General features: G+C 47.5%; 1 long non-coding RNA gene across 1 annotated transcript; it reads left to right on the forward strand.

The window, feature by feature from the left end:
- The first annotated feature begins 37,584 nt into the window (after positions 1-37,584).
- On the forward strand, positions 37,585-205,328 carry LOC119977277. Its single transcript, XR_005463151.1, has 4 exons — positions 37,585-37,698; positions 47,154-47,242; positions 143,132-143,219; positions 205,185-205,328. It is a non-coding gene; the product is annotated as an uncharacterized LOC119977277 (long non-coding RNA).
- Positions 205,329-288,358: the final 83,030 nt, after the last annotated feature.

A 288,358-nucleotide genomic window follows, 5' to 3' on the forward strand; every position in this document is an offset into this window, starting at 1 on the left:
TCCCTGTTATCTACTGCACTGGTAATGTCCTCAAAAAATTCCACTAAATTAGTTAGGCATGACCTGCCTTTAACGAACCCATGCTGCGTCTGCCCAATGGGACAATTTCTATCCAGATGCCTCGCAATTTCTTCCTTGATGATAGATTCCAGCATCTTCCCTATTACCGAAGTTAAACTCACTGGCCTATAATTTCCTGCTTTCTGCCTACCTCCTTTTTTAAACAGTGGCGTCACGTTTGCTAATTTCCAATCCACCGGGACCACCCCAGAGTCTAGTGAATTTCGGTAAATTATCACTAGTGCATCTGCAATTTCCCTAGCCATCTCTTTTAGCACTCTGGGATGCATTCCATCAGGGCCAGGAGACTTGTCTACCTTTAGCCCCATTAGCTTGCCCATCACTCCCTCCTTAGTGATAACAATCCTCTCAAGGTCCTCACCTGTCAAAGCCTCATTTCTATCAGTCGCTGGCATGTTATTTGTGTCTTCCACTGTGAAGACCGACCCAAAAAACCTGTTCAGTTCCTCAGCCATTTCCTCATTTCCCATTATTAAAACTCCCTTCTCATCCTCTAAAGGACCAATATTTACCTTAGCCACTCTTTTTTGTCTTATATATTTGTAAAACTTTTACTGTCTGTTTTTATATTCTGAGCAAGTTTACTCTCATACTCTATCTTACTCTTCTTTATAGCTTTTTTAGTAGCTTTCTGTTGCCCCCTAAAGATTTCCCAGTCCTCTAATCTCCCAGCAATCTTTGCCACTTTATATGCTTTTTCCTTCAATTTGATACGCTCCCTTATTTCCTTAGATATCCACGGTCGATTTTCCCTCTTTCTTCCGTCCTTCCTTTTTGTTGGTATAAACCTTTGCTGAGCACTGTGAAAAATCGCTTGGAAGGTTCTCCACTGTTCCTCAACTGTTCCACCATAAAGTCTTAGCTCCCAGTCTACCTTAGCTAGTTCTTCTCTCATCCCCTTGTAATCTCCTTTGTTTAAACACAAAACACTAGTATTTGATTTTACTTTCTCACCCTCCATCTGTATTTTAAATTCCACCATATTGTGATCGCAATATGACCTTCATCAAGTCAGAGGTTCAGCGGCTACTAAAAGAGGGGGTCATAGCGGCCAGCTACAGCCCTTGGAGGGTTCAAGTATTGGTAGTCCGCTCCGGGGAAAAGCAGCGAATGGTGGTGGATTATAGCCAGACCATAAACCGCTTTAAGCAACTCGATTCGTATCCACTTCCCCGCATAGCAGAAATGGTGACCCAAATCGCCCAGTATCGGGTATTCTCCACGGTCGACCTTAAATCGGCCTATCATCAACTCCCTATCCGCCCACAGGACCGCCCCAATGCGGCTTTCGAAGCAGCCTGTCGGCTGTTTCACTTCCTCAGGGTCCCTTTTGGTGTCACAAAGGAGTCTCCGTTTTCCAGAGGGCAATGGATCATATGGTGGACCAGTACGGCTTACGGTCCACCATCCCGTACTTGAACAACGTCACCATCTGCGGCCATGATCAGCAGGACCACGACGCAAACCTGAGGAGGTTCCTCCAGATTGCCCAGGTCTTCAACCTCACGTACAACAAAGAGAAATGCGTGTTTCACACAACCCGGCTAGCCATCCTCGGCTACGCCGTGGACAATGGGGTCCTAGGCCCAGACCGTGACCGCATGCGTCCCCTTAAGAAACTTCCCCTTCCCCGTAGCCTCAAGGCACTCAAACGGTGCTTGGGACTTTTCTCCTATTACGCCCAGTGGGTTCCCAGATATGCGGACAAAGCCCGACCACTCATTAAGACCACGTTTTTTCCCCTGACGGCTGAGGCCCAGTCGGCTTTCAGCCGTATCAAGGCCGACATCATCAAGGCCGCCATGCACGCGGTGGACGAAGCCATCCCCTTCCAAGTAGAAAGCGACGCATCAGACATCGCCCTGGCTGCTACCCTCAACCAGGCAGGCAGGCCAGTAGCGTTCTTCACCCGAACCCTCACCGCCTCGGAAATCCGGCACACTGCAGTGGAGAAGGAGGCACAAGCCATAGTGGAGGTCGTGCGACACTACCTAGCCGGTAGGAGGTTCACCCTCGTCACTGACCAACGGTCGGTCACCTTTATGTTCGATAACGCACAACGGGGCAAAATAAAGAATGACTAAATTCTGAGGTGGAGAATAGAGCTCTCCACCTATACGTACGATATAAAATATCGCCTTGAGAAGCTCAACGAGTCCCCAGATGCCCTGTCCCGCGGCACGTGCGCCAACGCGTAATTGGACCGCCTGAGATCCAACCACGATGACCTCTGCCACTGGGGGTCACCTGGCTTGCCCACTTCATCAAGTCCCGCAACCTACCCTATTCCACAGGGGAGGTCAAGGACATGGCAAAGGCCTGCCAGATATGTGGGGAATGCAAACCGCAATTCTATCGACCAGACAAGGCCCGCCTGATAAAGGCCTCTGGGCCCTTTGAGCTACTAAGTGTGGACTTCAAAGGGCCCCTCCCGTCCACCAACCGCAACATCTATTTCCTCACCGTCATCAATGAGTTCTCCCGCTTCCCTTTTGCTGTCCCCTGCCCCGATATGACCTCGGCCTCTGTGATCAAGGTACTGCGCAGCATCTTCACACTGTTTGGTTTCCCCACTTATATCCACAGAGACCGGGGTACATCGTTCATGAACGATGAGCTGCCTCGGTACCTGTAGAGCAAGGGCATCGCCTCGAGCAGAACGACAAGCTATAACCCGCGGGGAAACGGGCAAGTGGAGAGGGAGAACGCGACAGTTTGGAAGGCTATCCTCCTAGCCCTACGGTCAAGGAGTCTCCCAATCGCCCGCTGGCAGGAGGTCCTACCCGATGCCCTGCACTCCATTAGGTCGCTCCTCTGTACGCCCACGAACGAGACCCCTCACAATCTTTTGTTTGTCTTCCCCAGGAAGTGCATCTCTGGCGTCTCGCTTCCACCCTGTGTGATGACTCCGGGTCCAGTCTTACTCCGGAGACACGTGAGGAGCCATAAAACAGATCCAATAGTCGAGAGGGTCCATCTGCTGCACGCAAACCCTCAATACGCCTACGTCGAGCACCCCGATGGCAGGCAGGATACCGTCTCCCTGCGAGACCTGGCACCCGCTGGCTCTCCTAACGACCCCACCGACTCTCCCACCGACCCCGACGTTTTCCCCACCGACCCCCCCCCCCTTCTACTGACGCTCCCCGCCCCGCACCGACCGCCGACTCCGACAGCGCCCCCCCCATAGCGCCCCCGCCCCCCAGCCGCGCCGGCACCGATCACCCTAATCACCCCTGATACCCCCCGCTCCAAGGCGGGCAAAGGCTCAGTCAACCGTGCTCCCGGTTATACCACCATCGGAACCGACCGCATCCACGGCGCCACCACCGGAGCAGCGAAAGTCAGCACGGACAATCAGACCACCACAAAGACTGAACTTATAACTCCACTTCACCCCCGACGGACTATGTTTTTTTTAAACAGGGGGTGAATGTGATGAACGGTATTAATAACTGCTGTAAACGGTACCTGACCTTTAATACCTTGCCCCTTTAAGATGCTTGGAACCCTGGGGGACTCCGCCTCTGGCTACGACCCAGGTTACGGTATATAGGATAAGGCTCCATGTGGTGAGCACACTTCTCTCAGATGCTGTTCAGTTCTCTGTAGATTAAAGCCTTTTGATTACCGACCTCGCTCTCGCGTCGTAATTGAGGGTGCCTCACAGAGTAAATAGGCTGAAAAGTGATTTTATTAGTGAAGGTAACAGACCTAGTTTGACAGAGGGTATTGTAACACTTGCCTAACTGTTGTGTAGTGGTGGTTATAATTTGTAAAGTAAGATTTTGTGAATGTTGGGGGCTATAATGATAATTTAATGATTGAGTCGTTAAATGAGCCAATATTCAAAGCATTGACTGTTTTAAAGAAATTTTAAAACAGTGATAAAACTTCAATACACCTTTAAAGCAGCAAGGTGAGGCCACCTAAAATGTCCTCCTGTTAAAAATTTGAATCGTCGCTAGAATGTGGAACCATTTTACACATGGTGTAAAATGTGCTAGACGGACAAGAGACTGGGGATGCTGGGCAGGTATTGGTCCTGAGTTCAGGATCAAGAGGGGGGAATATATGGCCACCTAAAATGGCCTCCCGAAAAGGACTCTGGGAAAAGTGGCCAAGTTCAGGGGCAGATTGCAAATACACAAAAAGCTGCAGCTCAGATGTTTCTAACAGGCCAGGAAAAAAGGCCTTTGAAAGGCCATTCTGGTTCAATTGACTTAGAATGGAAATTTACATTAAGTGGCAGACTTGATGGCATTTGTTTTCCTTTTTTGGGATGGCTTATGTGCCTCAGACACCAACAGCCATGGACGGTCGGGACCCGCCCCACTATCAGGGTGGCGGATCATAATTGGACCTGATCGATCAGGGTGATCAAGCCCTGATCAATGGACTGGGAATTCACCTGGGACCATCCAGGAGGGCCGTGAAAACTCTTGGGGATAAAAGGTGATGCGCAGCCCACCCTTCGCTCTCTCGACTGCAGCTTTCAACAGCCAAAAACAACGGTGACCTTTCACTGGCCAAGAGGAAGACCATATGCGCCATCAGCAGAATGGCCAGATCCAAGGACAAGATGACCTGCAACAGACTTCCAGTACTGCCAGACAATGGATCCCAGATCTGCCTGGTACATGCTAGTCACCTGGAAGTTAAGTAATGGTCTTTCTTGTGTGTATTAGCTTAGAGTTCATCTTGCATGTGCCTGTGATTGATTAATAGTAACAATTGTATGCTTGTGAATAAAAATATATTATTGTACCAAACAACTGGGCCATTTGCCCATCGTATACAGGTTAAAGACACACTGCGGTTTAAGCACAACAAATTTGGCGACTTTGGCGGATTTGATTAGAAGTAACAGTTGTTGCTCCGAAAGATCCCACATACCTAACCTGTTCGAGCATATGCTAATCAAGTCTGCCCAATAGGGGAGTACTGGTTTGATCCCCTTAGCGATTAGCACAGACCTGATGACTAGGAAAGTCCTCCACAAGAACAAAGTGGTGTTCACAACACACAAACATGACTGCGGTCAGATAGCAGGGGAAGTGTTAATCGAGGGGCAGAGCCTGCAACTCCAGAAATAATACGGCTTTCCCAGACAGGCGGACACAGAGATAACTAAGGTAATTGATAGTTTATTGCAGCAGGGGGTAATCAGACCAGTATTTTCCACAAACAATGCACCAATTTGGCCTGTCAAGAAGCCAGGCAGATCATGGCATCTGACAATTGACTACCAAGAACTGAATAAAGTAACCCTACTCACATCCCCTACTGTAGCAACAAGCCCCGCAACCATGATGAAGCAAGGGGTGCAGGCGAAATATTTCACAGTATTGGACATTAACAATGGTTTTTGGTCTATACCACTGGATCAAGCCTGCCAGTATAAGTTTGCCTTCACATTCCAAGGCCAACAGTACACTTGGACTTGTCTCCCAGGGCTTCCACAATTCCCCATATATCTGGGTGGGTGGTAGCACAGTGGTTAGCATTGTTGCTTCACAGCGCGAGGGTTCAAGGGTCGATTCCTGGCTTGAGTCACTGTCTGTGCAGAGTCTGCACGTTCTCCCCTTTCCTGTGTGGGTTTCCTCCACGTGCTCCTGTTTCCTTCCACAAGTCCTGAATGATGTGCTGTTAGGTGAATTGGACATTCTGAATTCTCCCTCAGTGTACCCGAACAGGTGCCGGAATGTGGCGACTAGGGGATTTTCACAGTAAATTTTCACAGCTGACTTGTGACAATAATAAAGATTATTGGGCGGGATTCTCCCCTAACCGGCGGGGTGGGCCGCACCAGCGCCAAGGAGTGGCGTGAACCACTCCGGCATCAAGCCGCCCGGAAGGAGCGGAATCCTCTGCAACTTCAGGGGCTAGGCCGGCGCCAAAGGGCTTGGCACTCCGCCGGCTGACGCGAGTTGGCGTCACCCCAGCGCATGCACAGGGGGGTTCTTCTCCACACTGGCCATGGCAGACTGTTACAGCAGCCGGCGGGGAGAGAAAGAGTGCCCCCACGGCACAGGCCCGCCCGCGGATCGGTGGACCTCAATCGCGGGCCAGGCCACCTCCCTGGGCCAAATCCCCCCCCCCCCCCCCCCCCCCCCACCCCGAGGACTCCGCAGGCCGCCTGCAGAGCCAGGTCCCGCAGGTACGGACCTAGTGTAATCTATGCCAGCGGGACAGGCTGAAAACGGGTGGCCGCCCGACCCATCGGGGCAGAGCTGCCAACGGACCCCGACCGGCGCAGCGCGATTCCCGCCCCCGCCGGAAAATCCGGCAGCTGGCGTGGGGCCGGGATTCACGCCACCCCCACCGATTCTCCGGCCCGGAGGGGGGTCAGAGAATCCCGCCCTGATCTCCCACAGACTAGATAAGCCACTGGCTTATCTAAATTCGCCCGTCCTGATTGCCTAGTGTAGTATGCGGATGATCTACTACCAGAGAGGAGCATCTGGCTTTTTTAGACAAACTGCTAGCACCGCTCTACTCTATCGGATCTAAGATCAACCCAAAGGAAAGGCAAGTAATGAAGCCAAAGGTTTTGTATTTGAGCACCATCATAACACATGGGAAAAGGGGGATTGAAAAGAAAAGGATAGACACAATCCGACAGCGACCACTACCCAATGTGATGGCCCTCCAATTATTTTTAAGCCGGGTAGGATATTGTAGGAACGATATTGGTGGGTTTGCCACCAAAGCCGCCCCACTGTCCGAACTCCGAAAGAAAAACGCCCCGTGGAATTGGTCCCCCCCCAACACACAGCCGCAGTAACCGAGTTAAAACCTCGCCACAGCCCCAGCCCTACAGGTTCCTGACCCTGACTTGCCCTACGCATTAGAGGTTACAGCCACCGACCGCACAATTTCAGCCATTCTCCTGCAAGAACGGCACGACTAATTAGGCCCCAGAGCATACGCCCTCTGAGTATTAGACCCCATAGAGCAAGGCTTCTATGGGTGCGAATGGCACCTGCTCGCAGTCTTTTGGGCTGGCCAGTATTTTGTATCTATCACTGTGCTCAATCCAGTCATGATCCTTGCAGAGCACACCCCGACCCAACTCCTATTAGATGGGCGATTCAAAGACAGTTTGGTGAGCCAGGTCCGCGCCGCACGCTGGACATTATTACTGCAGGGTAGGGGCATTTCGGTAAATGCACTAAATTCCCTACGTTCCGAGCGGACAACTTATACTACAGAGGAACCCCACATGAGTGCCAGGTAATAACGCCCAAACACCCCAGAGGACTCTTCATTCCCTGCAACTAGGAGCAGGCAATAGGAAGGCAGCCACCCAGCACACAGCAGAGACATTTAAAATTTATGTAGAAGGCTCCTCCATGATTGAGAATGGGTGTATGATAACCGGTTGTGGCATTTATATGGAGGACACGCAGGAACGCCCACTAGACAAAGTAGTCCTCAAACGACCTGGCCACATGGGAGCCCAGGCTGCTGAACCTGCAGTGATAGCCTATGTCATAGCCCACCCCGCCTCATCCACAATGCCTGCCAACATCCACTCGGAAAGCATGTACGTGTGTAACAGCCTGACAGAGTTCCTTCCCCTATGGCAAGAGAAGGAGGGTGCATCAGCAAAGGCAGTCAGCTTACTGCATCCACTTTGCGATCTGGGCACCTCGATGATGTTCAAATGAGTACTCATCGGCAGCCAGCAGGAGAGGCCAACGCTGTACCTTGGCGTAAGCGGTGGGTGGAATCGCTTTGTCTTCTTTATAAAGCAGCAGCTTGTGGTCCATGATGATTGTGAACCACCGGCCATACACATACTGATGGAATTTCTTCAGGTCGAAAACAGCTGTCAGACCAACTGTCTGGGCATTGATGAGGCCTCGGCGTAATTCACAGTACCATAGCAAGCGTGTTTCGCCGCCTGTTTCCCGGGGCTTCCAGAGCTGAGAAACACATGGCTATACAACACCATGCACATTAAATAAGGGGCCTCAGTGGGAACACACGATCAAGGCTACACATAGCCATGTTTTCTACACCAAGGAGCTCCACCCACCGGAACTCCTCGGTGTAGCGAGAGATCGAGACACCATTTTTAAATGGCATTTCGATCTCTGAGGCCCCTGATGTGTTTCCCCCCTAAGCCCCAACACACTATGGGAGGGTCCCCCACCTCTCCCAAACACCTGCGCAGGGCACCCCCCCCCGTGTGATTGGCAGCACACAAAAATGCCACCTTGGCAGTGCCAACCTGGATGTGCCCCTGCCAGCCCAACCTAGGAATCTTGGCAGTGCCAGGCTGGCACTCAGTGGCACTGTCAAGCTGCCCAGGTGGCATGAGCAGTGCCAGGGTACCACCTTGCCCAGAGGGCATGCACCTGGGGGCCTCCAATCCCCTGAGATATGCCCACGAGTGCTGTTTCATCTGGTCTGCGTTTGTGAGGACCAGTGCTGAATGGCATTCACCCAAGGTGTTTGAGATGAAGGGGATAGATCCCAAAGCCTCAGGTACCACGGGAATCTACACATTAAAGTGGAACTAGCTGTCTCACTTTGATATGGAGATTTGTGGGCAGCACGGTGGCGCAGTGGGTTAGCCCTGCAGCCTCACGGCACCGAGGTCCCAGGTTCGATTCCAGCTCTGGGTCACTGTCCCTGTGGAGTTTGCACATTCTCCCAGTGTTTGCGTGGGTTTCGCCCTCACGACCCAAAAATGTGCAAGCTCAGTGGATTGGCCTCGATAAATTGCCCCTTAATTGGAAAAAAAAATGAATTGGGTACTCTAAATTTATTTTTAAAAAATATGGAGATTTGCTAAAAGGTGATCACGTTAGATTTCGGGAGGTGATGCGAGCCGGGTTTTACGGCTTTCATCAGCCACGCTGCGCTACGGCAAGCTTCTTTTCGGCCGCAACGTGGCCGTTGGATTGTACCCAACATCTGGAATACTGCGTATACTATTAGTCTCCTTACTTAAGGAAGGGCATAAATGCATCAGGAGCAGTTCAGAGAAGCTTACTAAACAAATACCTTGACCCTGATGCACCGATACTGCCTTCTTTAGCCTCATGTTAATGTCTCTTGAGCCATTTTGCCATAAAAAAAAATTCTATGAAATTAAAGGCACTATTTGAGTTTTTGTTGTTATGGTTACATTTTTAGCCAGCTACATATATCTCCACAGCCCTTATAGAGAACCCGTCAGTGGATTTCCCACCGGTCAGCGCCCCCCCCCCCCGGCAGCAGGCCAATGGGGTTTCCCATTGTGGCCACTCCCACGGCATTGGGAAACCCGCAGGCGTGGCGTGGGTGCGCTGCCAGCGAAGCGGAGGATCCCGCCAGTGGAGAATTCTGCAGCATATGTTTACGTGGTATGTCTTTGAAAACAATAATCTTTATTGCCACAAGTAGACTGACGTGAACATAGAACATGGAACATACAGTGCAGATGGAGGTCATTTGGCCCATCGAGTCTGCACCGACCCACTTAAGCCCTCACTTCCACACTATCCCCGTAGCCCAATAACCCCTCCTAACCTTTTTGGTCACTAAGAGCAATTTAGCATGGCCAATCCACCTAACCTGCACGTCGTTGGACTGTGGGAGGAAACCGGAGCACCCGGAAGAAACCCACGCAGACACGGGGAGAATGTGCAGACTCTGCCCAGACAGTGACCCAAGCCGGGAATCGAACCTAGGACTGTGGCTCTGTGAAGCAACACTGCTAACCACTGCGCTACCGTGCTGAGATGACAGCTTCACTCAGTCAGTAACAACTCTATTCGTTGCCTAACTGTCTGCTGTCTGCCATGACTGCTGCTTCTACCAATGTTTAAAATATCACATGGTAACATGTTTCTGCTGATATCATGCATTGATTAAGGTCTTTCCTTAATCGATATACAGACCAGCCTCTGTAAGCTCTCCTACTTACATTTATGAATTTATTTTCATTATTCTGAGCTAGTGTAAAAAAAGAAACAAATAAAATCCCCTACGGCTGGGCTCTGTGAGGATTACCATTAATCTTAGGGAGGCCTGAGGCAGTTAGATTGATGAATATGATATCAAGCTTTAGCTTTTAAGGCTTTTCCCAGTGAGATATCCTGCTGCGTGATTTTAAAGCTGCTCAGTAACCAGGGAGCTTTTGCAGTCAATATGCGCAGGGGCATTGCAAATACATTGCTTTTGGAGTTATGGGTCCACCGCCTTTATTGTTAGACAATCAGTCAGACCCAGGAATAGACCAATTGCTCTTCAATTATTGGCACGAGGAACCTGTGGCTTTGTGAGACAAACCAGAAAAGGAGGAAAAACATAGGCATTAAATATTCAATTAACTGATAATTAGGCATTTTCTCAGTACGGATGAATTCTGAACCCAACACAATAATACTAGCTGCAATTTTTTCACACACTCATCCTTGCAAGCTTGTTCTGTTGAAAAGAACAGTTTGTTTTCCCTTTCGCAAATTTCATAGTTAGTGTTTTTTCTTTAAACTAAAGTAATCTCTCCTTTTTGTCCCACCTCACATACACGTATATACATATCATATGTTATATAAGAAATATATATAAAATACCTGTGCATGTACATTAAGATAGCAGGAGTTCTCATATATATTTATCAATGATTCTGCACATATGCAAGCTGCTTTTTAACATCAACAGGTTGAAAACAGGTTGCATCTTTATTTCCCATCTGCAATGACTAGTTCATCAAGGTTGATTCAGTGTCTATCACACCATTAATCCAATTAATGTACACTTGAATCCAGAATAATAGAAGTGCAATGAGTTTGATACAGCGGTGAAGCTTATGCCTCGCTAATTCCCTCGTCCAACTTCTTACGTGGTTCTGCTCTACATTTCCATCATGATCCAGCCAGACTCCACTCAAGCCTCACTGTCTTTCTGCCTTTCATAGACTCAAATTGGCTCCTGCTTTGATGCAGTCCACTAGTGCAGCTTTCTAAGCTGTCAATATTTAATCTGCCACATCGAGGAACAGTTGGTGTTGGCCAAACAAAAGAAAGCGTCTCCTCAATTTTGGACAGGAACAAGAAACCAATCAAAGTTTTATTGCATTGAAGTTGCAGTGTATTCATTCCAGACATTGCTCTGTCACAAAAGTTTCTACGTAGTATAAGATTTTTTATTCCAAAACAAATCCTTGACAGTCGCAATTTCTAAAGACATGAGAGATTCAACAGTTTAGGCCGAGGCTGTCTAGAGTTTAGAAGAATAAGGGGGTGATCTAATTCAGGTATACAAGATGCTAAAAGGTACGGATAAAGTAGACGTGGAGCTGATGCTTCCTCTGGTGGGGAATTCTAAAATGAGAGGTCATAATCTTAGAATGAGAGGTCGCAAATTTAAAACAGATTTGAGGAAAAGCTACTTCTCCCAAAGGGTTGTGAATCTGTGGAATTCTCTACCCCAGAGCGCAGTGGACGCAGGGGCAGTGAGTAAATTTAAGGAGGAGTTAGACAGATTTTTAATTGGTAATGGGTTGAAGGGTTATGGAGAACGGGCAGGTCGGTGGAGTTGAGGCCAGGATGGGAGGGTGTTCGACTCGGGAGGCTAAGTTGACTAGTCCTGCTCCAAGGTCATGTGTTCTAGGGAGGAGATGCTCTGGCTAATTTCACAATCCAGCTCTTGGCCTATAACGGGGCAGCACGGTAGCATTGTGGATAGCATAATTGCTTCACAGCTCCAGGGTCCCAGGTTCGATTCCGGCTTGGGTCACTATCTGTGCGGAGTCTGCACATCCTCCCTGTGTATGCGTGGGTTTCCTCCAGGTGCTCCGGTTTCCTCCCACAGTCCAAAGATGTGCAGGTTAGGTGGATTGGCCATGATAAATTGCCCTTAGTGTCCAAAATTGCCCTTAGTGCTAGGTGGGGTTACTGGGTTATGGGGATAGGGTGGAGATGTTGACCTTTGTAGGGTGCTCTTTCCAAGAGCCGGTGCAGACTTGATGGGCCGAATGGCCTCCTTCTGCACTGTAAATTCTATGATAACATTGTAGGTAGCAGATGAGGAACATATCAGCCATGATAGAATGGCGGAGCAGACTCGATGGGTCTAATTCTGCTCCTATATCTTGTGAACTTATGAATTTAGCGGGCCATGTTCGTCAAACTAATTGGCCTTCAAGAGTTAACATTTTAAAAATAAATTTAGAGTACCCAATTCTTTTCTTTTCAATTAAGGGGCAATTTAGTGTGGCCAATCCACCTAACCTGCACATCTTTGGGTTGTGGGGGTGAAACCCACGCAGACATGGGGAGAATGTGCAAACTCCACACGGACAGTGAACCAGGGCTGGGATTCGAACCCGGGTCCTCAGCGCCACAATCCCAGTGCTCTCCACTGCGCCACATGCCACCATCGAGAGTTAACTTTGGTGTATCCAGTGCCTTCAGCCATTTCATTATGTCACTTGGAGTTATTGGAAATCGTGAAGATTTGTATCAGTGATGTGCCTTAGGAAGTGACCAAGGTGGATCATCCACCCAGCATTTCTGGCTGAAGGTGGTTGCAGATGCTTCAGTCTTGTCTTTTGCACTGATATGCTGGGCTCCCCATCATTCAGGATGTTTGTGGAGCCTCCCCATTATTCACTATCTGGATGTGACAAGATCTGTTGGTTGTGAGCTCAGTTAGCTCTGTCTATAGTTTGCACGTAATCCTCTGTTGTAGCTTCACCGTGTTAACACCTCATTATTAGATGTGCCTGGTACTGCTCGTGACATGTACTCCTGCACTTTTCATTGAACCAGGTTTGATCCCGAGCTTGATGGGAATTGTAAAGTGAGGGATATGCTGGGCGTTTTCCATCCCATTTAGCGTGGTGGCAGTGCCAGACAACACAATGGAGGGGGTCTTCAGAGTGAAAATGGGGCTTTGTTTTCCACATAAACTATGCAATGGTCACTCCTACCAATACTGTCATGGACAGATGCAACTGCCAGAGTGAGGTTTTAAATCCATAAACATTCAGACTGAACCTTGTGATATGAATTGTACTTTTGTTGATGTGTTCAAATACACGTATGACTGGACTCATAAAATATTAGAGCATTGATTGAGGCTATTTGGCTCATTTTGCCTATACTGGCTCTTTGAAAGACCTGTCAAATTAGTCCCAGTTTCCGAGCTGTTTTTTTTTCTCCACAGCCCTGCAAATGTTTCCCGTTCAAAAACATGTTCAATTCCAAGTTACTATTGAATCTGCTTCCAGCATATTTCAGACAGTGTATTCCAGATGCTAATCACTTGTTCTGTGTTTTCCCCCATCATTTCTGTCTATGACTCACGTTTTACTCAGTGTTGTACAGTGGCCCTACTGTGAGCAGGATAATGGTGAATATTTTTGCATATACCCAAGTTAAAATGGGCTGGAAGCTTCATGTGATATCCTTTAATAATACTGGCCACATATAAATGTTTTTTTATGTGCTTTGGACATTGTGTGAGATTTAGTGCTCACACTCTATATATCAAATGATGACCCAAAACAAACTGGAGCTCAGGCTCGATGTCACACCGACAATCAACAAATTTCCTGTTTTACAGATTGTTGAGTACCCTCAGTTACATCAAGCTTTCTGTCACTCCTGTATATTTAGAGGAAACTGAACTCATGCAATAGAATTTGTAATTGTGGTGAATGTAACTTAGTAATTCACACTGTATTTACCAATACCATTGTAAGCGCAGTAGCGTTATCCGACCACTAGGGGGAGTAGCTCGGGAATGCTCAGGGTTTGTACAGGGCTCCACCCTTGGCTCCGCCCACGACTCCTCCCCCTGGACTGCTGTATAAATACCCTTGTCCAGAGCCAGCCTGCCAGTTCATCGACAATTCAAAGGGTAACAGGCTGGCTCTGTAGTAAGTAGATTAAAACCACTGTTCATATCTTAAAGCACGTGTCTAGTGAATTGATGGTTCCATCAGTAATTCAGACCATGGAACAAATTGACGCGCATTCCATTGAGTGGGTTTCTGGGGAGGGCATTTGCCGGGGTAGCTCACGGCCGACATTTCTCTCCTATCCTGGGATAGAACCTAGTTTACCCCACAATATCCCACTCACTGAAACTGCAAAAACCCAAAGTTTATTGGACAGGGAGTTATACATAGCAACTTTAATCCGACTGACACCGCTGGCTCAGAAGGGAAAAACAGTTAATGGGGAAATAAGAATATTGGCCTGAACTGGTCTTAAAACGGAACACCAGTAAAAAAAAACTGAAATTAGTGGTCAGAGCTGGGGTTTTTTTCCTTCTGGGAAAGAGGGGGGAAAATCAAGCAGGCTGTTGCTCTTGATCACTATTCAACAACTCCTGGTAGAAAAGTGTGCTTGTGGGAAAGGGGTGAGGACAGGATCTAGTCAGCTGTGATGAACATAAAATCGTTACAATGCTGAAAGAGGCCATTCAGCCCTCTGTTCCCATGCCGGCTCGCTGTAACAGCAACTCAGCTCGAATATCCTGCTGACTGTCATTATCTGGCCTCAGATATGAAGGTTGGCAACTTGGGTAAGTAACTGAAGTGCCATTGACTCCTCCAGAACCATTGAAAGATAGTGAATGGAGGCCAGATCCATCTCGATAGAGGCACAGTGAAGCAGTAGTGATTGAATCATCCTGCGCACTGCGCGCTTACCTCCCAGTCGACATCCCAAGGTGAGAGGGGGAGAAAATTGGGGGCGAGAATGAAAAAGATTGTGCACAGTAAAACGCCCAATCTGCAGTAGGTTGCAGTAAATTGACAAGGAGCTGTTTAGTTGCTATTTTGCTTTGGCAATAAAGCAAAGCTGAAGATTTCTTCACTTTAAAGTCACTGCTTGTGGTTCTCATCAACATTTCTTTTGCTGTATTGTCAAACTGCTGCTTTGCTGGTGTTTCATAAGGATCTGCAGTAATCCACACACTTGAAAGTGCATTGCAGGAGACGTCTCAAGGAGCTTGAATCAAAAGTGTTTATTATTTTGTTTTTTATTTTCATGCCTGGCACATGCACGCAGCATCCTCGGGGATTGCTGGTGTCAGCATGCAGAAGTGAAATTTCACTGCAGGAGTTGATAATTGAAATCAGCTATTCTGTACAGCTTCTCCCCAAGCTTGCGTGGGCTCCCGGATAGACCTGAACACTGTAAAACTCACCTGAGGCTCAGCTCTTGCTGTATTGATTTGATTTCTTTTAGCGTCCAAAGGGAAAAGAGCTAGAATTGATTTGCATATAAATGAAGGTGAAGGCGTATCCTTTGTATCCTGAGTTCAGACTGTGGGAAGGGTCACGGAGAGCATCTACCAGGAGACATTTACCACAGGATAACCCCTTCCCACTATAGGCCAGACTCAATCAAGGCAGCCAGTAATGGATACACTGAGATAAATAATTTACTGCATCTGAAATCCTAAATGTCACTCTTGTGCCACGGAGATACTATTTTTTTTAACCTTTTAAAAAATATCACTGCTGCTCAATTCAATAGATGTTGAATCTATGGGCGGGATTCTCCGACCCCCCGTCGCACCGGTCGGCAGGCTCCCCCCCACCGATTCTCCAGCCCCGATGGGCCGAATTCCCGCCCGTTCTATGCCTGTCTGGCCAGCTTAAATTGGAGTTGGTCCTTTACTGGGGGGACCTGGTGGTGCGGGCGGGCTCCGGGGTCCTTGGAGGGGCGTGGGGCGATCTGGCCCCGGGGGGGTGCCCCCGCGGTGATCTGGCCCGCGGTCGGGGCCCACTGATCCACGGGTGGGCCTGTGCCGTGGGGGCACTCTTCTTCTACATGCCGTCCGTGTCAGCCTCCGCAATGGCCGTCGCAAAGGTGAACCCCCTGCGCATGCGTGGGGATGATGTCAGCAGGCAAAGGCCGTCCACGCCAGCCGGCGGGGCGCAAACCACTCCGGTACCCTCCTAGCCCCTAAAAATGCGCCGTTTCTGCCCGCCCCGCCAATTTTATTAGGAATTGATTTTGAATGCCCTCAACTCCATTCCTCAATAATAATAACCTAATAATCTTTATTATTGTCGGAAGTAGGCTTACATTAACACTGCAATGAAGTTACTGTGAAAATCCCCTAGTCACCACATTCCGGCTCCTGTTCGGGTACACTGAGGGAGAATTCAGAATGGCCAATTCACATAACAAGCACATATTTTGAGACTTGTGAGAGGAAACCGGAGCAGCCGGAGGAAACCCACGCAGACACAGGGAGGACGTGCAGACTCCGCACAGACAGTGAGCCAAGCAGGAATCAAACCTGGGTCCCTGGTGCCGTGAAGCAACAGTGCTAACCACTGTGCTACTGCGTCCGGTTCACCCTTGACACCACCCCAGTCCAGAGCAAAGTTGAAAAAAAGCATTTGACAGCAGAAAAAAACTTACAAATGGAATCCCTGCTGAAGTTCTGAAAACACGGCTGGAATACACTCCTGATTGCGCAACCTCGTACCCCTCATCTGGGAAGAAGAGCACATCTGTGAGGATCCCGGGGATGCTGGCTGTATTCAACAAGGGGACAAGTCCGAATGCAGTAACTCAAAGGTGCCTCATGCTGTCTGCCCAGGGAACATCACTACAAGGATCTTCCTCGATTGCCTCCTCCAATGGCCTAAGAATTTCATCCAGAGCCGCAGTGTGTTTGTTTGCCCATCGAGACGCACCACGGACATGATCCTCATTGCACGGCAAACCCAACAAAAGTAGAAGTCACAGCACCAACTGCTGTGCATGGTCATTTTTGATTTCACGAAAGACTTTGCCTCTGTCAACTATGAAGGCTTATGGGGTCATCATCAAATTTATCGCGTCACTGCTGGCTTCCCTCTGATATTTCTCACCATCCTCCACTTACTACACGATGACATGTAAGCCACGGGCATCGCCATTGGAACCACCGCAAGTTCTTACCTCAGTGTAAACAAAACCGCAGCATCGCACCAACCCTCTGCTCCATCTTACTCACTGCAATACTGTGCCTTACGTCTACTCACAGGTGTGGAGATAATCTACAGAACAGACCGGAAACTGTTTAGTCCACACCCTTTCAATCCAAACCAAAATCACTCCAACTTCAGTTGTTTAAGTCCAGTATGCGGGTGATGCTTGTGAATGTGCTCACTCAGACACTGAGCTCCAGAGCTCATGGAGCTCATGGAGACCTGATTCTCCAAAGCAAATAACATAGTGAGCCTTTCACTAAACACCCAGAAAGTTGAAGTTCATTTCAAGCAGCTCACATGAACAGCACCTCCCTCCATCAATTAAATTCAATAGTGGGATCCTAGAACATGTGAACCATGCCCCATACCTTGTGAGCCTGGACTTGGTGAAGGCAGACGTATAGACAACAAAATTCATCACCATTGTGTCAGTTCAGTGTGATAGGGATCTTGGCTACCAGTTGGAGAATTGATGAAAACATTTGGAGACTAACTTTCTTTACTGGGGGTTTGATTGTGTTGGACGCCCAATGCTGTCTAGATAGGTGTCAGATTGCCTGTTAATTGCATGGGATCTCCCGGAGAGAAGCATTTGAGTTGGGCCCGGCGCGGAGGAGCATAGGTCTCTCCCGCAATTAGACCGCCCACCGATCGGCAGGCCCCGATCACGGGCCTGGCCACCATGGAGGCCCCCCCCCAGAGACAGATCCCCCCTCCCTCACACCAGGACAGCCCCCGCAGCATGAATGCCGAGGTCCCGCCGGGTAGGACCACAGGCGAACGACGCCGGCGGGACTCGGCCAAACTCGGTGGGCACTCAGCGCATCGAGGGCGGAGAATCGCCAGGAGGGGGGCGCGTTGAGCGGCCCCCGACCAGCGCCGCGGTGACCGCACAGGTGTGATTGGCGGCGATTTTCCAGTCGCCAGAGAATCACCAGCCCGGCGTCAGAGTGGCGTCGTGTGATTCGCGCCCCCCCTCCCCCCCGGTGATTCTCCGCCCCAGCGCGGGGGGGGCGGAGAAACCCGCCCATAGTGCCTAAAGACGAGGAACTAATTCCCCTTGAGGGCTACCTACAGACCTCAATTGGCCTCCTGGAAAGAAAGACATCTTCCACCCTTCCTTCCCTCATCAACATGGCAGGTACCAGCTGCTTGCTCTCAGAAGCTTACTTAAACTGTTATGGGGCCTGGATACAGTGGGGAAGTGTGAGGCCATTTTGAAAGAATCCTTCGGTTGCCACCTAATTATAAGTGTGTCCCACATTGTGATAATGTGCCATGGAAAATACAATATGGTCGCCTTACTCCTGAAGAGATCTCCTTTGGGCCACACCTTCTCATAGAATCATAGAAAACCGGCAGTGCAGAAGGAGGCTATTCGGCCCATCGAGTATGCACACACATGAGGAAAAAGTATCCTGCCTAGTACCACACCACTCTATCCCCATAACCCAGTAACCCCACCTAAACGTTTTGGATACTAATTGGGAATTTAGCATGGCCAATCAACCAGATGAACCTCAGGAATGTTCAACCCAAACTTCATCAACATATCTACTGCCCAACCAGAGGTGCAAACACCCTGGACAACTGCTACATGAGCATCAAAGGTGCCTACAAATCCCTTTTCCGGCCACACTTCGGCAAATTAGACCACAAGTCAGTACTTCCACTTCTGGCTTATAAACAGCAACTCAAGCGTGCTGAGCCAGTCAAGAAAACCATGCAGTGCTGGTCGGATGCATCAGAGGACATTCTCCACGGCTGCTTGGAGTCTGTGGACTGGTCCATATTCAAGGCCGTGGTAGCTAACCTGGACGAGTATGCAACCACCATCACAGACTTCATCAGTAAGTGTGTCAAGGACTGTGTACCAAAGAAGACAATACGGGTGTTCCCCAATCAGAAACCCTGGGTCAGCCAAAGGGTTCACTCCCTACTGAAGATCCGGATGGAGGCGTTCAAGTCTGATGACCCTGTCCTATATAAGAAATCCATGTACGACATACGGAAAACCATTAGGGACGCCAAAAAACAATACCACATCAAACTAGAGTCACAGGCCAATGACACTAACCCACGACGACTATGGCAGGGCTTACACAAGATCATAGGCTACAAAGCAAGGCCAGGCGGAATATCTGGGGCTGGAGCATCCCTCCCTGATGAACTGAACAAGCTCTATGCCCGCTTTGAACAATCAGCCAATACATCAGTGCCACCTGCCCCAACAGCCCTGGTCACACCCATATCCACTATTACAGCCTCAGAGGTAAGAGCTGCCTTCTTGAAAGTGAACACACGGAAAGCGACGAGCCCCGACGGAGTCCCTAGGCGAGCACTCAGAGCCTGCGCAGACCAGCTGCCGAGTGTATTTACAGACATCTTTAACACATCACTCCTCCGCTCCGAGGTCCCCACCTTCTTCAAGAAGATCACCATAATACCAACACCAAAGAAGAACAAGGTAGCCTGCCTCAACGACTACCGACCGGTGGCCCTGACATTTGTTATCATGAAATGCTTCGAGCGGCTAGTCATGAGATGGATCAATGCCAGCCTCTCAATCCACTGCAGTTTGCCTATCACTGCAACCGGTCTACACAGTTGCTATATCCCTGGCCCTACAATCAACACTCAAACGTCTCGACAAGGACACCTACGTCAGACTGCTGTTCATAAACTACAGCTCTGCCTTCAACAACATTATCCTGACTAGACTAATAACTAAACTCTGCAATCTTGGACTTGACCACTCCTTGTGCAGCTGGATCCTCGACTTACTCACCAACAGACCACAATCTGTCAGGATAGGCAACAGCCCCTTCTCCACAATAGTCCTCAACACCGGGTCCTCGCAAGGATGTGTGCTCAGTCCTCTACTGTATTCCCTATACATATGACTGTGTGGCAAGATTTAACTCCAACTCAATCTATAAGTTTGCGGATGATAGAACTGTGGTGGGCCATATCTCAAACAATGACGAATTAGACTACAGAGGCAGATAGATCACTAGGTTGCATGGTGCACTCAAAACAATCTCTTTCTAAATGTCGGAAATCCAAGGAACTGATCATCGACTTCAGGAAGCATAGCACGACACACACTCCCAGCTGCATCAATGGCTCCGAAGTGGAGATGGTCGATAGCTTTAGGTTCCTGGGGGTCACCATCACCAACAGTCTGCCCTGGTCCACTCATGTTGGTGCAACAGTCAGGATGCCCAACAACGTCGCTACTTCCTACGGAAGCTAAATAAATTTGGCATGTCTGCATCGACTCTCACAAACTTCTACAGATGCCACAGAGAGCATCCTCTCCGGCTGCATCACAGCCTGGTATGGCAACCGCAGAGTGTGGTGAGCTCAGCCCAGCGCATCACACAAGCTTGCCACCCGCACATTGATTCAGGAAGGCAGACAGCATTATCAGAGACCCCTCCCACCCAGGCTTTGCCTTCTTCCAGACCCTTCCATCAGGCAGAAGGTACAGAAGTCTGAAGACCGCACATCTAGACACAGGAATAGTTTCTTCCCCACAGCTACTCGACTCCACGGTAGCACGGTAGCACAGTGGTTAGCACAATCGCTTCACAGCTCCAGGGTCCCAGGTTCGATTCCCGGCTTGGGTCACTGTCTGTGCGGAGTCTGCACATCCTCCCCGTGTGTGCGTGGGTTTCCTCCGGGTGCTCCGGTTTCCTCCCACAGTCCAAAGATGTGCAGGTTAGGTGGATTGGCCATGATAAATTGCCCTTAGTGTCCAAAATTGCCCTTAGTGTTGGGTGGGGTTACTGGGATATGGGGATAGGGTGGAGGTGTTGACCTTGGTTAGGGTGCTCTTTCCAAGAGCTGGTGCAGACTCGATGGGCTGAATGGCCTCCTTCCGCACTGTAAATTCTATGATCTATGATCCTTAATGACTCCCCCTTGGACTGATCTTGGATCTGTTCCCTGTAAGAACACTATTCACGACACCCTCTGCTGCTCTTGCTCATGTATTTGCTTTGTTTAGCCCCTTGTTCCGCACTGTAACCAGTCACTGTTTGTCGACGTACCATTTGTCAATGTACATTGTTGATTATTCTTTTTTATCTACTATGAGCGTACTTATACGTTCCCTTGGCCGTAGAAAAATACTTTTCACTATACTTTGGTACATGTGACAATAAATCAAATCAAATCAAAATCAAATCAACCTGCACATCTTTGCACTGTGGGAGGAAACAGGAGCACCTGGAGGAAACCAACGCAGACACGGGGAAAACGTGCAGACTCCGCACAGACAATGACCCAAAGCAGGAATTGAACTCGGGTCCCTGGTGCTGTGAGGCAGCAGTGCTAACCAGTGTGTCACCATGCTGTCACTCTAGAGGAAAAATGTTGTTCAGTAGTAGTCTATGCCATCAAATACTCAAGTTATGCCTTGTTAAAAAGGTGTAACTTCATCAGGGTTTTTTTTTTGAAGAGTGATATTACAGTAGGAAAGGGGAAGTTCTTAGCAGTTCAGTGATTTCTAAAGATTGCTATGTGTGGGCACATAAACTTCAACATCAACACCAACGCCTTCCCTGTGGAGACCCAGGGAACCACTGACAGCAATTTCTGGATTTTTCAAGTCTAACTGTGCACAAATGGTGCCAGAGGTTGCTGCCAGCTTCATAGTTGCAATGTTAGCGAATGCTGATGAGATTTAGTGTCATTCCAGCTGGAAAATGCAGACCAATATAGCACTCTCACCTCTGGGCCTTGTGCAATCCGAACAGATGCATTCGGCATGAAGGTGAAAATATACCCGATTCTCAAATAATGAACAGTAAATCAAGTGAGTCATGAATGGAGACACTAATTTTGTGTCTGATGTTACAATTAGCACTTTCACACAGCACCAAGACACAACCTGCTCCAATTCCCAATATCTGATTCATTACACAACCGCCACTAGGCTCTCATCAACATTAACACAAGTTTCTCTCTGCGCAGACACTGACATAAGTAGAGCATTTTGTAAATACTTCATTTCATCTTTATACTTTCATAAAATACTCCACCCAAATTATATTGCTTATGCCCATCACAAAACAATTTCCACAAATTCAGTTATATATATATGTTGCACATGTATTGAGCATATAAATACAATTTAATATATTTCACATTACCATCTTTAAACACCATTCTTTTTATTCATAAGTCTTTAGAATTATGTGAAACATTTCCAATAACAACCCCATCTTATTTTTTTAATGCAGTAAATTAACTTCATTTGAAAATCTATGTCATTTATCTTTGTCTTATTCTCTATTTTACGTTAATTTCTTTATGCTAAAATAGCATTGTTGTTATTCCAAACTACAAATATACCAGGAAAACATTGCATTCTTCATAATCTTTCTGCTAGATTCCTTCAACTCCCTTCCTTCTGGATGGCAAAACCATATTTGCTTTTCTCGGATTCTACTGCTTGCCTCATTACACAGTCCAGCATGATGATAAATAAAAAGGGTGGCAGTCTATCTCATTGAAGAACTCATGCTATATACTACAAAGGCTCTATATCACCATCTGGGGGATCGCACTATTGCTATGGTGTTGTCATACATCAATGAGATGACTGATGATTTCATCTGGAATTCTGCATGTCTTCAGAATTTTGAGAATTTGACTGTGATGTGAAGGTATTCTTAAAACCCACAAACAGATGACGTAGGATGTTCTATTTACTGCATTTCTTCAATAAATCATCACACTGTTGGCTTGTGACCAGTTGTTGACCTACTTCAGAAAACATTCTTGTTCCATCGCAAGTGTTTGATAATTGGTAGATGACATTTATTCAATAGTTGTCTATTGTAATTTTTTGTACACAGCGCTGTAAATTATATTCACCTGTAAGTGGTCACGAGGCAGACATTTTCCTTTCTCAGGTAGTGATATGATATGACACTTGAAGAATATATTCTCGCTTCTCATTGGTGATGAGAATATAGTTACACTGCCAGAGAAGATAATGTTGATTAATTTGACACCTTTAACACAGCAACACACCTAATGCTCTTCACTGGAGTGTTATTGGACAAAAAGTGACTCTAAGCACTGAGCCAAACAAGATGTCGTGATGGGACCTGTGATAGAATTAGAGTTTTGTATTATTTGAGCCAAACCTTAATTCAAAAAGGAAAACTGAGAAAGGAAACTCATCCTTCCATTTCCTAAGGAAGCTAAGACTGGTACTGAGATTTGAAACCAAAGGTTCTGGGGGGATTACATAAAAAGGATTCAGATCTCAGATGAAGCTGATGCTTCCAGTGGTGCAGTATAGGCAGACTGAAGAAGATAGAGTCTTGCTCCTGAAGCTGAGAATAGGCCGGTATACAGCTACAGGCACTGGTTCTGTTTGTTGAAGGTAACATTGGTTGGTCCATGCTATCTAAACTGTCATTAGCAGAGTTGAGAAGGTTCTGAAAACTTGTCTTATTTTTGACGAAGATCGTACCGGTGAAACTCAGGTTGGATGTGTGCCATTGTAGGCTTAATCTTGAAAGAAAAGGAGCCAACATTCTTCATGAGGAAGGCAAGAGTTTGACGAACTTTGTGACTGAGGTTGATGACATAGATTACAATCCCAGACCAGATCCCAACAGTGGCTAGGATACTGGACTGAACCCCCAATATTTTAGTTTAATTTTGTAAGACTGTGAGGAAAGGACACTGCACTCTGGGAGTGATTGCACTAAGAAATAGGGATGTGGGGCAGGATTCTCCATTGGCTGACACCAGAATCGGGAAATGCGAATGGACAGAAAATCGGTTCCGCCGCCGAAATCGTGGCAGGCGCCGATTTGACACCAAATCGTCATTTTCAACAGTGAAGGAATAAAAGGTTATGGTGAGCAGGCGGGTAAGTGGAGCCGAGACCACAAAAAGATTAGCCATGATCTTATTGAATGGCGGAGCAGGCTCGAGGGGCCAGATGGCCTACTCCTGCTCCTTGTTCTTATATTCTTATTTTCTTATGTTGGCCATTCACCCCCTGCAGACAATGGGTATTGGTATTCAACCAGTAATAGTGGACTTCCTGCTAGTCGCCTCATCCCTGGGGGATGCCCTGCAGCTGTACCAGCTGGAGCTGCTCAAGGAGGATGAGGAAGTTACAGCAGCGCAGGGTGCAGCAGCAGAGCCTGCCCCAGAGGAACAGGAGGCAGCCATCCAGGATGGACAGCTGGCCGCCCAACAGGCTGAGGAGGAGGAGGTACCAAGTACGCACCACGTGAGGCCTCGCGTGTACCGGCAGCACCTGTCATTCGAAGACCTGCCAGACCAGGCATTCCGTCAAAGACTGGCTGAGCAGGGAGATAGTGTGACATATCTGGCAGATCAGGCACACCTGGAACAGTGGGCCAATGGGGGAGGACACCTGCTCCCTGTGGCCATCAAGATGATGGTCGCCCTAAACATTTACTCCAATGCCTGCACCATAGACTCCACCTGTGCGGTGTTGGCCTGTGTAGCATGCATGGTTGGACTCATCCAACTGCACCTGCAGGTGCTGGATGTTCGCTGACAACCCCTCATATGGTCCCTGGCTCTGCGACTGAATATCCACAATCAATGGGACTGTCCATTCCAGAACTCCAAAAACCATCTGGATGGCAGCTAGTCCCTGGGGTCGACCCACCCTCCGACGATCCGCTCCCTTAGGAGTTCCTACCTCCATCTGATTTACCAGATCAGCTGTGTGGTGAGTACCAGAGATTATCCCAGGAGCCTCTTCACTGAAGTGCCCAACCGAGGTGAATGACTCTGGGTTGGTGGAGGTTGGAGACAGCTGTGACAGGAAATCTGTGTCAACGTCGGACTCAGGCTCCAAGGTATCCTGCATCTCGGGTTGAGGGCTGCCTTCCGAGTTGCTCTCCTCGTCACTACTTGGCTCACGGGGAGGGCTCCAGCTGTGGCATTGGCTGGGGGCAGGGGACACCTGCCCCATCACCAGCAGGCCCTCTGACTGCGGACCGGGGGGTTGATGGGAGTGCTGAGGGTGAGGGTGGTGTGGAGGTGAGGGTGAGGGCGAGGGTGAGGGTGGTGTGAGAGTGGGGGTGGTGTGAAGGTGAGGGTGTTGGTGACATTGAGGGTGGTGTTGGAGGGGTGAGGGTGAGGGTGGTGCTGGACTGGTGTTTGGGGGGTGAGCGTGGTGTGCAGAAATCATGCCCTCGGTGATGTGTTATCTGTGCTGGTCTAACATCGACTGCAACTGGATGCAGTAAAACGAGAAACAGGTTTCCGACACAGGAGATGGTCCAACACTGTTTTATTGAACTTGCTGATTGCTGTACATAATCTGCTGTGGGTTGACACTCTATTGATCTAACTGATAACCTCCTACTGGCTTGACCAGACTAGCTCTCTACCACATGGTGATGATGTTCACTGTGTGTACTGTGACTATCTCAGTAGCCGTGTCCTGTGAGAGAGGGGGAACCTTAATGCCCTGTGGGCTTTATACTTGTGGTGTCCTGACTGGTGAAGGACAGGATTGGCAGCTAAAAGTTCCAGGATTTCGATGTTTCAGGCAGGTTAGAGGGGGATGTAAAAGGGGTGGCGGAGTTGCGCTACTGGTTAGGGAGAATATCACAGCTGTACTGCGGGAGGACACCTCGGAGGGCAGCAAGGCTATATGGGTAGAGATCAAGAATTATAAGGGGGCAATCACAATGCTGGGGGTTTACTACAGGCCTCCGAACAGCCAGCGGGAGATAGAGGAGCAGATAGGTAGACAGATTTTGGAAATGAATAAAAACAACAGGGTTGTTGTGATGGGAGACTTTAACTTCCCCAATATTGACTGGGACTCACTCAGTGCTAGGGGCTTAGATGGGGCAGAGTTTGTAAGGAGCATCCAGGAGGGCTTCATAAAACAATATGTAGATAGTCCAACTAGGGAAGTGGCTATACTGGACCTGGTATTGGGGAATGAGCCCGGCCAGGTGGTAGAAGTTTCAGTAGGGGAGCATTTCGGGAACAGTGACCACAATTCAGTAAGTTTTAAAGTGCTGGTGGACAAGGATAAGAGTGGTCCTAGGATGAATGTGCTCAATTGGGGGAAGGCTAGTTATAACAATATTAGGCGGGAACTGAAGAACCTAGATTGGGGGTGGATGTTTGAGGGTAAATCAACATCTGACATGTGGGATGCTTTCAAATGTCAATTGAAAGGAATTCAGGACCGGCATGTTCCTGTGCGGAAGAAGGATAAATACTGCAAATTTCGGGAACCTTGGATAACGAGAGATATTGTAGGCCTCGTCAAGAAGAAAAAGGAGGCATTTGTCAGGGCTAGAAGGCTGGGAACAGACAAAGCCTGTGTGAAATATAAGGAAACTAAGAAGGAACTTAATCAAGGAGTCAGGAGGGCGAGAAGGGGTCACGAAAAGTCATTGGCAAATAGGGTTAAGGAAAATCCCAAGGCTTTCTACATGTACATAAAAATCAAGAGGGTAGCCAGGGAAAGGGTTGGCCCACTGATGGGCAAGGGAATCTATGTGAAGTGCCAGAGGCAATGGGCGAGGTACTAAATGAATACTTTGCATCAATATTCACCAAAGAGAAGAAATGGGTGGATGTTGAGTCTGGAGAAGGGTATGTAGATAGCCTGGATCACATTGAGATCCAAAAAGATGAGGTGTTGGTCGTCTTGAAAAATATTAAGGTGGATAAGTTCTCAGGGCCTGATGGGATCTACCCCAGAATACTGAAGGAGGCAAGAGAGGAAATTGCTGAGGCCTTGACAGAAATCTTTGGATCCTCACTGTCTTCAGGTGATGTCCCGGAGGACTGGAGAATAGCCAATGTTGTTCCTTTGTTTAAGAAGGGTAGCAAGAATAATCCAGAGAACTACATGCCGGTGAGCCTTACCTCAGTGGTCAGGAGCTTACTGGAAAGAATTCTTCGAGACAGGATCTACTCCCATTTGGAAGCAAATGGACGTATTAGCGGGAGGCAGCATAGTTTTGTGAAGGGGAGGTCATGTCTCACTAACTTGATAGAGTTTTTCGAAGAAGTCACAAAGATGATTGATGCAGGTAGGGCAGTGGATGTTGTCTATATGGACTTCAGTAAGGCCTTTGATAAAGTCCCTCATGGTAGACTGGTATTAAAGGTGAAGTCACACGGGATCAGGGGTGAGCTGGCAAGATGGATACAGAACTGGCTAGGTCATAGAAAGCAGAGAGTAGTCATGGAAGGGTGCATTTCTAATTGGAGGGCTGTGACTAGTGATGTTCCGCAGGGATCAGTGCTGGGACCTTTGCTGTTTGTAGTATATATAAATGATTTGGAGGAAAATGTAACTGATCTGGGGTGAAATTCTCCGACCCCCAGAAGGGTCGGAGAAACGCCTGGGGCCGCCGAGAATCCCGCCCCCGCCGTGGCAGAGATTCTCCGCCACCCGGGAAGTGGCGGCGGAATCTCGCCACTCCGATCGGTGAGGCCCCTGCGGCGATTCTCCGGCCCGGATGGGCCGAAGTCCCGCCGCTGGGAGACCTCTCCCGCTGCCGAGGTTTGAACCACCTCTGGTGGCGGCGGGATCGGAGCCGCGACCGGGCCCCCGGAGTCCTGGGAGGGGCGCGGGGCGATCGGATCCCGGGGGGTGCCCCCACGATGTCCAGGCCCGCGATCAGGGCCCCCCGCTCAGACTCCGGGCCAGTGCCCTGGGTGCACTCTTTCTCCTCCACCGCCGCACGGCCTTCGCCATGGCGGAAGCGGAAGAGAAACCCACATCGCGCATGCGCTGGTGGTGACGTCAGCGGCAGTTGGCCGCTGACGTCACCGCCGGCGCATGCGCCGACCGGCGAAAGCCTTTCGGCCAGCCCCGCTGCCGTTGAAAGGCCGCTGGCGCCGGTTTTTTGCGCCAGTCTTCTGGTGCCAACCGCTCCGGCGCGGGGCTAGCCCCCAAAGGTGCAGAGAATTCCCCACCTTTGGGGAGGCCCGACCCCGGAGTGGTTGGCGCCACTCCCCTACGCCGGGACCCCCCGTTACGCAGGGTAGGGGAGAATCCCTCCCCTGATTAGTAAGTTTGCAGACGACACAAAGGTTGATGGAATTGCAGATAGCAATGAGGATTGTCAGAAGATACAGCAGGGTTTAGATCATTTGGAGACTTGGGCAGAGAGATGGCAGATGGAGTTTAATCCGGACAAATGTGAGGTAATGCATTTGGAAGGTCTAATGCAGGTAGGGAATATACAGTGAATGGTGGAACCCTCAAGAGTATTGAAAGTCAGAGAGATCTAGGTGTATAGGTCCACAGGTCACTGAAAGGGGCAACACAGGTGGAGAAGGTAGTCAAGAAGGCATACGGCATGCTTGCCTTCATTGGCCGGGGCATTGAGTATAAGAATTGGCAAGTCATGTTGCAGCTGTATAGAATCTTAGTTAGGCTACACTTGGAGTATCGTGTTCAATTCTGGTTGCCACTCTGCCAGAAGGATGTGGATTCTTTAGAGATGGTGCAGAAGAGATTTACCAAGATGTCACCTGGTATGGAGGGCATTAGCTATGAGGAGCGGTTGAATAAATTTGGTTTGTTCTCACTGGAATGCCGGAGGTTGAGGGGCAACCTGATAGAGGTCTACAAAATTATGAGGGGCATAGACAGTGGATAGTCAGAGGCTTTTCCCCAGGTTAGAGGGGTCACTTACTAGGGGGCATAGGTTTAAGGTGCGAGGGGCAAGGTTTAGAGGAGATGTACGAGGCAAGTTTTTTACACAGAGTGTAGTGGGTGCCTGAAACTCGCTGGCGGAGGAGGTGGTGGAAGCAGGGACGATAGTGACATTTAAGGGGCATCTTGACAAATACATGAATAGCATGGGAATAAAGGGAAAAGGACCCAGGAAGTGTTGAAGATTTTAGTTTTGACGGGTAGCATGGTCGGCACAGGCTTGGCCTGTTCCTGTTCTGTACTTTTCTTTGTTCTTTGTTGTTCTTTGTAACAGACAGTCAGCCTCCACCACCCACTTCCTCCCAATTCTACGGCTGTTCCCCAGTCCCTCTCAACCTGATCCCATGGATCGCATTAAGTTCTGCCTGTTGTGTGCAAGCTTTTATAAGAAGACGGTGTGTTGTTAACAGCACCATGTGCTGTCTTCAGCATGTGCCTGCCAGTCGTGTAGATGTGAAGTGTGGGTAAATAGGGTTAAGAGTTGTATGTAGGGTGCATGTGAGTAACTTCACAGTAACGTCATTACAGTGTTAATGTCTGCCTACTTGTGACACTAATAAGGATTATATTAAAGAAGGAGGAAAACGTATACAAGGTGGCTCCTGCTGGAGAACTTAATCTTTTGCCCTTTTTCTTGGTGCGACAAGTTGGTTATGCCTTGGAAATGCATAATAATATTAATTTTTATTGTCACAAGTAGGCTTATATTGACACTGCAATTAAGTTATAGAATCATAGAATTTACAGTGCAGGAGGCCATTCGGCCCATCGAGTCTGCACCGGCTCTTGGAAAGAGCACCCTACCCAAGGTCAACACCTCCACCCTATCCCCATAACCCAGTAACCCCACCCAACACTAAGGGCACTTTTGGACACTAAGGGCAATTTAGCATGACCAATCCACCTAACCTGCACATCTTTGGACTGTGGGAGGAAACTGGAGCACCCGGAGGAAACCCACGCACACACGGGGAGGATGTGCAGACTCCGCATAGACAGTGACCCAAGCGGGAATCGAACCTGGGACCCTGGAGCTGTGAAGCAATTGCGCTATCCACAATGCTACCGTGCTGCCCCAAGTTACTGTGTAAAGCCACTAGTTACCAAATTCTGGCGTCTGTTCGAGTACACAGAGGGAGAATTCAGAATGTCCAAATTACCTAACAGCATGATTATCGGATCTTGTGGGAGGAAACCGGAGCACCCGGAGGAAACCCAGGCAGACACGGGGGAACGGCATACAGTGACCCAAGCTGAAAATCAAACCTGGGATCCAAGCGCTGTGAAGCAACATTGCGAACTACTGTGTTCCCATGCCGCCTATGTTAGTTATCGGCTTAGAGATCCCCCTGGACTAAAATGCTCTGAGAAAACAAGGATTTGAACGTTTTGAGTCGGAACTCATTGACAGAGTCTGAAGCTTTTTGGGACTCACAGCAAGTAAGAAGGCGGAGTCGGATTCTTTCTCTCCAACTACTCCACTAACTGTCGAGGTCCTCACTAATACCTTGGCGAGAGAGTTTGGAAAGTACCGACAAATTGTGCCGGAGGAGCTTAGAAGATCAATTATGAGGCCTTGGCTCTCATTCGTGTCGCTCCGGGAACAACGAGACCGTTGAAGTCCAGGGCGCCACCATCAAGGGTATAGCGGTGGCTTTGTTGGCCCATGGTGATCAGATTGCTGCGCTGGAGTCTGATCTGGCTTCGATACGAATTAATCGTTGAGAGCCAGGTGGGATTGTGGGTTTGCCAGAGGGGATTGAGGGTCTGACCCCTACGGAATATTTCTCAGACATGCCCTTCAAGATGGTGGGTGAGGGTGGATTTGCATTCCCGCCTGTCGTGGACTGGGCCCATCGCTCACTTCGGCCAAAGCCTCAATCTGAAGATCCACCGAATTATGGTGATTGTGAGCTTTCACAGTTCTGAGGATAATGAGAGGATTCTGCAATGGGTGAGGCAGCGCCGCGATTTCAAGTCGAAGGCCCCTCGATTAGGTTGTATCAGGAAATGGGCGCCAAGTTGGCAAAAAAATAGCCATGTTTAACTGAGTGAAGGCAACCCTGTATAAAAGTGTAACCCAGTTCGGGATGATGTACTCAGCCCATCTTAGAGTAACATCCGAGGAAAGAGACTGTTTTTTCAATTTGCCGGGGTATGCGGACGCTTTTCTTAAAAAGCAGAAGTTGGGTGCGGTGTACTGTGGTCTATGGCTCGATGCGCATGTTGTATTGTTTGTATTTACAGTTCTTGGTTTTTTAGCCTTATCCTGTTGGATTTTTGTTCTCAATATTAATGGCTTCCTTTTTGTTTAAAAAAGAGAAAAAAGAAGGGTTCTTCTTTGGCGCGACATTTAGTCGCTGGTGGGGAGCGCAAGTTAAATGGGGTTTTGGTCGCCTTTTATTTTATTTATTTTTCCTTTCCTCCAGTGGGAGTCTCCCTGCTAACTAAGGAGTTAGTTCGTTAACGGGAGTTGTTTCGGAGGGTTCACTGCAGCTCATGGCAGTGGCCTGTTGGAAAATGAACACAGGCAAGAGGGAATGTTTCCCAGTTAACCCCCCCCCCCCCCCCCCCCCCAGGACTGGATTCTCTGGTACCCCAGCCATGTAATTCTCAGCAGCACACCACTCACATTATAGCCACCACACGCCGCTGGGAAAGCTGCTGGGGGGGCGGCACGGGTAGGCTGCCGGCAAGAATAGAGAATCCTGACGGCGGAGAATTCCGGCAACTATCGTTTCGCTTTTCAAAGGCAAGTTTTTCCTATCTGTGTGGTCCGGGTCACCCATAACTGGGCCTCACTTCATAAATTGAACTACATGAGTCTGGTTAATAGTATCAAAGCAGATTTGCAGAAATGGAATAGCCTCCCTCTATCCTAAGCAGAGAGGGTTCAGATGATTAAAATGAACCTGCTCCCAAGGTTTCTCTTTTATTTTCAGTGTCTTCCAATTTTTCGCCCCAAGTCCTTTTTTATCAAGGTCAATAAATTAATTTACTGTTTTATTCAGGCGGGTAAGTATCCTAAAATCTGCAACGTTCTGCGACAAAGGGACAGACAGCCAGGGGGCTTGGCTCTCCCCAATTTATTGTTCTATTACTGGGCTGCTGAAAATAAAAAAATACTGTTGTGGATTAGTGATCCCGAATCTATTTGGGGACAGATGGAGGCTCGTTCCTGCTCTGCCTTTACTCTTCTTGCCATAATCACTGCTCTATTGTAGTTTCTGCAACCAGATTTTCCTCCAACCTGCTGGTGGTCTTCTCTCTTGGGACTTAGAAACAATTCAGTTAGACTTTACGCTCCTTTCCCTTTCTTCACCAACCCCTATTTGCAACAATCACCTGCCATCTGGCAGGAAACATTTAAATCTTGAGACGTGGAGCGGTTTGGGGACTTGTTCATGGAGGGGAGGTTTGCTAGTTTCAGGAAGTTAACCGATGACTTCCCATTGCCCATCTCCAGCCTGTTTCGCCATATTCAAGTTCGCGATTTTTCACATAAGGCGTTTCCTTCCTTTCCTCTGGTACCACCTTCTTCCTTGATGAGGCGGATTTTGTCCCTGGCTCGACCTGGCAAGGGGTCTATTTGGATCTATATGTCCTTATTCTTTCATCGCATTCTGCTCTGGTAAGCGGTGTGAGGACAAAATGGGAAAGTTAATTGGGTCCAATTCTTATTGATGGGATTTGGAGCCAAGTCCTTCACAGGGTTAACTCCACATCGTCATGAGCACGGCTGAACCTGATTCAATTTAAGGTCCTAGACAGGAAGCACTTGATCAGGCAAGGATGAATGGAATTTTTCCAAATGTAGAGAATAGGTGTGATCGCTGTGCTCTTGCCATACACACATGATCTGGTCCTGCCCCAAACTTGTAGACTTCTGGGCTTTTGGATTTAGATCCCTGTCTGCTGCTGGCCATATTTTGTGTGCCGGATCTGCCGGTGATTCAGTCTGGGGTAGAGGTACATGTTGCTGTCTTTGCCTCGCTGATAACCGAGACGTGAATATTGCTTGGTTGGAGGTCTCCCACATTGCCCAGTGCCTCTGCTTGGTAGGGTGACTTTATGTCATTAACACATTTGAAGAAGGTCAAATTCACCACCAGGAGGTCAGTGGAGAGGTTCTATATAAGATGGCAGCCATTCATTTCCTTTTTTAAGGAGTTACTCACTGTCGGTTGTTTGTGGGTTTCAGGACCAGAGTGGGTGGTTTACGATACTTATGAAGTAAATTTTCCATTAAAACCTAGTCGCAGCTGATTCAGCAAGTTGTAATGTTTTCTTGGGTTTTTACAGCGGGACTAATAGAGTAAGTGTTATAACCTGCCTGCTTACCACTGGCTGGGGACTAATGGCAATCCCACAATCCTTTGGGAGTATGAGCTTCCCCAATGAGGGGGGCGGAGAAATCATTAGCAGATTCCCTGCATAAATAAAGCTGGCCAGTTTGGAACCAGCTAGAGAGGAGTGAGCAGCAAGGGAGTTGCTGCTGCTGTTGTATATATATATATGTTATTGTAAATAAATGTCATTTCTTTCTATCCTTCAACTTGTGCTGGATTCTTCGTGGCCCTCACAAAACTGGCGACGATGTTTAAAGTGGATAGCTGTCTAGGCTGCGAAAGCCACCTCCCTGGATTTTTGTTGGATACAGGTTGGAAGTTGTTTTCTATTACACCATGCCTCTGTAGGGACGTTTGGATGTTTTTGATGCTGCCCTGGAAAGTTGGAACCAGTACGCACAACGGATGTGCTTCTATTTCTGGACAAACAACCTCACTGACAACGAGCGCCAGGTGGTCATTTTGCTCACCGCCTGCGGCCCGCATACGTTTGGGGTGATTAGGATCCTTATGTACCCAGCTGTGCCGGACACCAAGGCATTTGATGAACTTGTGAACTTAGTGGGGCAATATTTTAACCCAAGTCCATCCATTATAGTCCAGCATTACCGGTTTATTACCGCTGAGAGGACCCCAGGAGAATCCCTTGCCGACTTTCTATCCAGGCTACGCAGGATTGCAGAGTACTGTGACTGTGGTGAGACCTTGTCAGAAATGTTATGCGACCGTTTGGTTTGCAGTATTAACAATGCGGCCACCCAGAGAAAGTTTTAGCTGAGCCAACATTGACTTTTCAACAGGCCATTCAAATAATATTGTCCCGAGAATACGCAGAACGGGGAGTGCAGGAGATACAGGGAATGGAGGTGCACACCTTGGGTCGTAACCCCTTCCGTCCGAAAGCGTCCCCCCCGCACCCCTGCGGTACCTTGGATGAGGCGACGTCCAGATCGACGCCAGTGGCCGTCGGACGTTCCTCCCCGATGGGAGCCTTCTCCAGAACCAATGGATGAGGAGCCATGTCCGTGTCGGACTTGTGGGCGCCGACCCCGTCGCGGACACCGGTCCTGGGGGCGCCAGAGGCGCCGTCGTTCCGACAGAAACTGGGGCCGGCCCAGCGGCCGCACCTTCCATTTGGATGAACCTGCGGCGACTACTCCCGAGAGCATGGAGATGAAGAATGACTGCCTGCAGCTGCATTGTGTGGCGGCTCCCCATTAAGGTGACAGTAGGGGTCAATGGGCACCCGCTTTAGATGGAGTTGGACACTGGCGCAGCGGTCTCCGTGATCACCCGGAGGACATTCGACAGCTTCAAGCAGGATATACAGACCCTTACAGTAACCAACACACAGGCCAGGTTGGCCACCTACACGGAGGAAACATTGGACATTGCAGGAACTACGATGACCCCTGTTGTTTATGGACGCCAGGAGGGGCATTTCCCACTTATCGTGGTGTGCGGCCATGGGCCCAGTCTGTTGGGTCAGGACTGGTTGCACCATGTGCAGCTGCAGTGGCAGTACATCCTCCAAACAGGTTCTGCAGGGTTGACTGAGGTGCTAGCACGGCACCCAGATGTATATCAGCCCGGTTTTGGCAGCACGGTAGCATTGTAGATAGCACAATCGCTTCACAGCTCCATCCTCCCCGTGTGTGCATGGGTTTGCTCCGGGTGCTCCGGTTTCCTCCCACAGTCCAAAGATGTGCAGGTTAGGTGGATTGGCCATGATAAATTGCCGTTAGTGTCCAAAATTACCCTTCGTGTTGGGTGGGGTTACTGGGTTATGGGGATAGGGTGGAGGTGTTGACCTTGGGTACGGTGCTCTTTCCAAGAGCCAGTACAGACTCGATGGGCCTAATGGCCTCCTTCTGCACTGTAAATTCTACGAATATCCAAGTCGAACCAGGAGCCACGCCGCGCTATTTCCAGGCGTGCCCGGTGCCTTACGCATTGCTCGAGATGGTAGAAGGGGAGCTCACTCGTTTGGAGACCTTGGGTATTATCAGGCCTGTCCGTTTCGCTGACTGGGCAGCACCAGTTGTACCTGTAATGAAGCCAGATGCTACAGTTCGCTTGTGTGGGATGAAAATGAAAATCGCTTATTGTCACGAGTAGGCTTCAATGAAGTTACTGTGAAAAGCCCCTAGTCGCCACATTCCGGCGCCTGTCCGGGGAGGCTGATACGGGAATCGAACCGTGCTGCTGGCCTGCTTGGTCTGCTTTAAAAGCCAGCGATTTAGCCCAGTGAGCTAAACCAGCCCCTTGGCCTTTCAGTACGCATGGCCTCCCCGAGGTGCTGGTCACGGACAACGGCACTCCGTTCACAAGTGAGGAGTTTGCGAGGTTCATGAAGGTGAACGACATACGCCATATCCGCACTGCTCCAGAGCACCCAGCTTCCAATGGGTTGGCGGAGGGTGCAGAGTGCAGACTTTCAAACAAGGCCTGAAGAAGCAGCCATCCGTGTCGATGGACACGAGACTGGCTCGATTTTTTGTTTTCATATAGGACCACTCCACATGCGGCGACTGGGGTACCCCCTACGGAACTCCTAATGGGCCGGAGACTTCGCACCCACCTTAGCATGGGTTTCCCGGACATTGGCACAAACGTACGCCGCACACAAGAACGGCAGGGACATGTTTTTTCTTGGCATCAGCCGATTCGGCAGTTTACGCCTGGTGAACCAGTGTTCGTTCAAAATTTTGCTGGTGGTGCCCAGTGGGTTCCTGGAGTTATCTTTCGCTGAACGGGCCCTATCTCTTACCAGGTGCAAGCCCAGGGTCGTCTCCAGCACAAGCATATAGACCACGTTCGGTCCGGAAGACCATCTCTTCCAAAGATTCCCCGCCCCCGGAGCTCATTCCTACAGCCACAGAGACCAGACACAGTGGAGAGTATTCCTCACAATCTTCCTCTGGTGCCGCACTCAAAGTCTGCGCAGGTCATTGCAGAACCGTGTGGAGGTAAAGACGCCGAGATGACGGAGGCAGCAGACTCCGACTCCGGGATGGAGACAGAGGATGCCTCAGAGGGGTAGTCTTCAGACCCACGGACCATGGATGTATAACCGTTACGCCGTTCATCACAGAAGCGCCATTCTCCGTCTCGTTACACACCGCCTGATCCATGCAAATGGTGTCCGGCCTGTGCCAAAGCGAGTCCGACGCCCTCCTTCGCTAGGGTCTTCGGCGGATTCCTTGGACTTTGGGGGGGAGGGATGTTATAACCTGCCTGCTTACCACAGGCTAGGGGCTAATGGCAATCCCACAATCCTTTGGGAGTATGAGCTTCCCCAATGAGGAGGGCGGAGAAATCATTACCAGCCTCCCTGCATAAACAAAGCTGGCCAGTTTGGAACCAGCCAGAGAGGAGTGAGCAGCAAGGGAAGTTGTTGCTGCTGCTGCTGCTGCTGCTGCTGCTGCTGTTGTATGTATATGTTATTGTAAGTAAATGTTATTTCTTTCTATCCTTCTGCTCGTGCTGTATTCTTTGTGGCCCTCACAAAAGTAAGAGTAGACATTCTCATCAATTTGTAAATTTTCCATTGATCCTATTCCGGGTGAACCTGAACAGTGCACCCTTTGGAGTTGCATAGAGTTACTGACATCAACTTTTGGATTTCCGTGCTATTCTGCACCAGTGCGGACTTCAGAATTTGTTGTTGATTTCTGTGAAGTAATGGTGATTAATGTTGACATTTTCACTGCCATTGCCACTGCGAACTCCTTGAAAATGAACACCAGCTGATTTTCCTATTGTGCTTGTGTGCTTTTACTTTTCTGGACGTAACACAGAGCAAAGTTGTTTTTATTTGACAGCAGGAAAGCTGAGCCAGCGAATTGAACCAGGATACTTGGCTGAGGGATAGATCAATGGAGAAGTAGTGGCAGACAGGGAAGGGGATCTTTCAGAATACTCAGAATAAGTACATTCCGGCTGTGAAGAAAAAATTCTGAAAGGAGGAGCCAGCATCCACGGTTAACTAAAGAAGTTAAGGAAAAGCTTGAGGGAAGAAAATGTACAGCTGCTCAAAGATGATTGACAGGTTAGATGATTGGCCAGAGTATAAAGAACAGCAGAGAAAGACTGAAAGGTTAATCAGGGGAAAAAAATTGGAACACAAGAGGAAACTAGCTGGGAATGGAGAGCGGGATTTGTCCACTAACCCGCCGCATGTTCTTTGGCAACAGAGGCGGCCCACCAGCGGGAACAACCGGGCCAGTTGTTGTCAATGGGATTCCCTTTGAATGCACTCCTCGACGCCGAGAAACCCGTACGCCCACGTGGGACTGGAATACCCCACCGGAGTGCACAGCCAGTAAGTCTCGCCCGTAATAACAGATAACAAGAGTTTTGAGAGGTATTTAAACAGGAAAAGAGCATGTAAAGTGAGTGCTGGTCCTCATGAGAATAAGAATGGGGGTGTTAACAATAGATAATAAGGTCATACTGAATGATGTGAGCAGATATTTTTTTTCTGTATTCATTATAGAGGACAGAAGAAACATTCCAGTCAGAGCTGTAAATCGGGGTTGGAGAGCAGAGGGGAACGTGGAGAAACTAGAATCACCAGGGAAGCAGTACTAAACACACTACTGTGGCTGGTAAGTCTTTAGGTCCTGATGAACTTCATTCTAGGGTCTTAAAAGAAGTGGCTAATGCTGTAGTGGATGCTTTTGTGTTAATTTTCCATTAATTGGAAATAATGAATTAGGTACTCTACCCAGGCACCGGAAACGACAATAACAAACCCAACCCTTTTGACCCTGCAAAGTCCTCCTTACTAACATCTGGGGACTTGCGCCAAAGTTGGGAGAGCAGCCTCACAGACTATTTAAGCAACAACCTGACGTAGTCATACTGACAGATAATGACCCAGACACCACTATCACCATTCCTGGGTATGTCCTGTCTCACTGGTTGCGGCACAGTGGGATACAGTCAGGAGAGAGTTGCCCTGGGAGTCCTCAACATCGACTCTGGACTCCATAAATTCTCATAGCTTCAGGTTAAACATGGGCAAGGAAACCTCCTGCTGATTACCATGTACCAGCCACCATCAGCTGATTAAACAGTACTCCTTCATGTTGAACACCGCTTGGAGGCAGCACTGAGAGTGACAAGGGTGCAGAATATGCTCTGGGTGGGGGACTTCAATGTTCATTACCAAGAGTGGCTCAGTAGTACCACCACAGACCAAGCTGGCCGGGTCCTAAAGGACATAGCTGCTAGACTGGGACTGCATCAGATGGTGAGGAAACCAACAAGAGGGAAAAACATACTAGACTTCATCCTCACCAATTTGCCTGCTGCAGATGCCTCTGTCCATAACATTATCGGTAGAAGTCACCACCGCACAGTCCTTGTCATAATAATAACCTTTTATTGTAACAAGTAATTTTAAAAATAAATTTAGAGTGCCCAATTCATTTTTTTTCTAATTAAGGGGCAATTTAGCGTGGCCAATCCACCTACCCTGCACATCTTTGGGTTGTGGGGGTGAAACCCACGCAAACACGGGGAGAATGTGCAAACTCCACATGGACAGTGACCCAGAGCCGGGATCGAACCTATCACCGTTCCTTCCTGTCGCTGGGTCAAAATCCTGGAATGCCCTCCCTAACAGCACAGTGGGTGTATCTACATCTCAAGGACTGCAGTGGTTCAAGAAGGCAACTCACCAACACCTTCTAAAGGGGAACCAGGGATGCGCAATAAACGCAGCAACGCCCACATCCCGTAAATTAATTTTTAAAAAGCAGGAATCTATACTTCAATGACCTTTCATGTCACATTTTGTCCATCATAATTAGATGTATGCACCCTATATCAATATGAACGTATTACTATCTCCAAAAATAGCAAAAATGCTCTTTGTATTATATTTATCACAATAGTATTACTGTTCCAAATCCTTCTGAGCCTGGATATTCCAAATGCCCCAAAACCTTACCTCCAAAACTATGATAGAAGCAGAAAGGAATCAATACATGTGGCCCCGAAAATCCTATATCAAATTGCAAGGTTGTGAAAAAGAGTTCAACTAATTCCCTCCAGTCTGTGCCAAGTTACACTCATAAAACCCTGCTTACTGCCCAGCCATTTCCTCTCATAATCTTCTTATCGCCTGGACCAAACATTTCACTATTGATTTCTTCATCGGTTATCCAACTTCATCTCTCTAAACTTCTGTATTTTCTAGGTCAGTGCTTCAGGTGACCACACTGGGACTGACTGCAATCTGCAGATGCTTCTACTTGGCCCATGCACTTATCAACCTGATCGTAAATGAGCCTCTTATTGACCTGAACATTAATATGTGAACAGATTTAACCTTTCAGCTAATCTTATAATCCCTTCTCATCTGTTCTTTGCATTTCCACCATTCTGACCCCATTTCATTTTGATCGCCTTCCAGTGCAGTTTATTTTATTGGTGGTTCCAATTTGTCTTTGCCGATTTGTTTGCCTAAACCATTTTAATTCTGTAAATGTGTTGAGAAAATTCACTTTGATTCAAGGGGAGTTCCTCGTTTTAGTACTCAACAGAAAAAAATTCTTCGATCTGTACAAACTTATGAAGATCTGTTATAGATCTGTATCAACAGTATCCTGTGTCGCCAAAATGTGTATTTTGGCCTGAGCCCTGTACATCCTGGGAGGGAATCTCCATCGGCCGATGCCAAAACCGGGAAAGGCGATTGGTCGGAGATTCGGTCCTGAAGCCAAAATCACGACTGCCAGAATGGCATGCTCCGGTGTCTCGACTGCAGTGTCAATGTGTTCTACGCCACGCGTACAATAAATGCCATCCACATATCATTAGCCGGCATGACCCAGTATTCTCCAGTGCCTCTGCGATGGTCCGCCGAAGCCAGGGGAAGTTACCCATACCGTGTTTGCTTCAGGTTTCAACAATCAGGAAACAGGCGCCATGGCTGCTGAAGGAGAGAGAGGGTACGAGAAATGTCCAACATCGCCATAGTTTTCTGACAGTCGTGCCGCTGACCGGGTGCTACTGCTAGGGCTGGGGAGTGTAGCAGGGTGCGGCCAGGAGGTGGGCTGTGGGGTAGAGGTGGAGGGGTACAGAACACCATTGCCCCAGCCTGCAAGGAAGCCATGCAGCTGTGCACTCTGCTGACTGCCCACTGCGAACCTAGTGCCACAGGTGGAATAGGTGTCCCCCTATCCACCCCTCTAGGTGCCCTCTGGCTTGGGCTTTCTCCAACGCAACCAAGTGCCATCTTCTTAGCTGGGATGAGTGAAGTGCTAATATGCAGCTGTAGCTTGTCAGCCTCTCAAGTGCCAACCCCGGCCCGGCAAATCTGGCACTGTTTCCCATTGGAATCGCTCATGTTCCACGTTGCACCGGTGCTAGCCCATTAATGGCTGTTGCATTGCTCCGGGAGTGGCACCAATTCTACTCTCGTAGAAGTCCACCAATTCTCTACTGGTGTTAACACTTAGTTTTTGAAAAGGTGAATCCTGCCCCCTATATCCCCGAGCATGGTGATTTCTTTACTGTGGGCTTGTGTTGCCAAAGGAAACATTGTCCCTTTTTATAAGAAGCCTCTATAGAAATTCTGTCCTACTCGCTCCCTTTTGTATCCGGGCTTGGTACGATTAAGGTTGTGAAAATGGTTCTAAACCTAGTCCTCTGTTGGTTTCTCGGTAAACCGACAGTTCACTTTTATGTGGCCTGGCGTTGAAGATTGGAGGAAGATTGGCGTTGAAGATTGGAGGAAGATTGGCGTTGAAGATTGGAGGAAGATTGGCGTTGAAGATTGGAGGAAGATTGGCGTTGAAGATTGGAGGAAGATTGGCGTTGAAGATTGGAGGAAGCACTGCATGGTCCTGATTTGCTTTCCAGGTTTTTCATTTCAAAGGTTGCAGATTGATTTGACCTTTGATCCCTGTTCACTTTTCCTCCAGAGTCTATTCTTGTTCCTTTTATAAGGCCACGAAGGAGTTCACCCTGAGTGGGGTTCAAAGAACTTAATGGGCTGGATTCTCCGTTATCCCATGCCAAAATCGCAAGACGTGATTCGGCGGAGAATAGCTTCCGACGCCAAAATCGCAGTAGGCGCCGGTTTGACGCCAAATCGGGATGCTCCGGCACCCCGAAAAAGGCGTAAATGCGTTGTTCATCGCGCGGGGTAAAGGTACAGCAGGGATATCATTATTGGACCTGACACCCGATGCTCCAGGGCCTCCATGATTCATGGCCTCTGATGGGCTGAGTTCCTGATGGCGTGATTCACTTGTGGTTATAAAAATCGTGAACCTGGCGTTGTGGCTGCTGAGCGAGAGAGAGGTGGTAGGAAATGGCGTGGAGTGACTGCGGCTGCTGGCCCGGACACGGGCTGTGCATGGCTACGGTGGGGGGCGCATGCCACGGTCGGGGGAGGGGAAGGGGAGTGGGAGGGGGAGGGCGGGCCAAGCAGCCGGGGTGCCCCTCCACGGGACTGGGGCAGTGCCCAGGCAGTGATAGCCGTCTTGCTGAACACCCGCTGACCACCCATCCTGCCCCTGGTTCTACACAGTGACACCGGCCGTATGGGTGCGTCCCCCCACCTGGCCAAACCGCACCCCCCCCGGCCCCGAGCAACCCGCACTAACCGGCAGCCACCGCGGGGGACCACCCAGGGCCACACCCAAGGCAAACCCCAGTGAGGGCAGTGCCAGCCAACAGCGCTATGAATGGGAGGCACTGATGGGGCTGGATACCGACTGGGTAGGGGTGCAGAAGTGGTGCGGGAGCGGGGGAGCATGCGTGGACGGGCCCCCAATACCAACCAGGGCCAACATGTGGCCCACAGAACCTGGATGGGCACGGGAGTATGTGCCATGCTAACATGTTGGCCTTTCACCCACTGCAGCGAATGGCAGTCGGACACCCAATCCGTGATGCTGGCTGCAGTGCTGATGACCACAGCGCTGTGAAATACGCTACGGCTGCGTGAGCAGGGTCGGCTCAGAGAGGAGGGCGAAGCTGCAGCAGCGGACCGGCCTGCAGAGGGGTAGGTAGCGGCCGCACAGACTGGAGGACCGGTCGCAAAAAAGGCCGAGGAGGAGGTGCCAAGTAGGCATCGCGTGTACCGGAACTGCATGCCATTCGAAGACCTACCGGACTGGGCATGTAGACGGAGACTGCAGGTGAGCAGGGGGACTGTGAGACACATCTACCAGATCATGGCACGCCTGGCATCGTGGGGTATGGGGAGGGGGGGCACTCGCTCCTTGTGACTGTCAAGGTGACGGTCGCCCTGAACTCTTATGCGACGGGGTCGTTCCAGTCGCCAAGTGGGGACCTGTCCGGGATCTTGCAAGCCTCGGCGCAGAGATGCATCCGGGCCAGGGGTAAGGGTGAAGGGCATGAGCGGGCTGGGGGGGGGGGGGGGGGGGGGGGGGGGGGGGAGTGAAGGGGTGAGGGGCTGAGTCGGGTGAGGGTGGTGTGGGGGGTGAAGGGTTGAGGGGCCTAGGGGGGTGAAGGAAGTGAGGAGAGTGTGGGGGTTGAGGGGGTGAGGTGGGTGTGGGGGGGGGGCGTGCCCACACATGTGTCATGGAGATCTGAAACTGAGCAGGGTCTCACTTGCTCGCCCGCCGCCTACTGCCACGTCGGCGATCACTCTTTCCTCCGGGCCGCTGACCACGTCCAGTGCCCTCTACTGGGGCTTGTTGAGGGGCCACAGATATGGTGGGTTCCCCTCCGGTCTTTCCCGCTCTGGGCGGTGGTACGCGCCCTTCTCCTTGGGGGGGGGGGGGGGGGGGGGGGGGGGGGACACACAAACAAAGATAGTGTTTGACGTTCCGACACAAACAACCCAGGAGTTGGGTAGATGATGGCATTAGTGGCCAGGGCACCCAGCAATTGTGGCTGGAATGGGTGCTGGCTTGTGGGGCAGGGTGGGGATTTGGCCGTCCCCCGGGGTGGGGGGGGGGGGGGGGGGAAGCCAGGTTACGGGTGTGTGGCGGAGGGGGGGAGGCAGGGTTTGTGCCATGAGGCACAGTGCTGCCCACTCACCCTGGCCACCCCGAGTTTCTTCCAGTACTATGTGCCAGTCTGGACGACGTTGCCCATGGTGCTGTCCACCTCTGCCACCTGTGCCCAGGCACGGCGAAGAACGGCACCTGGCCGCCTTCTTCCCGGGCTGGGCTATAGGATTATCTGCTTCTCCTCCACGGCATCCAAGAGGGTGTCCAGCTCTGCGTCGCTGAACCGTGGCACTGCTGTCCTTCCAGCCATCTTGTGCGTGTGGGGGGAGGATCTGGCTGCGGCATGTGAGCCTCATTTGCGCCAATCACGGAGCTAGCGAATCCAGCGCCATTTTGCTTGGAACCAGTTGCGTTCCACGTGGCGATGGTGTTAGCCCATTTAGAGTTGCTGAATCGGTGCACCTGTTGTGCCATTTTTCCTGTCATAAAACATACCATTTTTATGTCTGCACTTCGTCTCAATATTGGAGAATCCAGGCAAATTTATTTACAACAAATATTACATACATCACACGGTGGATCCCAATTGGTTCTGCCTTGCTGGTGCCTAACTCGGCCGGCTTTATATATCATACACCTATACATTGTTTGTAGGTCCCCTGCTTCCTTAACGGGGAAGGTCAAATTCTGCAAGGTTCCCGGGGAAGTTAATTGTTCCCACCCCGTCAGATGCTTGTCAGTTATAACAATTCCTCGACTTGTTTTTCATTCCTCCTTTGCTGGTAGAGTTATTAGATTCAAATCTGTTCTGATCAAGAGGTTTCAGGGTTAATTTGTGATTATCAGCCATGATAGCTGTGTCTCTGACCTTGAATACCTTTTGTTTCACTGTGTGATCTGTGAGGCTGTATGAGTGACAGTGTTTAAACTCCTCTGGCAGCACTATCTCTCTGAATCCTTTGTAGATGCGGCCAGTCTTAGGGCTGGCACCCACTAGTCAAAAGCTAACAGTTTAATTATTTTCAATTCCAGGAAGGTCTGTGTGAATTTTCTTCACAGGCATTCTGGAACTGATGGTTGTATGCCTCCAGCATGAGTTTACAGGCCCTGAGAGTAGTGGCAGGAATTTAGGCAGGTGGCACAGAATAAACCACTTGGTCTTTGCCAACTAGCTGAGTTTATATCAGGAGGGTCAAAACTCCATTGGCCAATGTAATTGAGCTGCCGGTTTCTCGGACAAAGTGCCCACACCCCCTCTTCAAAATTGGGAATATTTCAAAAAAATCTAAATTCGTTTCTGGGCTAAGGGTATTTAATTTATCGCTCGGTAAAGTCAAATTCTCCAGAGCTGCCTCAGGCTGCTTCAGTTCTTCCTTCTTTCTCAGCTTTTAATTCTATCTTCAGATTCTTTTCAAAAAAAAAATTAGAGTGCCCAATTCATTTTTTTCCATTAAGGGGCAATTTAGCGTGTCCAATCCACCTAGCCCGCACATCTTTGGGTTGTGGAGGCAAAAACCCACGCAAACACGGGGAGAATGTGCAAACTCCACACGGACAGCGACCCAGAGTCGGGATCGAACCTGGGACCTCAGCGCCGTGAGGCAGCAGTGCTAACCACTGCGCCACCGTGCTGCCCTATCTTCAGCTTCTGCATCTGAAATGTTTTCTCTCTCTCTTTCAAAATGTCCTTCCTTTCTCTTTTGCCTGGAACTGTAGCTCTCTACTCTGCTCTCCCAGGTGAACGTTTGCTAGGATAATCTATTCTGTTTCAAGCTCTTCTACCTTGTTCTGAATCTGAAGTGAGACCAAACACTGAGCTAGCACCTTTAGAACCTCGGGTCTCTGTGCTTTATTTTGAACATTTTTTAAATATGATACCTGCTCCGCTATCATTTTTCTAATTTTAGGGATCCTAATATTTTGTCCTCCTCTTGCAGAAATGCTCCCACAATGAAAGTAGCCATTTAATTTTCTATTCTTATCTCTTGCAAATCTTACTGTTATAATCCCTTGTGTTTTGTTTCAAAAGTCTTTGGTTTTATCTTACTTTTCTCTTTTAACTCAAATTACTTTGAAGTCATATTAGGTTAATTTGCAATGAGCCCCACGCCCACAAACCCACAAGGGACTCCCCCCAAGCGCCGCAGACGTTCTCCATCCGTCACTGGACTCGTCCACCCCCCCCCCCCCCCCTCCCCCGACTCCCAGGGTCCTCCAGTGGTCTCTCCTTCCAACCCTCTGTGTACACCACCAATTAGGCTCCCCTAACATAACAAGGACTCTTCCACCCTCCACCCACCCCCACCTCCTTGAGGCCCGATCTAACCTATCCACATGTGGCTGACCTCACCAGGCCCGACCCGACCCTATGCTGAAACCCAACTCCCTAATACCCAACACCCCTTGGGACGCAATGTGCCAGGATCTGGCCCATTGTTAGAAAAACAAAGAATTTTTTGAGGGATTTATATTTGTATCAGCAAACATTGGAATTAAAGTATAGTTTTGAGTGGGTTTAATTTAATGTTTATGCACCTGGAAGGACAAAACCTATAGTTAAATTCATGCTGGATAAAGGTGTCTGTATGTGTGGGGGATGGTAAGTTCCAAATGTGCTCATATTGTGCTTACAGAGGGCTGAGCATGTAGATTAAATCATAATAGCAGGGGCATTTGTCAGCAACAGGTGGCCACTTTGCAGAGTGAGGGGCTCTACTTTGGTTTTAGTTTTAACTGGAAGCCAGAGCAGTTGGACATATACTGTTGCTTCACAATGCCAGCGACCTATGTTCGATTCCTGGCTTGGGTCACTGTCTGTGCGGAGTCTGCACGTTCTCCCCGTGTCTGCGTGGGTTTCCTCTGGCTGCTCTAGTCCCGAAAGATGTGCTTGTTAGGTGAATTGGACATTCTGAATTCTTCCTCAGTGTACCCAAACAGGCGCTGGAGTGTGGCGACGAGGGGATTTTCACAGTAACTTCATTGCCGTGTTAATGCAAGCCTACATGGGCAGCAGGGTAGCATGGTGGTTAGCATAAATGCTTCACAGCTCCAGGGTCCCAGGTTCGATTCCCGGCTGGGTCACTGTCTGTGCGGAGTCTGCACGTCCTCCCCCTGTGTGCGTGGGTTTCCTCTGGGTGCTCCGGTTTCCTCCCACAGTCCAAAGATGTGCGGGTTAGGTGGATTGGCCATGATAAATTGCCCTTAGTGTCCTAATAAAAAGTAAGGTTAAGGGGGGGGGGGGGGGGGGGGTTGTTGGGTTACGGGTATAGGGTGGATACGTGGGTTTGAGTAGGGTGATCATGGCTCGGCACAACATTAAGGGCCGAAGGGCCTGTTCTGTTCTAAGTTCTATGTTCTAAAACACGCGAGGCATCAGCACTCTGCCTCTTTCCACTGGTGACAACTGACAGTTAGGGTGTATATATCAGTTAGCACCTTCTACACGTGGCTCAGAGCTAGTCTGGTCTTGTTAGGTATAGTTAGCACACTTAGAGTAGTAGAGTGTCAACCCAAAGCAAGCTGTGTGCACTGTTACAGAAGTTCAATAAATCGTATTGAACCAACGTCTAAGTTTGGTGTCTGTTTTCCAGTACAACTGCATCCAGTTGCAGTCCGTGTTATCCCAGGGTGACACCTATGTGCCTAATTTCCATCATGATACATTCCCTGTGTCTCCCTATCCCTCTTTTCCTGTGCCTCTTTATCACCGTGTCTCTTTTCCTGTATTACTCTTGTCCTGTATCTACAATTCATTGAGAAATGAACCTCCCGACTAGGAAGATCTCAGTTCCAGTCGTCTGGTTCCATTAACTTTGTAAGTTTATGACTTTGTTTTTGGAAAACCTCCCTCAGCAAAAAAGATAACTACCAATACTCAGACTGCCTGCATTCTGCAGCTGAGGAATTACAGCCATATGTCTCCTGTGGACTCTGGTGACAGTTTTCGTATCATTCTAAGAAACCATAACACATTTAATAAGAGCCACCTGTCAACTCTCCATCTTAAGTTTATTTTTCAAAACCATTGGTTTCATATTTAAGTTGAAGGCAGGCCTGACAGTGAGTGACAACGGCATGAGGATCAATGGACAACAAGGAAATCATGTTTTTAATTTAATCACCAGGATCCCATACGGTTCACTTTCTGAATGACAGGAGGATCCGATGTGCCATTCATCAGAGATTCTTCAACATCTCCCGACGAGAGACTCAGGTATGATTGTGTGAAAGCCAAATACTTTGAAACTCATTAATGCACGTTGCAGATGACATCTTCATCCATTTTACCCAATTTGTCTTGAACCCAAGCTCTAGAGGTGAAAGGTCACTGTACAGCCTACATTGTCTCTATGAAGCAGCCTTGTGCCAAATTAATGTGATTTTCTATCCTTCAATTTTCTTTTGTATTGATGTGAGTAGGTGTCCGAGAAGGACATTTTGATCACCATTGTCAGCATGTGACTCCACCAGATCAGGTATAGCATCAGTTAGACACTGATTAAAGCTCCCCTGTCGAGCACTCCAGGTCAGGTTTAGCATGGGACTGGTTTAGCACAGTGGGCTAAACAGCTGGATTCTAAAGCAGAACAATGCCACCAGCGCGGGTTAAATTTCCGTACCAGCCTCCCCGAACAGGCACCGGAATGTGGCGACTAGGGGCTTTTCACAGTAACTTCATTGAAGCCTACTTGTGACAATAAGCGATTTTCATTCATTTCAGTTCATTTCATTTCAGCATGGATTAGATACAGAGTAAGTCTTCTTTACCTGCCCTTGAGGTAACTCCAGTTCAGACATAGAACATGAGGTAAACAGTCAAACCTCTCTATTGCCCACAAAACATTCACGGTTAAAGGTACTTGATGTACGATCAATTGCACAAAGACGAGAGTTGGATACAATCGAGGCTTTAATACACTAAGATGTGTGGCCTCCTACAGCAGCTGGTGAAATGGCTGCTGTACAAGGAGCACACATATTTATACTCCACCTACTAGACGGAGCCAGCAGGAAGGGAACTACCCCCGTACCTGTAGTACAGGGCCTTACCACAAATCACCTAATATCTACATCAGTGGTGACTACCACATTCACCCCCTGTTAAAATTGAGTGCAGCGGGGGGTGGGGGTGAACTATATACAAGTACATGATTTAAAATACAGAGAGAAAAAAACAATTGAGTTCAGCGGGGGGTGGGGGTGAACTATATACAAGTATATGTTTTTAAAATATAGAGAGAAAAAAATTGAGTCCAGTGGGATGGAGGAGAATTATACAGAAGGATGTTGTTTCAAGAGTCCCGATCAAGTTGGAGGTTCAGTCGGTCCGGAGCTTTGATCTGCCGCTGGGAGCGCCGCAGCGGTGGCGGCGATTCCGGTGTCAGTCTGGTCCTCGGTGACTCTGGAAGCGTGCCGACATCCTCGTTATCCTAGGGCGTGGGCAGGGGGAGGCCGGATTGTCCTGGGGCGGGAGTTGCGGCTGGGTGCGCTGGGGGAGGGGAGGGTGGCGCCGGGCCAGAGGGGTGTGTGTGCGGGGAACCTGCTGGTGCCAGGTCCCTGAGGGAGACAGTATCCTGGCGGCCGTCGGGGTACGCTACGCAGGCGTACTGTGGGTTGGCGTGGAGTAGCTGTACCCTTTCAACCAATAGGTCCGCCTTGTGGAGTCGTACGTGCTTATGGTGGTGTACAGGCCCTGGAGCTGCCAGCCAAACCGGGAGCGACACCCCGGAGGTGGACTTCCTGGGGAAGGCAAAGAGACTTTCATGGGGTGTGTCATTAGTCGCAGGGCATAGGAGCGACCAAATGGAGTGCAGTGCGTCCGGGAGGACTTCCTGCCAGCGGGAAGCCAGGAGATTTCTTGACCGTAGGGTCAGCTGGACGGCCATCCACACTGTCCCATTCTCCCGCTCCACCTGCCCATTTCCCCGGGGGTTATAGCTGGTCGTCCTGCTCGAGGCGATACCCTTGTTGAGCAGGAACTGAAGCAGCTCATCGCTCATGAATGAGGATCCCCTGTCACTGTGGACGCAGGCGGGGAAGCCGAACAGAGCGAAGATGGTGTTGAGGGCTTTGATGATGGTGGCAGACGTCATGTCAGGGCATGAGATGGCGAAGGGGAATCTGGAGTACTCATCGACCACACTGAGGAAGTACGTGTTACGGTCGGTGGAGGGGAGTGGCCCTTTGAAGTCTACGCTGAGGCGTTCAAAGGGGCGGGAGGCCTTCGCCAGGCGTGCACGGTCTGGCCGGTAGAAGTGCGGTTTGCACTCCGCACAGACCTGGCAGTCTCTGGTGACAGCCCTGACCTCCGCAATGGAGTAGGGCAGATTGCGGGCCTTAATGAAGTGGTACAAAAGTGTGACTCCCGGGTGATAAAGATTGTCGTGCAGAGTCCGGAGTCAGTCCACCTGTGTGCTGGCATATGTACCTTGGGATAGGGCATCGGGGGGGCTCGTTGAGCTTACTGGGTTGATACAAAATCGAATACTTGTCGGTGGAGAGCTCGATCCTCCACCTCAAGATTTTATCGATTTTGATCTTGCCCCATTATTGAAGGATGTTATTGATCATGAAAGCTACCGACCGTTGGTCAGTGAGGAGAGTGAATCTCCTGCCGGCCAGGTAATCCCTCCAATGCCGCACTGCTTCAACGATGGCTTGGGCCTTTTTTTCGACAAAGGAGTGCCAAATTTCGGAGACATGAAGCGTTCGTGAAAAGAATGCCACGGGACTGCCTGCCTAGTTGAGTATGGCGGCTGGAGCGACGTCTGATGCGTCGCTCTCGATTTGAAATGGTAACGTCTCGTCGACTGCGTGCATCGCGGCCTTGGCGATGTCGGCCTTGATACGCTTGAAGGCTTAGTGAGCCTCGGCCGTCAGGGGAAACAGAGTGGATTGAATGAGTGGACGGGCCTTGTCCGCATAGTTTGGGACCCACTGGGCGTAGTAAGAAAAGAACCCCAGACATCGTTTGAGGGCCTTGGGGCAGTGGGGGAGGGGAAGTTCCATGAGGGGGCGAATGCGGTCGGGATCGGGCCCCAGAACTCCATTCTGGACCACATAGCCGAGGATGTCTAAGCGGTTCATGCTGAATACTCACTTCTCCTTGTTACAAGTTAGGTTGAGGAGAGTGGCGGTGTGGAGAAATTTGGCAAGGTTGGCGGCATGGTCCTGCTGATCGTGGCCGCAGATGGTGATGTTATCCAGGTAAGGGAAGGTGGCCCGCAGTCTGTACCGGTCAACCATTCGGTCCATTTCCCGTTGGAAAACCGAGACCCCGTTGGTGATGCCAAAAGGAACCCTGAGGAAGTGGAAAAGGCGGCCATCTGCTTCGAAGGCAGTGTATGGGTGGTCGGCCTTACGGATGGGGAGCTGGTGGTAAGCGGATTTCAGGTCCACTGTAGAAAAGACCCGGTACTGTGCAATCTGATTGACCATATCAGATATGCGAGGGAGGGGGTACGCATTGAACTGTGTGTACCGATTGATGGTCTGACTGTAGTCCACGACCATCCTGTGTTTCTCGCCAGTTTTCACCACCACCACTTGGGCTCTCCAGGGGCTGGTTCTGACCACGATAATGCCTTCCCGAAGCAGTTGCTGGACTTCGGACCTGCTGAAGGTCCTGTCCTGGTGCTGTACCGTCTACATCTGGTGGCGACGGGTTTGCAGTCCGCAGTTAAGTTTGCAAATAGGGAAGGTGGGTCGACCTTTAGGGTCGCGAGGCCGCACACAGTAAGGAGTGGTGGGGGCTCGCCGAATTTCAGTGTTAGGCTCTGGTGGTTGCACTGGAAGTCCAGGCCGAGTAGCAAGGCAGCGCAAAGGTTGGGGAGGACGGAGAGGTGGAAGTCGCTGAACTCCACACCCTGGACGGTGAGGATAGCTATGCAGTACCTCCGGATCACCACGGAGTGGGACCCGGAGGCCAGGGAGACTCTCTGGTTGTCGGGGTGTACCGCGAGGGAGCAGCGCCTTACCATATCGGGATGAATGAAGCCCTCGGTGCTCCCGGAGTCCAGCAGACAGGGGATCTTGTGCCCATCGATCTTCACGTTGGTGGAAGCAGTTGACAGGTTGTGTGGGCGAGACTGGTCAATCGTGATCGAGGCGAGACGTGGCTGGTCGTTGATGGTGGCCGGCGATGAATTGCCTGGGGGGCATGGGTCCTGATATGATGGCGGCGCCCACGAGCTGCACGTGTTGTGAGGGAGACAAGATGGCGGCAACCGAAGATCCTGGGGAGAACAAGATGGTGGCGGCCACGGGCCGCACGTGGTGGGGGTTAAACAAGATCGCGGCGCCCACGGGCCGCACGTGGTCTGAGGAGGGGAAGATGGCGATGTCCACTGATCGCAAGTGGTCCGAGGAGGGGAAGATTGCAGCGCCCGCTGGTCGCACGTGGGGGGGTCGGAACAATAGCGGCGCGGGCCTGTCCCTTTTTGCCGCAGGCCTTACAAAAGGTGTTCCGGGCCGGGCAGCGCTGTTGAGGGTGTTTAGGCTGCCCACAGAAGTAACATTTGGGTCCCCCGGGGTTAGTTGGCTGCTGCGCGGCACAAGCGTGGGGTTTGCTGAGGGGGGTCGCTGGTGAGGTCTATGATGGGGTGGCCATCAGTGGAGTTCACGATGCACAGGAGGAGTGGGCCATGCGTGTAGGCTTGGATGTTGCGCAAAGCAAGCGTAAGCAAGAGCGCTAGCTTTTTCATCTCTGCTAGGTCAAGTGTGGCTCCTTCTAAGAGGAGCTGTCGGATGTAATCGGACCCTATCCCTGTGACAAAAGCATCTCTCATGAGCAAGTTTGAGTGTTCCGTGGCGTTGACGGCCTGACAGTCACAGTCTCTAACTAGGGGAATCAGGGCACGCCTGAATGGAGAGGATGTGTCTGGCATAGAGCGTGTTAGTCCGCTGAGCGTAGTTTTCTTTCAGTACCGCCATGGCTTCTGCGTAGGTCGGCGCGTCCTGGATAAGCGGAAAGATGTTGGAGCTCAACCGCGTGTAGAGGATCTGAATCTTCTGAGCTTCAGGAATTGGGTCTGGCACAGAACCGATGTATGCTTCGAAACAGGCTAACCAATGTTGAAAGTCCTTTTTGGTGTTGTCCGATTGCGGATCCAGCCGCATGCGATCCGGCTTGATGCGGAGGTCCATCTTAGGAAACCTTTAGTGTATTAAATTGATGCACGATCAATTGCACAAAGACAAGAGTTGGATACAGTCAAGGCTTTAATACACTAAGGTGTGTGGCCTCCTACAGCAGCTGGTGAAATGGCTGCTGTACAAGGAGCACACATATTTATACTCCGCCTACTGGGCGGAGCCAGCAGGCAGGGAACTACCCCCGTACCTGTAGTACAGGGCCTTACCACAAATCACCTAATATATACATCATTCGTGACGACCACAGTACTCATCACGCAGGTGCAGCAGGAGCGGAATAAAGCACAGGGCCCACAGGCTTCAGGCCTAGTTGCCTCAGCTGTCTGTCATTTGCCTACCTCAAATTATGCCTACTCTTGCTTTATGTCCACCTCTCTGCCTTTTCTGTGGATTTATTTTATATCTACAATGGTATATAAACGGTTATCCTTCTCACCAATTCTTATTTACTATATGTTGTTCCTCAACCAAAACGGTTTGGATTACAAGAGATGCTGCAGTTAAGTTAAGCACAGGCCAACCAGGGAACTTGCACAAGACATGACGAAATGGGGTGCTTGAACAGATGAAAATCAATGGTAAGATTGTTCAATTTGCTTCATAAAAGAGATGTTGATATGTCCTAACTTTATATATGACAATCTTTATTGTCCCAAGTAAGCTTACATTAACACTGCAATAAAGTTACTGTGAAAAGCCCCGAGTCGCCACCGTTCGGCACCTGTTTGGGTACACAGAGGGAGAATTCAGAATGTCCAATTCACCTAACAGCACGTCTTTCGGGACTTGTGGGAGGAAACCGGAGAACCCGGAGGAAACCTACGCAGACACGGGGAGAACATGCAGAATCCGCACAGTGACCCAAGCCGGGAATCAAACCTGGGACCCTGGCACTGTGAAGCAGCAGTGCTAACCACTGTTCTACTGTGCCCCCCAGCTTATTTGGTTCCTGTTACTTATGTATTCCCAGACCATGTAATGTGGCTCACAAACTTTTTTTTTGGCTCTGTTGGCATTTCCCCACATATCTGGTGGTTCAATCACTTTGAGCCTTTTAAAAAACATATTTAGCAAACAGGAAAATATCAATGCTTACAGATATTGGGCTGGAATCTCCATTTGGGAGACTAAGTCCTCCCGCTGGCATGAAAACGGTGGTGTTTTACACCAGGAAAACTGGCACAAAATGGCCACCGATTCCCTGCTCCAGGGGTGGGAGGGTGAGGCACTCTCAATTACGACATGAAAGCGAGGTCAGTAATCAAAGGCTTTAATAAACAGTGAACAATGGCAGCATCCAAGAGAAGTGTGCTCGCAAAATGGAGTCTCATCTTAAATACTGTTTCCAGGGGGCGTAGCCAGAGGCGGAGTCCCCCAGGGTTCCAAGCCTCTTAAAGGGGCAAGGTATTCTGATCATCACAGAGGGCTAGCAGCCGGGCAGTGCAGAGCTCCCGGCTCTAGCTGCCAATACAGCCCGGAGCATTGCCGGGTCCGTGGCCGCGCATGCGCACATTGGCGGCTGCAGCGGCCACGTCATGCTTCATGGCAGATGCAGCCTGGGGACCCGGCCCAGAAAAATAGTCTCCTCTTCGGCGGGCTCGGGCACCCCAGACCGCCCCCGCGACAGTGCACCCAGCCCTGAATAATGCCCCTCCTGCCCGCAGATCGGCCCTCCCCTGACATGGCGGCGCTGGGCTGAGTCCGCAGCCGCCACGCTGAGTTCCCGACGGATGAGACTATGAGAGTCCCACACCGTCGGGAACTCGGCCAGTCAGAGACGGAGCATCGCAGGGCAGGCCTCAGGCAATGGCCTGAGGCCGTCGATGCGGCGTACTCCGACAGTACGCCCTTTATAGGGGGCGGCGCATCGCGAAAGCGGTGTAGGTGTCGGAGAATCCAGCCCATTGTTTTTGTATAACATTTGTGGTTCTTCAAATTAAGTATTCAATTATAACTCTTGTCTGCTTGGCACATTTGCTCTTTAAAAAGTTAACATACTGTTGTCGAACACAAAAATAGAAAATCCTGGGCAATCACAGCAGATATGACAGCATCTGTGGAGAGAGAAGGGAGCTAACGTTTTGAGGCGAGATGACTCTTTGTAATTTGCTTTTCTATTATTGTACTGTTATCTAATTCAAGTTCATCTCACTGAATAAAAAATACTCTATAATTCCAACAAATTGCACTAAAGTTATTTATTAACGTATACAGTTTGAATTTACGTTGCTGACAATTGTGTCAGCAATACTCTAGTTGGTAGCACTCTGGCCTTTGGTTTCAAGTATTATTCGAGGATTTGAGTATAAAATCAAGCTGACGCTCCAGTAGTACTGAGGGGGTGCTGCATTTTCAGAGATTCGTCTTTCAGACGAGCTGTTAAATCAAGGCCCTTTCGGCCCCCTCAGTGGAAGTAAAAAATCCCATTTTTGCTATTTTGCAAAGAATCAGGGGAGTTATCCTGATATCTTGACTAATATTTATCATTCAATCAACATCACGAAAAACAGACGACCTGGTCACTATCACAATGCTGTCTGTGCGATCTCATTGCTGTGTTCTTCACATCACAGCGTTTGCACTTCTCAAAGTTCTTAATTGACTACATAGTTAATGAGATATACAGTGATTGTGAAAAGTGTCAAATAAATGCACATCTTTCTTCTTGCATTATGCTCTGTCAGATAGCAGTCAATATAATTACTGGGAATCCCCTCGGGAGTTCTCTTAATTGGCCCCTATAACTTTGGTGGATGGTCAGCAGAAACACAACTTTGTTGACAGGATTGTCACCAAACTTCTGCTAAATAGGGTGAATGCTGCTCAGTCCAGTGATTGCTGAGGTTAGTTAAGGAGTAAGTGTCTCGGCATTAGCCCAGCAGTTTCCCCTCTGAGGTCTGGTCCAACAACTTCACAACGCATTCAGCATTACCTGTCAAAAAATGGGGAAATAGGTGGCATGTTCATCAGGAATCAATGCATGCACAAGGAAAGTTGCTGTTCCAACTGCACAGGGTAACAAAAAAAACCCTGCTAGCATCCACAGATCCTTTGATAGTTCTTCATTTTCATTGTGTCATAAATTTTGCCAATGCCATCATTGGGATGTATATGCGACTAAACATCTCAACATCTACCAAGTGAGTCTGGCTATTACTGGGAAAACGGTTTGTGCTGAATTCTGGTTTGTTCTTAAATTGGTGAAAGAGGCGATGCTGCTACTGAATGAGACAGCAGTGTCAATGCAGTAACTGGTGCCTAATTAAGTCAGTAATATATTGTGTCGGAGCAAAAGCAGAAAAGACTTGGTGTGCTAAAGCTAATTGCTCAGAACGCAAAACCTGCCATGGATTCCTCCCCTTTATGTGTTTCGTGATGTTTCTATTGGGCTCAAACATTGTGTTGTAAAGATCAGATTACGTGTTTGTTCAATAACAATAAAAAAGCATTTGCTTTATGAGGTTATAAAGATCCTACATCTGCTAACTTTTATGGGCTCTTTATGATTCTACTGAGCATATTCTCTTCTAATGGATCTGAGTCCAACTAGATACAACCAGGACATCTAGATTCTGGATGCACTCGTAAATAATTTGTTGCACTGTTTAAAGAAACTCCAAGGCATTTGGAGGATACTGAAGAATGGAAAGACATTGTAATTATAAAGACCAGGAAGAAGGATCATCAGAGAGAATGTGGCGTAGGGTTAGTGCTTGAAATCAGTAGTGCATATTTCGTAGATTTCAGAGACACCAGGAGAGTTTTGGGGAGAACAGGATATTGGATTGGATTTGTTTATTGTCACGTGCACCGAGGTACAGTGAAAAGTATTTTTCTGCAAGCAGCTCAACAGATCATTCAGTACATGGAAGAAAAGGGAATTAAACAAAATTCAAGAAAATACATGAGAATACATAATAGGGCAACATAAGATATGCTGGGATATCAGAGTTATTTTACTTGTATATGCAGCAATCAATTTGTGATTATTGGCAGCAAACTCCAATGTGCCAGAAATAGAGCTCAAGATAAGTGTACGCAACAGAACGCAAACTTAAAAGAACAAACTTTAGGTCAATGCACGGCCCAGCCAAGCAATCAAATCATGGAGACGATGGATGGAATTTACCCCTCCAGCTCGCAGTGGCTTTTGCGGTGGGCAGGGCTGGAAAATTTCCGCCTCACTACGTCCATGCTAGGCTGATGGTGGGTCGGGTTTTGCGCTGATCCATGGTGGCACCCACATTTGCATGCATTGGCAACTCATAAAGGCTTATTAAAAACACCATTGGCCAGAATTACATAGCTCCTCCAAATCACGGCAGCTCAGTGGTTAGCACAGTTGCTTCACAGCTCCAGGGTCCCAGGCTTGATTCCTGGCTTGGGTCACTGTCTGTGCGGAGTCTGCACGTCCTCCCCGTGTCTGCATGGGTTTCCTCCGGGTGCTCCGCTTTCCTCCCACAGTCCAAAGATGTGCAGGTTGGGTGGATTGGCCTTGCTAAATTACCGTTCCTGTCCAAAAAAGGTTGGGTGGGGTTATTGGGTTACGGGGATAGGGTGGAGGTGTGGGCCTGTGTAGGGTGCGCTTTCCAAGGGCCGGTGCAGACTCGATGGGCCAAATGGCCTCCTTCCCCATTGTAAATTCTATAAAATTCTATAATCAAGCCCAACATTGGTGGGAAGGTAAGCCGGTCTGAATCACGTTTGGATATTAGTGGTGTGCTGCCGTCGGCCCTCCCTACCCTTCGAAGTCTAGGTGAGTGCAACAATGGAAGCTTATCTGCAGCAGAGTCACTCCGGATTCTCACCGAAGCCACGCTGGTCGAGCTGGAGGTGGAGGTTTGTGCTCTTCAATGCCTTTCTCTGATGGAGGCCATTATTTGCGGGTTCAGTCGGGGCAGCAACCCAGACAGAGACCAGCATTGTGATCAGGAAGTTGGGGGTGTGCAAGGGAAGGAAGGGAAGGAGTCACTGGGGAGATTGGGCAAAGTGGGAGGGTTGGGGGAATTAGGTGTTAAGAACAATGGCAGGCAGAAGGGAGACCAAGTGGGGGAAGCTGCAGCCCAACATGAAAGACAAGTAGTGGGTGGCGTGTGGACAGAACTGCGCCAAATGGAGGGGAAGGATGCAGACTCAGGAATATAAGGGGGGAGGGGCGGGGGTGGTGTTAGTTTGGCACAAGAGGGTAAGGCTTGCACAAAGACTCACTGAGGCGGGAGAGGGGAAAGGATTGCTTCCTGTGGTGAATGTAATTCACACTGTATTGTATTGTATGGTATTGTGTCCTTGTGGGCTCTGTCTGTGAGCCGTTGCGCGGCTCTGCCCATAGGGGGAGATGAGGACTCCATCCTCATGGAGGCTCCACCCTCGGCTCCGCCCATGGCTCCGCCCATGGCCCCTCCTACTACCGGAAGTATAAAGTGCTGCAGCCGTGTGAGCCTGCCCTCAGTTCTTCTGGTCGCAGGCAGGCTCAATTGTAAGACTATTAAAACCACAGTTTACTTCCAATCGTGTTCCGAGTGAATTGATGGTCACATCACTCCCATTAGTTAGTGCTGCAACAGAGACTCATGGAAGTGAGGGAGGAGGGACAATGTGTTATCAGTAGTCAGGAAGGAATGGAAGAGCAAAGATAAAGACAGTCATAGTGCCTGGTCTGCAACCAGGTAGTCAAGGTGCCAGAGAGAAGTCAGTTTTGCGGCTTTGTGGGCTATGCCACTTGGGTCATGCATGACCTACATGTCATAGTCCCACTTCAGGGAGGGGCAATAGCTGTATGTTCAATTAAGACAAGGCACAGCTTGATATGCTGGTCATGGTTTTAATATTGTTGGCCATGGTTGTATCTGTCTTGGTACAGGGCTGCAGAAAGGATGGTCAGGGTTAGGGAAGCATCTGCAGCCTGTAAAGGGGAATAACGTCACATGTGAAACGTTTCTTGGATGTGGGGGTTGGTCTCTTCTATACCTGCCCGTGTACACAGCCTCAAGATGGGGAGGGGTGGTGTCCACAGTGAGAATTGGGGCATCTACAGTTATGGGTCCAGGTAGGAGAGTTGGACTGTCGCCCACAAAAGGATCCAGAATTATTGGGGGAGGCTGGAGAATAATGGCGGGTATATTTACCTTTACACCATGGGGTTGAAAAATGAAAAATGAAATGAAAATCGCTTATTGTCACGAGTAGGCTTCAATGAAGTTACTGTGAAAAGCCCCTAGTCGCCACATTCCGGCGCCTGTCCGTGGAGGCTGGTACGGGAATCGAACCGTGCTGCTGGCCTGCTTGGTCTGCTTTAAAAGTAAGCGATTTAGACCAGTGAGCTAAACCAGATTGGAGAGACAGTGACAATCACAGAGGGAGGGTCAAAGCTGGTCGTGAAATAGTATTTGAGCACCACTAACTGGTCCAGTTGAAGTAATCGCACAGTCAGAAATCGAAACTGGAAATAATCTAGCTGGGAGGGGAGGAGCTAAATGCAGCTAGGGTCCTAATTCCTGGGGCAGCCTCAACTACACTACAAGCACTGGAGTGAAGTTGGAGCTGAGAAAAGTGTGGATAATCTCCTTGAGAAGGTTCCATTGGAGCCATTGCCGTTTTTAGCACTTTAAAGATAGACTGCAGAAGTCATCAGCCTCACATAACGGCTACATTTTAGCCTTTAAACATAGGAATACAGGCAACCATTAAGGAGGCTCAGCTGCTCTGTATATGGAAGGTCACCAATGAAAATCTCGAATGTACTTTCTCCAAATGGCATTGATAACAGGCCAAAGCGCATCCAGCTATAAATCTGGAGCAAGTTAACTTTAAACTTTATGGGCGCAATTCTCCGCACTCACGACGGTGCGGAGAATAGCGGGGTTCGTAAATTTTTACGGCCACACTAGTCCGACGCCCTCCCGCAATTCTCCCCCCCCCCCCCCCCCACGCCCAACTCCCGATACGAATCGCTGCCGCCGTTTTTTTACGGCCAGCAGCGATTCTCAGCTGTCCGATGGGCCGAAGTCCAAGCCCTTTACGGCTGTTTTTACGAACGGCAAACACACCTGGTCTGGCCATTCGTAAAAACGGCCGTAAAGTCCCGATTTTGAAAACCATGGCACCGATTGGCACGGCAGTACCACGGCCGTGGGCCATGGGCCCGCGATCGGTGCCCACCGATCGCGGGCAGCGAGTCCGATTCCCGCGCACTCTTTGTCCTTCCGCCGCCCCGCTGTATCATTTCGCGGGGCAGCTGAGGGGCATCCCGGCCCGCGCATGCGCGGGTTTCGCGCAAATGCGCGATGACGTCATCCGCGCATGCGCGGGTTGGAGTCTTCCAATCCGCGCATGCGCGGCTGACGTCATGTGACGCGTCAGCCGGCGCAAACTCTGGCAAGCGGGCTTAACGAAATTCGTTAAGCCCGCGATGCCGGAGTTCACGGCCGCGGCATACTAGCCCCGACCGGGGACCAGAATCGGTTCCCGGTCGGGGAGGGGGAGGCTGGCGTCAAACCCGCCCGGATTTGACGCCAGCCTTACGATTTCTCCCTGTCTGGGAGAATCGCGCCCTATGGATCATCGAATAAAATCATAGAATCCCTACAGTGCAGAAGGAGGCCATTTAGCCCATCGGGTCTGCACTGACCCTTTGAAGGAGTGCTGTACCCATGTCCACCCTGATCCCTGTAACCCCACGAGCTAACCTGCGCATCACTGCACACTAAGGGCAATTTTTAACATGGTCAACTGTAGCCACCTGGGGTGGCCACGTCCCGATTCCAAAATGGATACTAGCAAAGAGTGCAGGGAAAAATGGACAGCACTGGAAAACAAGTGGTGCAAGGTTTCCTGTGGATTGGGACCTGCAGAACCCAGACAGAACTGAAACTACAAGCCATTAGCATAGTAATGAGCTATCTCCGGGGACAAAAAGAAACATTGAAACAATCGGTACCAGGACAGACTCCCCGGCGCCAGTGGAAGCTAAAACAAAGGCAGGCCAACGGTTACATAGAGCCCACCAAACGATCGGGGAACGACCCCGTTACTGGAGAGAATCGATACAAACGATTGGGACATGGTCCAATTAATTGGGACCAAGTACAGGGTCCGCCCAGAAGGGCGCGAAACCCCTTGGGGTATAAAGCAGAGTCCCCAAGGTCAGTTCGCTCTCTTAGAAGCTCTTGAGAACTCTTACTTTTTCCATCTTCACCTTGGCATTTGGCTCTCAGCGACGAGAGGCCCGCCAAGCATCAGCCAAGTAAGTCTAAAGTCAACGCACGCTACAAGACAGGCGCTCCTAGCTACTATTCTATACCAGTTCGAAGCTAGCAGTATCAGAATTGGACAATGGCCATTGTTCCTCTGACTGAGTGGGCACCCGAAGCTAAGTATAGGCTTTTAGTAGTAGTTGTAGTTTAGCGAGTAGAGTTTATGCATGAGTAATAATTGACTGTGTGTAAATAAATGTGCATTGATTTCAAACTTACTAACTGGTGTATCGAGTCATTGATCAGTATTCAGCTGTGAACCCTGTGGTGGTATCAGAAAGATACCTGGCGACTCTTCAGCGAAGGTAATTAAAACAGAGCAAATTAAGGGAAAGCAGAACGAGCAACACAACCCACCTAACCTGCACACCTTTGGACTGTGGCAGGAAACCGGAGCATCCGGAGGAAACCCATGCAGACACGGGGAGAAAGTGCAAACTCTGCACAGACAGTGACCCAAGGCCGGAATTGAACCCAGGTCCCTGGCACAGTGAGGCAGCAGTGCTAACCACTGTACTAGCGTGCTGCCCACCGTGCTCCATCTGAGATTGGAGGAGTGCATTTGGTAAGATGTTGCATGTCATTAGGGCATCCAAACGTTTTCCAACAGTGGAATTGAGATGTTAAGGGGTAGGGTTGGCCTCTTGGCCACCTTGCTCGGTGAGGTTACGTCTCAGCTACGAGGCTGGATCAGCGACAAGTACTGACTGAGTGCTACACAGTCCACGGGTTTTGGATGAGATGGGCAGCACAGTGGCACAGTGGTTAGCACTATGTGGGTTTCCTCCCGGTACTCCAGTTTCCTCCCACAAGTCCCGAAAGATGTGCTTGTTAGGTGAATTGGACATTCTGAATTCTCCCTCTGTGTACTCCAACAGGCTCCGGAATGTGGCGACTGGCGGATTTTCACAGTAACCTCATTGCAGTGTTAATGTAAGCCTACTTGGGACAATAATAAAGATTATTATAGATGCGGTCTTACCAATGCCTTGTATAGTTGCAACAACACTTCCTTACCTTTATACTCAATTGCTTTGCTATAAAAGCCAACATTCCATTTGCTTTCCTTATTATCTGCTGCACCTGCATGCTCATTTTCTGTGACTTATGCACAAGGACACCCAGATCCCTCTGTATCGGAGCACCTTGAAGTCTTTCCCCATTTAGATAACAAGTTGCCTTTCCATTTTTTCAACCAAAATTCATTACCTCACACTTATCCACGGTAAAATCCATCTGACACATTTTGGCCCACTCTGCTAACCTATATATATCCATTCGTAAGGTTCTTATTTCCTCATTGCAACTTACTGTCCTACCTATTTGTGTGTCACCTGCGAATTTGGCTATAGAACCTTATATCCCTGTATCCAAGTCTTTAATATAGACTGTAAATAGCTGGCGACCAAGGACCGAACCCTGTGGCACCCCACTAGTAACATCTTGCCATCCAGAAAAAGACCCATTTATCCCGACTCTCTGTGTCCTGTCCGTCAGCCAGTCTTCTATCCAAGCTAATAAATTCCCCCTAATCCCATGTGATCTCACCTTGTGAATTAATCTTCTGTGCCACACCTTATCAAGCGCCTTCCGGAAGTGGGACTATAGTCCAGTTGGACTATATAACATTGTAACATAGCCAAGACTAAGCCATTAACTATTTTGATGTTCAGGGATGGCACGGTGGCGCAGTGGTTAGCATTGCTGCCTCACGGCACCAAGGACATGGGTTTGATCCCAGCCCTGGATCACTGTCCATGTGGAGTTTTCTCCCCATGCCCACGTGTTTCTCACCCCCACAACCCAAAGAGTTGCAGGGTAGGTGGATTGGCCACACCACAATGACGCTTAATTGGGAAAACAATTGGGTGCTTTAAATTTTAAAAAACGATGTTGATGTCCTGCTCAAATTTGAGCCGAGTGTCCCTTGTTCATCCCCTCCTCAAGGACTTATACTGACTTCCGATCCAAGACACCTCAGCGGCAATTTAGCCCTGCTCGTCCAGCCGAAACACGGGGCCTGACATATCAATATCACACTCCTTTCCCACAGTACCAATTCAAGTTACTCTTCAGAGCAGGTGTGGTCTTGCTTTAGATATGCAGATTTGAATCCAATTACATCATCGGGGCCTGACTGCAATTACCAGTGGTGTGAGTGGAGAAGCCATTGTGGTTTTCCAGCTTGGTGATGCCAGTGAAGGAGAGGTGTTTCAAACAACTGTTAAGTTTATAAACATCTTTATTGCTTTCCTTGTGGGGCCAAGAACAATAATGAACAATCACGCCTTCCAGAACCTACATCTACAACTTACCTGTCTGCTGGTGACCCCATGGGTAGCTTCCTGCAACCCAACATTACCCTTCTACCTCAGAGCTAAACTTCTCCTCCAGCCAGCTGCCATTTTCCATTAGTTTTAGATGGTTGACCAACGATGAACACGCCAGTCAGGCCCAGGAATATACACAGCCTGTGCTTCATACTGTGGAGGTCAGGGATAATGTTACTGGCCTTGACCTTTCCCGATTACCACCTCCAGTGTCTAGAAATATATTCAGCAAACAAAGCAAATGCATACATTTGTTTTCCATAGCCTGTTTTACCTGGCACATGTCACTAGCCTGAATCCAGAGGAGCCACTCTACATCAAACACAGCTGACCAGGAGTATCACCTGCTCTTTCACACCTGCCATAGGCACATTGGAAGCATTAGCAGATTGATAATTAACCTGTGTGGCCATGTTAGAATTTAGAACAGTACAGCACAGAACAGGCCCTTCGGCCCTCGACGTTGTGCCGAGCAATGATCACCCTACTCAAACCCACGTATCCACCCTATACCCATAACCCAACAACCCCCCCCTTAACCTTACTTTTTAGGACACTACGGGCAATTTAGCATGGCCAATCCACCTAACCCGCACATCTTTGGACTGTGGGAGGAAACCGGAGCACCCGGAGGAAACCCACGCACACACGGGGAGGACGTGCAGACTCCGCACAGACAGTGACCCAGCCGGGAACCGAACCTGGGACCCTGGAGCTGTGAAGCATTGATGCTAACCACTATGCTACCGTGCTGCCCACTTTGTTGTTATTAATGCACCTTACATAGCTATCAAGCCCTGGATTTGGACTCAAACCCAAAAGCAGGAACACTATCCATTGTGTCACAAGACTTCCCTTCTTAGCTCCTGTAGCCTCCTCTCGTCCTATAATCCTTCTCCCTCTTTATTTCGCTACACCTCCTGTGCAGTCTCCCTCCCATCTCCTGGCCATTTGGCAGCCACAGCTTCAATCATCTAAATTGAATGGCCTGACATTCCCTTTCCAAACCCTTTCATTTCTCTGCCTTTAAACACCACATGAAACCCTCTTGTTTGATCATGCTTCTGCTCACCTTACCTGACCACTCGTTCTTTGGTTTGACATAAGTTTTTTTGACTTACATTTCTATGAAGCACCTTGGGATGCTTTCCTTTGTAAAAGGTCTCATATAAATGCATGTTGTTACTGTCATACCTTTAAAATAACGGTCTTAATTGTAACACATACACCTTAGCAGCTTAGCTTCTCATTTTCTCGTCTGGCTCCCTCAGCAGTTGACACTTGCAGACACGGAGCTGATTCACATCCTTTTGAATACCGGCTTTGTAAAATGCTGCAGTAAAACACTAGTAAGTCCAGTCTCTCTGTCATTTAGTTCTTCCACAATCAGAGATGCCACGCGTATCGATTTTACAATAATGTGATGATGTACGTTTCTAATATTATTACCCCAGAGCATCTTAAAACTGATATTGGAACAACCACTTTTTATGACGCAGAGCTATGCACCATGTGACTTACAGTTAGAAACCTGCATCCTGCTGACCTGGCACTTACACTTTCTTACCATTAACTCCTCAAGCCAAAGAACTCTAGGGTTTGTCAAAACGGTTATCCTAGATTTGTATCAATGTGTACGTAAAAAGAAGTTGTTCCCTGCTGCTGCAGTAATAACTTTTCAAACATTCAGGAGTCTTTAGGCTCACAATCTCCTCACGTCCATTAGTCTCAGATGATCCCAGCCAACAGATGTGCCTTTCAATTCTCACTCTAACTCGCACGGTAGCACAAGTGGATAGCCCTGTGGCTTCACAGCGCCAGGGTCCCAGGTTCGATTCCCCGCTCGGTCACTGTCTGTGCGGAGTCTGCACGTTCTCCCCATGTCTGCGTGGGTTTCCTCCGGGTGCTCCGGTTTCCCCCCACAGTCCAAAGACGTGCAGGTTAGGTGGATTGGCCACACTAACTTGCCCTTCATGTCCAAAAAAGGTTAGGAGGGGTTATTGGGTTACATGGATAGGGTGGAAGTGAGGGCTTAAGTGGGTCGGTGCAGGCTCGATGGGCCAAATGGCCTCTTTCTGCACTGCATGTTCTACATTCTCAGTGCACTGTCAATGTAAAACTGTGATGTGGAGATGCCGGCGTTGGACTGGGGTGGGCACAGTAAGAAGTCTTACAACACCAGGTTAAAGTCCAACAGGTTTGTTTCAAACACGGGCTTTCTGAGCACTGCTCCCTGAGGTAGGGAGGTTGAAACAAACCTGTTGGACTTTAACCTGGTGTTGTAAGACTTCTTACAATGTAAAACTAGGGAACCGAGGGATTGTGAAAATAAGGAACTGAAAGAACTCAGTATTAATAAAGAAGTAGTACCTGAAAAGTTGATGGGGCTGAAGGTTACAAAAATCTAAGACATAGCACGGATCCGGGCAAATGGGACATGTACAAGGATCAGCAAAGGGTCACAAGGCAGCTTTCAAGAGGCACAAAAAGGGATTATGTAAGGAAACTTGCAAGGGACGTCAAAGTCAATAAGAAGGAATTTTATAGTAACATAAAGGGAAAGTGGATGGTCAAGAGCAATTTAGACCCACTAAAAGCGGAACATGGAGATGTTGGCAGTAGTAATGGGGAAATGGCAGACATGTTGAACAATTACTTTGCTTCAGTATTTACAGTAGAAAAGGAGGATAACTTGGCGGAAGTCCCAAAAAAATTAATTGTTGATAGAGGACAGGGACTTAATACAATTAACGTAAGTACAGCATCAGTAACTAGGAAATTAATGTAACTCAAGAGTGACAAATCTCAAGGACCTGACGCTTTCTATCCAAGGGTGTTAAAGGACGTAGGGTAGCACATTGGAGATGCCCTAACTATAATCTTCCAACACCAGGTTAAAGTCCAGCAGGTTTGTTTCGAATCACTAGCTTTCAGAGGACTGCTCCTTCCTCAGGTGATTCAGCTCCGCCGGCCGGGAACGGCCCGCCATGGCAGGGCGATGCCAAAGTCACGGATGCCATCCGACAACCAGGCTGATGGGCGCCGACCCCGGGCCTGGCTGAGCGCAAGCCTCCCGTCCGTGCGGATGGGTGCCGGTCTCTCCAGGGGGCGGCCCTCCCAGAGGGCGGTTCCCACTGGTGGGTAGATGCAGTGCCGCACCTATGGCAGCCCTCAGTGAGGGCTGTGCCATTCTACGGTGGTGCTAGCAGGAGGGACGGCCAACAGGAGTCAGGGCACCGAGGGTCCAGGTAGGGATGGGGGGCATGCATGGCAGGGACGCAAGCTGCCAACCAGGGCGGCCATGTAGCCCATGGCATATGGTTGTTGAGGGGGTCATGCGCCATGGTTAAACTTGTCTACTCCCCCACCCCCTGCAGATCATAATGTTTGGGCACCAGCCAGCGAAGTTGGCCACCGTGGCGGGGGCCGCTGCCCTGCATGCAGCCTTGTGGCAGCGTCGGCGCAGGCAGCTCAGAAAGGCAGCGGAGGCAGCAGCAGATGGACGGGCTGCAGAGGGCCAGGTGGCACCCACTCAGGCTGGAGGGCCGTCTGCCCGACAGGCGCAAGAGGACGAAGAGGAGGAGGTGGACCATGAAAAGACGAGGCACAGGATGAGGATACCGATGAGGAGGGGGAGGGGGGAGGAGGAGGTGGTGCCACGGCGCTGGAGGCGCCCGATGAGACCTTGTGTCTACAGTCACCGCATGTCCTTCGATGACCTCCTGGACAGGGCATGCAGGAGGAGACTCCAGATGAGCCGGGAAACAGTCGCCCACATCTGCCACCTGATAGCACACCTGGCACCGTGTGGGACTGGTGGAGGACACCCTCTCCCTTTGGCCGTCAAGGTGGCAATGGCCCTGAACCTCTACGCCACGGGGTCGTTCTAGTCGCCGAGTGGGGACCTGTCCGGCATCTCACAGGTGCACAGGTGCATCCGTGCAGTGACGGATGCCCTGTCCGACATCGCGGAACGCTATATCCAGTTCCCTGTGGACCGCGCCCACTAGAATGCCCGGGCGGCGGGTTTCGCTGCCGTGGCCAGGATACCCATGGTAGAGGGGGTGATTGATGGGGTGCACGTCGCCATGCGGCCACCAGCGGAGAACAGGGCAGTGTTCATGAACAGGAAGGGGGCCAACTCAATGAACATTCAGGTGGTCTGTCACCACTAGATGAAGATCCTGCACGTCTGCACCCGTTACCCGGGCAGTGTGCATGACTCTTTTATATTGGCCCAATCGTTCATCCCCGCCATGTTCGAGGGACACCCTCCCCACTGGCTGAGGGGCTGGTTGCTGGTTATCCGTTGCGGTCGTGGCTGATGACGCCTATACGGAGGCCACAGACTGACGCGGAGACCCGCTACAACGATGCCCATGCAGCGACCAGGGGTGTGGTCGAGAGGTGCCTTGGGCTTCTGAAGATGCGCTTCAGGTGCCTGGACCGCTCTGGAGGGGCACTCCAGTACCCGTCGGAGAGGGACGGCCGCATCATTGTGATCTGCTGCGTCCTCCACAATATAGCCCAGCTGGGGGGCGATGCGCTGGAGGAGGAGGGGGAGGCAGAGGGGCAAGAGAAACATGAGGAAGGGACGCCACTCCAGATGAGGAGGTTGGGGTGAGGGGGGGAATCAATGGGACATGGGAGCTGGACATGGACGACGCCAACGGCATGGCCAGCGAGCACGGGAGGCGTTGATCGGTGCACGTTTCACCAATTGGGGGGTGGGGATTCGCTAAGCAAGGGCACTGACACCACTGTACAGCACCACCTCACCAGCCCGCACCCCACCTCCCACAATACCCATGAAACGCACCTCCCCCACCACCCTTACCTCCCACACCACCACATGCACACCACCCCTCCATTACACATCCAACTGCGGCAAAACGGGCTGGGCTCACACGGTTGCTTGTGGAAGCTGGTGTGCTCAATGCCATGGAGGATGATGACAACCCGCTCTGTGATGAGCTCTGAGCTCCAAATCATCAGACAATGTCTGACTCATGGCCACAGTTACACCCTCCATCTGTGAAGTCCCTGTACGCGTGCTGGACACTCCATCACATGGCCCTGTGGAATCGCTGGGGGCGGGGTGGCGTGGACGTCCGGGGGGGGTACACATTACACCCACCAGGGCTCAACGTTCCATCACCCCGCGACCACAGTGGCACTCAGTCCCCTACCCGACCAGCAAGCATCGGACATAGCACAGAGGCAGCTTGCACTGGTGTAACAGTGAGTTTAATTAGAAAGGTAACATACACGTACCATAGCCCTTATAACTAAGCTGTGCCCTGCACCCATGCCAATTTACTAGGTGTCTAACTTCCTGGCCTTACAGGCCCTACCATTACGTCTTTGTGCTTCCCCAGACAGTACAGCAGGAGTTGAGGTGGACTGCTGAGACTCCTGCCCTGCGACTTGGCTCCCCGTTGGTGCTCGTTTCCATGAAGCCCCATGGCTTGCATAATCTGACCCATGGCCGACACCATTGCCCAGACTTCCTCCACCGTGGACGGCACCTGTGCGGTGTCAGCTTGGGTGGCAGCCATGACCGGCACCACTCCCTGCTCCTGGACGCAGTTGGACTGCTCCACCTGCGTTTGCAGCTGCTGGAAGCCGACCGTCATCCCGTTGTCTAGTCCCTGGGTGTCTGACTGCATCGGGTCTCTGGGTGGGTCTGGTAAGGCCAGGAACCCGGGAACTGTCTGGGCGGCAGCTGGTTGCTGGGGCCGTGCTGCCCTTCGACCATCTGGCCCTTCGGTTGCTCCTATTTCCACCTGCTGTACCGGGACGGCTATTTGGTGTGCGCACCAGTGAGTGTCCCAGAAGCCTCATCACTAAATTGCCCAACCGAGGTGAGAGTCTCTGAGATGGTGGAGGGTGTGGGAGGTAGCAGTGACAAAAAATCCATGTCGTCATCCGGACCAAAGTCCAGGGTCCCTGCGTCGACCTTTGGCCCAATGTTCCCTGTGGCGCCCCTGCCTGTGTGTCACTGTCCGGCCTGTCCGTCCTCTGTGTGTCCGTCCTCTGTGTGTCAGTGTCCTGGGTGTCCGTGTTCTGTGTCTCTGTGTCGGTGGCAGGGCTTCTGTGACGGCTGCCCTCTCCACCGTGGCCTGGGTCCACTGGACCAGGCACTGGCTGTGGGCACGGTATGCCTGACAGCCCGGGACGACTGGCTGCTGGTCCTGTAAGACACAAGACAGCATGTATCATTAGACAGGCGGAGTCAAAATTGGCTCTTATTTCAATTTGGTTGCCAATAAAAATCTGCACAATATGTTAATGTTTAAAGATAAGCAGGATTGCTGTCTGAATGAAATAATTAATATTCTACTGCAAAGGACTAAGGGAAATCTGAGATTGACCTGTCTTGTCGTTTAGTTCTAAATGTATTTCTAAAGGCTACTCAGAGCAAGAATACCATGAATGATCGACTTGCATATTTTATTTGAATATTTGATTGATACGCTAGTAGAATGTTCCATGACACTGTTTCATTCAAGAATAAATTGAGAGAACAGTAAGTGCTAATGGATTCGCTGTAATTGATGTATTTCAAAATATTGCTTGTATTAATAACTTTGCTTCAGTACATCATTCAGGCTTAAATAAATTGGACTAATTTTTTTAAACTATAGAATTTCCCTCCATCCTATAAGTTTTATGTGCACGCTATGCCCTATGCCAGGGGTGGGCAAACTACGGCCCGCGGGCCGCATGCGGCCCGACAAAGGTTTTTATGTGGCCCGCCAATGAGGTGCCCGGAATCATAACCGGCATTTTTGAAAAGCCGCCGGGGAAAAGCCGCTGAAGTAAATGCGCTTATTCAATAAGCGCATTTACTTCAGCGGCTTTTCCCCGGCAGCTTTTCAAAAATGCCGGTTATGATTCCGGACACCTCATTGGCGGGCCGCATAAAAACGCGCGTAGTGGGGTGGATGAGTGGGGCTGTCTCATTGGTCGGTTTAGTTGGGTGTGCGACCAATAGGAGTCCAGGTTACAAACAATAAGCCTTATTATTGTTTGTAACCTGGACTCCTATTGGTCGCACACCCAACTAAACCGGCCAATAAGGCAGCCCCACTCATCCACCCCACTATGCGCGTTTTTATCATTGACTCGGCTAGGCTGTGCTTCTGTCAGTGTTAAGGATCAGCACAAGCAACTTGACACCTGATTTCAACAAACTGGTAAATGACTGCAGTCAGATGCATCATTCTCATTGACATTGTTCTGTTACTTACTGAGTTACTTTGTTTTTCAAATAAATGTGCTTTTTTTTCTTTAAAGACCTTTTATTTTGGCTATTTAAAATATTAATTATTTTACTTAATATACTATGCGGCCCTTTAAAATTGTGAATTTCTGAATGTGGCCCTTGCACGGAAAAGTTTGCCCACCCCTGCCCTATGCAATTTCCAGTCCATAAATTTAGCATAACTGGGGTTAAATGTTGGACGTGGGTACATCCTGTCTGCAAACCAGAGCAGACCCTCAAATTTTATATTGTAAGCAATCAAATTCATTTATGCAAAATGTCCTCGGGGCATTTGAATGAAGGCACTGCTTTGAAAACAATAATGTGGACTTACATATTTACATATTGGCAACTGTGTTTTCATTGCCATGACCACTTAAGCTCTGGATTTCCTTTTCTGAACTTCTCCTTCTCTCTCTCCTTCTATAAAACGTTCTTTTAAAATCCATTCTTATATCAAACTTTGGATCTCCTGTCTTCATATCTGCTTCTACAGCCTGACAGCTTGGGAATTGTTCAATGTGAAAGGCTCTATAAATGGGCAGCACCGTAGCACAGTGGTTAGCACTGTTACTTCACAGCACCAGGGTCCCAAGTTCAATTCCCGCTTGGGTCACTGTCTGTGTGGAGTCTGCACGTTCTCCCCGTATCTGCGTGGGTTTCCTCCGGGTGCTCCGGTTTCCTCCCACAAGTCCCGAAAGACATGCTGTTCGGAGAATTGGACATTCTGAATTTCCCCTCGGTGTACCCGAACAGGCGCCGGAATGTGGTGACCAGGAGATTTTCACAATAACTTCATTGCAGTGTTAATGTAAGCCTAGTTGTGACATTAATAAAGATTAAATGTGAAGTGTTATCTAGTAACTCCAATGTAGAAATAAAACTTAACAATTCATAGTGGTGAAGAGGAGAAAAGTAGATGAAAGGAATTAGAAAAACTGCAGAGGGCAGCACGGTAGGATTGTGGATAGCACAATTGCTTCACAGCTCCAGGGTCCCAGGTTTGATTCCAGCTTGGATCACTGTCTGTGCGGAGTCTGCACATCCTCCCCGTGTGTGCGTGGGTTTCCTCCGGGTGCTCCGGTTTCCTCCCACAGTCCAAAGATGTGCAGGTTGGGTGGATTGGCCATGATAAATTGCCCTTAGTGTCCAAAATTGCCCTTAGTGTTGGGTGGGGTTATGTGGATAGGATGGAGGTGTTGACCTTGGGTAGGGTGCTCTTTCCAAGAGCCGGTGCAGACTCGATGGGCCGAATGGCCTCCTGCTGCACTGTAAATTCTATGATAATCTATGATGTAGCAGGATGGCTGAAGACTGGTGGAAGGCTGATCACTGGAAGGTAGGTCTCCGAAGTTCTAACATCCCTCAACTACTGGTACCATGAAGTGTTGGGCACTGTGGATTCATGAAGCAGACATATGCCACCAACACTGAAGATGGTTCAACACTATTTTATTAACTCTTATAAAATGCTAGACATACTATAACTGTGGGTTTACACAATGCTAGATTAAATCCGAACCAGTTGAATCTCTCAGCACGTGGTGCGTGTCTGCACTATATTTGACGAGCTCTTGTGCTTCTGAGAGGCAGCATCCAGAATGAACGGGAAAAGTGATGCCCTCTGCCTTTATAGTGCGTGTTTTCTAACTGGTGATTGGCTGCGGTGTTTGTGCATGTTGATTGGTCCTAGTGTATGTCCATCAGTGTGTGTGTCTGCACCATGATATACTGGTGGAAATTATGACAAGGTGGGAGGGCTTCTTGCCTCCAGATGGGAGAAGCAGGTACAGCAACCTGAGAATGCCAGCCTGGGAGGAGGTCGCCAGAGAGGTCAGCGCCCTTTGGCAACAAAAATGGAATGCCCTGCAGTGTCGAAAAAGGATAAATGATCTGATTTGTGCTGCCAAGGTTAGTGAGCCTTCTCCTCCTCCTAGCTCACAGTCTCCTCAGGATATCTGGCAGGCTAGAGTACAGAAAGATGTCAGGCATTGTCAGCAGGTAGGATTATTAGCACTGATTGTCTGCCAGTGTTATTCGGGTGGGCTCAGCACACCCAGCAGGCATGCATGCGCCTGAACTGCTCTTTCATCCATCGTGCTCCCAGTCAGTTCATCTAATTGTATGCAGGAGAAGATTTTCCACAACTAAAGGGAGATAGTCAAGACCAGAAGGGGGACCTGGATTTGAGGGCCCTCTCCCAGTGTGAGGAGCAGGCTGCAGAGGCGGCTGGAGAGGATAGAGATCATTCATGCGCGGAAGGCGGGATAGGCCAAGGATGGGGAGAATTGTTCTTTCTCTCCGAGGGTTGTGCGATTTTGGAACTCTCTACCTCAGAAGGCGGTGGAAGTGGGGTCACTGAATATTTCTGAGGCAGAGGTAGACGGACTCTTGTCAGGCAAGGGGTTCTAAGGTTATCGTGGATAGATGGGAATGTAGAATTAGAAACACAATCCGGTCAGCCATGATCGTATTGAATAATGGAGCAGGCTCGAGATGCTGAGTGGTCTACTTCTGCTCTTATTTCTTATTTTGTATGTTCATATGACCTCTCCTGTCAAGCCGGTGAAGGCCCTCCCAGTATATATCAGCCGCAAGTAGACAATGACTATGAGCGACCTTCTGCAGGAGCTTGCCTGGCCAATCACTAATCCAGCCACCAGCAAGAAAAGGTAAAGGGAATCCTCCAGATGGTTCCACTGCAGTCCCCAGGCACTGACACTGCCTTCCAGGTGGCATTGGTCACTAGGCTGCTGGTTCTCCTACCACCTCAGCGGTAAAGGGTGCCCAGCCTCTCCTCCACGTTGTCCAGAAGCTTGGTCAGCTCGGCATTCACAAAGCATGGAGCAGGTCTATGCCTTGCCTTCCTCATGGCTTGACTGGAAGTGATGCCGAGGGACCGTTTAAAAGCAGCTTCACCCTTGTTAGCTGCGAGCAGCTGAGGGGCGAATCGGGCAAATCAGACTCCAGGGGGTCTCAGGAATGGCAAATTTCATATGGGGGTCCATTTTCGGACAAAGTGTGAGTGAACAGCGATCTCGGTTGCATCACAGATTCATAGAATCATAGAATTTACAGTGCAGAAAGAGGCCATTCTGCCCATCGGGTCTGTACCAGTCCTTGGAAGAGCACCTTACTTAAGCTCACACCTCCAACCCATCCCCGTAACCCAGTTACCCCACCTAGCCTTTATGGACACGAGATGGGCACATTACCATCGCCGATCCACCTAACCTGCGCATCTTTGGACAGTGGGAGGAAACCGGAGCAGTCGGAGGAAATCCATGCAGGCACAGGAGAACTCTGCACAGACAGTGACCCAAGCCAGGAATCGAACCTGGGACCCTGAATATGTAAAGCAACAATGTTAACCACTCTGCTGCCGTACCGCTCATTTCAGCCGCTGCCAAAATTACACTTTCAGTCATTTTTCAGGTGAATCGTGAGTATTTATCAGGGAAATGAATAAAAGTGCTTCCATCAAATAAACACAAACCTCATTTCACACACGTAGTACGTGAACATTCGTCCCTTTCTCTCCGAGATGGGAACTATACTGAAACTGTTGGGAGTGATTTCCCTATTCACCCACCAACCTCCCACTCAAAACACGGGAGGGAAGAATGTGCCAAAACTACAATTTATAATCCTTTGTACACTACTAACACAAAGTGCTTTCAGAAAACAAGTACAACATCTGTCATCCTTTGCTTTGGAATTTGTCTGTGTAAGGGCTACATTTTAAAATTTATATGTGTGCCATGAATTGACTGCTGCACTTGATTCGATTTTTTTATATTTTGAGCTGCAGATGTACCTCATGAATTGTTCCCATTAATCCAGTGTTTTTATATTGGTTGGAAGGGACTTTCCAGCCCTTCCCACCAGCGGATCTTCCAGTTCCGGTGAAGGCAACCGCCGGTGACGGGTTCCCTGGTGGCGGGACACGCGAGCCACGCAAAATGCCGCAGACATTGTCGGGGCTGGAAAATCCCACCAATGGCCACTGAATGGCAAGCTGACTGCACTGCTGGAAAACACACAGCAGGGGTGTGGGGATAGGGGAACCTATCCACTCTCTGTTTTATACTTTTAACTGGAGAAGAATGTGGCGTAGATCCTGTACGCAGAATGCGCCAGGTATTAGTGACACAGGGTACCGGAATATTGGGAGGAGGGGAGAAGGATCTTGACTGTAGATATCATGCGCGAGGCTCATATACTGGATTTTTCATCTGCAAAGATGACAAATGAAATGAACATCGCTTATTGTCACGAGTAGGCTTCAATGAAGTTACTGTGAAAAGCCCCTAGTCGCCACATTCCAGCGCCTGTTCGTGGAGGCTGGTACAGGAATTGAACCGTGCTGCTGGTCTGCCTTGGTCTGCTTTAAAAGCCAGCGATTTAGCCCAGTGTGCTAAACCAGCCCAGACACAATAATACAAATGTCAGGGCATATCATTAAGCTGGCGAACCAGACTGATTCCATCAGCAGATACTCTGTCTGCAACAACCCTCTAAGGCAATTACCCACAGGAGGCCCCATCTCACTCGCTATTGTGAACAATGAAATGTGCTCAATGGTGGCGAAAGGGGTAGTTAAGTTCCAGAGATGAATCACCACGGTTACCGAAGAACAATCAGATGACCGGTCTTGGAGTTTTGCCTTATATTCTGGATCCTGGATTTCTGGATTTGTTTTACTGTCATGTGTACCGAGGTACAGTAAAAAGTATCGTTCTGTGTACAGCCCAGACAGATCAGTCCATACATGAAAAATGAAAGGACATGCATAAATGCACAATGCAAATACATAGGCACAGGCAATGGGTGAGTATAGGGGGTGTAGTACTACTCAGTAGAGAAGATTCGTGGAGAGATCAGTTCAGTCCATAAGAGAGTCAATCAGGCGTCTGGTAACAGCGGGAAGAAGCTGTTTTTGAGTCTGTTAGTGCGTGTTCTCAGACTTTTGTATCTCTTGCCGGATGGAAGAAGTTCGAAGAGAGAGTAAGCTGGGTGGGAGGGGTCTTTGATTATGCTGCTCGCTTTTCCGAGGCTGCGGGAGGTGTGGATAGAGTCAATGGATGGGAGGCAGGTTTGCGTGATGGGTTGGGCTGTGTTCACGACTCTATAACGTTTCTTACAGTCTTGGGCCGAGCAGTTGCCATACCAGGCTGTGATGCAGCTAGATAGGATGCTTTCTATGGTGCATCTGTAAAAATTGGTAAGAGTCAATTTCCTTAGTTTCCTGAGGAAGTATAGGCGCTGTTGTGTTTTCTTGGTCATAGCGTTGACATGGGTGGACCAGAACAGATTGTTGGTGATGTGCCCCTCGGAATTTGAAGCTGTTAACCATCTCTACCTCGGCACCATTGATGCAGACAGGGGTATGTACGATACTTTGCATCCTGAAGTCAGTAATATAATAATAATTGCGTGTTGTCACAAGTAGACTTCAGTGAAGTTACTGTGAAAAGCCCCGAGTCGCCACATTCTGGCGTCTGATCAGGGAGGCCGGCATGAGAATGCCCGTCAATGACGGGCATGGGAAGTCAATGACAAGCACTTTAGTTTTGCTGACGTTGAGGGAGAGATTGATGTCATTACACCACGCCACAAGTCATAGGGGGCTGTTTAGCACACTGGGCTAAATCGCTGGCTTTGAACGCAGACCAAGGCAGGCCAGCAGCACGGTTCGATTCCCGTAACAGCCTCCCCGAACAGGCGCTGGAATGTGGCGACTAGGGGCTTTTCACAGTAACTTCATTGAAGCCTACTCGTGACAATAAGCAAGTTTCATTTCATTTCATAGAGGAAAGGGTCAGGGTCAGAAAAAAGGTCTTAAAGTCAGAGTCGAAGATCCCAGCACTGCAGTTGGAGGATAGAGGTCTGGTCAGTCAATGGAAGACGTGTGGAGACATCGTTCAACAGGCCGAATACCTGATGTGCGAAGCCATGCACGCAAGATCACCAAGCACCTCGCACTGTGAGTACATGCTGACCCGTACTGAAGAAAAGATATTCTACCTGACATGGAAATTGCATCTAAGACTAGTATCAAATTGTTGTTACAAGTACAGGTCCGAACCTTATATGGTAATAACCCCCCCCCCCCCCCCCCCCCCAAACACTTGTTTAAGAGTCTTACATTTGAGACTTCATTGTCCAACTTGGATGTCTTGTTCTCAAATAGAAGTGAATGAAATGACCATTCAGAGTGATATAATGCAACCTCTTCATACAATACACATCGTTCCTGGAATGCTTCCTAGTTATTTGTTGAACTGAGCAGAGTCCATAGTTATATCTCCATTGAAACATAAACTATATAATCCCTTTTCCCTAACTGAAAATGTAAATCAACTCTCCTGCCTCAGAATAAATACCATTCTAATCAAATCTTTGGGATTATAAAGTAATTAGGATTTTTGTTTTAATTGCTCGCTTTTAATGGAATGTGAACCACTTGTTATCTGTATTTGTTGGTATCTGAGTTTTTGTAATGAAACAAAGCAACTGTACTGAAGGAAATCATTCGCATTAATGTTTATTTTGCAAGGTTATTTTAGCTGCGTCTCTGTTATCAGCCTTGAAATTTCTTCACACAACCTCCATTTGTGTCTCAGTATTTTACTGTGTCTTTATACATAATACAGATAAGTACAAACTGGATTATTTGGAACATTTATCGATTTTGCTGATATGGTATTTTAATAGTTGCCCCGCATGTAAAATCTCTCTATCTAATTGATACATTCATTGGAAAGCGAATGTTAATTATCCATGAAGTTGTAATTATAAGTGGTTCATTGCCTTGTGCTGGGTTCAGTTGGCAATGGGCAGGCGAATAGTGCAATACTGTGTAATTAATACACCATCCATTAAGAAGGATGTTTGAAATGAATCATGTGAGGTCAAAATGCCCCAAAAGCATTTTAGGTTAACACATATAGTTAAAGATCTGAGATGGCGGTTGCCCTAATGTTTAATAACCAGTTGCTTGCTATACTGAAGTTGCTACATTTCAGACATTGTAGAGGGGATATATTCCAATTCTCTTCCCGCACCTAATGATGCACAAAGGTAGACTTCAGTCTGTTTCTATCGCTAGCAATTCCCGGAGCAGGTCACTAGTCTGCCACTAGAGGCTTATATCTTGATGGGTGCCACTCCATATCAAGCGTTGCTGACTGTGAGTCTCTCTCGCTCTTACAGCCAGCCATTGGAGTGTTTGGAAGGATTTACGGATTGTGTCAATCATCTGACTGTGTTATCAATGCACCAAGAAAACATGATTTGATTTGTTTATTATTACGTACACCAAGGTAAAGAGAAAAGTATTGTTCTGCTTACAATCCTGGCAGATCGCTCCATACATGAATAGATAGAACATATTATAATAATCACAGAACGCTCTATATTAACGGTTATAAAAGTCATAGGACGAGGATCTGGAGGGGAGAGCTCGCAGATTGGCGTCACGTTGGAAGAAAAGAAAAAAATGTAATATCCATCTGCAGCCTGATGTCAGTCAGGAAGAGGAAGAGATGGTCCAATTCCCTTGTATTTGTCCTCCTTGGCTCGCACTGATGTTTGGAGAAGTGCTCGATCAGCTGTCCGACATCTTTGTTCCTGCAGCTCAGCCCAGGCCCGGTCAGGCTGGCCTGCTGCCACATTGCGCAGGCCTCACCCCACTCCCCAATCCGCAGAGCTTCCACCGGCCTCTCCCTGTAATGTACCGCTGGGGCTGCAGGCCATGACCCCGCCGCCAATATACATGCAGTTTGACTATTCAGTATTGCCCTGCACACTGACCCAACTACTAGTTCATAATCTGCAATGGTTGCACTTCACTGGTGTAACAAGATATATCACACTTGGCCAGATTCTCCGTTCTTGAGACTTAATGTTGATGCCAGGGCAGGACTCCTGGACTTGCACAACAGCAAACCTGGAGTCGCACCTGGACTGATCCAGCAACTGTTGAGAGGCTAGCACCGGCGCCACGTGGAACACAATCGATTCCAATGAGAAACAGTGCTGGATTTGTCAGGTCCGTGATTGACACTCAGGAGGCTGACAAGCTACAGCCGCATACACACATTTCACTCCCCACACAAACCACCCCAGTGAACAAGGTGGCACTGGTTGCACTGGAGCGCGCCCATTCTGTTGATGGGTCGGCTGGGGCCAGAGAGCAGCTGGGCCTGGGGCACACCCTTATAACCCGTGGCCCTAAGTTCATAGAATCTACAGTTCAGAAGGAGGCCATTCGGCCCATCGAGTCTGCACTGACCCTTGGAAAGAGCATTCTTCCTAAGCCCATACATCCACCCTATCCCAGTAACCCCACCTCACCTTTTTTGACATCAAGTGCAATTTAGCATAGCCAGTCCACCTAACCTGCACATCTTTGGACTGTGGGAGGAAACCGGAGCACCCGGAAGAAACCCATGCAAACACGGGGAGAACGTGCAGACTCTGCACAGGCAGTGACCCAAACCGGGAATCAAACCTGGGACCCTGGAGCTGTGAAGCAACTGTGCTAACCACTGTGCTAACCACTGTGCTACCATGCTGCTCATAGTGGGCAGTCAGCAGCGTGCGAAGCTGCATGGCTGCCTTGCAGACCGTGGCAATGGTGTTCCATGCCCATCCACCCCAACCTCACAGCCCACCTCCTGGCCACATCCTGTTACTCGCCCCAGCCTTGGCAGAACCCCCCCCCCCCCCCCCCCCCCCCGGGTCTGCGGCACAACTATCAGCAAACTATGGCGATGTTGGACACATTTCATACCCGCTCTCACTCCTTCAGCAGCCACAGCGCCTGTTTCATGATTTTTTAAAGCACATGTGAACCTTGCCGTCGGGAATTCACCCCAGTGGAGGCAGAAAGTTACGGAAGCCCCGGAGAATACCGGGTCAGGCCCACTAATGATATGCCAACGGAGTTTACTGTAGGTGTGGAATGGAATGCATTGATGCTGCTGTGAGGTGACGGAGAATTGCGATTTGGCGTGAACCCGGGGCCAGCCACAATTTCGGCGCCAAAACCGATTCTCTGTCTAATCGTATTTTGCGATTCCGGCGTTGGCCGACGGCGAATCCTGACCATTATCTCTCACCAAACACACATAGGAAGAGTAATATTGCTATTTTGGTTGTAACTGGAAGCGGAGAAAATGTTGGTGTTTTTGAATCTTGCAAACATGAAAATGATATTGATTTTATTAATGTACCCTATCGGTTATCCTGATATCTTGAAAACACTTTCAGAAACTTTCAAAAATGCACACATCTGTTCGGTAAAGTTTTTTTTTAAGGTGGAGAGCTGGTAAAACTTGACCTGTAGAATCAAAGTTTCAACTGCAGCATAAACTGCAGATTCTGTTATGGTCAATCCGTTCTCCAGCTTTATGCCTGTTAATACTGACTCTAATTTTAAGAGTATTAAGAGCAACTTTATTGGTGGGCAATCAGCCCACATTCTTGCACTGCAGGTCCCTCGCGCTATATAAAATGGCTCTTGTGCCATCGTTGGAGGCGTCTTTGGAACATTGTTGCGCAATGCAACTTTCTATTTTTGTGTCATCAGTGTGCGCATGTTAGCCGCATCAGAGTTATATTGGTGTTCCAACCCTTAATAGCGATCAGTAATCAGAACACAATCATGGAAAAGCAAAATGCTCAGGATATTGGAAATCTGAAATAAAAACTGAAAATGCTGGAAATACTCTGGCAGCATCGGCGGAGAAAGAAACAGAGTAAACATTTTGAATCAAATATGATACCGGGCAGCACTGTAGCACAGTGGGTAGCTCTGTGGCTTCACAACGCCGGGGTCCCAGGTTCGATTCCCGGCTTGGGTCACTGTCTGCGCGGAATCTGCATGTTCTCACTGTGTCTGCGTGGGTTTCCTCCGGGTGCTCCGGTTTCCTCCCACAGTCCAAAGATATGCAGGGGACTGGCCATGATAAATTGCCCTTAGTGACCAAAAAGGTTAGATGGGGTTATTGGGTTACGGGGATAGGGTGGAAGTGAGAGCTTAAAGTGGGTAGGTGCAGTCTCAATGGGCCAAATGGTCTCCTTCTGCACTGTATGTTCTATGGTTCTGTGAGTCTTCAGAATTGAGAGAGGCAGAAATATGAAATGTCTTGTGTCGTGGAAAGAGGGAAAGAAGAGGAAGAATAAAAGGGAAGATCTGCTAAAAGGGAGGCCCGACACAATTTTGGAAGAATGCAGTATTTACCTGGGCATGACGGCTGAATAAACCTGTGGAAATCCCACCTCTGCGGGCTGCAGGCCAATCAGATGCCAGTAGGCCTTCTGTGCCGGCAACTTCACTGGGTACAGTGGCCACTGCCGGTACTACTCCAGGTCCTACACAGGAATCGCCTTCCCAAGGGGCCCCCTCATTCCAATGCCAGGTCCCTTGATTGGTCACAGAGTTCCTGTGTACAAAGGACTCTCAATACCACCCCTCCTCACTTCCGAAAGTTGGCCAGAGGCAAGCCTGAGAGCGCATTGTGCGATCAACCGCATGGTGAGTTCCCAAAGGCCACTGGTAGGATTCCAGTGACGACATCATGAGGTCACCTTCAAAGTATTAATTGGCTACTTACCAGCTTCAAAAAGCCTCGAGTGGGAAAGTCACATTGCCCCCTTCCAATCTGGAGCTTGATTAGTGAGGCAGCGGGGCCTGCACGCTGTACCCTCCTGCCTCATTAAATGAGTCTCCTCTCCTCCAAACATACCTCCAAATGGGCATAAAGTCTGGCCACTGATGTAGTTAGTGTACTTATTAGCCAAACTCATAAATAGCACATTAAAGACGGGATTTTGTGCCAACCCGCCCCCCTTCCCCCCACCCCGGCGAATGTGGCGAGCCATTTAAATTGCCATTTCCTTTGGCAGGATTGTAATACCCCATATTCCGCTGGGAAGGAAAGAGGAAGGGTCATAAAGCCCTGGCGTCAGTGAATCACATGCGCCCCATGACACAATCAAACCATCAAGGAAAGCATCATCTCTTGCACTGGATCCTCAAGTCATTGGTTGTGGGGTCTATTTAATTCCCCCGATAGACTTACATGTCTGTGCTCTTGTAGAATCTATGGTTTCAATGCTTGTATTTTTGGAGACAGATCCGAACTGAAAGGTGAAACTGAATCTTGCAGTTTGTAGGGAAACTAAGACTGAAGCGAAAACCTCTGGGGAACTGAAACTGGTTGAAAGCAGGTAAAAGGCACAGAGCCACCCAAGTTCAGATCATAGACCCTAGTGGTACAGTACAGACTGGCTGAAGAAAAGGAGGTTGGGCAGCACGGTAGCATAATGGTTAGCACAATTGCTTCACAGCTCCAGGGTCCCAGGTTCGATTCCTGGCTTGGGTCACTGTCTGTGCGGAGTCTGCACGTTCTCCCCGTGTCTGCGTGGGTTTCCTCCGGGTGCTCCGGTTTCCTCCCACAGTCCAAAGATGTGCAGGTTAGGTGGATTGGCCGTGCTAAATTGCCCTTAGTGCTCCCTTTCTGATGAAGGCTGTGCCATGGCATCAAGTTGGTTGTGTGCTGCTGTTGGCAGAGGATCAGGCTAACCCATGGCAGAAGAGGAGGTGGAATTCGTTGTGAGAAATAAATAGTTCCGAAGAATGTCATATATGCTGAACGCACTACCTATGAGACCTGCATCTTTTTTGTATCACAGTTTCTACTGAATACCATTTGTCTGTTAATTCCTGTTTAACTTATTTTGATTTTGGTTTGATTGTTGCATCAAAAGTTTTCAAAAGTTAAATCTTGTACATTTTATTTCCCATTAGGGCAATTGGGAAGTTTGGTTCTTTCACGATTTTGATCTCCATGGTGAAGATAACAATTCAGGGACTGTTTACAGCTTATGTGCAAGAGCATCCAATTCTTATTTGCAAGAGTATCCAATTCCTAAAATACATGAACTTCACTCTAAATGCTGATTTAAAAGTGGTATTGAGGGAGTATAGGTGAGAAATGTAAAAACTGGTTTGGTGGCTAACGTGTCCCATACATGTTCACCTTTTGTTGCAAGGCCTCTGGTATTAAGGCTTCCAATGCCCTATTATTGCATTAGTGTGGTAGGCTATAGTAGGTGTATCGCGGTACCAAGGTGGGATGCACCTTATACTGTAGTATGAGTGGTAGAACCAACTGCTGGTTCCACCCAGCAGGCGGAGCATAAGAGTCTGTGTCTCACCCACAGTAGTCATTCTGTACCGGAGCTGCTTGTTCATTAAACCTTCAATTGGACTACAATCTCGCTTCAGTAGTGATTGATCGTGCATCAATTAGGTTCCTGACAACTTTACTTTTGCAAAAATCAGGCACAGCAGCTCTCTGATAGTCTGACCTTGGCACTCTCCCAGGCATCATATGCTGCACACTTTAACGTCTATTTAAATACAAATAATGAGCTCGCCTTAATTAATCTAATGAATCCAACTTTGATGCCCTGCAGACCATGGGATTGACTTTGTCCTTGAATTTCCCACCAACCAGCAATAGAGTAAGTTACTTCCCAATTCAAAACTTACGATTGATATTTTTATCTTAAATTCAACCTTAAAGATCATAGGACGGCTGTAAACATGCCAGAGCTTCACCATGGCTGTTGAAAGCTTTTAGATAGTGTTCACTGTTTTTGGAAAGTGATTGATGCTGATGGACACTAAAAGAAGGTTGAGGACATTGTCAAATTCATTGCATACTCCTGAACGCTACAGTGGGATGATGAATACGATGAGGATGTTGTGACAGTTTTTGGAAATTGATAGCAACAGTCAAAGACTATTGGGATAAAAACAGAAAGTGTTGGATAAACCTGGCAGATCCGATAGCACCTGTGGAGAGAGAAAGAGTTACATTTTCGAGTTTAAAAAAAATGGACAAGATCTCCATTCGATTGGATTTTGTTAATGGTTGGCGGAAGGTATTGGAATCTATTCAAAAATTCTCCGCATTTTTGGGGGCTAGGTGGACGCCGGAGGGGTTGGCGCCGCTCCAGCCCCCCCCCCCCCCCCCCCCCCCCCCCCCCCCCCGAGGACTGCCCACGCATACTCACCTGCCAGGTCTCGCTGGTGCCTGAGTTGAGTGATGCACGATGGAGGGACTGGCCAAAAGTGGGCAGCCGCTCGGCCCATCGGGGCCCGGAGAATCGGCGGCTAGGCCGCTGCCAACGGCCCCCGACTGGCGTGGCGGGAATCCCTCCCCCTCCTGAAAAACGACGCCGGAGAATACGGCAGTCGGCGTCGGGGCAGCGGGGTGGAATGTGCGCTGCCATGTTAGAAGGTATTGTAACTGGAGTACATTCAAGCTTGGTTGAAGCTATTGAAATGTGTCAATCCTATTATACTTTTAAAAATCAATTCACCACAAACAGTTGAAATCAGATGAAAGATCAAACTGTCTTCTATCTTAAAGGTTTTCTTTCATTCAATACTCAAACGTGGATTAGTGAAGTATTCAAAATATGTATTTATTTTTGACATATTTGGTGTTGAAAAGTTCTGTCGCAGCGATGTGATTATTGATTGATTTGATTAATTGTCACGTGTACCGAGGTACAGTGAAAAGTATTGTTCTGCGTACATTCCATACAGATGGTTCCATACATTAAAAAAAACTGCAGGACATGTATAAATACATAATGTAAATTGTGAAGCATATGGCGTGCAGTACTACTCAGGAGAGAAGCTGTGTGGAGAGATCAGTTCAGTCCATAAGAGAGTCATTCCGGAATCTGGTAACAGTAGGGAAGAAGTTGTTTCTGTGTCTGTTATTGCATTTTCTCAGACGTTTGTATCTCCTGCCCGATGGAAGAGGTTGGAGGAGGGAATAACCCAGGTGGGACAGTCTTTAATTATGCTGTCCACTTTCCCAAGGAAGCAGGAGGTGTAGACAGAGTCAATGGATGGGAGGCGGGTTCGCGTGATGCACTGGGCTATGTGCACACCTCTCTGTAGTTTCTTACGGTCATGGACCGAGCAGTTGCCATACCAGGTTATCATAGGATAGCAGCCAGATAGGATGCTTTCTATGATGCATCTGTAAAAAATGTTAAGAGTCAATGTGGATATGCCAAATTTCCTTAGGTTCCTGAGGAAGTATAGATACTGTTGTGCTTTCTTGGATGTACCGTCGACATGGGTGGACCAGGACAGATTGATGGTGATGTGCACATCTCGGAATTTGAAGCTGTCAACCATCTCCACCTCGGCACCATTGATGCAAACAGGAGTGTGTACGATACTTCACTTCCTGATATCAATGACCAGCTCCTTCGTTTTGCTGACATTGAGGGGGAGATTGCTGTTGTTACACCATGCCACTAGATTCTCTATCTCTGTCTTGTGCTCTGACTCATCGTTATTCGAGATCCAACTCACTACGGTCATGTCATCAGCAAACTTGCAGATGGAATTTTAGCCACATTTTGACACACAGTCATGTGTGTATATGGAATATAGTAGGGGGCTAAGTATGCAGCCTTGCGGGGTCCGGTATTGAGAACTATTGTGGAGAAGGTGTTGTTCTTTATCCTTATTGATTGTGGTCTCTGCGTCAGAAAGTCGAGGATACAGTTGAAGAGGGATAAGCCAAGCCCTAGGTTTTGGAGCTTTGATATGAGCTTGGCTGGGATTATGGTGTTGAAGGTGGAGCTGTAGTCAATGAATAGGAGTCTGACGTAGGAGTCCTTGTTGTCAAGGTACTCTAGGGATGCGTTTAGGGCCAGGGAGCTGGCATCTGCTGTGGACCGGTTGTGGGGGTATGCAAATTGCAGTGGATCAATGCATTCTGGGAATATGGGGTTGATGTGTCTCATGACCAATCCCTCAAAGCATTTCATTACAACTGAAGTCAGGGCCACCGGACGGTAGTCATTGATGCACGTTGCCTAGTTCTTCTTTGGCACCGGCACGATGGTGGTCTTCTAGAAGCAGGTGGGAGCCTCATAATGGAGTAAGGAGAGGTTGATGATATCCGCGAACACACCTGCCAGTTGGTCTGTGCAGGATCTGAATGCACGACCAAGGTCTCCGTCAGGACCCATCACTTTCCGAGGGTTCACTTTCAAGAAGGCCAATCTGACTTCGGAAGTGTGACGGTAGGCATGGGTGTGTACAAGGCTGTTGGGAAGTTGACAGCGGTTTGATGGTTTCCTGCTCGAAATGAGCATAGAATGCATTGGGTTTAGTGGGAAGGGGTGCACCTCTGCCAGAGATTCTACCAGGCTTTGCTTTGTAGCCCATTATGTTGTTTAAGTCTTGCCACAACCGACAGGAGCCCGCGTCTTAAGATTGTGACTCTAGCTTACTCTGGTATTGACTCTTGGCATCCTTGATGAATTTGCGGAGGTTGTATCTGAGTTTCTTGTATAGGTGAGGGTAGCCTCTCTTGAACACCTTAGACCTGGCCTCCAGTAGGGAGTGACTCTCCCGATTAAACCATAGTTTTAGGTTGGGGAAGGTATGCACTATCTATAATGTTAATAATTCTGTATCTTGGATGATTTTTAAAAAATAAATTTAGAATACCCAATTAATTTTTTCCAATTAAGGGGCAATTTAGCGTGGCCAATCCACCTAGCCTGCACATCTTTGGGTTGTGGGGGCGAAACCCGCGCAAACACGGGGAGATTGTGCAAACTCCAAATGGACAGTGACCCAAAGTTGGGATCGAACCTGGGACCTCGGCGCCGTGAGACAGCAGGGTGAATCCACTGCGCCATCGTGCTGCCCTGTTTCTTGGATGATTAACTAAAATTCTGATAATTACATTTACTGTGCCATGACGATGTTATAATTCTTAGAGATCTGTCCTAGTTTATATTTCTTACAGAGTTATTGGTCGAGAAATTTGTCAGCAATGTGTCCATTATATAGGGACAAAATGGATGGCTAAGCATGTAATATGGAAGGCAGGGTCCATGTTTATTCCCTGTCAAAAGTGTGCTCCCTGCCACATTGGCATGCAACAGTTGAGGGATTAATGTTTATTTCAAGTTAGGTTTATAAAATTAATTAACAACGAGTGTATTTATGTGCATGGTGCAGTCAGCAGTGTATTCTCATGGCATGTGTGCAACAAAATCAGCAACGTTGTCGGAGGTTGGCACCAGAAAGATAATTCTTTGTTTACTGCATAAAAAGTATTTTGCTATTTATTTAAACTTTTTAAAAAAAATGTATTTTATAAATTTAGGTTACCCAATTATTTTTTCCAATTAAGGAGCAATTTAGTGTGGCCAATCCACCTACTCTGCATATTTTTGGGTTGTGGGGGCGAAACCCACGCAGACACAGGGAGAATGTGCAAACTCCACACGGACAGTGACCCCGAGCTGGGATTGAACCAGGGACCTCAGCGCCGTGAGGCAGCTGTGCTAACCACTAGGCCACCGTGCTGCCCCTTTTAAATTTAAATTTGTGAATTTCCTTTACTGCAGCTCTGGCTGGATTAGGAATGGCCTTCCTGGATCCATAGTAAATTCCCTGCCTGCTGCCAGCCACTTCCCCCAATTATGTGCCCTCTCCAAGGTCTCTTCTGATATTCCATCTCCCAGGACCAGGGAACTGCCTCCACAGCCACACTAGCACCTGCAGCTCATCAGTAGTAAACAAATGAGATCACCTGATCCGATTCCTGTGCCCACACCAAGGGCCTCGTTATTTGTGTGGCCAGTCTGAGATTTCACAGGGTAATTATGGGCCATCAATGTGAAGTTAAAAAGGCGAAATGGGTTATCCATGTAAAATTACACAGAGGACTATCGGCTATGAAAGTGAGATTGCGCAGGAAAAATGAGTTATCAGTGTAAAATTACACAGAGGAATATGGCTATCACAGTGAGATTACACAGGAGAAAGAGATATCAGTATACGATTGCACAGGGGACTATGGGCTATCAATGTGAGATTACACAACAGAAATGAGTTATCACTGTTAAGATTACACAGAGGAATATGGGCTATCAATGTGAGATTACACAGGAGAGATGGGTTAACATTGTGAGATTACACAGGAGAGATGTGTTAACATTGTGAGATTACACAGGAGAAATGGGTTAGCGTTGTGAGATTACACTTGAGAGATTGGCTATCAATGTGAGACTACACAGGAGAAATGGGTTATCACTGTAAAATTACACAGAGGAATATGGGCTATCAATGTGAGATTACACAGGAGAGATGGGTTAACATTGTGAGATTACACGGGAGAGATGGGCTATCAATGTGAGATTACACAGGAGAAATGGATTATCACTGTAAAATTACACAGAGGAATATGGGCTATCAATATGAGATTATACAAGGGAATATGAGCTATCAATGTGAGATTACATGGGAGAGATGGGTTAACATTGTGAGATAAACAAGATGAGTTGTCAGTGTGAGATTGCACAGGTATGTATCAGTGTGAAATCACTGGTGGGGGGGTGGGGGAGTGTGGGGATGTTGGAGCGGGGGACGGACCCTCCCATAGTGAGGCTGGGGGGGGGGGGGGGAAACAGGGATTGTTCCCGGGCCTCAGAGAGTGAGACGCCATGATCTCTTGCGACACTGGGGATTTCCGGCGAGCAGCGCTCCACTTGTGTACAAAACAAGGTTCTGTACGGTCTCAGCCGCACGTTTTCCACCGAGGACCCTTATACAACGCGAATTGCCATGTACAGCCATGTGTTCCTCTGCACTGCCTGTTCCTCGGCACTGCCAGGGCTGGGAAACACGCAGCTAAATGCGCTCGCTATGGGACTTTGTTCCCATTTAGTTGAATCAAGCCCATGGTGATATTTTGGCACTGAGAAACTAAAACCGCCGTAGAGACGGGCTTCATGGAGATCGAGCCGCCATTTGGACAAAGTGCCTCAATCTCTAAGTGAGCTTTAGGGTTACCCACACCCCCACCCATGGACAATATCACCCCCTGCACACATGGGCATTACCTCACACCCTCACCAAGTGAGTACACCCCACTATGGGGTTGCAGAGAGCCCCCCTTTTCAGGCCTCCGCACCCTGGCTTTCAGGACTCCAATCCTTAACCACCCAAACCTTCTTGAGTCCCCTTCATACTCGCCAGTCACCCACCCCCCCCCCCCCACCCTTCATGCTCCCCCTCATTCCCCCTTTCATGGGCATGGCCCCCCTTAGGGGTGTATATGGATTTCAGCAAAGCATTTGATAAGGTTCCCCACGGTCGGCTATTGCAGAAAATATGGAGGCTGGGGATTGAGGGTGATTTAGAGATGTGGATCAGAAATTGGCTAGTTGAAAGAAGACAGAGGGTGGTGGTTCATGGCAAATGTTCAGAATGGAGTTCAGTTACGAGTGGCGTACCACAAGGACCTGTTCTGGGGCCGTTGTTTGTCATTTTTATAAATGACCTAAAGGAGGGCACAGAAGGTTGGGTGAGTAAATTTGCAGACGACACTAAAGTCGGTGGAGTTGTAGACAGTGTGGAAGGATGTTGCAGGTTACAGAGGGACATAGATAAGCTGCAGATTGGGCTGACAGGTGGCAAATGGAGTTTAATGTAGAGAAGTGTGAGGTGATTCACTTTGGAAAGAATAACAGGAATGCGGAATATTTGGCTAATGGTAAAATTCTTAGCAGTGTGGATGAGCAGAGGGATCTCGGTGTCCATGTACATAGATCCCTGAAAGTTGCCACCCAGGTTGATAGGGTTGTGAAGAAGGCCTATGGTGTGTTGACCATTATTGGTAGAGGGATTGAGTTCCGGAGCCATGAGGTCATGTTGCAGCTGTACAAAACTCTGGTATGGCCGCATTTGGAGTATTGCGTACAGTTCTGGTCGCCTCATTATAGGAAGGACGTGGAAGCTTCGGAACGGGTGCAGAGGAGATTTACCAGGATGTTGCCTGGTATGGAGGGAAAATCTTATGAGGAAAGGCTGATGGACTTGAGGTTGTTTTCGTTACAGAGAGGAAGGTTAAGAGGTGACTTAATAGAGGCATACAAAATGATCAGAGGGATAGATAGAGTGGACAGTGAGAGCCTTCTCCCGCGGATGGAGGTGGCTAGCACGAGGGGACATAGCTTTAAATTGAGGGGTAGTAGATATAGGACAGACGTCAGAGGTAGGTTTTTTACGCAAAGAGTGGTGAGGCCGTGGAATGCCCTACCTGCAACTCGCCAACATTAAGGGCATTTAAAAGTTTATTGGATAAGCATATGGATGATAATGGCATAGTGTAGGTTAGATGGCCTTTAGTTTTTGACTTCCCATGTCGGTGCAACATTGTGGGCCGAAGGGCCTGTACTGCGCTGTATCATTCTATGTTCTATGTTGTTCTTAGGTCCGACCATTGGCAGTTCCACCCTTGCACCCAGGAATCCTAGTACTGCCATCCTGGCAGCCTGACTGGCAGTGCCACCCAGACACCATGGCAGGGCCAGGGAGACAGTGCCAAGGTGCCAGGTTGGCAGTTCCAAAGTGCCTGGGTGCCAGGGGGAGAACCAGGGGGCCACCATGCCCTCCGCTTGACCATTCAGGCATCTTAAATGGCATGAGAACCCCCACCGCCTCCCCAGGTGCCATTACGCCTGGACCACATTAATATGCATCAGTGTTAAATGGCGTCTCTGCCAGGCCTCACTAGGGAGGCCGTTAGTTCCCGGGTGACAGGAGAATCTGGCGCAGACATCTTTAAGTCAGCCATATCTATATCTGGATCTCATCCAGTGTGGGCGAGATCCAGGTTGCGACATCGCATGAGGTTCGGATGAATCTCGCGAGACGTCTCAAGTGTCGCGAATCTCAGGAGAGGCCTCTCACAAGATTCAATAGAGTCACCAAGTCGGGCATGACAGGTCCAGTAAATCACGCCCCCAAACTCTGCAAGTTACATTGTGTGGTTCAATCAAAGTTCTGAACAAATTTAGCATAACACGTCTTTGCTTTTCAATGTTATCCCAATCTAGATATTCACCTCACTGCCTTGCTTGCTCTTTGAATGAACTTCGTCACCACAAATATCGATTTGTGTATTTGTAACTTCAGATCCCATTGCTCCTCTACCCCATTTAGAAATTAATTTTCCAGAGTATATATCCTCCTTACTCTATCTATCTAAATGTATCTGCTCACACTTATCTATGCTGAAGTTCATTTGCCAATTACATAGTTATCCTGCAAGTTAATTAATGTCTCGCCATATTTTAGCAAAGTGCTCTGCTTTATAATCTATAAGTTTTCAATTTGTTGACATCCACATAGTTTGAAATTCTACTTCAGATTCCAGAGTTCCGATTGTTCAAAGGCAAAACAAGCCCAGCGTTTCTTCCGAGGAAGTGAAATACTTTCTTAAGAATCACCAAGTTCTACCTTTTCCAGCTGTATAATTACCTTCACTCTCTTGTTCTCTTTTATGCAGCCAGCTTGCTATCTGTTTTGTAACTTGTCCGCTGACTCCACAGGTTCTGCCCTTAGTCATGAGTATACAATGCAGTAGCTTTTCTGATGCCTTTTAAAAGTTCAAATATGTACTGCCTGGGCCTTAACTGCCCTTTCCTTTAGGGGAAGTTGGTGAGTTAATGTGAGAAAACATAGGACTTTGTGAGTAAATGTGAGATTATATAGGGGAGTTGGCCAGTTAGTGTGAAATTGTACAAGGAGGTCAGTCTGTTAGTTTGATTTGGCAGTATTTGGTGTGCAGTTGCACAGAGGAGATGTTGAGACAGCGTGAAATGACACAAGGGTATTGGTGAGTTAGCCTGGGATTGCACTGCAGAGTTGATGAGTTAGCTGGATAGTTGAAGACAATGAGCAGAGCTGTGCACATTCATTAATTAGCATCCTGGCTCTAATTTCCTTATTGTCTCCAGGGTTAGTTTCTTTCAAGTCGGACTCAGCGCTAATCTCTCACGCTGTGTTTTTGTACTGTTTGGAAGAATTAATCCTGAATGTTTTCACAATGGGATACTGCCCAGGGCAGAGCAGAGCCACAGTGCAGCAGACAGAATACATCAGAAGAAAGCACATGCCTGGAGTTGGGACTAGTGCTGTGTTTTTGGCCTCGTACAGGTTGCATTAAACTGGCACTACACTCGGCAGGAACTGGACAGTTTAAAAACAAATCTTGACAGGTGCTGAGATTTGGGCCAGGTGTAAATCTTCATCTCTACTTCATGCCAACTTGCTATGAATTATAAGGAGACGGATAGATGCTTAACATATCGGACAACATAAAAAAAACTGATATTAACTCGAAATGGCAGTCAAGTGGATGGAGAAAAAGGCAGGCAACACTCTGCTGCAATCTCAGCAGCCTGAGGCTTGGAAGATTTGAACTCTCAGACTTCACGTGCATTGGCCCAGACAGGGTCACCTCTAAAACCAACAGGGAGTAGCAGCAGGATGGCAGGCCGAAGTGGAATTTGAACGAGCTGTCATTCAGTTAGTTAGCCAGCAGATTGTTCAGGAAGGCCTTGCCATCAGGGGAGTAGGGAAGCTTCGACTTTACATGAGGTAAATTAGAAAAAGGGCAAACAACTTAATTTCTTACGAGTTTTGTCACGTTGACTCCATCTGCATGCTAGCCAAGTAACTGCAACATCCTCGTGTTGGCTTCTCGGTATGTTATTCAGCAGCTGAACATAATCTGCATATATAAAGATGGATTTCTGTAGGGTGTCCTTCTTGACTGCTCAGAAGAGCACCTTAAAAGTGGAACCTGTGGGAAGAGAGTTGGATCTTGGTGAATAAGTCCAACACGTTAATTTAACAACCCAATTATCACCAACTGGCAGGGTTAAAATTGCCCCTTAATCACATTTGAGTCAAGAAAGGGAGTTGAATGGTGGTGAGGCTGAATAGCTGCATGTCTATGCTTCATTCAAACTTACCCCCTCAACCGCACAAGTACTTTGGATGGTTCAGCCCTTTACAATGAAACCATACAGATTACTCCTGCTGTTCTCTCTGGCCTTGGTTTACTATGCTGGAAGTTGCGAGATAGCTTCAGTAAACTTGAAGGAACTATTATTTAACACCATCACTGATAAGGTTCAGTCCTGGTGTAGCTCAAAGTTTCAATCTTGAGACACAAGAACAGAGGTTGGAAACTTGCCAAAGCAGTACAGAAGGAGGCCATTCAGCCCATTGTATTTGTGCTGGCCCACAGAAGGACCAATTTATCTAATGCCACTGCCCTGCATTTTAACTGTAGCGCTACACATTCTTAGGCTGTTTTAGGACCTGTTACTCAGTCAATTTTGGATCCATGTTGTTACTGTCAATTTTACGCCCACGAATTGAGGGTGGAAAACTGAAAAACGTTTCATCTCGATCTCAGGAAGGCAGAATCCTCGGCTGTATGAATAAAATACAAAAGCCAGGAAGCCATGTTAATCTTGTATCGAACAATTTGGATAAAGGTCTTGGCATGAAGCTGTCGGCCAATCAGATTGACAAGCACCTCCAGTGGCCAAAAGAGGAACTGCAGTACCATGCCTTAGTTCTGGGACCTCACTTCAGATAAGTATCAGGGGTCCAGAGAAGTGCAGGTCAGAGGATGCCCTAAGGGAGATTGAAGGAGGATGATCTTGGGGTGGGGAAGGGGTGGGATGGCGGGGGGGGGGAGTTGGCCAGGGTGAGGGAGGGAGGGCCGGAGCTCCTAGGTCCTTGAGGGGAGTGTGCCCCCAGCATGAAGGGGCCTTCTGATTGTGGCAGCCCCCGTCTTCCTCTTTGAGATCGAGGTGAAAACTTTTTCAGTTTCCCAGTTTCCTTGGGCCTAAAAGGGACGGTAACAACATGATGCACTGTCAATTGCGCAAAGACGAGAGTAGGATGTAATCGAGGCTTTATTACACTGAGATGTGTGGCCTCCTACAGCAGCTAACAAAATGGCTGCTGTACAGAGAGCACACATATTTATACTCCGCCTACTGGGCAGATCCAGCAGGCAGGGATCTACCCCTGTACCTATGGTACAGGGGCCTTTCCGTAAAGCACCTATATCAACATCCTATATATACAATATATACATCAGTGGTGACTACCACACAACATGGATCCAAAATTGACTGAGTAACAACAGGTCTTAAAACCAGCCTAAAAATTGAGGCTGAGTGGTGAAGGCCCTTAAGTAGTTATTAAGTGACCACTTCAGGCCCTGAATAGGAGTAGGGGCAGGCATCTCATCCAAGGCCCTGCCCACCCCACATAAAATCGCACCTGGTCTGGGACAGTGGAATTCCAGAGTTCATGCAATTTTATGCTCCCCCACCCCCGCCCCAACCTCAGAACCTGCCGAGGGAGGGCTATGTATAAAATTCTGGCCTAGGTCATTAATACATATCAGGAAGAGCAGAGGTCATGACTAATTCCTGGGAAACTCCACTATTAGCTTTATCCATTCTGAAAAACATCCATTAACCACTACTCTCTGCTCCTGTTACTCGGTCAATTTTGCATCCAGTTGTTACTGTCCCCTTTATTCCACGAGCTCCAGCTTTCTTCACAACTTTGATCTGTTGTATTTTATCAAAGCAGCAGGAAGCCCAAGAATCATTCATGTGCAAGTACGGCACCAAACCTGGGCACTTGTCTAAGGAGCTGGAAATAGAAATGTTATCGCTTTGCGCAAACACATTTTAGTTTTGTCCTGTGAATGATTCATGTCCACAGGAACTCATCACTATGTTGAAGGGTCTGACAACCAAAATCGGAAAATCCACATACTTTGGCTGTAATGGAAAATAATCAACCAATGGGGAAACACATTCGCTAACGAGGAAAGATTAGGTATGAGATCTGGGGCGGGATTCTCCGACCCCCCCGCCGGGTCTGCGGGCGGCCTGCAGTGTCCTCAGGGGGAGCGCGGGAGGGATCTGGCCCTGGGGGGTGCCCCCACAGTGGCCTGGCCCGCAATCGGTGCCCACCGATCCGCGGGCGGGCCTGTGCCGTGGGGGCACTCTTTCCAGCCACGCCGGCTGCTGTCAACCTCCGCCATGGCCGGCGTGGAGAAGAACCCCCCTGCGCATGCACTGGGATGATGCCAGCACCAGCTGGAGCTCCTGCGCATGCGTCAACTCACGCCGGCTAGCGGAGGCCCTTCGGCAACGGTTGGCACGGCGCCAAGACCTTCCGTGCCATCTGGCACGGCACCATCCGCACCGGCGCCGGCCGAACTCTGAACCTCCCAGGCGGCCCGACGCTGGAGTGGTTGAAACCACTCTCGGCGCTGGTACGGCCCGCCCCACCGGGTAGAGGAGAATCCGGCCCCAGAACTCTCAAAATACAGAAACATCTAATTGTAAGTAATAGCACTATTGGAATTCAACAAGGTAAATATATGTTATAGGAAGAGGAATAGGCCATTTAGCTCATCGAGCCTGCTCTGTCATTTAATACGATCATGGTGGATTGGACACTTCAATGCCTTTACATCCGCTACCCCCATAACCCTGTCAGCAAAGGGCATGCTAAACTGTCCCTTGCTTGTCTCGCAAGAACTTGTGACTCCTTGAAAGTGGAGTCACAGGTGGACAGGGGGATGACGAAGGAATTTGGCATGGTTGGTTTCATTGGTCAGAACATTGAATACAGGAGTTGGATGACGTCTTGTTGAAGTTGTACAAGACATTAGTGAGGCCACACTTGGAATACTGTGTACAGTTCTGGTCGGCCTATTATAGAAAGGGTATTATTAAACTCGAAAGAGTGCAGAAAAGATTTACTAGGATGCCACCGGGACTTGATGGTTTGAGCTATAAGGAGAGGCTGGATAGACTGGAACTTTTTTACCTGGAGCATAGGAGGCTTAGGGCGTGATCGTATAGAGGTCTGTAAAATAATGAAGGGCATAGATAGTCAACATCTTTTCCCAAATATGGGGAGTCTAAAACTAGAGGGCATAGGTTTAAGATAAGGGGCTGAATTCTCCGACCCCCCGCAGGGTCGGGGAATCGCCCGGGGCCGGCATGAATCCCACCCCCGCCGTGGCCGGAATTCTCCACCACCCGGGAATCGGCGAGGGGGGGGAATCGCGCTGCACTGGTCGGCGGGACCCCGCAGCAATTCTCCGGCCCGCGATGGGCCGAAATCCCGCCGCTGTCAGGCCTCTCCCGCCGACGTGGTTTAATCCACCTCTGGTGCTGGCGGGAGCAGGCGGCGGGAGCGGGCGGCCGGAGCGGGCCCCGGGATCCTGGGGGGGCGCCGGGCGATCTGGCCCCGGGGGGTGTCCCCACGGTGGCCTGGCCCATGATCGGGGCCCACCGATCGGCGGGCGGGCCTGTGCTGTGGGGCACACTTTTTCTTACGCCGCTGCCACGGCCTCCACCATGGCGGAGGCGGAAGAGACCCCCTCCACCGCGCATGCGCCGGGGTGACGTCAGCCGCCGCTGACGCTCCGGCGCATGATAGACCGGCGAAGGCCTTTCGGTCAGCTCCGATGCCGGGCAGCGTAGTGCCAAAGGCCGTTGGCGCCGGTCGGCGGAGCGGGAGCAACTCCGGCGTAGGCCTAGCCCCTAAAGGTGAGGAGAATTCCGCACCTTTGGGGAGGCCCGACGCCGGAGTGGTTGGCGCCACTCCGCTACGCCAGGACCCCCCGCCCCGCCGGGTAGGGGAGAATCCCAGCCAGGAAGTGAGATATAGAAAAGGGTCCAGAGAGGCAATGTTTTCACACAGAGAGTGGTGAGTGTCTGGAACGAGCTGCCAGAGGCATTAGTAGAGACTGGTCTAATTTTGTCTTTTAAAACACATTTATGCAGTTATATGGAAAGCTGGATATGGAGGGTTATGGGCCAAATGCTTGCGATTGGGACTAGCTTAGTGGTAAAAACTGGACGGCATGAACAAGTTGGGCCGACGGGCCTGTTTTCATGCTGTAAAACTCTATGACTCTATAATTGTCCTACTCTTGATGGCATTAGCTTGGTGAAATCCCTGTCACATCTACCCATTCAGAGCTAATCATCCAGCGGCTTTACCTTGGAGTGCCACAGACCTGTCCAACTCAGGTAAGATGACCCATCGCACAGTTTCAGAAAGCAGCGTCCTTAAAAGAAGGAAGAAGCTGATTTTATTACCCGTTCAAAGAAATTCAGAACCAATGTGCACACAAGGCAAAAAAGCAAGTGAGCAAAACTTCAGAAAATCAAGAAATTTGGCAGAATTGCATAAAATTATTTCTCAGATACCAACAACCAGAGTAGGATCAGTCATTCTGGATTATCTTCTTTCTGATCTCCTGCTGTATCCCCAGAGAAATTATACAAGTGTCTAAAAGTGATACTCACCAGCCCCCCCAGGGTTTCCACCAACCTTCTCTTTAAATCATCGCGGCAGAGCTCAGTAAAACTTTCTCCCCGATATACTTTAAAAAAAATAAATTTAGAGTACCCAATTGATTTTCCCCAATTAAGGGGCAATTTAGCGTGGCCAATCCACCTACCCTGCACATCTTTGGGTTGTGGGGGCAAAACCCACGCAAACACGGGGAGAATGTGCAAACTCCGCACGGACAGTGACCCAGAGCCAGGATCGAAACTGGGACCTCGGCGCCGTGTGGCAGCAATGCTAACCACTGCGCCACCGTGCTGCCTTCTCCCCAATATACTTAGACACTAGGGTCAATTTGGGGGCTCATGTCCCAGCACAGAATGTTTCGATCTCCATAAAGACCAATAACTTTTAAAGAGAAATTGTAACTCCACGTCCACCCCCACATTAACAGCAGAAAGAATGACATGTCAAGATTTCACTTCCTAAATCTTTACTGTAACAGGTGACTCAAAACACCTTTAACTCAATACTATTTTCTGTTAGTAGGCAACTTCATCCTCCAGGAACAAGTCTAAAATTATTCTCAACTACCGATGGCTTGGTTTATTCTTACCTTCCCAGTTGCGTAACTTCTGATCCCATAGCTGACTTTCACTGTGCGGGTTATGATATGATAATAATTGCTTATTGTCACAAGTAGGCTTCAATGAAGTTACTGTGAAAAGCGCCTAGTCGCCACATTCCAGCACCTGTTCAGACTCCTTCCCTCTAGCCCCAAGCTAGATGAATCTTCCAGCCTCCTTTAAATCCTCACAACTAGCTCTACAATCTGAGCTCAAATCCCCACCAACATTCTGCATGGTGAGCAACAGTCTGCTTTGGGTGCAGGACTGGCTGCCTCTATCTCCTCTTCTCAGATAGCTGCAGATCGTACCAAGCAAATTGTTGTCTGTCTGCCACACTCATGGATATCTTGGGAAGCTTGATCTCAAAATCTGATCACAAAATAGACTCCCCCTGCCCTCTTCTCCATGGTCAAATGAAACACACTGGCCTTGTGTCTAGGTAGAATTTGTAATGAGTTATCTTTGATCCCAACTCCCTTTCACCTCAGAAGTAAATTGATTGTAGCAAAACTGTTTACGAACCTGATACCTAATACCAATCCACCTAATCTTTCCCAGCCTTAGGGAGAATCAGGGTCTACTCATGGTAGTTTCTTGAACTTGTACTTTCTTTTCAGTAAAACAATCTGAGCTTTCCTTTGATCCCTAACAATCAAAAAATCCAGGTTTACTGTCAGGCAGATTGCTGAACAGATCACACGACCCTCTTCATCTACCCTAAATTCAAAGCTATGACCACAAAAACATACTAATCTTATAAACTTCATAATTATAATAAAAGTCTTGCATGTAAGCACCATATGTTGGAAAATTGCAAGTACGCTGCCTCAAATCCTCCAATAGATACTGGCTATTCCCACCAGCATGTGCATGATCCACCAATGGATTTGAGTGTCACAAATGTGATCCAATTAAGTCCCCAGGTTGTGAGTCTTGAGGTGCATCAGCAGAGGAGTGCCATTAGTAAAAGTGCAAATCCAGGACGAGTGCCATATCACTGCCATTCATCCCTGGTGGCAATTTTCAATTATTTTGAGATCAAGCAGGATTTTCCTGTACATTCAAATGTAGCAGGATGCAGATTGAAGATGGGACGTCAAATTGTATTCATAATCCTGAGCTGTGCTTCATATCCTCCAACCATCAGGCATAAAATGACATTGCCTTGAAATACTTTCGCAAAAGCAGATTGGTAGCTTAACACAAAACACACAGGACCAGGAACAGACAATTGGCTTGTTGTATTCTTCAATCTCAAACTCCCACCCACCGGAGGGGGTGGGGGGGGCGGGGGGGGGGGGGGGATACATTGTGTGAAATTTCGTACATGTAGCATCTCGTTTGTTTTGTTCATGAATGGCTGGAGTAGAAAATCATGAGCTGTTCTGTTTCTTACCTAAGGTTTTATACAGGCAGTCATGTCGCTCAGATTGGAAATGTGACTAGGTCTCGACATATGGAGGACAGATAGTGAGCATCGGTGAGACAGCACAGCAAAAGTCATTTATATTGCAAATGATCTGAAATGATTGAACCATTTGCATTCCATACCCCATAGCTCAGAGCCTGTTTAGACTAATGGGCTTCTGCTGGTGTTTATAATCCACAGGTGGAACTTTCCCAAAAGAGAGCACGGCGTCGTGGGCGGATAATTAATAATCGGGATTCTCTCTGTGTTACACGACATCCCCTGCCCCTCACTGGTGACATCATGAGGCTCACAGAGGGCGGGAACCTTATTTAAATTAATAATTATAATTTCAAAATTTTGAACAGGCTTCCACGCCACGTGATCCCCCTCACTAAATATTCGTACCTCACGACGTGATAGGCTTTTCAGTTGAGGGGGATCTTTCCAGGGGCGCAAAGGCCATTCAGCCATCGAGTCTGCACTGGCCCTTGGAAGGAGCACCCTATTTAAGCCCATACATCTACCCTATCCCCGTAACCCAGTAACCCCACATAACCTTTTCGACACTAAGTGGTAATTTAGCATGGCCAATCCACTTAACCTGCACATCTTTAGGCATGGGAGGAAACCGGAGCACCCGGAGAAAACCACAGAGATATGGAGCGAGAGTATAAACTCCACACAGACAATCACTTGAGGCTGGAATTGAAAGGGGGGGGTGGGGGGGGGGTGGGGGGGGGTTGTTGCGAGAGGCATTCCTGGCACTACTACCTTGGCACATGTTGACACTGGCAGGATGGCAGTGCCAGGGAGCACTGCCAGCAAGGGAATACGTAACCTTGGCCCTCAACCCCCAGAGCTTCCCGGCATCTCCACATCCCCAACGTGGTCATCATGGGTGGCACGGTGGCAAAGTACTTAGCACTGTTGCCTCACAGCTCCTGGGTTCAATTCCAGCCTCAAGTGTTTACACTCTCACTCCATATCTCCGTGGTTTTCTCCGGATGCTCCGGTTTCCTCTCATTTCCAAAGATGTGCAGGTTAGGTGGATTGCCATGCTAAATTGCCCCTCAGTGTCCAAAAGGTTGTGTGGGGTTACTGGGTTACGGGGATAGAATAAATGTGTGGGCTTACATAGGGTGCTCTTTCCAAGGGCCAGTGCAGACTCGATGGGCTGAAGGCCTCTTGCAGTGTAGATTCTATGATTTTATGGTATTTGCTTTTGAAAACCAATATTAACACACGCTGGCATGACGTCACGCCACCAGGTGGGAGGATCCATTGTGGGCGTAAAGCTGCTGAAGTACATTTAAATTTATTCAAATTAATGTAAATCAGGGTGGGAACCTTATCACGTCACCAAGGGGATTGGGGTGGGAGTGGGGTGGGAGTGGGGGGAGGGGATTGGCTGGACCAAATCCCATTTTGGCCCTCTTATGAGATTTAGCAGCCATAACAGGATTCGCGCCCTGGCGAGTGGGGCTGTTAGATCCTTTCCTACAAAAGCCTCCACCACATAATTACCTCCTCCCACTCTGCCTCTCTAACTTCCTCATCCCTTTTCCATTATTATTATTATTATATTATCATGTATGAATCAAGCCCAAATGTGTCAGTCCTATCTATGTTCTGACTCTTGTGTACAGACGTTCCTCCTAAATTCTTTATCTGATCTGAGGGCACAGTGGCACAGCGGTTAGCACTGCTATCTAACAGCGCCAGGGACCCTGGTTTGAATTCGACCTCGGGTAACTCTCTGTGTGGAGTTCGCACATTCACCCCATGTCTGCGTGGGTTTCCTCTGGTGCTCCGGTTTCCTCCCACAGTCCAAGACGTGCCGGTTAGGTGGATTGGCCACACTAAAATTGCTCCTTAGCGTCCAAAGATATGCAGGTTAGGTGGGGTTATGGGGATACGGGAATAGAGAAGGGTGGTGGGCCTGGGTAGGGTCAGTGCAGACTCTGGACCAAATAGCCTCCTTCTGCACTGTAGGAATTCTATGATTCTGCACTCATTGTCCTAGTAATCAGATAGGAAACTCGTCATTTTAAATCAAATGAAATCTAAAGTACTTTTGGCCTGAAATTTAGGCAAGCAATTGTGTTCCATACTCATCCCATCTGTCTGCTGCTAGAAACCCCCTCCACGTTAAACTCAACACTACGATTAAAATATTATAAGCAATGAATTATTGATTGTTACACAGAGAAGGGTAAACATTATTATTGGAAGCAAATACAAATTGTCTCCTTTATCACCATTATTATTGCCCGAGTTGCAGTAATTATTTCGATCAACAATACTGATTCAATCAATCAGTTGGGAAGGTGTGTGTTCAGAAAACTGAAGTTGTCATCCCGTGCTGCTTCCTTGTTGTTCGCGGGTTCCTGCTATATGTGATTCCACCAGCCCTCAGAGACTCAGCACACATTGACCTACTGCAGACAAAATCGTTTGTACGATTTTTGCAGCGATCCAGGGGAGATGAATAAATCAGCGTGAGATAGAAAAGCTGTTGAGAATGCAGAGGGATAAGAAACGGTGCTGAAAGCTCAGGAGAAAGGGTGAATTGTGAGGAATTACTAGCTGAATGAAAATTAAGAGTGCGAAGGAACAAGCAGAGGAAGTTGGATGTTCGTTAAGCTAGAGGAGGAGAGGAAAAGAGCCTAAGGTGGTGTACCCCATGATGTGACCATCAATTCACAAGACACGTGATTGGAAGTGAACAGTGGTTTTAATAGTCTTACAACTGAGCCTGCCTGCGACGAGATGAACTGGCAGCAGGCTCACAACTGCAGATCTTTATACTTCCGGTTAGTGGAAGGAGCCATGGGCAGAGCCATGGGCGGAGCTAAGGGTGGAGCCCAGTACAAACTCCTCATCTCCCCCTGTGGGCAGAGCCGCGCAACTGCTCGTATACCGAGCTTACAAAGACCCAACACATATCATATAACACAGTGTGAATCACTAGGAATATGATTCACCACACCCCAGCAGAAAAAGAGAACATTGGGGAAACCCGTGGAAAAGGAGTGATCAGCACAATCTATTCAGTTGATTCTGTCCTACACTGCTCAGCAACTTGAATGCTTGGATCATGGCCTGAATGCGCATTGGGCGAACCCAGAATTGGCCGTGAAATGCGCTTCCGGCCATGCACAATTTCAGGCTGGCTGGCGAATTAACAGGCCGCCAGTGTAAAATGTGCAATGGGCATGGCTCAGCGCTGACAGGAAGAGAGTGAACACGGAGGGAAGGCAGGGTGCAGACTGGCACGTCTCAGAGAGCTGCAGACCTGTAAAAAATTAAATAGTAATGGAAAAACACTGCCAAGAATGTCTGGGCAGCATGTTCAAACACAAAACTCAGACGCATTTTCGAATTGGATTGGATTGGATTTGTTTATTGTCACGTGTACCGAGGTACAGTGAAAAGTATTTTTCTGCAAGCAGCTCAACAGATCATTCAGTACATGGGAAGAAAAGGGAATTAAACAAAATTCAAGAAAATACAAGAAAATACATAATTTGGCAACACAAGATATACAATGTAACTACATAAGCATTGGCATCGGATGAAGCATACAGGGTGTAGTGTTAATGAGGTCAGTCAATAATAGGGTCATTTAGGAGTCTGGTGACAGTGGGGAAGAAGCTGTATTTGAGTCTGTTCGTGCGTGTTCTCAGACTTCTATATCTCCTGCCCGATGGAAGAAGTTGGAAAAGTGAGTAAGCCGAGTGGGAGGAATCCTTGATTATGTTGCCTGCTTTCCCCAGGCAGGTGTCGATGGAGTCCATGATGGGAGGTAGGTTCATGTGATGGACTGGGCGGTATTCACGACTCTCTGAAGTTCCTTGCGGCCCTGGGCCAAGCAGTTGCCAAACCAGGCTGTGATGCAGCCCGATAGGATGCTTTCTATAGTGCATCTGTAAAAGTTGGTAAGGTTAATGTGGACATGCCGAATTTCCTTAGTTTCCTGAGGAAATATAGGCGCTGTTGTGCTTTCTTGGTGATAGCGTCGATGTGAGTGGTCCAGGACAGATTTTTGGTGATCTGCACCCCTAGGAATTTGAAACTGCTAACCATCTCCACCTCGGCCCCGTTGATGCTGACAGGGGTGTGTACAGTACTTTGCTTCCTGAAGTCAATGACCAGCTCTTTAGTTTTGCTGGCATTGAGGGAGAGATTGTTGTCGCTGCACCACTCTACTAGGTTCTCAATCTCCCTTCTGTGTTCTGACTCGTCGTTATTCGAGATCCGGCCCACTATGGTCGTATCGTCAACAAACCTGTAGACGGAGTTGGAACCAAGTTTTGCCACGCAGTCGTGTGTGTACAGGGAGTAGAGTAGGGGGCTAAGTATGCAGCCTTGCGGGGCACAGGTATAGAGGACTATTGTGGAGGAGGTGTTGGTGTTCATTCGTACTGATTGTGGTATGTTGGTCAGAAAATCAAGGATCCAGTTGCAGATTGGAGAGCCAAGTCCTAGGTTTTGGAGCTTTGAAATGAGCTTGGCTGGGATTATGGTGTTGAAGGCGGAGCTGTAGTCAATAAATAGGAGTCTGATGTAGGAGTCCTTGTTTTCCAGATGCTCTAGGGATGAGTGTAGGGCCAGGGAAATGGCGTCTGATGTGGACCGGTTGCGATGGTATGCAAATTGAAGTGGGTCAAGGCGTTCCGGGAGTATGGAGGTGATGCGCTTCATGATCAGCCTCTCGAAGCACTTCATTACAACTGACGTCAGGGCCACCGGGTGGTAGTCATTGAGGCACGTTGCCTGGTTCTTCTTTGGTACCGGTATCATGGTGGTCTTCTTGAAGCAGGTAGGGGCAGGTTAAAGATGTCTGTGAATACCTCTGTCAGCTGGTCTGCGCAGGCTCTGAGTGCACGACCGGGGATCCCGTCCGGGCCCGTCGCCTTCCGTGGGTTCACTTTCAGGAAGGCCGATCTGACTTCGGAAGCTGTGATGGTGGGTACGGGTGAGTTGTGGGTTGCTGGGGACCTTGACAGCGGGTTCTTGGTTACCTGCTTGAACCGAGCATAGAATGTATTAAGTTCATCGGGGAGGGGTGCGCTGCAGCCGGAGATACTGCTCGGCTTTGCTTTGTAGCCCATTATGTTGTTTAGTCCTCGCCACAACCGCCGAGAGTTTGTCTGTGACTCTGGCTTAGTTTGATATTCTCTCTTGGCATCTCGGATGGCTTTGCGGAGGTCGAACCTGGATTTCTTGTGTGGGACAGGGTTGTCTGCCTTGAACGCATCAGATCTGTCCTTCAGTAGGGAATTTTGTTTCACATTTCACCCTGCCCTGGATCGAGATTGCAGCTAAAACGTAAAGGACGCCTGGACAATTGGCCCGTCCACCAGCCGTAAAAGCAGACGAGCCACGTATATTTGAGGTCACTTCCCTCCTCAATGGGCTAAATTACCTGTTTGATTGTGGGCGGGTGCACTTCCAAATCTCATGTGCGCTCGAATTATCTTGCCAGTGCGTGATGATGTCAGGGCTCACCCCTGACATCCTTCCACATGCTCTCACATGCATCTGGGTAGGGAGCATGTCTGCATGAGCAACGTGAAATCCTGGCCCATGTTTTGGTGACGAGGCCAATTTCACATTATTGCTTTAGCTCCTGAAGTTAATAGAAATTTACAGCGGTTTTCTACACAGACGGGATCCTCCAGTCTTCCGGCGGGACCCCACGGGTTTTCCGAAGGGATGGGGTGGCCACAATGAGGAACCCCATTGGCCGCCGCAGGAACGGAGAACCCGCTGCCAGAAAACACGGCTAGCGGGCCGGAGAATCCCGCCCGAAGCTTTGAACGGCTAACAGAAGGGTTGAACTGAGCTTGGCCATGCCATTCAGCGCCACGTTTCATCATACATTGAGCAACTGCGACATCTGACAGTAGTTGATGAAACGATTCAGTGATCAACAATTCCCAGCCTGTGCATTAATGCCAAGCAGGTCTGATTCATCGGTGCTAAGAGAATTTATAACTAATTTTTTAGCTCGCAATATGTTCAGATCAATGGTGTAATGTTTTGCAGGGACTGGGAGTACAATGGGTTAATTAGACATATTTTAACTCAGACTCACTGAATCCCCAGTCTGAAGGGTTGAAATCCTCCTCAATTTATTGCATGTGAGCCAAATTACAAAGTGCTCCTAATTCAGTTGAAATCGACTTTAGTACAATGATATGAGATGGAGGAAATATCATACTGATGAAATATGAGATGCTCAACCAAGGCTGGACTGAGAAATATTGCTCAAACTATGGAGGAATGTTTACCACTCTACACCTTATCAGGCCCAGGGAAGTTCAATTGCAAGTTCTGGAGGGAATTTTACTTTGAAACTAATTGTGTTGTATCCGGCTAACTGATGGTTCATGGGAAAGGACTGTTTTACTCGGCATGTGACCATCTCAGCGTGACTGAGGTTAGCTAATGATGAAACTGGAGGCAAGAGTACAAAGAACAAAGAACAAAGAAAATTACAGCACAGGAACGGGCCCTTCGGCCCTCCCAGCCTGCGCCAATCCAGATCCTTTATCTAAACCTGTCTCCTATTTTCCAAGGTCTACTTCCCTCTGTTGCCGCCCGTTCATATACCTGTCAAGATGCCTCTCAAATGATGCTATCGTGCCCGCTTCTACCACCTCCGCTGGTAAAGCGTTCCAGGCATCCACCACCCTCTGCGTAAAAAACTTTCCACGCACATCTCCCTTAAACTTTCCCCTTCTCACCTTGACCCCTTGTAACTGACACCCCCACTCTTGGAAAAAGCTTGTTGCTATCCACCCTGTCCATACCTCTCATAATTTTGTATACCTCAATCAGGTCCCCCCTCAACCTCCATCTTTCCAACGAAAACAATCCTAATCTACTCAACCTTTCTTCATAGCTAGCACCCTCCATACCAGGCAACATCCTAGTGAACCTCCTCTGCACCCTCTCCAAAGCATCCACATCCTTCTGGTAATGTGGCGACCAGAACTGCACGCAGTATTCCAAATGTGGCCTAACCAAAGTCCTATACAACTGTAACATGACCTGCCAACTCTTGTACTCAATACCCCGTCCGATGAAGGCAAGCATGCTGTATGCCTTCTTGACCACTCTATCAACCTGCGTTGCCACCTTCAGGGTACAATGGACCTGAACTCCCAGATCTCTCTGTACATCAATTTTCCCCAGGACCCTTCCATTGACCATATAGTCTGCTCTTGAATTTGATCTTTCAAAATTCATCACCTCACATTTGCCTGGATTGAACTCCATCTGCCATTTCTCTGCCCAACTCTCCAATCTACCTATATTTTATTGTATTCTCTGACAGTCCTCCTCGCTATCTGCAACTCCACCAATCTTAGTATCAAGGGAAGTACTTCCATTTTCCAAGGCAAGAGTAGGGAAGTACTTCCATTTTCATCGCCTGCATCACATTACAAACACAAAATGAGAATAGGCAGCAGCTGCACGGAAGAAATCCAATTGAGGAAACTGGAACCGTTCCATGAATGAGGCATTACCTTATTATCCAGACTTCATCAGAGGATCATTCTCCATTCCTTTACCAAAGCAAGATTGGCTCCAATGCTTTAGTCACTGGAAACAAAACACCGGTGTGATGAACGGTATTAATAACTGCCGTAAACGGTACCTGACCTTTAATACCTTGCCCCTTTAAGATGCTTGGAACCCTGGGGGACTCCGCCTCTGGCTACGCCCCCAGGAAACGGTATATAGGATAAGGCTCAATGTGGTGAGCACACTTCTCTCGGATGCTGTTCAGTTCTCTGCAGATTAAAGCCTTTTGATTACCGACCTCGCTCTCGCGTCGTAATTGAGAGTGCCTCAATTTAATCTACAGACACATCAAGATGGACAGCGCTCTAAAACCGGAGAAGCTCAACCTGGACGGCAGGTCGCCGGAAGCCCCGGAAATTTGTAAACATTGGCTCCGGTGTTTCGAGGACTATCTGGACTCCTCAACGACTGATGTCGACAGCACTCACAAGCTGCGTTTACTACATGGCCGGGTGGGCCACCAACTCTCCGGCGTGATCGAGAACGCTACGACCTATGAGGCGGCTGTCGAAATACTGAAGAAACGCTTCATAAAACCTACTAACGCGGTATACGCCAGACATTTGCTCTCAACCTGCAGTCTGCATTCCGGGGAAATGCTGGACGAGTTCGTGGAGAGACTCAGTGCGCTCGCGAGGAACTGCGACCACAAAGCAGTGACGCCAGAAGACCACAGGAACTTACATATTCGCGACACCCTTGTGTCCAGTATCAGGTCCTCGTACATCCGGGAGCGGCTCCTAGAAGACGGGGCAAAGGATCACCAGGGCACGGTAACGCTCGCCTCTTCTCTCAAAACGGCCCACCGTAACCTCCGTACGTACTCCGCGGACCTTGCTAACCCCTCTCGATCCCCTCAGACTCGGCCACGCTACAGGCCTGTGCTGCGCGGCGATCCGCTCGCTCCGGGGGTTCCCCATGCTATTTCTTTTTTTTTTTTAATTTAGATTACCCAATTATTTTTTCCAATTAATGGGCAATTTAGCATGGCCAATCCACCTACTCTGCACATTTTTGGGTTGTGGGGGCGAAACCCACGCAGACACGGGGAGAATGTGCAAACTCCACACGGACAGTGACCCAGAGCCGGGATCGAACCTGGGACCTCAGCGCCATGAGGCGGTTGTGCTAACCACTAGGCCACCGTGCTGCCCTCCCCATGCTATTTCTGTGGGCAAGGTCAGCACCCACGTCAGCATTGCCCGGCCCGCTCCGCGATCTGCAACAACTGCGGGAAGAAAGGGCACTTCGCTAAAGTCTGCCTGGCTGGGCCCAAAGGCCACAAACGAAACCCTCACCAGGCCCAGATATCAAGCTCCCGGTCTCACAGACCCCGCAACGCGGCCACGCTGCGGCCGGGCAAGCCCACCTCCGACGCGTCATCGACCTCGTGTGAGTCATGGGAGCGGCCATCTTGCCGGTGGCCATCTTTGAAACCCGACACGTTCGACCGGCGGCCGCGGCCATCTTGTGACTCCGGGTGGCCATTTTGTGAGTTTGACTCTGACGGCCCGCAACTAGGAGCGATCAGACTCGATCAATCGCGGCCAAAGCACCTGCGAAACTCAATGATGCGGGTTCAAGTCAACGGCCACAACACTCCCTGCCTATTCGACTCCGGGAGCACGGAGAGCTTTATCCATCCAGACATGGTAAGGTGCTGCTCCTTGCGCACCCACCCCGACTCCCAAACTATCGCCCTCGCTTCGGGGTCCCACTCAGTACAAATCACGGGGTATTGTGTCGCTGACCTCGCAATTCAAGACGCTGAATACACCTGATTTAAACTCTTCATCCTCCCTCGCCTCTGCGCCCCCTGCTGCTCGGTCTGGACTTTCAGTGCAGCCACCGGAGCCTGACACTGAAGTTCGGCGGGCCCCTGCCCCCACTCACGGTCTGCAGCCTGGCGACACTCAAAGTTGTGCCACCCTCCCTCTTCGCGAACCTCACTCCCGACTGTAAGCCCGTCGCCACCAAGAGTCGCCGGTACAGTACCCAAGACATGACTTTCATCAAGTCAGAGGTTCAGCGGCTACTAAAAGAGGGGGTCATAGAGGCCAGCAACAGCCCTTGGAGGGCTCAAGTATTGGTAGTCCGCTCTGGGGAAAAGCAGCGAATGGTCGTGGATTATAGTCAGACCATAAACCGCTTTACGCAACTCGATGCTTATCCACTTCCCCGCATAGCAGAAATGGTGACCCAAATCACCCAGTATCGGGTATTCTCCACAGTCGACCTTAAATCGGCCTATCATCAACTCCCTATCCGCCCACAGGACCGCCCCAAAGCGGCTTTCGAAGCAGCCAGTCGGCTGTTTCACTTTCTCAGGGTCCATTTTGGTGTCACAAACAGAGTCTCCGTTTTCCAGAGGGCAATGGATCATATGGTGGACCAGTACAGCTTACGGGCCACCTTCCAGTATTTGAACAACGTCACCATCTGTGGCCATGATCAGCAGGACCACAACGCAAACCTGAGGAGGTTCCTCCAGACTTCCCGGGCCCTCAACCTCACGTACAACAAAGAGAATGCGTGTTTCACACACCCCGGCTAGCCATCCTCAGCTACGTCGTGGACAATGGGGTCCTAGGCCCAGACACCGACCGCATGCGTCCCCTTAAGGAACATCCCCTTCCCCGTAGCCTCAAGGCACTCAAACGGTGCTTGGGGCTTTTCTCCTATTGCGCCCAGTGGGTCCCCAGATATGCGGACAAAGCCCGACCACTCATTAAGACCACATTTTTTCCCCTGATGGCTGAGGCCCAGTCGGCTTTCAGCCGTATCGAGGCCGACATCATCAAGGCCTTGGCCTCCGTGATCAAGGCACTGCGCAGCATCTTCACACTGTTTGTTTCCCCGCTTATATCCACAGCGACCGGGGTACATCGTTCATGAGCGATAAGCTGCATCTGTATCTGCTCAGCAAGGGCATTGCCTCGAGCAGAACGACGAGCTATAACCCGCGGGGAAACGGGCAAGTGGAGAGGGAGAACGCGACAGTTTGGAAGGCTGTCCTCCTGGCCCTACAGTCAAGGAGTCTCCCAATCGCCCGCTGGCAGGAGGTCCTACCTGATGCCCTGCACTCCATTAGGTCGCTCCTCTGTACGGCCACGAACGAGACCCCTCACAATCGTTTGTTTGTCTTCCCCAGGAAGTCCACCTCTGGAGTCTCACTTCCACCCTGGCTGATGACTCCGGGTCCAGTCCTAATCCGGAGACACGTGAGGAGCCATAAAACGGATCCAATAGTCGAGAGGGTCCACCTGCTGCACGCAAACCCTCAATACGCCTACGTCGAGCACCCCGCCGTCAGGCAGGATACCGTCTCCCTGCGAGACCTGGCATCCGCTGGCTCTCCCACCGACTCTCCCACCGACCCCGACCATTTTCCCACCAACCCCCCCCTCTACCGACGCTCCCCGCCCCGCACCGACCTCCGACTCTGACAGCGCCCCCCCATAGCGCCCCCTGCCCTCCGATCACCCTAATTACCCCTGATAACCCCCCCCCTCCAAGGCGGGCAAAGGCTCAGTCAACCGTGCTCCCGGATATATACCACCATTGGAACCGACCGCATCCACGGTGCCACCACCGGAGCAGCGAGAGTCAGCACGGACAATCAGACCACCACAAAGACTGAACTTATAACTCCACTTCACCCCCGATGGACTATGTGCTTTTTTTAAGCAGGGGGTGAATGTGATGAACGGTATTAATAACTGCTGTAAACGGTACCTGACCTTTAATACCTTGCCCCATTAAGATGCTTGGAACCCTGAGGGACTCCGCCTCTGGCTGCGCCCCCAGGAAATGATATATAGGATAAGGCTCCATGTGGTGAGCACATTTCTCTCAGATGCTGTTCAGTTCTCTGTAGATTAAAGCCTTTGATTACCAACCTCGCTCTCGTAATTGAGGGTGCCTCAACCGGAATTATTTAATTGTCGAAACATGTTGCAAGGTGGTTCACACTTTCAAATGCCGGTAGATCCACCTTTTTATTTTACAGTTTATGAATTTTTGATCACACTTTTAATTGCTCAGATTTTCTGAAAACGAACCCTATTTAAACTTTAATAGATTTCTTTTAAAATGCCACAGAGAACTGAGAAAAAGAATTACCGCATTAAAAACTATGCTGTTATTGAGGAAAGTATCCAGAGACTGGGGTTTGACACAATTGTAGCCATGTGACTGGGTGACTGTGCAAGGTCACGAGGGCTGGAATCAAGCAGAGTGCAAGAGGGATGTAGTTCAGCAAACAAACTAAGTGCAGATGTTCAAAAGATGTAGAGGGACAAAACTCCCAACCCGTCCAAACCTATTCCCCGTTTCTCCTTCTCCTGCTCCCACCATGTTTCGGAACTGTAGAAGATTTTCTATTCTAGTCTCCATAATGATAACAGTGCAGCAGAACAATACAGCAGAACAGAGACTTGTTAGGGGGCTCTCTTCGCTCCTGCACAGGCGATAGCAGAGTCTAAATGTCTCCCCTTCCCCGCACTGTCTTTACTGAGATCTGGGAGAAGCCAGTTACAAAGAGAAGTAGACCATTGCAGAGAACAGGCCAGAAAATGGAAAGCTTATACTTGACATCCACCCTGTCCTGGGAATGCTCTATACCTTTAGGCACTGGATGCCTGATAAGCAATGTCTTCCATTCCTCCACCATTCAACAGAGAACAAAAAAAATAATTTTTTTTACTTGTCTTTCTCAAATCTCTTTTTTCCCTGGGGTCTTCTGTGTTAGATTGGGTGGCACGGTAACACACTGGTTAGCACTGTTGCTTCACAGCAGCAGGGATCCGGGTTCGATTCCTGGATTGGGTCACTGTCTGTGCACGTTCTCCCTGTCTCTGCGTGGGTTTCCTCCAGGTGCTCCAGTTTATTCCCACAAGTCCCAAAAGACACGGGGCTGGATTCTCCGTCCCGCCACGCCACATTTTTGTTTCACCTCACCGGCGGGGTGCTCAGTTACGCCGGACGGTCAATGCAGTTTCCCGTTGTGGGTCGGGAAACCCCGAGGCTGCCAGCAAAAGGGAGCATCCCACCGCCGGAGAATCCAGCCCACGCTTTTTAGGTGAATTGGACAGTCTGAATTCTCCCTCAGTGTACCCGAACAGACGCCGGAGTGTGGTGACAAGGGGATTTTCACAGTAGCTTCATTGCAGCGTTAATGTAAGCCTACTTGTGAAACTAATAATAAAGATTATTATTATAAAGTTTTAACGGCACCAGAAAGTTAATTGTTACGTAACCCAGGAAGTTGGCAGGAGAGGATCCACTACCGTTTAACACCCTGGCCGATTTTGCATCCTGTCACCTTCGATGGAAAGGGTGGGCTGCCAGTTCAGGCAGTTGTCTGCTAAACGGGTGAAGTAAAGATCCCCTACATGCCTTATTATCATGGAATGGTTACAGCGCAGAAGGACGCCACCCATCCCTTCGTGTCTGTGCTGGCTGCCTGCAAGAGGAACTCAGCTAGTCCCACTTCTCAGCCCTTTCCACTGTCATCCTGATTGTTATTTTGTGACTGAAAATCACAACTTGAACCTGTCTTCACCATAACCTCAGACGGTGCATTCTAGATCCAAACCACCCTCTGCGGGACGTGACCCAAACAGCAGCTTGTTGACCCCCACCACACGGCTTCTACGTGAGTAATGTACTCACTGGTAAAGAGTTTATAAGTTGGGATGGCGAGATGATATGGTGGGACATTTGACATTAAAATCCATTTTTTTAAAAACTCACTTTCACAAAAGCAGGGCTTTTCCTACTCATAGATCATAGAATTTACAGTGCAGAAGGAGGCCATTTGGCCCATCGAGTCTGCACGGATCTTGGAAAGAGCACCCTGCGCAAGCCCCTATCTCCATAACCCAGTAACCCCACCCAACACTGAGTGCAATTTTGGACACTAAGGACAATTTTAGCACGGCCAATCCACCTAACCTGCACATCTTTGGACTGTGGGAGGAAACCGGAGCACCCGGAGGAAACCCACGCACACGCAGAGAGAATGTGCAGACTCTGCACAGACAGTGACCCAAGCCGGGAATCGAACCTGGGACCCTGGAGCTGTGAAGCAATTGTGCTAACCACCATGCTACCGTGCTGCCCATACTGTGGCATGAGGATAATTTACTCCCTCCGAGTATCATGCTGCTGTGTTCTGTGGCTGTCTGACTCCAACGGAAGCGAGACCAAATTAACTTTTTAATGGAGACATCGGCGGAGCTGCGTTTCGATTGGAGCCAGTACAGGGCAGCATATTGAAGGGAAAAAGTCAGAAGCCACTCCTCGCCGTTAATGCAGCTCTGAAGAAAAACACAGTGGTGGTGTAGCCCTGTGATTTTCACCATCTGGCAGAAAAGGCTCACTGCTCCTGTCGCCAACTGTAGCTGTGAACACCTTTACACAATAGATTTTCAAAGTGCAATTGGTGAGGGGATAGTCACCGGCTTATTTCTAGGGTTCTGGGAATTCAGGCTTCGTGAGCATGGTGCCACTGGATTTCTGCGTGTTTTACAATTCTTCCCTGCCGTGCACGAATAATAAAATCATTTTCCTCAATCATTGTTGTCTTTTGCTTTGAATAGAGAGCGCTGCCTTTTAATAATTAGAACAGGGATCTCAGACTATGGGGGCGATTTTGAGTCCGGGTTAGCCCTCTGTGAGAACTGCGACACGGGCTGAAAATTTGTCGAGAATGGGAAAATGTGATTCCCTCCGGCGAGATCGCAATTTCCAGGCCGGGATTCTCCGGTCTCCATCCCCGAAATCGCGTTCGGTGATCTGCTGGAGAATCCACGTTGGCGGTGAAATCAGAGGTGGCGCCGCTTTTGCGATGCTCCGCCCCCTCCAAAACGACATTACCTAAGGCCCTCCCCCCGATATACGACCCCCGAGAGGCCGAGTTCCCAACGGCGTGGGTCATTCATGCTATTTTCTTTTGGGAACTCGGCGTGGTGGCTGCGGACTGAGTCCAGCGTCGCCACAGTCGGGGGAGAGCCGATCCGCGGGCTGGGAGGGCTTTGGCAGGGGCTGGGGGCACTGGTGGGGGGTGGTCCGGGGATGGCGAGCCTGGCCAAAGTGGGGTACTATTTGGCAGGCTAGATCCGCATGCGGCCGGCGCCATGTTGCACGGCGCGGCCGCTGCAGGCTGTCACCGTGCGCATGCGCGGCCACGGACCCGGCAATCCCCTTATCCGCAGCTCGAGCCGGGTGTTCTACTCTGTGCGCCTGCTAGCACCTCACTAGTCTGGGGTCGGTCGCTGTTGTGTGCCAATTTTTTCAGTAGTAAAGCGCCACCGTTCCCACGCCAGTGTCAGCACTTAGTCTCAGAATCGGAGAATCGAGCCCTTGATTTTCGAGGCCTCTCACCAGAGGCGGAAGGCCAGGAACCTCATTTTAATACATTGAGCACACCCTCTGGGCTTCTCCATTCACAAACCAGCTGTATAAATACAAGAACCTGGCTCCTCACCTCCAAAGGGGATATCAGAGGTGAGCGCTCAGACTGCCATTACCATCCAGGGTGCCAGTCGCAGATGAGGCAGCGGATTGGGCGCGCGTCACCCAAATAAGGTCAATTAAGGTCAGGAAGATGGTTCAATCTCGTCATTTTGGGGGTGGGGTCACTCACAGATCTCAGTGCCCTTCACGTCTGTGAGCCTTTAGGTTTAAAGGGAGGCTGGTGTGCAGGCAGTGCTTCCTGTGTCCTCCTTGCTGGACTGGTGTTAATGTAACAGCTGAGGGATTGCCCTTCCAGAGTGGCAGCTGGAAAGTGGGTGGGAGCAAGTGAATCCACAGGGTCAGCACCAAGAGGGACTATGAAGTTCTTGGGTGGGGTCCCATGAGAGGCCAGGTGTGAGAGCGGGGGATCTGAGAAGGGGTGTTTTCCAGCCTTATGAGGTCTGAAGACCCTCACATGGGGCGAGAGCAACTGCAGTGAGAATGAACCCCCACATTCAGGCAGCACTGTGAAGCCAGAGGGCATGAGCCGTCTGGAAGTTCAAGGCCACTGGTTAGCACTGCCGCTTCACAGCACCAAGGTCCCAGGTTCGATTCCAGGCTTGGGTCACTGTCTGTGCAGAGTCTGCACGTTCTCCCGGTGTCTGCAGCAGAGAGAGCAGCTGAAACAAGAGGAAATAGAGGAGCACCACATTTTCTCACATGAGAAGGATGATGAGTAGGGCGATGAAGGACAACTCACGGAGGATGAGGAAGGAACTTGGGCAATGGTCATGGCTTGCATGGGGCGCGGGGCTAGTGTTGCCCATATTGACTCTCCGTTTGGTGATGACCAGGACTAGGTTGTGAAGGACTTTCCCACCATGTGGTCTGGAATCCATTCACTACTGTGGTGCCTGCAAGAGGTCATCAGATGGTGGTTGCCTTCATAGGAAGGGCTCTAAAGCAATTGGCCGTACACTGTGGGAGAACGATGATGACTTGCAGTGAGGACAGAATGATGCTCATTGCATCCTCAATGATATATCTGACTCCTGCCTGACAGACAGCTGAGTGCCACCTACCAATTAATGGGCTTATCATGGGGCCCAGAGACGCTGGATGACAAATCTCAGATGCTACTGCCTCCTCCAAGGTCAGGCGTCCTGCTGTTTTTCTCCACCTACGTAAGATGGTGATGAAGTCTGGCAAGAGTAGGACGTGAATGGCAGCAGAGATTTGATTATCTACTGGGGGGACAATGGGGAGTGGGGCAGAGGAGCGGATGGATGGCTCCATTTTCAAGTGTTGGGACTCCGTTAGGTGGCTGGGAGAGAGATAACCATGGAGGTGTGATGAGTTTGTCAAGGGGTGCTGTGGAAGACATTAGGAGGCTGACTTACTCTGGCTGCACAAAGAAGATTATTCATCTTCTTTCGGCGCTGTTATCTTATGGAGTGAGCTGCCAATCACTATGGCAGCCACTGCCTCCTAATCGGGGGTGTTGACCTTACTTGATGGACGTCTGCGTGATGGCAAGTAGAGGATGTCATGCCTCTACTCCACACCATCCAGGTGGCACAGTGGTTATCACTGCTCTCTCACAGCACCAGGGACCCCGGTTATATTCTAGTCTTGGGTGACTGTGTGGCGTTTGCATGTTCTCCTGGGTTTGTATGCATGGGTTTCCTCCGGATGCTCCAGTTTCCTCCCACAAGTTCCAAGATGTACAAGTTAGGTTAAGGGACTATTGGGAAAGGGCGGGGTAGTGTGCTTGGGTGAAATGCTCTTTCGAAAGGTCAGGTGCAGACACGATGGGCTGAATGGCCTCCTTCTGCACTGTAGGAATTCTAGGAGTTTGGTGATAACTCCCTCCGAAAATCTTGGTGCTGTCTTCCTGGCAGCCATCCCCCCAACTGGACTTGGAAATAGTGCTGGTGAGGCGTTTAAAAGATCCCACTGATTACAGAGATTAAATATTCCTGCGGTGAGCGAATTAGGGGAAAATCACTGTGAGTGCAGTGTGAATCATGCGGAAAAAAGAACATGGTGTTGAAGAGGCTGAATATTCGGTGAGTTTTTCCGTCAGCACCGACAGTGGGATTCTTCCCAGTTTTCCCACTGGAGCCGACACTTTGAACAAAAATGGTGAGATTCCGCCTCTTGTATCAATATTTCAGAGGGTCCTGCACACCAGCATATCAATATTTACAGACTTCCTGGCTGTGCGTCGATTTTTGTGATTGTAAATTCACGTTCGCCGAACTCCTTCTTGCATTTGTTTAGGGACTACCTGGAATTCTGTTAATGTCTACAGGTGTTGTCAGAGGCCTGTCAATATTTTCCAGGGGCCCCCAGGTATGTTTTCGGAGTTTCAGGGAACCCTCGGGATTATATCAATATTTGCGAGGAGTCCCTGTAAGTGTGCCAGTATTTACAGGAGTTTGCCAGCCATGTGTCAGTATTTACAGTGCCAGCAGCGGTGCCTTTGTATTTGAGAAATCCCTATCACCAGCACCCCGCCATCTCTCCCTCATCACTTTTGCAGACTGTTTCCCAAACTGCTAAGTTTTAAAATCAAAGCGTTAAACCAGCACAGCTTGCTAATGCAGTAGAATAGATAGGGTTGAAATTTTGCCACTATGCCTTTGCAAAAAATGTATTTTACTGCAATTGCAAATTTGTAATTGCTATTGCTAATGGCATCATTTAAATATTTAATTCTCATGAATTATTAGTTTGCAATTAAAAAGTGGAATTTTAGATTAAAAATCAGCCATGTTATGGGGTAGAATTTCAATGGGAGCTCTCCTGATTTCCTCACTGCCATGGCAGATCAACAGAAATCCCTTGCAGAAATATAGAACCCAGACATCATGCACATAGCCCACATAGAAACATCATACAGATGTGTCCATATAATGAATGAAATTAAATGAAAATCGCTTATTGTCACAAGTAGGCTTCAATTAAGTTACTGTGAAAAGCCCCTAGTCGCCACATTCCGGCACCTGTTCGGGGAGGCCGTTACGTGAGTCGAACCGTGCTGCTGGCCTGCTTTCAAAGCCAGCGATTTAGCCCTGTGCTAAACAGCCCCTACACAGAATGTTAACTTCACATACCTATGCACTATAAAGCCAACATTTATATTGCACGTTCATGCTTCATAACCAACACAGTGCCAGTATAACATACCTGGATCACATAAAATATATATACATAGCACATAGGTTGCACATGTGCCATGAATACGTAACATTCCTATGGTGTAAGCACAGTGTAAATAGAATATTTACACCACATAACACATATACAGGAAGTAGGCACTAATTACTATCATGTAAAAACTATTCATGTTCAATAGGTACGTCTTGTGTGTTTAATGTATTTTCTGTGATGTGTTACGTGTTTGAGACACATATTAATCACGTGCTGTTATGTGTTACAGAACCAACAGTACATAAATAGCACATCCATGACATATTTACAATACAAAATCAGCATGTACATAACAAATGTACATGTAAAAATATGTGCACAGCAAATACATAACATACATATAGCACACAACCTAACATACACAACTCATGTGCAAAATATACATAACAATTCACTCTGTCCTGCAGGACAAGTTGGCACATAACCAGAGGCAGCAATACCTGGGGTGAGGGCACAGCTGAATGGTTTTAGCCTGAAGGATGCCCTTGTCATGGCCGCGGACCAGTTGGGCTTTGAGGGAGTGTTAGTCCTTCTTGTTGTTGGTCTCGCTGGCTTGTCACTAGGTGCCAGGATGGCTACATGGGAGCAACTGATGACGCACTTCACCTGGGAAAATCCAGCGATGGAGGGGAAATCTAATGTCCTCTGTCTTTGCAAGGCTGTGTTGGCCGATGATGCTCAGTTCTGGTAGAGAAAGCATCAGTGAATCTTTGAGATGCAATGATTTGCAGCTGCTTTTGAGATGTCACTAAGGCCTGCAACTAATCCTTGGAAGGTATCAGAAATGAAGATGTTCAAAGCTACAGTGATTTTGATGGTTACTGGAAGGGCATGATGACCAGTGTTGTGAGTTGCGAGGTCTTCACCTTTGAGTGCATAAGATGATTCTGTCATCGTCTGCCTGAAGAATCACAATCCCCTGCAGCACTGGTTCCTGTTCATCCCCAGGTAGCTCCATCTTCAGCAGTCGATCCTGTGCTGAGGGTCTTGCCTCTGTTGACTTCTTGCTTTTTAATCTCCCGTGCCCTTCTGATCCCTGGGACTTTGCACTTCCTGGGGATGGTGTAATCTCTTGTTTACACTTGGCCCAAAATCCGACAGTCGTGTCCCCATTGCTAGCTGGTGCCATCCTTCTGAGCAGGTGGCTGCCCAGTTGCCCTTGGTAGCTTTGTCCCCAATCCAATGCCATGGTAGACGCCAACCCCATTCAAAACCCATACCATGAGTGCTCACTGCCCCTGCCATCAGCACAGCACCAAGAGCACAACCCTTTCCAAGTGCTGAGTCCTTCTTTGTCCTGCTGATCCACCTACAATAAAAACTTAATATCTTCTCAAGTTTTTAATGAGCTTTTACGTGGAGCTTATTCTCGGGAGGAGAGCTGGTTTCCTGTGCCACCCTTTCTCCATCCTGGTTAACACTGACGATGGCAGTGACAACGCCGTGAAACTGATGCACTGACCAATCTCAGTACTGTCAGGGAGCCACACCTCCTTTCCTGACTCGGGGAGCCATGAGAATTCAGTCCCAGAAGTGTATTCATATATCATGGATGCCATCTTGGAACAATAAGACATGAAAAAACCTAGTACTAAAACTTTTGAAGCAGGTAGGACAACATCAATAGAGGTTGTCATGTTTGAGACTTGAATGCCATTAAAATTCATTGCAGAAAAATATTAAGGAATATATTTTGGAAGTGCTGCAAATACAAGAATGTGTATATCACGGCTATTCATCATATTTTGTGGCATTGAGCCTAACAGACTAAGAAGCTTCAGCCCCAGTACATAGTGAGTTAACATCAAAATTAGCCAGACACCCGTAGTGCTACAATTGACCTTGAGTGGCAGAATCAGAAATGGAAATTAGAGAGGATTATACAGTGAGGGAAAATGTACCTTTTCCTAATGCTAAATGTCCCACCAAAATCCTCTTCCTTTGACTGGAATTTTATTATCTTTCCAGGAGTGGGTTGAGAGATGGAAAATTTATGGAGTCTTGTGTCCATCTCCTTCGTGCCTCTGCTGGTATTTTACCAACGGTGGGGTAGGTGATGAGTGCCCACCCACACTTAGGCCAATTGAGGCCCTTAGGTGACGCAAATGAGTAATTCTCTAACTGGGGAGGTGGTACAGTAAAATCTGGTGGTCTCTCAGCACACTCAGGTGAGGGGCCACACCTTATCAGATACCCTGTGCCCCATGGAGGGCTTCCCCAGTGGCAAGGTCCATCCCCTCTGCAAGATCCGCCGGCCTTGCTCTTGCACACCCCAAACCCTCGTGGGGGCCTGACTCATTGGCCCTCGTAAATCACCGCTCTCATTGCTCGGCACAACATCGAAGGCCGAAGGGCCTGTTCTGTGCTGTACTGTTCTATGTTCTATGTTCTATTTACCAGAACCACGGGTCTGCTCCGAGGTCATTGTTACAGGCACTGCCGCAGTTCCAACAATGGCCCTTACTCCCAGTGGCGCTGCTGGGACTAAAGAGCTATTAGCTCTTTGATTGACGAGCAGCTCTTGGAGATGGGACATCCTGCCTCAGAGGTGCAGAGACCACAACCTGAGGCAATTAATTGCCTGAACCATGTAAAAAAGGAGTCATGGCTACCAGGACTGGTGGAGGCAGGTATGCTCCCGATATTCCAGCTACATGTTGAGACTACCACGTCCACATTAAATCCCAACTTTGGTGTGCACATGAGGCAGTGTGATTTGAGTGAGGTCTCAGGGAGCAGCTGTACCCCAGAAAGTGTTATGATGGAAAATGAAAGAGGTGAACTAGGTAAAACAAAAAAGTGTGATCAGCTAATCGGGTAATAAAGCATTAACAAGCTAACACAGTCTGTGTCAGTTTATGTGATTTTTATTGTGTCTGGCCCTGAGGCGGTCACATAAATCCATACTTGTCTTTTATATAAGAATTCTGAACTGTGTTTTTGTGTGCTGACAGTTTATGTTGGTTGTGATAAATATCTTACTGCCAGGCTTAAACTTTTCTTCCTCACCTTACTGGCAGCAGTGAGCTTCCACCAGAGTTGGATGAACAGCTCAGATAGGGGCTGGCTTCTCTGTGCTATTAACCCACCATCCTGGATAGACACTGCTGCTGCACAGTGAGGCTGAAGGTTTACCAGTCCGTCAGTGATGGCCTGGGAGGTGGCAAGGCTGGCACAATTGTGTGGGCAGGGTTGGGGGCCATGCCCAACATCTTCATGCCACCATGCCTTTTTACCAAGTGACAGGAAGGCTGGCAGATCAGCTATCCATTGGGAGCCAAATTAGGCCACTTTAGTGACCATCTAAGGGTACCTGGCCGCTGAGACCATTCATCCTGTGCCAGGAATAGGAAATCCTGGTGTCATGTAGGGAGACTGCCCATTGAAACCTTGTGGCTTCTCAGCAAAGGGGTGGGGTGGGGTGGGGGTTGGTGGGGGGGTGGGGGGGGGTGGGGGTTGGTGGGGGGGTGAGGGTTGGTGGTGGGGGGGGGGGGTGATGGGGTGGGTGGGTGGGGTGGTACTCTATGAAACATGGAAGTCATCCCAATAGGAATGGCTGCCCTGAGACAACAGAGCCACTGGGACCCCTCCTGGACCCTAATCCCTGCCCAGAAGGAAAAAAAACAGTAAGACGGGGAAATAAGAATACTGGTCTGAACTGCTGTTGTATACTTTAAAGCGGAAGACCAGTAAAATGGGAAATAAGAATACTTGTCCAAGCCTTTTTTCACTTCTGGGTGGGATCTTCCTGTATCCATGCTCCACAGTTCCATTTGCCCCTCTTCGGGGACACTCTGCATTCAGGCACACTCACCTTTGTGGCTGCAGCATCAGCTCTGGCCACTGTTTTAGACTGAGCTGGAAGATCTTCAGAGGCCAATCAGGCAAAGAGCTCGCTGGCTGTCGGGATAGGCGGAGGTTTGGGAATGGCTTGCACTGTAACTGCAGATCGTAGCTGGGAATGCTGCTTTGACAGTGGGTCAGTCATTGGCAGAGGACAGGCTCGTTATTCAGACAGTCTGATCGGTTAAAAGGAGTCTGACAGATCAGGGGCGGTTTCTTCGGTCCCCTAGACGCGTGTTTCTTGGCCGCTTGACATTCTCTGGTGGCGAGATTCTATCTTCCCAACGCTTGTCAATGGGATTTCCCAGTGTAACCACGCCACGCTGCCGTGAAACCCACAGGCGGGGCTGCTCTACCAGCGGGAAAACTGAATCACAACAAACCGAGAATTCCGGCCCAGCAGAGAGTGGGATAGATCATGATAGAGGGGTAGATTATAGATTTATCCTCCATATCAATGGGACAGTGAAGCTGGGAGGTGTGGTGTGGGAGGGGGGGTGTCAGTCCTCTACGGGATCTTATTCCAGGCTGATCCATTGCATTTTCATAGAATTTACAGTGCAGAAGGAAGCCATTCGGCCCATCAAGTCTGCACCGGCTCTTGGAAAGAGCACCCTACCCAAGGTCAACACCTCCACCCTATCCCCATAACCCAGTAACCCCACCCAACATTCAGGGCAATTTTGGACACTAAGGGGCAATTTAGCATGGCCAATCCACCTAACCTGCACATCTTTGGACTGTGGGAGGAAACCGGAGCACCCGGAGGAAACCCACGCACACACTGGGAGGATGTGCAGATTCCGCACAGACAGTGACCCAAGCCGGAATCGAACCTGGGACCCTGGAGCTGTGAACCAATTGTGCTATCCACAATGCTAACGTGCTGCCCACTCAAGGTTTCTCAAGGTTTGTCATGTTTGAGTGTCCAGTAGGCCGTGGGAATCCTTTTATTGATCTTACTGATCTCTCTATGCTCCAAGAAGCTGCCAAGGTGAATATGTGAGGCATTTACCCTGTTGCTGTTTGTGCTCTGCTGCTGTGCGCTGTTAGCTACTTTGATGTACCATTGGTCCATGATAACCAGGAAACGTGGTCAATGGTGTACATGAAGCTCACTCTCAGGGCATTTTACGTTGGTCGCATCTTAGTATAATGAAGAAATAAACACCATGAAAAGGAACTGTGAGGTTGACAAACTTTAGCCAATTATTTTTATGCAACACTGCTTTGGAGTGGTTTTGAAACTCAACATTGCTCCATTATCTACGCACTGACATGAGGTCCGATTCCACTCACTTTCCGAAGGCAATCACCATGCAGATTGGCCTATTGCATTCCTAGAGGATTGAAACCCCAGTAATGATGCAAGAACAGCACTTCTGTCTCCATAATGAACCAAATTCCAGGAGGCACATTTTCAGATGCAACAGGAACACAAATAAGATACAGCCCTGCCCATACAGGCATGGTACAGTTTGAAATATGCTGACCCTGGAATGGGACACAGAGAGCAGGTGACAACAAAATCTTCACAACCTTGAAATTGGAAATGTAGTTCGCTGGAATAAATGGCACAATAAATGGAATGCTTCAAGAGGAAAGGGTACTCTCATAGATACACTGTCTAACATGGTAGTGGCTGTGGCTTAGTTGGTTGCATTCTCATTTCTGAGTCAGGAGGGTCGCACGCTAGAGACTTGAGCACAAAGGTCAACACCCCAGTTTCAGAACTGAGGGAGTGCTGCAGTGTTGAGCTATTGTCCTTCGGATGAGATGGTAAACAGAGACCCCAACTCAGGCGGGACGACCTCACTGCAATATTTTGAAAAGAACAGGGGAGTTACTCCAGTGACCTGGCCAATATTTATTACTAAGTCAACATAATTAAAAAACATATTGGGCTGGATTTTCCATTGCCCGCGCCCGGCACCAATCCCATTCTGATGCTCCGGACCCCTCCTGACGGCGGCATTGACGTTCATGGCCCACGCCAGCAGGAGGATGCAAATGGGTCAAATTGATCCACGTGCATCCAGTAACAGGCTGGGCACCAGATTCACGAAGCCTGCGTGAATTTCCTGTCCTCTGGGCTGGGATTCACGTGGGTGAGAACAGGTGTAGATATTTGCCAGTGAACCCTGGCGCGGTGGACCTCACAGTGGGCCAAGGTAGTAACTCTTTTAGGGAGCTGCCCTCAATGTCCATTGACAGCCACCCATCCTCCCAACAATGCAAAACCCTGCTCACCCCAACCTAAAAGATACCCCCACCCACTCTCCAGAGACCCATCCCATAAGAGAGACCATCTCCAGAAACCCTGCATTACAGAGACACCCACCAGAAATTCTCCCATTACAGAAACCTGTAATCAGAAACCCCTCATAAGAGAGACATCCACCAGAGACCTCTGCCTGGAAGGCCCCCCCCCCCCCCCCCCAACAAGAGAGACTCCTGCCTGGAATATATAAAACAAAAAGAGTGGCTAAATATTGATGCTTTGGAGGATGAGAAGGGAGATTTAATAATGGGAGATGAGGAAATGGCTGAGGAACTGAACAGCTTTTATGGGTCGGTCTTCACAGTGGAAGACACAAATAACATGCCAGTGACTGATGGAAATGAGGCCATGATAGGTGAGGACCTTGAGAGAATTGTTATTACTAAGGAAGTAGTGATGGGAAAGCTAATGGGGCTAAAGGTAGACAAGTCTCCTGGCCCTGATGGAATGCATCCCAGAGTGCTAAAAGAGATGGCTAGGAAAATTGCAAATGCACGAGTGATAATTTACCAAAATTCACTAGACTCTGGGGTGGTCCCGGCGGATTGGAAATTAGCAGATGTGACACCACTGTTTAAAAAAGAGGTAGGCAGAAAGCGGGTAATTATAGGCCAGTGAGCTTAACTTCGGTAGTAGGGAAGATGCTGGAATCTATCATCAAGGAAGAAATAGCGAGGCATCTGGATGGAAATTGTCCCATTGGGCAGACGCAGCATGGGTTCATAAAGGGCAGGTCGTGCCGAACTAGTTTAGTGGAATTGTTTGAGGGCATTACCAGTGTGGTATATAATGGGGAGCTAATGGATGTGGTATATCTGGATTTCCAGAAAGCTTTTGACAATTTGCCACACAAAAGGTTGCTGCATCAGATAAAGATGCATGGCATTAAGGATAAAGTAGTAGCATGGATAGAGGATTGGTTAATTAATAGAAAGCAAAGAGTGGGGATTAATGGGTGTTTCTCTGGTTGGCAATCAGTAGCTAGTGGTGTCCCTCAGGGTTCAGTATTGGGCCCACAATTGTTCACAATTTACACAGATGATTTAGAGTTGGTGACCAAGTGCAATGTGTCCACGTTTGCAGACGACACTAAGATGAGTGGTAAAGCAAAACATGCAGAGGATACCGGAAGTCTGCAGAGGGATTTGGATAGGTTAAGTGATTGGGCTAGGGTCTGGCAGATGGAATACAATGTTGACAAATGTGAGGTTATCCATTTTGGTATGAATAATAGCAAAAGGGATTATTATTTAAATGATAAAATATTAAAATATGCCGCTGTGCCGAGAGACCTGGGTGTGCTAGTACATGAGTCGCAAAAAGTTGGTTTACAGGTGCAACAGGTGATTAAGAAGGCAAATAGAATTTTGTCCTTCATTGCTAGAGGGATGGAGTTTAAGACTAGGGAGGTTATGCTGCAATTGCATAAGGTGCAATGGGGGCTGGTTTAGCTCACTCAGCTAAATCGCAGGCTTTTACAGCAGACCAAGCAGGCCAGCAGCACGGTTCGATTCCCGTACCAGCCTCCCCGGACAGGCGCCGGAATGTGGCGACTAGGGGCTTTTCACAGTAAATTCATTGAAGCCTACTCGTGACAATAAGCAATTTTCATTTCATTTCAGGTGTTAGTGAGGCCACACCTGGAGTATTGTGTTCAGTTTTGGTCTCCTTACCTGAGAAAGGACGTACTGGCGCTGGAGGGTGTGCAGAGGAGATTCTCTAGGTTAATCCCAGAGCTGAAGGGGTTGGATTACGAGGAGAGGTTGAGTAGACTGGGACTGTATTCGTTGGAATTTAGAAGGATGCGGGGGGATCTTATAGAAATGTATAAAATTATGAAGGGAATAGATAGGATAGATGCGGGCAGGTTGTTTCCACTGGCAGGTGAAAGCAGAACTAGGGGGCATAGCCTCAAAATAAGGGGAAGTAGATTTAGGACTAATCTTAGGAGGAACTTCTTCACCCAAAGAGTTTTGAATCTATGGAATTCCTTGCCCAGTGAAGCATTTGAGGCTCCTTCATTAAATGTTTTTAAGATAAAGATAGACAGTTTTTTGAAGAATAAAGGGATTAAGGGTTATGGTGTTCGGGCCAGAAAGTGAAGCTGTGTCCAAAAAAGATCAGCCATGATCTCATTGAATGGTGGAGCAGGCTCGAGGGGCCAGATGGCCTACTCCTACTCCTAGTTCTTATGTTTCTTACGTTCTCATGGAAGCCAGATGTCTGAATTGTTAAATCTAATTTTTTTTTAATTCATTTACGGGTTGTGGGTGTCGCTGGTTAGGCCAGCATTTATTGCCCATCCCTAACTGCCCTTCAGAAGATGGTGGCAAATTGCCTTCTTGAACTGCTGCAGTCCTTCAGGTGTAGGTACACCTATTGTGCTGTTAGGGAGGGAGTTTCAGGATGTTGCCCTAGCGACAGCGAAGAAACGGTGATCTATTTCCAAGTCAGGGTGGTGAGTGACTTGGAGGTGAACCTCCAGGTGGTGGAGTTCCTAAGTATCTGCTGCTCTTACCGTTCTGGTTGGTAGCAGTCGTGGATTTGGAAGGTGTTGTCAAAGAAACTTTAGTGAGCTACTGCAGTGCTTCTTGTAGATGGTGCATACGGCTGCCACTGTTCATCAGTGGTGGAGGGTTTGAATGTTTGTGGAAGGAGGAGCAATCAAACAGGCTTCTTTCCTGGATGATGTCAAGCTTCATGAGTGTTGTTGGAACAGCACTCATCCAGGCAAGTGGAGAGTATACAACTACACTCCTGACTTGTGCTTTGTAGTTGCTGGACACGCTTTGGGAGTTACTCACCATATAATTCCAAGCCTTTGACCTCCCCTGGTAACAACAGTATTTATGTGGCTAGTCCAGTTCAGTTTTTGATCAATAGTAACCCCCAGGATCTAATTTCCCTTCACAATCAAATGGATTTCAAGCAGCCAGCTGTGAAACTAATCACAATGCATATAAACGCCTAGTTTTGATTGACAGCTCTTGGACCATGACAAAAGCAGTTGAGTGCTTTTGTCAATCACAGCCCTGTGGCTTTCTCTTTGACGGGATTTACAGGTACTGTTTCCTCTGCCTGTGCCAGCAGGTGTATTAACAGGTGAGTTTTAAGGCAGTGATTTTTTTCACTGTTTTTGTTGGGACTGCTCTCCAGCTTCCAGGTCATGGTTTCTGTAATGGAGGGCTTCCCTCCAGGGGTCTCTGTAAAGGGGGGGCTTCCAGGCAGGGGTCTCTGAATTTGGGAGGTGAGTTTCTGGTGAGGGTCTCTCTTATGGGGAGTCTCTGGTGGGGGTCTCTCTTGTGGGGGGTTCTTTTCTGGGGGTCACTGGTGGGGGCTGCTGTAATGTGGGGCTCTGGTGGAGGGTTGGTTGGGGGGTGGTTTTCAGATCACCCTCGTACAGTGGGAGGCATGGGTAACCCAACAGATCCCATGGTTGGGGGGATAGAATTGCATAACGGAGCGGGGGGGGGAATGGAACCAGCCGCCGAACCTCGTTCTTGAGCCGCCCACTCAAAATGGCAGCCCAATAGTGGGATGGAATCCCTCACAATGATTACATTTGTATGGCCAGGGATAGTGAATCGCCCCTGATTTGCAAACTAAACAATATTTATCTTTGGTGGGAGTACAAGTCTCCCAAAAGGAGAATTCAGGCTATTATTTGGTGATTATCACATTGTGGGAGTTTGTGTAGAAATTGGTCGCATTTCCTGCATTGCAACAGTGGCTACACTTCAATAAAGTATTTAATTGGCTGTAAATGGCTTTGGAATATCCTAAGGTCATGAAAGGCATAAATGCAAGTCATTTTTTATGGCCTTGCAGACAACAATTAAGGAGTATTATACGGGACAAGAATTGGAAAGTAACAAAGAAAATTGTACAGGCAATTAGATAGATAATTCATCCTGGCACAGACTGCGACACATAGAGGACTTAATTCACCCAGCGCTCTTCCTGCTGTAGGTACCTGACATCTACCAGGTTTATTGCCCTCAGCAATCACATTCCTCCAAGTTCTGTGCTAAATAGCTGAGCACAGACATGATCAATGTTCCTTTAATTCCATGTAAAACACAAATCACTGATTTGATAGAAAAGGTATTAGCAGAAATATGGGGCGCGATTCAGCGGTGTCAAGTTAAAGTCCAGTTTTGGGCCTGTTTGGCATGGAGTTTCATGACTATTGTGTTGGCAAGAATGCCACCCACATTCAAAAATGTCCACCCACGAGATTCTCGACAGAACTGGCTCCCTCACCATCTGATGTGCCAATGAGGCTAAAAATAGGAGGATAGTGCAGCTAAACACGTGGCTAAACTGGTGGTGTAGGAGGGAGGGTTGCATCTAAACTGGAGGGGCACCGATATCCTGGCTGGGAGGTTTGCTAGATTCACTCGGGAGGATTTAAAATAGTATGGCGGGGGGTGGGAACCAGAGCTCTAGCTTAGAAGGTGTAATACTGAAGGGGAAATAGAGAACCAAAATAAAAGGACGACATCACCCTCGAGGAGAGCAAAATAGGTGACAAGTGTGAAAAAGGAGGTGGCCAATGTAGGATTGAGGGTGCTCTATCTAAATTCGCGCAGTATACGGAACAAGGTAAATGAGCTTGTTGCGCACATTGAAATTGGCTGGTGCAATGTTGTGGGCATCACAAGAGACGTGGCTGCAAGGGTATCAGGACTGGGATCTAAATATCCAAGGATATGTGTCCGATCGAAAAGACAGGCAGATGGGCAAAGGGGGCGAGGTTGCATTGCAGTAAGGACTGAAGGTAAATCGATAGCAACGAGCGATATAGGATCAGAAGGCATAGAATCTCTGTGGATAGAGTTGAGGAATCGCAAAGATTAAAAAGACCCTGATGGGAGTCATGTACAGGCCCCCCAGCAGTAGTCAGGATGTGGGGCAGAAAATAAATCAGGAGACAAAAAAGGCATGTAAAAAAGGCAATATTACAATACTCATGGGGGACTTCAATGTGCAGGTGGACTGGGAAAATCAGGTTGGTTGTGGATCCCAAGAAATGGAATTTGTGGGATGTCTAAGAGATGGTGTTTTTGAGCAGCTTGTGACAAAGCCTACTAGGGAACAGGCAATTCTGGATTTGGTGATGTGTAATGAGGCAGACTTGATTAGGGATCTTAAGGTGTAGGAACCCTTAGGGAGCAGTGACCACAGTATGATAGAATTTACCCTGCAGTTTGAGAAGGAGAAGCTGCAATCAGATGTAACGGTATTACAATTAAATAAGGGTAACTACAAAGACATGAGGGAGGAGCTGGCCAGAGTTGATTGGAAAAGGAGCTAAGCAGTGAAGACAGTGGAACAGCAATGGCAGGGGTTTTTGGGGGTTGTTCGGGAGGCGCAACAGAAATTCATCCCAAGGAGGAGGAAACATGCTCAGGGGACGACAAGGTATTCATGGCTGACGAGGGATGTCAAGGACAGCGTAAAAGCTAAAGAAAAAGCATACAAAGTGGTGCGGATTAGAGGAAACCAGAGGATTGGGAAGCCTTTAAAAGTGAGCAGAGGACAACTAAAAAAGCAATAAGGGGGGAGAAGATGAAGTATGAGTGCAAGCTAGTTAGTAATATAAAGGTAGATAGGACAAGATTTTTTCAATATATAAAAGGTAAGAGAGACAAAAATAGACATTCGACTACTGGAAACTGTGGCTGGAAAAGTAATAATAGGAAACAAAGAAATGGCAGACGAACTGAATAGTTATGTTGCATCAGTCTTCACGGTGGAAGACACCAGTGAAATGACGGAGCTCCAGGAGAACCAGGTGGCAGAGGTGAGTGCAGTGACCATTACTAAGGAGAAGGTTCTGGGGAAACTGAAATGTCTGAAGGCGGATAAGTCACCTGGACCGGATGGACTACACCCCAGGGTTCTAAAAGAGATAGCTGAGGAAATTGTGGAGGCATTAGTGGTGATCTTTCAGGAATCCTGGAGGCAGGAAGGGTCCCAGAGGACTGGAAAGTGCTAATTTAACACCCCTGTTTCAGAAGGGAGGGAGGCAGAAGACAGAAAATTATAGGCTGGTTAGCCTGACTTCGGTCATTGGTAAGATTTTAAAGTTCATTATTAAAGATGAGATCGCGGAGTGCTTGGAAGTGCATGGTAAAATAGTACTGAGTCAGCATGGCTTTGTCAAGGGGAGGTCAGTCTGAAAAATCTGTTAGAGTTCTTTGAGGAAGTAACAAGGAAGTTAGACAAAGGAGAACCGGTGGACGTGATTTATTTAGATTTCCAGAGGGCTTTTGACAAGGTGCCGCATAGGAGCATGGTGAGCCCATGGTGTTCAGGGTAAGATCTTGGCATGGGGAGAGGATCGGCTGACTGGCAGAAAGCAGAGAGTGGGGATAAAGGGGTCTTTTTCAGGATGACAGCCAGTGACTAGTGGTGTGCCTCAGGGGTATGTGCTGGGATCACAACTTTCCACAATGTACATTAATGATCTTGAAGAAAGAAATGAAGGCACTGTTGCTAAGTTTGCTGATGATACAAATATGTGTGGAGGAACAGTTAGTATTGAGGAAGCAAGGGGGCTTCAGAAGGATTCGGACAAGCTAGGAGAGTGGGCAATGAAGTGTCAAATGAAATACAACATGGAAAAGTGTGAGGTTATGCACTTTGGAAGGAGGAATTTAGGATAGACTATTTTCTAAATGGGGAAATGCTTAGGAAATCAGAAGCACAAAGGGACTTGGGAGTCCTTGTTCATGATTCTCTTAAGGTTAATGTGCAGGTTCACGTCGGCATTTAGGAAGACAAATGCAATGTTATCATTCATGTCGAGAGAGTTAGAATACAAGACCAGGGATGTACTTCTGAGGTCATATAAGGCTCTGGTCAGACCTCATTTGGTGTATTGTGAGCAGTTTTGGCCCTGTATCTAAGGAAGGACGTGCTGGCCTTAGAAAGGGCCCAGAGGAGGTTCACAAGAATGACCCTTGGAATGAAGAGCGTGTCTTATGAGGAGCGGTTGAGGATTCTGGGTCTGTACTCATTGGAAGTTTAGAAGGCTGAGGGGGGATCTTATTGAAACTTACATGATACTGCGAGGCCTGGATAGAGTGGACGTGCAGAGGATGTTTCCACTTGTAGGAAAAACTAGTAGCAGAGGACACAATCTCAGACTAAAGGAACAATCCTTTAAAACAGAGATGAGGAGGAATTTCTTCAGCCAGAGGGTTGTGAATCTGTGGAACTCTTTGCCGTAGAAGGCTGTGGAGGCCAATTCACTGAGTGTCTTTAAGACAGAGATAGATAGGTTTTTGATCAATAAGAGAGGTTATGGGGAGAAGGCAGGAGAATGAGGATGAGAAAAATATCAGCCATGATTGAATGGTGGAGCAGACTCGATGGGCCAAGTGGCCTAATTCTGCTCCTATGTCTTATTGTCCTATGGACTCCTGCCTCAGCAGATCACCACTTACAAAGGGGAGCTGCTTTTATAAACGCTCCCTCACCACTCACTCCCAGTCAACACACAAGCATAGACCTATTCCTCACTTTGGTGATGCCGACCTGAGGAGGCTTCTCGATGCTGTGGATGAGAGGCGGCACTCCCTTTTCCCCCAAGGGGGTTTCAGGGCCAGAAGAAGGGACTTCACTGCCACCTGTGAGGCACTGGCAGCAGCTGTCAGTGTACATAGCGTGACCTGGAGGTCAGCCGTCAAATGTTGGAAGTAGACCAACAACATCCAGCGACCTGCAAGGGTTAGTTACCACCTCTCTCCTGGCATCATTTCCCCTGCCAACTCTCAAATTCCCCAAATCCCCTCCTCCCCCACTAGCACAACCCCTTCATATCCAGGTGTAGTGCCCATACATGCCACTTGCTATAGCCTCTTCTGATCCATTAAACGTGCGACTCACAATGCCATTTCATTGTCCCTGCAGGAGAAGACAGCCCATAATGAATGGAAAAACACCAAGATGGTGGGAGGAATCCCAGAGATTAGAGTCCTTACTCCCTATGAGGAACGGGCCCTGGAAATCACGGTGTCGGCCGAGGAGAGAGCAGTCGCCAACAGCAAGGTTAGCCAGCACCAGAGAGGCGAGGATCCACCGCCAGATGACCTATTGAAGTGAGTTCTTCAAGTTGTAAAAAATGATCTTTCCCCCTCACTGACCACATGTCCACTGTCTTGCAGGATCACCATCTGATGAGACCGAGCTATCCAGGATGGGAGCCCCCCTGTCACCCAAGTAAACTCCTCGGAGGAGAGTTCCGAGGAGACCACCGCCAAGGCGTCACAGCTGTCACCCCCACCATCCACCAGTGCAGGGACACATACCTCAGTGGGCGACATTCGTGGACAGGCTTTGGGCACACATTCTGGTGAGCATTACACAGTTGCTGATGCATTTCAGGTGAACATTCAAGGGAGATATCAGATGAAGGTGTGCTGGATCCCAGGACACAGTTGGGTCCCAACCAGATGCCAAGCCTCTGAACTGGATTCCCCCAGAGCTGATGCAAATGATAGGTCACAGCTGTAATATTCAAGAGGGAATGCCAGCGACATTCCAGTGACTCCAAGGCCAATTGGAGGAGTCCCAAAGGCTGCAGGTGCAGGAGATGGTGCCGACAATGCCTGGAACCAAGGCCAACACTGTTAGGATGGAAACCGTGGTGGAAAACCCGGGGAACGACATCTGTGTCTTGAGCGCTGATGTCCAAAGCATGGCTCAGCCTGTGATGACCATGGTTGAGCGTCTCGACATCATGTCCCAGTTGCTGAGCGATGTGCCCCAGTCTCAAGTGGACAATGCCGAGGCATTGCAGAACATGGCCCATCACTGAGCAGCACCGCTCAGGGCATCAGCACCATGGTGCAGACCATGGGGAGCCTCCAGAATTAGCAGCGCCACATAGCTCAGTTGCCTTTGGAGATCACTCCAGATTCCCTTCCATCCCTCGGAGAAACCTAGGTCCTGCGGGCACCGTCATGGAGGGGAAAGCACTGCAGGCCAACCGAGGGGCCTGCCACCAAGAAAATTATGACGGTCTCCATTTCATCTGAATCCCCCACCTTTGACACCGGAGCATCTCAAACACAGTGACAGAACAGGGTGGCATGGTGACCACACCCTCCAGAGGAATTCTGCCAAGGGCATCAAAGGCCACAGGGTATGGAAAGGCCACCACCACTTTTGATGTGAATCCTGGGGATACACCTAGATGTACCATTAGACCACGGAAGATCAAGAAGATTTAGGAACATTGACTGAGCACTGGGGGAGTGGTGAACATCTGAAAATGAAATGAACTGAAATGAAAATCGCTTTTTGTCACGAGTAGGCTTCAATGAAGTTACTGTGAAAAGCCCCTAGTCGCCACATTCCGGCGCCTGTCCGGGGAGGCTGGTACGGGAATCGAACCGTGCTGCTGGCCTGCTTGGTCTGCTTTAAAAGCCAGCGATTTAGCTCAGTGAGCTAAACCAGCCGAAGCGAGGGGTAATGGAAATCTGCCATAGCAAAGTGTTCACTATTAAACCGTGTTGCACCTCATACATGTGGAGCCTCTGTCATGTTAACCTGTTAATTTTCACAGCGGGACCCCCCCCCTTTTGCCCTCCCTATCCCACCTCCTGCTCCCTGGGCACAGTGGTCCAAGATGAAAAGCCCCTGATGCAGACACATCCCATTCAGAGGATGGGTGTGAGTACGCTGTCAGCAGATAGACAGGAGACAGGCTTTAGCAGAAGAGCACCAGAGCTTTCCTCAGAGCGAGTTGTCATCACTCTCCTGCCTTGCGTGGTGACCCGCTCGCTGACACTGTTGATACAGGCCCTGAAGTGATGTTACACAGACCCTTGAAGGGGGGAACAGAATGGTAGGGAGGGGGAGGTCTGATGAGGGTGGGCGGTGTATGGGGTGGGATTGGGGGGGAGGAATATACAGGGGTGTGAGGCAGGAAAATGATGGGGAGGGGGATTAGGGGAGGGGGAGGGGGGATTGGGCAAGGGAGGTAATTGGGGGGGGGAGATTGAGAGGGGTTGTGAGGGGAATTGTGGGAGGGGATGTTGAGCTGATGGACACAGTTTGATCCTCGGAGAATCTGGAGATGATAAGGGCCTCCCTGATCCTCCTGGCTTGTTGGGCCATTGCCACCTCCTATCCTCCATTCTCTGGCTCCTCCTCGGGCTCATCCTCCAGCTCCTCCGGAACCGCTACATCCTCCTGATCCTCCTCCTGAGATGAGGCCGCATGTCCCTCATCCTCCTCCTGTTTCTCCCCCAGCAAGATGCCCCACTGCCGTGCCAGATTGTGGAGGGCACAGCAGACCACCACAAAGCAGGAAACCCTCTAGGGGTGTACTACAAGTCACTGCCAGAGCAGTCAAGGAATCGGAACCACCTCTTGAACAGCACAATTCACTGCTCAATGACAGCACGTGTGGCAACCTGGGCCTCATTATATCGCCTCCACATTGGCGTCTTCAGCCATGACCTTAGTGGGCATCCCTTGTCCTCCACGAGCTAACCCATCATCCTGGAATGGTCCTTCAAGACCTCCAAATGCCCCAGGGTGTTTCTGTCATGCATGCTCCCAGGTTAGCCACACACACACGTGCATAATTCAGAGGTGGTGGTAGCACATGATCTGAACATTCAGGGAGTGGAACCCCTTCCTGCTCATGTAAGGCACACCTTGATGCCATGGTGTTCACAGGGCACAGGCGTGCCATCAATCCTGGACATGAGGCACAAGCTTTCAGAGCGCAGCTCCTTCCTCAGTTTCAGAGCAGCAATCGGAAAGCTTGTGATTTCAAATAAACCTGTTGGACTTTAACCTGGTGTTGTGAATCTTCTTTCTGTGCTGAGACACAGTCTTCTGCAGCACATGGTGTCCAGCAGCTCATTGAATGACCAACGACGCTGAACATGTTGGGCCCTCACTGGCCTGTAATTCTGGGTACCTCCTTAGCCGGATGGGCAGCCGGGTCTTCAGGGTGTGCGGTGGCCTCCTGCATATAGGGTGCTGCCTCCAGCCTGCGTTGTTGCTGCTGCCTTCCATGGCATCTGCGAGGGCAGCCTCTGTGGGATCAACCTTGCCATCTCGAAGGAACTGGAGTGGGAGAGAGACCGTCAATCAGTTAGACTTCCACCCCGGCACCCTCAAATTCCTCAAGCCTCTCCCACCCTTGTTCTGCGTCACCCACCTTCTCTCAGAGTGCCATCCAGCGAGCCAGTTGCGGAGGCAAACCTTGCTCTGCATACTCACCCCCGGCCACATCAGGAGCCCCTGGGCCCCAGACCTCTGCCGGGAACATTAAGGAAGCCGTACTCAGCTGCCCTCCGCTCATCCACACACTTACCCTTTGGTTAAGAATGAAGAACAAGACTTCGTGTACGGCGATTGAGTGAAAGGCCGCACGTTTGCCAGCTCCCGCTCTTGGTGGTCTTTTTGTGGCTTTTGAGCTGGATTTCCAAAGGAATTTTCCAGAATAAGGGTGTAAAAGCGAGAGGAGAAGGAGGTGACCCTTAGTTTATGGAGATGCGCCCGCGGAAAAATCGGTGCACCAGGGCTTGGGAGCAGAATGGCAAAGAGGAGGGCGAGTTTTAATAAAGTCAAGGCAGCCCTGTACGCGAAGCAAATAAAGTTTGGTCTGCTTTACCTGGCCCGTCTTTGAGTGACCTATGAGGGTCGGGAGCTATACTTTGTCTCGCCGGAGGACGTGGCGCACTTCATGAAGGACAATAACCTGGTAGACAAACAAGGATCTTAAACCTTGACTGTGGAGAACTGAGTGAGAAGCTACGCGTTGCCCTTTTAAAAATCTTTGTCTTTTAACTCTGTAACTTAAGTTGCAATGTTTGAAAAGCTGTTTGAGTTTTTACATGTATAATTCATTTTTCTTTGTCCGGAATTTTCTGTTTGGTCCTTCTTGAATGTGTTAGAATAGATAAGATTTTGTTAAGGGAGGAGGGGTGGGCCTCTGTGCTTGGACCTTGGGAGGGATTCTTTGTTTGTTTTTGTGCTTTGTGCCATTGTTTTGGGAACTTATAGTAAGAGTGGAGGGGAGGGGAACCAGCAGGTGGTAGGATACAAGGCGCCGGGGGCGGGAGCTGACAGGCTAGCTGGGAGGGCTAGTCCACAGAAGCAAAGTAGGGGGCCACGCATCTGACTGCAATAAAGCCACAGTTGTACCCAATCTGAGCCTTTGTGCAATTGATCGTGCATCAATTTATTGCAGTCAGATTTTCAACAACATGGACATCAGAATCAAACCAGATCGCCTGAAGCTGGATCCACGCTCGCCTGACGCCAGAAAGGACTTTGATCACTGGCTAGCTTGTTTCGAGGCTTACATCAATGCAGCGATCCCCACGCCGACGGAGGCTCAGAAGATACAGGTCTTGTAATCCAGGTTGAGCTCAAGCATGTTCCCGTTGATCCAGGACGCCCCGAATTACATGGAAGCCGTGGCACTCCTAAAAGAAAACTACGCGCAGAAAGCAAACACGATCTTCGCCAGGCACGTACTCGCCACTCGCTCTCAACTCCCTGGTGAGTCCATCAAAGACTTCTGGCGGGCCCTATTCCCACTTGTCCGGGACTGTGACTGTCAGCCGTTACAGCCACCGACCATTCCAATCTCCTCATGTGCGATGCGTTCATAACGGGGATTGCATCGGACCCCATCCGAAAACGACTGCTGGAAGGGGCCACGCTCGACCTGGCGGAGACCAAAACTTTAGCGCTCTCCATGACGGCCGCATCCCGTAATGTTCAGGCCTACCCCACTCGCCGCGCGGCCCACCCGTCAGATCCCTCCTGCACCCCGCAAACGACCCCCCCAGCTGGGGCCCAGCCTAGCCAATACACCTGTGCCACATGCCAATCCGCGCACCCCGGAGGTCCCCGCTGCTACTTCTGCGGCCAACAGAAGCACCCCCGCTGCCAAGCCCGCGCTGCCACCACTTGCAAGTCCTGCAGCAAAAAGGGCAAAAAGGGCCACTTCGCAGCAGTGTGCCAGGCCCGCGCAGTCGCCTCTATCGCCCCCTCCACCCCTGCTAAATGCACAATGGGTGCTACCATCTTCTCCTCCCGGGGCCACGTGCGGCCAGAGGGTGCCGCCATCTTGTCCAGCGCCACCAACGTGCAGCCCATGGGCGCCGACATCTTGTCCAGTGCCACTAACGTGCGTCCCATGGGCACCACCATCTTGTCCCACCCCCGCAATGTGTGCCCCATGGGCACCGTCATTTTGTTCCCCACAGAACCTCTGGAAGCCTCCATCTTGTCTTCCCCATGGGGCTGGAACGCCAACTGCATCCCACGATCTGGGTTGCCGACGCTCTCCATCCGAAACCTCTGACGACCACCCGCAGCTCGCCTCGATGACGCTGGACCAGTCTCGTCCACACAACCTGGCCACCGCTTCGACAACGGTGAAAATCAACGGCCATGTGACCTCTTGCCTGCTGGACTCCGGGAGCACCGAAAGCTTCACACACCCGAATACGGTAAGGCGCTGCTCCCTCACAGTTCACCCCACCAATCAACGGATCTCCCTGGCCTCCGGATCCCACTCTGTCTCAATCCGAGGGTTCTGCATGGTCACTCTCGCTGTCCAAGGCGTAGAATTCACCGGTTTCCATCTCTACGTCCTCCCCAACCTCTGCGCTGCCCTACTACTCAGCCTGGATTTCCAGTGCAATCTCCAGAGCCTCACCCTCAAATTCGACGGGCCCCTACCTCCACTCACCGTTTGCGGCCTCGCGACCCTCAAGGTTGACCTCCCCCTCCCTCTTTGCCAATCTAACTTTGGATTGCAAACCCATTGCCACCAGGAGCAAGACGGTACAGCACCCAGGACAAGGCCTTCATCAGGTCCGAGGTCCAGCGGCTGCTTCGGGAGGGTATTATCGAGGCCAGCAATAGCCCCTGGAGAGCCCAAGTGGTAGTGGTTAAAACGGGGGAGAAACACAGAATGGGCATGACACCTCCCCCTGAGGGGACTCATGATAAGGTGATGTCAAAATCGGGGGTTGGGGAGGGGAGAGTCTCGGAGATGTATAAGGAGTTGATGGAGTGGGAAGGAGTCCCTCTCGGAGAGGTGAAGATGAAGTGGGGGCAAGAGTTGGAAGGGGAGCTGGAAATCGAAATATGGGAAAAGACTTTGAAGAGAGTTAATTCATCCTCGCCTTGTGCCAGACTTAGCCTGATCCAGTGGTTCATAGGGCCCACATGATGGTAGCCCGGATGAGCAGGTTCTTTGAGGAAGTGGAGGATAGGTGCATACGCTGCATAAGAACTAGGAGTAGGCCATCTGGCCCCTCGAGCCTGCTCCGCCATTCAAAGAGATCATGGCTGATCTTTTGTGGACTCAGCTCCACTTTCCGGCTCGAACACCATAACCCTTAATCCCTTTATTCTTCAAAAAACTATCTATCTTTATCTTAAAAACATTGAATGAAGGAGCCTCTACTGCTTCACTGGGCAAGGAATTCCATAGATTCACAACACTTTGGGGGAAGAAGTTTCTCCTAAACTCAGTCCTAAATCTATTTCCCCTTATTTTGAGGCTATGCCCCCTAGTTCTGCTTTCACCTGCCAGTGGAAACAACCTGCACGCATCTATCCTATCTATTCCCTTCATAATTTTATACATTTCTATAAGATCCCCCTTTATGACCCCATGCTGCGTCTGCCCAATGGGCCAATTTCTCTCCAGATGCCTTGCTATTTCTTCCTTGATGATAGATTCCAGCATCTTCCCTACTACCGAAGTTAAGCTCACTGGCCTATAATTACCCGCTCTTTGCCTACCTCCTTTTTTAAACAGGGGTGTCACATTTGCTAATTTCCAATCCGCCGGGACCACCCCAGAGTCAAGTGAATTTGGGTAAATTATCACTCGTGCATTTGCAATTTCCCTAGCCATTTCTCTTAGCACTCAGGGATGCATTCCATCAGGGCCAGGAGACTTGTCCACCTTTAGGCCTATTAGCTTTCCCATCACTACCTCCTTAGTGATAACAATCCTCTCAAGCTCCTCACCTGCCATAGCCTCATTTCTATCAGTCACTGGCATGTTATTTGTGTCTTCCACTGTGAAGACCGACCGAAAAAACCTGTTCAGTTCCTCAGCCATTTCCTCATCTCCCATTATTAAAACTCCCTTCTCATCCTCTAAAGGACCAATATTTACCTTAGCCACTCTTTTTTGTTTTATATATTTGTAGAAACTTTTACTGTCTGTTTTTATATTCTGAGCAAGTTTAATCTCATAATCTATCTTACTCTTCTTTATAGCTTTTTTAGTAGCTTTCTGTTGCCCCCTAAAGATTTCCCAGTCCTCTACTCTCCCACTAATCTTTGCCACTTTGTATGCTTTTTCCTTGAATTTGATACTCTCCCTTATTTCCTTAGATATCCACGGTCGATTTTCCCTCTTTCTACCGTCCTTCCTTTTTATTGGTATAAACCTTTGCTGAGCACTGTGTAAAATTGCTTGGAAGGTTCTCCACTGTTCCTCAACTGTTCCACCATAAAGTCTTTGCTCCCAGTTTACCTTAGCTAGTTCTTCTCTCATCCCATTGTAATGTCCTTTGTTTAAGCACAAAACACGAGTATTTGATTTTACCTTCTCACCCTCCATCTGTATTTTAAATTCCACCATATTGTGATCGCTCCTTCCGAGAGGATCCCTAACTATGAGATCATGAATCAATCCTGTCTCATTACACAGGACAAGATCTAGGACCGCTTGTTCCCTCGTAGGTTCCATTACATACTGTTCTAGGACACTATCGCGGATACATTCAATAAACTCCTCCTCAAGGTTGCCTTGACCGACCTGGTTAAACCAATCGACATGTAGATTAAAATCCCCCATGATAACTGCTGTACCATTTCTACATGCATCCGTTATTTATTTGTTTCTTGCCTGCCCCACCACAATGTTACTATTTGGTGGCCTATAGACTACCCCTATCAGTGACTTTTTCGCCTTACTATTCCTGATTTCCACCCAAATGGATTCAACCTTATCCACCATAGCACCGATGTCATCCCTTACTATTGCCCGGATGTCATCCTTGAATAACAGAGCTGCACCACCTCCCTTACCATCCACTCTGTCCTTCCGAATAGTTTGATACCCTCGGATATTTAACTCCCAATCTTGACCATCCTTTAACCATGTTTCAGTAATGGCAACTAAATCATGGTCATTCACGATGATTTGCGCCATCAACTCATTTACCTTATTCCGAATACTATGAGCATTCAGGTGAAGTATACTCATGTTGGCTTTTTTACCTCTGTTTTGAATCTTAAAACCTCGATCAGTAACCTCTCCCAAGTTATATTTCCTCTTAACTTTTCTCCTCATTTTCCTCGTCGTTGAACCCATATCTTCATGTAACAACCTGCCGCATCCCTTACCATTAATGTTTTTACTTCCAGTTTTATTCCTTTTAGTATTACTGGGCCTATTCACTGAGCTCCCCTCAGTCACTGTACTTTGTACTGTCCCCCTTTTTGATTTTTGACTATGGCTTCTCTGCCTTACACTTTCCCCCTTACTTGCTTTTGCTTCTGCTTTTTCTTTTGCTTCTGTAATAATAATAATAGTAATAATAATAATCGCTTATTGTCACGAGTAGGCTTCAATGAATTTACGGTGCAAAGCGTGCGTCGGCCCGTGTGGTTGTTCAAGGAATGTTAAAGTGTTAAACTGTAAACTGTGAAAATGACAAATGCTTCAATAAAATATTTTCTAAAAACAAAAGAACAAAGAACAATACAGCACAGGAACAAGCCCTTCGGCCCTCCAAGCCTGTACTGGTTGTGGGAGGATCCTCAGTGCTGAAGCCCTGCTCTTTAGTGTTTGATTGTTGGAAGCTGCCTCTATGTTGCTGATGCTCCTAGAGTTCAGGCACACTGTTCAGGCATCAAAGTTTGCTGGACATGCAATGCACTGATCATCCTCTGAGGTATGGCACGTGTGTTCTCGAGAAGGCACTTGAGAGTTGAGGAGCTTGAAGTGCTCTCACAACTAACAAGGCTAATTCCTCATTTGAAATAACCTTCAGCTCCAAAGCTAAGGCTGATCACAGTCAAAGGAATTAAATTGAATTTCAGGATAGAAGCTGCAGCAGGGCTCCGTCCTGGTAGAAACTGGTAGGACAGACAACAGGGCCACTGTGGTTGCCCCTGTTGAGGGTCTCCACAATATTTAAAGATTTTTTGCAAAGGAGTACTAAGTGATGTCTGCGTGACTTCCCGCTGAGTAGTCGGGTAATTCACAGCAGGCCACTGCATCCGACTTCAATCTCGTTAATGTGAAATGAATGCAAATGAGGGTTAATGCAATTCTTGCCATTTTCGGACCTGATCTGAAACTCGCTGTCAGGAGCTGCTGGGTGAATCGCATGATGGTTTCCACCCAGCGCAAATCTCATTTTGCCCTCTCCCACTATTCACCCGGTGTGCCCCGATCCATGCCGGGCAACGCAGTCACTGAATCATGCCCATGGATTTCAACAGGATTATAATACATTACTACCACTGTGTAGACATGTAATCAAATACTCGAGTACTCCATGCAGGCTGTCCATGCTGGTGGAAGCATTACACCGGTATGTTTGATAAGCCCCAGGCCATAGAATCAGTAAACCCCAGGGAAAAAACACATAATCCATGATCGCCAAGAAATGGAGTTAGGTTTTCATCTTTCACACCTGGGTGATAACCAGGCCGAGCAGATTGCCTTGCCAATACAAAACACACTTGACATTAATTCCTGTGAAGTGAATGGTCCTATGATGGGTAGACAAGCCACTTAACCAGATTCCTGCCCAGGATGGTGAAAATACTTTTATACAGCAGGTTCCTCCTATAGCCTAGTGGCTACGTCACTGAACTGGTTAAACCACAAACCTAGAGCAATCCCTAGTGTCCCTGGCTTGAATCCCACTGTGGTAGAGGGTGAAAATTGTACTTTGGCAGGCATGGGTGGGCTATAAATGGAAATGGACTCCAAAGTCAATGAAGTTCAGGATAGAGCTCATATTCAATAAACCACCTGGCAGGACATGCAACCAATAAGCCCAGGGATACAGACTGCATTCATTAAACTCAACACGTGCTTTTTAAATTAATTCTTTTACTGGACATTGATGTCAATGATGAGGCCATCATTTATCCCTAATTGCACTTGAGAACGCGGTGGTGAGCAGCCTCCTTAAACCATGGTACACCCACCGTGCTGGAAGGGATTCCAGTATTTTGTCCCAGCGACAGTGAAGGTGTAGCAATATCATCCACAAATCAGGATCATGTGTGGCATAGAGGGCAACTTGCAAATGGTGGTGTTCCCAAACATCTGCTGCCCTTCCAGATGGTAGAGGTTGCGGGTTTACAAGGTGCTGTCGAAGGAGCCTTGGTGAGCTGCTGCAGTATTTCACGCATTGCTGCCACAATGTGTCAGTGGTGAAGTGAAGTGGGCAACACGGTAGCACAAGTGGCTAGCAGTGTGGCTTCACAGCGCCACGATCGCAGGTTCGATTCCCCGCTGGGTCACTGTCTGTGTGGAGTCTGCACGTTCTCCCGTGTCAGTGTGGGATTCCTCCGGGTGCTCCGGTTTCCTCCCTCAGTCCAAAGACATGCAGATTAGGTGGATTGGCCAGTGCTAAATTGCCTTTAGTGTCCAAAAAGGTGAGGAGGGGTATTGAGTTACGGGGATAGGATGGAAGTGAGGGATTAAGTGTGTCGGTGCAGACTTGATCGGACGAATGGCCTCTTCCTGCACTCTATGTTCTGTGTTCTTTGAATATCGAACCTGATGGATTGGGTGCCAATCGAGTCACTTGCTTTGTACTGGATGGTGTTGAGCTTGTTGAGTGTTGGCGGAGCTGCACTCATCCAGGTAAGTGAACAGTATTCCATCACACTCTTGACTTGTGCCTTGCAGATAATGGACAGGCTTTGGGAAATCAGGAGGTGAGTTACTCACTCACTGCAGAGTTTGCAACCTCTGACCTGCTCTTGTAGCCACGGTATTTATATGGCAAAATATGGTCAATACATTTCAGTGACAAGACAAGTTTGCTCTGATTCATTGGATTCTCTTTGTGATCACTGACTTTGATATTTCTTTCGCATTTTAAGAACTACTGGCATCATCCAACCTTTGCGCACTTCCACCATACCACATTGTGTGTGTGTTGGGGTTGTCAATAATTAATTTAGTGGATCTAGCTGGACTTTATATCATGAAGTCAATACATTGCAGTTGCATTCAACATCCAACTGCACTCTTCCCATGGCCCGCAATACCAGAGATTATGGGTGGGATTCACCACAATCAGCGAATTGGCCCGACACCAGCGCCAAGAACGGCGCGAACCACACCGGCATCGGCCAACTGGAAGTTGGGGAATTCTCCACACTTCCGGGGGCTAGGCCAGCGGCGGAGGGGTTGGCGCCATGCCAGCCAGCTCCGAAGGGACTGCGCGAATTAGCACATGTGCAGAACCGCCGGCATGGTTTTGCGCATGCGCAGGTCGGCCGGCGAATTCTGGCACATGCGCAGGGTGGTGTGCCCTCCGTGCCTGCCATAGCGGAGCCCTACATTGGCCGGCGCAGAAGGAAGGAGTGCCCCCACGGCACAGGCCCTCCCGCAGATCAGTGGGCCTGATTATGGGCCAGGCCACCTTGGGGACCCCCCCCCCCCCCCCCCCCCGGATCTCCCCCCCGCCCCGCCCCCACCGAGGACCGCACCAATGGCCTACCAGCCAGGTCCCGCCATGTGGGGCCATGTCCAATCCACGCCGGCGGGACTGGCCAGAAACCGACGGCCGCTCGGCCCATCGGAGCCCGGAGAATTGCGGGGGGGGGGGGGGGCTGCTGCCAATAGCCCCCGACTGGCGGGCGTGATCCCCGCCCCCGCCCGAAAACCGGCGCCGGAGAATACGGCAGCCGGCGTCAAAGTGGCGGGGCAGGATTCACGCCGCCCCCCCCCCGGGGATTCTCCGACCCGGCAGGGGGTCGGAGAATCCCGCCTTTTGTTTCAGATCATGGGAATTGAAGCTTGTTTCAGGCACCTGTCTTTTAGATGAAAACAAGAGAAAACCATTTGGAGAAAGTTCAAATTATAACAATTGGTGGCAACTAAAGTATGATTTATTGTGTTCACACACCAAATTAAATTAAGTGAAAAATGGATGCGCTCACAACACATAAAATAACAAGTGAAGGGATTTGAACTCCTGGTGGAATGCAAGCAGCACAATGACCACAGTCCACTTGCTACTCATTTTCCTCGCCATAGTCACGTTCAGGTCAGGGCGCATGCCTGACCCATAGAGAACCCTCATGAATTTTACACTAACCAGGGTCACATTGTGTTGATAGGCCCTTGAAGATTGGTCATGATCTGTTGGACCAGACTGGAGTTAAAATTCTATCAATGATTTTGCCGGACTCAGAACAGCATGAAACGGTGAGTCCATCTTGCCATGCAAGAAAAGTATAAGGTGGGGGAAAGAATGGTGGAAAGAATGCAAGCAGCAAAACAAGAAGAAATAAAATAACTGCTAGCCACAGCCTTAGAAAGGTCTGCAGAGGCAGCATACTGAAGAAAAGCAGAATTGCCAGCAGAATAATCGCACAATCGTGGAATAATCTGCAACAATTACTGTTCCAGTGAGGGAATGTACTGTGGGTCTAATATTTCACATTTTCCACTTCAGCGAAATGTAAAAAAAATAGAAATAAGCACACCACAGTTCACTTTCAAGGATAGTCATGTTTATACAGGAAGCCATTTTCTGCATGTTCTGACCAGACTCCCTTAGTTAGTTAAATTTGACAAGCATGTTAATTTGTTGAGGGAACTACACTATAGTAGGAACCAAACGTGATTATAGTTCATAGAAAATAAATGATCCCGCACTTTCCTCTTAAAATTAAAATGTTTCCTTTATTCTCACAAGCATCACATCAGTGCAACTCAAAAGGGTTGTAATGATATGTATATAGGCGTATAAGTAAAGGGTTAATTATTACATCTCAGTGTAACACAATCACTAGAGGCCACCATTAGTTCTCACTATAAATATAAGAACTCAAGGAATCTTGGGTACTAGTGAGTAGAGTATAAGCAGAGAGAATGATAGATCACAGCATAGTTAAGATTAGATAGAAGCAGCACATGCAGTTTAGTTATTACTTAAATATAGATTACTTGATTACTAGTTATAGTTCTGTGGAGTGTGCAAACTCAATATTAATCAATTATTATTCAATAAATCAGTTTTGCTTAAAGTTAGAAATTGGTGGTTTCTTTATAATCACACCATCAGACCATTCTTGATTACGAAGCAAAGAGGAACGATATATTACCAAAGAGTAATATAACATGGTACCAGGTTTGTGACTACAGAAAATAGCTGGCATAATTTAGTAAAATTAGGGAAAAAAGAAAAAAACTAAGAAGCTTTTTGATTTGTGAAGCACCAACTTGAGACTGCAGAACTTCGACGAAACCAGGATCGATGGATAAAGCTCAAGCTCCTCAACATCTAAGGATCACCGGTAACCCAAATGTAAACTGGCGTTTGTTCAAGCAGCAATTCAAAATTTATTTAGAGGCTTACGATATGAATAATGCTACCAATGCTCGTAAAATTGCTCTTCTGCTAACTATGGCTGGTCCAAATGCCTTTGAGATCTATAATTCTTTCCAGTACACGGCGGATCAAGACAAAACAAAGTTTGATGTAACTCTTGCAAAATTTGACAACCATTGTGAAATCCAAACTATGAAATCTTTGAGCATTTTATTTTTAACGAGACTGCAAAACAAGGGTGAATCAATTAACTGCTTTGTTACTGATCTGAGACTGCTAGCACCATCCTGTACCTTCTCCACACTGAATGATTCCATGATTAGAGACCAAATAGTCTTTGGCATATCTTATGGAAAGCTGAGACCTAGAAAGCTTCGGCAAAACGATCTAACTCTCGGAAATGCGATTGAAATGTGTCGTGTTCATCAGCAATCAGAAAATCAATACCAAGAGTGTTTTCTCTGTGAAAAGGGCGCAGCAATTAACCACGAGGTAGAGTGTGTTAAGGCAGTGTCGTAGATGAAGAAGATGCATGTTTCGGAAGGCAATCATCTTGCATGCGTGCATTCTAACCCTGCACAATGGCACTTCATCAAAAGATGCGAGTCAGATGAAAGCTGATCTGCGCATATGCAAAGACGTGTCATGCGTAATGACATCAACGTCATGACATGTTCAAGGTGTGGAACCTCTCAATTTCAAAAATAATGCCCAGCCAGAGGAAAACAATCCTCACAATGTGGCAAGCTAAACCATTTTGCTGCTCAGTGCAAATTCACACTCGCATTTAAATCTGCTAATTCCAATTCAATACAGATAAATGTACAAAGTCTAAAATCTAAGAAAGAAGATTTTGAACAGAATTTCTTAACAGATACAGATGTTTACTCTTTGGAAAACACTTTCCTTGTAGAAATCATACAAAAATTTGATAACACCACTGAAGTAACATCACCCCTTAAATTAATCAACTCCTTAATTTGGGTACAGAATGGAACACTGTATTGAAGTAAACAACTGAACAATCAAATTCAAGTTGGATACAGGTGCTTCTGCCAATTTGCTTACAGAGCTTGATCTCACAAAGCTTAAGCAAACCCCTAAAATACTTCCAGCACCCTGTAGATTAAAAGAGTACAATGGCAATTCAATCTTATTAACTGGATCATGCTGTTTGGTAGTTTCCAACAATGATATTGTGACTTCACTAAGATTTGAGATTGTCAAGTCAGATAAATCATCACTCTTAGGTGCTCAAGCCTGCAAGGAGTTACACCTAACACAGCGAATTTATACTGTAACTTCGTCTCAACCCATACTGCATGATAGTATACTAAACCAATATCCAGACATCTTTAAAGGCATGGGTACTCTTCCATTCAAGTACAAAATTGTGTTAAGGACGGATGCTACACCTGTGGTACATCCTCCAAGGAGAATTCCTGCTCCACTCAGAGAAAGATTAAAACTTTAATTAGAAAGGCGACAACAACAAGGAATAATTTCAAGAGTCACTGAACCGACTGACTGGGTCAGTTCAATGGTTTGCGTGAAGGAACCTTCTGGTGATCTGAGAATATATATAGACCCAAAGAATCTCAAGATGAATATCATAAGGGAACACTATCCCATTCCAAAAAGAGAAGAGATCACTAGCAAGATAGCTAATGTACGCATCACAAGGTTTCTGGCAAATGCAATTGGATGAATCAAGTAGAAAGGAATGCACTTTCAATGCACCTTTTGCGAGATTCTGCTTTAACAGAATGCCTTTCGGGATAATCTCCGCGTCTGAAATCTTCCACCCCATTATGGAACAGATGGCTGAGGACATAGAACACTGAAAAAAATACAAGTATGGTCTCAAGCTGAATCAATCCAAGTGTAGTTTGGCACTTCCACGCTCAAAGAGTACCAAAAGAGTAATATAACAAGGGTCAGTAAAGGTAATCAGTGTAAATTTTAAACAGAATTTCTCTTGGTTTTTTTGCAAGGTTTTAAACATTGCACCAAATGAAGGGTACATCTTAACTAAAGGGCACCCGGGGAGTAACTTGTATCTTCACTGGGTCTCTTAATTAGTTGCATGAGTTTCCCAGAAACTTTAACTGATTGCACTCATGATTTTGTTGCATTGCTGTGTCAGAAATGCAGTGTTTTATAATCTAAGCAGGCCAGTTTGCTGAGAACGACCTAAAATAAAATCGTTTTTGGATCAAACTGAAACTCTGGACATAAATAGAAATATATACAAATCCACATTCTGTTTTCCACTGAGTAACAAAGTTGCTTCATTTCCCACCAAAAATTCAAGATGGATTCAGAGGGGCTTAAGTGTCTAATTTGTTTGATAAACATCTTAAACTGTTGCCTGATTTACATTTGTCATGTGAGAGTACCTTTAAGAAATGGGTGTTTATAAATGGGTGTGTATATAAATAGTAGTGAGAGTAGCTGTAGTGAAAGTACCTTTACAAAATGGGTGTTTATTACTGCAGTGATGTCAGAGAGTGAGTGGAGCTGGGCTGTCTGTCAGCTTTATACTTTCATTTTAGGGTGTTTGCTGCAGGGTGTGTTTTAGTTTCGCTTTCAGAGCTGGATAGCTGCAATCACAGCCAGAAGGTGTATGAATCTCTCTCTGTATTGTAAGACTGTAAATTGATCCTTTGGTGATTTAAAACTAATAACTGCTGACTTTAACCTGATGTGCTTCTATTTAAAGGTTTTTTTAAAGTCTTCTGGATGTTAAAAGGACAGCTTAAGGATTACGTAGTGTTGTATTCTTTGGGGGTTGTATTTGAATTAATGGTTGCTAAGATGTTCACTGTATGTTTTAAAAAGGTTAACTTGAGTTCATAGAATAAACATTATTTTGCTTTAAAAAATACTTTTCCATTTCTGCTGTACCACACCTGTAGAGTGAGCCGTGTGCTCCCCATACCACAATCTATTAAAAATTGTAGGTCAGGTAAACTCCAGGATACACTTTGGGGTTCTCTAAGCCCTGGCCCATAACATATTGCATTGGATTACTTAACATCTCCCTTTCCTCCTTGTTTCTGTATGTAATGCTTTTTCTGAATAAACCGCTCAAGTAATTTAGCCTGTTAGAAAATAAACATTATTCATTTCAAAAATGATAGCAATTGTACATACTGTACAGGAAGCAAACTGGCAAGATAAGGAAGAATTGCGTGCCCATCAGAACTTAATTTCCCATGGAATTCATAAGGCTGAGGTGTAGATCATACAGGGCATGTACTCGCGTGTGGATGTCACCCTCTGGAATGATAATGATAAAAAGAACTATTGGAAGAAGCTAAAATCTTATCATTAAATAGCGGCAAACTTGCAGAGTAGCTCAGACACGTACTTGGAATGTGCTGGTGAGACTCAGCAAGTTACTTTCGAGCCTAGACATGGTGAACTAACTACATTTTCATACACCCTCTAGATATTCCAAGTGCATTTTGCCTGCTCAGTTACTGAGAGAATTGCTCCAATCTGATAAACCACAGTCTAGAAATGGAGTGACATGTGTTGTATGCATTCTAATTAGCAAGTAATGAAGTCTCATTTAATTATTACATGGTAATGCTTTACTGGAGAATTATATCAAACCTCATATAAATAACAACACATTGTTCAATTATTTATTCTTTCATCTATTGGGTGCACTTTACTAATTCCGGTTAGTTGCTTTAATTCCTCCAGTGTTTCAGTCAAATTATTTTTAAATTAAAAGTACATTCCAATTTGTAGCAGCTCCTTAGAGTCCTTCACTCGGATTCATTGTGTTGCCCCTATCTGGCAGGTGGAGGTGTGAAATGGAAGAAACTTATTGAGTACAGAAACCTTTCAGAGGATACAAGTAAAATAATGGGTCCCTCAAAGAGGGAACTGACACCCCATGAGCGAAAAGGTAAGGAGGGAGAAAGCATGAAACAGGAGAAGATAAGGGAGAAACAGAGAGAAACAGCATAAGACCATAAGACATAGCAGAAGTAGGCCACTCGGCCCCTCGAGTCTCCTCTGCCATTCAATGAGATCATGGCTGATCTGATATAATCCTCAGTTCAACTTCACTGCCTTATCCCCAGAACCCTTGATTCCCTTTCTGATTAAAAATCAGACCATCCCAGCCTTGAGCATACTTAAAGAACCATCCTCGACAGCCCTCTAAAGTAACGAATTCCAGAGATTCGCTACCCTCTGAGAGAAGAAATTGCTCCTCATCTCTGTCTTAAATAAACAACCCCTTACTCTGAGATTGTGCCCTCTGGTCCTAGACTTTCCCTCAAGAGGAAACATGCTCTCAGTATCCACCCTGTCAAGCCCCCTGAGAATCCTATATGTCTCGATCAGGTCATCTCTCATTCATCAATACTCCAGTGTGTACAGGGCAATCTACTCAACCTCTCCTCAGAAGAAAATCCCTCCAAACTGGGGATTAACCTAATGAACCTTCTCTGGACTGTCTCTAATGCCAGTATATCTTTCCTTAGATAAGGGGACCAAAACTATTCACTGCATTTCAAGTGTGGTCTCCTTACATAATGTCAGAGGGTCTTATCTGTTTTTGTACCCCATTCCCTCCAAAATAAAGGCCAACTTTCCATTTGCCTTCCCAATTACCTGCTGAATTTCCATGCTAGCCTTTTGTGATTTATGTACAAGGATCCCCAAATCCCTCCATTTATGTAATATTTAGCTTCTTTATTCTTCATACCAAAGTGCATAACTTCACATTGTCCAACATTATATTCCATCTGCCAAGTTTTTTCCAACTCATCTAACCTGTCCGTATCCCTTTCTAGACTCTTTCTGTCATCCTCACAATTTGCCTTCCCACCTATTTTTGAGTCATCCTCAAACTTGGCAATAATGCAGTCACTTCCCTCGTCCAAGCCATTAATATATATTGTGAATAATTGTGGCCCCAGATGGGTTCCAGTGGCACTCCACTAGTTACAGGTTTCCATCCTGAACATGCTCCTCTTATCCCAATTTTCTGTCATCTATCAGTTAGCCAATCCTCCATCCATGCGAATATATTACCCCCAACACCATGGGTTCTTATCTTATCCAGTAGCCTTTTGTGTGGTACGTTATTGAATGCTTTTTGGAAATCCGAGTATATAACATCTAGTGGTGCCCCTTCATCTACCCTGCTCATTACTATCTTAAAGAATTCTAATAAATTTTCCATGCATGATTGTCCTCTTCATGAAGCCATGCTGATTCTGCTTGATAATATTATGCGTTTCTAAATGGTCTGCTAACGTTAAGCTAACTGACCTATCATTACTTGTTTTTTGTCTCCCTCCTTTTCTGAATAAATTGGCAATATTGGCACTGGGGAGGCAGTGGCGAACTGGCCTTGTTGCTGTCATTGATCGAATGAAGGAATCAAAAGTAGGAAAGAAATGCAGCCAAGGGCCATAATAATTCCTATGAGGGATTCTCCTTCCATTATGACGTGCTCTCTTGCTCCCCTTTTTGGCCTTAATGCCATTTTCCTTTCTGCCCCAATATCCATTGACTCCCTGATAAAAAAAAGTTGAATGATGACCATGAAACCATTGTCGATTGTCGTTAAAAAAACATCTGGTTCACTAACGTCCTTAAGAGAGTCACAGTGGGATCTGCCAGCATCACCCACATCCCGTAAACAAATTTTTCAAAAAGTTTTTCCAATCCTCTGTGACTTTTAGAATTTGATCTCCCTTTAACCACATCTCTATAAGAATGTGAGTGCAGAATTTACTTCAATCTTCATCTAATCCGTGCTTTAACTGTCCTGGGAGCCTATGAATGCAGAAAGAGCTTTCCTTTGTGTTCAGCTAAACTCATTGGGCAGTGTCTTCCCAACCCTGTGGAAATGGATTTGCAGGTAAGCTGGCTGGGAAACTCAGATAGTTACACACTGGGACAACTCCTCGACGTTGTCCTGTCTCTTGATGAGATTCCAATGAGTGGGTTGCTAAGAGAATCGCAACCCACTCCAAGAACATGGGCAGCCAATTGGGCCAATTAAGATTCCACTCAGAGGCCATTTTCTCAACCTACCAGCAGTTTCCCGGCATTTGACTGACTCCCTGTCTTGTACAGAGCCTGGCAGCATGATAGGAGGGGCCATGGAGCCTCCTCGCAATGATCGAATCAAGGAAGCAAAAGGAGGAAAAGATCACAGCAAGGGCCATGATCATTCCGAGGAGGGATTCCCCCTCCATTATGACGTGCCCTCATGCTCCCCTTTCTGCCCTTGATGCCATTTTCCTTTCTGCCCCAATATCCATTGACCCCTTGATCAAAATTCTGTCTGTCTAAGCCTTGAATATATTCAATGACTCAGCCTCTCCTGCTCACTGTGGGGGAGAATTCCAAAGTCAAATAACCCTCTGAGAAGAAATTCCCCTCAACTCCTTCTGATTTGATTTAATTTGATTTTGATTTGATTTATTGTCACGTGAACCGAGGTGCAGTGAAAAGTACTGTTCTGCGTACAGTCCAGACACATTATTTAATAGATGAAAAAACATAGGACATACATAAATACACAGACGCCAGGTGAAGCATGGGGAGTGTGCAGTATCACTCAGTAGAGAAGATGTGTGAAGAGTTCAGCTCAGTCCATAAGAGGGTCATTCAGGAGTCTGGTAACAGCAGGGAAGAAGCTGTTTTTGAACCTGTTCGTGCGTGTTCTCAGACTTTTGTACCTCCTACCCGATGGAAGAGGTTGGAAGAGAGAATAACCCAGGTGGGAGGGGTCTTTGATTATGCTGCCCGCTTTCCCAAGATAGCGGGAGGTGTAGACAGAGTCAAAGGATGGGAGGCGGTTTTGCGTGATGGACTGGGCTATAATCACGACTCTCTGCAGTTTCTTCAGGCTTGGGCTGAGCAGTTGCCATACCAGGCTGTGATGCAGCCGGATAGGATGCTTTCTGTGGTGCAGCTGTAAAAATTGGTCAGAGTCAATGTGGACATGCCAAATTTCCTTAGTTTCCTGAGGAAGTATAGGTGCTGTTGTGCTTTCTTGGTTGACGTGGGTGGCTCAGGACAGATTGTTAGTGATGTGCACACCTAGGAATTTGAAGGTGTCAACCATCTCCAACTCAGCACCATTGATGCAGATAGGGGAGTGTGCAATATTTTGCTTCCTGAAGTCAATGACCAGCTCCTTAGTTTTGCTGAAGGTGCGGGAGAGATTGTTGTCATCACACCACTCCACTAGTTTCTCTATCTCCCTCTTGTACTCTGACTCATCGTTTGAGATCCGACACTGCTGTCGCGTCATCAGCAAAGTTGTATTTTGAGTTGGAGCCAGATTTTGCCACACAGTCGTGTGTGTATCGGGAGTATAGTAGGGGGCTAAGCACGCAGCCTTGCGGGGCCCCGGTATTTTAAATGGGAGATCCCTTATCTTGAAATTGTGCCCCCAGGTCTATATTCCCCCATGAGGGAAAGTTGAAGGTTCACGTCCCATTCAGGACTTGAGCACAAAAATCCAGACTGACACTCCAGCAATTTACTGAGGTTGTGCTACACTCTACACTGGAGAAACTCCAGTGTCCCGGCCAATATGGATCCCTCAATAAATATTACCTAATATCTGGTCAGTATCATTAATTAGCTGCTGTGTATACTATATTACATTAGTGATTAACTTCAAACTTATTCATTGCCTGTAAAATACTTCAGGAAGTCCTGAGGACATGAAAGAGACTATGTAAATTCAAATTCCTAGTTTCTTTCTTTCAATACATTTTTGATTCTCAACTAATACACCAATATGTGAATAATTGAATCTCACTCACGCAGAGAACTTCAAAGGACAAATATATTTTCCACATTCCTGTCGTTCTCCTCATGGCAAAATTCATCCCAAAGTGCTTTTAAAATGCAAGAACCCATTTTCACATCAGGCAACATGAATTTGACCAGTAAAAGAAGGGGTCAGGTAGCTATTAAAGAGCTTAATCGCATTCATGTCTCTGTGAGGGAGATTGCCGAGCAACTTGATAAAAGAACTAATCAATTTAAACCAGAGCCCCTCTTCAAAACCTCAAATGTCATATATCCCTTTCTCTGAGAAACCGTATTTTTACAGAGAACAAGAGGATCTTATTTTTTCAGCTGACGTAAAAATATGGCATTAGATTTCTAATCTGCATTCCACTCTTTGACAAAAAATGGATTTCCCCCCAAAAAATTGTAATGGCTCTTTGCGTGGCATCATTTTCTCAGCTTTTATCTATTCCCCAATGCTAAGCACTGGGTCATCCTGCTATTTTAGCTCATTTATTCCCGTTCATTTTTAGTGCCAAAATATTAATTGCATTCTAGAGAGGAGGTGGCTGTATAAATGGAAGAAGATCAGTTCTATCCACAGGCCTGAAAGCAATCATTACCAGACAAAGTAAAAAAAATGACCCAGAAACCTCACATGCAATATCTTCCTCACAAATGGATACACTCCCGATCAGCTTCTCACGGGGAACAGTTACTTAAACTGTCCAAATGAAAAATGTGATCAACTTTTCTCACTTTTAGAAGAGTGTTTCTAGATCCAACATCTTCGTTCACATAAATTTACTCCTATTACTAAATTTCCACCCATCAGCTCCAGCAGATTTGCAACCAAATTAATTTTCTCTAGTGTTGTTGGTTCTTTTAATACTCAAGGAGGAGTCCGGGAAGGTGAGTCAAAAGAATGGTTTATTACCAAAAGTAAAGTATTCACAAGTAACAGTCCCAGTCCCAATTGGGACAACTCTCTAGCATGGCTCCTACATCAGCCGGCTTTTAAGGAATGGAGTCAACTAGTCCGCTAATGTACCTCCACTGCTCAATGAGGGAGCTCGTACTCCAGAAGGCTCAAGGGGTCATGGGAGCAACCTGTGGTGTATTGTATTATCTCTTGGCATACCTTGTGAAGACCATCTCAGATTCACAGAATAATACAGTGCAGAAGAGGCCATTCAGCCCATCGAGTCTGCACCAACGTATGAAAACACCTGACCTGCCTACCTAATCCCATTTGCCAGCACTTGCCCCATAGCCTTGAATGTTATGAATGTTGTGCCAAGTTCTCATCCAGGTACTTTTTAAAGGTTGTGAGGCAGCCCACCTCTACCACCCTCCAAAGCAGTGCATTCCAGACCACCCTCTGGGTAAAAATGATTTTACTCAAATCCAACCTGAACCTCTCGCCCCTCATCTTGAACTTCTGCCCCCTCGTAACTGACCCTTCAACTAAGGGGAACAGCTGTTCCCTATCCACCCTGTCCATTCCCCTCATAATCTTGTACACGTCGACCAGGTCACCCCTCAGTCTCCACTGCTCCAGCGAAAACAAGCCTATTCAACCTCTCTTCATAACTAAAATGTTCCATCCCATGCAACATCCTGGTGAATCACTTCTGCACCCGCTCCAGTGCAATCACATCCTTCCTCTAATATGGCGACCAGAACTTCACACAGTACTCCAGCTGTGGCCGCACCAACGTTATATACAACTCCAACATGACTTCTTTGCTTTTGTAATCTGTGCCATGATTGATAAACACAAGTCATAGAATCAGAGAATTTACAGTGCAGAAGGAGGCCATTTGGCCCATTGAGTCTGCACCGGCCCTTGGAAAGAGCACCCTACTTAAGCCCACGCTACCACCCTATCCTTCCATCCCCGTAACCCAGTGAACCCAGCTAACCTTTTTGGACACTAAGGGCAATTTATCATGGCAAACCCACCTAACCTGCACATCTTTGGACTGTGTACCAGATGCATTTTTCACCACCCTTTTAACCTGTCCTTCTGCCTTCATAGATCTATTTACAAACATGCCAAGGTCTCTCTGTTCCTCAGGACTTCCCAGCGTGGTATCATTCATTGAATATTTCCTTGTCAAATTGCTTTTCCAAAATGTAACACCTCACGCTTTTCAGGATTAAATTCCATCTGCTTCTTTTCTGCCCATTTGACCATCCCGTCTATATCTTCCTGTAACCCAAGACACTCAGCCTCACTGTTAACCAGTGTGTCGTACCTTTTGTGTCGTACACAAACTTACTGATCTTGGCCCCCACATAGTCATCTCAGTCATTTATATAATGACCCAGCACAGATCCCTGTGGTACACCACTGGACACTGGCTTCCAGTCACTATAGCAGCCATCTGTCATCACACTCTGTTTCCTACAGCTCACCAGCTTTGAATCCACCTTATCAAGTTCCCCTGTATCCCATGTGCATTTGCCTTCTTTATAAGTCTCCCATGTGCGACCTTGTCAAATGCTTTGCTGAAATCCATGTAAACTACATCAACTACACTACCCTCATCCACACAATTAGTCACATGCTCAAAAATCCAATCAAATTTGTTGGGTATATCCTCCCCTAACAAAGCTATGCTGACTATTCCTGATCAAACCTTGCCTCTCCAATTGGAAATAGATTATTTCCTTAAGAATTTTCTCCATTAGTTTCCCCACCACTGACGTGAGACTCACTGGCCTGTAGTTCCCTGGCTTATCCCTACAGCCTTTCTTAAATAGCGAGACCACATTTGTGGTTCTCCAGTCCTCTGGCACCTCTCCCATGGCCAGAGAAGAATAGAAAATTTGGATCAGAGCCCCTGCAATTTTCTCACTTGCCTCTCACAGCAACCTGGGACACAATCCTCCGAACCCGAAGATTTCTCCACTTTTAAACTGCCAACACCTCCAATACCTTGTCCCACTCTATGACAACTTGCTCAATAACCTCACAGTCTCTCTCCCTGAGTTCCATATCTGCCCGTCATTCTCTTGGGTGAAGATAGATGCAAAATATTCATTTAACACCCGACCAAGTATTTTGGCTCCACCTTTAGATTCCCCCCTTGGTGCATATTGAGTCCTATTTTTCCCTAATTATCCTCTTCCCATTGATATACTTGGAGAATATCTTGGGATTTTCTCCATTTTTACCAGCCAGAGCTTCCTCATGTCCCCCCTTTGCTCTCCTAATTGCTACCTTAAGCTCCATCTATACTTTGTGTACTCCACTAATGCCTCTGTTGGTTAGCTTCCCTTGTACTTATTAAAAGCCTCTTGTTCCTTTTTATTATATCCTGAATATCTCTGATCATCCATGGTTCTCCGGGTTTGTTACTCCTTCCTATTATCCTAGAGGGAATATGTTGGGCCTGTACCCTCCCCATTTTCTCGTTGAACACCCACCACTCTTCTTCTGTAGATCTCCCCACTAATAACTTGTTCCAATCTACCTTGGTCAGATCCTGCCTTATTTTACTAAAGTGTGCTCTCCCCCAATCCATGACCTTTTTTTGCAATTTGTCTACTTCCTTGTCTATAACAAACTTAAACTGCACCATGTTGTGGTTGCTATGTTCCCCCACCATCGCATCAACCATCTGTCGGGCTTCAATCCCCAGAATTCGGCCCAGCACTGCACCACCCTTGTTGGACCCTCCACATGTTGAGCTAAAAGGTTCTCTTGTATACATTTTACAAACTCTGCTCCATCTAAGCCCTTAACACAATGACTATCCCAGTTAACGTTGGGAAAGTTCAAATCACCCACTATAATTATCCTATTATTCATTTTACACACTTCTGAAAATTGCGCACATATTTACTCCTCAATTTTCCGCTGACTATCTGGGAGTCTATTATAAACATCTAGCAATGCGGCTGTCCCTTGTTTATTCCTAAGTTTATTCCTCTACCCACAACACTTAATTTAATGCCACCCCCAAGATATCATCTCTCCTTACTGCAGTAATTGACTCCTTAACTAATAATGAAACGCCTCCCCCTTTTTTGCCCCCACCCCTGTCCTTCCTGAAGATTCTGTATCCCTGGTGGATGTTGAGCTGCCAATCCTGCCCTTCCCTCAACCACGTCTCCATGATAGCTACTATATCATAATTGCATGTGCCAACCCTCACCCTTAACTCATCCATTTTACCTGTAATACTCTAGGCATTAACGTAGAGGCCAGCCAGCCTTGACCTAATCTCGTGAAACCTACTATCACTGTATGCCCTCTGACTTGATTGCTTTTCTATTATGCTGTGCCCCTGTTCTGCTAACAGCCTGCGTCCCCTCCCCCTGTTGAATTAGTTTAAACTCCTCCCAACAGCACTAGCAAACCCATTAGCAAGGATGTTAGTTCCGCTCTGGTTCAGATGTAGTCCGCCCACTTGTACAGGTCCCACCTTCCCCAGGAGCAGTCCCAGTGGTCCAAGAATCTAAAACCCTCCCTCCTGCACCAACTCTTAAACCACGCATTCATCTGTGCTATTCTCCTATTACTATACTCGTGGCATGTGGCACTGGGAGTAATCCAAAGATTACAGCCCGAGAGGGTCTGCTTTTTAGTCTGCAGCCTAGCTTCCTGAATTCCTGATACCTATGTCATTAGTACCACTGTGTACCATGACTTCTGCCTTATCACCCTCCTCCTTCTGGATGTCCTGTAGCCGTTCAGTGACATCTCAGACCTTGGCACCGGGGAGGCAACACACAATCCCGGGGTCCTTTTCACGACCACAGAGTGCTTATCCGTGCCCCTGACTATGAAGTCCCCTAAAACTATTGCTCTTCCTCGGTCTGACTGAACAACAGAGCCAGCCGCAGTGCCACTGCTCTGGCGGCTGCTGTTATTTTCTTCTTGATAGCAAACCCCCCCCCCCCCCCCCCCCCCCCCGCAACAATATCCAAAACGGTACATTTGTTCAAGAGAGGCACAGCCACTGGGGATTCTTGCACTGACTACCTACTCTTTCTAGCGGTCACCCATCTGCCTGTCTGCACCTTGGGTGTGGCCACATCTCTATGACCCCTGTCTATGATGCTTTCCACCATCTGCATTCTCTTATGTGCATTGAACTGCTGCTCCAACTGAACCACATGGTCTGTGAGGAGCTGCCATTGAGAACACTTCCTGCAGATGTAGTCATTTGGAATGTTGGAAGCGTGACGGACCTCCCATATCTCACATTTAGAGCACTCCACCCCACTGATTGACATATCCAATACTAATTAATTAAGTCAAAATAAATAGTTATTGAATTCAGGACTAATTAATTAAGTTCGTTTAAATAAATACTTATTAAATTTAGGTTAAAATTAACTATATGGTACCTTGTGCTAGATTTCTCCAATAAACATTAAATGATATATGCACTAATCTCCAAGTTACTCCTCTATTTAGTTAAATTATTCTAGTTTTTCAAATTTAGAATAGTTTCCCAAACAGCCAATCAGGTCACAGCTTTACTGTACCATCACTTTTCTGTTTTATTTCCAAGTTCCCGATACCCAACAGATAAGTTATTTATACTTACTGTTCTGAAGCTCCTGCTCCCTGAGTTCTTGCCAACTCCACTCCCTGGCAACTAGGCTGCGAATCTCCGAGGTTACTAATACTTACTATTCCAAAGCTCCTCCTCCTGATTTCTCAACAATTCCGCTCCCTGCCGACTGGTTAGAATAGCTTCAATTTTCTATGGCCCTTCTTTGCTTGTTCTTGTTACTACCAATTAGAGCCCTTACAGATTATAAACTACAAAACTTAATTTCAAACTATAATTGAAGAAAATTCTGGAGACTTACCAACTTTGTCCACTACTTACCAATCAGCTCTCTACCTTGTATCCTCAGCTGCAACAGAGCAGGACCATCCTCTGAAGATCTGAAAGGTACAAAGCAAGGACATAAAGCAAAGTGCACCTCTTCCCGCTGTGCAGCAAATCCCGCTCGACTTTAAATTCCCAAATTTAAAGCTTAAACCTCACCCTGTCTGTGGCCTCTCTCCCACTGCTTGTGCGGAGTTATAACAGTTCTGAATTAGTCTGGCTTATTCAGTCATCTGTAACTGTTACTGTGGCAAGTCTTTGGCTTTCTTACCATTACCTATCTCGCACCACTGTGTCTTCTTGTTCTGGGTGTGCAGGACTATCAAAGATATCGTAGCGCTCCACAAGAACCTAAAGCCTTACAAAACTTTGGGGGGGGGGGGATACCCTATTGCTACCCCCACCCATAAGAGTTCTACTGTTGACTGCCAAGGGTAACCCCATGTTCTTGGATACAGTTCCATAGAGGCACTGCCAGAGTGTTGTTTGCCATATCAGGCACGGTCACTTTACTGAAATGTTGTTGTTCTGCCAGTTTTCTTGCAGATAAATCACTTTTCCTGGCTTTATCCATAAAGTTGCTGGAGCAATGAAGCCCACCTCATCTGTTCTTCCCACTTTTTCCTCAATCCCTATTGACCATCCTTACACAGCTGTGTCAAGGGTTATGGATTGAGAGGAAGAATATCTGTATCAGGCACTATTTACACAATAAAATATCCCATTACATTTTACATGAGCATGAAAAAATGGAAAGGTTATCAAAAGTTTGGTCAAAGAGGTAAATTTGATGAAAAATCTGAAAGTAGGAGAGAGAAAGGTGCCGAGATGTGGCAAAGGAATTCAAGAGCTTAGGGCCTAGGCACTTATTTCCTATGTTAACAAGACTTGCATGCTTAATCCTTCTTTCTATTATTAAATTAGGCCAACTGAGATTTCTTGATTCACCCTTAGGGATGATTTACCCTTTAACGGCATATGCTCAGGTAAAAGAAAGAAAAATGTCTTCCACTTACAGAGCACTCGATTTGTATTTGACTACAGAATAATGTTGTTACAATTCATATTAAAATGGTAACATTAAGTTCAAAAGAGGCCAGTACAGCACAAATATAGCTGCTGGGAATTTGGATTATATTCAGATGCTGTGTCTATCCAGAGAGCCTGAGTTAACGCAGATCCACTGTAAACATTCTCAAAGCCATTCATATCTCTCGCATCAGGGTTCCCCAATCCATTTGAGCTCAGTAGGATGCAGTTTCCACGAGCTCTGCCATTGGACGGCAGTGGCTCATTTCATTGGTGGATCTGCTGGTCAATCTCATGACAGTGAGAATCGAAAGAGAGTCAGCGAGAAGATCTTATTGGTTTCTTGTCCAGCATGGAATACAAGGTAAAGTCTAGTTTGACGAGAGAACCATGTTTAAAATGCTAGGATGCGTTCTCTTCATCAATGCCAAACAGTTTCACAGACCATTTGCCCAGAAGACAATGAGAACAACCAGTGTGCTTTGATTTTTTTCCCCCCTGCATTATAACGTGGCTCATGAAAATAAACTGATGTAAAATGAGATTTAATATAATTGCTACCACCGTTCTCTTAATCAGGCAGCTTGATTGGGTGGCATGGTAGCATAGTGGTTAGCACTGCTGCCTCACAGCTCCAGGGACATGGGTTCTATTCCGGTCTCGTGCAACAGTCTGTGTGGAGTTTGCACATTCTCCCCATGTCTGCGTGTGTTTCCTCCGGGTGCTCCAGTTTACTCCCACAGTCCAAAGATGTGCAGGTTTGGTGGATTGCCCATGCTAAATTGCCCCTTAGTGCCCAAAATAGATAGGTAGGGTTACTGGGTTATGGGGCTAGGGTGGAGGTGTGGGCTTAAGTGGGGTGCTCTTTCCAAGGGCCAATGTAGACTCAATGGGCCGAATAGCCTCCTTCTGCACTGTAAATTCTATGATTCTATATTTGGCCTTTTCTAAGTAAAGTACTTATCAATTCTTCTTTGAAAAGACTGGAGAAGCACGCATCGTGAAACTCACAAGATGACAGCAGACAGTTTATATAACAAGGGTTTTTTTCATTGTTACAATGCTTGGCTCTCGCTACTGCATGATTAGATACTGGACAACAAAGGGAATCTTCTCCTCGTAAAATATATGAGGTCAGTTAACAGAAGAGATTGGCGACACTAAAACAGAGAGAACTTTCTAATGTAAGTCTAAAATTTGCAACGATGCCTTTCACTTTGTTCAAGTATTTCTAAAATGCTTCTTAATCGAAATTGCAATGATTTTTAAAAAATAGAAGCAAATCTGCCAGGCAATGTGCACCCTGTAAAATCACACAAACAACAAAGAATCTAATTTTGATGGCCAGGGTGTCAGGAAAACTTTATTGAATCATATTTTGGCATCCTTCTTATTCATCTAAGAAGGCAGATAAAACCTTGGATTAACATTTCATCTCACGCAGGAATCTTTACTGCATCCTGGATTATGTGATTAGCATGCAGGAGATAATGATCTCTTATTAGTCTCCCACGAAAATGCAAGAGAGTTTGTTGACCTCCTAAGTTTTTTATGTGGTGATGCGCTCGGTATATAACTCAAAATGTCATCACAATTTTTTATCTAGTATTGAGTCTGCTCTTTGGCCAATCTTTGGATGTCAGACCTTTGGTGTAAGTGTTGGAGGCTCAGTTGAATACTGTATTCATGTGCTTCTAAGTGATTTTACCAGTTCATGGTTGTAAAGGAACTTGTCAGCTGGATAGCACAGTGGCATCTGTGTAATGTGTTGTTCAAACAGCAGCTGAATGAGAGAAAAATGCAGTAGGATAGAGTGAGTGAAATGGGAGCATGATTGATTTTTTTCAGAGCACTTCTTTGTTGACAGTCGTGCTGTGTGTCAAAGTCACCCAACCAGTCATACAGTGTCTGATGGAGCTTCTTCTCTGCTGTCATCTCCTGAAAGGATGGATTATCCCTCATCAAGTTGAGACAGCTAGTGGCAGCACGGTGGTGCAGTGGGTTAGCCCTGTTGCCTCACAGCTCCAGGGTCCCAAGTTCGATTCCCGGCTTGGGTCACTGTCTGTGCGGAATCTGCACGTTCTCCCCTTGTCTGCGTGGATTTCCTCCGGGTGCTCCGGTTTCCTCCCACAGTCCAAATATGTGCAGGTTAGGCGTATTGGCCTGCTAAATTGCCCTTACTGTCCAAAAAGGTTAAGTGAGGTTACTGGGTATCGGGGAGGGGGTGGAGGCATGGGGCTTAGGTAGGGCGCTCTTTCCAAGGGTCGATGCAGACTCGATGGGCCGAGTGGCCTCCTTCTGCACTATGATTCTATGATAACATATGGAAACTATGCTCTTCATTCCCACCCTCTTCAAAGTAAAAGCTTGCCACAAATACGTTGGTTGATAGACACTGGAACTAATACCAGACTAATGAACCAGCACCATGTCCAAGAATTCAAACAATTGAAATAGTAACCAGGAATAGAAAGATTTGGTGCATTTGTCTATGCTTCCTTCATTTACATTTTTGGGGTCCATGTTTACAAGGTGTTCAAGAGTATTGTTTGGCACTCGTCGGACTTGTATCATATTTGATAGGATTGGGTACAGTATAATGAAGTTCATGAAACAGTCTTTTGAGTAAGTAATACCTTAATTCTGACCAAACAATAAAGAAAAATTTATAACAATTTAGGGATTTCAATGGAAGCTCGCCCATGACTCAGCATGGAGGACTGATTCGTTTTGGAATTCATTTAATTTGGATAATCTGAGTTTGTCCAAATCCAGATTAGGTATTAGATCTGTCTCCTGGTTTGCACATTGGGCAATGTGAAAATTAATATAGGTTTAGCAATAAACTCAAACTGATGTCCAGAATCTGCACAACCTCAATCTCACCAAAATTCACACTGTCAACACACCAAAATTATGCCCTGTCATAACCTGTTCTTCAACACCCCTCAGCTCAGCAGCCAGTGACACACCTAACTCCGCACAACCATCATTTTCCAATTCAACATTGACATGATGTCCTAACTCAGCTCTGACAAATTCCTCTCTAAATGCTGCGCTACGATTCCCCCAAACTTCGCTTTGCCATCCTCTCAGTACAGCAGGTAACAACTCTCCTAAACTCAGCAATGGCAATATCTCTGCACCACAAATAACTCAAAGAACAAAATACTTGTATTTTATACAGGGCTTTTCATAGTCACTGGGTGTCTCAAAGTGATTTACAGTCAACAACGTGTTTTTGAAATGTGTTCTAATGTAGGAAACATTGCAGCCGATTCGTACACAGCAAGGCCCGAGAAATAGCAACATCAAAATGACCAGATAATCAGACCATGAAAAAATCGGAGTTGACCATTAAGCCCCTCCATTGCCTTCTCCCCCAATCAACATGGGCATGGCTGATCTTTTAGCTTAACTTCACTTTCATGGTGGTGGGAGGTGGCGCACCATTGACCGGTGCCGGAATCCTATGGTGCCATTATCAATGGTGTTTCCCACTGAATGTACCCCTTGCCGTCAGGAAACCCACGACGGGGTGCCCCAAGAACGGAACTGGGAATATCCCGCCTGCGTGAATGGCCTGAAAGTTCCTGCCATATTCTTTGATTCTCTGAAAGATCAAAAATCTTCCAATATCAAACCTCGAATATACGTAATGATGGAACATCTACAATCCTCTGGAGTACATGATTCAAACCTCTTGTGTGATGCTGATTGAGGGTTTTATATTGCATCGTGGGATTTTTATGTTCAGCTGAGGGGGACAGGGTCTTAGTTTAACATCTCAATTGAAAACTGGCACCTCCAACTCTGCCTTTGCAGTGTCAGTTTTGATTGTTGAGACTTGAACGCAGGAACCTGTGACTCAGGGAAGAGAGTGTTATCATATGAGCCAAGGCTGATGCAATATCCATCGATGCCCGTTACTTCCCCAAACTCAGCATCTATCAGCACCTCCAATTCAACCCAGTATGTTGAAATTATGTTACAACACACTGGGTAAGTGTGCAGTCGATTCCAGCTTCACTCGTCCCGGAGTCACAACACAAGTGAATTAATGGATAATATGTAGAAAAATACCTGAAATCTTTGGCCCTTGGCTGCCCAATAATTACAGTCACCAGATTTATAAGTTTAAACACGATTACTCTTTACTTATAGCTGGAACAAATATGGCCGAGATTTGTGGCATGGGTATGGTTGCTGTATGTGGCACCAAGGGCAATGGTGAGGACAAATGATGTGAGCTCACGAAGCTTTGACTTACACAGGGGTATGAGGCAGGGGTGCCCGCTGTCACCGCTGCTGTTTGCGCTGGCCATAGAGCCATTGGCGATGGCTCTCGGGATCGGCAGAGTGGTGAGGGATTATGAGGGGACAGAATGAGCATCGGGTGTCACTCGATGCCGATGACCTCTTGCTGTATGTTTTGGATCCGTTGGAGAGTATGGGAAGGATTATGGGCCTGCTGGGGAGGTTTGGAGGGTTCTCAGGGTACAAGCTGAATGTAGGGAAAAGCAAGTTATTCCCAGTGAATGAGCTGGCACAGCGAGCTAATTTAGGGCGGGATGCCATTTACGGGAACAAGGGATAGGTTTAGGTATTTGGGGATTCAGGTAGCGAGGGAATGGGATGATTCTGGGTGGGAGTGTTCGCCGTCTTAGCCAGGATAGTGGAGGAGGAGTTGGACCCGGACCCTTTGGTGATGATATTTGGGGTTTCAGAGAAGCCGGAGCTCATGGAGAGAAGGAAGGCCGATGTCTTGGCCTTCGCCGCTCCGATTGCACACCGGCGAATTTTGCTGGAGTGGCGGTCGGCATCACCACCGGGGGTAGCGGCTTGGTTGGGTGACCTGTACGACTTCCTGCGATTAGAGAAGATAAAGTATGAGTTAAGGGGCTCTTCATGGTGGTTTGAGGAAAGGTGGGGGATGTTTGCGACCGTGTTTGAGGGGCTGTTCGTCGTGAAGGGTGGGGAGTGAAAAAGGGGAAAAATCTGTACAGACTGTGTAGTTGATTGTTGGGAAGTATGTTTCCCGGGGTGTTTATTCATTGTAACCTGTTTTGATACATGTTTGTTATAAAATACATTTTAAAATTTCATTATGATCATGGCTGATCATCAAGTTCAACACCCTGATCCCGCCTTCCCCCCCCCCCCCCCCCCTCCCCATGTCCCTTTCTTTAGTCTCAAGAGCTGTATCTAATTCCTTCTTGACCTCACACAACATTTTTTGTGGTAGTGAATTTCACAGATTCTCACCCATGTCTCCTCACCCATGTCCTAAAAGGTTTACCCTTTATCCTCCAACTATGACCCCTAGTTCTGGACTCCACCACCATCGGGAACATTCTTTCTGAATCTACCCTGTCCAATCCTGTTACAATTTTATAAGTTTCTATGAGATCCTCTCTCACTCTTCTAAACTCCAATGAATATAATCCTAACCAATTTAATCGCTCCTCAAATGACAGTCCCACCATCCCAGGAATCAGCCAGGTAAACATTCACTGTACTCCCTCCATATCAAGAGCATCCTTCCTCAGATGAGGACAGCAAAACTCCACAATACTCCAGGTGCAGCCTTATCAATACCCTATAAAATTGCACTAAAACATCCCTATTCCTCTACTCAAATCTTCCTGCTATGAAAGCCAACGTACCATTTGCCTTCTTTACTGCCAGCTGTACCTGCGCGCTTATTTTCAGCGGCTGATGCACAAGGACACCAAGGTCTCGCTGAGTATCCACCTCTCTCATTTGCACTCATTCAAACAATAGTCTACCTTCCTATTTTTGCTACCGAAGCGGATAACCTCACATCTGTCCACATTATACTGCATCTTCCATGCAAATTCCCACTCACACAGCCTGTCCAAATCCGACTGAAGCATCTTTGCATCCTCCTCATAGCTCACACTCCCACCCAACTTTGCATCATCTGCAAATTTGGAGATAATACATTTAGTTCCCTCATCCAAATCGTTGATATATAGTGTGAACATTTGGGGTCCCAGCATAGATCGCTGCGGTACCCCACTAATCACTGCCTGCCAATCTGTGAAAGGCCCAATTATTCCAATATTTTGCTTCCTGTCTGCTAACCAGCTTTTGATCCACCTCAAGACACTACCCTTAATCCCATGTGCTTTAACTTTACTCAGTAATCTGCCATGAGAGGTCTTGTCAAAAGTCTTCTGAAAGCCTCAATAAAGCACATCCACCGGTTCTCCCTGGTCAACTTGTCTAATTAGATCTTCAAATAATTCTCGTAGATTTGTCAAGCATGATTATTCGGAAAGCTTCAGATCTGCCTGCTCTGGAGAGAGAGAGAGTTATTAGATTCTGGATTCCGCTTGCACAGCCAGTTCTGGCGAGAAAGGTGGTTCTCACAGTGGCCATTTGATGAGAATTAACTGGATATTCCTGAATGAGTAGGTTAGGTTCCTCCATCCAGCCTGTAGAACTGGAAGTGAAATGAAAAAAACAAGCCTTGTGACTCTGAGAAACATTCAAGAAAAATAATATCCAATCACTGCTAGTTGCCGGGCAGAGCACAGTTCTTTGGGGCAATTCATTGGCCACCAGCCAGGTCAATCAAAGAGAGTCATCACTGATGTCTTCCGGATTCCTCCTGCATGAATTAAAGGCACATGCCATGCCACATGGATCAAAATGGTAATAGCAAAAATAAAAGGTAGGAGAAATAAGGGAATAAACAGGAAACAACCAGGAGACACCCTGACAGTTGCCGACTGTGTATTTTTACATTGGACGGGATTCTCCGTCCATTCATGGCAGTGGGATTCTCCGGTTACGCTGCAGTGAATGGGAAAGTTGGCTGGGCATCAAATTCTCCTCCCTCGCTAGCAGCGGGGCGGACACACAACGGAGTATCCCAGCCATAATAACAATGTCTAATCTTCAAAATGTCTTGTATTGGCTGTGAAGTGCATTTGGCCAAAAAGTGCTATTGAATTTCAAATCTTTCTTTTCTCCTTAGTCAAACGTGGCAGATACTTTTGGCAAGGAAAGCTCCTGTCCCCTGTTGTATAAATTGGTCCTGTGTCACGTCAATTTAGTTTCGAACATTTTGCACTGATTTTCTGTCTCTTTACCCTTAACAGATTTGGCTACTTCACCATCTGTTTTTGTCTATTTGCATTGAAGTCAGCCTTACCTAAATCTAGAATTTTAATAGTTAGGAGCAGATAACGAGCATCAAAATTTATTCAGAGACCTTGATTCGGTGAGTACACAGATAGATGGCCACAAAGCCACAATAACAATGCTGCATTGCACACTGTCAAAATGCTGTCATGGTTTGACACTAATTACTTGATAAAATACATGAAGAATCAAATGAAAGACGCTCTTGGATATAAGCTGTTATGTTTCGTGTAATGCTTTTAATAGTTTGCAAAGTAAAAGAATAAATTAAATCTACCAGTTGAAAATTGGTAAAGAAAGAGACTAAGGAGTCAGTCAGTCAGAAAGAGAAATGCATAATGTGGTAACCTTGGATGGGGGTTATTTATCTGTACATGGAAAGCAACAGAACATTCTGGAGACTGGTTCCAGATTTTTCAGGTTTTAATTCAAATCCATAGAAAAGCGGATGGCTGCAAAAATAAAAGTGCTCGTCTCATACTAACTGGCACACAGATGCTAACAGACAGGGGTCATTGCATCTCTCCTGGACAGAGTAAGGGTTTGTACTGTGGCTCTCATTCTCAAAGGAATCTGTGATAGCTGATCACTGAACTTCCCCCTCTCTGCAACCCCCATCTCTGACTACTCATTGTCTGCTACATTATCTACCAGCATTGTTCCACAAAGTGCCAACCGGAAACAGCAGAGAGAGTATTTTACGCACTGAATACATAGTCATAGATGTTTACAGCATGGAAACAGGCCCTTTGGCCCAGCTTTTCCATGCCACCCCGTTTCTATTACAAAGCTAGTCCCACTTGCCAGCATTTGGCCCATATCCCTCTATACCCACCCTTTCCATGTAACTGTCGAACTGCTTTTTAAAGGAAAAAATTGTACCCGCCTCTACCACTGCCTCTGGCAGCTCGTTCCAAATACTCACCACTCTCTGTGTGAAGAAATTTCCCCTCTGGTCTCTTTTGCATCTCTCCGCTCTCACCTTAAACCTATGCCCTCCAGTTCTAGACTCCTCTACCTTTGGGAAAAGATGTTGAGTATCTACCTTATCTATGCTCCTCATTATTTGATAGACCTATATAAGATCACCCCCCAGCCTCCTACGCTCCAGGGAAAAAAGTCCCAGCCTATCCAGCCTCTCCTTATAGCTCAGACAATCAAGTTTGGTAGCATCCTCCAAATCTCTTCTGCACTCTTTCTAGTTTAACAATATCCTTCCTATAATAGGGTGACCAGAACTGAGCACAGTATTCCATGTGTGGTCTTACTAATGTCTTGTACAACTTCCACAAGATGTCCCAACTCCTGTATTCAATATCTGGCCAATAAAACCTAGCATGCTGAATGCCTTCTTCACCACCCTGTCCACCTGCGACTCCACCTTAAAGGAGCTATGAACCTGTACCCCTAGATCTCTTTGTTCTGTTACTCTCCCTAACTCCCTACCATTAACTGAGTAGGTCCTGCCCTGATTTGATCCACCAAAATGCATCACCTCACATTTATCCAAATTAAACTCATTGGCCCACTGGCCCAATTGGTCAAGATCCTATTGCAATCTTGTACAACCTTCTTCGCTATCCACTCTGCCACCAATCGTGGTGTCATCTGCAAACTTACTAACCATGCCTCCTACATTCTCATCCAAATCATTAATATATAGAACAGATAACAATGGACCCTGCACTGATCCCTGAGGCACACTTCTGGTCACAGGTCTCCAGTTTGAAAAAACACCCTCCACAACCACTCTTTGTCTTCAGTCGCCAAGCCAATTTTGTATCCAATTGGCTACCTCACCCTGGATTCCGTGTGATTTGACATTTTGCAACAACCTACCATGCGGTACCTTGTCAAAGGCTTTACTAAAGTCCATGTAGACAACGTCGACTGCACTGCCCTCATCTACCTTCCTGGTTACCCTTTCAAAATACTCAATCAAATTGATGAGACATGACTTTCCCCTCACAAAGCCATGCTGACTGCCCCTAATTAGCCCTTGCCTGTCTAAATGCCTGTGTTACATTACAGAGATGTAATATATATGTTACTCATTTGTCTTGCCAAGTTGTATTTAGCTTGATGATAAACAGTCAAAGTCTTCCAGTTGATGACAAATTATTTATTGAGTAACAAAATAATATACTTTTGAGTTTTATGTACACTCCTCACTACATCACTTTTTATTTCCCCACTTTCCCTAACATTCGTGCCTTTCTCAACAGTAAATACTGATGAGAAATATTCATTTAAGACATCTCCTATCCCTTGTGGATCTGCACATGATGTGGATATGCCGGCGTTGGACTGGGATGAGCACAGTAAGAAGTCTTACAACACCAGGTTAAAGTCCAACATGTTTGATTCAAACACAGGGGGCGCGATTCTCCCAAAACGGGAGAAATCGTAAGGCTGGCGTCAAACCCGGGCGGGTTTGACGCCAGCGCGCCCCTTCCCGACCGGGAACCGATTCTGGTCCCTGGTCGGGGCTAGCAGCCCGACGCCGCAAGCTCCGGCATCACGGGCTTAACGAATTTCGTTAAGCCCGCTTGCCGGAGTTAGCGCCGGCTGACGCGTCATATGACGTCAGCCGCGCATGCGCGGATTGGAAGACTCCAACCCGCGCATGCGCGGATGACGTCATCGCGTATTTGCGTGAAACCCGCGCATGCGTGGGCCGGGATGCCCCTCAGCCGCCCCGCGAATGGATACTGCGGGGCGGCGGAAGGACAAATAGTGCGCGGGCATCGGGCCCGCTGCCCGCGATCGGTGCCCACCGATCGCGGGCCCATGGCACCCTTGGCACGGCCGTGGTACTGCCATGCCAATCGGTGCCATGGTTGTAAAAAGCGAGTTGTTCCCGCCGTTTTTACGAACGGCCAGACCAGGTCTGTTTGCCATTCGTAAAAACAGCGTAAAGGGCTGGGACTTCGGCCCATCGAACAGCTGTGAATCGCTGCTGGCCGTAAAAAAACGGTGGCAGCGATTCGTGTTGGGAGTTGGGGGGGGGGGGCGGAGAATAGTGGGAGGGCGGGAAAAATGTCGGGAAGGCCCTCCCGCTATGCTCCGACCCGTCGTGGGGGTCAGAGAATTTCGCCCTAGCTTTCAGAGTACTGCCCTTTCACCTGAGGAAGGAGCAGTACTCCGAAAGTGTTTGCACTTCTCGGTGTCCGGAACAGACTAGGCGTCCCTTGTGATCACCTTGTCATTCCCAAACCACCTTACAAACATTTCATGGTCGTCCTCATCTCGCTCACCCAGATGAGCGTTCATGTTCTTTATTGCAGATATGGTCTTCGCAAATGACATCGTAGTCCTCAGCATTGGAGTCAATGTCCCCTTACTCATCACCGTCCTCAGCATCGGAGTTGACATCCTCATACTCGTCATCATCGTCTTCCGTGAAGTGTAACACTTCTCGTGGAATTATATATTCATGAAGGAATTAACTTAATTTTAAATCAGCAACAAGTCTTGCTGGTGACCTGTCATCTGTAAATTCTATGATTCTATGATTTTATAACACTCCATGCCCTGGAGGCTCATGGGGAAGTGAAGAAGGTGAAGAAAGAGTAATTTAAAACAGTTTTTATAACTGTTTTACGAGTGAGCTGTCCCTTGTGCGACTGCTTCACTTCAATGGTTTTCAGTGTGACTCCAGATTAAAACTCATTGGCTGTCCCAAATTCAAGAAACTTATGATGACATCTTGTATATGCCACAGGATGGGCTCATCATACTCTTGTGCCATGCCTCTGAGCATATCCTCAATTTCGAAGACCACTAACCAGAACTCAGAAGTGTTCTTTGGATCCTCCATCTCTGTATCTGGTTGATCTTCATCGACTTTCACTGCGGCTCGTATTTCATTGGATAATTTTGCCACTGTATTGAGCTGCTAGTCGCCGTCATCTTCTGCCATTGCACTGACTGGGATGTACAGCTGAACTAGATCCAGGGCCTAACACGCATACGCCCCTATGATGGACCCACGTTTTGTGTCCACAATAGTAAATGGTACGTTGTGCCTTTAATTGTGCATCCATGCTTCAAGTTCACATCCCCCAGAGTCTCAATCGCATTCCCACTGTAGTCTATCAGCAGTCTTGGTTTATTTATGACTTTGGATGGAACTCGCAGCCTGTGAAAATCGCACAGGAGATTTGCGCTCGTCCGTGTGTTGAGCTTGCATCTTACCAGTGTATCGTTAAACAGCACTGGAATTGTCCACCTGTTTTCGATGGTATCAGCTGGACCATCACTGTTATTCCTCCCGGCCGTTAAAACCTCTTCCTCTTTTTTACATCCGGACTGATCATGTCATTGGTTGAAATGAGATCAACGAAAAATAATTCTCCAAGGGGCATCTCATCAATTGTGTTAATCACTCTGACTCGGTCCCCTAAAGGGCGCAAAAAACATTGTCTCTCAAAGTGATTTGTTCGGTCACACCTGGAACATACTTTTCCATATGCTGGACATTGCCATGGGCCACATCAGTTGTCACATTTCTGGCATAAGATGGTGGACTCGGTCGGCACTTAAAATGGCCGCACGCACTGAGACCATGTTTCTTATTAAACTATCACAGTGCTGATGGCGTTGACGTCTTCTTCCATGTTGGCGCAAAAATGTTTCGAGCTGAGTGTACTGATTTGCTGTGCAGCTATTTCACTGGCATGGCAAATCCTAATCGCATTTTCCAATATCAAATCTTCTTTCCGTAGCAATCTCTCATGGAGCTTGTCATTAGGTATAGAATCATTGAATCATAGAATTTACAGTGCAAAAGGAGGCCATTCGGCCAATCAAGTCTGCACCAGCCCTTGGAAAGAGCACCCTACTTAAACCCACACCTCCAAACTATCCCCATAACCCAGTATCCCCACCTAACCTTTTGGACACTAACGATCAATTTAGCATGGCCAATCCACCTAACCTGCACATAGAACAAAGAACAAAGAAAAGTACAGCACAGGAACAGGCCCTCAGCCCTCCAAGCCCGTGCTGACCATGCTGCCCGTCTAAACTAAAATCTTCTACACTTTCTGGGTCCATATCCCTCTATTCCGATCTTATTCATGTATTTGTCCAGATGCCCCTTAAATGTCACTATCGTGAACAATCGTGAACACATCTTTGGACAATGGGAGGAAACCGGAGCACCCGGAGGAAACCCACGCAGACAAAGGGAGGAAGTGCAAATGCCGCACAGACAATCACCCAAGGCCCGAATTGAACCCTGGTCCCAGGAGCTGGGGGGGGCAGCAGTGCTACCCACTGTGCCACCATGATGTCAAATACTATTTGGTCATGGATCATCGAAGATTTTGAATTGCTGAAGGTGCAGGACTTGGCCTTCAGCCTCAAGTCAGTGACAAAACTGTTAAAAGATTCACCTCGTTTCTGGGTACGGGTACAAAAAATATATCTCTCAAACGTCTGATTCTTTTTTGGAGAGCATTGCCAATTAAAGTATTCTATTACTTGATCATATCTCTTGCTTTCCTCTTCCCTATCAAAAGCAAACGTATTGTAGTTTTCTATTGCTTGTGGACCTGCCACTGTGAGCAGCAGCACAATGTGCCTCTCGTCAGGCTGTGCCTGCAGGCAAAGAGCTGAAACATAGAGCTTCAACTGCTGTTTGAAAACCCACCAGTTTTCGTCTACATTACCCAATACTTGAAGCCTTTAAACCTTCCATCTGGAGCTTCACCGTCCACGTAGAGTCACCATAGGCCATAGTTTACCAGTTTGGTTGAAGAATCTTCCCTTTTTTTTGTTCTTCAGTCGGTTTTACTTCGTCTTTTCTGCCGTTACCCTTAAATGTTCAACACACCTGGTACCATGTTGTGTTCTGTTGTCTTACCATTGCAATAATTCTCATAGAACTGCTGGTGACTTACTTAGAATGATGTTTTATTGGTGAACACATGGCAGGGTTTCATTCAGAATGCAATACAGACTTAGTTGCTCTGGAACGGCCCGATGTGCGACTGTCATGGTGTACGACTTACTACCAACTGATGAGTCTGCCACATGACGTGACCCAGGTCTGACACCACCAGTTGGTTGGAGGTCGCATTGCTACCTGCATGCAATATGGTTCACATTCATATAACCACAGTAATAAGTCCCAAGAGAAATAGATACCTGGGGTTGCTGGATAATGGTAAATGGACAGGAAGGTGCAGAGAAGACAGTTAACATAGCAATTAATTTATTTCAGTCATTTGTTGATATTCCTCCTTATTTTACACCTAATTTCTTGTGTCAATTGTTCTCTTTTATTTTTGTTTTGCCCCCAGTACAATTACTGGCAATAGTGGACCTCTTATTGAAGATTTGCCTCCTCTGATCTGTTTGATACATGAGGCAGAATAACAGAAGAAAGTGGGGCAAATCTGGATGCTTTTAAAGTACCCTGTGCCCACCCACCAGTCCAAACCACTTAGATGAGGGTGAATAAATCTCTTTTGAGCAGATACGTGAATGCAGATTTTTTTAATTGCAGAAAAAGCTTTGACAGCAGATGCAACAATTAATCCTGGCTAACTGTCCTAGGCAACCTTCAGCTGCTTCATCAATGACCTACCTTCCATCATGAGGTCAGAAGTGAAGATGTTTGCTGATTATCGCACAATATTCAGCATCATTCACGACTCCTCCATGTCCAAATTCAGCAGGACCTGGGCAATATCCAAGCTTAGGCTGACAAATTGCAAGGAACATTTGCAACTCACAAGTGCCAGGCAATGGCCATCTCCAACAAGAGAAAATCTAACCATCACCCCTTGATATGCAATGGCATGTCCATTGCTGAATCCCCCCCTATCAACATCCTGGATGTTACCATTGACCAGAAACGCAGTTGGACTAGCCACAAAAATACTGCGCTGCAAGAGCAGGTCAGAGGCTAGGAATCCTGTAACTCACCTCCTGACTCTCCAGAAGGCAGGAGTGTGGTGGCATACTCTCTATTTGCCTGAGCGCAACTCCAGCAATACTCAAGAATCTCAATGCCACCCAGGATAAAGCAGCCCGCTTGATTGCTACTTGACTGCAGAGATGCCAAGAGAGAATATCAAACCAAGCCAGAGTCACAGACAGACTCTCGTTGGTTGTGGCAAGGACTAAACAACATAACGGGCGACAAAGCGAAGCCGAGCAGTATCTCCGGCAGCAGCGCACCCCTCCCCGTTGAACTCAATGCATTCTATGCTCGGTTCGAGCAGGTAACCAGCAATCAGTTGTCGAGTGACCCAGCAGCTCATAATTCACCCATATCCACCATCACAACTTCCGAAGTCAGATCGGCCTTCGTGAAAGTGAACCCTCGGAAGGCGACGGGCCCGGACGGGATCCCTGGTCGTGCACTCAGAGCCTGCGCAGACCAGCTGACAGAGGTATTCGCAGACATCCTTACATGTCCCTACTCCACTCCGAGGTCCCCACCTGCTTCAAGAAGACCACCAACATACCGGTACCAAAGAAGAACCAGGCAATGTGCCTCAATGACTACCGTCCAGTGGCCCTGACTTCAGTCATAATGAAGTGCTTCGAGAGGCTGTTCATGAAGCGTATCACCTCCATACTCCCAGAATGCCTTGATCCACTTCAATTCCCATACCGTTGCAACGGTCCACATCAGACGCCATTTCCCTGGCCCTACACTCATCCCTAGAGCATCTCAAAAACAAGGACTCCTACATCAGACTCCTATTTATTGACTACAGTTCCGCCTTCAACACCATAATCCCAGCCAAGCTCATATCAAAGCTCCAAAACCTAGGACTTGGTTCTCCACTCTGCAACTGGATCCTCGTTTTTCTGACCAACAGACCACAGTCAGTAAGAATGAACAACAACACCTCCTCCACAATAGTCCTCAATACCGGGGCCCAGCAAGGCTGCATACTTCGCCCCCTACTCTACTCCCTGTACACACACGACTGCGTGGCAAAACTTGGTTCCAACTCCATCTACAAGTTTGCTGACTATACGACCATATTGGGCCGGATCTCGAATAACGACGAGTCAGAATACAGGAGGGAGATAGAGAACCTAGTGGAGTGGTGTAATGACAACAATCTCTCCCTCAATGCCAGCAAAACTAAAGAGCTGGTCATTGACTTCAGGAAGCAAAGTATTGGACACACCCCTGTCAGCATCAACGAGGCCGAGGTGGAGATGGTTAGCAGCTTCAAATTCCTAGGGGTGCGCATCACCAAAAATCAGTCCTGGTCTACCCACGTCGACGCTACCACCAAGAAAGGACAACAGCGCCTATACTTCCTCAGGAAACTAAGAAAATTCGGCATGTCCACATTAACCCTTACCAACTTTTACAGATGCACCATAGAAAGCATCCTATCTGGCTGCATCACAGCCTGGTATGGCAACTGCTCGGCATAGAACTGCAAGGAACTTCAGAGAGTCGTGAACACTGCCCAGTCCATCACACGAACCTGCCTCCCATCCATTGACTCCATCTACACCTCCCGCTGCCTGGGGAAAGTGGGCAGCATAATCAAAGATCCCTCCCACCCGGCTTACTCACTCTTCCAACTTCTTCCATCGGGCAGGAGATACAGAAGTCTGTGAACACGCACGAACAGACTCAAAAACAGCTTCTTCCCCACCGTCACCAGACTCCTAAATGACCCTCTTATTGACTGACCTCATTAACACTACACCCTGTATGCTTCATCCGATGACAGTGCTTATGTAGTTACATTGTATATCTTGTGTTGCCCTATTATGTATTTTCTTTTCTTCCCTTTTCTTCCCATGTATTTAATGATCTGTTGAGCTGCTCGCAGAAAAAATACTTTTTACTGTACCTCGGTACACATGACAATAACTAAATCCAATCCAATCCAACCCAATTGTTGCAGCCACATATCAGCACTGCACTCTCCACACACACTAATTCAAGCCAAGATGATGCAACCTCGAAGAACAATCCCGAGATTCGCAGATGCGGAGCTGGAGACATTTTTGGATGGCGTGGAGGAGAGGCAGGGCACCCTGTTTCCCGGGGAGGGAAGGAGGCTAGCACCCGCGGACTTAAACCAGGTCTGTGCATGGTGGCAGAGGCCGTGAGCACCGTGGGCCACACATCCAGGACTGGACAATAGTTCAGGAAGAAGTTCCGCAATCTCCTCAGGGTGGCACGGGCGAGTCACCACATCCATGCTCCTGGTAGTCTCCTCTCCCAAACTCTCCACACCCATAACCCGCTCTCCCATGCAGCCCTCACCAAGCGACCGGCAGACAGTGCTGGGTGAGCCACCTCCACCATCGTGCCCCTGGCACCAACCCCCATCCCACACACCGATAGCCGTCCCTCCCCCCCCCTCTTAGGGTGCGATCGAACCCCACCAGTCGGCAGTCAGTACGTACCCTACCCTGCACCACATGCCAATATCCATACCGCCCGCCATGGCTGGGTGCCCAAAATTTATCTGGCGATGAGGCGAGACCTGCTGGCAACACAAGCTCCCAACCACAACCCCGCGACACCCGAAGGTCGACACCGACTTCTCGGCACTGCTGTCATCGGCACCCTCCTACCACCCCAGAGACACTCACCATGGTTGGCCACTTTAGTGAAGAGGATCCTGGGGCACTATCTGGTGCGCACTATACACATGCTGTAGTACACCAGATGGAGGTAGGAACACCCGATTGGGTGGACGTTTGGAAGGTGGCCCGATGCCAGGGACTAGCGCCAGGAACGGACGGTAGCGAGTGCTACCGAGGGCAGGAGTCAGATTGCGTTCAACGATGTGGAGCAGCGGGCTCATCGCGAAACGGGCGTTATCGTCCTCCATCCCATGGTCCAGATCCGCTGATACTACTACCTTGTAGTGCGGCAGGTATGAAGCATGGAGGGGGATGCAGGTGCTGAGCGGGGACAGTTGGTGTGCAGGGGATGGGGTGATTGGATAAGGGGCTGGATGTGTAGGGGCGGGATGGAACGGTTGAGTTGATAGTGGCCAGGCCCTCCAGTCGGTGGACCTGGTGGTGGTGAGAGCACCCTATGCCCGATGGCCCAGGCGCACACCTTGTGCAGCCTTCAGTGCTGGCCGTGCCTCATTCAAATGTTTTAAGAACTGGTTCTCACCAGTGAGGGCGAGGTCCCGATCATGACGTCTGAATCTTGCGAGATATTTTGAATGTCATGAATGTTGCGAGGTGCCTCTTATGAGATTCAGTGACCTCCAAGTATGGTGCGACCAGGCCGCTGAATCACGCCCTATATCTGCAACTTTTTGCAGTTCTGGTATTAGCTGTCTCTCTCTCTTACTTTAGTTAGTGTTCTACGGTTATAATATTTCTTTCCCTTTGGTATTATTCACCATGTGGAGGTGGCTTTTGACAATTTCCTTATCTCATCACTCTGAAGTTACCATCTATATAGCCCCATCTTTTTCTCTCGTCACATATGTAAAATACTTATTTTCGACTGATAGGCAAATTCGCATCTCATCATTGCTCCTGATGTCTGCCTCAATTCCCTGGATAAAAGTAAATTACTGCGGATGCTGGAATCTGAAACAAAAGGGAAAATGCTGGAAAATCTCAGCTAGCTCTTTTCTCTCCCTACAGATGCTGCCAGGCTTGCTGAGATTTTCCAGCACTTTCCCTTTTGCCTCAATTCCCTGTTTTACTTTGTTTTTTTTCCCTTTATAATCTTAATTTTCCCTTTCCTAAAAAGTAGGCATGTTTCAATTTCAACCTATGGAGACATGTCATGAAGTGATTTTATGTAGCACCATCGCTGTTTCAGCATCAATCAGTTGAGTAATTCCATTCCTTGCTTGTAGATTCATTCCTGTTCTTCTGAACTCCTTTTTCCTTCACTTTTGCCCATCACTTTTCCTTTCAACAATGGGAACAACTGTCAGTGATATTTAATCTGTAATGATTTTTGTCTCCCAACTCTTAAATTGTCTTTTAATGTCTCCAAAATTCACTGCATCCTTTAAAAACATTTCCCTGCATGTCATTTTCCATTCCTGCCTGTAACATGCTTCCCCCACACATCAAATCTGAATCCGAACTTCAAAACATTATGACAAGGAGATAGCGAAGAAAAAATAGGTATAAATTGTGTACTGCAAAACTACTGTTTCAATCAATTTGCACGTAACCTGCATCACCAGCAGAATATATAACTTGAGATCTTATACAGATGTACTACCACCAAAAGTGTCTGCTTCAGCACTTAGACACTACGGCAGGAACACATATATTCAGCCAATGAGGAAGTGAATTGACACAGTATGAAGACCATCAGAACACAACCATTCTGCCGACTGGGTAAACACCAATAGCCTCCAGTGAGGGTGCCATTTTCGAGTGAGTCGAAGGGAGTTCCTGGGCTTTCTAGGACCTAGTGCACAGAATATCACGGAGCCGGGGCAACAGAACACACATCTGCTGAGAACAGGTGCACATTCAATTATGGGCTCAGCCAAGGTCTTAGAAGCTGAAGAGGAAAGTTAATCCTTTTTGGAGAGGTGGCCTGACAGCTCTGTTGGTATTTGAACACCCCTGCTGTCATATGTAAAGGCTCTGGTCAGGTCTCCCCCTGCTGTGTCATATGACAAGGTCGCTGATCCCGGGCTGGATTCTCCGCCACCCGCCTTTGGTGGCGGAGTTCTCAATACAGTGGTGGCATCAGTTTGCTACCCATGAAAATCTCCCATTTGCATCCTATTAATAGACTCAGCACTGGATTCTCCATGTCGCCATGATTCTCTGGGCCGAGATTCACGTGGGCATGGATTGGAATGAGTATTTCCCAGTGTGGCCTTGATGCAGTGGACCTCGCAGTGGGCTAAGCGGGTACGTATTTAAGGTAAGTTCCCCCATATCCATCGGAGTGCCCCTTCCTCCCACAATGCAAATCCTCCTCACCCTACACCCCAGGCCTTCCCTCAAACCCACCCCCCCCCCCATCAGAGGCCCCCACCAAAGACCCACATCAGGGATCCCCTACAGACTCCCCTCCAGAAAGCCACACCAGAAACACTCACCAGATCACCCACCAGAGACTCCCATCAGAGACCCCCTACAGACCCCCCATCAGAGACACCCACCAGAGATCTGCAACTGACCGCCCACCAGAGACCCCCATCAGAGACCAGCGACCCCACCACCAGAGATGCCGCCACCCAGAGACCACGCTAACAGAGACCCCGCCACAATAGCAGAGACCCTGCCACCATAGCAGAGACCCCGCCACCATAGAAGAGACCCCACTCCATAACAGAGACCCCGCCACCATAGCAGAGACCCCCCTCCATAGCAGAGATCCCACCACCATAGCAGAGACCCCGCCACCATAGCAGAGACACTGCTACCAGAGACCCCACCACCATAGCAGAGACCCCCTCCATAGCAGGGACCCCCATTCATAGCAGACACATCCTTGCCTGGAATCCAAAGGCAGTCGACACAGAAAAAGGGAAAAATAAATCATTGTTTCAAAACTCCTGTCCCTCACAGGTGCTGCCTCAGGCAGAGAAAGCAGCTGCTTTAACTTCGTAGAAAGCAAAAACCACATCATCAGGGTTTAAACCCGCTCAGATTATTTGATCTGCAAGGCTTCTGTTCTCTTCAAAGAGAAAAAGCTTTTAATAGGCTGTAATTAATAGCTACCAGAAAGCCCAGATAGCTAGATGGTTTAATTTAATTTCTCTTCTGGCTTGAATGGATCTTAAGTACCCTGCTTTGAACTTGAGCAGAATATTTATAAACATAAAGGAGTTAAGCGCTTTCAGTTCCTCTTTTTCTCAGCAGAAAGCACTTAACTGCTTTTTGATATGATCATGAGCTACCAATCATAGCTAGATGTATATAAAGCTCTGCACTTTTCGGGAGTTGGGGTTAAGAGAAATCCTGCAGCAATTGTCATCCATTGAACAGGTTTCCTGTTAATTCATTATTATCTGGAAGACAGAGTAAAAGATAGATAGTATTTGCTGTTTGTTTTGTTGACTCCTGTGTAGTAAATACTTTCTGTTTCTTTTTTCAACTGTGACATCTTGTGATTTTATCCTCTTAATAAGTAGCAGGAATTTTAAATTTAATCAACTTTTTAAAAAATTACTAACCCCCGAAACAGATCGTTAGGATCAATTTCCTCATACCAAGTGTTATTAGAGTATAGAATATTGTGTTACAGGAATTGATTTAGACATGTTTTAATGAAAAATTGGATAAAAATATGAGTCAGAGTAAGCTACAAAAGTCTAGGGAAAAAGCAGAGAAGTAGCATTATTTATGGATTTCCTTCACAAAGTGCAGACACAGGGATGGCAGGGTGAATGACAACTTTCTGTGCTGTAAATTTATACAGAAGGGATCTTCCCTTGCAACATCACTTCAAAGCATTGACTGGAAAGTATAGCACTGGTGCTTATAGCTGCTTCAGAGGCCTGTCTGGGATTACTCCCTTCATTGCTGCCACTGTCACCTCTATCCACTACAAGGCAATGGTAGCCCAGTGGACTCTCTATCTTCAGGTGTAACTTGCTCTTCTTGGGACCACGAGAAGAAAAGTGGCCAGTGGAAAAGATAGCAACTGCCTTTAGAAAAGTGAGAGAGTGGACATTCTATTGTCCGGCTTTCCCGCAGTCTGAATCTGCTGATTTGCTCTTTGAAGTGACTGGTCTCCACCAACTTAATTGAGTTACTCTATTCCTTCAAGATTCCTTGTCAGGCCTCTGCATCTTGTTATTTTGCCCACTTCACCTCCCTTCTTGATCCACCAGTGGCCTGCTATAAACATTTGCTATGCCCTGAATCTGGTAAATGGGTTCGAGTGATTACAGAAGGATGGGCAGAAGTCTCAAGTCACCAGAGCTATCTCCCTACAGGAAATCCTTTCTGAAGAAGAAAACCATCCTCTTCTAATCAATTGATTTGGCGATATACCCTCCTATTTCATTTCCTACTTGGCCATACATTTTGGGTGTGATGTGCAATGAAGTGGCCAATGCTCCAGGATACTTCCAATACACTCCTTGACAGGTTCTACCACATGTGGCACCCACACACCTCCTGTTTTCTCGATATTGAGAACCTTGCAAATCAGTGCTGCAGTGCACACACTGTAGATGCCTGACAAGCATTAATCTGAAATTAAATGGGAAATGCTGGAAGTATTCAGCAGGTCTGGTAACGACGGCGGAGAGAGAAACAGGCTTAATATTTCAATGACATGTCGAAAGAACCGGTGAGTGTTAGAGATTTAAGGTTTTAAGCAAATGCAAAGGCAGTGAAGGGGGCTGGAAGATCGGCATCATCCTCATTATGGACAAACCAGACGGACAAACGAACCGACTGGATGAGCGGGCACACATTCAGGCACGCACACACATTACAAAATGGATCAGAATGTGAATGTGTTGGCCAAATTAGAATCGAACAAATCAAAGAATGCCCAGTGTGTAGTTTGGTGACTGGGCTGGCATCACACTGATGGTCTGGGTGCTTCAGATTTAATGATGTAGATGATCGAGTTTTTTGCTGTTCAAGAGTTAGTAATGCTGTGCTGGACTCTTTAAAAAATCTCTGTCTGCAACAGGGCTTACCTGGATGATCACAGTCAGCAAACAGGGCTCGCTGCCGGGGAACCCGCAGCAGGGGGTTGCCATCGGTGGATCCGGAAAATCCGACCTGCGGGAATAGCTGGAAAATGCCACCCATTGGGCTGGATTCTCCGTCCCGCCGTGCCAGATTTCTGGTTCAGCACGCCAGCGGGATGCTCTGTTTCGCCAGCTGATCAATGGGGTTTCCCATTGTGGGGCAACCCCATGCCGTCGGGAAACCCCCGGGCTGCCGGCAAAATGGAGTATCCCGACGGCGGAGAATCCAGCCTCCTGTCTTTGATGGGTTTTGAAGACAGAATGAATCCACTCTAATGAATTGGAATGTGGAATGTGTAGTAATGCAAATTGGCATTCACCACCTTGGACAGTGAGTTCCAGTCACTGTGTTTTTAAAAAGTCTGTTTTCAAAAGTTCAATTGGAACCACAGGAAGCTCAGGGTCATGCTAATTAAAATGGAAGACCACATTCACGGGGGAGGGGGGGATAGTGGAGACTGTCATTTTAATTAGCATGATCCTGAGCTTCTGGTGTCCTGTCAGTTTAATTCTCCGTCATGATCTCATGCTGACATCTCTGTCCTTGGCCTGCTGCACTGTTCCAGTGAAACTGAATATAAGCTTGAAGACAGTACTTCATCTTTCATAGGCATTTCACAGCCTTCCAGACTCACATGAGTTCAGTAATTTCAAACTGTGAACTCTGCCCCGCACTGTGCATGTTTTGGTTTTTCTCTTATTTTCGGTTTCAGACAATTGCTTTCGGCACATCTTTTGTTTCTTCCCCCATCTCTATGCCCTTTGACCCCACAAGACTAACTCTGACATTCAATCCCTCCTGTCTTCCACTATCACAAACCTTCCTTTTGTCCTTGTCCCACCCATCCCTTGCTCAAAACATTTTGTGACCACAGGCAGAACCAAGGCGAGTAGATGAACGGAAACTAGTTTTATTGCAAAGTAATAATATGTACAATATTCTTCAGATCCCAGCCGGGTCTGAGGTGTCAGTTCCAAGTTTGGCTGAATTTTGTATCGAAGTCTATTACCCTGTCCATACCAGGTTAAAGTCCAACAGGTTTGATTCAAACACGAGCTTTCGGAGCGCAGCCATTCACCTGAGGAAGGAGCTGCGCTCCGAAAGCTCGTGTTTGAATCAAACCTGTTGGACTTTAACCTGGTGTTGTAAGACTTCTTACTGTGCTCACCCCAGTCCAACGCCGGCATCTCCACATCATAACCCTGTCCATGGACACCCCGCCCCTCAGCATGGGAGCTCGCACTTAATGACGCTCATGGGGAGATTAATTACTCTAACCCCATAGGTCTTGGGCGGGTTATAGCACATCTCAAACTTTTCACAATTCTGTTAGAAGTTCACAGACCTGAAATAGGTCAATTTTGTTTCTCCACAGATGCTGCCTGACCTGCGGAATATTTCCAGCATATTCTCTTTTTCTTTCAAATTGCGAGCTTTCCACGGTGCCTGCCTCCTCTTCCTAGGCAGTAACAAAAACACAGCATCAAACCATGCTTCGATAATCCTCAAATAATCCAAATAATCGAGAACACTACCTGGAGAAGAAGAAGAGGAGGGCGGAAAGGCAGATAAGAGAAGGAAAGAATAAGCAGGTCATCCAGCGATAGGATAGATGACAGCCAGCAGTGCTTAGATGACAAAGGGAATGACGGTGCAAGTATAAAGCTGAACTGGCTGCTAATGTATCTTTCAGAGCATCTGATAATTCAGCATGCTTCCCCAAGGTACAGATGCAACCTGATCACAGTTGTGGCAGGAACTTTATTAATGTCATTCATCTGTACTTTCCCCAGAGTACATCACATCCCAGAGTTAAAAGTCATAGGGTTGCTTTCATCTAAACACAATTAGGATACAGGAATTGTAATAATAATTGTGTGCTCTTCAGATTGTACATTGTTGAAGTTTGGCCTACGTCTTGGGAAAATAAGTATATAATTGAGATAAATGCCCTATAATTCTTCCACCCTCCTTAGTGCTTGATTTATTAGCAGACGAAATTGCTTACAGAAATTTCTGATTGTGATGGAGCGCCTTACATTTCGGCATCCCTGCTGCTGGCTATTCTCAGTGGCTTCACCTCACCGGACCCTGCGATTTATAGACTCTGTAATAAAACATTTCGCAGGTGGAATATTTCAATTGTCTGGTTCTCACTGAACACCCTGATGCAGCCATTACCAGGAATTTGAACATTCTGAGCAGGTTCTGACGCAGAAGACTGCTCGATTCTTAATTAATCACAGTGGTGCAGGTTAATTGCTGCCAGAGTCCACAAGAGATGATAACATTATATTTCACAGCTGACGTTCAGCAGTAATCAACCACCTCGTTGGGGCTCATTCGGACACTGAAAAGAAATCCCGAAAATATGTCTAACAGCTCCTGTATTGCCCTTTGCACATTCATGGTTCTATTGCTCAGAAGCAAGTCCAAGTTTGCCATTCGCACTATTGAGCATGTTATTCATGACTGTACTTGGCCACATGGATGACAATCTAATTGGTACCAAGCACAGCATCAAGCGGACTGAAGCTCTTCACACAAGGCACTTTTTGCATCGCCTATCAAATTATACTCAGAGAACAGATTGTTAATGGATTTTAATCTGTTGTTCTATGTTAATTTGCATACTCAGCCCACCTGAACGCACCAAGAAGCACAATTAGCTCCACAATCCATGCTGCATAATTCGGTCACTCATCCCCCGCCCCCCCCTCCCCCCCTCCCCCAAACCCTCCACAACCCACACTATCAATATTTTGATGGTTGAAGCTACGGCTGTCAAATGGTCAGGTGATGGGAGGGAGACTGCACACAAGCACAGAGAAATAAAGAGGGAGAAGGATTTAGGACGTGAGGAGGCAACAGGAGCGAAGAAGGGAAGTCTTGGGACACAATGGGTAGTTTCCCTGCCTCTGAGCCAGAAGCTTTGGGTTTGAGTCCCCAACCCAGGGCTTGATAGCTACGCAAGTGCATTCATAACATGGCCACACAGGTTAATTATCAATCTGCTAATGCTTCCAACGTGCCTATGGCAGGTGTGAACGAGCAGGAGATACCCCTGGTCAGCTGTGTTTGCTGTAGATTGGCGCCCGTCAAGTTACGGCCTCTGGATTCAGGCTAGTGAAATGTGCCAGGTAAAACAGGCTATGGAAAACAAATGTAAGCATTTTCTTTGTTTGCTGAGTACATTTCTAGACACTGGAGGTGGTAATCGGGAAAGGTCAAGACCGAGTGGCATTAACTCTGATCTCCACAGTATGAAGCACAGGCTGTGTATATTCCTGGGCCTGACTGGCATGTTCATCGTTGGTCAACCATCTAAAACTAATGGAAAATGGCAGCTGGCTGGAGGAGAAGTTTAGCTCTGAGGTAGAAGTGTAATGTTGGGTTGCAGGAAGCTACCCATGGGGTCACCAGCAGACAGGTAAGTTGTAGATGTAGGTTATGGAAGGCGTGATTGTTCATTATTGTTCTTGGCCCCACAAGGAAAGCAATAAAGATGTTTATAAACTCAACAATTGTTTGAAACACCTCTCCTTCACTGGCATCACCAAGCTGGAAAGCCACAATGGCTTCTCCACTCACACCACTGGTAATAATTGCAGTCAGGCCCCGATGATGTAATCGGATTCAAATCTGCGTATCTAAAGCAAGACTGCACCTGCTCTGAAGAGTAACTTGAATTGATACTGTGGGAAAGGAGTGTGATATTGATAGGTAAGGCCCCGGGTTTCGGCGAGATGAGCAGGGTTATATTGCCGCTGAGGTGTCTAGGATCGGAAGCCAGTATAAGTCCTTGAGGAGGGGATGCACAAGGGACACTCGGAGTGGAATAGGACATGAGTACCAGAGTTTTGGGTGAGCTGAAGTTGAAGAAGAGTGTAGGATGGAGGCGTGCCAGGAAAACAGTGGAGTAATTAATTTGGAGGTGAGAAAGCCACGGGTAAAGGTTTCAGCAGCCAACGAACTAACAGGGGTGCAGGTGGTCAATGCTACAGAGGTAGAAGTAGATAGTCATTGTATTGAAGAATATATGGATCAGAACCTCAGCTCAAATTTGAGCAGGACATCAAAATTTACCCTACAAGTCTTTGGGTTGTGGGGATGAGACCCATGCAGACACAGGGAGAATGTACCTGAGCACCTCGACAAACAGGACATCTACATGAGACTGCTGTTCATAGACTACAGCTCAGCCTTCAACACCATTATCCCGACAAGACTAATAACCAAACTCTGCAATCTTGGACTTGACCCCTCCCTGTGCATCTGGATTCTTGACTTCTTCACCAACAGACAGCAATCTGTCAGGATAGATAGTAGCACCTCCTCCACAATAGTCCTCAACACCGGGATCCCGCAAGGATGCGTCTTCTACTGTACTCCCTTTACACACACGACTGTGTGGCAAGACTGAACTCCAATTCGATCTGTAAGTTTGCGGATGATACGACTGTGGTGGGTCATATCTCAAACAACGATGAATCAGACTACAGAAGGGAGATAGGTCACTTGGTTGCGTTGTGTACCGAAAACAACCTCTCTCTTAATGTTGGCAAGACCAAGGAACTGATCATCGACTTCAGGAAGTGTAGCACAACATCAATGGCTCCGAAGTGGAGATGGTCAATGCCACCATCAACAACAGTCTGTCCTGGTCCATTCACGTTGATGCAACAGTCAAGAAAGCCCAACAACGTCTCTAATTCCCACGGAAGCTAATGAAATTTGGCATATGAAATGAAATGAAATGAAAATGAAAATAAAAATCGCTTATTGTCACGAGTAGGCTTCAATGAAGTTACTGTGAAAAGTCCCTAGTCGCCACATTCCGGCGCCTGTCCGAGGAGGCTGGTACGGGCATATCTGCATCAACTTCCACAAACCTCTACCGATGCGCCATAGAGAACATCCTATCCGGCTGCATCACAGCCTGGTATGGCAACTGCTCGGCCCAAGATCACAAGAAACTGCAGAGTGTGGTGAACTCAGCCCAACGCATCACACAAGCTTGCCACCCACCCATTAATACTGTCGACACCTCAGGAAGGCAGACAGCATTAACAGAGACCATTTCCACCCAGGCTTTTCCCTCTTCCAGACCCTTCCATCAGGCAGAAGATATAGAAGTCTGAAGACCCGCACATCCAGACATAGGAACAGTTTCTTCCTCACAGCTACTAGACTCCTCAATGACTCTCGCTAGGACTGATCGGTTCCCTGTAATAACACTATTCACGACACCCGATGCTGCTCCTGCTCATGTATTTGCTTAGTTTGGCCCTTGTTCCTCACTGCAACCAATCACTATTTATCGATGTACTATTTGTCGATGTACTCTGTTGATTATTCTTTTTGTCTACTATGTACGTGTGTATGTTCTCTTGGCCACAGAAAAATACTTTTCACTGTACTTCTGTACATGTGACAATAAATCCATCAGTAATTAATCAATCAATCAATCAACTCAATATCCTAGCATACAGAGTTCAGGCAGGATAGGGAAAGGGTATAAAGGTGGGGGTATAGCATTATTGGTTGAAGAATCAATTACAGTTATGAAGAGGGGTGATATACTCAATGAAGAATCCAATGAGACCATAATAGTGAGCTCAGAAATAAAACAGGAGCATCCTCACTGCCGGAAGTGCACTATAGACCCTAAATAGTGGAAGGGAGTTAGAAGAGCAAATATGTAGACAGATTTCTGAGTGCCAAAACAATGGTGCATAATCACTGGGGACTTCAGGGCAGTATGGTAGCACAGTGGATAGTATTGTAGCTTCACAGCACCAGTGTCCCAGGTTCGATTCCCTGCTGGGTCACTGTCTGTGCGGAGTCTGCACATTCTCTCCGTGTCTGCGTGGGTTTCCTCCGGGTGCTCCGGTTTCCTCCCACAGTCCAAAGATGTGCAGGTTAGGTGGTTTGGCCACGCTAAATTAGTATCAAAAACATTTAGGAGGGGTAATTGGGTTATGGGGATAGGATGGAACTGAGGGTTTAAGTGGACCGGTGCAGACTCGATGGGCCAAATGGCCTCCTTCTGCACTGTATGTTCTATGTATCTATGTAATAACCTAATATCAATTGGGATACGGACAGTATAAAGGACATAGAGGGTGCAAAATCCTTGAACTGGATTCAAGAGAACTTTTTAGCTAGCATGTACCAGCACAATGAAAGGGTGTGCAATTCCAGATTTAGTCTCAGGAAATGAAGCTGGGCACTGGGCAAACAGTGGGTGATCATTTTGTCGACAGTGACCATAATAAAGTTAGATTTAGCATCATTAGGAAAAGGACAAAGATGAAACAAGAGTAAAAGTTTGAAACTGGGGGAGACAAGTTTTACAAAGCTGAGAGATCAGCTGGTGGTTATAGAGATGCAAATATTAGAAGGAAATCTGCCAAACAGTGGGAAGCATTCAAAAGGGAGAGTCTACGGGTACAGTGTACATAGAACATTAATTATGACATTAGGACAGTAGCGCAGATCAAGATATAGTCGATTTTGATAGAGATAAGAAATAGCAAAGAGCTCAGGTGCTTGTGGGAATAGTTTCCAGACCCCCCCCCCCCCTATCAGTAGCAAAGTATACAAAGGAAGAGTAGGATAATTCCTACAGGAAGAAATAATGGGACTTGTAAAAAGGATACTGCAATAATCATGGGTGAATTTAGTCCTTGTATTGGTTGGATGAATCAGGTTGGTCAAGGTGGCCTGGAAAATGTGTTCATAGGGCACGTTTCTATGGAAACATTTCTAAGTGTGGGAGCGAGTGGGAACTGAGACGAGCTTCCTGGAGCTCTGCCTGGTGAGGCCGGTAAAGCAATACAGCATTAATTGGCCCACGTAACTAGGCCCCATGGCCTTCACACTGCAGATGAAGGCTCGCCAGCCGGTTCTCCAGGACCACGCTCACAAGCCTCTCACTAGCAAGGTCGAGCAGCACTTGAGCAGCTCTTGCAAAGAGAACCGCATTCAGCTCGCAGCCATGGCGCCGAGAGAACTAGCTCTGTGATTTGTAGACGCATACCTGGGGAGGCTCCTTGATGCTGTGGAGGCCTGAGAGATATCTTGTTCCCCGAGGGTATGGTGTGGCTTCCGTTAATTGTAAGGAAATAAGCAATTATTGGTTTCTCGCCACCCTACAGCGGGATCCCGATTTTGCCTGTGGGAGCGGGCCGGTTTTGTCACAAAATCTTTGGTGCCCCGCACGGTTCTCGTTTTTGGCCTTATCCGTTATTCACCAGCCTCGTCGCGCTCTCGCTCAGCAAAACAAGGCTCTGAATCGGGCCTATAGTTGTAATAACGACAGTTTGTCAAGCATTATGTTCTAGTGCTAATTAGGGAGCAGGCTATTTTAGACCTGGAACTGTGTAATAAGACAGGATTAATTAATAATCTCTTAGGAGCCTCCAGGAAACAGTGGTATAGATTCACATTCAGTTTGAGGGAGAAAAGTGTGGGTCTAAGACTAATGCCTTTCACTGAAACAAAGGCAACTTCAAGGGTGTGAGAATAATCAGCTTAAGTGAACTGTGAAAATAGGTTAAGAGGTAGAACAGCAGACGAACAGTGGCAGACATTTAAGGAGATGTCCCATAACTCTGAAAAAAGATATATTCCATTGAAAAAGGGAGTATAGGAAGGATGCATCATCTGCATTTAACTAAGGAAGTTAAGGATCATATCAGATTTGTCACCAGCACATCCCACTGGTCTTCTATCCCCCTCCAACATTGTGCACAGCTCCGATACCAACGGCCTAGAAGCCATAGTCTTCATACACACGCCATGCTCAAACTTATCATTGTAACTGAATCATTGATGATGGACCCAATTGGCAGAGTACCATTTTCTCCGAGTATGTGTCCCCAATCAGGGTAGTCTCAGTCCTCCTGCTTCCACACATATGCCTGCTATTTCTCAGGGTGTTTCAGCCCCACCCACTGTGCTAGCACCTGTGCACCTCTCACAAACTCCTCCTCACAGAAGGACGACAAAATCTGGGTGCGTGGTAAGTGCGCTCAGGCCTCAAAGCTTCTCAGTCCTCTAACTCGACAGCCATGGTAAGAAATCTTACAACACCAGGTTAAAGTCCAACATGTTTGTTCCAACATGTTTGCTTTCGGAGCACTGCTCCTTCCTCAGGTAATAGAACATAGAAGATAGAACAGTACAGCACAGAGCAGGCCCTTCGGCCCTCAATGTTGTGCCGAGCCATGATCACCCTACTCAAATCCACGTATCCACCCTATACCCGTAACCCAACAACCCCCCCCCAACCTTACTTTTATTAGGACACTACGGGCAATTTAGCATGGCCAATCCACCTAACCCGCACATCTTTGGACTGTGGGAGGAAACCGGAGCACCCGGAGGAAACCCACGCACACAGGGGGAGGACGTGCAGACTCCGCACAGACAGTGACCCAGCCGGGAATCGAACCTGGGACCCTGGAGCTGTGAAGCATTTATGCTAACCACCATGCTACCCTGCTGCCCCAATGCGTTGCAACCCGGAGAGACTCTTCCCATTATCGGCCTCTGATGAGTTTGTCCACTTGGCAGCGTCTCTTTCTCACTCACAGTTCGCTCTTTTGCAATGTTTCCACCAGCAGCTGCCACTCACTTGCTGCTGAGCTCTTATCCTCTTGTAGCTGGTGAGCCGCCGAAGCTCTCTGGATCCCGCGCAGCCCCGTTTACAATATTAAAAAGCAGCTCAAAATTGCAGTCAATTGATTTCTTCATATGTTTAATTGCCTACCAGCCGCCTCGAGGCATACTTCAACTGGGCGCCAGAAGTGGCCAACAGCAGGAACACATTGGCGGCTTGCTCCAAAATACTCCCCTGTCATTTTACCACCACCACCACCCCCCGCCCCCCCTCCCCCTTACCCCCCGCCTCACCCCACCCCTCCACAATCCTATCAGCCCTAAGCTGGTAAAATTCAGCCCTCAGTGTTTAGAGTACACAGATTGAAGCAGACAGCACTATCAGAATAAAACCATCTGTATTGTGTTACCATGAATCCGAGTGTATCGGTGAGGTTTAAATGGATTGTTTAATATCGGAAATTAAATTAAGCACATTGATTTATATTTATTGATGGTAACAAAATCTGCTTCAAATTTCCTCATAACACTGTTGGTATGAAGAATCTGACTGAGTAATTTTAATTGGATGTATTCCCTGGAAATCTGGTATTCCTAGTTTGTCTTTACTGTGTGCTGTGTGATATGCTAACTGTAAGATCCTAGTGATTGACGACCACCAGGTTTGAACAACAACAAACTATTTATTAAAATGACTATAAATTCATTCATTGTGTTAGGATGTGCTCCCGACTATTACAGCTCCAGGATTGATTCTGCTGGGAAAACTCGCCTTCAGCCCAGGGATCCATGCATGGCGACCTGACTGGCCGATCGACTAACCTGGGGCGGGATTCTCTGAGCCTCCGCGCCGAAATTCCGATCGCCGCGGGGGCGGAGATTGGGCGTCAACCCTGATATCTGGTCTGACGCCGCTAACCCACGATTTTCCGGTCCTTGGAGAATTGCTGTGAATCGGGTGTGCGCGCGCGCAGTATACACAGCTCGGGTAGGGGGCCATTGACAGAGGCCGCCACGGCGATTCTCTGCCGAAAACTGGCCAAGTTCCCGACGGCGTGGTTCTAACCATGCTTTGCCTGTCAGGAACGGCCAGTGGCGGCTGTGGAGTCAGTCCGCAGCTGCCCCGGTTGGGGGGGGGGGGGGGGGGGAAACCTTCACCAGGGGGTCCTAACGGACGCCAGGCTAGCGATCTCTGCAAAAGTCTGACTCCTGCCTTTCTGCTGACAGCGCGCTCATATTGTTTCAACACCCTGGACTAGTGCACGGTCAATTCCAGTCTCACTCGTTCTGGAGTCACAACACAAGTGAATTGATCAATAATTCTTATTAAAATACCCCAAATCTTTGGCCCTTGGCTGCCCAATTATTACAGTCATCAGGTTCATAAGTTTAAACACAATTACTGTTTATTTACAACAATTCTGTCATACGCAGTAAATACAGCTGCTTACTGACAAACTAATACCTGACACCCCCTTTCACGGTCCCATCTTCTAACCACACACACAAGATAGACAAACACACAGGGATAGAAAGGGGTAAAAATAATAAGGATTAAGGTCAAGGGATACATTGCTTTGGATGGTAGTTCTTTTTGTAAAAAGTTTTTTTTATAAATTTAGAGTACCCAATTATTTTTTTCCAATTAAGGGGCAATTTACTGTGGCCGTCCACCTAAAACGCGCATCTTTAGGTTGTGGGGATAAAACCCAAGCAGACACGGGGAGAATGTCTCCACAGAGACATGACCCATAAGACCATAAGACATAGGAGCAGAATTAGGCCACTCGGCCCATCGAGTCCGCTCCGCTATTCAATCATGGCTGATATTTTCTCATCCCCCATTCTCCTGCCTTCTCCCCATAACCCCCGATCCCCTTATTCATCAAGAACCTATCTATCTCTGTCTTAAAGACACTCAGTGATTTAGCCTCCACAGCCTTCTGCGGCAAAGAGTTCCACAGATTCACCACCCTCTGGCTGAAGAAGTGCCCTCCTCATCTCTGTTTTAAAGGATCATCCTTTAGTCTGAGATGGTGTCCTCTGGTTCTAGTTTTTCCTACAAGTGGAAACATCCTCCCCATGTCCACTCCAACCAGGCCGCACAGTATCCTGTAAGTTTCAATAAGATCCCCCCTCATACTTCTGAACTCCAACGAGTACAGGCCCAGAGTCCTCAAACTTTCCCCATATGACAAGTTCTTCATTCCAGCGATCATTCTTGTGAACCACTTCTGCACCCTTTTCAAGGCCAGCAAAGCCTTCCTTAGATATGGGGCCAAAAACAGCTCACAATACTCCAAATGGGGTCTGACCAGAGCCTTATACAGCCTCAGAAGTACATCCCTGGTCTTGTATTCTAGCCCTCTTGACATGAATGCTAACAATGCATTTGCCTTCTTAACTGCTGACTGATCCTGCACATTAACCTTAAGGGAATCGTGAAGAAGGACACCCAAGTCCCTTTGTGCATCTGATTTCCTAAGCATTTCCCCATTTAGAAACAGTGATCGAACCCGGGTCCTCAGTGCCGTATGCTGCAGTGCTAACTACTGCACCACCATGCCACACGTAGATGGTGAGTTCTTTAGTGCACTTTCTGAACAGTATGAGTGTGGATTAACACTCTGGTTTACAGCCCGCAACGAGCTTCCCTGCGGTTAGCAATGTCTCACTCACAGCTTTTCCAGGAGAGGCTCATTCACATCATCCTGTTCTGCATATAAAGTTATCACATTCTGGATTCTGCTTGCATCAGCCATTTCTGCAGAGAGACCGGATGGGATATTCCGGTCTGCCAGCTGTGCTTTCCTGGGCGGCATGCCGTCACCAGCAGCGGGATTCTCCGTACCTGCCACCTGCCGATGGGATTTCCCATTGTGGGCACCCAAAGCCACGGGGAAACCTGCAGGCATGGGTGCGCTGCTGGCACAATGGAGAATCCTGCCAGCGGAGAATCCAGTCCATGGTTCTCATAATGGTCTATTGGTGAGAATTTATTGGTTATTTCTGGAGATAACTGAGGAGGCAAAAAGAGAGGTTTTCTCTCTTAGCTGCCAAAGCAAAACTGAAAGCTCTTCAGGGCTTTGAACCATTTCAGTGGGAACAGATCCAATCACCACCTGTTACCAGGCAGAGTGCCGCCTTTTAGGCCAATTCATTAGCCACAAGCCAAATCAGTCAAACCTAGTCATCACTGATCCCTCCTGCTACTGAAGACCTCTGCTTGAATTAAGGGCACATGCCGCAGCTTCCTGCTGCTTGAATTAAAATGGCAGGTTGCCTTTAAAGACACATCTCGATAAATCATCCATGGATCAAAAGTGAAAATAATGGCAAAAATAAAAGAAAGGGGAATAAGGGAGTAAACAGGGAATAAGCAGGAACAAAGGGAAAGGACCCTTACAACACCCATCCTCTAAACGGGGTCTGCATCTGGGCGGCGGGGTCGGAATAGGAGTCGGGGTGCAGGCAGGTCTGCTGTGAAGATTAACGTGACAGAGGTGTCACATGTACCTGGTATGGCATGTTATAATAGTGAGCATTTCACTGTGAGAGATTTCCATTTCCCTTAACTATGGATAGTGACCTCACCAGTTCCCACACAGTGCTCCTCCCTCTTCTTGATCTTCTGTGATCTATTGCTATGTCTCGGTGTATCCCAGGATGCACATTAGAAATGGAAGCAACCTGCTGCTTTCCATGACCTGTGGCCTTAGATGGCCCTGACGGACGTCCTCTGTAGGGCCTGTAACGGGATGGCCCCATCCGACTTACTAGAATCACTGGTGTTGTCGTGCCACCCTGTTCTGCCCACTATCTTGAGATGCACTGGTGCCAGACGGAAGGAATCAGAAAAAATGGAAGCCATCATCATCTCCTTGGTGGCAGGCTCTGTGTTGGTTTACAGCACTTCCTCCTCCCGGAGTGATCTCCAGATGCATCTGAGTTATCTGGCACTGCCAGTCCTGGACGCTCCCCACTGTCTGCACCATGGTGTCAATTCCCTCAGCTATTCTGCTTAGTCACTGGGAAATGCTACAGCTGCCGTGGCCTCATCAGATGGTGACCCTGAAAGACAATGAACGTGTGATCTATGATCTATGTGGCCAGTCAGAGGGAAGGATCATATTATCTGACATGAACTACTCATTTGAGACAGTTATCTGAAATAAAAAAAAAATCGCTTATTGTCACGAGTAGACTTCAATTAAGTTACTGTGAAAAGCCCCTAGTCGCCACATTCCGGCGCCTGTTCGGAAAGGCTGTTACGGGAAGAATCTGGATGAAGGGGCAGTGAATCCTCAACTCTCTGAGGCCAGCCAACCTCACTGTCGGTGACTGTTCTCCCCTTTGGTAACCCCACAATTTCCAGGGCCCGTTCCTCATAGGGGGTGAGGACTCGAATCTCTGGGACTCCACTCCTCATCTTGGCCCTTTCTCATTTATTATGGGCTATCTTGTCCTGCTGGGACAAAGAGAGGGCATTGTGACCCGCACGCTTGATGGGTTGGGGGGGGGGTCTCTTGCAGGTGGCTTGCATGGGCCATGGACCCACATCTGGACATGAACCAGTTGGGAACTTGTGCCTAGAGTCTGAGGATGTTGGGGAGGCCGTAAATGAATATTTTGCTTCAATATTCACAACCTTGTTGCTCGTGAGAACAGCATGAACCAGGTTAATAGGCTCAAACAGGTTGCTATTAAAAAGGAGGATGTGCTGGAAATTTTGAAAAGCATCAGGATAGATAAGTCCGCTGGACCAGACGGGATATACCCAAGGTTATTATGGGAAGCAAGGGAGGAGATTGCTGCGACGTTGGCGATGATCTTTGCATCCTCACTCTCCACTGGAGTAGTACCGGATGATTGGAGGGAGGTGAATGTTGTTCCCCTGTTCAACAAAGGGAATAGGAAAATCCCTGGGAATTACAGACTATTCAGTCTTACGTCTGTGGTGACAAAATACTGGAAAGGATTCTGAGAGATAGGATTTATGATTATTTAGAAAAGCATAGTTTGATTAAAGATAGTCAGCATGGCTTTGTGAGGGGCAGGTCATGCCTCACAAACCTCATTGAATTCTTTGAGGATGTGGCGAGACACATTGATGAATGTCCGGCAGTGGATTAGGTGTTTATGGATTTCAGTAAGGCATTTGATAAGGTTCCCCGTGGTAGGCTCATTCAGAAAGTAAGGGGGCATAGGATACAGGGACATTTGGCTGTCTAGATATAGAATTGGCTGGCCGAAAGAAAGCAGCGAGTGGTAGTGGATGGAAAGTATTCCGCGAGGAGGTCGGTAACCAGTGGAGTCCTGCAGGGATCTGTTCTGGGACCTCTGCTCTTTGTGGCTTTTATAAATGACTTGGATGAAGAAGTGGAAGGGTGGGTTAATAAGTTTGCCGATGACACAAAGGTTGGTGGAGTTGTAGACAGTGTTGAGGTCTGTTGCAGGTTACAACAGGACATTGACAGGATGCAGAGCTGGGTTGAGAAGTGGCAGATGGAGTTCAACCTAGTTAAATGTGAAGTGATTCATTTTGGAAGGTCAAATTTGAATGCTGAATACAGGGTTAAATGCAGGATTCTTGGAAGTGTAGAGAAACAGAGTGATCTTGGGGTCCACGTACATAGATCCCTCAAAGTTGTCACCCAGGTTGATAGAGTTGTTAAGAAGGCGTATGGTGTGTTGGTTTTCATTAACAGGGCAATTGAGTTTAAGAGCTGCAAGGTTTTGCTGCAGCTTTCTAAAATCCTGGTTTGACCACACTTAGAATATTGTGTCCAATTCTGGTCGCCTCATTAAAGGAAGGATGTGGATGCTTTGGAGAGGGTGCAGAGGAGATTTACCAGGATGCTGCCCGGACTGCAGGGCATGTCTTATGAAGAAAGGTTGAGGGAGCTAGGGCTCTTCTCACTGGAGCAAAGAAGGAAGAATGGTGACTTGATAGAGGTGTACAGGGTGATAAGAAGCATGAATAGAGTGGATAGCCAGAGACTTTTCCCCAGGGCGGAAATGGTTGTCACGAGGGGACAGAATTTTACGGTGATTGGAGGAAGGTCTAGGGGAGATGTCAGAGGTTGGTTCTTTCCACAGGAGTGGTTGGTGCGTGGAATGCACTGCCGGCAGAGGTGGTGGAGTCAGGATCATTGGGGACATTTAAGCAACTCTTGGACAGGCACATGGACAACAGTAAATTGAACGGTTGTAGGTTAGGTTGATCTTAGATCAGGATAAGTGGTCAGCACAACATTGTGGGCCGAAGGGCCTGTACTGTGCTGTACTGTTCTATGAAGTTGTACTCGTGGGTGCCAGGGCTTCTGAGGAACAAGCATGAAAATTGGATGTGGAAGGGTGAGATAGATAGAGAAATACAGCACAGAACAGGCCCTTCGGCCCACGATGTTGCGCCGAACCTTTGTCCTAGGTTAATCATAGAATTTTGGACAATTTTTCATGGCCAATCCACCCAACCTGCACATCTTTGGACTGTGGGAGGAAACCGGAGTACCCGGAGGAAACCCACGCACACACGTGGAGGATGTGCAGACTCCACACAGACAGTGACCCAAGTCGAAATCGAACTTGGGACCCTGGAGCTGTGAAGCAATTGTGCTATCCACAATGCTACCGTGCTGCCCTTAAGAAGTTAACCTACACTCCATTATTCTACCCTAATCCATGTACCTATCCAATAGCTGCTTGAAGGTCCCTAACGTTTCCGACTCAACTACTTCCACAGACAGTGCATTCCATGCCCCCACTACTCTCTGGGTAAAGAACCTACCTCTGACATCCCCTCTATATCTTCCACCATTTATCTTAAATTTATGTCCCCTTGTAATGGTGTGTTCCACCCGGGGAAAAAGTCTCTGACTGTCTACTCTATCTATTCCCCTAATCATCTTATAAACCTCTATCAAGTCGCCCCTCATCCTTCTCCGTTCAAATGAGAAAAGGCCTAGCACCCTCAACCTTTCCTCGTATGACCTAATCTCCATTCCAGGCAACATCCTGGTAAATCTCCTCTGCACCTTTTCCAAAGCTTCCACATCCTTCCTAAAATGAGGTGACCAGAACTGCACACAGTACTCCAAATGTGGCCTGACCAAGGTTTTGTACAGCTGCATCATCACCTCACAGCTCTTAAATTCAATCCCTCTGCTAATGAACGCTAGCACATCATAGACCTTCTTTACAGCTCTATCCACTTGAGTGGCAACTTTCAAAGATCTATGAACATAGACCCCAAGATCTCTCTGCTCCTCCACATTGCCAAGAACCCTACCGTTAACCCTGTATTCCGCATTCATATTTGTCCTTCCAAAATGGACAACCTCACCCTTGTCAGGGTTAAACTCCATCTGCCACTTCTCAGCCCAGCTCTGCATTCTATCTATATCTCTTTGAAGCCGACAACAGTCCTCCTCACTATCCACAACTCCACCAATCTTCGTATCATCTGCAAATTTACTAACCCACCCTTCAACTCCTTCATCCAAGTCGTTAATGAAAATCACAAACAGCAGAGGACCCAGAACTGATCCCTGCGGTACTCCACTGATAACTGGGCTCCAGGCTGAATATTTGCCATCCACCACCACTCCCTGTCTTCTGTCGGTTAGCCAGTTTGTTATCCAACTGGGCAATATTCCCACTATCCCATGCCTCCTTACTTTCTGCACAAGCCTACAATGGGGAACCTTATCAAATGCCTTACTAAAATCCATGTACACTACATCCACTGCTTTACCTTCATCCACATGCTTGGTCACCTCCTCAAAGAAGTCAATAAGACTTGTAAGGCAAGACCTACCCCTCACAAATCCGTGCTGACTATCCCTAATCAAGCAGTGCCTTTCCAGATGCTCAAAATCCTATCCCTCAGTACCCTTTCCATTACTTTGCCTACCACCGAAGTAAGACTAACTGGCCTGTAATTCCTGTAATCCCTATTCCCTTTTTTGAACAGGGGCACGACATTCGCCACTCTCCAATCCTCTGGTACCACCCCTGTTGACAGCGAGGACGAAAAGATCATTGTCAACGGCTCTGCAATTTCATTTCTTGCTTCCCATAGAATCCTTGGATATATCCCGTCAGGCCCGGGGGACTTGTCTATCCTCAAGTTTTTCAAAACGCGCAACACATCTTCCTTCCTGACAAGTATCTCCTCGAGCTTATCAGTCTGTTTCACACTGTCCTCTCCAACAATATGGCCCCCCTCGTTTATAAATACTGAAGAAAAATACTTGTTCAAGACCTCTCCTATCTCTTCAGACTCAATACACAATCTCCCGCTACTGTCCTTGATCGGACCTACCCTCGCTCTAGTCATTCTCATATTTCTCACATATGTGCAGCAGGGTAGCATGGTAGTTAGCATAAATGCTTCACAGCTCCAGGGTCCCAGGTTCGATTCCCGGCTGGGTCACTGTCTGTGTGGAGTCTGCACGTCCTCCCCCTGTGTGCGTGGGTTTCCTCCGGGTGCTCCGGTTTCCTCCCACAGTCCAAAGATGTGCGGGTTAGGTGGATTGGCTATGCTAAATTGCCCGTAGTGTCCTAATAAAAGTAAGGTTAAGGGTGGGGTTGTTGGGTTACGGGTATAGGGTGGATACGTGGGTTTGAGTAGGGTGATCATGGCTCGGCACAACATTGAGGGCCGAAGGGCCTGTTCTGTGCTGTACTGTTCTATGTTCTATGTTCTATGTGTAAAAGGCCTTGGGGTTTTCCGTGATCCTACCTGCCAAAGATTTTTCATGCCCTCTCTTAGCTCTCCTAATCCCTTTCTTCAGTTCCCTCCTGGCTATCTTGTATCCCTCCAGCGCCCTGTCTGAACCTTGTTTCTTCAGCCTTACATAAGTCTCCTTCTTCCTCTTAACAAGACATTCAACCTCTCTTGTCAACCATGGTTCCCTCACTCGACCATCTCTTCCCTGCCTGACAGGGACATACATATCAAAGACACGCAGTACCTGTTCCTTGAACAAGTTCCACATTTCACTTGTCTCCTTCCCTGACAGCCTATGTTCCCAACTTCTGCACTTCAATTCTTGTCTGACAGCATTGTATTTACCCTTCCCCCAATTATAAACCTTGCCCTGTTGCACGCACCTATCCCTCTCCATAACTAAAGTGAAAGTCACAGAATTGTGGTCACTACCTCCAAAATGCTCCCCCACTAACAAATCTATCACCTGCCCTGGTTCATTACCAAGTACTAAATCCAATATGGCCTCCCCTCTGGTCGGACAATCTACATACTGTGTTAGAAAAGCTGTGTTAGATGCGAGATGTCAGCCAATGATTTGGATGGTGGGGGATGGATTTGGGAATTTGAGGGGGCAGGTAGAACTGATGCCAGGACAGAGGTGGTAACTTACCCTTGCAGCCCGCTTGAGGTCGTTGGTCTTCTTCCGACATTGGACGGTGGTTCTCCTTGAAATGCTGCCGGCACTGACAGCTGCTGCCACTGACTCTCAGGCGGCATTGCTGCCCCTGCTGCTGGTCCTGTGACAAAACAGCAGCAACTCCATATGGACATGCATCACAAGTGAGTATTATTTCTTTCGAATGATAAAAATGGATCAGTAAACACGTTGATTGAAGGGCTTGTTTGAATGCTTCCTTCTGCGGTGTTTTCCAATACCATTTCTGGTGTTTTTTTAATAGTGCATCCAGAGGTGCTGGAATTGTTGATAAGCTGGGAATGAACCACCCTTGGTGATCTACCATTCTCAGAAATGATTTTAGGTCTTATGTGTTCCTTGGGGCTGATGTCCCCTTAATAGCCCTCACTTTACCTTCCATTGGATGTTACCCATGTGCATCCACTCTATAACCTAGATAAGCCACCTTATTAAATAAATAATAATAAATAAATTATTATCTTTATTAGTGTCACAAGTAGGCTTATATTAACACTGCAATGAAGTGACTGTGAAAAGCCCCTAGTCGCCACACTCCGGCGCCTGCTCAGGTACACAGAGGGAGAATTCAGAATGTCCAATTCACCTAACAAGCACGTCCTTTGGGACTTGTGGGAGGAAACCGGAGCACTCAGAGGAAACCCACGCAGACACAGGGAGAACGTGCGGACTCCGAACAAACAGTGACCCAAGTCAGGAATCGAACCCGGGTCCTGGTGGTGTGAAGCAACAGTGCTAATCATTGTGCTACTGTGCCGCCTCAACTCAGTCTCATGCTTACATGCACTGAATAAGGCACAGATCTGGCTCCAGAGAACCTCAGTGTAGCTTCAGGATCTACATCAACCTTGACTTTTATTTATCTCAAGAGGGTTGGAATATAAAAGCAGCGATGTGCTACTGAGCCTTTATAAGGCTCTGGTTAGGCCCCATTTGGAGTACTGTGTCCAGTTTTGGGCCCCACATCTCAGGAAGGACATACTGGCACTGGAGCATGTCCAGCGGAGATTCACACGGATGATCCCTGGAATGGCGGGTCTAACATATGATGAACGGCTGAGGATCCTGGGATTGTATTCATTGGAGTTTAGAAGGTTAAGGGGAGATCTAATAGAAACTTCCAAGATAATACATGGCTTAGAAAGGGTGGACGCAAAGAAACTGTTTCCGTTAGGCCAGGAGACGAGGACCCGTGGGCACAGCCTTAGAATTAGAGGGGGTAAATTCAGAACAGAAATGCGGAGACATTTCTTCAGCCAGAGAGTGGTGGGCCTGTGGAATTCATTGCCGCGGAGTGCAGTGGAGGCCGGGACGCTAAATGGCTTCAAGGCAGAGATAGATAAATTCTTGATGTCGCGAGGAATTAAGGGCTACGGGGAGAATGCTGGTAGGTGGAGTTGAAATGCCCATCAGCCATGATTGAATGGCGGAGTGGACTTGATGGGCCGAATGGCCTTACTTCCACTCCTATGTCTTATGGTCTTATGGTCTTATGGACTTGTTCCCCTCTGAATTTACTCAACTCCTCCTGGAATAACTCGTGGTATTTCCTTTGGACTTTTTTTTTCTTAATTCGTTCATTGGATGTGGGCGTCGCTGGCTGGGCCAGCGTCTATTGTCCATCCTTGAGGGCATTTAAGAGTCAACCACATTGCTGTAGATCTGGAGTCACATGTAGGACAGACCCGGTCAGGGTGACAGATTTCCTTCCCTCGGCACAACATCGAGGGCCGAAGGGCCTGTTCTGTGCTGTACTGTTCTATGTTCTATGTTCTAAAGGACATAAGTGAACGTGATGGGTTTTTATGACAGTCAACAATAGTTTCATGGTAATCATTAAACTTCATGCAGCCTTCCTTCATATACCTTAAAAATTTCCATCCAGTTTAACTTGATCCCTTGGAACCAATCACACCCCATCAAACTTGATCACTGGTCTGAAATTATGATGAAGGGCAGTTACCTGTAACTCACAGGGGGTCATTTTTCTCCCCACAATCTCGATAGCCTCATCCGTTAATATCAGCAACCTAGCTGCAGTGTTCTTTAATCTGAGGAGTTGAACCCCTCCCTGCAGGTATCGTTAGGTTTGTTGCCCAACTACTGTGACGGAGGCTCCCATGTCTACCTCCATCTTGAGTGAACGATCATGACCATTAACACAATTGTAATTGGGGTTACTCTGCCCACCTTCATACTATTCAATCTAAAGATGTCTTATCCATTTTCTGAGTTACCGTCCATATGTACTGGAGCCGGATTTTAAAATGTGTTTTTTTTTCTTGGGACCTGGGAGTCACTGGCTAAGCCAGCATTTTTTGCCCATCTCTAATTGTCCTTGAACTGAGTGGTTTGCTAGGCCATTTCAGAGGGGGCCAGTTCCGAGTCAACCATGTGGATCTGGAGTCACATGTAGGCCAGACCAGGTAAGGGCAGCAGATTTCCTTCCTGGCAGGACATTAGCAAACCAGATGGGTTTTTTTTATCACAATCAGCAATGGTTTCTTGGTCATCGTTAGACATTTAATTCCAGATTTTTATTATATTCAAATTTCACCATCTGTCATGTTGGGATTTGAACGTGGGACCCCAGAGCATTGTGCTGGATATCTGGATTACTAGCCCAGTGACAATACCACTAAGCCACTGCCTCCCTGCTTTCATTGGGGACATTCCGCCTATTCCTGCACATGTGCTTTATGTGCCCCTTTCTACCACAGACACGGCTTCTTTAAATTGGCATTTCGCCTGGGAATGAACGCCTCACCGATATCTATAGCACTCTTCACTACTCCTGGGATGCTAACTGAATCTTTTAAAGCTCTCCATTCTCTTGCTTTCTGCATTTCTCTGCTTGTTAAATTCCACGCGCCTCAATCTTGGCACTGCTGCCACTTGCAGCTCCTTTCGCGACCTGGTGGATTTCACCTGCGATGGAGCTCTAGCGCATCTTTTGCTCTGCTTTCCATAGATAGAGCAACCTCCACTACCATCTTCAGGGTTTCCAATTCAGGCAACAATTCCTTTTGTATCGCAGCATTATTCCACCCACCCCACCCCACACCACACCATCGGCCCCCCAATCCTAGATAGACTGGTGATCTTCCATACCCCAAGTACAGGGGTGGCCCTCCCTCCCCCAGGGACCCCTGTAATACGGAGGACACCACAGGGACACCTGAAATAGGGAAACCTCCACAGAGACTCCATAATAGGCAAAAACCCCACACGGACCCCTGTAAAAGGGAGACCCTCCACAGGAACCCCTATAATAGGAAGATCCCCCCCTCCCACCCATAAGGACTCCTGTAATACAGAGACTCCCCCAGGTCCACTGTAAAAGGGGACCCCCCCCCCCACCCAGGGACCCCCTTCCTAAAGGGACCTTCCTTCACCGACCCCCTACCGCACAAACCACCCCCCAGGAAAGAGAACCCTGTCTGGAAGCTAGAGAGCAGTATAGACAGGAGCAGTGAGAAGAATTCAGCTGTAATACTTATCTTGAAGCTCCACGTGTCCATTCCTGGAAGGAGTGCAGCTTGACCTGCGTCTGGTTCCCACTGATTTATTAGCTACAGACCATTCATAGTTTTCTAGTAGTTGTCCGCGATTGACAGCTTCTACAAGCCATCTGCAGCTTTGATTCATTCATGGTTCAAAGGCCGAAGTGATGAAACCCCAACATTTACAAACATTGACCACATCAAAGAGAAGTAAGTGCATTGCAAACACTATATGCATTCAAGTCACACAAGCGTGTGACTGCATTGGGGGGTCTCCCTATTAGAGGGGTCTCTCGGGTGGGTCTTCCTACTACTGAGGTCTCAGGGGTTTCCCTATTACAGGAGTCTCTGGGGGGTCTCCTTACGGCAGGGCTCTTGGGCGGCTTTGTGGCAGGGTGCTCTGGTAGAGGGGGTGGGTCAGCAGAGCATTGTCAGGCGGTGGCCCTCGGTTGGAGTCGGATGCCTTCTACCAGCGTGGCACTAGCTTGATGAACCTTGCGGTGGGCCAGGGGGAAACCTCCTTGGGAGGGGGGGATTACCCACCATGAGGTCCACCATGCCAGGGCCATGCCGGTAGAGACCACAAGTGATCTGCGCCCACGATTCCCGGCCGTGGGGACCGATGAATCATGGAGGGCCAGAGCATAGGGTGCCGGGCCCGCTAAATGGATGCAAATGGACCATTAAGACCCATTGACATTCATTTACATGCTCCGGCTGGTGCGCTGCATGGACCTTGATTCCTGTGATTGGAGCATCACATTCCGATCAGTGCCCAGCATTAATCCTGATTTTGCCATGACGTACGATTCTCCGTCGCATCGGGGAACGCGATCTGGGTACCCTGGGATGGAGAATCCCGTCCATAATTTTTAAACACAAACTTCACTTGCTGCCTTTGCAGGATTTGTATCCAGTCCCTGGAGCATTACACTGGGTTTCCAGATTACTAAACCAGTGACAATATCGCTACGCCACTACCCCAATATTGCAATGATGAATCCGATGTAGGACTTATTTGTTTATTAAAAGGCTCCATCACCTGAAACAAGTGCACTGGCCGGCCAACACATGGCCATTTTGTGGACAGTGGCAGCTTGAACACCAATTGAAACGGGCTGGTCAGCTTGTTTTAGGCCACTCTACTGGTCAGCTAAAGTTTTCTTTCTGCACCATTTGCTACCAGTATTTGTGGAACGGCTGAGGACTAATTACAAATTTCTGGCCTGTGATAAGCAACGGTGACCTACTCATATGATTAGTGATGTCACTGAGATGTGACAAAATCAAGTAACCGTGGCCTGGCACTGGTCCCAAACGTCACTGCGGCTCCACTAATGATATCACCTGAATTGAGAGAAACCTCAAGGGCAGGCTGTTAGCAGGAGAGAGATCTATAAATAGAAGTAGCCAGACACACTGCAGACCCATTTACAGTAAGTGTACAGGATCGATTGTTTTACTTTACAAACAGGTTATGTATACAGTATTAAGCAAAGTCATTATAATTGACTCTGGATATGAGCAGGATGGTGACAGGGCCTGAGTTTGACAAGCAGCCTCACACAGACAGTGTCCCTATGGCCTCATGGAAAAAGCCCAAATGCTTTTGGTAGATAATTTGATAAGAGGACCTTTTGAGGCCCAGTCCATGCGACCTAGGCCTTGGACACTCTGCAGAATGTCAAGAAAGGCACGCAAAGTAGGTATGAGTTTCTCCAAGGGCCTTTCATGCCAGGGACACCACCAGGAGAGGAGGGAATTAAAAGAGCGGCATGGTAGCACAGTGGTTAGCACTGTTGCTTCACAGCACCAGGGTACCTGGTTCAGTTCCTGGCTTGGGTCACTGTCTGTGCGGAGTCTGCACATTCTCCCCGTGTCTGCGTGGGTTTCCTCCGGGTGCTCCGGTTTCGTCCCACAAATCCCGAAAGACATGCTTGTTAGGTGAATTGGACATTCTGAATTCTCCCTATGTGTACCTGAACAGGCGGTGGAGTGTGGCGACTAGGGGATTTTCACAGTAACTTCATTGCAGTATTAATGTAAGCCTACTTGTGACACGAATAAAGATTGTCATTATGAGTAGTGATGAGTCATCCAACATTACCCGAATAGCAGTGGAACTTTATTTGTAGCCCATCCACTACCTTAAACATTCACTCCCTCTAACCCCAATGCACAGTGGCAGCAGTGTGTACCATCTACAAGATGCATTGCAGCAAATCACCAATTCTCCATAAACAGCAGCTTCTAAACCCGAGATTTCTACCACCCAGAAGGACAACGGCATGGGAACACCAGCATCTACCAGCTTCCCTCCAAGACACACACCAACCTGGATTAGAACTATATCACCGTCCCTTCACCGTCAAAACCCTGGAATTCCTTTCCCAGCAGCATTGTGGGGACACCTACAAGAGATGATTGTAGCGGTTCAAGAAGTTGGCGGCTCATCCCCATCTCCCCAGGGGCATTTACAGATGGGCAACTAATTCTGGCCTTGCCAAGGACACCCGCATTCCAAGAAAAAATGAAAAAAGAAGTTAGAAAAATAAAAACATAGAAAATTGGAACAGGAGTAGGCGATTTGGCCCTTCAAGCCTGCTCTGCCATCCAAGCAAAATGGCACCGGAGAGTGGCGACTCTCTGCAAGCTCTCCCAAACAGGTCCTCTTTTTACATCTCTTATAATAGTACTAATCTTTTAAAATGTAATTCTAGCACTAACATTATCACTGACATTTCTCTTTTATCTTCTCTTGTAAGCTTGAAGATCCTCCGAGGTCCGTGGAGGGGACGTTTTCACCCAACTCAACCTGATCTGGCTGCACCCGATGCCACTGTCTATGTATTTACATTGTGTACCTTGTGTTGCCCTATTATGTATTTTCTTTTTTTAAAAATTTTATTTCATTTTCATGTACTAAATTATCTATTTGAACTGTGCACAGAGAAACATTTTTCACTGTACCTCGGTACACGTGACAATAACTAAATCCATCCATGATCATGGCTGATCATCCAACTCAGTAACCTGTTTATGATTTCCCCCCTTTGATCCGTTTAGCCCAAGAGCTATATCTAACTTCTTCATGAAAACGTACATATTTTGGCCTCAACTGCTTTCTGTGGTGGAGACTTCCATAAGCTTACCACTCGCTGGGTGAAGAAACCTCTCCTCATCTCAGTCCTAAATGGTCCCCCCCATATCCTTAGATTGTGAGCCCTGATTCTGGACTCCCCTGCTATCAGGAATATCCTTCCTGTATTTACCTGTCTAGTTCTGTTAGAGTTTTATAGGTTTCAATGAGATCCCCCTCATTCCTACAAGCTCCAGCGAATATAATCCTTATCAACTCAATCTCTCCTCATACGTTAGTCCTGCCACCCCAGGAATCATTCTGATAAATCTCCGCTGCACTCTCTCCATAGCAAGAATACTCTTCCTCAGATAAGGAGACCAAAACAGCACACAATATTCCAGGTGTGGTCTCACCAAAGCCCTGTATAACTGCAGGAAGACATCCCTGCTCCTGAACTCAGATCCTCTCACAATGATGGGCGACATGTGCCTTCTTCACGGCTTACGGCACCTGCATGCTTATTTTCAGCGACTGGTGTACAAGGACTCCTAGGTCTTATTGCACATTCCATTCCCTCAATCCACAGCCACTCAGATGGTAATCTGCTTTTCTCTTTTTGTTGCCATGGTGGATAACCTCACATTTATCCACATTATACAGCATTTGCCACGGATTTGCCCACTAACTCAACTTGTCCAAATCATACTGAAGGATCTCTGCATCCTCCTCACAGCTCACCCTCCCACCCAACTTTGTGTCATCTACAAATTTGGAAAAATTACATAGAATTCCCCCCTCATCTAAATCATTAATATATTTTGTGAATAGCTGGGGTTCTAGCACTGATCCCTGCGGTACCCCACTAGTCACTGCCTATCATTTGAAAAAAGACCTGTTTATTCCTACTCTTTTTTTCCTGTCTGCAAACCAGTTTTCTATCCATTTAGATAGACTAACCCCAATCCCATGTGCTTTAATTCTAGATGTTAATCTCTGATGTGGGCATTTCTCAAAAGCCTTCTGAAAGTCCAAATAAACCACATCCAATGGGTCCCCCTCATCAACTCTATTAGTTACCATCTGGAAGAATTCCAGAAGATTTCCCTTTCATAAATCCATGCTGACTCTGTCCGAGCCGACCAAGTTCTCTGCTGTTAAATCTTTTATATGACTGATTGGTCTATAATTCCCTGTTTTCTCTCTACCTCTCTTTTTAAATAGTGCGGTAGAGTAAAAACTAAGAGGGACAAAGTATTTAAGTGAGGATACATGAAAAGAATATAACTGGACAGCAGGATGGAAAAGTTACAGGAGAAAAGCCTGAAAAGGAGTAAGGTTAAATAAAGGTGCGAGGCACCTAGGTGTGACACAGCAGGCAGAATTCCAATAATAATGACAGAGAGAATACAGGTTACATAGAAATGGCAAAGATCCAATAAGTCAATAAATGATATAAGGTTAGGAATGCCAGATCCAATCCTTGATCTGCACTGATTAAGCCGATCGCAGTTGTGGCAATGGTAGGGATTCTGCAATTTACTTCAGTTTCCGGGACATAATCCTTGGGTGCTGTGCTCTAGATTACTAATCAATGATGTCTAAAATAATGTACTGGTGTATACCTGGCAGCATGAAATTTAAAATTCATTGGGCTGGGTATTCTGATTCTGAGGCTATGCCCCCACGCCTGCGTGGGAACGGTGACATTTTATGCCAGAGAAAATGGTGTCAAATCGCCTCCTATCTTCTGCTCGGCTGGGGGCTCACATGCCGGCAGTGTAGAGCGCCCAGCTCGAGCTGCCGATAAGGCCCGGAGAATTGCTGGGTCCGTGGTTGTGCATGCACACGGCGGCGGCCTGCAGCAGCCATACTGTGCTACATGGTGAAGGCCGCTCGCAGACCGGCCCGCGAAATGTGCCACCACTTTGGCCCGTTCACGCGCCCCGAACTCTCCCCCCCGTGCCCCCAGCCCCTGATAAAGTCCCCCCTGCCCATGGATCGGCCCTCCCTCGACTGTGGTTGGCGTTGGTTTGAGACCGCAGCCGCCACGCAAAATTCCCGACGGTTGAGACCACACGTGACCGACGCCGTCGGGAACTTGGCAGGTCGTGGGCAGAGCATCGGGGGGGGGGGGGGGGGGGGGGGCGGACCTCAGGCAACGTCCCGAGGCCATCGATACATCGCTTTGGAGGGGGTAGGAGCATCACAAAAGAGACACTGCCCTCGATTTGGTTGGGAACTTTGATTCTCGAGTCGATCGCTGAATGTGATTTTGCTGTCGGTGGCCGGAGAATCCATCCCGTTCTCTGTCTACACTCCCAGATAAAGATTAGTTATACAAGCCAAGATTAGACAAAAAGCCAAAGGACCATATTCCAGAAAGAATCCGAGCCTTCACAATAGAACATAGAACAGTACAGCACAGAACAGGCCCTTCGGCCCTCGATGTTGTGCCGAGCAATGATCACCCTACTTAAACCCACGTAACCCGTATACCCGTAACCCAACAATCCCCCCCATTAACCTTACACTACGGGCAATTTAGCATGGCCAATCCACCTAACCCGCACATCTTTGGACTGTGGGAGGAAACCGGAGCACCCGGAGGAAACCCACGCACACACGGGGAGGACGTGCAGACTCCACACAGACAGTGACCCAGCCGGGAATCGAACCTGGGACCCTGGAGCTGTGAAGCATTGATGCTAACCACCATGCTACCGTGAGGCCCCCTGTAGGATGGGGGAAACAGATATAAAAAGAGTGACAAATGAAAAGGTAAAGGGTCTTGTGCCAATCTGTAGTAAGGCCTGGGCACTATTGAAGCCAGTGATGGTCTTGTGCCAATGTAGGAATTTGGGTTAGCTTTCAGGTTAGCCTTGTCCCCTGCTCTGGATTCGTATTTTTGTTCTGATGCATATGGTATCCTCTATGCCTGCTGGGAATGAGAAACCAACAGCCATGTATTGAGTAGTGTGAGAACAGAGAGAAGAAAGCTAAGCTGGACATGTCCCGATTCCGGCACTAATCAGTGAAATCTGCATTAAAATGTAAAGAGCATCCTGAGTTTAACTTGTGGCACTCAGCACGCATGGCAAACATAGCCAGAGTCAATATTTAATCAACAAGTTATTAAACCCAATAAAAAGCAGTCTGAGACTCGGAACTGAATGGCTATTTACACTGAGGCTGCTTGAGAATATGAATTTCACAGTCTTGCACATGCCAATCGAATGACCCCTCGCACACATTGAAAGAAAAGACTCTCACACAGACTGAGCAAGAAGATCTTCACAGTCATTGACATAGAATGAAGCACACATAGATACAGATCCTCACACTTCAAAGGACATTCTTGCATTCACCTAGCAAAAGGTGCTTACACACACTGAGAGAGGAAGTCACACATACCTTTTAAGAGAACCACATACCCACCAACAGCAAGATTTATACACCCTGTATGCTGACAGAAAACCGCATGGAGAGGCCTCACACATATAAACCAATAGACCTTCAAACACACAAAGGACCTGGATGTACCTGATCAACATGACATTTATACTAACAGGAATATACCTTAACAACACTACATTCTGGAGATCTTCATTGATAAAGTGATCTCAACGCATATTGACTGAAGGGCATTCAGATCCTGCAAAAGACACCCTCACACACGTTAATAGAAAGAACTACATATGCGGACATGAAAAAACACACAAACGCTACAGAGATTGTTGCTAATTCTGAGAGCACTTTTAAGATGCCTATGAGGGAATTCAGCATGACATCACTCAAAGGGAAGTGTGTCATCCAGTCTTAGTCTGACTTTTGCCTTGAGCAGATCACACATGCACACAGCTCTGATATCTTCCCAATTAATATTTATTTGTAATTATTCTCATGTGCCTATAGTCTTAATTAATGAACCCACTGCATATTTTCCTGATCCCTTGTGAGTGATCGGTGCCCTGTGTCTTACACAGTGAATAAGTCCAAAATATTATATCACTATATAGTGTTATAGAACAAAGATCTAGGAGTACAGGTTCATAGTTCCTTGAAAGTGGAGTTACAGGTGGACAGGGTGGTGAAGAAGGCATTCGGCATGCTTGGTTTCATTGGTCAGAATACTGAATACAGGAGTTGGGACATCTTGCTGAAGTTGTACAAGACATTAGTAAGGCCACACTTGGAATACTGTGTTCAGTTCTGGTCAGCCTATTACAGTATAGAAAGGATATTATTAAACTAGAAAGAGTGCAGAAAAGATTTACTGGGATGCTACCGGGACTTAATGGTTTGAGTTATAAAGAGAGGCTCGATAGACTGGGACTTTTTCCCTGGAGCGTAGGAGGCTCAGGAGTGACCTTATAGAGGTCTATAAAATAATGAATGGTATAGATGAGGTAGATGGTCAACATCTTTTCCCAAAGGTAGGGAAGTCTAAAACTAGAGGGCATAGGTTTAAGGTGAGAAGGGAAAGATACAAAAGGGTCCAGAGAGGCAATGTTTTGACACAGAGAGTGGTGAGTGTCTGGATAGAGCTGCCAGAGGCAGTAGTAGAGGCGGGTCTAATTTTGTATTTTAAAAAGCATTTGGGAAAGATGGGTAAAGAGGGATATGGGCCAAATGCGGGCAATTGGGGCTAGCTTAGTGGTAAAAACTGGGCGACATGGACAAGTTAGGCCAAAGAGCCTGTTTTCGTGCTGTAAACCCCTATGACTCTATAATAGAACAACATGGTGGTCAACAGTTGTAAGACAGGTAGCAGCAAGATTCAGTATGGTTACTATATAATGAACAGCCTTAGATTGTGCCACATGTCATGAGCCAACCCACGATGTTTTGTTCGCAGCTTCAGAGAGTGTTGAGAATGCAACATGGTGACAGCAAACAAAAGCTTCGGAGGCACAGTGCTCAAATAAAAAGCTGGCAAGCAGACAGGTCCCTCATGGTGATTTGCAGCGCATAGCCTGTCAGTTCTGTATGTGGGACAACGCGTTAAGAGGACCAACACTGTGTTAGCTTAGTCAGGAAAGACAAGTGACCAGGATGTAGTCCAGACTGCTAGCAAACAAGGGATATTCAAAGAAAAAACCCCTCATAGAAATCAGGTCAGAGAAGGTTGCGGTTATAACTGGTGGCTTCAGGAGTTGCTGCACAATAAGTTGAATAAAAGACACTATTACTCCATGGTGCATTCTCACCACAACTCATCATCATGGTGCAGCTTCAGAAAAGCATGTAAAAGTAGCTACAGTGACACTCAACGCAGCCATGACGGAAGATGAAATGTCAAAGCGGAATTGTCAGAATGTCCACAAAGTTTCCCAGTGTGAATTGAGATGTAGATGACCTACTATCCAAAATCAAAGTGTTTAAACAACGTAGGGTTTTTTGAATCAGGTGTGTCTGAAGCAGACAAGCAAGGCATAAAAATTCACCTATCAATTGGCTACATAGGCTGAACACATCAGGATTACCAGAAGAGCCAAAGGATCCCCCAAGATATAAATGGACTGCATTGGAAGATTGGTCCAGAATCAGGCTAAACGTCCGTTTTCATCAGTTAGAGTTAACGTCACTTCAACAATAGCCGACAGAATCACTGACCACTTTATCAGCGTATGCAGAGAAAAGGGTGCACACAGCAATTTTTCAAACACAGAGCTAGTGGACAGAATTGTTCAGTTTGTGGTCACAGACTTTCCCAAGGATGCATCCCAGAAAGATCTGTTTGAAGAGCCCAAAATGCATGGCATAAAAGCGCTATTCAAGGATGGATGCAATTACGAAGCGATCCTCACAGGTAAACACAGTTTGCAGCTCCTAAGCACAGCCCCAATTGCTGACGTACTTGCTACAACATCCAAACCTAGTAAGACACGTGGAAGCTGTCCACCAAGGAAATGCCCAACTTTTCAGCAATTCTGCAAGGCACTCAGCAGAAAGGGCTACTGAGCGGAAGTGCACGAGGGCAAAGGCTGATGCAGCTACAAAGAAGTGTGCTACAAAGAGCCTCACACAAATCACAATCCACAGAATCAGTCAGACATCACAAAGCAGACCAACCACAGAAACTACTCCTATTATTATCACCTCAGTTTGTCACATAACATGGAAATATCCAGAATATTTCTCCAAAACTGGCAGTTTTGAGGGAACTGTAATATTGCACTTGGGGGGGGGGGGGGGATCCAAGTCAGTCAATTGATAAGTGAAACATCCACATACAAGACAAATGAAAGGTCGAACTGGACAAAATGGAAAAATACAGAATCACTAGGAAAATACAAGAGCACACAGGTTGGTGCAGCTCAATCACATGCATTGTAAAGAAGGGTGGACCATTGAAACATATTTTCAGTCGTTATATTTCTTTGGAATGGGTATCTTTAAAAAGAAAGAGTGATGTTGCAATATGAATTTAAGGAATATCGGCACACTCGAAGGGAAGTATGTCATGTGATCCAGTTTTAGTTTCACATTTGCTTGGAGGAGAGCATGCACAGGTTCATAGAATAGAATCATAAAAGGTGCAGAAGGAGGCCATTCAGTCCATCATCTGCACCGACCCTCTGAAAGAGCATCCTAGCTCGGCCCAATCCCCCTCCCAACCCCGTAACCCAACCTGCACATCCCTGGACACTAAAGGGCAATTTAGCATGGCCAGTCCACGTAACCTACACATTTTTGGATTGTGGGGAGAAACCAGAGAACCTGGAGGAAAACCATTCAAACACAGGGAGAAAATGCAAACTCCACACAGACAGCCACAAGGCCGGAATCAAACCCTGGTCCCTGGCGCTATGAGACAGCAGCACTAACCCCTGTGCCACCATGCCAAAATGATCCACCACCTGAACCAGGTATTTGGGCCTCCAGCAATGGACCTTTTTCAAAGTAGCTCCCATTACATTTTCACAGGTCATTTAACAGAACAGTCAGGCTACCAATCCCATTTTCACCATATTAACTGATGCACTATCAATTGACCACAGAAGCGAGGTTGTAGTCCGAAACTGAAGGCTTTAATAGACAAGATGTTTCCCCAGCAACTCAGGTACAGAAAGGAAGCTGTGGGGAACACACGGGCTCTTATACCCCGCCTTACAGGGCGGAGCTACCTCACAGTTCTAACCAATGGGTGACTAGTGTTACATATCATTGGGCCAATGAGCAGCGAGCCTTCTCCACCAATGGTGTCTCGGCATTGCTAGTTACCGTAATACTTCTAGTCATACTACCACATTAACATCAGCTGATAAATGGTCGAATTGTCCCAAATCTCTACGTGAGCCCTCAACATTCTGTCCCAAACAAAGGCACCTTCTTCTGCTTCTCAAGATTCATCAGGTATTCATTGTCATTTCCTCCCTCATATCCAACAGGATGGCATGCACTTCCAAACCAAAGCCAAGCAGAATTTATTCGCATTCTCTATCACAGATACTGAGGATACACTGGAAATCTGCACTAGTCCCAGGCAGAGGCTTAAGGTGAAAACTTATTTTATTTCTCCAGTGGAGTGGTAAGAAGTGACTTCCACGAGGTAATGTCAATGTCCTAATACAATGTTGCAGCTTAGGCTTTGAGCAATGTCTCTCAGCCAGTGTGCACAGAGGCTTGAGCATAAACCATCTGTTAGGTTTGCAAACACAGCGAGAAAATCAGGATTCAGGTCAGAAACACACTGGAAATTAGTTTTTTCTACTTAAACCGATCCTGCAAATCCCTTATCAGCTGGGCATGTTTGAATGGGGAAATTATTCTGCATTTTTTCTGCAGCAGATAATTTAAAAGAAAGGCAATGTTCAAAAGATGTAAGGTTGAATTTCCTCTGAAGAGTGTGTATCTCAATCTCTACATGTGTCTGAACTGAATCCCAGTTACAGATCTATACAGTCACAAATACATACGGTACAATATTGCTGTCTAGATCTCTGACACTTATCAATGATGACAGTCAGCCATTAGCTTTTCCAGCTCCATTTTACTTGCTTCCACACTTTGAAGGTGTTTCCCCGTTTATAGTCCAAAGATGTGCGGGTTAGGTGGATTGGCCATGCTAAAATTGCCCGTAGTGTAAGGTTAATGGGGGGATTGTTGGGTTACGGGTTACGTGGGTTTAAGTAGGGTGATCATTGCTCGGCACAACATCGAGGGCCGAAGGGCCTGTTCTGTGCTGTACTGTTCTATAGCATCAGCTGTCAGAGATGCAGATGCCACAGCACCCAAAAGGCACTGCAGCGCTGGACAGCTCAGTCAGGGCCGAGAGCATGGGTGTCTTTGAGCTGCATGTCCTCACCCAATAAATCAGAATAAAAACGGTGAAACATGCAAGAGGATGAAAGATCAGTCAGCACTGAATATTTCATAATTTCTCAAACAACTTCAGAGTGATCCTTTCCAGATATAATTAGATTTTACGACTATATTTTTGGGTGATTATGGTAAGTACGTGCCATCTGCACACTGTGTCCCATCTGAATTTCTGTAGATATGACTGAAACTGTCATGTTCAGCTCCAGTCACCTAATGATGGAAAGGTTATTATTGGGAGAGAGTAAAAACCTGAGCAACAGAGATCATTCTGGGTATCATAAATTTGAATCATGAGGTAATGATGACAAGGTTGGGTTTGTATTCTTTGGAAATGTGGTGATCTAACTGAACGATTAGCATCAAGAATTAAGAAGCTACTAGTAAACAAGAATGTCTTATAGAATGCCTTCATAATAATAAATAATAATTGCTTATTGCCACAAGTAGGTTTCAATGAGGTTACTGTAAAAAGACCCTCATCACCACATTCCGCCGCCTGTTCGGGGAGGCCGGTAGGGGAATTAAACCCGCGCTGCTGGGCAAGGGGATCTCATTGAGTCTTATAGACAGCACGGTATCATAGTGATTAGCACAATTGCTTCACAGCTCTAGGGTCCCTGATGTCATGGAGCCTGCTGAACAAGTAAAACCATAAGGTCAGTTTGTCACCTCCGGGGGAGATGGACTGGAGGGGTGAGGGATCCCCTAATCAATCGCGGTGCCTACTGAGAGCTATCCCCCTTTCTTTGCCGCTAACTCCTCTACACCCCTCTGCCCACAACACGCAACACACAAAATCCCACACCTTCTGGTTGGCCAGCAGCTCTCAGTAGGCGAGACCTCTGTCCCAGGTGTTGTATTATGGCTTTAAGGGTTATCAACAAGGCATCACGAGAAGAGAAGTGTGTCATGTGATCCAGCCTCAGCTTCATTTTGGGTATGAGCAGAAAACAGCACAACACAGCTCTGCTGCTGATGTCTTCAAGCTATCTATCCATGTATATCTGTTCTCATGTGCCTAATCTCAATAAATGAACCTACAACATGTTTACCCAATGCCTTGTGAGTTATTGGTATCTTCATATTTATAAAAGCTCAGGAGGCCCAAAAAGGTTCATTCAAGTGGCAGTTTATTTCACGCCAAAAGAAAAGGTCACAACACGGGATACAGCACAAAGATCCCAACTGGGTCCACTGATCATGCTGGCCGCAATCCGGGCTGATTTGCAAGGGCAGCACTGTAGTACAGTGGTTAGCACAGTGGCTTCAGAGCTCCAGGGTCCCAGGTCCGATTCCCGGCTTGGGTCACTGTCTGTGCGGAATCTGCACGTTCTCTCCGTGTCTGCGTGGGTTTCCTCCAGGTGCTCCGGTTTCCTCCCACAGTCCAAAGATATGCAGGTTAGGTGGATTGGCCATGCTAGATTATCCAAAAAAGTTTAGGTGGGGTTACTGGGGATAGGTTGGAAGTGTCGGCTTAATTGGGGTGCTCTTTCCAAGGGCTGGTGCAGACGCGATGGGCCAAATGGTCTCCTTCTGCACTGTAAATTCTATGATTCTATGAATCCGGGCTGGCTTTTATGAGGTGATTTCTATGAACCCCTGAGGAAGGGCCTTCGGCCATTACCGGGGGAGCTTGTATTCCACGAGCCTCACGGGGCAGGAGAAGGCCCATCACTGGCCTCGCCACTGCCTGACTGGCTTGTGGTTTGGTGGGCCTTCCCAGAAAGAGGCCACATGAGTCCAGCTGGCAGGCAACACCCCTGATACCTCAACAAGATTCTGTCCTTGGCCACTCAGGGAATTAAGGGCTATGGAGACTAGATGGGAAAGTGATTTTGAGCCAGAGAATCAGCCATACTTGTGTTGAGCAGGCTTGAGCGACTTTATGGTCTACACCGACTCCCATATCTTCTGTTCTTGTGTTCGAAGGAATGAGGAATAGTAGTATTGTGGATTGCAAATAAATAAGAGCCAGGAATCCGATGATATTGATGAGTTCAAAAGATAATAGATACTTCTTTTGGAGAGAGATTAATGGGATGTGATGGATCTGTCAAGAAGGGTTTGTGTCTAATGGGGTTCTCCTGTTCTTCGAAATTCACAGTTTAAGCTCATTTCCTGTACCTCACACATATCCAACAACAACAATGGAAATTTAGTGCCTTTAAAGTAATGAAACATCCCAAGGCAGTTCCGAGCATTGTGAAACAATACATGACACCAATTTACATAAAAAGCTATGTGGTCAGTTGTCCAAAAGCTTGGCCAAAAGTATAGTTTTTAACAAGTGCCTCAAAGGAAGAAAGCAACATAGAGGGGTGGAAGAGTACAGCGGAGGTGTTCCAGGGCGTACAGCCGAAGCAAGTAAAGGCACGGCCACTAATTGGTGGAGCAGTTAAAATCAAGGATGCTCAGGAGGCCAGAATTAGTGGAGTGCGCATAACCTGGAGGAGGGGACTGAAGGAGATTGCAGAGAAAAAGCCCTTCAGAGTTGAGTAATGCGGTGCTGGCCCAACCTGCTTAAAGCCAAATGATTTCCTAACCGCCATTTCAAGAGTATTGGGAGCTGCCAAACGTAGGCCATGAATTAGGTAAGGATTCTTGGGTGGCTATGAGCTCACAAGAATGTATTTATCTCATTGTGGGCGAAAAAGGAAATCTGCATGTTAGTTAATGGTGCAAGCGACCGCTTCACCTGCCCTACGTCCTGCTGGATAATGGAGCCAGGGACAAACAAAAAACAAACATTTCTTATCTATTAGCAAATTGGTAGACAAGGGCTATTGTCAGCACGATTTTACTCATGACTGACACCGGTAGCATTTCCTTTAGTAAAATGCTAAAGTACAAAGCTCCGAACCTGTAGCTTGGATTTTATTACCAAAATTTCTGTTGGTTCCCTTCCATCAAGTCAAATGCTGCACATTATGACATGATGTGACAAAGTGAATAAATTGCAGTGACAGCATGAGTGGGGGTGTCAGTAAATTTAATGTCAGCTTTCTGGCAGGAGAACCATTGGAGTCTTGGTGGAAAGCTGTATTTGTTTTGGCCGATGTTCTCAGCGCAGTGAATTTCACAACTCTTCTCTACTCTGAACAAATTTAATGGCAAACCAGTCATTCGTTCGCAGATTCTTGAGTGGCAATGTTTCAGAAAGCAATTCTTGTTCGCACAACAATGTCACCATCTTCCTCGAAAAGAAAAATGTTTCGGTGTAAAATTAATGGTTTCGGCAAATTAGAGAAATGCGATTGCTGAAATATATTGCTGTGCGATTGAAGGCTGGTGCCACAGGATGAAACAATCACACGTGGTGGAAGATTCCAGAAACTGCAAAAGGTTTATATCTGCCTGCGCTCCCTCAGTAGGACAGATAAGTTGCTTTTAAATGAAAATGTGGAAGGATGGGTAGAGTCACGTGAAAGGAGAAGGCACAGGCACAATACTTTTATTCTAAAAACAAATACTTTATGGTAGGGAGCAATATCTGCAACAGGGACAAATTAAAAAACAAATCAAACCGTTGTCACCACCCAAGGTTAAAGAGTAAATAATGACTGAAATGTTGTAATATTTTGCAAGTAATACCACATGAATCACAGCAGCTTCAAGATTGGGTAATTTTGTGATGAATAATTGGCCAACATTCTCAAAGAGAAATTTATCCGAAACAATGCTTTTTCTCCATGATTGCATAACTAAACGCCTGAGCCCCGAAACCTCGATTCAACCCCCCTTTTATCGCGACCTCCTCAGGTGGAGTTGCACATCACTCAAATGTGACCCTGAGGATGGAGTGATGCGCAGTGGGCCATGTTCGGGTGGAGTGGCATGTCAGCCGAACCAAATGCACGGGATTCAGTCGCGTGTCAGTCAAAGGGTCAGGACTGCTGATGGAATGCTCCATTCCTGGGGCTGTACGTGTAGCATTCATTTATCCATTTCCACAGCAAGTATTGGCTGGATGTGAAGACAAGGTGCAAGAATGTCTCAGAAAGCAAGCGGGAGGCACACAGGATCTTGGCTGTGGCAATGGAAATCCTGGTGGAGGATGTCCAGAGGAGGAACAGTGCCCTCTATGTGCCCCTCTTACCTACAGCAGCCACTATTCCTCTGCCTGGCCTCACATCCAACTCTCTTTTCTCCTACAGACCAATGGGGACCTCTAGCAAGGTGCCCATGTTGAAGCACTCCCTTTCTCCTGGCGACTCTTATTTGGTGTCCAATAAGGTAGAGTGACACAGCGCTTACTTTTTGTAGTTAAAGTCCGCAGAGAATTCCCAGAATATTTTGGTAAAGCACTGACGATGTGTTCCAGAAAGTCACTCTGAACAATTTGTTTACTCCCGACTTGTTGGTCACTGTTGGGAGAGGTTGTTGGTTAAAATTTTTATACTCCGTTCTTAAAGTTATAAATCCTATGCGCAGAGTGGACAGTGCTCCATCTCATTGCTTGCTCCAAAAACTAATTCAAATTCAAATTGAACCCAATTCATGATCTCCACAAGATCCAAGCTGACAAGAAAAGGCTGTACACCACATCTTGGGTTTCATCTTGACCTTATTGAAAAGGTCAAGAAACCAAGGTGCTATGTCGCCTCTTTAATGAGCACGAGTAGGTCCTTTCAGTGACAATCAGCTGCTTAACAAGACCCCAGTCGGTTGCTCCCATTGCGATCTTCAACTCCTTTACCAAAGTGGCATCTTGTGATAAATAGTAAGAAATCCTCACAACACCAGGTTGAAGTCCAACAGGTTTATTTGAAATCACAAGCTTTCGTAGCACTTCTCCTTAATCGGGTGAAGTCCGGGAGCTTGTGATTTCAAAAATACCTGTTGGACTTTAACCTGGTGTTGTGAAATTTCTTACTGTACCCACCCCAGTCCAACGTCGACATTTCCAAATCTTGTGATTAAGGCAGGCTAACCTCTGGTTTCTTCTTCAACTAGGCCACCTTGGATGGTCTTTGGCATGTAAAGTTTCTGGGAAAATATCCCCACTCTCCAGTTTCCCACTCGACTGGACCTTCATATTGTGGGATAGGTACAGCAGAACAACAGTGCAGACAGGAAAGTTGTTCAAATGGAGCAGCTAAAATGTTGCACTTGCAAATTTCCCAAACTGGCAACAGCTCTTTCTGACAATGCAAGGGGAACATCTGTGTAACCGTGCCATGTTAAACTGCCATGCAGGCCCATACAACTGGGAGAAGGTGCAGTTGGTAGCAGACTTGGGCGGGTTTCTCTGACAATTTGCTCCAAAATCGCGCTTAGCACGAGGGCGGAGAATGGGACATCAGACCCGCGATCGGATCCGACGCCTTCTCCCCGATTCTCCGGGGAACGTTTGGGCGACGCCCGTCGGGGGCTATAGAAAGCGGTCCCCACGGCAATTCTCCGCCGATAACTGGCCGAGTTCCCGCTGGCATAGTTCACTCATGGTTCCACCCGGTGGGAGCTCAAAGTGGCAGCTGCGGACCCAGTCCGCGGCCGTCCTGGTGGTGGGTGGTGTATCCGTCATCGGGGGGGGGGGGGGGGGGGGGGATCCTTCAAGATGGCCAGGCTCACGATCGGTGGCCACCGATCGACGAGCGCGTGTGAATTGGGGGAGCGGGGAGGCTAAATTGTCAGGGACATCCGCCGGTGTGGGTCCGTCATGTTGCGCGGGGCTGCCGTCGCGCATGTGCGGACCCGGGCCGGAAGTTCTGGGCCCCGTATCGGCAGCCGGAGCTACGTGGACTACTCTGGCGCCCTGCTAGCCACCTTCAAAATGGAGGATCACTCTAGACTTTCTCCAGGAAAGCCCAGAGTGATTTGTGCCCGTTATCTCGCTGGCATGGGGACATCACCCCATTATCAGAGAATTCCGCCCCTGATACCCGACTTACCAGGAGCAGAATCTGGGGGGGAAAATTGCCACCATGTAGGATTTTGTTTTCTCTCTCCACAGGGACTCATGGTACCTGGGTGTAAATTGCATTAAAACTTTTCCTGCCTCTCACAAGATTCCTTCTGTTGTTGAACTACTGCCACCTCTACCTCGATTTTGCCACACTCAACACATTAGCTCAGATCAATATTAGTGACAAGTTAAGACGTTTTATAAAAATGCTGTATAATTTAACCCTTAAACAGCTGACTGCCCTTCTCAAGAGTTAAGGGCACGCATTTTAATTCAGTCAACAAGCTGACAGAGCTCCTGCAACTGTTGAACTCTGAGTGATATGAAGGAGGATATTAAACCCACAGGACTCAAATGATTTCAGATTTCTTGTTCAAGGGGAATCATTGAAATAATGAGCTCCAAATAAAAGCAGAGCTTAGAAATATTGTTTCATTTTGTAGATAGGGAATTAAATCAAAAAATGAGATCTGATCTCACTGATGGGTTTCTTGGTTGCGAGAGAAACCAGGACAAACTCTTGTTGCGTTAGGACTCTGAGAATCAGGATTGATTGAGAATACATGCAAAAGGTCACTCTACAGGTCACAAATAGTTACCCTTGTTCATTTGCTCTGCTCTATTCACCTGCTATAAAGTCGGTTCTATCAGCCATAATCATTAAATTCAGAAGGTAAACATCATCCTTTCACTGTGTTGCAACTAAACTGATTATCTTCTTGTTTAATTTTGTGATCTTGCTGTGGGAAGGGAACAGGCCGGAAATAAATAGAAAATTTGATTTGATTGAAACACACTTGCGGGAATATGTTCTGAACAAACAGAGAGCAGTTGTGTTATCTACACCCATGTCCTAAATTTTAATCTCTTGAAGAGCAATTTCTATCTCACCTGCTGATTTGATTGCTGCCTACGGCCTGTCCAATGTTATTTTTAGGCTGGCCTTGATTTGGGAAATAGGCACTTTTGTCAGGGGGGGGGAAGTGTCAGGTCGGGTTGGGTCAGGAGGTGGGGGGGGGGGGGGGGGAGACTGCTGTGTGATGGGTCAGTGTGGGGGCTTGTTTAGTTCACAGGGGGAGGGGGTTTGGGCTGTGTTGGTGCTGGATCAGGTCGGGGTGTGTCGGGTCAGGGTATCAGGTCAGGGTGGCATGGGTCAGGATGGGGGGGCGCTGGGTCAGGTCGGGGGGGTTGAATCAAGGTGGGGGGTGTGTTGGTATGGGTCGGGGGGGGGATGGATTGGGTCAGGGCAGGGTGGTCAGGCCGGTGTGGGGTCGAGTCCATTCGCATCAGGGTAAGGTTGTGTGGGGGGGAATCTCATGCGGGTGGGGGGAGGGGATGCTTGTTTAGGGTAGATCTCAGGGGTTCGGAGTGTGTTAGGTGTCCCATCCGTGGCTCAGTCTGGGTGCTTAAAATACTTGCACTGAAGTTAGAATTGCTTTCATCCCTTCTAACTCTTTCAAAGTGACTGTGAATGTATAACTGGCAGAACTATCTGATGTTGGTGATTTCATAAAATTATAGAATTTCCAGTGCAGAAGGAGGCCATTCAGCCCATCGAATCTGCACCGTCCCTTGGAAAGATCACCCTTCCCAAGCCCACATCTCCACCCTATCCCCATAACCCAGTAACCCCACCTAAACTTTTGGATACCAAGGAGAATTTAGCATGGCCAATCCACCTAACCTGCACATCTTTGGACTGTGGGAGGAAACCGGAGCACTCGAAGGAAACCCACGCAGACACAGGGTGAACGTGCAGACATTGACCCAAGCCAGGAATTGAACCCGGGATCCTGGAGCTGTGAAGCAACTGTCCTAGCCACTGTGTTACCTTAAATCGCTTGGTTGGATGGTTCCTAGTGCAGCATAATTGTCCATGGGAAGCTTGTGGACAATTGTTGCAGTCAGAAAGCATATGGCGTGTTTGTCTTCATCGAGTATAGAAGTTCACAAATTGTGTTACAGTTATATAGAACGTTGATTAGGCCACATTTGGAATACTGTGTCCAATTCTGGTCACCGCACTACCAGAAGGACGTGGAGGCTTTGGAGAGAGTATAGAAAAGGTTTACCAGGATGTTGCCTGGTATGGAGGGTATTAGCTATGAGGAGAGATTGAATAAACTGAGATTGATCTCCCTAGAGAGATGGAGGCTGAGGGGCGGCCTGATAGTCGTTTATAAAATTATGAGAGGTATAGATAGGGTGAACAGTTGGAGGCTTTTTCCCAGGGTGGAAGTGACAATCCAAGGGGACACAAATTCAAGGTGAGGGGGGATTGGTTCAGTGGAGATGTGCGAGGGAAACGTTTTAAACAGAGGGTGGTGGTGGCCTGGAATGCACTGCCAAGTGAGCTGGTTGAGGTAGATACGTTAGCGACTTTTAAGATTTATCTAGATAGACACATGAAGAGACGGGGTACAGAAGGATCCAGGCAGCTGGTCTGGATAGGACAAGTGATCAACACAGGCTTGGAGGGCTGAAGGGCCTGTTTCTGTGATGTACTGTTCTTTGTTCTTTGTTCTTACATCCTTACCTGGGAGCTCCCATGAGGGATGCTCTGGCACATCTTTGGGCTGCGTCCCAAATGCGACGCTGGGGGGGGGGGGGGGGGGGGGGGAAGAAAATACGGCCCATTTCAAATGGTGTTTTGATATCTTTTGCACCCAAATTCAATTTTGATCTTCGATTGGTTGGAACAGCCTGCCATTCTCATCCCACCCCTGACAACGGCTACTTCACTTCCACAATGGAGCCACCAGATATCCTACCCCACTACTGCTGAGCTGCCACCAGCCCCATCGATTTTATTGTAATGGGCCTCCTGCCTGCAATTTTGGGCAGGTGGTACGAATAGCCCTGTCCATCGCCGGCCAAATTGTAAATCGCTCTTCATGTGCCGTGTGACCCCCACCATTTCAGCAACCATTGTGCAGCCAGCCACAGGGCCTAAGATGGCACAGCTTGTAAGAGTGATCTCATTCAGGATTCACACTTTTGTTGGAGTAGGAACAACTGAACAGAAGCTGCAGACATAAACACCATCATCGTCCTCCATAGTTTAATGTAGGTTTAACATAACAGAAGCTCACATTTTTGAATATTAATGAAAATGCATCGTTCTCAGATTGCGAGTGGGTGTACTTGAAAAAGCCTGATTTCTAGAGCCAGGATTCAAAGCAGCTTCTGTTGGATTGTTGCCAAACTTTACGCTGACCCAGCTGCTCAGAAATTGAATGCAACTTGCAAACTAGGGCTCTGACTAATGATTTATTTCATCACCAGGTGACATGCTGTTCAAGACTGATCCAGTTCAGCTTACATTAGCAACTTTCTGTTGGTTGCATTAATGATAGTTCCAGTTTAAGGGGTGGATTATACAGTAAGGGTAAAATTGGTAATTAATGTAATATTGTGTCCTCCAACCAGCTTTGGGCAAGGAAGTATGCACACCAAACTAGGTCAGGTTTGCCTGCAGCCTTCTGATGGGTGGGGACGGTTCAGGGTGGTTAGTCCCTCATACTCAGGAAATATGTGCCCAATTGAGGGACTCATCATAGGGAAGGGGGGAGGGGTGTTGTATTCTGCTTTACCTGGATGGCTCGGTTGCATGGTGTTGAATAAAGAACACAAAGTTTTGTTAACAAACAAAACTATACATTTATTACACTACTAATTAAGATTTGTTCACAATCCTAAAGAAGAAGGTTATTACATAAAACTATGCTACCTCTGACTTACAGAACTCTCAAGTATACAACTGCTCTCTATGTTTGACTATCTTATCCATCTCTCTCCTAACTCTTAACTGCTAATCACCTGATAATTTTCTAATCTAATCCCAGAATCGCGAGTCACATGATATTTATATGACTGTTTTGTGGTTCCCTCTAATGGTAAGAATCATTGTCATTAACTTGTTAACTCTTTACAACTCAGTCAATATACCTATCATGACAGGGGGAACAACAGAAAGGCAACCCCTACCCTTGCTGTATATGGTCTATATAAATGTTTCTGGAACATACCTCTCCATTCACCTGAGGAAGGAGCAGTGGCTAGGGTGTATATAAATGTTTCTGGAACATACCTCTCCATTCATCTGAGGAAGGAACAGTGCTCCGAAAGCTCGTGTTTGAAACAAACCTGTTGGACTTTAATCTGGTGTCGTAAGACTTCTTACTGTGCGCTTTAAGCTGTGAGAGGAGAGTGCGTGGTCATTCAGCAATAAGGAATGTGTCACTCAGAAAACAGTAAGAGGTCTTACAACACCAGGTTAAAGTCCAACAGGCTTGTTTGGAATCACTAGCTTTCGGAGCACTGCTCCTTCATCAGGTGAGTCAATCACTTTAATTTTTTAAATAAATTTAGTGTACCCAATTCATTTTTTTTTCCAATTAAGGGACAATTTAGTGTGGCCAATCCACCTAGCCTGCACATTTTTGGGTTGTGGGGGTGAAACCCACGCAAACACAGGGAGAATGTGCAAACTCCACACAGACAGTGACCCAGAGCCGGAATAGAACCTGGGACCTCGGCGCCGTGAGACTGCAGGGCTAACCCACTGCGCCACCGTGCTGCCCTGAGTCAATCACTTTAACCTGGTGTTGTAAGACTTCTTACTGTGACTGCCTCAGTCCAACGCCGGCACTTCCACATCACCCAGAAAACAAACAGGTGATGCAAACTAGCATTCCCTGGGAGGCATGGTCATGAGTTATTCTTAAAGAGGGCTGAGCAATGGAGCCGTTTGATTACCCATAACAAACAGGCCATTGCTAAGGGGTAGTTCTCAATTTAATATTCTGTTGCATAAAGGCACACAACATCAGTCCAATGACTTCCTTATCCTCCTCACACCCACCATGTACAGACAAAATGGCCTCTGTCCATGTCGGCAATTATCTCTGATTTCATGTCTCTGTGTCTCTGGGGCTTCAACTGTGCTACTTGCATCAGAGACAATTCTCAGGTACGTACCTTTTCTCAGGATGAAAAGATGTAGGCTGACCAAAAATGGCTATGGACTCCGAGCAGCGAACTCAGTTTGAGGTGAGGGAGGATATGTCATTTATAAGGTAATAATGATGACCCCTTCATCCCACTGAATCTTTGGTACAGCTGCAGTTTCTTCACTCTGTGCTTTTGCCTCGCGGCCCTGTCTCATTTCAGACGGAAGCTCTGTGTCTAATGTCCTGAACTTAGATCTCTTTGCTTCTTATTGAATAACTGAGATCTAATTAATTTGCCACTGGTCATATGCCATTCTGAAACGTGTAGGCTGCTTCAGTTGAATATTCCTCAACATTAATAACACCTAATGGTCGTAAAATCCAATTCAGTATGAGGTCAACACAAAAGAAATTTCAGGAAAGGGCTTCAATAAAGTCAAGGTGAATTACGCACAATGAGTTAATTAAGGAGGCAATTTTTAGTTTCAGAGACATTACATCCCATTTGTTGTTACTATCTCTGATGTATATTTGACTTGATGCTGTAATAAAGAATAATGGCACTGGAGATGAGCACGACTTAAAAGAGCTGCAAGGATGATGAACTGGGGAGCAGGAAATAATACAGAATAAAAATTGCATTTCTAAAATATATTTCATAAGATGTGGAAAGAGCCGGATGCCTGTGAGAAGAGAAAGAAATGCAGGATGACCTAGAATTGATGAGGCCCCCAGAGCACCAAGCTGTAAGAATATGCTTAGAATTATTTCAAAGGTGCAATGGAAATGAGCTAACAATTCCTGGAACATGTTAAATGTTGCGGCTTGCAAAAAAAAAAAAACCCGGGCGCGATAAAACAGAAATTAAATAGAGTCCCGTGCAAGCGTGTTTAACCAGGTGTTTCCTAGCACTGGCAACACCGAGAACAACCCGGCTATTAAACAGGACTCTGCCGAGGCCGCACTTAGTCCCGTTGGCTCCAACTGGCAGTGCAAGAAAAGATTGGGATGCCATTTTTAAATGGTGCCCTGATCTCTGGACGCCCCACCACGGTTCCAGACCTCTCCAATACCCCAACTCACCAATAAGGAGGTCAACGAGCCACCCGCGCCCCACCTCACCTGCCAGCGTGGTCGTGCCACCTGGACACCCTGGCACTGCCAAGATGGCACCACCAGGGTACTTATGTGTCTAGGTGGCTGTGCCAGGGTGCCAGACCTGCAGTGCCACTGTGCCCAGGTGGCATCAGGGGTGCCAAGGTACCACCCTGCCCAAAGCCCGACCACCCAGCAGCCCCCGATCACCTTGGAGACCCTCAAAAGTGCCAGTACACCTGGTCCACAATTATGCTCCAACGTCTTATAGAATCATAGAATAGAATTATAGAATCTCTCCAGTAATGAAGTTGGCCATTCAGCCCACAAGTCTGCACTGACACTTCGAAAGACCATCCTACCTAGGGCCAATCCCCTGATCTATTTCAGCGACCTTACACAAAGGGGTAATTTAGCATGGCCAATCCGCCTATCCTGCACATCTTTGGACAGTGGGTGTAAACCAAAGCCCCTGTAGGAAACCCACACCGGAGGAAATCCACGCAGCCATGTGAGAATGTGCAAACTCCACACATTCACCCGAGGTTGGAATCAAAGCCGGGTCCCTGGTGCTGCGAGGCAACAGTGCTAACCACTGTGTCACAGTGCCACCCCATATGGTCTATGGCCTTATCAAGGAGATGCCACAGGAAGATGGATCAGTCCTAGTCAGATGAGATCCAATCAACCTGCAGCCAACCTACACTGACTACCTGAAGGGTAACTGTGTTTTCTAAAATTGCTTTCTAATTCTTTTACGTTGCAAGCATTTTCTTGCTAATAAAAGCTGTTGAATTCTCAAGAATTCACAATTTCAATCTCTCAAACTTTTTGCCGTTAAGGGCAGCACGGTAGTACAGTGGATAGCGCTGTTGCTTCACAGATCCAGGTTTGATTTCCAGCTTGGGTTACTGTCTGCGCGGAGTCTGCACGTTCTCCCTGTGTCTGCGTGGGTTTCAACTGGGTGCTCCAGTTTCCTCCCACAAATCCCGAAAAGACGTGCTTGTTAAGTGAATTGGACATTCTGAATTTGCCCTCTGTGTACCCGAACAGGCGCCGGAATTTAGATTTTCACAGTAACTTCATTGCAGTGTTAATGTAAGCCTACTTGTGACAATATGGAAATGGAAAAATGGAAAATCGCTTATTGTCACGAGTAGGCTTCAATGAAGTTACTGTGAAGAGCCCCTAGTCGCCACATTCTGGCGCCTGTTCGGGGAGGCTGGTACGGGAATTGAACCGTGCTGCTGGCCTGCCTTGGTCTGCTTTAAAAGCAAGCGATTTAGCCCAGTGTGCTAAACCAGCCCCTCAATAAAGATTATTATTAATACTCAGTGGCCAAGAACACAACACTGTGTAAGGCCCAGAGTTCCAAGCACCATGAGGTCTGAAGTTTCAAATGTGGTGAGGACCAAACACAGTGGAACCCAGAGCTTCAAGGACTGTGTTGCCCAGAACTCCAAACACTGTGCAACCCAAAGCATCTCATCCTGCGCTTAGTGAGGCACTAGTAATTCCCAGAAAAGTTCGCTAGTCTGTCGCCAGAGGCATATAGCTTGAGGGTTACCATTTCACATCAAGCATGGCTGACCAGGAGTCTCTGCCACTCTTATCGTCAGTCACTGACATGGTGGAAGGATTTGCTGGTTGACAGAAACTGAACTGGAGTAGCCATATCAATACTGTGGCTAGCAGACCAGGTCAAAGGCTAGGGATCCTACAGCAGGTAACTCACCTCCTGAGCCCCCCAAAGCCTGTCCACCATCAACAAGGCACAGGTCAAGAGTGTAATGGAATACTCTCAACTTGCCTGGTGAGTGCAGCTCCAACAATACTCAAGGAGCTCGACATCATCTAGGACAAAACAGCCTGCTTGATTGCTCCGCCTTCCACAAACATTCAAACTCTCCATCACCAATGAACAGTGACAGCAGTGCGTACCATCTACAAGATGCACTGCAGGAACTCGCCAAGGTTCCTTAGGCAGCACCTTCCAAACTCATGACCACTATCGTCTGTAAGGAGAAGAGCAGCAGATACCTGGGATGGGACCCGAACCTGGAACTTCTACCTCAGAGGCAAGGATGCTACCCATTGCACAAGAAGATCTCCACAGGTTTTGGTACATCCACTCATTTGTGGCCAGGAAGTGCGGAGATTTTGATTGGTCCAAAAAAGTATTATTAAATTCCCCAATCGGACTTAAGTGACACAGCTGCAACCAGATGAGAGAGGTGAAATGACTTCCCCATTCTCCCACTCCCAGGTCTGACTATAACAGGGCATTTTGTAAACTTACAGTGGATGTGCTTTGTCAATGCTGCAGGAGTCCCACTATTTACATGTTCAGCCCAACAAATTGGTCAGACAGATTTTCTTGGGTTAAACTATTTCCCAAATTAAAACTGCGAGGTAGGTTGCAACCACCATTCATATGTCACACATATTCACATGGGCCCACACGTACACCAGTTTAGATGGCAAAAAATGAGGATTGCACAAGGAGTTTTAACAGTTCATGAAGAAGATAAAACAAGGGAGTTCTTTGGCTCGTCTCGATGCAGTGATTCTGCATTTCAGCACTTTTGTTCAGTTGTTATCCTGCGTGTAGCTGTTTTATTCCCAAAAGGTTTTGGTTTACAGTAGACCTCTCTCTTCTCAGGATAGTTACTTTTAAAATACAGTCAAAATACTTCAGAGAGCGAGAGAGACAGAGAGGGGCAAACAGCTTTGGCAGCTCCTTGAGTACAAAATTCAATTGAACTTACTCTAGCTTGGTAACCGTCCTTTAAAGTACCCTGCTGGCTGTATGTTCCAGAGAAATTCTATTATTCTATCTCAACTGCGGTCATTGTTTTAGAACAGGTTTTCCTTTTAGAACAGCATTTTGATGTATCACCTCCGAAACATTTTGAAAAGTTCCAGGATAATTTAAAACCAACAGGAGATGGGGGGCAAAATTTTCCATTTGAGAAACTAAGCGCGGGATTCTCCGATTGCCGATGCCGAAATCGTGTTTGGCAATCATCCGGAGAATCCCTTTTTATGTTGAAATTGGGGGCGCTGCCGAGGAGTAAACTGCACGCTGTTGGGACGGCCTCAGGACGTCACTTGAGGCCCTCCCCCGATGCTTTTCTCCCGCTGGGCCGACTTCCCAACGGTGTCTGTTGTGTGTCCCCTCAACGTTCGTAAACCTTGCATTCTGGTTGCGCACTATGTCCAGCGATGCCACAGTCAGGGTGGGGAGGAGCCGTTCCGCTGGCTGGGGTGGCTTTTGCGGGGCTGGGGGGACTGGTGGGGGGTGGTCCGGGATGGTGAGGGAGGTTACAGGAGGGCAGTTTTTGGCAGGCCAGGTCAGTGCGCGGCCACGCAATGTTATATAGCGCAGCCACCATAGACTGCCGGCATGCACATGTGCAGCCACGGACCCAACCATTCTGCGTCCGTATCGGCAGTTAAAGCGGGGGCTTTCCGTGGTGCGACTGCTAGCCCCCCACCGGGTGGCACATCGGTGCGGAGGCAGCAACAACGTTTTGGTTGTAAGACCAGACGCATCCTCCGGACAGAGCCGCAGAATCGGAGAATCCAGCCCTGCATGTTGATGTCCGGGACCGAATTGTGTGCGGTTCACATTCCCACGGGGGGGGCACTATTTCTCAAGCGAGTCATGTCATGCTAATGGGCCAGCACTCTGCCCACATGAATCTAGACCAATTCTCATTCCTGCGGGCATCAGATTCGCTGGGGCCGGAATTGGCACTGGGCAGCTTGACAAGCCGGAGTGCTTATAACCACTCCACTTCCTACACACTCTCATTCCAGCCTGGAGGATGGCTCCACGAAGACATGCTCCGCAATTTGTGGACGCGGAACTTGACTGAATGTCGGATGTGGTGGAGGAGAGGCGAGATTCCCTCCTCCTCAGGGTGGGCAGGAGGCTACCACCCATGGCGGTCAACAGGACCTGGGCGGAGGTGGCAGAGGTAGTGAGGGCTGCGAGCCTCACCAGGTGGACTGGCATTCAGTGCCACAAGAAGATAAATAACCTCCAGAGGGCAGCTTGGGTGAGTCACCACCTCGGTTTCCCTGGCATCACTCCCATCCCTCACTCCTCACATCACACCGCCACTTCCCTGGAGGCCAATCAAAACCCATCTGCCTGTATCTTCCTCACATCCCACCTTGCACCATACCCCAAAACCTGGATTGTCCTCTTTGGTCAGGTGCCAGCTGCACACACATGCCACAAGCTACAGGCGCCCCGTGTAACTTGCCTTCATGCATCTCACCAGGTCTGTTATGTGTCCCCTAGGATCATACGGTCTGTAACAGAAGGGACGGGAGAACACTGGAGGGTATCCTGGTCCTCCGGGATCTCACACCTGATGAGCAGAGGGCGATGGCATTATCCGAGGAGGTGCAGGGAGGGCTATCTCTGCTGTGGAGGTCAGCATGCGACAACCAAGTGAGCCCCTCATGCAAAATAATGTCCCGATAGCAAGTGATTCACCCTATCCCCCTGACCACTCCTTCCCGAAATCTCACCATGTGCCTTGTCCTTTGTCTTGGAGGGTTACCAACAGACCAGGCCGACCTTCCTAGGTTACCTCGCCCCCCCCAGCCACAGTTATCGCGCATTTGGAAAGAATGATCCCATCACTGTGGAGATGCAGACGCAGAGCCAGGATCCAAAGGAGGGGGTGTCAGCAACTTTCCAGCACCTACAACTACAGCTGGAGAAGTCCAAAACTGCCTTCAGGCGCAGGAGGTCGTGCCAACCATGCATGGTACCCAGGCCAACACTGAACGGGTGGCATCCGCGCTGGAACCCTGTGTCAAAAAGCCGCAGCCGTGGGCCAAGACATCCAAGGCTTGTTGCACACTGTGGGTCAAGGGCTAAGGCTCAGGACAGGGGAGCCCAGTCACAGGCAGCCATGTATCCGGCCCATATTGACATTGCCGCAGCACTCCAGAGTTTTGCCGATTCACAACGGGTCATGGCTGAGTGCGTTGAGTGCATTGGCCGGGCGCTGACTGACCTGAGCCAGGCACAAAGGGACATGACTCACTCGCTGAGAGACATGGCCCTGCCTCTATGCTCAGTGGTTGAGGGCATTGAGACCCTGGTTGAGACGAGAACGGGCCTCCAGGACTGGCAGTGCCAGGTGACGGTGGAGCCTCTAGAGCTCACTTCAGCCTCGCCTCCATCCCTCGGAGTAGTCCGAGGGCCAAGGAGTGCCCAAAGAAAGGAGGAAATGATGGGATCTGTGTCGGTACCTTCTGTCGAGGAGGTGCTTGAACTTCCCCACACCCCCACCCCGCCTGATACTGGCACATCTCAGGTTGGAACCTCATCATCTCTAACACCCATAAGTTGACCTACCCAGGTCCTGGCCCGCCAGAGGATGGCCGACAAAGGCACCTCAAGCCAGAGGGTGAGATACACAGCAGGCTGTCTCCGCGTCCGATATGCTGTCTCAGTTAACACCTTGCAGGGGCAGTAGCCCAAGTAAAATAAGGAAGCTAGACATCAGTTAAGTTGGCACGGGTGAGGGCAGCACGGTGGCCTAGTGGTTAGCACAACCGCCTCACGGCGCTGAGGTCCCAGGTTTGATCCCGGCTCTGGGTCACTGTCCGTGTGGAGTTTGCACATTCTCCCCGTGTCTGCGTGGGTTTCGCCCCCACAACCCAAAAATGTGTAGAGTAGGTGGATTGGCCATGCTAAATTTCCCCTTAATTGGAAAAAATAATTGGGTAATCTAAATTTATAAAAAAAAAAAAAAAGTTGGCACGGGTGCAGCACAGAGGTTAGGGGTAGGGGTTAGGACACAATAATATTAATAGTCACGATTAAACACCTTTCACCAACATTCCAACCTGCCTCAATCCTATGTCTGAAGGGTGTACTGGGTGAGAGTGTGGGAGGTTGGTGGTATGGGCTGTGGGTGTTGGAGGATGGCACAGGGCAGGGCCCCAGGACAATTGGATGTTCCACCTGGGGTCACCCTCAGAGGTGGCAGTGAATGGGGCCAGAAGTGTGAGGCTGCCTTGTAGGACAGCTTACCCGGTCCGTGACGCACCACCGTTCACCATCTCCATAACCACCACGAAAGAACATACAAGCCTGTGAGATGGAATGGCCATCTGTGGGAGCTGGGGTGAAGGAATGAGGATCAGGGAGGATGTGTGCGGCTGTATGTGTAAGGGGCACATCTTGGGAGGAAGTGGGGGGGACGGAGAGTATGGAGAGTTGGGACAGGGTGGTGAGCTGTCAGTGAACAGGCCTGCTATTTGGAAAATATGGAGGTGATGTGATTGTCCCATGATGGGCATCTGCCCTGTCTGCCCGAGCTCCATGTCCAGTTCTTCCTGGCCATCCCCCTCGTCAGATGAGGCCTGGCGTTTTTGAAAATGAAATGAAATGAAAATCGCTTATTGTCACGAGTAGGCTTCAATGAAGTTACTGTGAAAAGCCGCTAGTCACCACATTCCGCCGCCTGTCCGGGGAGGCTGGTACGGGAATCGAACCGTCCTGCTGGCCTGCTTGGTCTGCTTTAAAAGCCAGCGATTTAGCTGAGTGAGCTAAACCAGCCCCTTTTCTCCTCCTCCTCCAGCATTTCCCCCCCTCTGCTGCGCAATGTTTTGCAGGATATAACAGGCCACCATGACGTTTAAGGCCCTCCTGGGGTTAGATGGTAGAGGCCAACCGGATCGGTCCAGGCATTGGAGGCGCATCTTATGAAATCCGATGCACCACCCAGTGACGCTCCCGGTCGGTGACGCTCCCGGTTGCTGCATGGGCATCATTATAGTGGTTTTCTGGGAAAGCATCGTTTTCCAAGATCTCAGTGGGTAATCCTTGTCACCCAAGAGCCAACCCCTCACCTGAGGGAGCATCGTGAAGGTGCCGAGAACACTCCAGGATGTATGCGACGTTCACGCTGCCTGGGTATCGGGCGCAGACGTGCAGGATGTGCAGCTAGTGGTCAGACACCAACTGGACATTCAAGGAATTGCAGACCTTCTGACTGATGACGGGCACCCACTGATAAGCTGGTGCTGGTAGGGGAATGTGTGTTCCATCAATCACCCCCTGGACCTGGGACATGCCAGCAATGGCAGTAAATCTTGCTGCCTGGGCATCATGGTGGGCTTCGTCAGGTTGAAGTTTTGAGCTTGGCAGTGGCCATCCCATTTATCGGTCAGCTGGGGTCTGCGAGTTTCCAGATGGGTGACCTGGTGGACTCCCAAACGACAAGGTGCTGTGTCAACATTTACAGGACATCATAGTGAGCAGTCACCAGAGTGAGCGTCTGGGATCCATAACTTGTACCAAATGGGTTGCATTTAAAACATTGACTGCAGCAATGGCGGCCTAAGCCAGGCCACCCCGATTCCCCCCCCCCCCCCCAGTCCTGGCAGCCACACCCCATCAGGCGGTACAAGTTTTAAAACATTTTTCAAACTTTGCTTACATTCTCTCTCCCCTCAGCAGCCATGGCACCCAGTCCCCGTTTGTAAATATCGATAGTAAATCGCACCCACGTGACCGCTGCCTGAGTGGTGCATTGCAGAAGCGCGGAGCATAGTGGCTCAAGTGCGCAAATCAGATGTAAATGGATGCAATTGCCGGTTTTGCATGTTCCCGCTAGCGCAGGCCGTAAAACCTCATTATCACCACCAGCGAGGGGCCGGAGCATGGCGCCCGAATCAGCGGCAGGCGCGGACCTCGATTTTGGCCGTCTGATACTCTGCCCGAGCGCGGTTCGCATTTGCAGGGTGGCAGGGCGGAGAATTTGGTCCTGAGATTTTCATTCCTCCCGGGAGTTCAGAGTTTTTCTTTCCATCTCGCTTGGTAGAATGCAAGGTGTATATCGTGATCGCCCGACAGTCTCCGTTAGTTTCAGAGGGCTTCAAAAAAATTAGAAACTATATCTTTTTTAAATAAAGCACATCCTCATAACAATACAAATCTGTTGACTTCCACAAGAATTAGTGGGCAATATTTGAAATCCAGTTTCCAGTGGCTCAATTAGCCCAATGCAATATTCACAGGTGTCGGGTGAAGAAGGGGCTTCTAATTGAAAGGAAATCCCAGAGGATAGACTTCAGATGGAATTAGTCACAAGCAAACCCTCCAATGGACAAGGATTCTATTCTTTTATATTACCTCTTATTTCCACATGCCTCAGCTTGTTAGAAAGTTAATGAAATCTAATTGAAATTTTTCAGCATCAGTTAATGGATTTGCTGAAATTAAATGCTTTTACAAAACTTTGCAAGTCCTTGTGCATTCATATTTTCATTGTGATTCAATCATTCAAATAACTTGCCAGTTCCAATTATAAATTTACGTGGATGTCAATTATAAAAATGTTATCAATTTGATTCTAGATCCTAAAATGATGTACGAACTAGAGAGGGACAGAATTTAACAATAAAGGAATGGCTCATATATTACCGAAGATAAATTTTAAAGAATACTGTCGGCATTTTGGATAAATGTGTCCACAGAGGAGTCCACGTAAGAGGCTAAAATGAACTGTTTGTTTATTGAACAAGAAACTATTTACACGTTATACACAGGTTCCAGTCGGGACGCGCTTTTACACATCGTGTCCATGACTCCACTGATGGGGCTCCTGCCCCTCTGCGGGAGAAGCTCATACTCAACGGAACTTGCGGGGAGACTAATTGGTCCGATTCCATAGCTCTCATGTGGGTTATAACGGTAGTTATTTTAGGATATTCATTTAAAAAGGGGAGATCTTTGATTTCTGAGGCAATGTGGGCAAAAGGTTCACACACTCTAATTTAGGTTTTAAACTCAAATCATCTATCTTGGATGCTGGCTTGAACTGGACCTGCCAAAGTTACAGCTGAATAACCAATTAGCATACTGTCGTCCTTGAGAGTAACTCCTGACAACTCTCAGTAAAACCCTGACACATGATTTGAGCATTGGTAAGAGAAGCACCGGATCCCAAACTGGAGCTATGTTCTTTGTCAGAGTAATTAATAGCTGGTAGTTATTTTGATGTCTCAGCTCAAAAACATTTGAAAAGCTTCAGTATAATATTTATCAAACTATTCGGAAGGACAGAATGGATGGTAAGGGAGGTGGTGTTGCTCTGTTATTTAAGGATGACATCCGGGCAATAGTAAGGGATGACATCGGTGCTATGGAGGATAAGTTTGAATCCATTTGGGTGGAAATCAGGAATAGTAAGGCGAAAAAGTCACTGATAGGAGTAGTCTATCAGCCACCAAATAGTAACGTTATGGTGGGGCAGGCAATAAACAAAGAAATAACTGATGCATGTAGAAATGGTACAGCAGTTATCATGGGGGATTTTAGTCTACATGTCGATTGGTTTAACCAGGTCGGTCAAGGCAACCTTGAGGAGGAGTTTATAGAATGTATCCGCGATAGTTTCCTAGAACAGTATGTAATGGAACATACGAGGGAACAAGCGGTCCTAGATCTTGTCCTGTGTAATGAGACAGGATTGATTCATGATCTCATAGTTAGGGATCCTCTCGGAAGGAGCGATCACAATATGATGGAATTTAAAATACAGATGGAGGGTGAGAAAGTAAAATCAAATACTAGTGTTTTGTGTTTAAACAAAGGAGATTACAATGGGATGAGAGAAGAACTAGCTAAGGTAGACTGGGAGAAAAAAATTTATGGTGGAACAGTTGAAGAACAGTGGAGAACATTCCAAGTGATTTTTCACAGTGCTCAGCAAAGGTTTATACCAACAAAAAGGAAGGACGGTAGAAAGAGGGAAAATCGACCGTGCATTTCTAAGGAAATAAGGGAGAGTATCAAATTGAAGGAAAAAGCATATAAAGTGGCAAAGATTGGTGGGAGACTAGAGGACTGGGAAATCTTTAGGGGGCAACAGAAAGCTACTAAAAAAGCTATAAAGAAGAGTAAGATAGAGTATGAGAGTAAACTTGCTCAGAATATAAAAACAGACAGTAAAAGTTTTTACAAATATATAAACCAGAAAAGAGTGGCTAAGGTAAATATTAGTCCTTTAGAGGATGAGAAGGGAGTTTTAATAATGGGAGATGAGGAAATGGCTGAGGAACTGAACAGGTTTTTTCGGTCGGTCTTCACAGTGGAAGACACAAATAAAATGCCAGCGACTGATAGAAATGAGGCTATGGCAGGTGAGGACCTTGAGAGGATTGTTATCACTGAGGAGGTAGTGATGGGCAAGCTAATGGGGCTAAAGATAGACAAGTGTCCTGGCCCTGATGGAATGCATCCCAGAGTGCTAAAAGAAATGGCTAGGGAAATTGCAGATGCACTAATGATGATTTACCAAAATTCACTAGACTCTGGGGTGGTCCCGGTGGATTGGAAATTAGCTAACGTGACACCACTGTTTAAAAAAGGAGGTAGGCAGAGAGCAGGAAATTATAGGCCAGTGAGCTTAACTTCGGTAGTAGGGAAGATGCTAGAATCTATCATCAAGGAAGAAATAGCGAGGCATCTGGATAGAAATTGTCCCATTGGGCAGACGCAGCATGGTTCATAAAGGGCAGGTCATGCCTAACTAATTTAGTGGAATTTTTTGAGGACATTACCAGTGCAGTAGATAACGGGGAGCCAATGGATGTGGTATATCTGGATTTTCAGAAAGCCTTTGACAAGGTGCCACACAAAAGGTTGCTGCATCAGATAAAGATGCATGGCATTAAGGGTAAAGTAGTAGCATGGATAGAGGATTGGTTAATTAATAGAAAGCAAAGAGTGGGGATTAATGGGTGTTTCTCTGGTTGGCAATCAGTAGCTAGTGGTGTCCCTCAGGGATCCGTGTTGGGCCCACAATTATTCACAATTTACACAGATGATTTGGAGTTGGGGACCAAGGGCAATGTGTCCAAGTTTGCAGGTGACACTAAGATGAGTGGTAAAGCGAAAAGTGCAGAGGATACTGGAAGTCTGCAGAGGGATTTGGATAGGTTAAGTGAATGGGCTCGGGTCTGGCAGATGGAATACAATGTTGACAAATGTGAGGTTATCCATTTTGGTAGGAATAACAGCAAACGGGATTATTATTTAAACGATAAAATATTAAAGCATGCCGCTGTTCAGAGAGACTTGGGTGTGCTAGTGCATGAGTCACAGAAAGTTGGTTTACAGGTGCAACAGGTGATTAAGAAGGCAAATGGAATTTTGTCCTTCATTGCTAGAGGGATGGAGTTTAAGACTAGGGAGGTTATGTTGCAATTGTATAAGGTGTTAGTGCGGCCACACCTGGAGTATTGTGTTCAGTTTTGGTCTCCTTACTTGAGAAAGGACATACTGGCACTGGAGGGTGTGCAGAGGAGATTCACTAGGTTAATCCCAGAGCTGAAGGGGTTGGATTACGAGGAGAGGTTGAATAGACTGGGACTGTACTCGTTGGAATTTAGAAGGATGAGGGGGGATCTTATAGAAACATTTAAAATTATGAAGGTAATAGATAGGATAGATGTGGGCAGGTTGTTTCCACTGGCGGGTGAAAGCAGAACTAGGGGACATAGCCTCAAAATAAGGGGAAGTAGATTTAGGACTGAGTTTAGGAGGAACTTCTTCACCCAAAGGTTTGTGAATCTATGGAATTCCTTGCCCAGTGAAGCAGTTGAGGCGCCTTCATTACATGTTTTTAAGGTAAAGATAGATAGATTTTTGAAGAATAAAGGGATTAAGGGTTATGGTGTTCGGGCCGGAAAGTGGAGCTGAATCCACAAAAGATCAGCCATGATCTCATTGAATGGCGGAGCAGGCTCGAGGGGCCAGATGGCCTACTCCTGCTCCTAGTTCTTATGTTCTTATTTCTTTCAAATTTCGATTAGCCAATTATTATTTTTTCCAATTAAGGAACAGTTTAGCATGGCCAATCCACTGAGCCTGCACATCTTTAGGTTGTGGGGGTGAGACCAATACAGACACGGGGAGAATGAGCAAACTCCGCATGGACGGTGATCCGGGGCCGGGATCAAACCTGGGTCCTCAGCGCCGTGAGGAAGCTGTGTTAAGCACTGCGCCACCGTGCTGTCCCTAACTTCAGTATAATATAAAGCCATCTGGAGATGGGGTCTTTCATGCCTCCCAGGCAATTGAGTGTTTTTATTTCCAACACACTTGGTAGAATGCAAGGTGTGTATTGCAACCATCTGGGAGTCTCTGTTAGCTTTAGAGGGTTTCAAAAAAAAAAAAATTAGAAATTATGGGCTAGATTCTCCGGTCCCCTAGCTGTGTGCTTCTCGGTGGCGAGTCATTTGCTGGCGGCAGTATTCTATACTCCTGCCACTTGTCAATGGGATTTTCCATTGAAGCCACCCCACGCTGCCGGGAAACCTATGAGTGGGGTTGCACTGCCGGCGGGAAAAGTGAATCGCAACTGCCGGAAAATTCCAGCTGGTATTTTTTTGATAAAAAGCACATCCTCATAAAATACATATCTGTTGGTATCCGCAAGGAATAGTGGACAATATCTTGTTTCTCAGTTACCCAATGCCATATTCTCTAGTGTTGGGTGCAGAAGGGGCTGCTAATGGAAAGGAAATCCCAGAGGACAGATTTTAGGCGGATTGAGTCAGAATCAAAACTCTTCCAATGGACAAAAATTCTATTCTTTTGTATGACCACTTATTTTCTGACATATAGTTCGGTTGAATTATATTTTTGAAAATGATGTAGTTAATCTTTTATGTTGATCTTCACTAGGAAGGATTTTCTTGCTCATATTTAAAGTCACGCCAATATCATGATGATTCTCAGACATATCGGAGGTTATTGGAGGTTCCAGAATAGAAATCTGTGTTAGAAAAATCAAAGATAGCTTTAAGGGATTTGTATTTGTATTGGTAAACATTAGAAATAAGGTACAGTTTTAAGCTGACTTAATTTAATATTTCTGTGCCTGGGACTGTATAACCTACAGTTAGATTCATGCTGGACAAAGGTGTTTGTATGTGTGGGGTTGTCTAAGTTTCAACTGTGTTTCTATTGTGCTTTGAGAAGGCTATGGCATGAAGAATAAATAATCATCAGTGGTTGCTTGTCAATTAGGGCCTTGTGAGGTAGAGAAGCTTTTAAGTTTTAGTTTAGCTGAATTTGATTGCATTTACAGCATGAAAACAGGCCCTTCGGCCCAACTTGTCCATGCCGCCCAGTATTTATCATTAAGCTATTCCTAATTGGCCATATTTGGCCCATAACCTTCTATACCCAGCTTTCCCATATAACTGTAAATGCTTTTTAAAAGAAAAAATTGTACCCGCCTCTACTACTGCCTCTGGCAGCTTGTTCTAGAAATTCACCATCCTATGTGTGAAAACATTACACCTCTGGATCCTTTTTTTTCCCTCTCCACTTCCACCTTAAACCGATGCCCTCTAGTTTTAGACTCCCCTACCTTAGAGAAAATATGTTGACTACCTTATCTATGCCCCTCATTATTTTATAGACCTCTATAAGATAAACCCTAAACCTCCTACACTCCAGGGAAAAAGGTCTCAGTCTATCCAGTCTCTCCTTATAACTCAAACTATCAAGTCCCGGTAGCATCCCAGTAAATCTTCTCTGCACTCTTTCCAGTTTAACGATATCCTTTCTATAATAGAATGACCAGAAGTGTACACAGTATTCCAAGTGTGGCCTTACTGTCTTGTACAAATTCAGCAAGGTGTCCCAACTCCTGTATTCAATGTTCTGACTAATGAAACCTAGCATGCCTAATGCCTGCTTCACCACCCTGTCCACCATTTTCAAGGAGCTGTGAACCTGTACTCCTGGATCTCTTTGTTCTATAACTCTCCCCAACTCCCTACCATTAGGTCCTTCCCCGATTCAATCTACCAAAATGCATCACCTCAAATTTATCTAAATTAAACTCCATCTGCCATTCATCAGCCCACTGGCCTTCTTCACTGTCCACCATGCCACCAATCTTGGTGTCATCTGCAAATTTACTCACCATGCCTCCTAAATTCACAGCCATATGTGAATTCCCCCAGATGATTAATTCCCAAAGATACATTTTGAACATGAACATGAATAACAAATAACATTTGGAGATAGGACCTCGGGGAGTGAACCTCTCCTAATCCTGTCAGAAGAATGACTGGACAGGACAGGAGCTGCAAAGAGGTGATTTCCTAACATACAAGTTACAGTCCAGATAACCAGGGAATTGGAGCAGAAAAAAATGTTTAAGATGACTGAAGTGAAGTGAACAGAGACCAAGATATTGATCAGAAGAATTCAAGGAAGAATAAACAAAGTGTTTAAGATAAAATGACGATGGCAGTAACTACATTTAAAGTGGGGCAGCTGAAATATTTGATGACATGTTAATAGTCTGGGAATTGAGGATTAAAGCAATTGTGAGCAGTTTGCACAGCAGTCAACAGGAATCTTAAGGGGGTTTGTGTAAAATCTGGACTGATTCACTGTTAAAAGTGGAGCGGAAGCTTTGTTTAACGTGTCATTTGGAGAACCCAGGCTGGATTTTGGAATGCAACCAGTTAAAGCGAAGCATTATTGGGAGAGAATATTTAAAAATGTATCTTTGGGAATTAATCATCTGGGGGAATTCTAAGGAGAAATCCACAGATACTAACTCGGGTTCAGAGTGGAGATTGTATTTGCTCATGGTCATCTTGTGTGCTTAAAAGGAGCTTTGTGTTAATGAGACCATTGCGTATTAAGCTATACTTCTCACCTGATGAAGGAGCAGTGCTCCGAAAGCTAGTGTTTGAAACAAACATGTTGGGCTTTAACCTGGTGTTGTAAGACTTCTTACTGTGTTCACCCCAGTCCAACGCCGGCATCTCCACATCAAAGAAATACTTTGTAATTCACGCCTAAAACCTAAAACCTGTGTGTAATTTTTAAGCTAGAGAGGAGTAAAGGCGTATTGTATCGTAATCCAATTTCTCCATGTTTAATATATTTTTTATCTTGTTGTTAAAACTAATTAGCCATCCTGTGCTATTCCACCATGTTTTATAAAAAACTTATGGTCTTTTGAGCAAGGGTTCCATCCTAGGATCTTCCCATCCAGTTATAACATCAACTGCGACCAGAACACCTGAAGGTTTAATTGGATTAAAGAACCTGATTTTCCCACTCCTTGTACCTGGACACTGGGAAAAGTATACCTGCCTGACAGTGACCCAGAGCCGGGATCGAACCTGGGACCTCGGCGCCGTGAGACTGCAGTGCTACCACTGCGCCACCGTGCTGCCCTGGCCAGCAATACTTGATGGGGATTGGCATCCCTCAAGTTACAGCCTCTGGCAACAAGCTAGCGACCTGTTACAGAAAAATCTAGCTGCAAGAACAGGTGTCGGTATCTGCTTCGCCTGCCTCATGCATCTCGAAGCACAGGAAGAGGATAAAGAAGGACATTTGTTGCGAGGAATGAAATAATATAAGTCACAGGGCAGCACGGTAGCATAGTGGATAGCCCTGTGGCTTCACAGCGCCAGGGTCCCAGGTTCGATACCCCGCTGGGTCACTGACTGTGCGGAGTCTGCACGTTCTCCCCGTGTCTGCGTGGGTTTCCTCTGCGTCCTCCGGTTTCCTCCCACAGTCCAAAGATGTGCAGGTTAGGTGGATTGTCCATGCTAAATTGCCCTTAATGTCCAAAAAAAGGTTAGGAGGGGTTATTGGGTTATGGGGATAGGGTGGAAGTAGACTTGATAGGCCAAATGCCCCCCTTCTGCTCTCTGTATGTATCTATTGACATTTCTGATATTTTGTGTCTTGTTGTGTGGGATTCAACATTTTCCTAACCCAGAAAGGTGTCAAAGTATATTTTTGTTTTATTTGGTGCATGGTAACTTCTCTGCAAGGCACAGGAGATAAATCCACCAAGGCATTTCAAAAATTGAGGTGGCAGCAGCAATAGACACTGCAGACTAGAGTTTAATTGTAGAGTCTTCAGTTGCAATTTGTTTGGCCAATTTTCAGTTTATTAAGGCCAATTAGGACCATTACAGGGTCAACTGGTGCAATGCTCTCCTGATTTCTAATTAAAACCCCAGCCGTTGGTTGCCCTGACACTGAATTGGAAACAAAACCATGGGAATGCAGCCAATGCTGCAGGGTTTATCCACTGAGCTGCATTGCCATGGTAATTCGTCTGTCACATCTGTGACCACAGAAGCACCCTCTGGTCGGCTAATTATTGAATCCCCTATCACTAAGACTACTCTGGTCTACCGCCTCCTCTCGGTACAGCTGTGCCACCCTGGGTTCCGTGGACTTGGCGCTGACTGGAATCGCCAGAGGAAACATCGCTGTCACCTGTCCTCACAACTGAATGCTGGTTAGACAGCAAGGTGCCCTCCGGGGATTCCTACACTAACTGGTATAAATGAAAGACTAGTTCTGAGTCCTCAGCTGCTGCTGCTCCTCACTGTGTAACACAATGTCACCTTTTGAGTTTGAAATGAAATGAAAATTGCTTATTGTCACGAGTAGGCTTCAATGAAGTTACTGTGAAAAGCCCCTAGTCGCCATATTCCGGCACCTGTCCGGGGAGGTTGGTAAGGGAGTCGAACCGTGCTGCTGGCCTGCTTGGTCTGCTTTAAAAGCCAGCGATTTAGCCAAGTGAGCTAAACCAGCCTCCATTTGAACTGATATAAGTCATTGATTGAAATGACCTGGTATTGGTTGCTGCTTCTTTAAAATCTATATAACAGTAAACACAGAAACCCATACCTGCAGATTGTGGAAGTCTGAAAGTTATTGTGATTATTAAAATGTCTGTCAATGTGAAAATGCTTTTACTGCACATTGCAGAGCGCAGGTTTGATATAAAGCCCCCCCCCCCCCATCATCTTTCCCCATTTATCACTTCCTAAGCCAATGCAGATACAAGGCAGAGCAAAGTTCCCACTCTCTTGTCCAATTAAGCAGTTCCTCTTCAGGTACAACAGAAATTGAATGCAGAATAAAACTCTGCTCATTCTCCAATCCCAGGTCCCTTACAGCAGGGTCAAATTATTCTAAGAGCTTTGGGCACAATACTTCTGACACATCCCCAAGGGAACAAGCTCAAGATTGGATCAAATATCATATTGCTAATGGTTCGAACAATTACAAATCTCAATACTCATTGAGTGAAATCCATGTACAGGTGGGAAAGGCTATTAGTCAACGAGTGACAACAGCTCCAGTCAAATCAATCATCATATCCAAAGCTTATCACACTTCCAAACAGCTACAAACTAGCAAGCAACCACCCAGCTAATCAAATTTCTCAGAAGCTTTATTCAGTCATTTAATCATTTTGTTGCCGTCTGAACCACTCGAAGTGCAAAACATCATTAATACAGTATAAATGACATGACGTTTAAAAAAGTAATCATGCATGCCTACAACTTTGCTCAGAGATGTTTAAAATTCCTTGCATTAATGTTATCCCACACTACCAAAATGTAATATCAACCAGTCTAATGAGTTAAGTAGCGATAAATCTTTCATGGATAAAGATAGAAAAATTAATTCACGGAAATTGAGAAATATACAGTAAATCAGATCAGGGTAAATCAGAGGCTGTCAATTTCCAAGGAGCGAGATGGTCATGCAATCAACCGCCCCTCTTCGAACTTCCACACCTGAAATAATGTTGCAGTCAGTAACTTGTCACAACCTGACTGCTGGTCTGACATTAAACAGTGTGCTATTAAAGGAGATTTAGGGCAAGATCTTCCAGCTGTTCACGCCGGCGGGCTCTTATCGTCCCGCCGATGGCAAACCCTCACCACGGCGTTCCCGGCTGCGTGGGGTGGATTCAATTAGAAATCCCATTGACAGCCGCCGAGAAACACACCACGGGGAGTCCACAGAATCTCGCCCTTGGTCTTTACACACTTCACGGGCACCATATCAGCAGGTCTACAACTGGTCTGCCTTACCACAAGTAACCATACTGCACCACAGGACAGTAGCATTTTGATGTTTGACACCAGAACATAGACATGACTGTTTTTAAGTGACCTATAAGCAGCCTTGAACCTTGATTTTAGTTCCCTGTGCCTGATCATGGCTGTGGGCACAGGAAAACAGGCACAGAATACTTACATTCCTTTTTGTGCTGCATTCCCACCCACTGTCAGTTTACTTCCTGCAAAGCACTGAGCATTGTCAGGCAAGTATCTCATAAATATACAGAGGCAGGGGTCCTATGCAGCAAATAGGACCCCAGTGTGATATTAGATGTGTGTCCGGTCTACCAGAGAAACCTGGTGTTGTGCGAAATTAAGGACCAGATAATAAAAAAAATAATTATTGTTTCCTTGTGGGTCAGGAGGAGCGCAACTGGTCCCCAGAAAGAAAGCTTGGGTTTTCCATGTGACTCCGCCTTACCTGTTGTTACGTTATGCTGCTTCGGATAACACAGGCTGCTACTTGATGCAGTCTTAACTAAAGGATGCTCCAGACTCTGAAATGAATTCAATGTGTTTATTGAACTATTAACACAGTTCTCAAATGAGTTCGAGTCTCTGCTAATCTAACTGTAGTAACTCAGTCTAACTGTACCAGCTTGCTCTAAGCCACGTGCTGGGGTGTGATGCTGCTGATCAACCCTGTCTAACTCTCTAGATGTCTGTCAGTGGAAAGAGGCAGGGTGTGAGTGCCTCATCCCTTTTATAGTGTTTACGTCATGCCCCCTTGTGGTGATACCACCTCTGTGTGTCCTGACTGCCCATTGGTTGTATCCTATTCTGACTGTTCATTGGTTGCATGTTTACATATCGTGACATCTCCCCCTTTTTGTTTTTAGATGCATATACATGTGAATGTGTCTGTCTAATGTGACTGACTGAGGAATACAGAACAGAACAAACAAAACAAATGCTCATAAGTCGAGTCTCTGAGGCGTGCGTCTGATCCTCGTCGACCACCGGAGAGGTGGTGGAGCGGATGACGGTGTCTTGACAGGCAAGTGGGAGGCACGACTGGTGGCCTCGTGGTTCGAGGTGTCTGGAGGTGGCAATTCGACATGTGGAAATGGAGGGGAAAGTGGTTGTTGGCAAGCAACTTTTCGCAGTGCCCTTCGATTCCTTCGCACAATGGAGTCATCAGCCATACGTATGACATAGGATCTGGGCGGGGCCTGTCGAACAACGACAGCCGGGGCAGATCACCCGCCATCCGGTACCCTGATCCTGACCGTGTCTGCCGGGGATAGCACGCCCAGATCAGTAACATGTGCATCATAGCCCTGCTTCAGGCTGTCTTGAAGCTGCTGCACCTTCTGCAGCACCGGGAAGTGATCAAGGTTGGGCAGGTGTATGGCTGGAAGCGTCGTCCGCAGGTCCCTGTTCATCAGCAGTTGAGCTGTGACATGCCAGTGGACAAGGGAGTCGCCCGGTATGCAAGTAGAGCAAGGTGTATGTCGGAAGCGGAGCCCGAGGCCTTGCGGATGAGCTGCTTAATGATGTGCTCCCCTTTTTCGACTTTTCCATTGGACTGCGGATAGTGCGGACTGGAGGTGACATACTTGAAATTGTAGCTCTTGGCAAACGTGGACCATTCTCGACTGTGGAAGCACGGGCCATTGTCAGTCATGACGGTGTTCGGGATGCCATGCCGTGAGAATGTCTCTCTTTACACGCTTTGATGACGGTCTGTGAGGTGAGGTCTGGCAGCTTCAGCACCTCAGGATAGTTTGAAAAGTAATCGATGATTAAGATATAGTCGCGACCATTCACGTGGAATAGGTCAATGCCAACCTTGGACCACGGAGAGGTCTCTAGGTCATGTGGTTGGAGCGTCTCCTTCCTCTGAGCTGGTTGGAACCTCTGACAGGTTTCGCAGTTCAACTCCATGTCCGTGATGTCCTGGTTGATGCCGGGCCTGTAGACAGCTTGCCGGGCCCTGCATCTGCACTTTTCTAAGCCCAGGTATCCATCATGAATCTGCCACAGCACCATGCTCTGGAGACGTAGCGGGATGACTATCCTGTCCAGCTTGAGCAGGATGCCATCGATCAGCGTCAGGTCGTCCTTGACGTTGTAGAATTGAGGGCATTGCCCTTTCTGCCAGCCATTGTTGAGGTTGTGGATGACTCGCTGCAACAGGGGGTCTTTGGCCGCCTCTTCTCGGATGAGAATGATCTTCTCATCTGTTGCCGGGAGAGTGCTTGCACACAGTTGTACCTGCAATTCAATGTGCTGGATGATCTCCAGTGGCTCACTGGGTGAGTTGACGGAGTGGGACAGTGCATCGGCAATGATGAGCTCCTTGCCAGGTGTATACACCAAATTGAAATCATACCTCCGGAGTTTGAGTAAAATTCCCTGCAAATGAAGATTCATGTCATTCAGGTCCTTTTGGATGATGTGGACCAGAGGCCTATGATCCGTCTCAACAGTAAATGTTGGCACGCCGTAGACATAATCATGAAATTTGAGGATTCCGGTGAGAAGACCTAAACACTCCTTCTCAATCTGCGCATATCTGGTCTCAGTGGGTGTCATTGTCTGTTTCGCGTATGATACTGGTACCCAGGATGATGTGTTGTCTCTTTGAAGCAACACCGCCCCAATGCCATCCTGACTCGCATCTGTGGATATCTTGGTCTCTCGATCTGGATCAAAGAATGCAAGGACGGATTCAGTGGTGAGCTTGGCTTTCAGCTCCAGCCACTCTGTTCGGTGCTCCACCTTCCATTCAAAGGCGGTTGATTGTTTTTAACCAGGTTGCGTAGGGCCGTGGTGTGTATGGCCAAATTCGGGATGAACTTGCCAAGGAAATTGACCATTCCCAGGAAGCGCAGTACTGCCCTCTTTTCCTCAGGGACTTTCATTGCCTCGATGGCTTTAATTTTGTATGTGTCCGGGAAGAAGAACGCGTGTGCCATCTCACTCATGATTTCTTCCCTCTTCGGGATGTGGTAATGTTCCCGCCTAATGTTTTTGTTTAGATCCTTGGGGTCAATGCAGATGCGTAGGTCCCCCGAAGGCTTGTTTACGCACGCCATCGAGCTGACCCAGTCAGTTGGTTCAGTGACTTTGGAAATGATGCATTTTTGTTGTAAACACGTGAGCTCTACATTCAGGCCTCTCAGTTGAGCAGGGACTCGTCGTGGTGCGTGGACCACTGGCTTGGCATCAGGCCGCAGTAGAATCTTGTACTCGTACAGCAGCGTGCCCATCCTACTAAATACACCTGGGTACTGGGTTAGGACGTTGTTGATGCTGGCATGAAGATCCGAATGGGACGGCGTCATGGTGTAGACCCTTTGAATGAGGTTCAGTTGCTTGCAGGCAGGTGCACCTAGCAGGGACGCCCTGTCTGGTTGAGCAATCTCGAAACGTAAGCTTGCTTGTGTGAGTCGGCTGGGCACCTGCAGATGGCAGGACCCCAGTGCCTTGATTGCGTTTCCATTGTAGTCCAGGAGTTTGCAGGCAGCTGGAAGGAATGTGGGGGGCTTCTTGATTCTCATGAAGTCCACCGGCGAAATCAGGTTGGCGGAGGCACCCGTGTCTCATTTGAACTGGATGGGGCAGTAGTTGACCTTCATCACTGCGTGCCATTCGTCCTCGGAATCCCCGGCTTGGATTGATTGGACTTGCGATGTGTCCGGTTTGGCATATTCGCACTTTCTAATAATGCCCACTCGGTAAGTGTTGTCTATGTATTCATCATCTGGATCTGTTGCAATGGCTGGATCATGAGTCATGCATTTGGTGTTTGATGTGACCATCAATTCACACGACACGTAGTTGGAAGTGAGCAGTGGTTTTAATGATCTTACAACGGAGCCTGCCTGTGCCGAGATGAACTGGCAGGCAGGCTCAGACTGCCAGGCTTTATACTTCTGGTTAGTGGGAGGAGCCATGGGTGGAGCAATGGGCGGAGCCAAGGGTGGAGCCCAGTACAAACTCCTCATCTCCCCCTAGGGGCAGAGCCGCGCAACTGCTCGTATACCGAGCTTACACAGACACAGTACATCATATATAATAACAGTGTGAATAACACGGACTGTGATTCACCACATTTACCCCCTGTAAAAATTGAGTCCAGCGGGGGTGATGTGTCTACCAATTCCCAATTGCGAATTTCAAGTTACAATTTACAGGTTATAAATTACAGGTTAAGTCGATCTGGCGGCCGAGTCGTTCTCTGGGATCGACGAAGCACCGGGGTTGCAGCCTCTTCTGGTGGCTGGGCGGTGGCGGTCGGCCAGGGAACAATGGCGGACTCCGGGGGTGATTCGGCCAGCGCTTCGTATCCGACTGGTTCGACTGGTGACGGAGAGCGCTGGAAACCCAATGGCGCGGGGGCGTGGAGCACAGGCAGCACAACTGCAGGCGTGGGGGCGCCAGGCGTGGGGGGCTGGGAGGGGTATAGTGTGAGGGGTATCTCAGCGGCGGTGGTGTCAGAGTTGGATCCTGCAGGTGCCAGGTCCCGGAGGGAAACAGTGTCCTGACAGCCGTCAGGGTACTCTATAAATGCGTAGTGTGGGTTTGAATGGAGCAGGAGCACTCTCTCTACGAGTGGGTCAGTCTTGTGAGTCCGGACGTGCTTCCGGAGGAGCACCGGGCCTGGTGCCTTTAACCATGCTGGGAGTGAAACCCCCATGGTAGTGCCCCTGGAAAAAACAAATAGCCGCTCGTGAGGGGTCTGGTTGGTGGCCGTACATAGGAGGGACCTAATAGCATGGAGTGCGTCGGGGAGGACTTCCTGCCAATGGGAGGTCAGGAGCTTCCTGGACCGGAGGGTCAGTAGGACGGTCTTCCAGACCGTCGCGTTCTCCCTCTCCACCTGCCTTTTCCCCCTGGGGTTGTAGCTGGTAGTCCTGCTCGACGCAATGCCCTTTTCGAGCAGGTACTGATGCAGCTCGTCGCTCATAAAGGACGAACCCCTGTCGCTGTGTACGTAGCTGGGGAAACCGAACAGGGTGAAGATACTATGCAGGGCCCTAATGACTGTGTGGGAGGTCATATCAGGGCACGGGATAACAAAGGGAAAACGAGAGAACTCGTCGATGACGTTCAGGAAGTACACATTCCTTTTGATCGATGGGATTGGCCCTTTGAAATCGATAGCGAGGCGTTCAAAGGGCCGAGAAGCCTTGACCAGGTTGGCCCTGTCTGGTCTATAGAAGTGCGGTTTGCACTCCGCACAGATCGGGCAATCCCTGGTGATGACTTTCACCTCCTCTGTGGATAAAAGTAGATTTCGGGCTTTGACGTACTGGGCGAGCCGGGTAACCCCCTGGTGGCAGAGGTCATCGTGAATAGCTTTCAGGCGGTCGTCTTGCGCGCTGGCGCATGTGCCGCGGGACAGGGCATCTGGGGGCTCATTGAGCTTCCCCGGTCGGTACATAATATCGTACTTGTAGGTGGAGAGTTCGATCCTCCACCGGAAGATCTTATCATTTTTGATTTTGCCCCTTTGAGAGTTGTCGAACATAAATGCAACCGATCTTTGGTCGGTGATGAGGGTGAACCTCCTACCTGCGAGGTAGTGCCTCCAGTGACGTATCGCTTCCACGATGGCTTGTGCTTCCTTTTCGACCGAGGAGTGTCGAAGTTCCGAAGCGGAGAGGGTTCGGGAGGAAAAGGCGACTGGTCTCCTTGCCTGATTCCGTGTGGCTGCGAGAGCGACTTCTGAGGCATCGCTCTCTACCTGGAAGGGGATGGATTCATCCACCACCCACATGGCCGCTTTGGCAATGTCCTCCTTGATGCAGGTGAAGGCCTGACGAGCCTCATCCGGTAGAGGAAAGAGTGTGGCCTTAAATAGTGGGCGGGCTTTGTCCGCATATTGAGGGACCCACTGGGCATAATACGAGAAGAATCCCAGGCACCGTTTGAGGGCCCTGGGACAATGAGGGAGAGGGAGTTCTAAGAGGGGGCGCATACGGTCTGGGTCGGGGCCCAGGACTCTGTTCTCCACGACATAGCTGAGGATGGCTAGCCTGGTCGTGCGGAAAACGCATTTCTCCGTGTTATATGTGAGGTTGAGTTTCTGGGCAGTCTGGAGAAATCAATCGAGGTTAGCGTCGTGGTCCTGCTGGTCGTGGCCGCAGATGGTGATGTTATCCAGGTACGGAAACGTGGCCTGCAGCCCGTACTGGTCCACCATTCATTCCATTGCTCGTTGGAACACCGAGACCCCATTAGTGACGCCAAAGGGAACCCAGAGGAAGTGGAAGAGGCGGCCGTTCGGCCTCAAACACCGTGAAGTGGCGGTCTTCCGGGTGGATTGGGAGCTGATGGTATGCAGACTTCAGATCCACCGTGGAAAAGACTTTATAGTGGGCGATCTGATTCACCATGTCTGCAATTCTGGGGAGGGGATGCGCATCAAGGAGCATGAACCGATTAATGGTCTGGCTGTAGTCCACTACCATTCAGAATTTTTCCCCGGTCTTGACGACCACCACCTGGGCTCTCCAGGGACTGTTACTGGCCTCTATGACCCCCTCACGTAGGAGCCTATGGACCTCGGTTCTGATAAATACCCTGTCCTGCAGGCTGTATCGCCTGCTGCGAGTGGCTACGGGTTTGCAGTCCGGCGTGAGATTGGCAAAGAGTGGAGGGGGGTCGATTTTTAGGGTGGCGAGGCTGCAAATAGTGAGTGGGGGCAAGGGCCCGCCGAAGCTGAGTGAGTCTTTTGAGGTTGAAATCGAGTCCCAGTAGGAGTGGGGCGCAGAGTTCAGGGAGCACGTACAGCTGGAAGTTTGAGTAGCTAGTGCCCTGGATCGTTAGGGTCGTGACGGTGCGCCCTTGGAGGTGAATGGAGTGTGAGCCCAAAGCGAGGGAGATAGTTTGCCATGCAGAGAAAAGAGGGAGCGAACAGCGTCTTACCAGATCTGGGTGTACAAAGCTCTCGGTGCTCCCGGAGTGAAAGAGGCACGGCGTCCTGTACCCGTTGATTTTAACGGTCATCATTGAGTTGCGGAGGTGCTTTGGACGCGACTGGTCCAACGTGACCGCGCTGAGTTGCGGGTAGTCGGCGGCTCGATCAGCTGTGCTGCATTGGCCCCGTGATGACTGCCCTCGGAGTTCGTAGTCGTCGAGATGAGTTTCAGAGTTGGAAGAGGATGGATCCCAAGATGGCCGCCCCCATGAGTCGCACATGGCCGGCCGCATGGAAGAGGATTGCCAAGATGGCCGCCCCCATGAGTCGCACATGGCCGGCCACATGGAGGAAGATTGCCAAGATGGCCGCCCCCATGAGTCGCACATGTCGGGTGGGGGCGGAGTCGGCATACAGGCTGCAGCATTTCAGGGCCTGCGGGACTGCGAGTTTTGGAAGCGAGTGCTTTGGGCTGCGGGAGAGTTTGGAGAGGGGGATTTCTTCGCCAGGCAGACCCGGGCATAGTGTCCTTTGCGACCGCAGTTGCTGCAGGTCGCATTACGGGCCGGGCAGTACTGCCGTGGGTGCTGGGGCTGCCCGCAAAAGTGGCACACTAGGGCTGCGTGATGGCTGGGTGGCCGCGTGGCGCAGGCCTGGGGCAGTCGCTGGTCGGGGGCCCAGGATGGGGTCACTTGGTCCACGGAGAACGAGGTGAGGCTGCGGAATGAGACCTCCATAGTGGTAGCTAGTTCTACCGTGTCCTCTAAGTTGTGGGCCACTTTTTCTAACAACCACTGGCGCACATAATTCGATCTGAGGCCTGCCACGTACACATCCCTAACGACAAGTTCCATGTGCTGTTCGGCTGATACAGCCTGATAATTACAGTCCCGAGCTAAAATCTTTAACTCCCGCAGGAATTCTTCTAACGACTCCGCGGGGCGCTGGCGGCGGGTCGTAAAAATTTGTCGCGCATAGACCTCATTAATGGGCCTCACGTAAATTCGATCCTGCATGGCTAGGGCCCCCATATACGAGTTGGTACTATTTAGTTGAGAAGATATACGGTGGCTCACCCTTGCGTGCAGTAGACTGAGTTTCTGCTCCTCTGTAGTTTCTGGAGTACTTGATTCAACCAGATAGGCCTTAAAACATCTGAGCCAGTGCTGGAAGATTTCTCTTGCCTCTGCAGCCTGCGGGTCGAGTTCTAGTCGGTCAGGTTTGAGGGCTGATTCCATAGTTGTTTCTTGAGTTGTTTCTTCGATTTCTTCTTATCGATTTCTTCTTGTTTCCTAAGATCATTAAATTGATGTGACCATCAATTCACACGACACGTAGATGGAAGTGAACAGTGGTTTTAATGATCTTACAACGGAGCCTGCGTGTGCCGAGATGAACTGGCAGGCAGGCTCAGACTGCCAGGCTTTATACGTCCGGTTAATGGGAGGAGCCATGAGCCATGGGTGGAGCCAGGAACAAACTCCTCATCTCCCCCTAGGGGCAGAGCCGCGCAACTGCTCGTATACCGAGCTTACACAGACACAGTACATCATATATAATAACAGTGTGAATTACACCGACTGTGATTCACCGCACTGTTGCATACTTCTGATGCGCCGCTGTCGGAATTCGGAGCGCTGGCTCCTGACTGGTTGTGCAGATCTCCACAGGCCTGCATGGTGGTTTGGTTTCCCACAATTTAAACAGCTTTTGCCTCTTGCACGGCAGTGTTTTAAAAAATGAGCGGTGCCGCAGTTCGCACACGTCATGATGTCGGCGTCATGACACTCAGTGCGTCGTTGCGCATGCGCAGTACGGTTCTCAGACGTCTGCACCTGCGCAGTGTGGTTTTTGGCCGTTTCGTGTTCCTGATCGCATTGCGCAACCGCAGGCCCCGAGAAGAGCGTGCAAAATGTCCGCTTTCATCAATGTGGCGGCTCTGTATCCGGGAGATGGCCGGAACACTTACCACCTCGTGGGAGGCTTGTTTTTCACTTTCTGCCGTTTTGTACTGTGAATAGCGATTTTTAGAGTGCTCACACACAGTACACGTTTCAATCGCGACTGCCAGGGTCGCGTGCCTGATTTTCAGCAATTGCTCTCGCAGAGGATCAGAGTGGACTCCAAAAATATTTGGTCTCAGATCATGGAGTCAGTGATATCACCGAAGTTGCAGGATTGCGCTAGCAGTCTAAGGTTAGTTAGATAGGAGGTGAAGGATTTGTCTTTACCTTACATCCTCTGCTTGAAGATGTAGCGCTTGAAGGTTTTGTTGGTGTCCACCTCACAGTTGCTGTCGAATTTGTCCAGGATGGTTTGGTACTTTGTTTTGTCCTGCCCTTCGGAAAAGTGAAAGGAGTTGAAGATCTCTATCGCATGGTCACCCGCAGTGGTGAGTAGAAGAGCTATCTTCCGAGCATCGGTCGCACCATTGAGGTCGGATGCTTCCACGTATAGTTTAATTTCTGCTTGAATGATCGCCAATTGGCACTAAGATTGCCGGTGGTCCTGAGCTGATGAGGAGCCTGAATCTTGTCCATTGTGCCTGTATGCAGTAGCTGGTTGTCACGAATCTTGCTGAGTTGAACTAAATAGATTGAACAGTCACTCCTGGTGCCATGTTGTGCTGTGCTGCTTCGGATAACACAGGCTGCTACTTGATGCAGTCTTAACTAAAGGATGCTCCAGACTCTGAAATTAGTTCAACGTGTTTATTGAACTGTTAACATAGTTCTCAAATGAGTTTGACTCTCTGCTAATCTAACTGTAGTAACTCAGACTAACTGTACCAGCTTGCTCTAAGCCACATTCTGGGGTGTGATGCTGCTGATCAACCCTGTCTAACTCTCTAGATGTCTGCCTGTGGAAAGAGGCAGGGTGTGAGTGCCTCATCCCATTTATAGAGTTTATGTCATGCCCCCTTGTGGTGATGCCACCTCTGAGTGTCCTGACTGCCCATTGGTTGTGTCCTATTCTGAGTGTTTATTGGTTGCATGTTTGCATGTCATGACAACCTTGATCACAATTGCTTTTAGGGTCCTCCCAGTGACCCACTTACTCAACACTAAGTCCGGTCTGCTGGCCAGACAGTGATTCTGGCCATGTTTGGGCATGAGCCTCACATCAAACATAGAAAGGAAGCCTAAGAATTAAAATGGCCCAAGCCCCATATTGGTGTAACCAAGGTAATGTGATTCTCGCTATCTCCCAGCCCCTCTCATAATGTCATAATTAAACCCTGAAGCTTTGGAGTTCACGGTTAAGCTCGTGCAAAGCTTTTAAAGTGCCCATTATTTTTAAAATTTCAGTGAAAGGCATATAAGTATTTGAATTTGCTGAACTAAATGTGAACCTTGTACTAGAATTATATATAGGAAATAAGTTTTAAAATGCTGAGCTGGGTGCATGTGCCCATGTGTCAATGATGCTGCGCATTCAGAGCTGTAGCTAATAGTCCCGCCCTTTCCGGTCGATTCAGTTCTTGCCCACAACAAAACGAGAGAAATCTGTTAAGATATCAAACTGAATGAGCTGGAGGTAAAGGCAAACTTTAAGGGCTGGAAGTAGAATCAAGGAAACCCCTAGAGGAGAGTTGAATTGAGAGAGACTGGTCTGCTTGACATCCCCACCAGCAACAGTGTCAGACTTCAAGAGGAAATCAGGCTGTACATACGGATAATACAGAAGTGAAGGACCACATGTTGATAAAACTGCCAGTTACAATCATGCGGGAGCAGAAAAGACTTTAAATGACCTAAAGTAAGGAAGAGGAACCCAGGAAATTATGTGAACAGCAAGGAAATCCGTTAACTTAGAACACTCTATTACATGTTCAAGAGCTGAGTTCTCTTTAACCAGCTCAGAATTCATTTTACTGGCAGCAGCATCGCACTGTTTCCATTATTACCTTTGCGAATGCTGCCACTCACAACCCCGTCCATCACACATGTGCATCGCCCTCTGCCACCCTTTCAGTGGCAAATAGAGGATGGTATCATTGGCAGCAGATTAGCCGGTTTTAACTTGTACTTGGGAGCAGGATATTTGATTTTAACTAGGAGTGCGGTGCTAGAGTACAGTGTACACTGAGACACTGTGATTAGAAACTCACAGGAGTGAATATATGATACAGACTAAATGGACAGTGTGCACTGTGAGAAATGATTGTGTGCAAAATATCCAGTATGGTAAGCTGCCGCTCCTCATGCACTCCACTCTGGCTGCCATAATACGAACTTCTTTGCAGTAATTGTTGGTGTAACTCTCACACAACCACCCGAAGTTAGTGATTTAAATGCATTTTCTGATGGTTCCCAGCGCAGGGCAATTGCACAGAGGAAGTTAGCACATCTAGACGATTGCTGTGCAAATCCTGACCTGTGAAGTTCTGTTGCTATCTTTTAATGGCTTTAAATATACCGATTTAATAAGGTCACCTTTCTTAATCTTAATTATGAATATGCTTTCAGAGTCGCCAGATATCTCTTGATAGCGCCACGACGTTCAACCGAATACCGATCAAAGAGCCAATACACCAGTTAGTTAGTTCAAAGTCAACAATACTTTATTTACACACAGTATGATTTACTCATGCACAATAATACTACAGGCTGAACTATGTCTATCACTAACACCTATACTTAACTTCGGGTGCCCACTTAAGTCAGAGGAACAGTGGCCATTGTCCGGATCTGAGGCTGTTGGGTTCGAAGAGGTAACAGGAGTACAGCTATGGTTGTCCATCTGGTAGCGAGCGTTGAACTTGAACTTACTTGCTTTTGGTGGTGCAGGTGGAGGGGTTTCTCCAGTTGAGAGCCGATTCCAAGAGAGAGAACACATGGCGGGGGTTCCTTCTTATACTCGGGGGTGTTTCGCGCACTTTTAGGCGGGCCTTAAACTTGGTCCCAATTAATTTGGCAGCTTCTCCATCACCGCCATCGACCTAAGCCAATAAAGGGGCGGGTGCCTTGATGACTGGGTGTGTCCTAAGTGGCCGTTGGCCTTGCTTCGTGTGTATCTTCTTGCTGAGGTAGTGGTGCCAGAATGTCTGGGACGGTATCGGCTACCTGAGCACTAGTCTTTTGTTCATCGGAGATGGGCCATCAATGTGCAAATCGGCCAAGAGTTTCGGTTCTGTCTGTAGTCTGTCTTCTAAATACACATTCAGGCTCTGTGCCTGCTTGTTACTTTACATTGTCCATTTTTCCCTGTATGCTCTGCGAGTGTCCGTTTTATATGATGCAAGTGGCCATCCCAGATGGCTACAGTTCCTCGAGGGATTTCCCCAGCACATCTAAGGCGCGACGTGTGGCGCAGTGGTTATCACTGCTGCCCTACAGCTCCAGGAACCCAGGTTCAATTCCAGCCTTGGGTGATTGTATCTGTGTGGAGTTTGCACCTTCTCCCGATGTTTGCGTGGGTTTCCTCCGGGTGTTCCGGTTTCCTCCCACAGATCAAAGAAGATGTGCAGGTGAGGTGGATTGGCCATGCTAAATTGCCCTTAGTGCCCAAAAGATTAGGTTACTGGTTTATGGGGATGGGGTGGAGGCGTGGGCTTAAGTAAGGTGCTCTTTCCAAGGGCTGGTGCCAGCTCGATGGGCCATATGGCCTCCTTTTGCACTGTAAATTCTCTGATTATATGATCTTTGGGGTACCCCGCCCCCGCCCAAAATCCGATGGTGGGGCGCTCGGAAATTATTGCAAGACTACTTTGCAGGATTTCAGAGAATACACTTTGAAAATGCATGAGATTATTTGAGCCACATCATTCACAGTGATGCAGGAAATCAGCAATGTCAGACACTTAGTATTTGAGGCAGCAATCATCAAAAGAAGGCTCCCTCTGGAAGGGTACATTTTAATTTTTATGTAAAGCTGGAAGGAGTGTTTTTCCAGCTACACATTAAATTCATGGGTCACTGCTGGATGTTACTTGATTCCCTACTATTTCCACCGCACCACGCCCCCCAAGACTGCCCTTACCACCTGGGCTGGCATTTGTTCTGATCATTATTCATTCTTGCGAGATTTCGCTGCTGGTTGGCACTTGCCGATGACTGGTAGTTAACAACTGAATCCGGTGAAGCAATTTTCCATGGTCCTCTCATTGGCACAATCTGATTTCTAGGCGATATTGCATAATTGGTACAACAATTAACACTAGAGAGAAATTTCTTAAAACAACTGAATTTGTTTACAACAATCACCCGATATTTCCTTCCTTAACGTACTTCAGCCCCAACACGAATAAAAAGAAAGCTCACAGGAGACTCTTGAATAGGCCAATTCATTCCCTTGAGCGCCTGCCCCACCATTAAATGAGATCATGGCGGACCTGTAGCCTAATTCCACACATTTCCCCAATATCCCCCAGTACAAACTCATCTAGAATAAAAATCTATCAATCTCCAATTCCAAATTGACAATCGATTTTGCATCAATTGCCGTTTGCAGACGAGAGTTCCAAACTTCTACGACTATTTGTGCAAAGAGGTATTTTGTAACTTTGCAGCTGAAAAGTCTGGCTCTAAAGTTTTGATTGTTATCTGAGACAGAGCCTTAGGATCAGGAGCCAGTTATTTAGGATTGAAGATTGTCTTCTAATCCTAAACTCCCTAATCAGCAAAAATAGATGCTCTCTACATACCCTGGGCTGGATTCTCCACAACCCGCGCCAAAATCGCGGCCGGCATGGGGGCAGAGAATCCATTTTCCCGCACGGAATCGTAACCAGCGCCGGTTCTCCAATTCTGCGGGAAAACGGCGTACTCAGAGAGTACGCCACGCCGCCTAGGACCTACCTGGGGCCATTGACAGAGGCCCACTCCGCCATTCTCCGCACCCGACCGGCTGAAGTCCCGACGGCGTGGAACTAATGTGCTCCAGCCGGTCGGGAAACTTGCGTGGCAGCTGCGGACTCAGTCCACGGCCGACCTGGTTGGCGCGGGCCAATCGGGTGGCGGGGTGGGGGGGGGGGCCTTATAAGCAGCCTTAAATGTATGTGCGGGCAGACAGTGTCGGGCACGTGGCAGATCGGGGGGGTTATTTTTAGGGTCCAGCTCCGCGGTCCAAATTAACATCCATTTCTTTATTCCATATGAAATAATCAATATACAGTTCAAGATGCTGATGGTTCATAACCTTTAACAGTGTATTTTTGCAGTTTTACAAACATAACAGCCCATGTCACAATTGTCACTGACAATGACCTCGGGGACTTTATGCACACCCTGTAAAAAGGGCGCCCCAATCAGCACGAAAAAAAATACCCCCAGCACCCCCCCCCCCCCCCCCCCCCCAGAAATGAGGGACCCCCTCCCAACAAGCATCGGGGTCACCCCCACCACAAGCTTCAGCATCGAGATCTCCCCTCCACCCCCCTCTCCCACACCACAAGCATCAACATCTGGGCTACCCCCCCCTCCCCAAACCACAAGCATCAGCATTAAGAATACCGCCCCCCCCCCCCCCCCCCCCCCCATCACCACAACACCACAAGCATCAGCATCGCAGGCTCCTCCCCCCAAGATACCGCAAACCAGAGGGCCCATCCCGGTACTGACCCCAGCATGTCCTTCTCCCCCTAGGGGGCTGCACCTACCTCTGTGCCCCCAAGGGAATTCCCTCCACTGATACACATTTTTAAACAGTTGTTGTAAACCTTGCCGACATATGAATATTCAGTGAAGGGGGATCATGTGGTTGGGGGGGGGGCTCGGTAAGTATATTAAAATTTAATAAAAATGTTTTAAAATGGATTACTCTCCAGCTTCCAGGCAGTGGTCTCTTTTTGTGGGGGGGTGGTCCCTTTAGGCAGTAGATCCCTGTGTGGGGGGTTCCCCTATTACAGGAGAACCTGTGGGGATCTGCCTATTACAAGAGTCAGGGTGGGGGGCTCCCTATTACAGGGGTCTGGAGGTGGGGTGGGGGGGGGGGGAGGAGGGGGAGTGGGCTGGGTCACTCCTGTACTTGGGGATGGGGGGGGCATCCAGGCAATCTGGGGTTGGGGGGCTGCTGTGCGGTGCGGGGGGTGCTCTGTGTTGATTTGCGATGGCCGGCCACAGGACCTCACTATCAGGCCGCCCGCTCAAGATTGTAGCCCGATAGCGGGATTTCCTTGGAATCCCTCATATTCCACACTATGCATAAATTTGCATGTCAAGGAATTCAGAATTGCTTCCCGGTTTTCATTCTCAGGGGAATCGTAAACTGATTGGATTTGGATTTGTTTATTGTCATATGTACCGAGGTACAGTAAAAATTATTTTTCGGGTGAAGCATACAGGAGTGTAGTATTAATCAGGTCAGTCCATAAGAAGGTCGTTTAGGAGTCTGGTAACAATTCAGCTCTGGTGAATTGTCTCCCAAACAGAAAATCCCACCCACAGTCTTTTTTTAAATATAAATTTTTAGAGTACCCAATTCATTTTTTCCAATTAAGGGACAATTTAGCGTGGCCAATCTACCTCGCCTGCACATCTTTGGGTACGCAAACACGGGGAGAATGTGCAAACTCCACACGGACAGTGACCCAGAGCCGGGATCGAACCTGGGACCTTGGCGCCGTGAGGCAGTAGTGCTAACCACTAAACCACCATGCTGCCATTTTAGTCAATAAATTTAAGGCTGGGATGAACTCTCAGGGAATTAAGGGATATGGAGAGCAGATGGGAATTCCGAGTTAAAGCCCAAGATAAGCCATGATTGTATTGAATGGTGTAGCACATTCAACAGACTGTGTTCTCTACTCCTGCTCCTACCTCTTGTGTTTTTGTGTTACACCATTGCAAAGGGACACTCTAATTGAAAACAGAGGGATCAACTGATCTCTATATCCCCACCCCTGCTGGCCTGAAGCAATGGAACAATTTCACTGTGCTGCACCCGTGCACAGCATGCAAAGCTGCGACTGACTATTCACTGTCATGAAATTGGTGCAGAGCGACCAGAGTCTTGGTATGCATTGGCCCTATTAAATAATGGATCAGTGGAAATGCTGGGGAGATTCCCAACATGTGCCAGCAATCCATCAGCACCACCCAAATACCCAGAGTGGGATTAACATAGACATTACAACAGGGGAACAGGCTGTTCGGTCAACCTCATTAGTGCTGAACTTGTTCTAATCCCATAATCTTCACTCCCATCCTAATAAACCACATTTTGCGAATACTGTAGTAAGGAAGCATTAATCCAGCAGTTTGAAAAGGTGAAACATAACGCAGTTACCAAGACTCTAGATTTCGGTAAAACTAACGTTAAAGCGGCGAAACAGAGGCTGGTGACTAAAAACTGATTAAAACTGTTATCGGACATATATTACCTAAAGTAATCTCGATACTAAAGGACCAATGGACACGTTTAAGATGTAAACATTCTACATGTCAGATATTACAGCAATGGTTAACAAGAGCTGAGTCCACCCCCCATACCTTCACACACCCCTCCCACCACTGTGAACCATGCATGTGGCTCACTATGCTCTCTCTCTGTCTCCTCAGGAAAAGCACTCCCATAATCAGTGGGTGACAACCCAGCCTGGTGGAGGGGTGCCGGACTTAAGAATCCTCACATCCTTCAAGGAGCGTACCTAGAGGTGACTGGGGTGACTGAGGACACCGGCGCGGAGCCTGGCAGATCCACAGAGATGAGGAACCAGCAGGCACCACCCGGAGGACCTATCAAACGTGAGTACTAATTACCTTAATGACTGAACCATCCCTCCCACTGACCACATGTCCATTCTTGCGCAGGTCCTCCAGCCGATGGAGATGACCCATCCCGGGCAGCACCCTCTCCTGACCACGAGGAGAATGCCTTGGAGGAGAGCTCCAAGGATAGTTGCAGCACAGCTGTCAACCCCACCCCCCACACACACCTCAGTGGGAAATGTTAGTGGACAGGCTTCTGGGACCCAATCTGGGGAACACCACACTGCTGATGATGCACATCGGGTGGAGATAGGAACCCCCAGGCGGGATCAGCAGTCGGAGGGCTGCTGGATCCCAAGTCCCAGCTGGGTCCCATCCTGTGCTGAGCCTGTGGTACAGAGGAACTCGGAGCTGATTGAGATGATAGGGTACAGCTGGGACATTCAGAGGGAGATGACAGTGTCACTTCAGCAGATCCATTGCCACTTGGATGAGTCCCAGAGCCTAGGAGCACAGGTGATGGCTCCAGCAATGCGTGGCACTGAGGCCAATACTGCTAGGGTGGGGACCACAGTGGAAAGCCTGGTGCACGACTTCGGCACCATTAGTGAAGGTGTTCAAAGCGCCATGCAGTCGGTGGCGGCCATGGTTGAGGGTCTCGGCAGAAAGTCCGACTCGCTGGGAGATGTCACCCAGTATCAGGCCGACTCTGATGAGGTTCTGTGGGACATGTCCCGCTCTCAGGCGGGAGTGGCTGAGGCACTGCAGAACTTGTTCCAGTCTCAGGTGGGCAGGGCTGAGACACTGCAGAGCACAGCCCACTAAGGGGCATCACCATTTCACCTGTTCACAATCACTCATCCAAAGATCGACATAGCTTGCCCGGTGAATTACCAAACTCTTACCCCCATCTCACCAAAATGATTACAGCACTTTGAAGCTGATCCTATTGAACTGGCCTTGATTATGTTCAATGCGGAATCTCAGTGAATTCAATTTGGCAAGCAGTACGACCACAGTCAAGCATGCGAAATGGAAATGCACTTGTAATTCTAGACTCTCCAATATAATGTATGGTGAGCACTTCTAAATTGGAAAGAATGATATTTCATCCTCGGGCTGGCTCTGCTTTTGCACATTGTCCAGTCAATGTTTGACATGGTTAATGTTTGCAGATTTGGCACTAACCGTTTTCAAGGGAAACAGAAGAAACATCGCGAGATCGTCGAGGGTAACTGATGATGTCCCCCCTGCCAGTGTAAATTACCCCCTACCAGCAATTATATACTCAGGGGAATGCTTTTAAAAGAGAATTAGAGAAATCTTAAATACACACCAAGAATGTTGGAATGCAGCTAAAAGAATAAAGATAGATTAATATTATGGATGTAGATTATTTGTCAGTATTAGTAGAAGTAGATAAGTGAGCCATTCATAAGGCATCCAAAAGCAAAGGAGGAAGGGAGAATGATGGCTAAAAATTACAAGTAAAGTGTGATAAATTCTGCCAAAAGAGGCAGCTAATGGGAGTAATTGTCTGCAAAAGGGCTTTCTTTTAGAAAAATGGAACAAATTCGAAAAGTGCTTGAAGATGTATAAAATCAACACCTTCCGACTGTGAAGATATTTGCATATATTTGGGAGAAATGGGAAGAAGGAGACACTGACAGTTAACTTGAAGGAGACAGCAAAGTCTGAATTTGTTTAAGGAATGTTCAGAAGTGTATTCAGGTACCGCACTGGAACAAGAATTGTGAGGTACATTTTAAAGGTAATGAGATACTAATGGTCTTTTCTGTTCCTGTATCACCTTATGTTACACCACAAAACAGGAGAGTATCCGAGTGCATTTATACGCGGCAGAATTCTCCATCAGTGGCATCCTCCGATCCGCCAGCAGTGCACCCACACCCGGGCTTTCTCGATGGCGTGGGTGGCCACAATGGGAAACCCCATTGGCCGGCTGCAGGAGCGGAGAATCCCACTGCCAGCGAGGATGCGCCACGCCGGAAAACGACACTGGCGGACCCACTCAGGGCATTTTAATTTGTGTTGATCTTCATTAGAAGTAGGCCAAAGATAAAAGACCTGCTGATTTAAGGGTGGATGTTAGGTTTCAGTTTAAAACTGTTCCATGTATTTTGACAATCAGACCTCACGGTGCTGGAGACAGACTGATAGAGGGAAAAAGAATACAGACCGAAAAAGGAACAACCAAATAAGGCCCTGTTCTCAGCCAAGAACTTCCATACAATTTCACTGGTTGTTTCCCCATTGAATTGCTTCCCAATCAATACTAGGGTGGCACAGTAGCACACTTGGTCGCACTATTGCTTCACAGCACCAGGGACACAGGTTCGATTCCCAGCTTGGCCATTGTCTGTGCAGAGTCTGCACGTTCTCCCCATATGTACATCGGCTTCCTCCCACAAGTTCCGAAAGACGCGCTGTTAGATGAATTGGACATTCTAAATTCTCCCTCAGTCTAGCCGAACAGGCGCCAGAATGTGGCGACGAGGGGATTTTCACAGTAACTTCATTGCAGTGTTAACATAAGCCTACTTGTAACATGAATAAAGATTATTATTATTATTACCTCCTCATCATGCTTCTACCTGACTCCTTTATATGCATAACTAGCACAAGCTCCACACCTCTACACTCTCCTTTTCAACAGCCATTCACTATTTGTCACCTTTCTTTTTTCAACTAAGTGGCACACAACAATTTAGAAAGGAGTAAGACTGAAGGAATCAGGATGTATGAACTTCATAATCTTCATCAAGCTGGGAGTAGCAAGACATAGAAATTGATGGGCCAGCCACAGTTGCCATGCATTCAGCCAAATTGAGTACGTTGAATTACATTGATGCATGCCTTTAATAATTCTGTAGGTTCCTAATTCCATCCAGACTCTTCTCTGCTTTCCTATGGTCCTCCTTAAGAGTTAAAGGACACCGACCCACCCCCCCCCCTTACTTGAAGACAAAACCTCAGAGGAGCAAAGTCCTTCCGAGGAGGTATCATCACATGATCCATCACTTTCCATCACCAGCACTTCTATTAATGTCATTGCTGAGTTACAGAGTTAGGTAGATGTGTCTACACTTGCAAACATGCAAACAAGAAGCAGAAGTAGGCCATACAGCCCCTTGAGCCTGCTCCACCATTCAATAAGATCATGGCTGATCTGATAACCTGATAGATGTGCAGGTCAGGTGGATTGGCCATGCTAAACTTCCCCTTAGTGTTCAAAGGGTTAGATGGTGTTACTGGAATAGGGTGAGGATGTGGGCCTGGGTAGGGTACTCTTTCGAAGGATCAGGGCAGACTCGCTGGGCCGAATGGTCTCCTTCTTCACTAAAGGGATTCATTCATTCATAATCACTGGGAAACAACTAACTGGGGTGTGGACTTAAAGATTTCTTTCAAAAATCACATATACTTAGAATATTTATTTAACAAATTATGCAGATATAGCTAAATTATTGTAAAATATTTGAAGGTGCTGGTATATTCTATCTTATTTTGATTACATGTTTAACGTACATTTTCAAAATATTTCATGTGTATGAATATCGATAGTCAGCTTCTAAGCATTTATCGTTCAGGTCTTACCTTTTGTAATCATAGATAGAATCTACAGCACGGAGACAGGCCCTTCAGCCCATTCTGGTCCATGCCAACCCCATTTGCCTGCATTTGGCCCATATCCCTCTTAAACCATGTTTCTATAGCACAGAAGGAGGTCACTTTAGCTCAGCGTGCTGGCTCATCGAGTGAAACTATTGCCATTTACTTGTATTCTTTGTTTATTTTGCCTTTTCAGATACTTATCCTGTTCTTTTTGATTGATGTTTTAAACTATCCGTTAACTGAAATTTGTGATTTTCTGATTAAGCATTGCATGTTCTAATAATTTTGTATAAAAGCTTATTTTGACTCACTTTTGATAACTTCAGCAATAATCCTCAGATTGCCACAATTTAGAATCATAGAATTCCTTCAGTGCAGAAGGAGGCCATTTAGCCCATCGAGTCTGCACCGACTTTCCGAAAGAGCATCCAACCCAGGCCCACTCCCCCACCCTCTCCCTGTAACCCCACCTAACCATGGGACACTAAGGGGCAATATAGCATGGCCAATCCACCTAACCTACACTTCTTTGGACTGCGCGAGGAAACCGGAGCACCCGGAGGAAATCTACACTGACACAGGGAGAACATGCAAACTTCACACAGACAGTCACCCAAGGCCGGAAGTGAACCCGGATCCCTGGTGCTGTGAGGTAACAGGGCTAACTAATCTTTTTTATTTCCATTTTCAAATGCTTTCATGATTTTGAAACCTCGACTATATATTCCCCCAACATTTATACTTCTGGAAAAAAGGCACTAATTTTTCAGATTTCTTCCTAACAGTAACATCGCATTCGTGGTCTAATTCTAATAAATCTTCACGGTACTGTTCCATGAATACTTCTCCTGTAACAACATGCCCAGGACTGTATGGAATACCCCCGACTGTGACTTAATCAACATCTTTTATAAATTCATCATTATTTCCTTTTATATTCAATGCCCCATGCATAAAGCCTGAAGCCTCAATTGCCTTTTGATATTATTTTCGGCTTGCATTTCTATATTTAAAGATCCATGCCTCCGTACTCCTGGATCTCAGGTTACGTCAAGCTGTTCGGATTATTGCTGCTTAGAATAGTCCTCTTTGCTGTTCTTTTGCCAAAATTTACAACCTCGCATCCGTTTATGGACTAATTATTTCCACCTATCTGCCAACACCAAAAAACTATTTAAGTCTTTCTGAAGATCTCCCAATTTCTCTTCACATGTTACCGTGCTCTCTGATATGATATCCTCAGTCAGCTTCAACATCACTGTCACTGTGCTTTTGGCCAAATCATTTATATAAATGCAAAGCAAGAAATTCCAGCATGGATCACTGGTAGGATTCGCATGACACTGTAAACACAGGGTTAGATGGATATGTGAAGTGCTTGCTCTGTGCTGATACATGAAGGTGCTCTTCCACTTGCTCATGTCCATGAATCCATTCAGCTTCGCCAGCCTAATTGCCAAGCAGAGACCAAGAAAAAGGGAAGGAAAAGAGAGGAAAAAAAAGAACTTGCATTAGATATCACATTTCACATCTTCTGGTTTTCCCAAAGCACTTTAAAGCCAGTTGATTACTTTGAACCATAGTCACCTATCATATAGGAAACTCACTTTCTGCCAATGTTGCATATTGTGGAGGAGCTAAGTGACTAATTAATCATTTTTATTGGTGTTGGTAGAAGACTGATTGCTGGCAAAAACCTGGCAAAGCTTCAAATGGTGCCACAGGGATTTTAACTTCCACTGGAGGAGATGAACAGGACTTAGTTTAAATATCTGATCTGACCAACTCTGAAAAACACTCACTCAATACTGCACTGGAGTATTGTGGTGGCTCGAGACAGTATTCTGGAGGCTTCCCACAGTAACAAAAAAGGTTTATGAAAAGAAGGCAAAGGCTGGTGTGTATATATAGGCACAGAACACAATAGGAAGGGTCTTATCTCTTTGACTCCAGGTTCCACACTGCCCGGGCCGATGCTCCCACGGTCCCATGCTTACTCACTATTGGCCGGGTTCACGTGCTCCCACGCGATTGGCCCTCAACCGGTCGTGTGGCACACCAATGCCTTCCACTTAAACGAGCCATGCCACCCCAACTGTGTGGGGCAGCACGGTAGCACAAGTGGTAAAAATAAATAAAATAAATCATCTTTAATGTCACAAGTAGGCTTACATTAACACTGCAATGAAGTTACTGTGAAAAGCCCCTAGTCGCCACATTCCGGCGCCTGTTCGGGTACACAGAGGGAGAATTCAGAATTCTCAGCTGGTACGGGAATTGAACCAGCGCTGCTGGCTTTGTTCTGCATCACAAACCAGCTGACTAGCCCACTGAGCTAAACCAGCCTTTGTAGCACTGTTGCTTCACAGCTCCAGGTTCCCAGGTTCAATTCCCGGCTTGGCTCACTGCCTGTGTGGAGTTTGCACTTTCTCCCCGTGCCTCTGTGGGTTTCCTCCAGGTGCTCCAGTTTCCTCCCACTAGTCCCAAAAGACGTGCTGTTAGGTGAATTGGACATTCTAAATTTTCCCTCTGTGTACCCGAACAGATTCTAGAATGTGGCGACTAGGGGCTTTTCACAATAACTTCATTGCCGCGTTAATGTAAGCCTACTTATGACAATAATTACTCAGAAATCATAGAATTTACAGCGCAGAAGGAGACCATTCAGCCCATTCAGTCTGCACCGGCCCTTGGAAAGAGCACTCTACCTAAGCCCATACCTCCACCCTATCCCTATAACCCAGTAACCCCGCCTCACCTTTTTGGACACTAAGGGCAATTTAGCATGGCCAATCCACCCAACCTGCACATCTTTGGACTGTGGGAGGAAACCGGAGCACCCGGAGGAAACCCACGCAGACACGGGGAGAACATGCAGACTCTGCACAGACAGTGACCCAAGGCTGTAATCAAATCTGAGACCCTGGGCTGTTGAAGCAACAGTGCTAACCACTGTGCAACCGTGCCACCCTAAATAAGAATTTTATCACTGAAGTGAACTCTGGTAACTCCAAACCACTATGGTCCATGGTTGACAAGTTACTGCTGCGTCTTTCAAAAGAGAATAAGACAGGACCTGGCACCAAAATATAATAACAGAATGCAAGAAAAATAAATAACAGAAACTTCAACTGTGATTGTTTAAAGTAGAGTGAGACTGAAGTGAAAGATGAAACTATCTGCCTTAGCACCTTTCTCGAAAGCCTCAACAGCATCTTCAATCACATTTTACAATTCCAGTATAGAGAGGGAAAGAAATAATTCATTGTTCATATACTTCATTCAGCAGCAGCAGCAGAATCAATCCTTTGATGTTTTATTCCCATGGAACTCAGGGGACTAATGATAGATCTGTAAAATTAAACAAGGACATTTTTAAAAAATACCTCCACAAATGTCTCTTCTTCATCAGAAAACCTAGGGGGTCAATTGTGGTTTCAAATGCAAGAATCTTGTCCATTAGGGACTTGCCCCATAGCTATTGCTTAAGACCAACTGGCCGCCATGGAGTTCATTTTATAGATTGTGGGCGGTACAGTTCTTGGGATTTGGTTGGTTTTTCGTGGCGTTTTAATTAACAGAGCAAGGTAAAATACCAAGTCAGACTTTGTTAAGTTGATAAAATTAGAAGAACTTATAAGCTTGGAACTTTGACCTTGAGATAACCTTCCAATTACATATCCAATCTGTCATAAAGATTGCCTACTTCCATCTCTGTAATGCTAATTCTAATTTTCTTACATCTAGACTTGACTATTCTGACACATTCCTGGCAAGCCTTCCACCTTCCATAAACTTGAGATCATCCGACACTCTGCTGCCTGAGTCCTAACTTGCACTTTGTCCTGTTCACTCATTGCCCCTTTACTCACTAACCTACATTGGATCCTGGTTAAGTAATACTGTGATTTTAAAACTCTAGTTCTAAAAAAGTGAGAGCACATGAGACAAGTGGTTGGCACTGTTGCTGCACAGCACCAGGGTCCCAAGTTCAATTCCCGCTTGGGTCACTGTCTGTGTGCGTGTTCTCCCCGTGTCTGCGTGTGCTCCTCTGGGTTGTCCAGTTTCCTCCCACAAAGTCCCGGAAGACATGCTTGTCAGGTGAATAGGACATTCTGAATTCTCCCTCTGTGTACCCGAACAGGCTCCAAAGTGTGGCGACTAGGGGATTTTCATAGTAACTTCATTGCAGTGTTAATGTTGTGGTGATATGCATCACTGTAAATACACAAGGGGTTAATGTAAGTACATGTAGACTAGCTAGACACTAGAGGGAGCACCAGAGACATGATACACAGTTATTCAACCTATAGGTCAGTGAGATAGGACACGGCAAATGGGCATTCACGATGCACACAGAGGTGACACTACCACAGGGGGGCATTACACCAACCCAGATATAAAGGACACAGCACACATGATCTTCATCTTTCCAGTGGACTCACTCAGTGAGTACAGACACAGGGTTGATTGAACATCACACCCACCACGTGGATTGTAGCAGACTGGTTCGTCAGTCTGAGTAGCTATAGAAGGATTAATAATAGAGTCGAATCCAAGTAGGAGAATTGTTAATAGTTTAATTAACGTGTTGAAGCTATCCCCACATCTGAACCTTCCTTTGTCAGAGTGCGCATCAAGGAAGCAGCTTACGCTACGTCAAGAGCATAACAAGACATGGTACCAGTGAGTGACTGTTTCAATGCATATAGTTACAACTCAGAAAACAGTGACAACCAGCAACAACACCCAGGCAAGATGATCGAGATTCTGGTTCCACAGCGGCTCAGGTGCCACGGCAATCTCAGTCAAAACTAGCATGCATTCAGGCAAAGGTTTGAGATCTTCCTGCTGGGAACTGGCCTACAAGATGTGGCCAATGCTGAAAAGACAAAGCTTCTGCTCACCATCGCCGGTGCCAGAGCAGAAGAAATCTTCAAAACATTCAAGTTCTCCAAAGGGCAAAACAGAAGCAACTTCCAGGCAGTCCTGGACAAATTCAAACAATACTGCGAGGAAAACACAAACAAACCAACAGAAAACGGTAAGAGAGGTGCCAGTACTCACCACGAGGCCGAGGTCCCGGAGCAGAGAATAACAATTTTGATCGGCGGCCATCTTGGTAAAGGTGCTGCACATGTGCAGTTGAGAAAAAGGCCCCAAGTAAAGGAACAGCGATCTGAGCATGCCCAATTGCTTCCTATGACCTATGTCACATGCTTCATGACATCAGAGGCCCCAGACCATGCCCACTTAAACGGGAAATGTCCCAAAACACGAAAAAAAAATTTAAGCTGCAAAACCCAAATCTAGGACCGCTTGTTCCCATGTAATTGAACCTACGAGGGAACAAGCGGTCCTAGATCTTGTCCTGTGTAATGAGACAGGATTGATTCATGATCCCATAGTTAGGGATCCTCTCAGAAGGAGGGATCACAATATGGTGGAATTTAAAATACAGATGGAGGGTGAGAAAGTAAAATCAAATACTAGTGTTTTGTGTTTAAACAAAGGAGATTACAAGGGGATGAGAGAAGAACTAGCTAAGGTAGACTGGGAGCTAAGACATTATGGTGGAACAGTTGAAGGACAGTGGAGAACCTTCCAAGCGATTTTTCACAGTGCTCAGCAAAGGTTTATACCAACAAAAAGGAAGGACGGAAGAAAGAGGGAAAATCGACCGTGGATATCTAAGGAAATAAGGGAGAGTATCAAATTGAAGGAAAAAGCATATAAAGTGGCAAAGATTGCTGGGAGATTAGAGGACTGGGAAATCTTTAGGGGGCAACAGAAAGCTACTAAAAAAGCTATAAAGAAGAGTAAGATAGAGTATGAGAGTAAACTTGCTCAGAATATAAAAACAGACAGTAAAAGGTTTTACAAATATATAAGACAAAAAAGAGTGGCTAAGGTAAATATTGGTCCTTTAGAGGATGAGAAGGGAGTTTTAATAATGGGAAATGAGGAAATGGCTGAGGAACTGAACAGGTTTTTTGGGTCGGTCTTCACAGTGGAAGACACAAATAACATGCCAGCGACTGATAGAAATAAGGCTATGACAGGTGAGGACCTCGAGAGGATTGTTATCACTAAGGAGGGAGTGATGGGCAAGCTAATGGGGCTAAAGGTAGACAAGTCTCCTGGCCCTGATGGAATGCATACCAGAGTGCTAAAAGAGATGGCTAGGGAAATTGCAGATGCACTAGTGATAATTTACCAAAATTCACTAGACTCTGGGGTGGTCCCAGTGGATTGGAAATTAGCAAACATGACGCCACTGTTTAAAAAAGGAGGTAGGCAGAAAGCAGGAAATTATAGGCCAGTGAGCTTAACTTCGGTAGTAGGGAAGATGCTGGAATCTATCATCAAGGAAGAAATTACGAGGCATCTGGATAGAAATTGTCCCATTGGGCAGACGCAGCATGGGTTCGTAAAGGGCAGGTCATGCCTAACTAATTTAGTGGAATTTTTTGAGGACATTACCAGTGCAGTAGATAACGGGGAGCCGATGGATGTGGTATATCTGGATTTCCAGAAAGCCTTTGACAAGGTGCCACACAAAAGGTTGCTGCATAAGATAAAGATGCATGGCATTAAGGGTAAAGTAGTAGCATGGATAGAGGATTGGTTAATTAATAGAAAGCAAAGAGTTGGGATAAATGGGTGTTTCTCTGGTTGGCAATCAGTAGCTAGTGGTGTCCCTCAGGGATCCGTGTTGGGCCCACAATTGTTCACAATTTACATAGATGATTTGGAGTTGGGGACCAAGGGCAATGTGTCCAAGTTTGCAGATGACACTAAGATGAGTGGTAAAGCGAAAAGTGCAGAGGATACTGGAAGTCTACAGAGGGATTTGGATAGGTTAAGTGAATGGGCTAGGGTCTGGCAGATGGAATACAATGTTGACAAATGTGAGGTTATCCATTTTGGTAGGAATAACAGCAAATGGGATTATTATTTAAACGATAAAATATTAAAGCATGCCGCTGTTCAGAGAGACTTGGGTGTGCTAGTGCATGAGTCACAGAAGGTCGGTTTACAAGTGCAACAGGTGATTAAGAAGGCAAATGGAATTTTGTCCTTCATTGCTAGAGGGATGGAGTTTAAGACTAGGGAGGTTATGTTGCAATTGTATAAGGTGTTAGTGCGGCCACACCTGGAGTATTGTGTTCAGTTTTGGTCTCCTTACTTGAGAAAGGACATATTGGCGCTGGAGGGTGTGCAGAGGAGATTCACTAGGTTAATCCCAGAGCTGAAGGGGTTGGATTATGAGGAGAGGTTGAGTAGACTGGGACTGTACTCGTTGGAATTTAGAAAGATGAGGGGGGACCTTATAGAAACATTTAAAATTATGAAGGGAATAGATAGGATAGATGCGGGCAGGTTGTTTCCACTGGCAGGTGAAAGCAGAACTAGGGGGCATAGCCTCAAAATAAGGGGAAGTAGATTTAGGACTGAGTTTAGGAGAAACTTCTTCACCCAAAGGGTTGTGAATCTATGGAATGTCTTGCCCAGTGAAGCAGTTGAGGCTCCTTCATTACATTTTTTAAGGTAAAGATAGATAGTTTTTTGAAGAATAAAGGGATTAAGGGTTATGGTATTCGGGCCGGAAAGTGGAGCTGAGTCCACAAAAGATCAGCCATGATCTAATTGAATGGCGGAGCAGGCTCGAGGGGCCAGATGGCCTACTCCTGCTCCTAGTTCTTATGTTCTTATGTTCTTTCACCTGGAACGACAGCACAATGCCTGACATTCGACCAGTAGCTGAAAGTAACCTCCGCAGAACCCTGCAACAAGCAGTTAACACTGCTCAAAGAGATGATACAGTCCTTGAAGACTACGACTCTGACCTTGATTTCTTCTTTGGACATTGCGAGCCCAATGCCAGCTCCGACACAAAAAGTGATGATATGGTCCAAGAAGAGAACGACTCAGACATTGGAGATGGCGACCCCATTACCAAATCCGAATCACAACGAGATGTGTTCTGCAGTGAAGAATCCGACACAGACGCGGATGTGTTCTTCGGATTTGTGGATCTTCAGCCCAGCATATATGACATCCCAACTCGTGAGTGCAGGGTTATGCTGCGGCCTGACACCAAGAGACAGAGAGCAGTACAAGCCCACAGAGAGCGGTCTGCTGCCACCCAGAGAGTGGTCCACGCACCACAAAGGGTCCCAGCCTCCACACAGAAAGCGATGAAAGACTCCACATCGCAGTCCTTGCATGAACAAGAAGTGACTCGAGTGACACAAGCCTCCACAGCGAGCTCGTGGGCAGCCTCCACGATAGAAGCAACGCAAGACTCCAAAGCGCAGTCCTTGCATGAAGAAGACCATGAGGGTCCAGCAACCTCCTCTGAGAAACCAGCAGCAGACAATACAAGTCTACCATGCTCAAGTGAACAACAGAAAGACTATGACAGTCTGCCATGCTCAAGTGCGCAGCAAGAAGACTATGACAGTCTACCACGCTCTAGTGAACAACAAAGCGACTATGACAGTCCACCCAGATTGTTTGAGCCACAAGAAGATGACTCTGACAGTCTACCCAGCTCAAGTGAACAACAAGAAGCTACTGAGGCTCTACACACTGTATGTGAGACAAGTGACGACGGCATCCCACTTCACCTAAACAGGATGTGCAATGTGATAGACCTCAGCTAGTGTGTACAGAGGCACTCGACGATCACAGTGAGACTACTGGTGACTCCGGTGACACCACGTTACTTCAAACCTCATTTGCTCGAGCCTCTCCACAAGCAAATGCATTCCTGAACATTTTGACTCCTGACGTGGAGCATCAAGAAATCTCAGCTGACTCCAGTGAACCTGCAATGACTCCAGAAGAGGAGCACGACAAGCCAAAACTGACTCATGTGAAACAGACCATACTCCAGACAGGGAGAATCGACTAAGCCAAAGCTGATTCAAGTAAGCCGGACTTGACTCCAGACATGGAGTGCCACAAACTCAGTGACAGCACGCTCAAGGAAACAGAAGATGCCACAAAGCACGCTGACACGATTAACTGTGTGAAGGACTCGTATTATCCACAGAGTGTGGTCCTTGAGCGCAGCAAACACGGCAACAAAACCAACCGACACAATAACACAACCTATGAAAACCATATCAAAGACGACACAAGGTGTACCAAAGGCAACATCGTCGACAGCAAGCACGACAAAGACTACACCAATGGAACTACGACTGGTACGACAGGGTATAACTCTGCCCATGAGGGACACTGTTACTGCTCAGCTCAGTACAATGACATACCATGGCAGGACGATGCATCTTCCCAATGCTGCACTACCCACAGGCAACCTGGCTTTCAGGACAGATGCCATCCAACATCGCTACCACAAGCATCGGAAGAAAAAAAGACTCCAAATCAGACAACAAAGTGATTTGACCACTTCTTGGTTCCTCACGCACAGGGACAAGGATGGCGTTTACAATGCAATGCCATCATCAACATCACCACCTCACCAAGCCAACAAGAAAGACATTCGACCATGATAATTGATGAGTTTTGAACTCATACATGTGATTTGGACTTATTGTTTAATGATCACAGTTATCATGATTTGTACATAGCATCACTTATCTACCTGATTTTGTTCAATTTTCTTTAATACTGTACAGAAAATCTGTAACATGGAAAAAGGGGGATGTGGTGATATGCATCACTGTAAATACACAAGAGGTTAATGTAAGTACATGTAGACTAGCTAGACACTAGAGGGAGCACCAGAGACATGACACATAGACATTCAACCAATAAAAATGAAAATGAAAATTAAAATCGCTTATTGTCACGAGTAGGCTTCAATGAAGTTACTGTGAAAAGCCCCTCGTCGCCACATTCCGGCGCCTGTCCGGGGAGGCTGGTACAGGAATCAAACCGTGCTGATGGCCTGCTTGGTCTGTTTTATAAGCAATCGATTTAGCCTTGTGAGCTAAACCAGCCCCTGGGTTACAATAGGTCAGTAAGATAGGACACAACCAATGGGCATTCACGATACACACAGAGGTGACACTACCACAGGTGGGCATTACACCAACCCATATATAAAGGACACAGCACACATGATCTTCCTCTTTCCAGTGGAGACACTCAGTGAGTACAGACACAGGGTTGATTCAACATCACACCCACCACGTGGATTGTAGCAGACTGGTTCGTCAGTCTGAGTAGCTATAGAAGGATTAATAGTAGAATTGAATCCAAGTAGGAGAATTGTTAATAGTTTAATAAACGTGTGGAAGCTATCGCCAGGTCTTCACCTTCCTTTGTCAGAGTGCACATCAAGGAAGCAGCTTATGCTACGTCAAGAGCATAACAAGACAAATGTAAGCCTACGCGTGACAATACTAAAGATTGTTATTATCGACTGATGAGAGGGAAGAGACACTTGGGGAAAATAAGTAGAGTCATAAGAACAGAGAAAGGCAAGAAATAAGAAATAGATAATATTCATTATTGATCCAAGTCTGCGAAAGGTCTCCTATTGAAAGAATAACTCTTTTCTTGTGTCCTCCTGCTCCTCTTAAACTGTTGTATTTATACAGAAATAGCACCAAAAACAGCAAAACGTAATTTTATGTTGTCACATGAGGACAACGGCCTTCGCATTGAAAATGGCTTTTTTTTATTAACCTATCTGGGTGTCAAGTCAATATTTCCACACACTGCTGCAGAGGGAAACAAAATTAATTTTCTGTTCAAGAATTGGACCATGGCCACAAAGATATAAATGCCAAATAGCGATTAGATCATAAATGAAAGTCTTGCTTCAGAAAGAGTAGCGTATCTTACTTTAACTCTCATCCAGAATAATACACCAGCTTTTTACAGATGTTGTTTAGCTAACAGTTCTCCACATAGAAACTGATCAATTAAACGTGAAACTGAAGTCTGACGCATGGTCTCTCTGACATTCTGCTGTTATCGTTCTTATGTTCCAAATTATACTTTACTTTCATGCTGTTTGTTCCCACTTTTACCTGACTCATATTTGATGTGTCATTTTCATATCTAAGATGAACACAGAGTCCTACATATGCAATAGATCTCAGAAATAGACGACGATTTATATATTCCTGTCAACCACTGAGTGACTCAAGGGCAGGTGCAGGGACAGGTCCTGCAGCATTCTTTCGCCAAATAACTCTTTGCTGGGTTACCAAGAGTTAGTACTGTTCAAAGGTCGAAGGAAAAGAGGTTGCAGAAAATACAGATGTCTAAAAATGTCAAATCAAATATGCTTCATTATTCTGGCACTTCCCTATTTTTATTTCGCAGGCAGCTCAGTAACTGGAAAGGTCAAGGACATCCCTCGCAATTAGACTGTTGTTGATTTCAATCCCATGGCTGCCTGTCACTCCAATCTGGTCCCACTGGCTGAGTGAATTATTTCACTGAGGCTCAAATCTGAGACTTCAGTCTTCCAGGTTGTTTGAGAAATTAAACAGGGCCATTCAATTGATCCAACTGAGATGGATTCTCCTGCTGGATAGCTGCAGAATGATACTGATAAATAACCATTGAGGTCTGCAGATGTCAGACTCCCGTCTCCACTTGAAGAAAAATGTATGGTGATCATGCCCAGATTCACTGCCCCTACTGATTGGGATTAACTCTATATGGATATGCTAATCTCATTCCTCCTGCTTGGAAGAGTATTGTGTCGGCTGTGGCAGAGATCGATTACCGCTCTTCGTTGGAGAATAATATTTGGTGCATAAAGTCGACTGACTGCTCCTCCTGTGTGGTAGGACGGCCCCTTTAAGGGGGTGCATTCGGCAGCCCGTGTGACTGGTGCGAAATCAATCGCCTGGGAGCATGCAGAGGGGCTGTTTAGCACAGGGCTAAATCGCTGGCTTTGAAAGCAGACCAAGCAGGCCAGCTGCACGGTTCGATTCCCGTAACAGCCTCCCCGAACAGGGACCGGAATGTGGCGACTAGGGGCTTTTCACAGCAACTTCATTTGAAGCCTACTTGTGACAATAAGAGATTTTCATTTCATTTCATTTTTCAAATCCCGCCCAATAGCGCATCAGAGTCCTATGGGATGGGGTCCGGGCAGAATGTAACCTGGAGCTGAGGCGTTAACACCTGTTGCTGTCTGCCTATATCATACTAGCCTTTTGTCTTATCACATTGGCGATGAGGAAAGAGTTTGATTGCTGCCGATAGTGCTGCATATTCGAGGGGGGAGCAAGAGGTACCACGAGAAGGGAAAAGTCCCATAAAAAAACTTGAAGAAGAATCAGGAATTATTCATTTGACGCTAAAAGTCCACATCATCGGTAAGTAAATTGGAATTGTTTGATCAGAGGGCTGAGGAGTAGAGTCAATACATTGAATGACTCGATTAGTCCGTCATCACAATTAGGATCACAGGTGAAGATAAGTAGAAGATGATATTCCTGACAGTTTGTGGGCCTAACACTTAATAAGAAATCTGATTTCTCCTGAGGCAGCTGACTCCATGACATTCAACTGGATAGTCAAGTTGGTTGAGCAACACTTTAATCCCAGGCCCTCCAGCGATATAAATTTAATGAAGATTCCACTTTAGCTTTGATAGCGAGGCCTTGCCAGCTCACTGAGCACTCTGAATTCGGGACTGCACTTCGTGACATGCTTCGCAACCATTTGGTTTGTGGGATCCAGAATCTCAATGTTCAAAATAAGCTCCTGGCTGAGACCCCAGTCATTCTGGAGAAGGATATTGAGATCGCACAGGTGACAGAGTGCACCCAAAAAGGGCTCCAGCGAACTCCAAATTGTGACTGAAGGGGAAGTTAATTTAGTATGGCGCAGTCTGATTGTGAAGGCATGACGAAAGTCAAAGAACCAGGAACAGATTGGGTCATCAAGCCGAAGTTGAGGCGGACGGCTATCGTTACAGAGAGGAACATTCCCAAGAGACGTGCCACCTCCGTGAGTTTGTGTGCTTTCGATGCAATTGAAGATGTCTGATTCAAGCATGTTGCTGGGTGAAGCAAGGTACGGCAATCGAAAAGAAAAAGAGCAGCAGCAACAATCCACGCAGCCACTTTACCAAGTGGAGAAGAACTCTGAGGAGGAGCACGAGATACACCATCTGAATGGACTCCAGGTGAACAAGACGGATCCTATTGAAATCATTAACCGTTAAAAATGGAGATCAATACTCAGGGGCTTTGGTAACCGTCCTGGGTGAGCAGACCTTCAAATATTTCTGATTGTGCAAGATCTCCTACAAAGATACAAGGACGTTTTCCGCTGTGAGATTGGCCGGCTCAAAAACGTGAAAGCCAAAATCTATGTAAATCCAATTCGGCACCCACATTTCTTCAAGCCAGGCCAGTCCCCTAGCGTTGCATCAGCATCTAGAAGAGCTGGGCATAATCAGACTGGTCCAGCCCTGTCCTCAAGCTGGATCGGTCTATAAGAATCTGCAGGGATTACAAGTAATTGAGGCAGATAAGATGATAAAAGTTATTGACAAAGTCAACCTAGAGCAGATGCTTCCTCTTGTGGGAGAATCTAGAACAAGAGGTCATAGTTTTAGGATGAGGGGTAGCAGATTTAAAACAGAGATGAGGAGAACTTACTTCTGTCAAAGGGTCATGACCTGTGGAATTCAGCACCCCAGAGACCAGTGGATGCCGGGACATTTAATAAATTTAAGGCGAAGATAGACAGAATTTTAATTAGCAATAGGTTGAAGGGTCATGGAGAACAGCAGGAAAGTGGAGTTGAGGCCAAGATGAGATCAGCCATGATCGTATTGAATGGTGGAGCAGGCTCGAGGAGCTGAATTGCCGACTCCAGCTCCCTTTTCTTACGTTCTCAAAACCGATTGTCCTCCCATGCGATGCGTCTCCTTACTGGATTGAGACAGTGGGCACGATTTAGCAGTTGCTGATGCACATCAAATGGAGGCAGGGGAGGCTTTTTGGGGGCCAGGGTGGGGGGGGGGGGCATGACCCCAGATGGCCCTGCCCCATCAGGTGGAGATCATGAGGGAGCAGGGACACGTGGTCAGTGGGAGGGAAGGATCATTTTGACTGACATGAACAACTCACTTAAGTTGTCATCTGGGTGAAGGGGAAGTGGATCCTCACCACTGCGGCAATCGGTGACTGCTCTCTTCGGCCAACCCCATGATCTCCAGGGCCCATTCCTCATAGCGGTGAGGAATCTGGAGCGGGATTCTCCTACCCCACCGCCGGGTCGGCGAATTGCCAGGGGGGGCGGCGTGAATCCCGCCGCCGTCGGCTGCCAAATTCTCCGGCGCCGAGGATTTGGCAGGGGCAGGAATCGCGCTGCGTCAGTTGGCGGGCGCTGGCAGTGGCCCCCGGCAATGCTCTGGCCCGCGATATGTCGAGTGGCCGCCCGTTTTCGCCCAGACCCGCCAGGTATTTGCTGGCGGGACCTGGCTGCGCGAGCGGCCTCCGGGGTCCTCGGGGGGGGGGGGGGGGGGGCACGGGGGGATCTGGCCCCTGGGGAGGGGGGGGCCATGGTGGCCTGGCCATGATCGAAGCCCACCAATCCGCGGGTGGGCCAGTGCCGTGGCGGCATTCTATTGTACCGTGTTGGCCGCTGTGGTCCTCCGCGTTGGCCGACACAGAGATGAACCCCCCCTGCACATGCGCTGAGATGACGCCGGCACACGCTGGCGCTCCCGCGCATGCGCCAATACGCGCCGGCCAGCGGAGGCCCTTCGGCACTGGTTAGCATGGCACCAAGCCCCTTCCCCACCGGCCGGCGTGGCACAAACCACTCCGGAGCCGGCCTAGCCCCTGAAGGTGTGAAGGATTCCGCACCATTGGGGCGGCCCGCCGGGTAGGGGAGAATCCCACCCCTGATGTCGGGAACCACGCTGTCTGTCTGGGCCCTTTCACACCTATTTTGGGTTAACTTCTCCTGCAAGGACAGAGAGGGGGTATTGTGAGCCATACGTTTGGTGCTTCGGGGGGTGGGGGGGCAACGTCTATGACAGGTGGCATGTGTGGGCACCGCAAATGGACAAGGAGGGGTTCTGCTGGTGGGTTCCAGGTGTGCTGGGGCACAAGCGCGGTGATTGGATGTGGGGAGGGTGCGTGGTGCCAGCCGCTGGCTTGTTTGGGGGTGGCCGATGTCATGGGGGTGGCAGGCGGAACTGATGCCAGGGGGCCAGTGTTAATTTACTCAGTGGACGTTGCCAATCTTCTTCCTGCACTTCCTCCTTGTCATGCTGCCCAAACAGGTGGCCACTGCCACTGCATCCCAGGTGGTATCGGCAACCCTGCAGCTGATCCTCTGTACTCCTCGGGGGAACAATGTGTCTGGTCCTGCCTGCACACCGTCCAGAAGCCTGGCCAGGCCGGCATCTCCAAAGCATGGAGCAGGTGTGCCTGGTTCAATGTTAGTGCGCTGATTGGGAGTGAGTTCAGAGGGAGCGTTTAAAGGCAGCTCCCCTTGTTAGCGGAGAGGTGCCGGGCGCAAGTCTGGCGAATCAGCTGGTGGGACAGCCAGTACCCAAGTGAAACTTGTGGGGGATCATTTTCGGCACTTAGTGTTGTTAAATACGGGCCGTGGTCTCCCTAGGTCGGCCATTGGCAAACACCCAGGAAGTTGCGCCTGATATGACACTTTCAACATTTTCCATTAAATCGTACCCTACATCTCTACTCTCTTACTGCAAAGCAGGTTCCTTGTTTGTCAATCCCTCTTTCTACATTAATAGGTTGCATCTCTGTTTATCCATCAATACTGAGAACTTTGGTAAATGTTTTCGTTTTTAAAAATGCTCAATTCCTACCCACAATTGAGGCAAACAGTTAATAACATCTTTGGAGATGTTGGACATGAGGGACAGCATAACAATATAGAAACAATACCTACAGTGCATTCAGAGGCAGAATAAACGACATGAAGAATAAACAGCGGCTTCATTTTATCGCCTGGTTGAAAGTGAGCAAATTCAGTAAAAATGCAAATTGCTGGGGTTGAGAGCTGATTTTCATAAAAACATCCCATGATTTATTGTATTATCTAAACACTTCAGGAACACCATCTATCGTTCCCTAGAGCTCCACGGATCTTTCTACAGGAACAGCAAAGCAATTCATAGTTACCTAGGAAAGGAATTATTTAAGAATGTGCCAAAGATTTTAATGTCCAGCATGAAGCAAGATATATTGCAACATGTTCCAACTTGCAAGCCGATTCTTCCACAGCATCCCCGAGCTAGAGCGGCCCACATTAATCAAGTTACTAAAGCCTGTGACTGAAATCACACAGAACAGTCCAGCAGAAAATAAGACAATAATCATAATATTAACATCCCTGTCTTATTAAAAGGCAATGATGGATCACAGTAAAGCACCTTGGCTGCCGGGAACTCCCCTGGAGAGTACACTGTGACTGGACCCAATGATCCTGCTTTCTATAAAGCACCACTTGGAACTGCCTGCCGAACTCCATCCTTTTTGTATTCATTCTATTGATTCTTGCTCTTCAATATTTAATGGAGTGACTCCCTCACGCAACCTCGGAACTTCATCAGCCGCCTTTATTTTATTTTTGTCGATCCTTTTGTGACAAGCCTTGTAAAATGAAAACATCAGGTATCAAGCTGACATAAAGGAGTAGGCAGAGGGTTCAATAGAAGCATGTCGCTGCTGCGTCTACTTCTTTATAACAGAGATTAATACAAAAGACTCTGTGAGCCAGCCAGTGTACCATCAGGAGAATGAAATGTCTCTTCTTCTCCCAAATGGACAGAGCTACTGGATTAAAGTCATCCATCCACAAATAAAACACCCTGACACTTTTATCCATATTCCCTGGAGGGAAGCCCCTCTTCTCCCATTTTATTCCATTACATGTCTGCAAGCAATAGGTACAAAGGCCCAGAACAGTTCTGACAGGATTTGAGGTCGGACTAATATTTCTGTTTGGCTGGAGCTTGACACTGGGTAAACAGCTTTAATTCATACCAATTGACAGGGCCACAATGGAACCTGGGCACGAAGCAGCTGAAATTATGTTTTGCCCCCACTGTTCAACCTTTCATATATCAAGAGTTATTGAAAATGTCACTCTCGGAACATTCATAAAGGCCTCATGCTGTGGTGTCAGTCATTGTGTACAGGCACTTATGACATGAGTTATGTTATTTGACTAAAGTCTGAATCTCTTGAGATAAGCAGTGGGGAAGATTAAAGTTGCATATATCAAAGCAAACAGAGCCATCCCATTAGTCATGCCATTGCATTTCATTGGCACCAGCAGCCAAACAGGGCAATACTGAATTGATTTACAATGAGATAAAATGGCTGTTCAACTCCTCGAAAGCTCCTTACACAAGATTTGACGAGATTTGAGAGGATCCCAAGCTGTCCAATGTGAAAACTGATCCGAAATTTCCTTCAGGATAATTAAAATCCCAATTAGCGTAAGTAAAACGGTAACTCGTAAAGTGGTTTATAGCCTTCTATTGTTGTTTCTCCCAATTGTTGTCCATGCTTTATCATAGAATTTACAGTGCAGAAGGAGGCCATTCGGCCCATCGAGTCTGCACCGGCTCTTGGAAAGAGCACCCTACCCAAGGTCAACACCTCCACCCTATCCCCATAACCCAGTAACCCCACCCAACACTAAGGGCAATTTTGGACACTAAGGGCAATTTACCATGGCCAATCCACCTAATCTGCACATCTTTGGACTGTGGGAGGAAACCGGAGCACCCAGAGGAAACCCACGCACACACGGGGAGGATGTGCAGACTCCGCATAGACAGTGACCCAAGCCGGAATTGAACCTGGGACCCTGGAGCTGTGAAGCAATTGTGATAAACACAATGCTACCGTGCTGCCTGTCTGTTGCACATTTGTGATGTAATGTTATGTTTCTTGCCAGCAGTTGGTCAAATAGCAGCTACTCCAATGGACCAAACATTTTAAAAAGCAGATCATTAGGAAAGATCTTTCCAATGGGTTGCAGAAGCTTAAAAATCAACCTGGCAGAATAGCACTATTCCTCTGGTTTGGCCATATGGCAGCCCTCTCTTATCACTAAACTCACTCTTGAAGAAGGACTGTCCCCAACATCAGAAGCTTTCTTCAGAGTTGGAGGTATTAATTGAATTGGCATTTATCTCTCTGATTTCACACCACTTAGTACAGCCATAAGAACTTTCTGAATAATACCTGAATTAACAGCTGCATTTATGAGGTACAGCATTGCGGCTAAAATTAAATTAAAGATGTGAGGGCAGACCCGCTCACTGGTTGTGCAGAGTGGTTGCTTTGATGTGTAATGGTTTATAAGGAATATTTCAATAAGAATTCTGGTTTCACATCAGCATTTTCAAATTATTTTCGGGATAATTCAACTCGTCGAAACTTACTGTAAATGTATAATAATCGGCACCATTTACGCAATGCCCCCCAGAAACAAAAATGTCCTGAAACTCTACTCATGTTGAAGCAGAGAAATGTGAGGTTTTCTTACATACTTGATATCGCTGCTATTGTTATTATTCTTCCTTAATTTGGACATCTTTTGTTTAGTTCTTCCCTGTATTATCAGATTCGTTTCTCCCTGATTGCTCGATGAACTCTGCTAAATTATGGTTATTTATTAATATCGGTCTGATCTAGGCAAAGTCTCTCCCATCTCTACAGCCTTCTCCACCTTATAGCTTTTCTCAGTGTCTCAGAAATCTGAAGCTCTCCCTTCTACATCAGGCCTAAAACATTTACATGTCATGGTTCTCCTGTTCCACTCTTAGTAGTCAATCAGCTTCTCACCCCCTGTCAAAACTATTCCTTCCTACCTATGGAGTGATCACCTGCTGAAATATGTCCGCCTGTGATAGAATGTGAATATGGCCTTAGAACGTCAGTGCTTCAGTCTTCTGCTCAAGCGACATGCGTCTCTGAATTTGGAGGTCTGGATACTCCACATCACGCACGCTTCATGCATCACCAGCCTAGTTCCTGACCCTGCCGTTTCTATAATCATAACTGCTGTGCAACTCTAGGATTAAGTAGTTAGATCTAATTTTCACTTACCTGCCTGGTCTTGCAGATACACTCACTCCTGTTCCAAGCAAACTCAATCTCCCTCTACACAATATGTAGCCATCTCACTGAACTGGCTTTTCAGTTATCAAAACTAGTCAAATGCTATTATACATTTGAAACATTAAAGATATTTGAAACAAGATATGGAAACTTTGTATAAGAATAGTAATAATAATAGTTATTACTGTCACAAGCAGGCTTACATTAAAGTGTAATGAAGTTACTGTGAAAATCCCCTAGTCGCCACACTCCGGCGCCTGTTCGGGTGCACAGAGGGAGAATTCAGAATGTCCAATATACCTAACATGCACGTCTTTCGGGACTTGTGGAAGGAAACCGAAGCGCCCGGTGGAAACCCACGCAGACACGGGGATAACGTGCAGACCCCGCACAGGCACTGTGGCGCTGTGAAGCACTGTGCTCCCGTGCAGCCCATAAAAATGATCACTATTAATAAGAAGTCAATATACATTGTCGGATCGTCTCCTTGAGGTGTTTGAGCCTAAGTCCCAAACAATGCAGTTGTGAAAGCTGCCGTTTCTGTCGGTAGCTTCAATGCTTCTTTTCTCGCCCGCTATCGACAATTCAGCCCTAAATCTTGCACTGGTGGGATAATATTTAGCACATTACATGTTTACTTAAATCCTGGGATGCTTAACAAGGAAATTTAGTGATCAGTTAGAAAAATCCTCTCTAACTAACTCTGAAGGCAGTAAGTGAAGGGTGTGGTTATTTGTGGCTATATAATGAAGTTTTGGAAATCCAGCCTTCAGCAGGGTGTTGATACCTTAAAGTGGGTTCAGAAAAAAAGTGGTAAGGTGTCTCTCGAGTCAGAGTTTTACATTATGAGAACAACTGAGTTTGGTTTCACTCTGTGGCGATCTTTGTCAGGTTGACATCAGGGTGGCAAGCGTAGTGTTCACAAAGTCACTTGAAGCTGTGTTCATCAACAAAGCTAAATTTCTTTACACTACTTAAATTAAAGTTTAACATTTATCCCTAGAGTAAACAAATAGATTATATTAAACTACACTCACTAACACTATCTCTATACTCTAACTATAACTATCTATCCTCTCTAGCTCAACTATGTACTTCAATCCAGTCTTCTCTCCTCTATTCCACTCTCTCCCAGAAGCCTAAGAGTCAGTGCCTTTTATAGTACTGTCCCTAGCTCCATCTAATGGCAAATTGTAACATAATATTAACTCTTCACATGCTGTACATTTCTATGTCGCACACTGTAATCCAGATAATCTGGGGAGCCTTTTCATCCGGGGATGGCTTAGCACAGGGTTAAATCGCTGGCTTTAAAGCAGACCAAGGCAGGCCAGCAGCACGGTTCAATTCCCGTACCAGCCTCCCCGAACAGGTGCCGGAATGTGGCGACTACGGGCTTTTCACAATAACTTCATTTGAAGGTTCTTGTGACAATAAGCGATTTTCATTTCATTTCATTTCATAATGCTTGAAAGTAATATGTGAAGTTTTTGTAAGTGGGTTACTTACCTTGGGGCTAAGTAAAACAACGTAAATGCAAAATCAATCAGGATTGATTAAAAGGCGCGATTAAAAAGATTTTGTCCACAGATTAGTAGATATCTAGATCAGCCTTCAGTATTAAGTGCTAGTTGATTAGGAACTGGATGGTCGTATAGGTCTGCATGAGATTGAGGTCTTAAAGAACGAGTGTCAAAGAACAAAGAAAAGTACAGCACAGGAACAGGCCCTTCGGCACTCCAAGCCTGCGCCAACCATGCTGCCCGTCTAAACTAAAATCTTCTACAGTTCCGGGGTCCGTATCCCTCCATTATCATCCTATTCATGTATTTGTCAAGATGTCCCTTAAAACGTCACTATTGTCCTTGTTTCCACCACCACCTCCGGCAGCGAGTTCCAGGCGCCAACTACCCTCTGTGTATAAAACTTGCCTCGTACATCTACTCTAAACCTTGCCCCTCGCACCTTAAACCTATGCCCCCTAGTAATTGATCCCTCTACCCGGGGAAAAAGCCTCTGTCTATCCACTCTGTCTATACCCCTCATAATTTTGTAGACCTCTATCAGGTCGCTCCTCAACCTCCTTTGTTCCAGTGAGAACAAACCAAGTTTATTCAACCTCTCCTCATAGCTAATGCCCTCCATACCAGGTAACATCCTGGTAAATCTCTTCTGCATCCTCTCTAAAGCCTCCACATCCTTCTGGTAGTGTGGCAACCAGAATTGAACACTATACTCCAAGTGTAGCCAAACTAAGGTTCTATACAGCTGCAACATAACTTGCCAATTTTTATACTCAATGCCCCGGCCAATGAAGGCAAGCATGCCATATGCTTTCTTGACTACCTTCTCCACCTGTGTTGCCCCTTTCAGTGACTTGTGGACCTGTACACCTAGATCTCTCTGACTGTCAATACTCTTGAGGGTTCTACCATTCACTGTATATTCCCTACCTGTATTAGACATTCCAAAATGCATTACCTCACATTTCTCCAGATTAATCTCCACCTGCCATCTCTCCGGCCAAGTCTCCAAACAATCTAACGATGTCAGGAATCAAGTAAGTGACAGAAAGCTTTGGAGCTCTTCTTTGGAACTGTGTTGCGATATCTTGGTAATTTTGTCCCGAGTGAATGAGTAAGGTGTTGCAATGCTATTGGAAATTGACAATCACCCAGATATGCGTTTTTAGATATCCCAGACCTCTGTTTGTTCAGGAAATAAAAGTTTTAATGGTTGATGCAGATTACGGCATTGCTGTGTCACACAGGTTCACCACACCTCAGTTTTCACAAAGGCAGCATTACTAAGAAATCTTTTCTCTGTGGTCAATCATTTGTCCACATTGCTTGAAAGATAAATGAAACTGCCTGCACCCTGAACAGTACATCAATCACCTCCAATCATCACTCGATGTCTGAAATGACCACATTTCCAAGAAATTGATAGTTGCTGTTAACTTCACAGCCATAGGCTGAGCAGTTGGCAACACTCTCCAAATCAGATGTCACAGCCTGACCTAACTCAGTCATTACATCGCTACTGAATCCAAAATTCTGATAGGCACCATTCCTCTGGCATGTCTAAGTGATTAAGCTGACCAGGAAAGCCTTTCACATTGGTCAGAGCTGATCCCAGCTTTTCTGCCCCTATGTTGTTACATTATTCCATTGTTTTTTGTTTCCTCTGACAATACTGGTTAAAGGGTGATTGAGGCCGTGCCATCCATAGGAATGATCAAGTTGACAATCTTAAATCAAGTGGTGAAGTGGTATCAGAACGTGATAATTGGATCCACACCTTAATAACTGAATTAAATACAGAGAATGCTGGAAATGCTCAGCAAGATCCATTGGCAATTTTATTCACAAGTAGTTAATAAATCAAACATCTATCTCAAAACTACCTGAAATCACTCCTGGTCCACAGTAGCATTTCAATCTTCATCTAATCTGATTAAGGAGTGCAAGGTTCCATGTATACCAACCCTGTCTCCTGTGGTGAGTCACGTATGGCTGCTGTATATATGTTCACCATTGTTCTACTGTTGCATTACTATTATTATCGCCACTGTTGTATATACTTACTGTTATTGCTGGTCTGTTATTGATTGTTGCTGTTGAACTGTTGGAATGTTGTTATTGATGCTGCTGTTGGCTCCACCTGTGGGTCCGCCCCTCTGAGGAGGTATAAAGCCCGTCGATCTGGGGCAGTCTTGCAGTGCGGGAGGAGCTACAGGTTGGCACACTTTTAGTCTATTAAAGCATCGGTTCACTACTACTCAGCGTCTCGACTGAATTGATGTCCATCAATTTAATGGACTAAAAGTTTTTTTGATAATGGATGCTGCCCTCAAACCTGAACGTCTAGAACTGGACCCACAGGCCGCTGAAGCGTCGGCTATCGTTGAGCATTGGCTCAGTTGCTTTGAGGCGTACCTCAACTCCTCGACGTTTGTGGTTTCCCCGGCACTCAAACAGCGTCTCCTCAACGCCCGGGTGAGCCACAGGATCTTCCAGTTAATCAGGGGCGCGGCCTCGTGTACAGAGGCTGTAGACGTACTCAAGGGACAGTTTGTGAAGCCGGTCAACGAGGTCCTCACTCGACACCTCCTGGCCACGTGGTGTAGGCGCCAGGGTGAGTCGCTCGCAGAATATCTTCGTGAATTGAGGGTACTCGCCCGCAGTTGTAACTGCCGGGCGGTCTCTACATCGGAGCATTCGGAGCTAATGATTTGGGACACTTATGTGGCTGGAGTCCGGTCCAGCTATATCCAGCAACGCCTCCTCGAAAAAGGGGCTCTCGACCTTGAGGTGACAGTGAAGCTGGCTACAAAAGGGAAAATGCTGGAAAATCTCAGCAAGCTAAGCTTTGCCAAAGAGTCATTGGACTCGAAACATTGGCTCTTTTCTCTCCCTACAAATGCTGCCAGACCAGCTGAGATTTTCCAGCATTTTCCCTTTCGTTTCAGGTTCCAGCATCCGCAGTAATTTGCTTTTATCCAGTGAAGCTGGCTACCTCATTAGAAGTGGCTTTCCAGAGCCTCGAGGCCTTCCCGTCCAACCAGGCGGCATCCTCAGGGACGTCAGAGGCGAAGCCATCACCCCACCCAGGCGTACCTCACTCCTGCGCCGAGCGGCTGCCAGCCAGCTCCGGAGGACCTTGCTGTTATTTCTGCGGGCAAGGCCAGAATCCCCGGCAGCGCTGCCCAGCACGCAGCGCTGCGTGTAATGAGTGGAGCAAGAAAGGTCATTTTGCGAAGGTATGTCTGAGCCGCTCTAAAGCCCCAAAATCAAAAGCCTGTCGGGGCTGGCCTGAGGCTGACAGACCTCGGAACGTGGCATCGTTCCTGCCGGGACTGCCCCCTTCCGACGCGTCATCCGCTGCGTCCGACCCGTGGGGGCCGCCTTCTCTGCCGCTGTCGTCGAAGCGCCCCGCCAGGTGCGATACGTGGGGGCCGCCATCTTGGCCGACATCATCGACGCCGCCATGTTGTGATCACACTGCTGCCAGATAGTCCTCCGCAATACCTCAGCTCAGTCCAGCTCGACCAGTCCTAGCCTTACCATCTGCGAAATTCTATGATGGCCGTCAAACTCAACGGGCAGGAGGCGTCCTGTCTCTTCGACTCCGGGAGCACAGATAGTTTCGTCCACCCAGATATGGTAAGACGCTGCTCCCTCAGGGTCCTCCCCATCGCGCAGACTATATCCCTCACCTACGGTTCGCACTCCGTGCAGATCCGGGGGTATTGCGTCGCAAACCTGTCTATACAAGGCGTGGAGTACAGTAACTTTAATATCTACGTCCTACCTCATCTCTGCGCTCCCCTCCTGCTCTGTTTAAATTTCCAGTGCAACCTCAGAAGCCTAACTCTAAAGTTCGG

Source organism: Scyliorhinus canicula, chromosome 1, assembly GCF_902713615.1.
Source record: "Scyliorhinus canicula chromosome 1, sScyCan1.1, whole genome shotgun sequence".
NCBI classification, from domain to species: domain Eukaryota; kingdom Metazoa; phylum Chordata; class Chondrichthyes; order Carcharhiniformes; family Scyliorhinidae; genus Scyliorhinus; species Scyliorhinus canicula.